At 55.8% G+C, this 213,483-nt stretch overlaps 11 protein-coding genes, 1 long non-coding RNA gene and 1 pseudogene across 26 annotated transcripts in view; 8 read left to right on the forward strand and 5 right to left on the reverse strand.

Moving 5' to 3' along the window:
• Positions 1 to 2,789: 2,789 nt before the first annotated feature.
• TMEM104 (transmembrane protein 104) lies at positions 2,790 to 48,338 on the reverse strand. 2 transcript variants are annotated; one of them, XM_040989711.1, is made up of 10 exons: positions 48,282 to 48,338; positions 48,049 to 48,144; positions 38,495 to 38,616; positions 36,240 to 36,321; positions 35,783 to 35,879; positions 35,253 to 35,333; positions 32,910 to 33,009; positions 32,466 to 32,574; positions 15,823 to 15,916; positions 2,790 to 5,017 (listed from the first exon to the last, which is right to left on the reverse strand). In XM_040989711.1, exons 2-10 carry the CDS (start codon positions 48,091 to 48,093, stop codon positions 4,257 to 4,259), a joined length of 1,491 nt encoding a protein of 496 aa, XP_040845645.1. In that variant the 5' UTR covers positions 48,094 to 48,144; positions 48,282 to 48,338; the 3' UTR covers positions 2,790 to 4,256. The 2 variants fall into 2 exon arrangements, with proteins under 2 accessions (XP_040845645.1, XP_040845644.1); XM_040989710.1 differs by having other exon boundaries at positions 35,783 to 35,882.
• Positions 48,339 to 48,899: 561 nt separating this feature from the next.
• On the forward strand, positions 48,900 to 53,236 carry NAT9 (N-acetyltransferase 9 (putative)). Of its 3 annotated transcripts, none has more exons than XM_040989721.1 (7): positions 48,900 to 48,971; positions 49,401 to 49,487; positions 50,805 to 50,914; positions 51,145 to 51,288; positions 51,719 to 51,778; positions 51,930 to 52,024; positions 52,631 to 53,236. In XM_040989721.1, the coding sequence occupies exons 2-7, from the start codon at positions 49,411 to 49,413 to the stop codon at positions 52,763 to 52,765; spliced, it is 621 nt and encodes a 206-aa protein (XP_040845655.1). In that variant the 5' UTR covers positions 48,900 to 48,971; positions 49,401 to 49,410; the 3' UTR covers positions 52,766 to 53,236. The 3 variants fall into 3 exon arrangements, with proteins under 3 accessions (XP_040845655.1, XP_040845653.1, XP_040845654.1); XM_040989719.1 differs by lacking the exon at positions 48,900 to 48,971 and adding an exon at positions 49,026 to 49,150; XM_040989720.1 differs by lacking the exon at positions 48,900 to 48,971 and adding an exon at positions 49,026 to 49,150 and having other exon boundaries at positions 51,933 to 52,024.
• Positions 53,237 to 54,799: 1,563 nt separating this feature from the next.
• On the reverse strand, positions 54,800 to 72,232 carry SLC9A3R1 (SLC9A3 regulator 1). Of its 2 annotated transcripts, XM_040989718.1 has the most exons (7): positions 71,605 to 72,232; positions 60,737 to 60,753; positions 59,183 to 59,344; positions 58,535 to 58,688; positions 56,871 to 56,911; positions 55,830 to 55,919; positions 54,800 to 55,630 (listed from the first exon to the last, which is right to left on the reverse strand). In XM_040989718.1, the coding sequence occupies exons 1-7, from the start codon at positions 72,005 to 72,007 to the stop codon at positions 55,439 to 55,441; spliced, it is 1,059 nt and encodes a 352-aa protein (XP_040845652.1). In that variant the 5' UTR covers positions 72,008 to 72,232; the 3' UTR covers positions 54,800 to 55,438. The 2 variants fall into 2 exon arrangements, with proteins under 2 accessions (XP_040845652.1, XP_040845651.1); XM_040989717.1 differs by lacking the exon at positions 60,737 to 60,753 and having other exon boundaries at positions 71,591 to 72,231.
• RAB37 (RAB37, member RAS oncogene family) lies at positions 55,694 to 123,311 on the reverse strand. Of its 5 annotated transcripts, none has more exons than XR_005884814.1 (10): positions 80,568 to 80,685; positions 78,398 to 78,508; positions 77,497 to 77,538; positions 76,940 to 77,006; positions 76,801 to 76,853; positions 75,349 to 75,414; positions 74,792 to 74,848; positions 74,630 to 74,706; positions 74,029 to 74,484; positions 55,694 to 55,704 (listed from the first exon to the last, which is right to left on the reverse strand). XR_005884814.1 is itself a non-coding variant. In XM_040989725.1 (10 exons), the coding sequence occupies exons 2-10, from the start codon at positions 80,037 to 80,039 to the stop codon at positions 74,379 to 74,381; spliced, it is 627 nt and encodes a 208-aa protein (XP_040845659.1). In that variant the 5' UTR covers positions 80,040 to 80,050; positions 80,568 to 80,649; the 3' UTR covers positions 73,114 to 74,378. The 5 variants fall into 5 exon arrangements, 4 of the variants coding, with proteins under 4 accessions (XP_040845659.1, XP_040845658.1, XP_040845657.1 ...); XM_040989725.1 differs by lacking the exon at positions 55,694 to 55,704 and adding an exon at positions 79,992 to 80,050 and having other exon boundaries at positions 73,114 to 74,484; positions 80,568 to 80,649; XM_040989724.1 differs by lacking the exons at positions 55,694 to 55,704; positions 78,398 to 78,508; positions 80,568 to 80,685 and adding exons at positions 83,305 to 83,415; positions 123,094 to 123,311 and having other exon boundaries at positions 73,114 to 74,484.
• On the forward strand, positions 90,537 to 165,479 carry CD300LF (CD300 molecule like family member f). Of its 5 annotated transcripts, none has more exons than XM_040989713.1 (10): positions 90,538 to 90,729; positions 155,698 to 156,039; positions 156,377 to 156,527; positions 157,825 to 157,937; positions 158,197 to 158,538; positions 158,939 to 159,002; positions 160,338 to 160,450; positions 160,709 to 161,050; positions 163,025 to 163,103; positions 164,478 to 165,479. In XM_040989713.1, exons 1-10 carry the CDS (start codon positions 90,687 to 90,689, stop codon positions 164,689 to 164,691), a joined length of 1,803 nt encoding a protein of 600 aa, XP_040845647.1. In that variant the 5' UTR covers positions 90,538 to 90,686; the 3' UTR covers positions 164,692 to 165,479. The 5 variants fall into 5 exon arrangements, with proteins under 5 accessions (XP_040845648.1, XP_040845649.1, XP_040845647.1 ...); XM_040989712.1 differs by lacking the exon at positions 90,538 to 90,729 and adding an exon at positions 150,145 to 150,310; XM_040989714.1 differs by lacking the exons at positions 155,698 to 156,039; positions 156,377 to 156,527; positions 157,825 to 157,937; ... (4 more) ...; positions 163,025 to 163,103; positions 164,478 to 165,479 and adding exons at positions 97,402 to 97,743; positions 98,082 to 98,208; positions 98,580 to 98,689; ... (1 more) ...; positions 100,515 to 100,652; positions 100,971 to 102,255 and having other exon boundaries at positions 90,537 to 90,729.
• Positions 92,313 to 92,394, forward strand: LOC121162688 (annotated as a pseudogene).
• LOC121162595 lies at positions 110,849 to 112,822 on the forward strand. The gene is made up of 2 exons (XR_005884815.1): positions 110,849 to 110,884; positions 111,777 to 112,822. It is a non-coding gene; the product is annotated as an uncharacterized LOC121162595 (long non-coding RNA).
• LOC121162594 (CMRF35-like molecule 6) lies at positions 142,209 to 147,074 on the forward strand. The gene is made up of 4 exons (XM_040989727.1): positions 142,209 to 142,258; positions 144,252 to 144,584; positions 145,529 to 145,616; positions 146,643 to 147,074. The coding sequence occupies exons 1-4, from the start codon at positions 142,219 to 142,221 to the stop codon at positions 146,752 to 146,754; spliced, it is 573 nt and encodes a 190-aa protein (XP_040845661.1). The 5' UTR covers positions 142,209 to 142,218; the 3' UTR covers positions 146,755 to 147,074.
• A 9,571-nt stretch (positions 165,480 to 175,050) lies between the features above and the next one.
• LOC121162379 (leucine-rich repeat-containing protein 37A2-like) lies at positions 175,051 to 181,674 on the forward strand. Its single transcript, XM_040989363.1, has 5 exons — positions 175,051 to 175,386; positions 175,724 to 175,825; positions 179,803 to 179,861; positions 181,310 to 181,355; positions 181,467 to 181,674. Exons 1-5 carry the CDS (start codon positions 175,051 to 175,053, stop codon positions 181,605 to 181,607), a joined length of 684 nt encoding a protein of 227 aa, XP_040845297.1. The 3' UTR covers positions 181,608 to 181,674.
• A 5,618-nt stretch (positions 181,675 to 187,292) lies between these two features.
• UTS2R (urotensin 2 receptor) lies at positions 187,293 to 188,447 on the reverse strand. The gene has a single exon (XM_040989364.1). It carries the CDS (start codon positions 188,445 to 188,447, stop codon positions 187,293 to 187,295), a length of 1,155 nt encoding a protein of 384 aa, XP_040845298.1.
• A 7,512-nt stretch (positions 188,448 to 195,959) lies between these two features.
• TEX19 (testis expressed 19) lies at positions 195,960 to 196,472 on the reverse strand. Its single transcript, XM_040989365.1, has one exon. The coding sequence runs from the start codon at positions 196,470 to 196,472 to the stop codon at positions 195,960 to 195,962; it is 513 nt and encodes a 170-aa protein (XP_040845299.1).
• A 7,828-nt stretch (positions 196,473 to 204,300) lies between these two features.
• Positions 204,301 to 204,813, forward strand: LOC121162382 (testis-expressed protein 19-like). Its single transcript, XM_040989366.1, has one exon. The coding sequence runs from the start codon at positions 204,301 to 204,303 to the stop codon at positions 204,811 to 204,813; it is 513 nt and encodes a 170-aa protein (XP_040845300.1).
• An 8,036-nt stretch (positions 204,814 to 212,849) lies between these two features.
• CSNK1D (casein kinase 1 delta) overlaps positions 212,850 to 213,483 on the forward strand; it is a 14,612-nt gene continuing 13,978 nt past the window's right edge. For 2 of the 3 annotated variants that reach the window (XM_040989729.1, XM_040989730.1), the window contains exon 1: positions 212,850 to 213,220. In XM_040989729.1, the coding sequence (XP_040845663.1) occupies positions 213,145 to 213,220 (76 nt within the window). In that variant the 5' untranslated portion in view covers positions 212,850 to 213,144. The remainder of the gene's footprint in view (positions 213,221 to 213,483) is intronic. The other variant, XM_040989731.1, reaches the window with a different exon arrangement.

Here is a 213,483-nt window from a genome sequence, read left to right on the forward strand (position 1 = left end):
TCCCCCGACCCTGATGCTGGGTGTGACAAATGTGCTTCACAGGGGGCCCTGGTGCTAATGGATAGATTCATCCCTGTCTCCTTGAAGAGGTAGGCTCATGCCAGGGACTGTGGCTGCCATGCCCTGCCAGACTCACCCATGGGAGCTTTGCGGTGGAGAGGGTGAGGAAGGGCTGTGTGGGGCACCTGGCCGGTTGCCCTGGTTGCGTGGCTCAGAGCTGCTAGCTGAGCTGTCTCCCAGTTCAAAGGCCCCCCCCACCATGAGAACACTCTAAAGTGTGGCCTTAGGGCATCTGCAGCTTACCTATAGGCCAGAAAACAGCTCCAGTTTTTGGCCGGAGGATCTGACCACCTCCAAAGAGTGCCCGCATGCATCCAGTGGAGTACAGTTTAGCCCTGTACATTCTTACTGGACTGGAACCAGATTCACTGGACCAGGGGGTGGGGAAGGGAGGAGCACAGCAAGTTAACTCTACCTGTGGGGTGCTGCTGCAAGTCCCTGCTGTTCCACATCCGATCCAGCTTCCTGCTGCTGCCTGGGGAAAGCAGCAGAGGATAACCCATGTGGGAAAATTGGAAGCTCCTGGCTCTTGGGTTGGGACTGGCCCAACTCTGGCTGTTACGGCCAGTGAGGGAATGAACCATTGTATGATGATCTGTCTCTTTGTAATTCCGGCTTTCAAATTAAGAAAAATATTTAAAAGAAAAACTAGATGGGGGTTGAGAACTCACCAACAGGTATGGAGTGTGACAATATAGGTTGGTGAGCTTGACCTTGGAGACACTGGTGTTGAGAGGGTTAACTGAACCCTCACCCTCTGAACAGGAATCTGCCTGGGCTCTGGGTGGGAAGGCTGCAGAAGGTGAGGCTGGGAGGAAGTGTGAGAGCCAGGCGACTCTGCTCACTGCCCAAGATCATTAATAACCAAGAACTGGAAAGATAATTAAGAGGCAAATGTGGAGTTGAGCCTGCTGCTGGCTCCAAGGAGGCGCCACTCCTCCTGTTGCCTGGGTCGGCGGCTGGCAGCCTCCTTCCTTCTCTAGGAATATAGTGCACCGAGAGGGGAACACAATTGGGGGGTTGGGGGATGCAGAAGGAAAGCCCCCTATGGCCTGGAGCTGTTTGGGGGCCCTGCCTCTCCTGCACCACCCGGCTGAGAGCAGAGCGGCTGGCCAAGAGCTGACCACAGGTGGAAAAGCATCACACACCGGCCCGCCCGCTCAGACACCAGACACCTGGCTGCTGCTTGCTTCTGCTGCGACAGCTGAGCCAGAGGCCTTGTCACCAGCCTCCGGGGAGGAAATTTATGATCTGACCGGTTCCTTCCTGCTGTTTCCCCATATCTGTGTAGCAGGGGTGTGTGGTGGCAGAGGGGCAGGGCTCACCCAGGGCAGGCCGGGTGCTCTGTGTCAGGCCCCTCCACCTGCCTGCCTTGCCCTTTACAAGTGTTCTAGGGTATCAGGGAAGGAGTCCTCTGGATCCCAAGGGTCAGGCGGTGCCTCTCCCGCCGCCAGGAGCTGGAATCAGACAGCCAAGTGTCTGAGTCTTCAGTGACCCCTTGGCTCTGTGCGGTTATAGCCAGCAAGTGACATGGGAGGCGGGCACTAGCCAGTCCATCAGGAAACAGCTTTATTGACTTCTGTGCTGGAGATAGGCAGCAAGCTCAGGCCTCCTCTCAGGTGGCCAGGGACGTAGTTGACCAAGCTTGCTGTGTGCAAGCAGCAGGTCTGGCCACCTCGTCATGAGGAAGGTACCCAGACCCCATAGAACTCCGTGCAATCATCGCTGTGAGTCCCCCAGGCTAGAGGAAAGGGGATGGCCCAGCTCCCTTCTGCAGCCTGAGAGCCATTTTCAGGTGCCTTGTTTGGGAACTTGACCCTTAGGCAGGCTAGTCTCAGTCTTTCACTTTCTGTGCCCACCACTTCCCCTCTGGACTGACTTCTCAATAGGTGGTAGATGACCTTGACCTCCCCACCCATCCCAGGGGCAGAACATGGGGAGGCCAGGTTGCAGTTACCAAAGGCGTCCTGGGCCCCATGTGGCTAGAACAGCTTTGTGCCTAAAGGCCTGGCACGGGGCCCTCTGCCACCTTCCAGCAGTGCCTCCCCAGCCTGCCACCTGCCCATCTCTAAGCCTATAGCCACCAGCAAGGGGCCGTGCGGTCAGGAGCCGCAGACAGGAGGCTGTGGTGCACAGGCGGGCTTGCTGCTTTGGCAGGGAGTTTGGTTAGAAGTGCTCACTCCCTGCTAGAGCTGGTCTGTCCTTGGGGGCATTTGGGTAGCATGGCTGGAGGCCCCCCAAGTTTAAATCTGGCTCCACAGGGACACTTGTCCCTGCAGACAGGCTGGGCTGGCACCCTCTGCTGTTCCTACCTCCACTGATCCCAGTGGCTCACCTGTAAACCCGAAACCATGACCGAACTTGCCCAGTCTCATGGCTGGGTGTGTCTGATGTGCAGGACTGGCAAGCACTGTCTGGTGATGCCCAGCTATGGGGGAAGGACTTTCTCCCTGTGCCCTCAGCCCCACTGGCCACTGGTGATGAGAGGGGAAAGTGGCCTCCTATGACTGCTGGTAGGGCAGGCAGCAGATGCACATGGAGCAGGGAGCCCAGACTGTCAGCAGGAGGGTCCCTGCTTGGCATAGGCAATGTGGTCACCTCCTGCCAATCTGTCCCCTGGCTCAGAGGTGGCGGGAAGTGTAGCCACCAGACTCCACTGCTGTGTGTGGCGCCAGATTGTCACATCAATCACCCTGGCTCGCTGATGCTAATAAATTTGCCTCCAAAAATTTGGGTTGGCGCCTGGGGTGGCAGGATGATTTAATTTGTTTTGTCCTTAAGCAATGGGGAACGTAATTGGAGAAGGGAAAGTGCAGATGTTTTAATTGAGTTTTCAGCAAACAGCCAGGCAGCGGCCGGCAGGGAGGCCACCAGCCCGGTCTTTGTCACTTTAGGCCTCAGTGCACTGTGGTGCCTGGCTCTGCCCACCTGGGGCAGGGCCTCGTGAGAAGCCTGAAGTAGCAGATGCGCAAGGGGCATTTCTCAGACAGATGGGAAACAGGGCTACGCAGGGATACACTGTGGCGACTGCCGAGGCATGACCACTGGGGCGGGGGTACTGCAAGCTCCCAGCACCCTGGGCCTCCAGCATTGCTGCCCTGGGCCAGCCAGGCTCCTAGACGGTGAGCAGCAGGGCTAGGGGGAGAGGCAGGTACGCTCGTGAGGGCTGAGCAAGGCACTGAAATCAAAGGGGGCAGGGGCCTGAGACCCAACCCTACCCTAGAGACGCAGCCACAGTGAGCTGCTGTGGACTCTTGCACAGACTGGTCTGGCTCCAGGGACAAGCCAGGGAGGACCTCCGGGCACGAAGCAGGAAAAGGCACATTGAGTCTCCAGCGACCCCGACCCCCTGCAGGGCATGCAGGATCGTGTGGGGAGTGGCTGGGGCCTGGCCTCCCTCTCAGGGAGGGGCAGTGGGTGGCCCTTCCTGGACCCGTGACTCCCTGGCAGATGGAGTGTGAAGCATGCAAGTACTGGGTAGGCATGGCCCAGCTCCCGAGGGAACCGTCCCCAGTGTTGGGGCAGCAGCTGCTGTGTCCCTGTGGAAGGAACTGTCCATGCAGTCTGCCTTCCACAACAAGGGCCCTCGTGGTCCTGCTGCCAATCAGCACTTCCTGTCCCTATCACTGAGGTGGCCAGGCCCTCCCCTAGCAGCGTCACTTAGTGACTCCCAGGCCTGGAAGACTGGGTAGGGGTGTGGGGGGCAGGGATGGGCTTCTGGGGGGGCGGTGGGGAGGAGCAGGGCACAGGCAGCAGCCACTCAGGGAGGAGATCGCCCAGACACACTTCTGGGCATAGAGGGGAGCAGGAGGGACCTAGGGGTGTGGCATAAATAGCAGCGGTGCCAGCACCGCGTGGTCCATCGTGCAGAGAAGGGAGCGCAGCTCAGGGGGGAGAGGAGTACATGGAACAGGAGCAGGGACTGCAGTACCAAGTCCAGGAACCGGGCACAGCACCTGCCAGCGCTGACGGGGCGGGCTGGGGATGGGACCTGGGAGGGACCCATCCCAGCACTGAGGCCAGCCACAGGCTCAGCAAAGTCTTCGTCGGGGAGGGTCCCCTCAGGTCCAGCCTTGCCTGCCCACCAACACCCAGGATGGGGTGAGGAGGCGACTCCTTTGCAGCTCTGCAGGTTGGCGCTGCGTGGGGCTGAGTCCCCGACCCTTCCGTCACCAGATACCTCCTCCTGCCGTCTGTCAGAGCTTGGTCTCGCTGAGGACGATGTTGGCTGTGACAAAGAAGAAGCAGGAAAAGGCCCAGAACAGCACGAAGCCCACCCAGAAGGTGTGGCGGAAGGGGGACCTGTGCTTGTTGGGGGTCCCGTGGCCGAAGGCCAGCTGCGCGTCCTTGCGACAGTGGTACACCAGGAAGGCCGGGATGACGTACTGGATGCCAGTGCCCGCATAGGCCCCTGTTATGCCCACCAGGGACTCGAGGTCGTGGGTGCAGAAGGCGACCAGCACGGGCGGCACGAGGGTGATGGTGGGGAACACCACGCGGTCCACCACCCAGGGGTAGGTGCCGCCCTCGCGGTGGAAGAGCGCCTTCCAGTTGTTGCGCAGCGTCACAGCGATGATGGGGAAGTTGGTGCTGATGGTGAACACAGGGAAGAGGCCCAAGAAGAAGCGGGCGGCGGCCAGGCTCACGACGTCGCAGCGCGCGAAGTTGAGCGTGTACATGTCCAGGAGGCTGTCGCCGCGGAAGCAGAAGATGGCGGTGAAGGAGAGCAGGCCGTAGAAGGCCAGGATGAGCACGTAGTCCAGGAACACGAGGCGCGTGAGGTGGCGCTTCGATGAGATCGGGGTGACGAGGGACGGCAGGGAGTGCTGGCACATGAAGGAGTAGACGCACACCCCGAACAGGTTCCGGAGTCCTGACAAGTCGGCCAGGGGCGGGTGGCCCTCACCCTGCCCGTGCCCGATGCGGACCAGCGCCAGCACGATCATGATGGCAAAGGCTGCAAAGACAGAGGAGACATCAGCCATGGGGATGGGGAGGGGGGAAGGGGGACGGGCCTCCCTCCTAGGGCCTGCAGCCCAAGGAAGAGCAGCAGGACAGTCAGACCCACACTCCCCCTCACCCCAGGCAGGTCCACAGGAGCCAGGCCTTACAGATGCCTGCACCCCCAACCCAGCAATGCTCTCCGGGTCCTTCTCCCACATCAAGAGCAGCAGACCCCGGGCGAGGCCCAGGGCAGGGCAGCCCAGCCTGTTTCGGCCAGGCCTGGCCCCAGCAGCTCCCTCCTTGGGCCACTGGGGCACTGGGAGGCTCCATCCGGCACGGAGCTGGCCTGGTCAGGGTTCTATTTGATGCTCTCCCTGCACTGGTTTAAAGCCTGTGATGGGGGCTGCTGGGAGGGGAGGGATATTTGGTGGAGTTGGGGGCAGGGGAGGTGACCCCTTGGGCTGAGGGCAAGCAGGCAGTAATGGGGAAGTTGGGTGTTCTGGGGTCCAGAGCAGGGGGACCCCCGAGTCCTTGAGCTGTTGGCACCATGCCGCTCCTCACAGGAAGGGACAGAGGACTAGCTAAAGAGGCAGCCTTCTGAGGACAGGTGTCCCATGTCCTGAATGCCAGGTCCCTGCAGACGGGGCCAAGCCGAGCGGCCACACACGACAGGCTGCTGCACCCCGCAGCACCCAGTGGGAGCCATGCAGCATTCCTGATGCTCTGGGGAAATGGCGCTTCTAGATCTTTCTGGATCTGGCAGGCTCCTGGTGTTAGCTATTCAGATGACCTGAAACTGCCATGGCAGAAGGCACTGGTGTCCTTGTCTCCACTCTGGAGTTTGTGACCCGCCCCCCAGCTGTCTGTGCTCAGAACAGCTGCGACAGCCTGTGTCCCGTCAGGTACCGAGGCAAGGACACGCAGTGCCTCTCGGTGTAATGCAGGCAGGCATGAAAGCAGCCGCTGGTGGGGTGTGCCAGAGCGTTCAGCTCTGGGCTGTCCTCAGGGTGACAAGGACCCCTCAGATTGCTCCCTCAGGCCATGGCATACTCCTTGGCTTCTAGAAACTTCTCCCCGGACCCACGGAGGCCAGGTCAGTGTCTTCCCTCAGAGACTCCAGGGAGAGCAGGGACAGAATCTTCCTGTGTGACTTCAATCAGAAACCCGACACTGTTGGGGACAGGGAGGGGAGGAGAGGAGGAAGGAGAGGACCAGCCTGTGACAATGGCCAATAAAGACCATGATTTGTCTCTGCCTCTCACACCTGCTCTATCCCTGCTCCTTCTGACCCCAGGGCCCTGATGCACTACAGGGAAACTAAAGGCTAGACAGGCTGGGGCAGATTCACCTGTGAGCCACCAAGAAGGTTCTGGACCAGAGGATAACAAGGCTGAGCAGGCAGGATCTGGCTTGGGACTGGGGCCCCTGGGGCTGCTGGGTGGAGAGATAATCAGGAAGCCACAAGCGAGCAGGTTGACCACCTGGGTGGTGGGGCCACCAGGTCGGGACAAAGGGCAGCGGCTGCTGTAAGGCACGACTGGCACCCTGCTGGGTTCCTACTGCCCGGGTGTCACCTCGTGTCACCTTATGACCCAGGGCTGCTCGCTGGGCAGCCAGGCCGGCACGGACTTGGAAACAGGCCAGTGGAGACATCCTCTAGGTGTCTGAGCTCAACAAGCTAAGCGGGCTTCTCTTTTCATCTTTCTCCCAGCCTCTAGGCCCCAGCAAGTTGTGAGAGATGGAGACGGGGCCTGGCCGGTTGGCCGGCTAGCTCTGAGGCAAGTGGTCTGCGCAGTTCTGAGCGGGGCAGCTCCTTATCCTAAACCGTGCCCAAGAAAATGAAACTAGACAAAGCATACCTGCCCCAGCACCCTAGCTGCTAGAGGGGGCCTCCATGCGGCTGCATCTTTATATCAGTGATGATGTGGGACATTTTTGAGAAATTTCAACCTGGCCTATGAAACCAGTTTCGTACGTGGCTAGAGGGCAGTGTGGGAATTGGGGGTGGGGTTCTACCTTCCTCATCACACCTGGCTGTGTGGTTCAGCAGCACAGAAATGCCACCAGTTTTGGGGGTGAGAGAATCAGTGTCACGTGTCAAGCAGAGTCACTCAATCTGGCGCCTGCTCTGCGCATGCCAGGCCCACACCCGTCCAGGAGAGGCCAGACCTGGGCCTGCCCTTGAGGCCACTTCCCTGAAGACACGGTCTAGCCAACTCCAGCAGGGCAAAGCCCCTTGTGTCTCCCTCATCACAAAGACCTGAGGCAGGTGCTGGCCAGGCCCTCGGGAGTCATGGGGCAAAAGTCTCCAAACTGGCAAGTTCAAGAGCAACCACTGCTACCCTAAAGCTGGCTCTGATGGAGACTTGGACTGTAGGGAATCTGCAGGGTTCTGGGGTTGCAGGACACGGGGCCTACCCCCTCTGCCCACTGGGGCCCTGCCCTGTCCCTGTGGCCATGGCCCTGCGATCGCAGTTCCTCCCTGTCACTGACTATGGGAGGAGAAGAGTTTAACGGCTGTCTCCTAGATGGATGTTCCTGTCCCCGGGAGACAGCTGCTCCCCAAACTCATTAGGTAGGACCATCGATCAAGGCAAAATGAGGATGATAGGCTGGGAGTGACAGAAACCGCCGGGAAGCATGGCACAGCGCAGGGCTGAGGGCTCAGCCCGGGGTCTGGGCTGCACCACCACAGCTCTCACCCATTTCACTGAGGGAGGACATCCAGGACCTCAATGGGCACGTGCAGGGGTCTGCCTAGGGCCAGCCAGACTCTCGGAGCCCCCGTAGGACGTGCTCAGGGAACCTGTCTCCGCCTCCACTGGCTGCTGCGGAAGTCATGCTTCCAAGGGTGGGAAGCAGCAAGGAGCCAGGGCAGATTCAGAGGGAGCAGGTGAGGGCCTGAGAGCGTTTCACATGGCCACCAGGGCCTGGGCTGTGAGGTGCTGAGGTTATGTGAGACCCACACGTTCAACCAGGCCCATTCATCTAGTCAACAACGAGGTCCCAAGTCTGCTGCATGCGGCCAGTGCTCTGGCTGTCTGGAGAGTACAGTGGGGACAGACACAGGTCCTGTCCTGATGCCCACAGTCCAGGGGGACCAACAGGGGAGACTGAGTGACAGAGCACAGGAAAGCGCTGGTCTGTGGCTACATTCGCCGGAGGGGGGATGATAAGACCCCTTTGGTGGGAAGTGCCCAAGGATGTGGGCAGTTCACAGGGAGGAGTCGGGTTAGAGTGGAAACAGAAGGGCCTCTGGGCCGGTGACAAGGAGTCAGGTGCACCCAGGGGTGACCAACAGGTGGAATGGCTCTCACTTCTGGGATGCGCACACACAGAATCAAGTACTACAAGCTGCACCCACTCCCCTCCAGAGTTCACTCACCAGGAGACGCAGCCAGTGCTCCCCTCCCGCTTCTCCCCATCAGCACACCCAGCTCCTTGGGCGTGAGAAAGGCAGGTGTGGAACATGAGTGCTTCTCACACCCTGCGAGCTGAGAAGCAAATGCGCATGGAGCCTGAGCCTGGAGCAGCTAATGTAGAGAAGGCGTCTGGCCCAGCGATTCAATGAGGGGCAGAACTCACGCCAGGATGGCTCACATCCCTCCTAGTAGGGCCTGTCGGGGCCAGCTGGGCACAGCTCCGATGATTTGTGTTAATAGCAGGAGCCAAATGTGGTGGTATCACTTGGAGCAATGTGGGTGATACTTCACGCCGAGATGCGTTCTCACTACAATCAACGAGTCAGGAGTGTCTCAGAGCACAGAGGGGGACAGCCTCAGGCCTCCTTTCTTTGACCAACAGGAGAAGTCAGGACGTCCCCCGCAGGCAGCGCCTGTCTGTCCTCACCACACCTGTCCTTGGAAGAGAGAGGGGAGCCCCCACCGCTCTGAACACCCGTGGGAGGCACAGGCGAGACTGTTCACACCTCCCTCGACGCTATCCTGCCTGACCTCATACTGGGGAAGGCGATGGGGTCTTAGGGTCAGGTGAAGCCTCAAATGGGCCAGGACCTTGCAGGAGGCACAGGGGGCTGGTTGTTGGGGCCCCATAGTATGTGAGCAGGTACCTGAGGTTTGGGTCCGGGACTAAATGCTCACTTGTGTAGGCTCCAGTACATGCTCTTCTCATGTTGTGATGTGTGTGGGGCCTTCAAGAGATTCATGAGAGAGGCTGACATTGTGGTAGTGCCAGCTAAGCCACCACCTGCAATGCCAATATCCCATACGGACATCAGGTTGGAGACCTAGCTACTCCATTTCCGATTCAGTTCCCACTGGTGTGCCTAGCAAAAGCAGTGAAAGATGACCCAAGCGCCAGGGCCCCCTGCACACACGGGAGTCCTGGAAGAAGCTCTGGGCTCTTGGCTTTGGCCTGGCACAGTCCCAGCTGTTGCGGTTATCTGGGGACTGAACAAGCTGATGGAAAATTCATCTTTCTTCCATAACTCTGCCTTTCAAATAAAAAATTTACAATTTTATGGAAAATGTGTTTTATGAAAAAACCCATGCATAAATCTCAAAGACAATATTGGCACCCGGTTCTTTTCTATGGACTTTTGGAAGTATGGTCTCTGTGTTTTGCTTTCTTGCATGGTTTCTGGCTCAGAACTCCTCCCCTCCCCCCACTCCCCTATAGAAACCAGCACGTGTCTCCCTCGAGGAGGTCAGAAAAGCTCTTGGACCTTTCCTTGGCTGCGTTGAAGCTGGCTAAAAAGAAATCACTCTGATAGCTCAGAGGACCCCCGTTTCAGAGACGGTCCCGCCCCAGCCCCGGGGGAGGGCTGAGTGTAGCACGAGGCTGAGGAGGCTGGCAAGGTCCCTGGTCCCTCAGCACTGGTCACAGACCTTGGCTCAGTCCTGTTTCCACACACCTGTCTATACTTCCATCACACTTATGCAACGAAACCTCCACAGCCACCCGAGAGGACAGGGTTTGGGGAACTCAGGCTGAGCTCACGAAGGCTGCAGGAAGGTCACCACGAGCTCCCCGGGGCGGGGTTCCTGGGGACAGCCGCTCACGGAGCCCTGCCGCTCTTCACTGGCTGCTTCTCCGTGTCCTTGACAAACTCCCTCATGACCCAATGAAAAACCCGGCTGCTGTCCTGAGCTCTGTGAACTGCTCCTGTGAATAGAGCTCTCCGGACCTGAGGAGAGGTTTGTGGGAGCCCTGATGTGTAAGCCCATCAGTCGGAAGCTCTGGACTGTCCAAGGCCTGGGGGTTCACAGGTGACCCCTCTCCTGGACGAATCTGGCTGCTGTCAGGACACATCCCAGGGACATCTGACCCTGTGCTGGCCAGTCTTGGAGGACCTGGGCGAGGAGGCTGCAGGCATGGGGGACCCAGGATACATTGCTTGCACCTGCTCTGTGAATTGGAAGTTCCTGAGGCTAAGCCATTCTCCCCATCCCAGCAACTGGAGGATTCCATGGGACCTGTGCGAGTTCCCACCTTCCTAGGTCACTCTCCAGGGGCCAGGGAGGAGCTCAAGCCACCCCAGAAGACAGGACACTCCGGGTCTCTATCCAGGAGGCACCTCCCCCACCACACACACCTGTACCTGTCTGGTCCCTGGTCAGATCCTTATCTCAGTCCCATAGCCGCTCTGTGCATGCGCCCTCCCTGACCTGGCCAGCTGCCCGCCCTGGGAGCTCTCTTGAGGGTCCTCGCCCTGCCTACTCTTGCCAGGATGCAGAGAAGGGCGCAGGGCTGGGTTCTGGCTTCACCTCGCTGAGTTCCCAGGGAGCCCCGAGGGGCAGGGGAGAGATTGGCAGGTGGGGCGGACTTCCACCTTTGGAGGCAGCCAACTTGTCCTCGGGTCTGGCGGGTGGCACCTCCCAGCAATCCCTTCTTGGTGACTGGCAACCTGCAGCTCAGCCAGCGACACTCTTTCTGGAAGGCTGCTGCTTCTTCCTCTCCAGCGGCCAGCTGGATGCAGAGAGAGGGTGTGAGGGACAATGGGTGGTCCAGGCCACACCCTGCTCAGAGGGGCTGCCAAGAGGCCCAGCAGTTCTGTGCGGCCCAGTATAGCTACCTGGTCAGTCCTGGCTGATGGGGCAGTGGGGGTGACGGGGGGCATAAGGCTGGGCCTTCTCTGACAAAGCTAACTCAGGGTTCACTTTACCCGGGAGCTCTGGAAAACTCAGGTCCTTACATGGACCTCCATGCAAGCTGGACTAGGAGCTTTCGGTTTTGGAGAGATCTGGACAGAAGCTGAGGGTGAGTAGATGGAGGGACAGTGAGAGGCTGGGAGTGCTGAATGGCAGTGGAGTCCCCAAGAAGCACTGGGGGAGTGGCAGTGAAGGAATTCGGGTGCTAGGTTGGCCGTGGTGGGCCCAGCATGCAGACCGCAGCTGCAGGTGGGGACTCAGTGGGGCGACCCCACAAGGAGCCATCCACTGACATCAGTCCTAGGGCTGGGGACAGGTAGAAACCACAGCACCCTTCTGTTCCTAGGGCACGGTCTCCTCTTAGCGACCCTGGCTTCCACCTCCAAGGGCCACTTCTCCTGTGGCTTGGAACATAAATCTGGGGCACTTGTCGGGGGGAGGTGGGGCAAGTCAGGCCGAGAAAAGTTCATGAGGCAGGCTCAAGTTTATCCACAAAGGCCCAGGGAGGCTGGCGTCTGACCCACTTTGAGGGGAACGTGGAGACAGTGTGGTGGCTGCTCTGAATACACAAGCAGAGAGGAGGGAGCCCTGCGGTCCTAGACAGCCAGACCCAGGGAGGCGGCGCTCCGGAGCAGCCTTTATTAGAAAGAATTGTTTTTTTAATAACGCCAGTCAAGGCGCCCCGAGCTCAGCCAGCTGTTCAGGTCCTTGTGTGGGAGGTGTTTGCAGGCATTTATGAGGGTGAGTAGGGAGGGTCAGGGATTGAATGCAAACGGGATGGAAGGAATAGGCTGCTGTGGCCCCTTCCAGCTAAGACCCCGCCTGCCCCCAGGTACTCCAGGTGGTGGCAGCCATGGTCCCCGCTTTGCCACTCAAGGCTCTGGGCTGTAAGCATGAAGGCCAGCTTAAGCATGAGGTCTCAGCCACGCTGCTCCCTAGTGCCCCGTCTGCTGACTGTGGATCGCGTTGGCACTACCACCCCATGGGGCTGGTCCTGTCCTTGACCTCACAGCCCCCTCAGGGGAGGCTCACTTGGAGGCCACTCTCAGGATGACAAGGAGGTTGATGATGCCCCTCGCTGTTCCTATCTGAACGCTGGCTGGGTGCTGGGTGAATAAATGCATCTCCCACAGCCCCAGTGAGGCAAGTCCTCATTACTGTGGCACAGACAGGCAGCCTGATGGGGGCAGGTCTGGAGGCTCCCTACTCAGAGGGAGTAGCCACTGACCCACACAGGAGGGAACCAGGGGAGGCAGTGTGGTGTGACACCTGCTAGGTGTGACAGGTGGCACAAACCAGCTGCCAGAACCAAGACTGTGCTCAGGAGCAGCAGCCCACAGGGGAGCTGAACAGACAACAGGGGCCTGGCCAGGAGCTCCGCTGAGGTCACAACCACCACCTCGCCTGTTGGGATGGCCAACCCAACACGGCCCTTCAGGCATGGTGACTGCACCTGCAGTCCGGGCACCAGGAACTGCCCAGCCTGGTCTCTCCAGAACTCTTCTGAGGAGCATTAGAAACTGTTACTGACCCCTGTCTTACACATCATAACGTTCCCTGCACAGGAGCTCTTTGCAATGGCAACTGTTTAACCCTTTAAATCTCACCCGGGCAGCAGGAGGGGGGTCTTGGGGCTAAGGAGCTCGAGGAGGAGCCGATGTGAAGGCTCCTGGCACTGCCTGGGGCCTGCACTCTCCCCCGGCCTTGCTTCAACAGATGGCAGAACAAATTCCTAATTAAGCACGAGAAAGTTTCCGGCTCAGCACATTTATTTGTGATTTTCCGGCCCCTTTGGTGCTCATTCTCCTGCTCTGACTTCTTGGAACCCAGGCCAGCTTCTTGCCATCCTGGAACGGCCAGCAGGGCAGGGGGAGGAACAGCAGGGAGGGCCACACAGCTGCCTTGAATTCAGAGCAAAATGAAGAGGGAGATTGTTGCAAACTGGTAACTTGGCAGGGAGCTGAGACAAGGAGCGGGGGAGGGGGTGTCTCTGAGATCACTGCTTTTAGGGTATTCTAGAAAAGTGCCTGGGGCAAGCTTGGTGTGTAGGAGAAACATCCCTGGGGGTCCAGCCCTCCATTTAGGGCTCCGGTCCTCCCCCTGAGGCCAGCATGGGGACCAGAAAGGCGCCTGCACTAGGTGGAAGAAAAGCATGAGCAAGGCTCCCCCCACGGCTGAGATGGCAGGTGTCCAGGGGGAGGGGTGGGGGGGGTTTGCTTTAGAGATGCCGGCGTCCAGCACTGTTGCCCGCGGCAGTGCCTCAGCAAAGAGCTGCCGAGAGCCTCTGACGGCTCTTCATCTCGAGTCAAGGGCAGTGAGGAAGCGAACGCCAAGGACCACACACAGCATCTCTCCTCCCCCTGCAAGGCCTCATCGCCTCGGCTTGCAGCACTGCTGGGCAGCATCTAGGTCGCCAGGAGCCACAGGGCACCCGGGGATGGAGACAGGATGGGGCCTTGCTGGGAGGTAGGGGGACTACAGGTGATGGCCCCACTGTAGCACCAGGGGCTAGTGACAGCACCTGTTGCCCTGTAGCAGGAGGACTCTGATGAGGAGGGTGGGCAGCAAGACTCAGGTGAGGCTGGGCAGGCCCTGCTGCCCAGGAAACAGCTAGTGACGATTTTCCAAAGCAAGCAACCAAGCAACCTGGTTTGGTCCTAACCATAACACAGCCCTAGCCAGAGCCCAAGTCCTAACCCAGACTCCAACCCTAAACACAGCCTTGCTCCTAGCCCTAACCCTAGCTCTAGTCACAGTCCTTGCCAAACCCTCGCCCTAACAGGCTGCTGGCAAGCTGCTGTTCAGGTGTCCCGCGGCCACAAGGAGGCTCCTGCCTTGCCCTGAGCCTGGCATCTGTGTGGGCTTTTTACTGACCACCTGTTGCCTTCTTGCCCTTTTATAGAACGTGCTGCTCCCCAAATGCAGAGAGGAAATACACAGCATACAATCACAGGCAGGCAGGTGTGCAGGGACCACTGTCACCACCCAGTGCCTGGTCCTCCTGGGCTCACTGCCAGCACACCTGTTACAGCATGAATGAGTCCTCCTCCTCTGCCCCGTTGTGTCCCTGTCCTCCTGGGCTGGTGCTCCCCATTGTTGATATGGCACATCACAGATGGCCACTTGGGAGCCGGGGGCCGGGGCTCGCCAGGCTACAGGGGCCAGAAGGACACCTCCTTTGGGGCCTCCCAAATGCCCCACACCCAGCTCCATCCTGTTTTCGTCTCCTTGCGGGAACAGGCCGCAAGTGGGAAGAGGGCAGCTGGTGAGTGTGGCTTAAGATAGGGAAGAAGTCCCAGCTCCAACACAGCTATCCTGAGGCCCTGGGCTGAGGGCGGCTCTGCTCCCCATACCAGGGGCTCCCTGACCACCACGGTCCCTTCCAGATAGACACAAGAAGCTCCTTATGCCAAGATCTGTAACCTATGGGATTGGGGATGCCAGAATTCCTTCAAATTGCTGGGATTAGACACCACCCTGGGTGCACCCTGTATCACTTGGAGCCAGGTGCATCTTAGGAGCTTGATGAGGGAGAAACAGGGAAACACCCAGTATTATAGGGTGACCAAAAGCTGGAAAAGGGTCCGGCGTGATGGCGTAGTGGTTAAGGTCCTCGCCTTGCACGCATCAGGATCCCATTTGGTCGCCGGTTCTAATTCCGGGGGCCCTGCTTCCCATCCAGCTCCCTGCTTGTGGCCTGGGACAGCAGTTGAGGATGGCCCAAAGCCTTGGGACCCTGTACCCACATGGGAGACCCAGAAGAGCTCCTAGCTCCTGGCTCCTGGATTCGGATTGGCTCAGCTCCAGCAGTTGTGGTCACTTGGGGAGTGAATCATTGGACGGAAGATCTTCCTCTGTCTCTCCTCCTCTGTGTATCTGCTTTTCCAAGAAAAAAAATCTTAAAAAAAAAAAAAAAGCTGGAAAAACAAAAAAAAAAAACATGGGGGCTGGGGAAGGCATGATGGAGAAGCAGCCCCAGTCCTGGCACTTTTGCAGGCTGGATGAGGTGGGTGAGGTGGGGCAGGTGGGCCGCTCAGGAAGCCCCTGGGCTCTGGAGGCACTGCTCATCCCAGGCTCCTTAGCCAAAGCAGCAACAGCCTTCCCTGCCCTCAGACGGGTGATGCCAGCATCCACCTGACACCCAGAACATGCACATTGGCCCATGGGGTGGCAGGGAGCCCTCACCATCCCAACCACCACAGCCTTAGTCCAGCTGGCCCTGTCCCTGCGGCGGCTGGCGGCGGGCAGTACGGCTGGAGAAAGCAAGCTCCCGAATGCCCATTTGGTTTAATGGAAAGACTTCCAGACTCCAACAGGCTTGCCTGGCTGGGTCAGGACAGAAACCATGTGGGTAGGGTATCTTTCATGCTCTGATGGCTGGGGATGGGGAGGGAAAGAATGGCTGTCCCCATGGGCCACCTGGATTTTATAGCTGTATCACAAGGCACACCCACAGAACCAGAATGCTGCCACTCCCATGCCCTCCAGAGCACTGCCCAACCCAGGCCTGTGGGTCAGCAGGGATGCCACTGTGGAAAAGTAAGCACTTTTTTAAGGGGGGCAGTGAGTTTGCCCACCTCCAGGCAGAGTCCCTACTGGAGCGGTCAGAGCATGGAGCCTGAGCCCGGGGAAGCGGTCACCAGGCTGGGAGCCGCCCTGGGCCTCCCGGGGAGGGTGCGGGCAGGCAGGGGTCACGCAGCTCACTCACCGAGCCACCGCATCAGGGAGGTGAGGATCTGCAGGTACTTGGTCTTCTGGACGTCAAAGAAGGTGAAAGGTCCGAGGAAGAGCGTGAAGGCAGCCTGGCGATGAAAACCAGAGTGAGGAGAGACGGCTTGTGGCTGGGAGGAAATCTCAGCTCATGCAGCCTCAGCCGATAGCCAAGGCCCGGCCCCAACTCAAGTGTGCACCGGCACTCCGGGGGCCATGTGGGTGCTCAGCACCCTGTCTCCCCACCATGACTCCCGCTCCTTGACTGCTGTGCAAGGCCAGGCAGCAGCCGAGTGGGTGGTACCTGCTCCATTCTGTTCTCTTCAGCGGGACCTGACCAGGAGCCTGGGCCCAGCACTGGGCTGGCTGCGAGCATGCGTGAGGTGCAAATGTACAGCAAGGATGGAATGACAGCAGCAGGTGAAGGCAACTCTGACCCTCGCGGTTTCCCAGGAAGTGAGGGACAATGCAGGAGCTCCATCAAGGCAGCACAGGACGCCGCTCCCCTAGGGCGCCGTCTCCCCCTGCCCCAGTCACGCTTGTGGCTTCAAGAAGTGGGGAACCAGAGCCAACAATCTCCAGGCCAAACCAGAGAAACAGCTGGCACTTGGGAGAGCGCAGCCACCTCTGGGGAAATCGGGAGTGGGGGGACTGGGGGTAGGGGTGGGAGCCCATCGCAGCTGCGGGTGCTGTGGCTGGGGCCCCTCTGTCCTCAACCTTGGAGAAGAGGGCAAGTGGGTGTCCACTGTGAACCTACATTGTCACATCTGATCTCAGGAGACAGGTCTGGGAGAGCTGAGCCCTAATTGCTGAGAGGGGTTGGGGAGGGGGTGGGCAGGGGAAAAAGGGGGGCTGCTCGGGGTGCAGAGGAATGAGAAGCCGCCGGCTGGAGGTAAGATGATGGCACCGTTTCCAATCTGCCACTCGGAAGCTGCACGGAGGATTGGACCTTATTAACATTTACGCTGTACCATTTCATCAAGTTAATGCTAATGACGCCCGCCAGAGACAGGCGAGCGGCAGCGACGTGGGGAGCGGGCCAGGCCTTGCGACCTGGGTGAGTCCGTCACAGCTGCCCGGCCTGCCGCCTGTCACAGGCGGGTAAGCAGCAGCTCCAAGGAGGGGGCTGAACCTGCGTCGCCCGCGCCCCCGCCCCATCCGCAATGACCTCTTATCCAAGTCCATTATCGCTGTGAGAAGGAGTGACAGGAGGACTTGGGGCTGCTGAGAGAAAAGGCTCTAATTAGCTGGGGAGGGTGGTGGCGTCTGGCAGTCACGGGGCTCGGAGGTTCCAGAAAGCCTCCGAACTCGCCCTGCCTCTGCCCTGAAGGATGCAGCTTCCCTGGGTTGAGGGGGACCCTCTTGGCAGAGGCAAAGGCAGTGAAGAATGAGGCTGTGGGCACCACATAGCACGCACAAGTGTCACTCGCAGGATAGTCACTTGGGAAAATTGCCACTGCAGGGAGATTCCTCAGGCACCACACATGAGCCTCCTTCTGGAAGGTTGGACAGGTCTGTAGCATGAATAAAGGCAAAGCCGCCTGCCACAGTTGTTTCCCAAACACGATGTCCCACAGGACCCTGGGTGTGCCTGCAAGCTTTGGGGGCAGGGGGCTCACCTCCAACCTGCCACAGCTCCAGCTGTGAGTGCTGGAGACCTTCCTGAGGGCTGCTTTCATGGCAGGTCAGAGTATACCTTAGGAGCCTAAAGGGTGGTTTCTAGAAGGTTCCATTACTTAAAAAAACAAGGGGACAGCAGAACTGTCCCCAAGGATAGAGAGTTCTGCTGCTGTAGAGGTCCTGTCCCCCTGGGGAACCCTGGCTAGGCACCAAGCTCATATCCTCAGGCCTTGTCAACCCTTGGCGGGGGGTGGGATCCTGGCTCTCCCACCATGGGGAGACAGTAAGGAGTATACGTGAGGTTGGGGTCAATATTGTCAGTGGGTTAATACCAGCAGTAGCATCCCATGCCAGAGTTCGTTCCAGTCCTAGTTCCCCCACTCCTATCCAGCTCCCTGCTGATACACCTGGGACAGCATCAATAGATGACCCAGGTCCTTATACCCACGAGGAGGCCAGAATGGAGTTTTGGGCTCCTGGCTTTGGTCCAGTCTTGACTATCACGGCTCTGACACACACACACACTACAGCTGAGCTTCCAGGTAAGTGGTACGGACTATCAATCTGCAGCCCTCCAACAAGGGTCCACATCAGCCTAGGAGCTTTGTACTCCTTCTTGGGGACAGCAGGCGTGTCCTAATGGTGGGGACTGGCAGCAAAAGAGTCTTGTGTGATTTGGCCCACAGCTGGATGGTGGCTGGCATGGCAGGCGGAGGCACAGATGGGCAAACAGGAGCCCTCGCATGGGGCCATGCTCTCATGCATCAGAGAATGAAGATGCAGAGGAAGGTGCAGACCTGGAGCTGGAGCTAATTAACTAACAGGTGTCCTCTATAAATGAGCAGGAGCAGGGTGGGAGGAAGGGAGCTGGCAGGGGCAGGGGCCCAGGACTCTGGTCACAGGCATGCTGGCCAAGAGCTGACCTGCCCTCTCTGAGCTCCCTGTCCAGCCCAGCTGTAATTTAACTGGCTCCCAGCTCAGTCTCTGCTCAAGGATTCTCAGTGCATAAGTCTGTACTAAAGGAGGCAGGGACACCAGCTGCCACAAATGTGCTTCTGTAACTGCTCCCCTCCCAGGCCCCGGGTGAGTAGTTCGGATTCCTACTGAGCTCCGGCAGCTGCTCACTGGGGCTCAGGCCAAGACAGACCCGGGACAGGGAAATCGGGGTGCTTATGCTCCTCCTTTTGGGTCAGTGGCTTTAGTAGCTGCACACCAGAGGCCCAGAACGGCTCTGCCAGAGCCTTCCTGGGGACCCGGCAGCTCATGTCCCCAGGGCTCTTTCAGAACATCCCAAAGTCTCCAGCTCTGTGCGGTGACCTGTGCTGCATATCCTCTGTGCGAAGCTTTGCGGCCCAGCTGAGAACGTTCCTACCCTGGGATCCTTGGTCGATGCGTGGGCTGGCAAGTGCACCTGCCTGGGGCCACTGTGCTTTGCTGGGGGGACAGAAACTGTTCCTCAAAAAGCTGTGAAATCCACCTGCTCTGATTTGGGAGGAGCAAATCCAAACAAAACAGTAAGGAGAAGGATCCTTCAGGGAGAAGGATCCACGCCCCATGAAGGGGAGTGCAGATCTGGGATGGGCTGGGCGCTTGGCTCCCTCCATTGGTAGCACCTCTTGGGACCCCGCCAAGGGAGGGTAGGAGTCTTGGTGGGCTGTGACCACTCTGCCCCTGCCAGGCCTCCAGGTCAAGCGAGGATCCCAGAGGTCTCCCAAGGAAAGGCAAGTCCCATGCTGCTATTTTGAATATGGTGGATTCACAGCTCCCCTAGAGTCACAGATGGGGCCTTCCCCCAGTTCTCCAACAAAGCCCAAGACCCCAGACCCTGTTCATCATCAGCTCTTCTGCTGGGCAGGGGCGACGTGGACTGTAGCTGCTGGCCATAACCTGAGCTGCGATGACATTCAATGGCACCCACAGCTTTTGGGGAAGGGTACAGGGGGTGGAGGAGGAAAGCCTGAAGGGCTGGAGTGACCACAGCACAAACGTGCCAAGGGACTCCGCTCCTTCCCAGCACGCATCAGAAACAAGCCCTGTGACAAGGAGCAACCCCAGTCACCTGTGCCCCAGATGGCCGTGGGAAAGTACACTGAAGATGGCACAGTGGCCAGCTGTTCACCATCTCACTGGGGCGCGGTCCCCGCCCAGGTCCGCCTCCAGACCCAGAGCTGCACAAAGGGGCAGTGTCCGTTGGGCCAAGGATGCCAGCAGTGGCAGGGGCGGGTTGGGGCGATGCTGACCTGGTGCTCCCCGACTCCCAGAGCCCAGCAGAGGTGCTGATCACCAGGAAGAGGAGCCCAGGGAGCCCACCTGGCCCCCAGGGTGCTCAGCCTCGACAGAGGCAGCTCCCAGAGAGCCTGCTCCCTGACCACCCTCTTGAAACAAGAGGCCTCTGTCTGGTTTTGGCTCCCTGCAGTGGGGAGACGGAATCACCCAGTGCCAAGTTCCAGGCATATTTCCCCTCCTCACTTTACCTGCCGCCTTCCGGATGCCAGCACACACCCCGGGGCCTTCTTGCTTCAGGTCTGGGAGGTGACTCGGCTTTCTCTGTTGGTTATCAAGGTTGACAAAGGCACCATGCAGAAGGCGGCAAGGCTCTCCCAGACACACCAGGACCCAGGGGCTGCCTAGGGAGACCTTGGGTTTGGTGGAGACGGGCACTGGTGGATGGCACAGCCGAGTTCTCTGGTCTGATCCTTTACCAAGAGACACAGAAAGGGACCCTGAGGCCACAGGGCTGTGGCCAGTGTGGGACACCAGGGTCGAGAGTTAATTGGGGTTAATGGCAGCTCAGCAGGAGCCCCTTCCTGAACTGAGCAGAACTTTCACTGCGTCCTTGAAGTACAGTGCACAGCACTCAAGGATGCTATTTTTACTTCTCAAGTAGCCGTGAACGCTCTGGCATGGGAATTTATTTTCCCAACTCGAGTTATGGCATCTGGGAACTCATCCATGGGAGATGAGTCCCAGGGCAGTTTGGGGTAATGGAGGCAGTGGGAGTGGGGGGAGTTCCGGGCTTCGGGTCCCATGGGTAAGGGGGCATCTGCATGCCCTCTGATGTCATCCCTCCTGTGAGACCACTGAGTACCAGCACACACCAGGCCACCGCATCGCACCCAGCCTCTAACCATACCTCGTGGACGCCAGGGCAAGATCTAACGTTACGGCCAAAAGAGTTCTTATCAGATGTGGCTGTCCCTGCCCAAGTTCAACCTTGGCCCAACACTCTTTAGGGGAGCGTAAACACTTCCAGGCCAAACATGAGTCACCAAGCAGAAGGGGCCTGTCAGGGAAGATGGCACGTGCTGGACACACATCAGCAAGGGTAGTGAGCTATCATCTGGGAGGGGAGGCACCGGCCATTCCAAAGAGGCTGTGCTTCGCCAGGACTCTTGGTGAGGAGTTTTTCTGGATCAACCCACCCTGGGGCAGGAGATGAACAGCACAGCAGGTGCTGGCCAGAGGACCCGAGGACTCCAGCCGTCAGGCTACAGACACCAGGCCAGCAGCGATGGGCGGCCGACAGGACGAACCTGGTGGGCAGTGAGTCATAAGCACCAGCGGAGGCCTGGGTGGCCTCTTCCAGGGACAGAGTCACTCACAGCTGTGGCTGATGTCCGCCCTTCCCCCTGCCAGAACACTCTACTTGAAACAAGTTAGCGGGTCTCACAGTGCCTCCCAGGGCCATCTCATGTCTCCCCTGGCCCTGAGCCCCCCAAATCCCTCCGCAGAAGGTATCTGGGAGGTGCTTGCTGTACAAACGGAAAGATTCCAGGGATGACTAAAGATAAACTCAGTTCCTGATGCCAGTGTGATTCTCAGGAAGTATTGCCTCCTGGTTAAAGGTGAACTGTAGATCTCACTAGCATCTTAGCAGAGCCTTGAGCACCAACTGCGTCTGCCCAGGCCAAGCCGTGCGGTCCCCCTCGGAACAGGTGAGCAGGGAGACAACGCCTGCAGCTTTCACCAAGGCTAAGTCTGTCCTCCACGGAGGAGGCCATCCTTCATGAGAGGCCACACTGAGAGCAAAGGTGAAGACCCCAGAAGGTGCTCTAACTAGCACCTGGGCTAAGGAGGCCAGGAAAGGGTCTAACAATGCACACAGCAGTTGGATAAGCAGGAGCAGGCTGGGAAGGAGGGCTCGCCCCCTGCCTGGTTAACGAAGAGGGGGACCCCCAGGGCACCTGCTCAGCCCCTTCAGATGAACACAGGCGGCCCGTGAAGGCTCAATACCAGACAACCTCTGCCAAGCTACTGTAGAAGGTGCAACCTGGCTCTGGCACCAGGGAGCCTGGGAAGATGATTTCTGGTGGGAGGGGGGCAACCAAGGGAGGGACAGGATCCCTGGGACCTGAGTGGCACCCCCACATTGACAACTCTAGCGGCCACAAGCCCAGAATGCAAATGTCTGTGGCTGGGCAAGGGGTCCCTCATGGGAGAGAAAAGCTGAGAGCTTCCCAGAGCTCAGAGAGCAAGCACTCCCGGGCAACTGGTGGGGCCAGGGCAGCTGCAATACCTGCTGCCTGAGCTCCTGGGACCTATCCCTGGAAGAAAGGTCTGGAAATCCATCACCATCCTATCTGGGCACAGGGACACTCACTGGGAGTCTGGGGTGGGAGATGTGGTTACCCAGGAGGGGCCACCATCACTCTACACTAACAGAACCCGGTGGGTGGCTCGACTCTGTGGCTGGGAAATGGTCCACACACTGTGTCCCCTGCTGCAACGAGCCAGTGTCTATCCCGGATGCACAAGCCTCCAGGTGGGAGCGCTGAGGAGCTACACTGAGGGGCGCTATTGGCAGAGAGGAAGCTGTGTCCCCAGCAGGATGCTCTTCCCTACCCCAGCCTTCTCTAAGCCACCCACCCAAGTCCTGCACTCCAGGGAGGTGCGAGAACAGGTGAGCGATGGGTGCTGCCAGGACCACCTGAGTGACTGGATAGGCAGCTCTTTCCATGGGAGGTCTCTTGATCTGACATCCCGTGTACTGGCTATCATCGCTGTGAGACGGACCAAATGGTCTAAAATCTCTGAACTACCTGGATGGAGAGCCCAGGGCACCCCAAAGCCCATTCCCTGCCTTACACACCCCTCCCTAGAGGAGAGCCCAGGGCACCCCAAAGCCCATTCCCTGCCTTACACACCCCTCCCTAGAGGAGAGCCCAGGGCACCCTAAAGCCCATTCCCTGCCTTACACACCCCTCCCTAGAGGAGAGCCCAGGGCACCCCAAAGCCCATTCCCTGCTTTACACACCCCTGCCTAGAAGGGTCGCCTCTTCTACCACTTCTTCCATGTCCCTCCTCCTGAGGCTGGCTCCCAGGTGACAGGGAGCTGTGTTGGTCTGAGGGTGTTAGCCTGGCAGAGCCACCGTTTCAGTCGCCATCTCATCGGAGGACAGCCCTGTGTGGTCTCTTTCTCAGCTGAGAAGCCAGATGGCAGCCGGTGGTGGGCAGAGTTCCAAGTATTTGATGCCAGAGCTGCAATCCGTGTGGTTTGGGGAAAAAGGTAAATATTTATGGAAAATCCACACCATCATCCACTTAATGATAAGCCCCCAGAGTCTATAAAGGGGGTTCCTCCCAAGCATGACAGAGGGGGATGAGATCTGGCACCTGCATGTTCAGGTGGAAGGCGGAGACGCCTGGTCTTGGGCTGGGGGAGCATGAAGAACATTCTACAAGGAGCTGGAGAGGGACAGGGGGCGTGCATGCAACGTTGTGGGATGTGGGGTAGGTGGGAGAGGCCAGGGGCTGTGCCTGCATGGGGGAGCTGGGCGAGGCCGGGGAGCTGTGCCTGCATGGGGGAGGTGGGCGAAGCCGGGGGGCTCTGCTTGCATGCTGGAGGTGGGCGAGGCCGGGGGGCTCTGCATGCATGCTGGAGGTGGGCGAAGCCAGGGGCTGTGCCTGCATGCTGGAGGTGGGCGAGGCCAGGGGCTGTGTCTGCATGGGGGAGGTGGGCGAGGCCGGGGGACTCTGCATGCATGCTGGAGGTGGGCGAAGCCAGGGGCTGTGCCTGCATGCTGGAGGTGGGCGAGGCCAGGGGCTGTGTCTGCATGGGGGAGGTGGGCGAGGCCAGGGGGCTCTGCCTGCAGCAGTGGACCAGCCTGAGAAGCAGGCAGCTCATCTGCTGGTCCCAGTTCACTGTGGGGGTACAGAGGTGGGGTGGCAGGAAGGATCAGCACCCCGGGGCGGACAGCTCTTGAATGCTCCTGTGCATCCAGTACCAGACTCGGTGGCCTTGCCCTTGCTGAGGGCAGCCATGACCAGAGGACAAGCTGTGCCTCTGGGAAGCGAGGGACCAGCTGTGTCCACCTTCAGGCCTGAGAGCCAGGAGTGGAGGGACTGGCCATGTGTCCACAGGTGGCAACCGAGTGATTATGAACGTCCAATTAATGCCACAGCAGGGGTGGGCCGGGGTTGGAGGAGGGGCTCTGAGTTCAGCGGGGAACAGGAGAATGCTTGTCCGATGGTAGGGCTCACCATGGACCCAGAGCCAGGGGTGCTCAGTGTCCATTGGAGACGCAGGCCAGTGAGGGTGGGCAGTTAGTGGAAAAAGTGGCTCCAGAAGGAGATGGCCAGGCCAGGCCCCAGCAGAGTTTAGACTCTCCTAAAGAGGTTTAAGCAGGGAAATGGCAGGTATATTTATGTAAAACCAGCCTGGCAAGATTGAAATTAGCAGTCAATCCTCGTGACCTTGGGCTGATCCTCATGCTGCCAGATGCAAGGCCTGGGCTAATGCAGGGACACTGTCCTGGGGGCAGGGGACCCTGGACGGGGCCCTCTCTGTCCTAACCTAACGACATTTAAAATGAGACTTCGGTCATTTGTGCCATGAGTACGGACGGGGCAAGAGCAGCAGCAGGGATGTTTGTTCTGAAGGACAGATGGGTGACGATGTTACTGCCCGCTCTCCCTCTCTGGAGCCCACAGCAACACAGGGTGTGGGGTATGCATCTGTCTGGGGCAGGTTTGGAGAAACCCGCTCAGGCAGGGAGACTACGAGGCCTGTGGAGGGAGGGCTCTGCTGAAGGGTGCTGAAGTTGGGAAGCTCCAGCACACAGCAACAGCCTCTTCCCAGCTCAGGCACTGGGGCTCACCTCACTGGCTCTGGATGTTTTAGCTTCTGTAACTTCTCCTCAAAGTCATCCCTGTCTTATTTACTTCTGTTGGATGTTGGAAAAGACAGAGAGGCTGGATACATGACCTCACATGAAAGAAAGCTGCAGTGTCTGGCTGGGTCACAGGTCACCACCAGCGGTCATTCTGGTCCCAAGAAACGAAAAGAACAGAAAGGAACAGGTGAGTAGTGCTGTAAGTGGCAGAAGGATGTGGACCCCCTCGGCCATCAACCCAGTCCCTCATTAACCTCACAAAAAGCACCTGGTCCTCAGTGGTGGCCATGTGGGTGCCCTGCAGGCTCACCTTTCCTGGCTCCAGCTGAAATCCCAACTGCGTTTTGATATCTGCAATCTGGCCCTCATCCCCCTTCCCCGGAACAGCAGGAGGCAGCCTGCCCCCTCTGCCTCAACTGCTTGGAATTTGCCGACACTCCCCGGGAGGTACCAGGTGATCACTTGAGATGCTCCAGGCATACCTTCCTCCGTCATTCCACGCTCTTCGGATGGGAAGGGCGATGGGGATGGCGGTGGAAAGGCTCTGCGCCGGAGGGGTGGGAGGGGGGAGGAGAGTCAGGTGCCTGGAGTGTGGGAGCCTGCAGAGAGGAGCACGCAGGCCCGGCTGGCTCCGCCCCCTTCCTGCTGATGTCTGACCTCCAAATAGCTGGGAACTGAGTAACCTTGGAGGCAGAGATGAGGGAGATGGTGCATCAGGCAGGCTGACTGATGAACTCTGTCCAACCTTGCACAAGCATCCTCCCTAGTGGGTGGTCAGCAGGGGGCACTTTCCACAAGGAGTAGGGCAGGTACTTGGCTCAGGGTCAAGGCAGCCAATGGCAAATGGATATGAAGAGTCTCTTTTCTCTTGCCCAGACTGAAAACAGCTGCACGGGAGGAAAGCTGCCCCTACCTGTTGGGAGCATAGTGAGTATCAAGGCCAGGCTGGTACCTGTGGCAGAACTGTGGACGGTTTGGCAAGGCACAGGCAGTCCGTGACTCTGCCCAAGGCAGTGCCCTGGGAAGCTGGGATTTTACCAGGTGTACTGTGGGAAAATGCAGATTCCCGGGCTCTGCAGCTGTAGAACCACACAAGGAATGGCCCAGGAATCTATATATATTTTTAACAAGGGCCCGAAGGCCATGTCAGGCCAGTGTCCAGGAACCAGGCTCTGCGCTCCTGACCTGAGGGCAGCAACATACCTGGCAAATCTCCCCGGAGACAGATTACCAGCAAGGGATAGCCCTAGGGCTCCTGAGAAATGAGGGTCCGGAGGGACCTTCCAGGGAATGTCTCAATTTGTGGCTGAAGGAAGCTGCAAGCTACACTGGCCCTGCATGGCCTGTGCCTATTCCGCTAGTCACACTCACGGCCTCTGCCTGGTCACACCGCGTGTTCTCGGCTCAGCCACGAGACACTCTGAGGTCACGTTAGTCAGATGCCGGCATTCATGAGCACCTGCCTGCTTAACAGCTCTATGAAGGTCCCCTCATACCCATGTCCTTGCACTTCCCTGCAGGCTAACAGCCTCTGGGGTCCCCAAGTTTCTCCTCCACTCCTCCAGCAGGTGCACAGGGCAGGTGTGACCTGGGGGAGCATGGTTATTGGGACAGAAGTAGCCAACACAAAGGAGAAGGAGGACAGTCCAGCACAGGGTTGCATTCACAGCCAGTGGGCACAAAACAAGAGCACACCTCCTAGTATTCTAAAGGCAGAGGAGCCTGTTTTTATGTGTTGAGGGGTGACTGTAAGGTTTGTCTTTTTTCGTTTGCTTGCACAATGAAGTAACAAAAAGTAGGGAAGGGGTAGGCCATTTTCTTAAATATAGTTGATTTTAATTCTCTGCCCAGAAATTGTGGTTTTGGCAATAGAGAAAGAAGCAGAGTGTGGGCTCCCAGGCTGCCTGAAGGAACAGACTGGAAAAGCCCAGGCCCTCACCCTCAAGGCAGTGGATGGGATCAGCCTGGGGGGCAGAGGCAGAGGGCAGGGGCTTGGGAATGGAGGTGCACCAGGTCTTCTTGCCCTAAACTGTTAACGCGCAAACAAGGGGCGGGGCTCAAGCTCCAAGGCCAGGGTGTGCCTGAGATCGGTGTGAAATGTGTTTCAAAACGGTCCCAAAAAAGCATCGGGCAGAAGGTCCCCGGCAGGGAGGAGTGCTCCCCATGGAGACCTACTTGGAAGCCTCCCAAGCAAACAGGCTTGTGCACGGGTGTGGACTGCAGGTGCATGAGCGTGGGCGGCAGGTGCACAGCATAACCCCAAGTGCCCTGGCTCGGGGCGCAGGGGTGTTCCTGGACACTGTTCTCAGGGGGCTGCTAGCAAGGTCTCCCCGAACTGCCTGTCTCTCTGGTTACGCACAATGGGCTCTGCACCCGGATACTTGGAGATTGCCCTTTATACCAGAACTTTCCATTTATAAACGCTTGATTTTTATAGCACAACATTCTCAATGCACTGGCGAGGCTCAGTATTTTGGGGAAAGCTGGGCAGGGGGCAACTCCTTCTGCAAAGACAGGAGTCATTTCATAACGATGAACCCCCTTTCCCTTCCCACACCAGAAGTGTTTTGCACATGTGAATGTTCATCCCCAGGGGATAACACCAGGGGTCAGTGTGGAGGGCAGCTGCTCACAAGGCCACTTTTCGGATCTCAAGTTACTTCCCGGGGTGAGCCGGGTCAGGGGCTGACCAGCCAGCCCTGCCATGCTCAGTGAGATGGGCCTGCCAGGGGCAGGTGGGATTTGCGCTGCCGGTGACTCCCAGGTGATGGATGGAGATGAGGAAGAAGGCCCAGGGACGCGGCACCGTCCTTTAGGCAGCGGCTGTGGCAGAGGCTGGACGTGGGGCCATGATGGATGGTGGGCTTAATGCCAGCCGACAGAACCTGTGTCCCTGAGAGCTCCATTAAAAAGAAAACTACAGGCCCTCTCCCTGGGCAGAAGAGGCCCGGCCTAACAGCAGCAGTGCTAAGCCAGGGCATGGGGTTGGGATCACAGTGGGGCTCGGGGACCACTCAGGTGTGCTGTTGGGGCTGAGCAGGAGCAGGTGTGGGGGGAGGGGAGACACCGGAGGGTGAGTGTGGCGGGGCGGTGGGGGCCTTGGACTGAGGCTGGCCAGACAGGCAAGTGCCACAGTGACAGGCAACCTGAATTCCTTCACAGAGAGGGGGTGGGGTGGAAAGCACACGGAGAACAAGAAGACAGGCGGCTCTCCCCGGGAAGGGCGGCGCGGGCGGCGGAGGGAAGGAAAACGTGGACCTGTGCCTGTTATTGATTTCCTTGAAAAGGAGAGACACGGAGCCTTTCAAGTCAGTCACTTCGATCTGAGCATGGCCCTGGTGGAAGTGAGGGCTCCCTCCATCCAATGGGGCCCCCAGCTCCTGCTCCTGGTAATGGCTCAACCTCGAGGAGTCGGGCAAGAGATTCCTTCTCCCTGAGACCCCATCTCTGGCATGCTGGGGGGCTTGGCACCAGTGCAGATGATACACACTCCATAGACATGCCACCCTGCCACAGGCTCAAGCTGCACTCCATGTCCACCGAGCCACACCCTCCGTGGTGCGGGAGTTGGGCCCAGGCAGGGGCCAGCGGCGAGGAGCTGATGTGGGGGACGGGGTGAGGGCGGGCTGGGGGATTGAGCAGCACCCTGAGAAGGAGGAGGAGGAGGAGGAGGCAGCCAGCCCTCTGACCTGCCCGGGAATCCCCGCACACCCCCGTGTTGCGAAGGCCCCTGGACATCCCGAAGACCCCTGGATGTCCCGACCCAGTGAGCCACTGCCTCCCCAGCCCAGGCACCCAGGCAGCTCCTGATCTGCTCTGGTCTGCTGTTGGCCCAAGCCCTGATAGAGCAGGCAAGTGCTCACGAGGCCGCCTGCTTCCCAGATGCCTGAGTCCCGTGACGCCCTGGCTGGTCTCAGACTTGCCGTTTCCCATTCATTCCCACCTCCCTATCCCCCTGCCCCGGTCACTGGTCCTGAAGGCCTCTAGGCCACTTCCTGCTCCAGAACTGGTAAGAATAAATATTCAAGAGGTGGCAGTGGCGACCCACTTACGAGCAGATGCCACAGCCCTGGGGCACAGTGGCACATGCGCAAGACAGAGGCCAGGGAGCAAGGTCAATGTCCTTGGGAACAGGTGCCCCTTCCAGCCCCCGAGAGGTCAGGCAGAGTCCCTGGGAGACTGGATGTGCAGGCCCACCAAGCCAGGGGCCCAGGGCCCTCAGCACGAGTCAGGCTCCGAGGGCCGAGTCTGTGTGTGGCCCCACGTGCCACCAGCAGCACAGACCTGCATCTTGGGCAAGCAGAGCAACTGGGCTGCTCTCTGCTCTGGCTCTGTGACCCCCAGGGAAGCTTGTGTCCATGTCTGTACCATCATGAAATGGGATGACACCACAGACCGAACCTTGTGGCTGGGAGACCTAAACGGGAGCCGTGACAGTCATGGGTGATGGGCCATGGGCACGGGCACAGGCAGGCAGGCAGACTGGGGTAGAGAAGCTGTCAGAGCCTGGCACGGCACTGCTGGGCCAACGCTCACTCCCTGCTCACATCCCTCACAAGAAGGGGACTGTCTCCTTGAGCGGTTTGACTGGAGGAGGAGAGCGCTGGCTTTGGGAAGAGGAAGATGCGCTGTTTCACTGATGCGAGCTGACAGAGGTCGGTGTCAATGTGCGGGTCGGAGCCAAGACGCAATCAGAAGGCAGGGCCTCGGCGGAGGCTCCCTCCTACACTACCTGGAGCCTGAATCTCAGGCCATGCTCCTCCAGAAAGCCTGGCGGACAGGGCGCCCACTTCTTCATGGAGCTGTCTGGGAATAGTGCCCTCAGACTAGGAGATGGTACTCCATGCCAGGCACCTGTGCCTCTCCTGAGTTATCTGTGCCCTGGGAGTGGAGCTAACATCTAAGTATAAGCCACAGGCAGCCCATGAGGGCCCCCTGCGCCACCAAGCCCCTTTACAACCCCATCTCCAGCCAGAAGCTCCACTCTGTCATGTGTGCCCCAGGTCGTACGTGGCCGGCACCTGTCCACTTGGGAAGTGGCCACTTATGAATGGCCAGGAACTTTCAGCACTTGGGGGAATCCCCACTGTCCCCCAAGGCTTCTCTCACACCCTCTCTAGAAGGAGGGGCACCCAGAAAACGAGCGGAGAGATGGGTTGGGAGGCTGTAGCACCCACGGGCCTGTGGGCATGGAAATGGGCTACCCTGGCACACACCCAAGTTCAGATATGGTCTCTAGTCCCTCTGAGACACCAGAGAAGTGGGGTGGGGGCAGAAGGAATCCCAAATATTCACCAGCTAGGGGGCCATGTCACCGCCACACCCCCAGGGAGCCGCAGCCCGACGCTTTCCCACTGGGGTCTTCAAAGGTTGGGTGGTGGGGCCTGAAAAGGCGACGGGGCCAGGCCACTGTTGGCCCCCTTCGAGGTGGCTCCCTGGAGCCTACGTGGGGGCAGCAGGTGAGTCACAGCCCACCCCCCGCCATGACACCCTGCTCCGTGGCTTCGCCCAGGAAGGAGGGGGAGACTCTGAGTCATGCGGGGCTGCACCAGGCATCGCCAGACACGGACAGGGTCTCGTAGGGTGCGTGGCAGCAGGAGGAATTTTCCATTTCTTAAGGTCAAAGGCTTGGGAAGGCGGCTGATAGCTGCTGTGTGTGTGCACGCGTGCACCCTAGAAGTCAGCACTCCAAAAACCCTCCTCCTGGATGTGTTTCCCAGAGATCGCTTCCAGAGCACTTCCGGGAAACTGAAACCACAACAGAAACACCCACAGCCTCACCCCAAAACAGCCAGCAGGAGCGGTTATCACCGGGCTCTTCAGAACTGCAGGTATGCGCGTCGTTTCTCGAGACACACGGAAGGGGGGCTCTGACTACAGTGCTCCCCGACCCCCACCCCCAACCCGCCTGCTGCTTTGCTGAACATTCATGGGGAACCGTCTGGCAGTGCCATCAGAAGCAGGTGGTGGCGGTGACAGGAGCTATGGTGGGAGTCTCTAGAAGGGAGGGACAACATTTCCAAAGTCTGGAGGCCACGGCAGGACAATGACCCTGCTCCCTGGGGTCAGTCGTGGCTACTGGGTGGCTTGTGGTGCTCTGACCTACAGGACACGGAGCAATGAGCCTTGTAGGTACGACCTGAGAACAACGCTGCTGCAACTCCTAAGACAGCTACAGCTCATGGCTGCTGGAGGAAAGCTGCTCCTTCCTGCCAGCCCCCCGTCCCTCCCCGCAGCTCTCTGCCCATGCAACTCACCCAGCGTCAGAGGGGCTGCCCAGTGTCGGCAGTGCCAGGGACTGCGGTTCTGCAGGGACTTAGGCCCCGACAGGCACACACTGAGCTGTCAGGGACTTCTGAGATAACATTCAGGCCCATCTGCCTCAGCCACCGGCTCCCTCTGCCCCCAAACCAGGTAGGAAGGCACAAGTAAACCCAAAGCTTCCTGCACAGGCCGAAGCCCCCAACCTCCCCAGACTGGAGAATGACCCAGAGGAACTGGCTGTGGTTGGGCAGACAAGCCCACTCCGGCTCCGCTGTCCCACCTGCTCCGTGTCTCGGCAGCTCACGCCGGTGGTGCCAAAGGGCTCCTGCTGCCAAAGGGCTGCCAAAGGGCTCCTTCTGCCGGGCTGGAGTTACCAAGACACAGGGGTAAGGCGTCCGTCATGGGGCAAGGGCTTCACAGGCATGGGTGAAGGGGCAGTGCATAGGTGAGAGTAATACCTGTGGGTAACAGACCAGGCAATCGGCAGCAGCCCAGAACCGGAGGCCTCCCCAGTGGACGCCCCGGAGCCTGCCAGCCTCATCGCCTCCTCAGCACCTCCTCCTCGTCCACGCTGCTTACTCACACTTTTTACCACTTTGACCCTACAAAGGCAGCCAAGATGCTACAGGGCTAAGACCTGAGTGGTGCCGCTGGTGCCTGGGCATTCCTGTGCCCACCTGCAATCCCATGACAGGGCAGCACTCCTACCAAACCTCCACCCTCAGCAGTCACAGCAGAACCCATGAGAGCAGAAACACTCGCCAAACAGAAAGAGGAAGAGAAAGCGCGTCCAGGTCCTGGGCCACTGGCCTCCCAACAGTCCACAGGGTGGGGAAAGGGGGCGCAGAGAGCACGCTCGGGAGCCCCTGGCATTATCAGACCCACACCCAAAGCACGGCGTCGGCAGGGTCTGCAGCGACCTCTGCCAGGACAGGGATAATGACATCAAGAGACCAGCCCCCTGAGAGCTCCGCTCTCGCCCGCCCCCAATCAGCCAAGTGGCCACGCGGCCCGCTGCGTGTCACCTACACACCTGAATCTGTGTCAGGGCTGAGCAGGGAATATTAATAGACACTGTGAAAGTTCAAGGGAGACATCTCAGCGTCCTGCCTGCTGAGCAGGCAGAGATAAATAACGGCTCCAGTTTTGTCTCTGGTTGGCGGGACCACCCACCCTCCACTCCCCACCCCCCTGCCACAGCACACAGCAGTCAAGAACCAGCCTGGGGAGTCATGTCCTTCCCCACCCACAGGGCCAGCTGAAGAGTCTGTTCACGGTCAGGGTCAATGGTTAGGGGGGCTTAGGCCAGTACCAACCCACATGCTCTTGGACTGGCCAGGTGCAAGGTCAAACCTTGGCAAGCCTGTGTAAAAGAACCTTTTGCCAAGTGCCCCTGAAACCTTGAGCTAAGTTACGACAGCTCACAGCCCCAGAGCTGGCAGGGACCTACGTGCCAACTTGTAACCACAGATGACTCCCAGGCCAGGCTGCCTCCCTCTGGGGCTACGCGTGCAGCAATGCAATCCACCAGGGTGCGAGGCCTTGCAGCCCCTCTTCTCTGGGGCATGGTCTCCCCAGGAGGTCAGAGGCAGCTTGAACAGCCTCAGGCACCCGGAGCGGCCGGAGCGGGGCTGAGCGCACTCACCAAGTAGATGCGGTAGGCGTCCACCCGACGCAGGGGCCCCCAGCATTGGTCAGTGTCATTGTGTCTGGTGTCCGCATCCACGCCGCAGGAGTCATTGCCAACAGAGCTGCTGTGGGAGACAAGGGGAGAGCCCGGGGTTCAGGGCTGCCCTCCAGGCAGCTGCCATTCCCACTGCCCATGAGACCTCCCAGAAACCCCCTCGCAGGACAGGCCCTAACTATCTCTGGAACCCAGACGGTCCCGCTGTCAAGAGCCCCTGGTAGGCATCCTAACCATCGTCCCCGTGGGGCAGGAAAAGGGACTGTGGTGTACAGTGGGTCTCCTAAGGATGTGGGCGTGGCCAGCTGTGGCTCACCCGGGCCATGCTTCCTCCCTGGCCACCTGCCTCGACGTGGCCGAGGAAGCCCATCTGGCCACAAGCAGCAAGGAGGGGGAGGCACTCACCAGGTCACCTGCATGAGGGAGAAGGGCACGGCGGCGGCGTAGATGGCCAGGTCCCCGTACAGGTAAATGATGATGCAGAAGTAAAACAAGTTGACCCCCACTGAAAGGAACAGAGCTTGAGTCAGGGAGCCAGACACAGACAACCCTTTTCTGGGGACTCAGACACCACTCCCCTCAGAGCTTGCGCTTCCCCCAGCCGACCCTGCAGTCCTGACTGTCGTTTCCGCTGCTTATGCTGTGACGCTGGCAGGAGACACATCAGCTTGTGACTGTCACCTGAGAGAGGCTCACTGAGCTGGGAGCACTGGACAGGTGCAAGCGGAGAGCGAAGCATGGCCGATGTGCAAGGAGCCAGGAGAGCCTTCCTGCTGAGGTCAGGCGGCAAGGGGGTGAGGGGACAGAAGGCAAAGGAGGGGCCCAAGCCAGAAGCCCACTCCCGACCCCTCTCCACTCCCCACAACCAGCTCCTGTAGGGGTGACTGGCAAGCGTCCTTGCTGAGCAGTAGGTGTCATTACTGGACGCAGAGCAGGATGACCCAGGCCCCTCCTGAGCCAAGGTCAGGGACTAGAGCCAGCATTTCTGATGATGAGAAACAAGCGCGCGCGCAAACACACCCCACCCACTGGAGCCCCATATGGAGGGGGTGCCCTGCCACAGGTAAAGGTGACACATGGACCCTCTATGAGCTAAACAGCGCAGGCTGGGACACGGACCCTCTGTGAGCTAAAGGAGTGCAGGGCAGTGGTTTTTGGGCAAAGGCGCCTCTGCCCACTGCCACCGGCTGACATGTGGCCACATTGGACGATGGTTCTGACTGTTTTAATTCAGGGGAGCTACTGCCATAGGCCAGGGATGCCAGCCTAACGAAAAATGGCCTGTGCCAGATTTCCCCAGAGCTGGGCTTGGGGGTTCCCATGGAGGAGAAGGTGGCTGCCGGGTCCCACAAGTTTGGGGTGGAGGGGACTATTCCCATGCCAGGGTGTGAGGATGGCAGCTGAACTACCAGTTCCTAAAGGAATCAGGGCTCACTGAAGACCGGGAACATAGGACAGGCAGGTGCTGTGCCTCCCAGGGGCCTCATCCTGGAAAGCTTGTGTGGGGGAAATTCGGGGACCCTCCTGGCCTAGCGAGATGGGGAGTAACAGAACCGGATGGGAAGGAAAGCACAGAAGTGGGCTAGGGCCGGCCAGCGAGGTTCTGGTCTTGTCGAACTCCGGAAACATCTGCGAGGCAGGTCTGGGAGGGAGGATGGAGCCGGGCCCTCGGAGTGACCCTTCCCCGATGGTCACCCCCATCTGACCAGCAGCCTGATGGTGCCACCAGCGACGAGCTGAGCAGCAGTCAAAAAGACCCTCATTTCAACAGGACCCCGGCTTTGAATGTAGCCACACCAGAGACTGGAAGGAACAGACAGGCCCATGCCCAGCACAGGAGGGCCTCTGCCAAAGGGGCAGCCAGCCCCCAAAGGGAGTCTGTGAGGGGAAGGATGCTCAAAGATTCTGATTCCCAGTGAGGTAGAGCTGGTCGGGTCTGGGCACCCACAGCTATCTGACTGGGATTGGTGTTGTGGCACTGCACGTTAAGCCTCCACTTGCCATGCCGGCTTACCATACAGGCACAGGTTGGTGCTCTATTTCTAATCCAGCTCTCTGCTGTTGTTATGTCTGGTAAAGCAGTAGAGGACAGCCCAAGCCCTTGAATCCTTGTACCCAATGTGGAAGACTAGAAACTCCTGGCTCCCGATTTTGGTCTGGCCCAGTACTGGTCATTGTGGCCATCTGGGAAGTGAATCAGCAGAAGGATTCCTCTCTCGGACTCTTCCCTCTTTGTAATTTTGCATATATACATATATATATATATATCTTACTAAAGAGATCCGTCTTCCAAAACAACAAGAGTTGCTAATGCAGGCATAAGAGGTTGTCTCTGGAACATCCCTGGGCTGGGAGGACCCCTCCAGGTTGCAGCCAAATCCCAGTAAGGAATCGGGTAAAGAGGGGCCAGGGGAATCCAGACCCTCAGGCCTGCAGCAGCCCTAGGCATGGGCTCCTGGCGCCCTCTGCTGGTCACCAGGGAGACAGGTCGTGTGTGCCTGTGGCAGATCCTGTCCCTTCTGGCCGGTTGTCCCTGGCCCACCAGAAAACAACCAAGCCAGGGGACTTAAGCAACAGACACAACGCTATTGGCTGGCATGCGTGGGCTGACCGTTGCTGGGACGGCCACCCCCAAGCAAGCAGTTGGAGGCTGTGGGCTCTGGGAGGGCACTTTGGGGACTCCTCTCCACGTCTCCTGGCAGTCAGAGCAGAGTCCCAGAGGGGGACACCCCCCCCCAAAATGTCTACCTTTGCTGAAGAACATGGAAGCCATTTGTCCCATTTCCACTCGGTCTGTGATCTCGAAAAGGCTGGGAGAGCCACGCCTCTCTGTGGAGCCAAAGGAACAGGGGGAGGAGATGGTTCTTCCCCTCGCAGGATGGAATTCTCCAGAAGAGCGACAGTCTCAAGGGTCACCCCCTACCAGGACTCCAAAGGGCACTGGGGGACACTGGGCTGAGAGGGGCAAAGGAATCTCTGAGCCCTGGCCAGCCAGACAGAGAGGCAGGGGGGCAGGTGGGAGGGTGGAGAGAAGCCAGTGACCCATCCCCCAGATCCCAGGCATCTCACTGTCCCAGAACAGAAGCACAGGGGTCAGGCCACGTGCCTGGTGGGGGACAGAGCCAGCAGGGCCAGGCCTGTGCCCGGACCCCAAGCCTGTGCTGCTGGGTCTCCTAACAGCACCTTTCTGGAAAACGCCTCGGGATGTCTACGGGCCCCCTCCCAGCCAGGACCTTCTCTGCAGGGAGCGGAGCAGGCACTGGCACCCCGAGACTTACGCACAGACAGGATGGGCCGTCTCTCTGCCCGCTCGTAGCTCTCCTGCACCAGAACGTCGCTGTCTGAGGCTGTGGAGGAGTCGTCATCTTCCTCCTCCTGCTGCGGGGTTCGGGGAAGGAAGAGGAGGGAAAAGGAAGGGTGTTCTGACCTTGGCAAACCACAGCGGCAGATCCACTGCCTCTGCTCTTTCTAGGCGGCGACCTGACTAGAAGGCTCTCGAATGTCCCCAGGGCCACAACCCAGGACAGGTTCCTGGGCACTAAGGGTCAGGGGCTGGGGAGCAGAGCTGCGAGGTGGCCCTGGACCAGGCTGCACCATCCTCCAAGCTTATCCTGCTGAAACCTCAGCCCTGGGGCGAGAGTCCAGGGGGTGTTAGGGGGCACCGGCAGCCGAAATCAGTTCTGGGGTACAGGACTAAATGGAGGTGCTGCCTGGGAACAAGGGTGATGTACCCACCTTGTGGCTCTCCATCCTCTTCCAGTGGAGCTGCGCGTTGGCCACGGCCATGGCCTCTATCACGAAGGTGGTGGTCATGAAGCTGGGGCGCAGGGGATGAGGCAGGAAAGAAGTTGGAGATGTCACAAAGGAAGGGAAAAGGGTCGTGTGCTGTGGCGTAACGGGTTAAGCTACCAGCTGCAACCTCCTATGGGCACCAGTTGGAGTCCTGGCTGCTCCACTTCTAATCCAGCTCTTTGCTAATGTGCCTGGGAAAGCAGTGGAGGATGCCCCAAGTGCTGGGACTCCCACCCGCATGGAAGACCCAGATGATGTTCTTGGCTTCTGGCTCCTGGTTTCGGCCTGGCCCAACCCCCACAGTCACAGCCATTTGGGGAGTGAACCCGAGGACAGAAGTTCTCTCTCTTTCTCTATCACCCATCTAAATAAAAATAAACTAAAAAAAAAAAAAGGCCTGCCAACAATAAGCCTAAAGGCTTCTCTGTGTGAGCGTGGACCCTCAGGAGCTCTGGGGATGACGCTCATCTGCTGAAACAGGTGTGTGTGTGTGTGCACACCTGAGGGCTTGGGCTCTCCCACAGCTGGAGAAACAGGCTGATGGGAGGGAGGGAGCTGGGGCGGGCAGAGGTGAAGGGGTGCACTGGGGCTCTGGGGACAGACCCCAGGGGAGAGGGGGGTTGCCAGAGGGAGCTTATTCCACCCCTGCCCTCACCTCCCCGCTTCTGTAGGGACAGCGTGCTGCCGTTCTTGCTAGGACGTGGGCACAGGGAGACACAGGGCAGGTGATGCCCGCAGGACTCTCCCTCCCTTTGGAAGGACTCTGAGTTCCTGACTCCTCTGGCTCCTACCAACAGCAGCCACAGTCCACAGTGGGCCTGGGAGAGGGCGCCAGACGCTGGCCTCGAGAAGTGACTAGAGGGACCCAGCGGACAGCCGGCTGCTCCCGGGCTGCAGGGGCGGGCTGCTTTCCGGAGCCCACCCTTGTCCCAGCCCTGCAGACATGTAATTACAGCCCCAGGGAGCCAGCTCCCGAACAGCCTCCGAGAGAGGTTTCTCATTATCTTGCTTAAGTGACCATTTTCAGGGCTTTTGCTGCTCTCCTGTTTCCGGAAGTAAAACTGAAATCCATCTTAATTAAGGCATCAAGAGACTGCACAGAACCGACTCATTGATCAGGTTCAGCAGAGATTAGCTGAGCCCTGAGGGGTGGCAGGTTCAGTGGGGTGGAGGTGGGGGCTGGGGGGGCTCCTGGAACCACCTGCGCTGAAGGACTTGTAAAGGGGACGGCTGAACCCCACACGGGTAAGGACTCCCAGAGCTTGGGACCAGTCCACTCCAGCTCCCCCACAAAGGCACTGAAACTCCAGGGAGTTTTCGCTCCCTTCCAGCCCCTGCAGGGGTCTCAGAGAGGGCTTCCCTGGCTCCTCAGGCTGTCCTCCGTGTCCCCGGCCACGTGGCTAGAAACTGAGTCAGCCTTGCCTTGCAGCCCATCCCACACTTTGCCTTTTTCCCCCATTACCTTCCAGTCTCCTCTCTACCCACTGCCTGCCTCCCCACCGCAGCTGCAGGTGGGCTCTGCCAGGCTAGGGAAGCAGGAGCCCATCCCGCTCCTGGGGAGGAGTTCTGAGGGTGCCACACAGGTGTTCCTTTCCACACCTGCAATTGTGGATTCCCACCAGGCTTGGGGAGGAGAGCAAGGGTTGGAAACGGCTGCTTCTAAATCCCTCCCTGGCCTGGAGCACCCACACAGTGAAAGCCCTGGGAGAAGCCTTCGGTGGACCAACTCCCTGAAACACCTGTGGATGGACCCTGCACCTGCCTCAAGAAGCAGGTGCCCCTGAAGGCTTGGGGAGCCCCAGGCAGGCAAGGTCATAAACCCTGGCTCTGAGTCAGCTCCAGCGAATCCTGGGTGGCCAGCTGACTCCTGTCCTCACCTGCACTGCTGGACGCGTTCTCTGGGGCTAGGTGGCATGTTCTCAGAACTGGAGCTCCCAGCAGAAAAAGCATAAAGCAGCCAGCAGGAATTGCCTCACCCGCAGCCCATCCGAGTTTCTCACTGTTCCTGCGGTGCAACTGCCCCATTGGCTGGAGAGGGCGGGAACTCGGTGTCTGCCCTACCCCAGCCCCCCTCCCGGGCCTGGTTAGGACTCACTGACCTACAAGAGAGGCAGACAGACACTCAGCCCCCCTCCAGCACCCTCTGGGGCCCAGGGCTCAGCTCCCGGGCTGGGTGACTGCCTCCCATGGCCTCTTACCTCATAAAGCCCAGGAACATGAGCAGGAGGAGGCTGACGAGCCAGCCGGCTGTGGCGAAGGCCTTGGGCATGGTGAGTGCGCCCGTGCCCACGATGAGGTTAAACATGTACACCAGCCCCACCTGGAAGCAACAGGAGCGACACTCAAGGCCAGAGATCGGCTGTCCTTTGCCCCTAGCGGCTCCCAGGGATAGCTGTGGACGCCATGGCAAGGCATGGAAGCAGTCAAGAGAAGGCAGGACCACACCTGAGCCCCGCAGAGCCAGCGCTGCTGTGAGGTTTCGGGAGCCAAATGCCAACACCCGGGCAGCAAAGCACCACACTCTGGCAGCTCTTTCGGGAAGCTCTGAGGGTGGCGGGGTCTGTTTTGGCCATCATCTCTGCCACTTCCTCATCACTTGGCGATTATTCAAAGCTGTGCCACAGATGCTAGGGCTTTCTGCAGAGTTCCTGTGGGACACAGGCCCCAAGGGACCCCCACCCTCCTCTCTGCCACCCCTAGCCACCATCCTCTGGGAAGGACATCAACATCCATACTGCCTTTATCCTGGGCCACGCCTAATGACAACTCCGGAGTATTGGGGGAGGGGGAAGTACATCACTCACGTTTCATACAACACACCCTTGAGATTCAGTGGATGCTGCTGCTGTGGTCACACCCTAGGAAACTACTGCCACTAGCAACAAACGCCCCTCTTGGCCACAGCCGACTGCCCGCCCGGGACGGGTGGCAGGGTGGTTCTGAAGCTCCACTGACTCATTCCATTTCCCCTGCTCAGTCTCTTCCACTCTCCCCTCTCCCCCTGCAGGATCTCAGCGGGATGCTCACCCCTTCCCCACCTGCACACCGTCACAGCCAATCTGCTGGTCCCACTGCCACGCGCCCAACCCGCCTCCTCCCCTCTTTCCTGCTGGGGGGGGGCAGGGGGCCAGCACCTGTTCTCCCCCGCTCCGGGACAGGTTCCTGGAGACGTTTTTTTGGACCCACAACAAAGGGCTCCTTCATCGGGGAGTGGCAGCATCAAGGCGTTCCTAGTTCCTCTGTAAGGGGCCTGCTGGCATTTCCCACAGTGATCCTTGGTACTTCAAAGCCCCAGGCCGGCAGCGCCTGGCACTCAGGGTGAGGGTGCCGCCCCTGACTTGTGGGAGGCAATGAGACTGGTTTGGGGTATGTACCCAAAGCCTCACTCCTTCCTGGCTCAAAAACAGCCATGTCTTCGAAGGACCCTATGGTGCAGCAAGCTAAGCTGCAAATTCGGGTGCCTGCTTCCCGTGTGGGAGTGCCTGGTTGAGTCCGATCCAGCCTGGGAGGGAACCGATGTGAGCTCAAGCGGCCTGGCTGTAGCAGGCATTGGGGAGAGAACCAGCAGATGCATTTCACATAGTATTTTCTTAAATCAACAAGAACAATAATAATAAAAATAAAACAGGAGCCTTCATTCTCCCTGCCCTCCCACCTGCCTTTGTGGGGCACAGGCGCTTGCTCCCGCAGGAAGCCACGCTGAGCTTGGACTTCTGGCATTACCCTGCTGGAATTCTCTCTTCCCACTGGCTCCTCCGCTCTACCGGCACACCTCCTTGACACAGGAGCCTGGCTCCCCTCAGCAGCACTCGCCAAGCATGCACTCTGCCTTCATCTCCAACCGCGTGGCTTCCACACTCGCTCCTCCCCAGGACTCTGAAAACATCCCGGAAGCCCTCCTGCTGTCACACCTCAGCCTCTGTTCCCTTCCCCTCCTCTGCCCACCTTGCCCACGGCACCTGGCCTGACCCGAGACTGGGCCTTGCTGGCTGAGTTTCGATAGCACAAGCCCTTTGCAGACTTCCCATGCACTGCCAGCTCCTCTGTCCACCTGAGCGTCCCCCCAGGGGCCCCCTACACTCTGCCTCGCAGGGCTACTGCTCCCAGTTCCGAAGTCTCGTGGGGGGGCACCTCCCAGCTGCTGCCTCTCTTTACAATTCCCATGAATCCTCCCAGCCAGTCACAGCAGGTGACTCGTACTTGCTCTTCCGGTATGCTAAGTCGCTTGATTTAGCCTAGGCTTTACTGCCCGCTTGTTTATTTAGAAACAACAGACACGGTATCTCTGGTAACAGCCGCCCAGCTCTCATTTTTCACTTCCCGTTCTTAGAAAGGCACACTTTTCTACATTTTTAAATGTTTCTAGGATAGCTATGTGCTGAATTTGTCATCACAGACACAAAGTGAGGCCTGTTTGTGCAAACCCAGATTTTTTTTTTAAGCATGAAGAAGTAGAGACAGGGCTTGTCAACCATCACCCCGAGGCTCTGGCTGGGAGGACTGATGGCAGAACAGGCCTCAGGGCTAGTGTGGTGGCCCAGTGACTGAAGCCACTGTTTGCGGATGCCAGCATCCCGTACTGGGGTGATGGTTAGAGTCCCAGCTGCTCGGCTTCTGATATGGCTAACTGCTTACGTGCCTGGGAAAGCACGGGATGATGCTCTGAGTGCTTGGGCCTCTGCTGCTCATGACGGAAACCCAGGTGCGGCTCCAGGGCCACGGGCTTTAGCTGGAACCAGGTCCCAGCCTCAGGCCTGGCCATTGTGGTCACTGGGGAGTAAACCAGTGGATGGGAGAGCTCTTTCTCTCTCCCTCTGTCACTCTTTCAAATGAACAAATACATTTTACAAAGAGGGAGAGAGTGTGTGCCAGGCTTCCCAGCACGTGTCTATTGGCATGCGAGGGCTGGGTGAGGTATGGCAGGGGGCACCTTGTGGAGGGAGAACAGCTCTGCTCACAGCATATCTGTTCCTGTACAGGATTCCAAGCCCTGCTGGGGCTCCTCTCCTACCCCTCAACTCCTAGCCGGGCTTTCGGGTCCATCCAGATGCTACTGCCACCACAAAGCTCTCCCAGACTTTCAAACTTGTCTTGCTTCCCACTTGCGAATTCTGGGAGCAATAACACCTCTTATCCCAGGGCCTAGCCATTGTGGCAGGGCAGTTAAAGCAGCTGCTGGCACCTCACAGGGCACTGGTGTGTGTTCAGGCAGCTTTATTTCCCACCCGGTTCCCTGCTAATAGCCCAGGAAAGCAGTGGAAGGGGGCTCAAGTGTTTGGGTCCCTGTTGTACACAGAGCAGACCTGGATGAAGCTCCTGGCTCAGCCCTGGCTGTTGGGGCTTTTTGGAGAACAAACCGGCAGATGGAAGATATCTCTCCTTCCCTCTAAATCCGCCTTTCAAATGCATACATGCATATACACATACACACATAAACTTTAAAAGCTTCTTATTCTCCATCCTGGAGGCCCTCCATAGCTGTGGGCTAGCCATCACAGATTCAAACAAACACATTTACCAAAAAAAGAAAAAAGAATTTGACTGTACTGAACAAGGGTCTTTTTTCTTGTCACGATCCCCTAAGCAATGTCACCACTTTACACAGCATCCACCGGTGTAAGAGCTGCATGGCCCATAGAGGGTCCAAAGTGCACAGGACACTGCGTGTAAGGTTATCTGGTAACATCACGCCTTCTATACGGGACTTGTGTCTATAGGAGGTCCTGAGCCCGCGTCCCACAGGAGCTGGAGGAAGACTATCTACCTTCGCCCCGTTTCTAAACCTGAGGCTAGCGGTGGACATTGCTCAGCCCATGTCACAGGTGCCTAAGGACAGGAGTCACCCACATAACCTCTGACCGCAGGCGGGCTGAGGACCGTTTCAGGTGTCACAATCCCCACGTGATCTCAGGAAGGTACGACAAGGGATCACCTTCCTACAGCAGCTGGTGGGTCCCGCCCAACACAATCAAGCCCCACTCGGGAGCACAGCCAGGACGGCCTACTGTTTACCCACGGGAGGGCTTAGCTCCAGTCACTGGTACTCTGAGGCTAGCATGTTCAAGAGTACAGGGTCGGGCCCAGCACGATGGCGTAGTGGTTAAAGTCCTCGCCTTGAACGCACCAGGATCCCATTTGGGCACTGGTTCTAGTCCCGGTGACCCCGCTTTCCATCCAGCTCCCTGCTTGTGGCCTGGGAAAGCAGTCGAGGGCGGCCCAAGGCCTTGGGACCCTGCACCCACGTGGGAGACCTGGAGGAAGTTCTTGGCTCCTGGCTTTGTATCGGTGCAGCACCAGCCGTCGTGCTCACTTGGGGAGTGAATCATCAGGTGGAAGAGCCTCCTCTCTGTATATCTTTGTAATGAAAATAAAATAAATCTTAAAAAAACAAAAGAGTACAGGGCCACCTCACTAGATCCCTTCTGCTTCTTTACTCATGTGGTCAACTGTGAGCATTTCCCACGGGCAAGGACCAAAGCTCAGAGCTGGCAGTATGATGGCAAACGCAGACTGGTCACTGACCTCAGGGAACTAGGTTCGAAAGAGAAGACAGGCAACAAAACACAGAGCCACGAGAGGCGGCTGCTTAGCCTGGTGGTCAAGCACCCACAGCGGAGTGCTCTGCTCCAGCCCCTAGCCTCCTGCTGACGTGGCCCTGGGAGGCAGCAGAGATGGCTCGAGTACACTGGCTCCAGCCACGCTTGCAGGAGACCTGGAGAGGTCCCAGTGCCCAACTTGAGCCCAGGCCAGCCTGGTCCAGGTCAGCACGGGAGTTTAAGGAATGACCCAGCAGATGGGAGCGCTGGTCTTCAAACAAAAAAGAGAACAAAGCATGATAACCACCTCCAAGAGGCGCTAGGAAGAATCAGGGTGACAGCACAGGGAATAACAGAAACACGATCAAGTACAGGGCACTCCAGGAAGGCCTCGTGGTGACCTTCAAGCTGCCATCGGATGGATGTGCAGGTGCCCGCCCAGGCACTCGATTCCTTTTGGGAAAATGGTCTGGGAAGAGACAATTCTTACGACAGAAGAAAAGAGAAAGCCAAGAGGATGAAGAAAGCTTGGGGCTGGCACCGTGGTATAGAGGGTAAAGCCACTGTCTGTGGCACTGGTCTCCCACACGGGAATCTTGGCTGCTCCGCTTCTGACCCAGCTCCTTGCTAACAGACTTGGGAAACCAGGAAAGATGGCCATGGCCCTGGCCTCTGGCCCCCCGCCCTCATGCAGGAGACCCGGAAAAATCTCCTGGCTTCAATCTGGACCAGCTCTGACCACTGTACACTTGGGGAATGAACCAGCAGAGGGAAGATTTTAATTTTGCCTTCCAAATAAATAAATCTTTTTAAAAAGAAATGATGACTATTAGGCAAAAGTTTTGTGGGAAAGTAAGGTAGCAGAGAGGTTTCTGTGAGCTCCGGGAGGCCTGCGGCTCTGGGGACAGAGGGGCCAAAGGCCTCCGAGAGATCAGAGCTGATCAACCTGGACACTGCTGACGGCTGGCCATTCTCCGCGGGAGAACCTGTCCTGTACGCCCAAGGACATTTAGTAGCACCCATGGCATCTGACCAGTAATAACTCCCCATCCCCGACAATATCATGCCAACCCCAAACGTCTTCCAACATCGTTCAATGTCACCTACTGACAACATGAACGCCAGCTCAGAACCACCAGACACACAAACACGACAAAAGAAGAATGTTCCCGAAAGCCAGCATTACAGCTCAGCACGTTAAGCCACCAGCCGTGATCCAGCATCCCCTGCGAGCACTGGTTTAAGTCCTGGCTGCTCCACTTCCACTCCAGATCCCTGCAAACACCCTTGAGAAAGCACTGGAAGGGCCCGGCGCGGTGGCGCAAGTGGTTAAAGGTCCTCGCCTTGCACGCCCTGGATCCCATATGGGCGCCGGTTCTAATCCCGGCAGCCCTGCTTCCCATCCAGCTCCCTGCCTGTGGCCTGGGAAAGCAGTAGAGGATGGCCCAAAGCTTTGGGACCCTGCATCCGTGTGGGAGACCTGGAAGAGGCTCCTGGCTTCGGATTGGCATAGTATCGGCCCGTTGCGCTCACTTGGGGAGTGAATCATCGGACGGAAGATCTTCCTCTCTGTCTCTCCTCTCTGTATATCCGCCTTTCCAATGAAAAAATAATAAAAATAAATCTTTAAAAAAAAAAAAAAAAAAAAGAGAAAGCACTGGAAGATGTTCCAAGTACCTGGGGCCTTGCCACCCAAGTGGAGACCCAGATGGTGTTCCACGCTCCTGGCGTGGGCCTTGCTGCTGTGCCACTCGGGGAGCGAACCACCAGCTGCAAGATCCGTCTCTCCTGCTCTCTCTAGAATGTTGCCTTTCCAATAAGTAAATAACATGGTTTTTGGGAAAAAATTATTTTTATTGGAAAGTCAGATTTATAGACAGAAAGAGAGATAGAAATATCTTTTTTCTGCTGGCTCATTTCTCAAGTGACCACAACAGCTAAAGCTGAACTGATCTGAAGCCAGGAGCCAGGAGCTTCTTCTGGGTCTCCCACGCAGGGTCCCAAGGCTTTGGCCATCCTCTACTGCTTTCCCAGGCCACAAGCACGAAGCTAAAAGGGAAGTGCAGCTGCCAGGACATGAATTGGCGCCCATATGGGATTCTGGTGCATGCAAGGCAAGGACTTTAGCCTCTAGGCTACTGCTCTGGGCCCCTAAATATGTGTTTTTAATTTATTTTATTTTATTTAAAGATTTATTTATTTTTATTGCAAAGTCAGATATATAGAGAGGAGGAGAGACAGAGAGAAATATTTTCTGTCTGATGATTCACTCCCCAAGTGACCACAACGACCAGTGCTGCACCGATCCAAAGCCAGGAGCCAGGAGCCAGGAACCTCCTCCAGGTCTCCCACATGGATGCAGGGTCCCAAGGCCTTGGGCTTTCCTCGACTGCTTTCCCAGGCCACAAGCAGGGAGCTGTATGGAAAGCAGAGCTGCTGGGACTAGAACTGGCGCCCATATGGGATCCTGGTGCAAGGCAAGGACCTTAGCCGCTAGGCCATCACGCCAGGCCCAAAGATGTGTTTTTTAATGCTCCCAAGAAAAGCTTCCAACCCATCTCAGTCAAAAGCAAACTTTAGGAACTCTACAAAGAAGTTAACACAGAATAAAATAATGGCAGATGGGAGCAGAAATAGGCAAATGCTTTTGTCTTGCTTTGTGGATGTTGTTTTAGCTCCAAGGCAACCACTGTACCCCTGGCATGGGCTTGAGTTCCTGTAGGATTATATAGGACTGTTTCACCTTCGGGGGGGTCTCAGTAGGCCTGGAAGGACGGCTGCAGTAAACGGAACGGGTAAGGAATGACCGTAAGAACAGTCCCTAGAGGCAGGAAGCAATGGGAACTGTCATGGACCCGATCAGGTGCAGCTGTGGGGAAGGAAGAAGAGAAAAAAGACACGCTCTTCCATTGGTCAGGTGACTGCTCGGTCACCAGGGAAGTGAGGCAGAGCGCAGAGGAGTCAGGCCCTCCTGCAGACTCCATAAGCGACCTCAGCCTAAAGGTAACCAAGCTTCCTCCAGTTGTGGGAGTCCACTGCAGGAGGCACACCAGCTCCCCGGGCTGCTCACTGCTGCCCCAGTGTCCCAGGAAGCTCAGAGAAGCACTGTCCCTGCCCCCCACACCCAGCAGTGTCACCCATACCACACCAACCAGGGGCCACCAGTGTCAACAGCACCCTCTCTGCCACTGGGAAAGGAAAGAGGAGGCAGCCAGCAGTGGGATTCAGGGCTTTGAAGCAAGGACCGACTCCTTTACAAACAACAGCAGTCAGCCACGGTGGGCGCCGGGCAGCAGAACAGCAGACCTCGAAGCCGCTGTACTTGTAAACACACAGCCATTTGGGTCCTTGTATGTAAGGAACCAGACTGCTGGCCCCAAGTCACTCTGGGGACACAGGCCTGCCACTCCCATGTGTAACACTACCCTTGAGGGCCTCCTGAGGCTCCTCTGCCTGCTACAAACTCCCAGGGTACCCTGGACCCGAGCAAAGCTTGCAGAGAGCGACCAGGGCTGCGCAAAGACCTGGACTGGGGATGACCATGGGATGATGCACTTTTACCAAGGTATGTCTTGTACCTCGGCTCTCCAAGGCAGCCAGAACAGGGATCTGCTCACATTGTGCCAACAGCCCTACGGGGGAACCCTGGGGTGCTGTGGAGGCTCTATGGGCCCTTCTCTGGTCTCACCGGGTGATCCAGCTTCATTTTCATTGGGGCTGGCATCATGATACGATACATTAAGCCACCATTTTCAACGTCAGTACCCCAGATGAGCGCTGGTTCAGGCCCCGGCTGCCCTACTTCCAATCCGGCTTCCTACTCCCGTGCCTGGGAAAGCTGCAGGAGATGGCTTAGGCACTCGGGCTCCGCAGCCACAAGCGAGCTCCAGCTGGAGTTCCCAGCTGCTGGCTTCCACCTGGCCCAATCTTGGCAATTGCTGTCACTTGCAGAGTGAACCAGTGGGTGGGGGGAGATCTCTCCCTAATTCTTTCTGTTTAATAACCTCACCTCTAAGCCCTGGCCATCCCGCGTCATTCCCAACACTGCCCATCTTTCCCTGCATCCCTCTTGCATCAGCAAGATAAAAGAACATGGGTATCTGTTTATAGAGCTGGCCCCAGGAATGGACCCTGGACAAAAGAGAAAATGCAGGAAATGGAGGACGGAAAGCAGAGCCCATCAGAGCAGCGCCATCCCTCGTGGGCCAAAGCTGACAACGGGATAACGACTGGGACAGCAGGGAAACACCAGCACGGCGGCCATACCAGCGTCTTCCTCTCAAACTGTTATAAAGATGACTCAGTTCCTCATCTCTGAGTCTGGACGTTGAAAGAAAACAGGGACCACGGTGACTTTCAGGGACAGCTTGCATGTTTCACTGCTGACATGAGGAGGCTGGCGGCTGGCACACCACTGCCCCAAGGAGGGACACCCCATGCATCTCACTCTGTGGCTGCGAAAGTCTCCCTGGTGTACCCCACGATGGGATGGGGCTCCCTGCCACTGCCCAGGAAGTTCACAGGTGGAAGACCCCAGAAAGCAGAGTCCTGACCTAAGAAGCACTTGTCTGTCATAGCTGGAATGCTAACAAAGGCTGCCAAGAGACACAGGCAGGAAGTTCTAGAAAGATTGCTGCTGCTCAGAACAACGGGGCCTGGGATGCATGGTAGCAACATGATTATCCCCTAGCTAAGCCCTGCCAGCCAGAGGGCCCTAAAAGACAGCGACCAGGACCAGCTGGACGTCACACAGCAGATAAAGTGAGCACGCGTCCGAACAGGGGCATAAGGGGTGCGGGGGTGTGAGGGGTAACATGGAGCCCAGAAGGGGAGAACTCACGCATCCTAATTGTGCTAACTGCGACTCCACCAAACCGCAATTGGAAGCCTCTTACGCCATCCGAGACCATAAAGGTTGTGCAAGATTCACAAGATTTCACGAAAGACCAAAGCAGTTTCAAACAGCTGACAGGAGTGAAACTGCAGCCAGAGTCCACGTGGGGAGTACAGCAAGCCAGCCATGGCAGCTGGGAGGTGACTAGCATAAGAGGAGTCAACCCGACCCGGCTTCTGAGCCCGGACAGCAGCTGCCAGCACCCCGTCCCCAATGCTGCTGTCCCTGGGGCTGACCCCAGCAGCTGGCACGGCCAGTCCCTAGCAGGCAGGGCGCCTCTCTAAACCCCAGGAGCCCTGAGGTGAGCAAAGGGAAAACTCACGTAGGGGGAATAGAGCTCTCCGGTGTCCGTGATTTCCCCCGCCATTTCCGCGAGGAGGGCTGCAGCGCAGGGGTCCTCAGGGCAGGGGGCAGCTCCCTAGGACGAAAGAGCAGCAGACTTTAGCTCTCCGAAGGACCCAGAAACTGTGAGGCAAGGACAGCACGGTCGGCTCCCCGCTCCATCTCTTGTCCTGCAATCACAGACTGTGGGAGCCCCCAAGATACATCACAGACCCGAGACGCTCTGCCTCACCAGGAGGAACTCAACGGCTCGGACTCCCGATCTCTCTGGGGCCCCCAAAGCCGCCACGTCGCACGCACTGTACGCGGTGTCCCCCACCGAATTCCGGGAACTGTCACTTCACACAGGGCAGCCGCTCGGCCCCCGGAACTGTCCGCTCCCTGGACAGTCCCTCCACTCAGCTCCTGCTCCCAGAGCTTCTCTTTAATGAACGCGGCCTCCACTTTGCGCTCCGTCACTTGCCCAAGGCTTCCCCACCCTCAAACCTTCCTCTCTTTGGAAGGAGCCTCCGCGTCTCCTCTCTCTCCAGGAGGAGCCCCGAGCCCAGCGCCCCACTCCGGCGCACCCCACCCTGCACGACACCTGCTGCACGCGTCGCTCCCCGCCGCTGCGGCGCCGGGTGCCAGCTGACCGGCACCAGCGCCCAGAGCGCGCAGGCGTCCGCGCGCGAGCCCTCCTTCCCGGGCGCACCCCGGGCGCAAGGCCGCGTGCGGATTGGGCCCCCGGCGGGGGCGGGACCGGGATGGGCCCCTCGCGGCCGCCGTCTGCGTGGCGGAAGTGGGCGGGTGCGCGCTCACGCGCATGCGGCCGGGGCCGCGGGCCGGGCGGGGAAGCGTGGCCGGCTTGCGAGGCGTGGCGCCGCGCTGGGTTTGGAGACGTTTTCGTTGGCTGGGGACTGGGGTGTGAGTTTGGCAGTTCCGGAACTTGGTGGCTGGGGTTAGGGAGGGCCCAGGAGGGTATTCGGCGCCAGGCGAAGAGGAGGAACCCGCCTCCCGCGCTCTGGGATGAGGAGACCGGAGTTGGGGGCGCAGAGGGAGGGCTGGAAACAGGTGGAAGGCCGGGCTGCCGTTCCTGGTTGGAGGTCAGGTGATGGCAGCTTTGGGGCTAGATAAGCCTCATGACTTGGTGTTGAGGAGTCGATGTCCATTGGAGTGGACAGAGGGAACAGGGCACAAACAGCAGCCTGGCTTGACCACCTCCTTGAGATGCGGGCCAAGGGTCATTTGTTCTTCCTTCACCAGCCCTGCTCGCCTTTCTGGGGTGTTGGGAAGAAGGGCGGGAGCCTAGCTTGGGCAGGGTCCCCGAAATCTGCTCTCCCCGCACCTTTGCAGGCTGGTTCCGATGAGGTTGAATCAGAACACTTTGCTGCTGGGGAGGAAGGTGGTCCTGGTGCCCTACACCGCGGAGCATGTGCCCAGGTAACGAGTGCCCGCTGTGTCGGCAGGCTGAGTCAGCCAGGGCGGGCAGCTGTCCTTAGCCTGCATTCCCGAGGCTGGGTGAAGAAAGCTCCGCAGGGAAAAGTGACTCACCAAGGGAAAAGACAGCAGGCAACGCGGAGGGCCGGACTTCCCTGGAGGGAGCTGCCCACCTCTCTCCCCTGCACTCTCTCCTTCCCCTTGGCCTTGCTGCACGGATTTTTTTTTTTTTCTTAAAAGATCAGTTAATCTGAAAGGGAGAGTTAGAGAGAGGGAAAGAGATCTTCCACCTGCTGCTTTACCCTCCCAAGTGACGGTAAGGGCCACTCCAAAGCCAGGAGAGCCTGGAACTTCACCCGAGGCTCCGCTGTAGGTGGCCAGGATCCAAGGCCACCGCTGCTTGCACAGGCACGTTATCAGCTGGATTGGACGTGGAGCATCCCTGGCACTGGAACAGGTGCCTGTATGGGATGCTGGTATTGCAGACACCAACCAGGAATTATTTTATGTAAAATATTTGTAAGAAAGAAAGGGAGGGCCTGGCACAATGGCTCAGTGGCTAAGTCCTCGCCTTGCATGCACTGATATCCCATATGGGTGGTGGTTTGTGTCCTGGCTCCTCTGCTTCCCGTCCAGCTCCCTGCTTGTGGGAAAGCAGTCGAGGATGGCTTAAAGCCTTGGGATCCTGCACCCGCGTGGGCGACCTGGAAGAAGCTCCTGGCTTTGGATCAGCTCAGCTCTCAGCTGTTGCAGTGTGAACCAGTGGCCTGAAGATCATTCTCTTTGTATCTCCTTCTCTCTATAAATCAGCCTTTCCAATGAAAAGAAATAAATTTTTTAAAAAAGGGGGGGAGGGGGGAAGAAATTGGCATAACGCCTCATTAGGAGATTCCCCTGGTGTCTGTCAATAATGAACTCAGTTCTTGGGGCCTTAACCGTGGCTTGCCCTAGGTCTCGGAGCGGACACAGCGTTTAGCTGTGGGGGTGCTTGCAGATGGCCAGTGGGGGGGATGGCGGTGAATTGGGGTGGTGTGCTACATGCAGTTTTTCCCAGTGGCCTGTCCTCCTTGGCTGAGGTCAGCTGCCTGTTTCCTTCCCTCAGCAATCAGGAATGTTCTGTAGGCTGCTGCCCTGCGCTGACCCCCAAGTCCAGCTGGGAAGCCAGGCACATGGAACTGCTCTGCTGGCAGGACCCTCCCTCTGGGGCTCCTGGGAACCTTTGGGGAACCCTTCTCTGCCATCCATCGCTTCATCTTAGCAAGACCCCAGACCTGGGCCTCTCTGCCAGCCCTCCATGCCCGAGGCTGTCCCGTTGTTCAGGTACCACGAGTGGATGCAGTCTGAGGAGCTGCAGCGTCTGACCGCCTCGGAGCCGCTGACCCTGGAGCAGGAGTACGCCATGCAGCGCAGCTGGCGGGAGGATGCTGACAGTGAGTCCGGGAACTGTGGGTGGGAGGGCTGACTCCACTTTCTTAAACTCAGCTGCAGCCCTTCTAGGGCCACGGAAGTGTCAGGAACAGCCTGGAAGGTGCCAGAAACCCCTGGGCTCTCCCACCCGCTGAAGCTGGCTGAGCCTTCTGTCCTCTCCCCAGCTCTCCATGCCAGCCTCACCTCTCTGATCTGGGGCAGCAGGTGAACCCGCTGTCACCCTCCCTCCTAGAGTGCACCTTCATCGTGCTGGACGCCGAGAAGTGGCAGGCCCAGCCCGCTGCCGCCGAAGAGAGCTGCATGGCAGGAGATGTGAACCTCTTCCTCACGGACCCAGGAGACCCCACCCTGGGGGAGGTGGAAGTCATGATCGCAGGTGTGTTCCGCCTGGCCCTGCCTGCCCAGCTGCAAAGGGCTCTCCACATGGGAGCCCAGTTCCCAGCCAGGGCACACCGACCCCCACGGCACCCCCTGTCTGGTGGTTCACTCCTGGATCTTTCATTCCCTAATGTTTGGCATTAAGGTTTTAAAATTCACTGTGTCCCATCCTTGGGGGCAGACTGGGGATCCCCCACAAAGGGGCTTCTCAGCTTCCCCAGGGGGTGACCAGCTGCCCCCATGAGGCAGCAGACCGAAATTAGTGGCTGTCAGCTCCCTACAGGGTTGCATGCCACGAGGCCTGTGGGCATATCCTTGACCTTCTCTGCACCTCTCTTCCTCAGCTGCAGAATGGTTGGACTAAGGGGTATGTTGGGGGTACACGTTGGAGCCTGGCACCCGGCATCAACCGCTCTTCTCTCTCCTAGAGCCCAGCTGCAGGAGCAAGGGCCTGGGCACTGAGGCTGCGCTCATGATGTTGTCATATGGTGAGCAGGTGATGTGGGGAGTGGGCCAGTGCAGGAGGGTTGGGGCAGGTGACAGGTACCCCACTGTAGCCTGAACCAGGAGGGGCGCGTGATGTTGGGAGCGGGGAGGCTTATTCCTGTTGCTTACCCCTTTCTCTGACCCCCCCGGGAGGAGTGACCAAGCTGGGTCTGACCAAGTTTGAAGCTAAAATTGGTCAAGGAAATGAACCGAGTCTCCGGATGTTCCGGAAGCTTCACTTCAAGCAGGTAAGCAGGCGGAAGAGGCCCTCGCTGTAGTGGTGCTAGAACGCTGTGGTGGCACCTGTACCTGTAGTGGTGCTAGAACGCTGTGGTGGCACCTGGACCTGTAGTGGTGCTAGGACGCCGTGGTGGCACCTGTACCTGTAGTGGTGCTAGAATGCTGTGGTGGCACCTGGACCTGTAGTGGTGCTAGGACGCTGTGGTGGCACCTGTGCCTTAGTGGTGCTAGGACGCTGTGGTGGCACCTGTGCCTTAGTGGTGCTAGGACGCCGTGGTGGCACCTGGACCTGTAGTGGTGCTAGAATGCTGTGGTGGCACCTGTACCTTAGTGGTGCTAGGACGCTGTGGTGGCACCTGGACCTGTAGTGGTGCTAGGACGCTGTGGTGGCACCTGGACCTGTAGTGGTGCTAGGACGCTGTGGTGGCACCTGGACCTGTAGTGGTGCTAGAATGCTGTGGTGGCACCTAGACCTGTAGTGGTGCTAGGACGCTGTGGTGGCACCTGGACCTGTAGTGGTGCTAGGACGCTGTGGTGGCACCTGGACCTTAGTGGTGCTAGGACGCCGTGGTGGCACCTGGACCTTTGTGAGCCCTGTTCTGTCTGGTGCACAGGTGGCTGTGAGCAGCGTCTTCCAGGAGGTTACACTGAGGCTGACCATGAGCGAGCCTCAACAGCGCTGGCTGCTGGAGCAGACAAGCCACGTGGAAGAGAAATCCTACCGGGACAGGTTGACAGAGTCCTGCTGACCTGCTGTGTGAAGGTGGCCACCTCTGCCACAGCTTAGAGCCCTGTGTGGGAACCATGGGGGTCTTCAGGGCCAGAACTCTCCTGTGCCCACGTCCTACTGGGATCACCTACCTGGACTCGGTGGACTGTCTCCGGCACCCCTGCACCAGCCAGCAATGTGGCTGAACACACCAGGGTCGTGTCCTCCTTCCTCCTGGCCAAACTGACTCAGACTCTAGGAACCCAGCGTGGCCGCCAGAAATCCTGAGCAGTCGGGGAGGAGGGGGAGGGCAGGGGTGAAGGCATCGTGGGGAATGGACAGGCCTGTCTCCTTCACTGGCCACAGTAAAGCACATGGCGTGGCCAGCCTTTCTTGGCTCTCATGTTTGGCCCGTGTGCAGGTCCAGACTCCTCATGTCCAGCACTTGCTAGTATACAGGAGTGTTTTGGATTCAGCTCTTTGAGGCTGGAGGGTTCCCCTGCAGATGAAGTATGGGTCTCCTGGGATGCTGGGACTGCAGGAGGAAGCAGGGGTCACCTGGCCATCCAGGGGAGGGCTGCCTGCCCTTCACATGTCCTCCCCACCAGCACCCCTGCCCTCTGCCTCAGCTGCATCTTACCAGGCCACAAGGGGGCAGTGCAGGCACACATTCAACCTAGCCAGACTGCCCAGCCTGCTTACAGGGTGGGTGGGCTCAGTCTCCCCTGCCTCAAGTCGGGAAGAGCACCCTAATTCCCTAGGCCTGGTTACCCTGTGGGCTGGCTGATAAAAAAGGCCATGTGTGTGGGGTGGTTTTTCCAAGTTAATGGGGAAACAGTCCCACCAAGTTAGGTAACCTGGCCAGGGACCCGGAGACCCATCATCATGCCAGCTGCTGGAACCTAAGCCGGAAGTCAATACTTGCTCCTGTCGCCGTTGATAGGAGGCCCCTCAACCACCTGCTTTTTCCATTTTATTGATCAAAGGTCTACCAAGGCTTCTGCACCCTGCAGGTGAAGCAGGGAGGGGCCCTCCACAGCCCTGTGGCACAAGTCTTAGGCCTGTTCTGCCTGTTGGGGGCGGGGGACCTCCACTAGGGGTCAAAGGGTAAAGGCAAGGGTGGGGTGGGGGCAGGCCAGGCCCAGCCAGGCAAGGCCCAGGGACGATGAGTGCTGTGATAAGGGTTCATGGAATCTGAGCCCTGACAAGCAGCGGAGATGACAAGATAGTGCCTGGTTCTTCTCTACAGCCTGGGGCCACGGGCTGGCTGGCACACTGGCTGCTCTTCAGTCCAGCCGTCCGCCGCTTTCCCAGTGGGCTTCCTGGAGGGGCGGGTAGGAAGTATCCTGCAGCCAACCTTTGTGCTGCCCTGGAACCTCCTGACCTCGCAGCCTGTGCTCTCCCAGGTCGCTCTGGCAGACCTCCCACAGGTGGCCTCCGGTGAAATAGGTACACGAGACCTAGGTCTTGTGCTGGACCAGGGCATGTCACCTGTGTTTAGTCCATTCTCCTGCAGCTGGCCATACTGCCTGCCCCAGGACACAGCCCAGTGAATGGTTGTTTCCCTGACCCTCCCCAGCACTACTGGGCAACCAGCCTCCAATCAGGTCCGCAGCCAGATAAGATAGATTATCTGGTGCTGGCTCAGCCTGCTCCTGGGAGTCCTGCTCCCACTGGCCGTGGGCAGGAGGAAAGCCCAGTCCTTGCATTCCAGTCAGCTCCATCCTGGGATTCAGGCGTCCAGGGCTCTCAGGCCCCTCCCAGTGATCTAAACACGAAGCCAGGCCCCTCCTGCTTTCCTAGATCAACATTCCTGTTTAAGGGGCCCTGGTCCCCTGGCAGCGCCTACAGCCCTTTGTGACCCTGAGCTAAACACTCGGGAATGGTGGTGGTGGGTGTCCTGGTCGCCCCCAGACTTCTGCACAGACTCCAGGCCACAAAGCCATCCGGACCCGGGGCCTAGACTTCTGGGGGGTATGCCTAGGGCGGCTGTGGGGGCTTGTCATTTCTTAGTTCTACTGAGAAGGGGTCCCAGGGCCAAGAAAACTCCAAAGGAAGACACGAAAACAGGAGCGGTTTGCAGGAATGAGTTAATTTCTGAGGAGTTTCCTTACAATAGGGGCCTGGCTCAGGGCTGGGAGGGCTAACCAAGCCCTCCCCACGCGTGGCCTCCGGGGGAGGAAGAGCAAGGATGAGAGTTTTAAGGCTGAGGCTGCTGCTGTGCCCTGGACGCAACAACAACGCAAATCACCGTTAATCAAGGAAAGGAGCATCCCTCTGAACTGACATGCACTCGTTAAAAAATAAAAATCAAACGAACAAAAATAAGATGTGCATGCCACAGCTGCCAAGGACAGTGGTCATCCCACCCAGCAAGCTGTGGCTGCCAGTGTTCCTTGGTCACCGTGCAAGGTCGTGAAGGAAGGTAACCACCTGCCTGGTCCCACACCATTCTGGCTCAAGAGCAGGTCCCAGTGATGTCCCAAGAAAGGGTAGCTGTGGGCAGCCTGGGAGAGAGGCACTCGGGGAGATGTGTGATTGGATGGGACAGAACATTCACCTTCCCTAAGACAGGGAAGCAAATAGTTCAGTAGAAAAATGAGATGGCCAAGGAGGAGGATGCTGGTGCTGATTGGTGCGTGGATTCGAGGGGAACTGGCAGGGGTGGGGTGTGGGGGGGGTAGGAGGAAGGAAGGCGGGAGTGGCTGGGCGTTCAGAGATTGCTGAAGAGTTCGTTTTTCTTGCTCCAGTCCATCTGGGGGGCCCGTTTGCTGCTGCGCTTCTGGTGAGCCCTCTCTTTGGCCACGGCCAGCGAGATGTTGAAGTCCAGGATGGGGTCGGAGGAGGAGGAGGTAGACGAGGGTGCCGTGGAGTCCTCTCTCTTGGGGCTGTCTTGGGAAGCCAGCTGTTGAGAGAACGGAGTAGAGAGGGTGGAGGAGCAGCAAGCCGAGCAGCTCCCTAAGCTCCCCTGTGCTCAGCCTCTGCAGTGCCCAGGCAAGCCAGGTCATAAGAACAGAAAGTGGCTCAGCATGTGACCACCAGGGCAGGCTGGAAATTGGCTCCAGGAACACAGCCACCGCCCCCTGCCCAGTTGGTCGGCTCACCTCCTCACTGGTGTCACTGGAGGCAGACCTCGCCAGGGCTGGCCGGGGGCTCTCGGAGGTCCCTGGAGCCAGTGCTTCAGAGCTGTTCTCCTGGTACAGAGAGAGGGGCGTGCACTGGTGAGGTATGGGGTCCGCTGCTCTGACCGAGCCCTGCCCCAGTTCTAGGCTCTAGCAGATTTACATTTTCACATTCCTTCAAGGATCAGAGGGCAGCGGTCCACCCCCAGGGCCGGCCCAGCCCGGACTCGGAGGAGCTGTAGGGCCATAGCTGTCAGGAGATTCAAGAGCTCAACTGCCTCCTTGGGTCCCTACTATGTGGCCTCCACGCACTAACTCACCTCTTGGCCAGTGACCTAGCTGCCTAGGGCTCTAGCACTCTTAGCATGGGAAACATGGGATGGGGTGCTCCTTGAACCTTCTGCGGCCACTCAGCCCCAGGAACCTCAGAAAGCCAGGCTGGGCCTTGAAGGAACAGGGTGGATGGAGAGTTCTATAGACTCCCATCGGGGGCTCAAGGACCCTCCTCTGCCAGGTCCCTCAGCAGAAGCCCCTGGGGAAGGGACGCCTCGAGGCAGACCCTGAAGAGTTCCCACCCCGTGGCCGCAGTTGGCTAGTCCCAGAGTGGAGGCTTTGGTGAGGGCATCCACTTGGCACCCAGCCCCCTTCCTGGGTTCCTCCAAGGCTTGGGCTGGCCCCAGGGCCCGGCTCTCCCCTAGCCTCACTCACCCCCTTCCTCTTGCCTGAAGGGGGGGTGGGAGAGGGGCTTTGTTCTTCCAACCCCAACTCTGAGGAGCAGAGGCCCCAGCGTCCACAGCCAGACACTGAAGCTCTGTTCTTGGGGGGAAGAATGGCCGCCTCTGTCCAGTGGGGTGCTGGAGGCAGGGACCTGTCACCAGGATGGCGGCCTGCAAGAGGGGCATGGCCAGGCTGCCCTCTCCCGACTGAGGGGCGCACTGGCTAGTCCACAGCTTGGAGCTCGGGGAGGAACTGGGACCAGGCACCCAAGGTTTCAGCCTCTCAGCCTGACGCAGTTGTCCTTACCTTCTGAATTTCCCCATTGGTGAAGGGCTCCGGCAACGGACCTAGGAGAGAGGGCAGAGGTGAGCCCAGAGCTTTGGGGAAGGCAGTGCGGAGTGCAGGCGGGACAAGGGGCGTGGGGGATGGATCAGGCCAGGTGCCCTTGTCTGTAGCTTGCAGTGATTACAGATCCTGTCTTAACAACCTGACACATGCAGATTATGTAAGAATCACAGAACTATATGACAGGGTAGTGCTCTGCTATTTTCCATTTTGTTTCATTCAGAAAACACAAGCTGGTCTTGGGTTATATGAGCTGTATGAAAACCTATTGTCCTCCCTGAGGTTGAAATTCCAGGCTGGCTCCCCGACTCCTACTTGGGAAACTGGTTAAACATTACAGATTTCAGAGGCTAAGTACCAGGGATTCCACACCAGTGGAGGCTGGGGGCAGGCCCAAATGCCTGCCCAGGTTAGAGTTAAGACCTACCTCAGCAGAGAGAACAGTGGCACCGAGGCCTACCTGTCAGCCTGCAGATGAAGGGGCCATGTCCTGAGCAGCCTCTCCCCCTAGCCAATGGGAACCTGGCGACAGCGCATGCCCGGGGTTACCCTACCTGGCTTCCTAGGTGGAGGCTGTTCCAGTTCTAGGCACTGGTGGGCCTTCTGAGCTCTCGAGTGACAATCCTTGGGCACCCGTGTCCCCACTCCAGGGCACGGCCAGGGACCCTGCTTCTGACTCCCATAGCCTGTTGGCAGGGAACTCTGGGTGTTGTAGATGTCCAGGGGCAGGCTGCAGGAGCAGGGTCCAGCTTCTGGAGACCTAATGGAGCCCCTGGGATGGATCCCCAAGAGCAAGACTGGAGTGCCTCCGGGTCTTAGCAACCCCTCCTCACCATGTGCTAGAAGGGGTTCATCTCCGTAAGTTGGGGCAGATGGAGCACCATCCCCCAGGCCCAGAGTGTTCAAGGATTTCCCAGAGCTAGAGGGCACTGGACCCTCCTCTCCAGAGTCCCTTGGTTGGGGCCTGGGTCACGTGGACCCTTACCTACATACAGAACCCTGACCTTCAGAGAAGCCTCACCCGTGGCAAAGTCCAGAGGTTCCAGCCTCAGTGTGGCCTGCCAGGCACCTCATTCCCTGAGCCATCTTCCCAGGGAGAAAGTCCAGAACGGGGATCAGAGGCTGCTTAACCCATTCCCTGCCCTGCCAAAGTAGCCCTGCCCCATTTGGCTCAGCATGGGTAGGGGGAGGTACCAGGCTTGGGAAGGAGCATTGTGGGGGAAGGGGAAGGCAGGGGCCCAGGGACCTAGGGGGGACCCACTGTTCTCCAGAGCCAACAGTTTCCAAGACAACAAGGGGGAGGGGGAGGCAGAGGGCCCCTGTCATTGGACTCTAATCTAACCAGCACAGGCTGGAGGCCTCCTAAGAATTAACCCTTTCCTGGCATCACCAGGGCCCCAAGATAGTGCAGGGATTGCAGCCCAGACCTCCCAGTGGTGCCCAGCTCTCACCACGGCAAGCCAGGGCACCCACTCACAGAAGCCTGCCGGTAATCCCCGCTTCCTCTCCCCTTGCTGGGTCCCGTTCTTCCCCCAAGCAACCATCTCTGGACTGGCCTCCCCCGATGGACATGGGGGTGCGTCCAGGCCTCCAGCAGCTGTCGATCAGTCTGTCACCCGGCTCACCCTTCAAGTGCTCCGAGGATGGGATCACTCTGCATTTTTTGAAGAACTCATCTGTCTCCTTGTCCACCACCAGCAGCTTGGCCTCATCCCCACCGGCCTTAATGGCAGACACCACGTCCCCGTGCTGTTTGCCCTCCACACAGACTCCATTCACCTGTGGGGCAGGAAGGCACGGGTTGCGGGCACAGATCCCAGCTTGGGGGAGGGGAAGGGAGGGGACAAGGAGCTCCCCCCATCAGGGTCCCGGGCGGGGCCAGGGGTCCTCCTACTTGACAGTCAGCTGGGAAAGGCAGGACACGTGGGAAAAGCCAAAGAAATATCCAGAGGGGACGGCTAAATAAACACAGCTGTGGAGCTGGGAAGGGCCAGGCCTGCGGGCCCACTCCCTCCTGGGGCCTGGGCTTTCTCACGCGTCAACTGAGCAGTTTAGAACAAGCTGATCTCCGGCTCAAAGGTCTGGGATTCCGGGACCTGCCCAGGCACTGGGTCCCCGTGGCCTCTCTGTGAGCTTGGCAAGAGAAGGCGCAAGCTCAGAGCCTCAATGGGGTGCCGTGGGGACTGCCTGGTGGCGGATGAGCCTGACAGATGGTCTTCAGGCAGGCAGGGAGAAGCCCGGAAGGGTTTGGGGGAAGCAAGTGATCAAGTCACCTCTACAATGCGGTCCTGGGCCCGGAGTCCCGAGGCCTCGGCTGGAGAATCTGGATCCACCGCACGAATATACTGGCCTGGCCGAGTCTTGTCGCTGTGCAGGTTGAAGCCATAGCCATTGGGGCCCTTCTTCATGGCACAGAGTCGAGGCCGGAGCTCACGCTGTGGAGACAGAGGAGGGGATCACTGCCATTCCATGAGTTCCAGGCTCTGTGTCTCCTGGCTCTGCCAGCTCCTGCCTCCCCTGAGGAAAGTCTTCCGAAATCTTAGTACACCCAGCATTGCAGCAAAACTGCTTCAGGCACGCTGTTCCTGTCCGAGCCGCCAACCTAGCACGGGACCAGGCTGGCCTCCACAGCCCTCCCCTCCTGATGGTCTGTGCCTGGCAGCTTACTTCAGCTCTCTTCCTGTTCGGCTCACCCTGGCCCTTCTGGGTAAGGGAATGGAGCGTCCCCGTCATGGGCCCAGCTGGGGCCTTGGGAATGTGTGGGCCCCCTGTTTACTGAAAGCGGTCAGCAGTTTACAGTAAACCCTTATCTCAGCCCCACCAAGGCCACGGCCAAGTCGGGGGCGCAGGGAGGACAGTGATGTGAGCAGTACACGGAGGGGTCCCGCCAGGCAGGGCCATCTTAGGAGCTCCAAGTTTAGGGATAACTATGACAGAGAGAGACCCCAGGCAGCCCCAGGGAACCCCAAGGGGGAGAGGCTGGGAAAAGCAAGCTGTGGGATGAAGCAGAGCAGAGGGACTGCCCCCGCCCCCCCGACAGCCTGGGCAGTTCTGCTGGCCCAGACAGCAGCCTTGGGTCACCACGAGGCACACAGCAGCCAGCATGCGTCGCTGGTGGGACACAGGCGCCGGTCAGGGTTCCAGCTGCCCTGTTTGCTCAGTGCGTGACCTGGGAGTTGTTTCCTTCCCACAGCCTCGGTTCCTCATGGCTAGGCTAGTCTTGCTGCCACCAGCCTTCCAGGCCCACGGTGATGCCCAGTGAGATGGTGAACGAGTGCGGGAAACTCTGACTGCCAAATCTGCACGCACACCTATGCTACACCTGTTGTCCGCGTCAACGCATGGTGGTCTTAGGCCAGGAAGTGAGGCAGGTGCGGGGGGAGGGGGTACTTAGCTGCTATGAAACCCAAGCCCCCAGTGGAGAAAGCAGGGGAAGGTAGGAAGTGAGGCCGAGGGGGGCTTGGGGGCCCCACGGAGTGGCTGCCACCTGCCAGGGCCTGTCCCCCTGCTGCTCGCTGGAGGTGCTGAGGGGATTGTCTGCTTGCTCAGGAGGCTTTGTCTTGCCTGTATTTCAGGATGTCGGTGCAGTGTGGGGTGTGGAGCGGCCGTTCCCTGGCTGCCACTGACCCAAACCTGGGTTAAGGGCACCTTGCCCCAGACAACCACAGAGACAAAGGTAACCAAGTGAGCTGTGAAAAGGCGGTGCCCACTGCCCCGGATGCCAAGGCGGACACCAGGGCAGGCAGAGCTGGCGTCCCATTCCCCACAGCAGGACACCCCCCTCCCCTGGGGCCCTCCAAGATCCTGATCAGATTCTGGGCTTATACCAAGAAGCTCTTCTCCCCTCCAGCTAATCCCTCAGCAAAGCTGCCAGCCGGGCCCTCCCCGGGCCAGGCAGCAGGAACAGGTCTGACCAGTTGCCACCACCAAGACAGGCTCAGCTTTCTGCCTTGGCCACCTGGGCTGGGCGACCTGGCCCTTTGCCGCCCAGGCGACAGTCCCAGAGCACCTTCCCTGGACCACAGAGCCACGGATCCTTGGGGGTGGACAAACAGGCTCGGAGCCAGGGAGCCCAAAGTCTGGTGACCAACAGCTTGAGGCCACCCTGGGCCTGCCCTGGGACCCACACTCTGCCAGCCACACCGTGCAATGGTCCTCAGGGATTCATGTTCAGAACGGGGCAGCCCACTGAGAGCTAAGGCCCTGGCAGAGCTGGGCCACAGAGGGCCTACAGTCTTGGTGCAGGGAGGCGGCCTGGGAGCTGACGAAATACCACTTTGCTTCCGGGTACCCAGGCCTCTCAGCCAGCGCTACAGACTGAGCTGAAGGATAAGGCTTGGTGGGGGTCACATGGGAGACAGGCAGCTAACACGCCTGGGTTGGGGGAAGGGGTGCAGGTGGCCCTGGCTACTTCCTGGTCACTAGGGCTATGCTGACTGGTGCCCCCCCACCCCCGTGGTGCTGCCCCCAAGAAGTGTCACTAAAGGTGACATACGTTTTCAAAGACCAAGGCCCACCAAGCCACGAGAGGCAGTGGGGGAAGGCAAAGGGAACCCATGCCAAGGGGCTCAGGCCCATCCCCACCCCAGAACCTGCTGGGGGACTCTTGGTAGACTTCAGGGTGCTGGGACAGGAAGCCTAGATGTTCCCTGCATTCAGACACCTACATGACCCTTCTCGGACATGGGGACACAGGGGTTTTCCATATTACCGAGAGAAGCCACCCAGGTGTCCCCAGCTGACTCAACTGGGCAAGTGGCCCATTCTAGCCTGGGCGGAGGCTAGAGCTACAAGAGTCCCCTGGGCCAGCTCACCCTGGCTGGGGCAGGGTTTGTTTTTTTTTTTTTTTTTTTTTTTTAAAGATTTATTTTTATTATTTTTTCATTGGAAAGGCGGATATACAGAGAGGAGAGACAGAGAGGAAGATCTTCCATCCGATGATTCACTCCCCAAGTGAGCCGCAACGGGCCGATACTATGCCGATCCGAAGCCAGGAGCCTCTTCCGGGTCTCCCACGCGGGTGCAGGGTCCCAAAGCTTTGGGCCGTCCTCAACTGCCTTCCCAGGCCACAGGCAGGGAGCTGGAAGGGAAGCGGGGCTGCCGGGATTAGAACCGGCGCCCATATGGGATCCCGGGCATGCAAGGCGAGGACTTAACCACTTGCGCCACCGCGCCGGGCCCATGGGGCAGGGTTTGAACCTGCCCTGGGGGACAGGAGGATAGGCATGGGGGCTAAGCCTGGGTCATCTTGAGCTTGGTGTGTGGGTCTCAGGAGCTCCCAGGGGCTCCATGTTTGGTGCCAGCCTCGGAAGGGCCCAGGGCAATGGGAGTAGGAGAGAATCAAGGGGAACCAAGGCATTCAGAAAGGCATTCAGGAAGGGGTCAAAATCCAGATGTGCCCAGGGATCAGGCAGGCCGGGCCCACCCTGCTGGCACAGCTTCCAGACCTTCCCCACGGCCCTTCTGCCACCTCAGCCCTCCTCTTCCCTAGGAGCCCAGCCCCAGCCTGAGTGGCCGCCCCATCACCTCCACCCACGCATCCCAGGGAGCGGACAGCGGGCACGGAATTCAATAGGCGCCACCAGCAGCCACCTGGAAAGCCAGGAAAGTCGATACCCTAATCCTGGTGACGTCTCCGGGGAGCAGAAGCAGGTCCAGGCCCGCGCCCTGCTGCTCCTTGGGGGAGGGGCAGGGGTAGAAGGCAGGCTGCTGTGGCTGGGGGCCAACGCCCCGTGGTGCTCGGCCTCTCCCTGGCGGATGCCTTGGGAAGGGAGCCTCTAGAAAGAGCCTGGCTGCTTGCATGCTTCCAGCTGGCAGGCAGCCCTGGGACATGGGTTGGAGGAGCAGGAAGACCACTAGAATGGCTAGAGGACAACAGAAGTGACCACCTTCTCCCTTCCCTAGTCCAGCCTCAACCCTGGGCTCCAGTTGATGCAAACAAGAATGCTGTGGCTCTGTCTTCCTTACCACACATGGAAATTAGCTTGGACAACAGGAGGAGGGGACAGGGCAGGGAGCGGCCCAGGGCGTGTGGCATCTGGGGGATATGTTGGGGTTATAAGCCCTGGCCACTCTGGGAGCAGGCATGGTTTGTTCTGGGGATTCTGGGAACACAGGATTGGGTCTAGCATTGGTTTCTCAAGCAAGCCAGATGGAGAGAGCTGGGGTGTCACTGAGTGACAGGACCCTGTCCTTGGGGCAAGCTGGAACATGCTGGCCTGGGTGGGGGGCAGTTCTGCACACAGGGCTGACTCTGGAAATCTGGGCTGAGACGTGTCCTCTCCTTGCCCTGGGTGAAGGACAACAGGCTGGGCGGCCAGTGTCCCCACACTCTGGTGTCTTCCAGGTGCCCTTCAGGACCCCTTGCCCCGCCCCGCGTCTCTGCAGCCTGAGGAATGCTGGACTCTTCCCTTGGAACCAAAGGATGCTACTCCCAGAATCCTCGATCTTGCATTTTGTGTTCTGAGTGGGAGGAGGTCCTTTCCTATAGCAGGGCAGTGAGGGGAAGGGTTGGGGCATAAGCTAGTCTTAGCTCCCGTATACCCGGGACTCAGGGACCTGAGCCAGGCCAGTTGTGCCTCCAGTGCCAACCAGAGACCTACTGTGGAGCAGCTTGGCTCAGGCCTCCTCAGGGCTGGGCAGGCTGGAACCTGGGCTACTGCCCAGCCGGACAGCACTCAGGGCTGGCGGACCTTGCCTGACACTCAGCCTGCCTAGCAAGTGCTCCACCAACACCCCTCATCCCGCCCCTCCTCCCACTGCACTGGGCTGTCCCGAGAGGCTGCTCGAGGCCCTTAAAGGAGCTGGTGACACTGGGACTCCATGCTGTCACTGACTGAATGCTTGCTATGTCCCAGGCCCTGTGCTGCTGGCTTTATGTGTTATTTTCTCTGACCCTGTGACCACGGTGATTGTTAAGTTCCGCCTCACAGCTGCAGGGACTCGAGTTTAAGGAGATGGAGTAGCTGGCTCAAAAACACAAAGGCAGAATAGAATGTAAAAGCCCGTTTGGAAGTTTAACGTTTCCTAGAAGCCACATTATAAAGGAAAAACAAAGAGGGAGAGACAGAGTGCTTCATTTGTTGGTTTACTTCCCAAATGGCTATTAATGGCTTGGGCTAGAGTAGGCCAAAGCCAGGAGTGTTTTCCAGGTCTCCCGTGCGGATAGCACAGGCCCAACGCACCTGGGCCATCCTTTACTGCTTTTCCAGGTGCAATAGCAGGGAACTGGACCAGAAGTGGAACAGCCAGCCAAGACTTCAACTGATGCCCCATGGGAGCCAGCATGAAAGGCAGCAGCTTTATCCAGCAGTGGTGCTGTTCCCAATAAATCTTTAAAATGCACACGCAGAAAAGAAATCAATTGTGAAGACTTGGGTTACATCCCTAAGACATCTCATGTATTATATGCCAATATTCCAAAATTTGAGAAAATCTGGAAACCCAAAACACTAACGGTTTCAGGCTTTTCCGACAAGGAATATCCAGGTTGGACTCTTACATCCCCAGCTCTGCCCTGGGACCAGCACTGTCCAGGGGCTCATGACCCCCGGTGGCCAGTGGCTGCCACCCGGTAAGGCACAGACGCAGCGGCTTCTCTCCTGGCCACGCGCTCCCCTAACCCCACGTCCTGTGTCTGTGGTTGGGATCAAGTACCCATGACCTTGCCACAGGCAGGACACGAGGGTCCAGTTTTCATGTCTGAGAGGTCAGGGTCCTGCCCTCACCTGGACTGAGTAGGCATTTGCTGCATGCTGAATACAGCCGCACCTTCACCCTCCCACCCATCCCAGGGCAGGGGCAGGTCTCTGCTCTCCAACTGTCCTTCACTAGGTACAGAGGACAGAGAAGCCTCATGGCGTCTGTCCGGGCCGAGGAGATAAACGAATCTTCGTCTGGAAGCTGGTTCCTGCAGGTTACGTGAAAGCCAGTGTGGTGGCCCTTGTGGGCCCTCCAAGCACAAGCCTGATGCAGCCCCAGGCATTCGCGCTGTGGCAGCCGGGACAGGGCATTCCGCAGCCTCAGTCTGCACACATACAGAAAGGCACTAACATCTGCCACGTGGGTGGGCACGCGAGCCAAGGCACAGGTTCATTCCCAGGCGCACACGACAGCTGGCTGATTGACAGGCGCAGCGACATCTACGAGGAACAGCTGGCAGTTTCCTTTCCCGGGCAGTTACTGATCTCAGTAGCAGAGAATGCCCAGTGCTGGGACCACAGAGACCTGCTCTCTCCTTGGGAACAGGCCTTGCAAGCCCCACAACCTTAGCTGAGCTCGCTCGCTCGCTCTCTCTCTTTAATTAATACTGTGAGGGCCCGGAAAGATAGTGTAGTGGTTAAGGTCCTCGCCTTGAATGTGCTGGGATCCCATATGGGCACCAGTTCTAATCCCGGTGGCCGCACTTCCCATCCAGTTCCCTGCCTATGGCCTGGGAATGCAGTTGAGGACGGCCCAAAGCTTTGGGACCCTGCACCCACATGGGAGACCCTGAGGAGGCTCCTGGCTTCGGGTTGGCTCAGCTCCAGCCATTGCGGTCGCTTGGGGAGGGAACCATTGGATGGAAGATCTTCCTCTCTGTCTCTCCTCTCTGTATATCCGCCATTCCAATAAAAAAAATTAAAAATCTTAAAAAAAAAAAAAAAGCCTTAGCTAATTAATACTGTAAAAATGTATTGGATGGGCCCGGCGCGATAGCATAGTGGTTAAAGTCCTCGCCTTGTACGGGCTGGGATCGCATGTGGTCGCCGGTTCTGATCCCAGCGGCCCTGCTTCCCATCCAGCTCCCTGCTTGTGGCCTGGGACAGCAGTTGAGGACGGCCCAAAGCCTTGGGACCCTGCACCCATGTGGGAGACACGGAAAAGCCCCTAGCTCCTGGCTCCTGGCTCCGGAATGGCTCAGCTCCAGTCACTGTGCTTACTTGGGGAGTGAACCATGAGACAGAAGATCTGTCTTTCCCTCCTCCTCTTTGTATATCTGCCTTTCCAATAAAAATAAAAATAAATCTTTAAAAAAATTTAAAAATAAAATGTAATGGATGCCCACATGCTTTGCCCCAGAGTTCTCCTTCCCCTCCGTCCCCCGCGCTCCTCCAGAGCAGGCAGCCACGTCCAGGAGGGCGGTACTGAATCCTAGCTTTCAAAGGGAGTCGTTTTATCACAGATGTATGGATGCTTAGCAGCCCGAGCAATACTAGGTGTGTGACTGGGCACTGTGAAAATTGCATTACTCTGCATGTAATTTTTCAATTTTTATTATTTTATGGCACAGTTATAGAGAGATGAAGAGACAGAGACCTTCCATCTGCCTGGTTCACTTCCCCAAACAGCGGTTAACAAGTCAGGTCTGGCTGAGGCCAAAGCCAAGAGCCTGGGACTCCATCCAGGTCTCCTATGTGCCTCCCGGGATCCAAGCACTTGGCCAGCTCCTGCTACCTTCCCAGGTGCACGTGCAGGGGGCTGACTGGGAGTGGAGGCAGCTGGGACTCAAACAGGCAACCATCATATGGATGCCAGCACTGCAGGCTGCAGCTTCACCTCCTGCACCACAGTGCCAGCCCTTGTTCTTATCAATGTGCTCTCTCATTTTTCCCAGGGTTCCTGGGAAAGTTGGAAGGCTGCGGGGGGCGGGGCAGGAGAAGGGTGTCCAGTCCCCTCTAAGAAATCTGCTATAGGATGACTGGGTGAGCTGAATAGGAGCTTGAAGGAGCGAATCCAGGATTATCTTGATTTGCCAGTGGAGAAAGTTAACAACAGACAAGTAGGAACCAGTGCCATCTGTCTCACAGCCCGTGCATCTTGAATCCAAACACTTCCACCTTGCCAAACTCCAGCCTGGTAGGTCGGGAACAGGTGCCCCCACTCTGGCAAGGAGGCTGGTAGGCTGCCAGCTAACTGCACCATCCCTCCACCTAACTATAGCGGTGATGGTGCTGTTTCTGCCCCTGTGGTCAGAGCAGTGGCAGGCACGAGCCCCTTTAAGCTGTCACCCCTATCATCACATCTGCCCAGCGACCCCACCAGGGGAGGGGTTCCCACAGCCCCACTTCATAGACATGGAAGTTGAGGCTTGCCTGACCAAGGAACTCCCAGAGACCTGGAGCCAACAACAGGCAGTGCTGGGCTCCAAACACAAATCTGGCTCAACCCAAGGCCTAGAGCCTGGCTGCCTAATCTTCAAATGGAAGCTGCCAGCAGGCAGGGAAGAGGAGGGAGAGGTTTATCTGGAATGCCAATCTCTGGGTGTGTCGGTGGCAGAAACCCAGATGTGCTGGCCCTGGATGGAGATGAGCAGGGACAAAGGTTCCTTATGGCTGGGAGTAATTCCCCCATTAATTCAAAAATATTTATTGAGTACCTCCCTACCACGTGCCAGGCACGGAGCTCGGGATATAAACACAAATAAACCTCGGTCATGACCCTGAGGGCTTACCACGCAGAAGAGGTGGCGGTCAGGAACATATGACTAAAATATTGCATGTTCCGAGTGATAAAAAGATAAGACATGGGGCGGGTGCCTGGCCTTGAAGTTAAGCCTCTGGTTAAGACACCCAAGTCCTGCACTGGAGCACCTGGGTCCGACTCCAGCTTCCTGCCACGTGGACCCTGGGAGGCAGCAGCGATGGCTCAGGCCTGTGGGTGCTTGCAGTCCAGGTGGGAGACCTGGACCAGTTCCTGGCTCCTCACATCTTCTGGCCTCAGCCCTGAACCAGCTCCAGCTAGTATGGGCATTTAGGGAGTGAACCAGCAGATAAATAATAAAGTTACAGATAATAATAATAATAAAAAAGATATGAGGACAAAGAGCAGGAGGGAAGAAGAGCTGGATCTGCCAAGGTGCCATGGAGGTGAGTGACCTGAGCAGCACCTGCAGACACTGCAAACTGGACAAGTCTCGGAGGGTAGGGCATCAGAAGGAGGAGCAGGTGAGAGTAGGTGGCCACGACTCCAGGGGCCCTGGGACAGCAGAGGACACAGTAACCACCACTGAGCACTGCCTAAGAACCAGGCCCGGCCATTGCTGAACCTGCCCCACCAGCAGAGAGGCACGGAGCACTCACTGCCCCATGGGAGCAGGTGCAATGATCACTGAGCTATTTTTTTATTGATTATTTCTCCTTTTATTGTAAAGGCAGAGTGATAGAAACCTGCCAGTGACTGGTTTACCCATCAGATGCTCTTGAACAGCCAGAGCTAGGTCAGGCAGGAGCCAAGAGCTGGGCACTCAATCTGGGTCTCTCTCTCTCTCAAAAAAAAAAAAAAAAAGAGAGAGAGAGACATACTTGAAAGGCAGAGTAAGAGCGATGGATCCTCCACCTGCTGCTGGTTTACTCTCCCAATGGTTACAACAGCTGGGACTAACCCAGGCTGAAGCCAAGAGCCAAAAGCCCCAGCAGGGTCACCCACATGAGTAGCAGGAACTCAGATACCTGAGTCATCACTGCCTGCCCCCACGCCCCTTAGCAGGGGGCTGGATAGACTCAAAGCAGCACACCAATGTGGGGTGCAGGCAGTGGCAGCTGACGAACCCGTCGTCCCACAATGGTCATCCCTGTGGGGAGCAGGGATCAAGGTCCCTGAGCCATCAGCTGCCGCTTCCCAGGACGTGCAATAGCGGGAAACTGGCTAGGAAGCAGAGGAGCTGGAACTCACAGCAGACAGGGAATGGGGGTGACCCAAGTGGCAATTCACCCCCTGTGCCAAATACCTGCCCCTGAGAATTCCTTATTAATCCAAATGCTGAATGTTAATCCAAATGAACCCTTGCTGGCTGGGCACTCACTGCACGCTCACCCTCACACAGTCCCGACAGCCTCGGGAGGCGGCTGCTGCTACCCACGGTTTACACAAGAGGAAGTCGATGCTTACAAAGATGACCCAACTCCAGACTGCCAGGCTAGTGCGGCTGAGCTGGTTAGGGCCTGCCCAGGGGTCAAGCCCCAAGAGTTTAGGTCTTGCTGGTTTAGGTCTTTGTCACTGACCAGCAGTGAAGGAGACCCGGGCACGGGGTAGGAGGAAGCTTAAAGCAGCGGAGCACTGGAATGAACGTAGAGACAAAGGCCAACCACAGCACACCCCCCTCCTGGCCCAGAAAGACCAGACCGCTCACTTGGTGGCCAGCGGCCAGGCAGCCCCGTGCTCTGCCCTGTGGCTTTTTTTTTTTCTTTGAAAGGCAGAGAGACACAGAGAGACCCACACAGAGATCCTGCATCTACATTGGCTTGGGTGAGTTATTCTCCAAATGCCAGTAAGAGCTGGGGCCAGACTGGCTGAAGCAGGGTCTCTCCCATGAGAGGCCAGGACCCGGGTCACTGCCCTGTCACCTGCTGACCCTCAGCATATGCATGCATTAGTAATAGGCTGGGATCTGGAGCACAGCAGCTGGGACTCGAACCAGCCACTCAGATGGGCGTCTCAAGCAGCAGCTTTACTGCTCTGCCAAGTGCTGGCTGCCTGGTCACTGCTCACCATGCCTGGTCTTCCCAGGCCAGTGCTCCCACACGGCCCCTTCTGCATTTCTGAGAACTGGGGATGGAACTGGAACAGCCTGGCTGCTGCAAGCACATTCAGACCTCAACTAGATGCTGTGTAGAGGAAAGGGGTGCCCTGCCGATGCAAAGTGGGTCACCCTCATCACCCTGGCACAGGGCATCTTCTACCAGCAGGATTTTCAGCATTGGGTGGCTCTTAATACAATTTAAGGGGTTGATTGCCTGGAGCAGGGGGTGAGGTAGGGGGTGCATTCAAGCCTCCTAAAGGAGTTCAATTCAGGGCCCGGTGTGGTAACCTAGTGGCTAAAGTCCTCACCTTGAACATGCCAGGATCCCATGTGGGCGCCAGTTCTAATCCCGGCAGCCCCACTTCCCCTCCAACTCCCTGCTTGTGGCCTGGAAAAGCTGTCGAGAACAACTCAAAGCCTTGGCACCCTGTGCTTGCATGAGAGATCCGGAAGAGGCTCCTGGCTCCTGGCTTCAGTTCAACTCAGCTCAGCTCAGTCCCTGTCGCTGCAGCCGCTAGGGGAAGTGAGTCAACCGATGTAAGATCTTTCTGTCTCTCCTCCTCTGTATGTCTGACTTTGCAATACAAATAAATCTTTCATTTTTTAAAGGAGTTCAGTTGAAAAGCTAAGTAGGGGCACATGCAGTGAGAAGGTAGGTGCCACTCGGCCAATGCCCTCACTTTACAGGTGAGTCCTAGAACCCAAGGTGGTTCTGCTGGCCCGCAGATGTAGGGCCACTTCACCAAGCAGTGTGTGTATGTATAAGCCGGGTTCTTGGGTATCTCAAAAGGCTTGTGCATGAGCTGGGCCCTGCAGGCTTCCAGGTGAGCCCCGCCCCCTCCCCAGGCCCCCTGAACCAGCAGCAAAACCAACGGGCCCGGGGAAGGAGCTGAGACTCCCGCGGGTGGGGGAGGGGCCTGATGAGCAGGAGCCTAGGAATGAAAACGGGGAGGCGGATGGCTAATCCTCCCACTCAGCACAAAGTTCAGGACCAACTTCTTCCTGGGGCCAGAGGTCAGAGTTTCAGTTCCCTGGCTTCCCCCCTCACCAGGGGTGCTCTGACCCCCTCACCCCATAACCCTAGCCTCTACCAGCTTGGCAGTGGCAGGAAGCAGGAGCCTGGCGGCCCTGGCACTCCTGGCACCCAATTCCGGCTGGACAGTGTTCTCGGTGACCTCACTTCCTTCGCTCCCACCGAACGAGCTGGGCCTCTGTCTCCACCTTCATGCTGAACCGGGCTCTTTCTCTGTCCAGGTAGGATCCTCCCGGTTCCAGGGACGGCCGTGCCACACCGGCCCCTCAGGTGCCTCTCCCCACCCCCCGCGTGGCTCGCACCTGCAGCTGGTCCCAGCTGGGATTGTTTGGAGCGCCGGTAAGAAGCAACCAGCCTGCTGGCTGTGCGGGCAGGAGAGTGGGCGAGGTCAAGGAAGGACCACCTGTCCACGGCAGGCAGCTCCCCGGGCCGCTGCTCGCGCCCTCCCCCGGCCATCTCCACCCCTCCCTTCTCCAAGGTCCTCCCTCTGCGGCCTGATACAAGCTTGCGCTTACTCCTCACATTCCTGAGACTCATAAATCCTCCTGGGTGGCAGAGACACCACCCCCAGACGCCTCCGCGCCTCCTCCACGCGCCCCACCCCCACACGGCGCCCTGAGACCACGGGGCTTCCTCCCTGCTTCTCCGGAGTCACCCTGGGCTCCCGGAGGATGAAGTCCAGCGAGTTGAGGTTAATATACACACCGGGCCGGCCGGCGGGCTGGCGGGGGAAGGGCCACCTCCTCCCCTACCTCATCCGCGCGCACGGGACCGGGCACAAACCCGCTTCCTACTCCGCTAACTTTCTGAAGACAGGGTACACTCGCCTTTCAACACCGCACTGGACCCACCCACACAGGGGCCGTGGGCTCGGAGGAGGAGGACAGGACTCCACGGAGGAACAGGAAGGGGTTTCCAAGGCACGAGGGCAGCCCCCAACAGAGCTAAGGATAAGATACCCTGGCTCCCCGCCGAGCTCTGCGGAGGGGGATGGGGTCGTGGGACGCAGCCCCGCGGCAGTTTGGAAACAGCAGGGGCGCCGGGCGGAAGCAGGCTCCTTCCCTCTAGACACCCCGCGGCTGGAGGGGCAGCAGGGGCGCCCGGGTCTTTCCCCCTGCACCCCTAATCCCGGCCCCGGCGCGCACTCACCCGCTCCGGGGGGCTCTTGTTGGCCTCGTGCAGCTCATCTGCTTCGGTGGCCGCCGGCGGCTTGGCCTGCCCCGGCTGGGCCCGCAGCATCTCCCCCCGGATCTGGACGCCGAGTTTCTTGAGCTGCTCGTCCGTCTCCGAGTCGACCACCAGCAGGCGCACGGCGTTGAGCGCGGCGCGGATGCGGCTCACCACCTGCTGGTGGGTCTCCTTCTCCACGTTCTCGCCGTTCACCTCCACCAGCCGGTCCCCGGCCAGCAGCCCCGCCTTCTCGGCCGGGGAGCCCGGCTCCACCAGCCGGATGTACTGGCCCAGCTTGCTCTTCTCCCCGTGCAGATGGAAGCCGTAGCCGTTGGGACCCTTCTCCAGGCAGCAGAGCCGGGGCAGGGGCGCCCCGGCCGCCGAGTCCGCGCTCATCTCGCCCCGCAGCGGCTCAGCGGCGCCAAGCGGGCTCCGGTTTGGGTGCGGGGACGGGACGGCCCAGCTCTGCGAATCGGGACGGGGGAAAGCGGGCGGTGCGGCAGGAGGATCCGCACTCCGCCGGACACCGAGGAGCCAGCAGGTGTCCGGAGAGCGGCGACGAGACGCACGGACGACGAGCCCGGACCAATCCCCTCCCCGCGCGGCGTCTGAGCGTTCCAGAACCCGTCCCGGCCCCTAATCCCGGGGGCGGGGCGCCCTCGAGGGTGTGGACCACCGAGGGCCACTCAGAGTTGCCGAAAGCCGGGGCCTCGGGCCGGGTGAACAGTGCCGGCCAATGGCAGCCCGAGGGGCGGGCCTGCGCGCGGCCGGCGCCCCGCCGAGGGCCCAGAAAGCGGGCTCAGGAAGTGGAAGTGTTTGTTACCAAGTGCCGGAGTGGGGCGGGAGGGGCGGCGCCCGGCGCGAGGGTCAGGTACCGGGGCCGGGGAGCCGGAGGCGCCCTTCTGGTTCCCCCCAACCTGTGGTGGGGACTGAGGAGAGGCGGCCTTCGGGTTACAGGACCCTGATGCACTCACAGCTCTTCGCCAAAACTTCGTTTGAAGTGGGGGGTGGGTGGGGAGGGGGAGGTGCGCGCGCCTGTTGCCAGGGAAACCGCCCCAGTTCCCTGGCAGCCAGGGCCTTTTTTTTTTTTCTTTTTTTCCCCAGTGGTGGAGGCAGTTTGCTCTATCCCAGGACCCGAGTCCAGGAGTACGGGCTGCGATCCCGGCTGAGGAGGGGGCAAGCTCCCACTGCTCCCCAACTGGAGTCTTGTGAATTTGGGAGGCGCGGGTTCGAGTAGGAGGGGCAGAAGAAAGTCACTCCACAGGGAAGGAGGAGAAAGAAAAATAAAGATCCCGATAAGCGTCCCAAGCGCCCCCTTGCCAGGTGCCAGGCTGGCCACGGAGGCCTGGGGACCGTCTGTCCAAGCGGGCGGTGACCATTTGAGAACACCGAAGGACGACCTCGAGGAGTGGACGAGCTCGGCCACTTGCGTAGCTGACACTCCCGCGGGATCGCACCCCGCCCCCAGGCCCACCTCGCAGAAGCAGTGGAGAGACAGGGTGTTATTTTCCAAAATACTGCAATTTAATTCCGAAAAACACGCGCTGCAGGCCCAGGACGCTCGCTGTGATCGGATCTGCTGCAAGCTGCCTGCTGGGCCCTAGGATAGACTGGCAAGGTCAGGCTCCTCCCTGCTCTGCCCCGCAGCACCCGCAGAGCGCTTCCTTATCCGGCCCAAGTCCCGGCCCCAGCTGCTCCAGGCAGCTGTCATTCTGGGTAGCTTCAGCAAGGTGCTGCTTTCTTTCTCACCGCCCCCCAACACCCCTCTGACTCCACCCCTGGCCAGCAGGGCTGGGGTCAAAGTACCTGTCGGTCATGACCTGGGGATCTTAGGGTCACTTCCTTGGAATTGGACAGCAGGACTTTGGGAACTGTGACCTTGGTCCTGTTTGAACGCTTTGCTGGCCCTTTGCCCACCCTGCCTCCGGGGGCAGGTGTACCCACGTGACCTTGTTTGGCACACTGCCCCCAGACAGGAATGACCTCTCATTCCCTCACCCGACACAGTGAGAGAGGACACCGGGCAGGTTGGACCCTCAACATTGAAAAGTGCTAGGGCACGCTGGTCAGGTAAGAGGTGGAGCTTGGGCTTAGGGGGAACGGACCAGGGGTGCTTCGGCCACCTGCTCCAGGAGCCAGGAGTTTATCCGACTCTTGACCCCGGAGAGCTAAGCACTACCAGACCAGCTGTACCTACTGGAGGATAGGATGGTGGCTAGGGGTGCAGGCAGGAGGCAGGTAAGACAGATAGGCGCGGGGTTCCCTAGGAACTGAAGTGCAGAGACATGAGCCAGGGTCACCAGGTGTCCACTGGGAAGGGCTTGGTAAGGCCAGAGGGCCAAACAGGCCAACCCTGGTCTCTGATCCTCTTCCCCTTGTCCTGGGGAGTGGGCTGCCTCCAAAGCCACAGCTGTGACTCCCCAGGACATGGAGGGGCAGCCCAGCCCCTGTGCAGTTAAAGTGACAGTAGGCATGGAGTCTCCTGCCTGCCTTCACACACCTGCAAGTGCATGGGCCTCCCTGGTACTGCCCAGGGTGGGGACCTGGGGGGAGTCCCTCAGTCCCAGAAGGCAAAAGTGGGCCGCTGAGGCCCTAACTTAGTTGTACCCTGGTTCCCCACCCAGGCGAATGTTTTAAATGATGCTACAATCCCAGGGCAAGAAGGAGCTGGGGTGGGGGTTGAGTCCACTCCTTTGCAGAAGGGGACTCTGGGGGCCTCCCCGCCCCCTCGGAGAAGAAGCCAGTGCTGGGGAGAAAGTGGGGTTTTTCACGCAAGGGTGCAACAGCTGGAGTGTTGTTTCTGAGACTGCACGTAGTCTCGGATCTGGAAGCTGGGCTCGTGGGTTTGCTGCCCCGCCCGGTGGATCAACTCCCTAGGAGACCAAGAGGTGTGAGGGAGGACAGACTTAAGTGTGTGCCCCTCCACCCTTTTTAACAGCTCTCAGCAAATGGAACTCTGAGCTTCCCCAGCGCAAGCCACCCTGCCCGGGCTGGGCCCCTTCCCCCTGCAGCTCTCACTTGGCGATAGCCAGGAAGGCTAACTCCACGTTCATGCCCGTCTTGGCGCTGGTCTCCATGAAGGGAACGCCGTACTCCTGCAGGCGGAGAGGAGGTGTCCTCAGGGCCGGCCCCCGCTGCTCGAGCCTTCACCCTGCCCTGGCCCCGCCAGTGGCCACTCACCCTGGCCAGCGTCTCCCCGTCCTCCGACCGGATCACTCTTTCACCGCTCACATCCGCCTGTCAAGCCGATATGGGTCACTCTGGGGGAAGGCAGCCTTGACCCCAACTGGCCCAGCGTTTGCCAGAGGAGCAGGCGCTGCCTGCCCTCTGCTGGTGGCCAAAGGCACTGAGAGCAGATGCCTGAGGCTCCGGGGTGATTTTTGTTTTCTGTCTTTTTCAGGCTGTGTTGCCCAGCCCAGCAGGCACCCACCTCACGCCCAGGCTCCAGGAGGCTGGTGGATGACCCAGCCTCACAGGGCTGGCTGTAACTGCGGCTAATGGGTAACCCTGGACTTGAAGGCAGGTTAAGACCCTCCCTGGATGGACTGCTGCCAATGCTTGGACAAGGCAGACGGGATGGGCAGAAACTGGCAGATGCTTTGACCTCTGAACTGCAGCCTGGGGAGTCCTCGGCTTGGAGGGTGCCTGGATGAGTATTTCCGGGCGTGTATGGGGCAGGGTGGGGCCCAGGCTGCTGGAGAGGAGGTGCAGGGCTGACCCTGCTTGGAGCCACTCACCTTGTTGCCTAGCAGCATGATCACCACATCCCTCTGGGCATACTCGTGAATCTCAGTGAGCCAGGCCTGGGGGAGAAGGCAAGCTGAGCCAGGACAAGGCCTACAGCAGGCCACTGTCCTGCTGACCCGCCCGGGGAGAGACAAGAGCACAGAGCACGTGAGGGCTCAGCGAGCTCTGTGATTGATGAGTGATGTCTGCGGGGCGTCACTACCTGGTTGGAGGTGGTCAAATAAGTGCTATGGATTTTCTTTCTTTCTTTTTTAAATAACCCTAAGGGGATGTAAAAGAGTTTGTGGTGGGCTGAGCATTTGGACCTAGCCGTTAAGCCACCAGTTTGGACAGTTGTGTTTCAGGTTTCCAGACCTAGGGAGGCGGCAGATGATGGCTCAAATAGATGGGACCACGCAACCCTCATGGGAGAACTCAGATTGGGTTCCTGGTCCCAGGCTTCAGCCTGACCCAGCCCCAGCCATTTTAGGTAACTGGGGAGTGAGAAAGCAGGTGGGAGCTGTTTGTCTCCCTCTGTCTTCCTTCCCCTTCCAAAAAGAAAAAAAAAAAAAGTTTATAAAGTTAGTGTAAAGGGGCTGGTGCTGTGGCATAGCAAGAAAACCGTTGCCAGCATCTCACATGGACTCCAGTTCAAGTCCTGGCTGCTCCACTTCCAATCCAGCTGCCTGCTCATGTGCCTGGGAAAGCTGTGAAGATCCGAAAAATGCTGCAATCTCCTGACTTTGGCCCAACCCAGCCCCTGCCGATGCAGCCACGTGAGGAGTGAGCCAGGAGATGGAAGAGCTCTCTCTCTGATTCTGCCTTTCCAAGAAAAGAATTAATTTTTATTTTAAAAACTGAGTGGAAAGGTGGAATGAAAAGCTGTTCCTTTGCTACTGAACATTTTGGAATCTGTGCACGGGATTCTTACCATGCTGTGGTCGTTTGGGAGACGCCTGCTGTACCTTATTCCTCTGGCTTGCTTACAGACAAACTGCCCCCTGTTGAGGGCAGGGAGCCCGGGAAGCGCACGTGCTGTCGGACACAGAACTGGCGCTGATGTTTGCTGAATTACCATCTGCAGTCCGAGGGCTTGGGTAGGACCTGGCAGTCATTCTGTCTGACTCACTCTCTTGGGAATTGGGCTGGATGTTGTGTAGACCTTTCTGGTCGGGCTCTGCCCTCGGCCTCTGTGGCTAATTGTGCAGGGTGGAGCTGGGGCCCTGTGGACACTTTGACAAGCAGTGCACTCATGAATCAGTCAGGGCTGTGCAGGTGGCGCTGGGGCACGCCAGCTTGCCCGGCCTCCGTGCCCGCATGGCAGTAAAAGGCCCAATAGCGAGTCGAGTACAACTTCTGAGTCACCGCCAGGTGTTTTCAGAAGGCGGCACAGAGCAGGAAGCGGGTCAGGTCTTCTGGTGGTTAAGAGAGCCGGGGTGGGGGTGGCAGGTGGCGGGACCTACCCTGATGTTGTCGAAGGAAGCTCTGTTGGTGATGTCATAGAGCAGCAGCAATGCTGTAGGGGAGACAGGCGGCAGAGAACACTCAGCCCAGCAGTGTGCGTGTGACGGGACTGGGGAAGGGCAAGCACGGGGAACTCACCCTGGGCGTCTCGGTAGTAAGCGTGGGTGACACTGCGGAACCGCTCCTGCCCCGCAGTGTCCCAGATCTGGGAAGGGGACAGAGAAGTGGTCAGAGGAGGTGGGGACAAGGATGCTGGGAGCAGGTGGCATGAGCCAGGCCCGTGGCAGGGCAGGGACTTCCTAATGATGCCTGGGAACTCCTGGGAGTGGGGTGGCAGTCTTTGAGTTCTGAGGCCCATCAGAGCCTGGCCGAGGGCTGGGGGAGCTAGCCAGCCTTCTGGATAGAGGTGCCCAGGCCAAGGGGACTGCAGAGACCGCAGGAGGGACGCCACCCTCTGCTCTGCTCTCTCGTGTCCCCGTCTGAAGGCATTTTGAGCTGCCTTAGCTAGAGGCCAGGGTGCCTGGGAACCGCTACTTCTGTAGACAGCAAGCAAACAAAAGCTGCTTCCGCTCTCATGGGCCCCACAGGAAATTGCCCCAGGCTGCAGGGCAGGGCTGCAGGCTGCCTGTGGTTCAGGGTCAGGAGTGGCGCTGGCTCCTGCAGCCCCCCTCCCCCAGCCCAGCCTCCGGCCTCACCTGCAGCTTCACTCTTGCGCCATCCACACTCACCACCTTGTTCTGAAAAGCAAAGGGGTGCAGAGTAGGGAGGGCACCGGACGCCTGTTCCCCTGTCATGTCAGGGTAGCAGGGCCCCTGTCCCCTGGCACGCCAGCTGCACAGACAGAGCTTCCCACCCCCTGGGGTTGGATGGGGGTGCTTTTTCTGCTCTGATTCTCACAGTTCAGGCAGAAGGAAACCCCAGAATTGCGCTGGGGGACTGCGGGCAGGGCACTGTGGGCAGCACAGGGCTGGTGTTGGCAGGAAAGTTTCTGTCCCTTCCTCACTCCCATCACCCTAGCATTGAGAGGCCCCCACGCTCACTCCACCTGCAATCCTGGGCCCCCCCCCCCCCCAAGCTGGACTTACTGACCCCGTCTCCCTGCCGCCCCCTGCGTTCTCCCAATGCAACTGCAGGTCCTGGCGTCAGGCTGGTCAGACCCCACCTGCTGGTTAGATCTTGGACTCTTTTCTGTGGATCAGTTTGCAGGCCCCAAGCAGGGCTAGGGATATGGTGTTCACAGGGAGAAGGGGAGAGATTTGGGTTGGCCACTCTTGTCCCTGCAGAGCCAGCCCAGAGTTGAAGCCTAGTGCCGCACTGTGCGTCCTGGGAGCTTCAGAAAGGCCACCCAGATCTTCCAGATCTTAGCAAAGGGCCCCTTTCTGAGGGCAGTGAGTGAAGCTGTCTTGTTTTGGAGTAGAGGAGATGGTTTTCATGTCCCCAGATGTCAGGGAGCTCAGCCCATACTCTTTGAACCTGTGCAGGAGTGGGGGTATCCTTGCTGCCTCACAGGGGTGGGCAGAGAGAGGGCAGCTGCTATGCCTGAGCCATGGCCCGTGGCTTGCCATGGGGGGGAGGAGGAGCCTGCAGCCACCTCACCCTGAAGTCTATGCCGACAGTGGCCAGGAAGGTCCCCGACAGGAAGGCCCCATCTTTGAATTGGATCAGGAAACAGGTTTTGCCGACGCCTGAGTCTCCCAGAAGCATCACCTAGGGGATGGGGCAGAGGTGGTTAACGGGGAGTTGGGGAGCTTCTGGGGGTGCAGAGAGGGCAGGTGACAGAGTGGAGGAGGAGTGGGGCTGGGGATGGACGCTGAGGGCACAAGGGCCTCCTGCTTCTGGGAAGTCTGTGCTGCCGCCAACGCCTTCCCCGCTCCTTGCTGTCCTCTAGCCCTCCTGTTCTTGCCCAACGTTGTGGGAGCACAAGGTGACACTAACAGGTCCCCCCAGATGGTCTCAGAGAACCACACGGCGGGGACTCTGGTCACATCTGCCCCTTGCCACAGTGGGCAGGGATTCTGCCCCCACCCCCATGTGTGGATTGCACTCTGGTATACACCTGTGGGCAGGGCCAGGGCCATGTTACTACCTGGGAAGGGATTCCCAGGGGGCACTGTCGCTTGCCTGGGCGTATTCTGAAAATACTGTTATTGGGGCTTCTTTCTTTTTGGGTTCGGACAGGTATGGGGGGGCGGTCCCCAGTGATGTTTCATGTGAATAAAAGTGTAGCGTGTTAGAGAAAGTGGAGGTTTGCACTGAAAATGGAGACTTTAGCTTCAAAGTCCTTTCGGGAGAGATGGAACACATGCATACCAGCTGGCCTGGCCGAGTGGGTCACTGCAAGTGGCGGGGGAGGGGAACCTCAGAGTATGCGGTGGGCATGTCCCCTGGCCTCAGGGGAGGGGCTGGTCCCTGCACATCTTCTCTGGGGAATGTGCAGAGGGGACCTTGGTCCTTTCTAGCATCTAGATCCAGTGCTGGGATTTTCTTGGTTGAGCAGGGACTACGTGGGGATCAGCTCCAAGATTCTGAGCTTGACTGTGGGGCTCAGCTCAGATGCCGTGGGCATGGGACACTGGAATTAGTTCATTTGGGTGGGCAGTCGGGAGGGGACAGGCCTGGGGCAGCCAGGGACTGGTCCTCCTGCAGATGTGGCTTGGCCTAAGGGACAGCTGAGGGGTGGGCGTGGGGTGAGCTCCTCTCTGGTTCCTGCGACCCAGTCCCTGAACAGGGGTGGGAGGGCTGGCCAGTGTGTGTGTACTTCACAGATCACAGCTGGCCTGAGCAAACGAGGCCAGCCAGGCCTTCCCACCAAGCACAAACAGCTGCCCAGACTCCCCGCCTGCTAGGCAAACAGCCTCGCAGGCCTGCGGGCCACGGAGGTCGGGAGGAGGCCCTCACCCGTCTGAGGCTGGCCGGCCACAGCTCCCCGTCCTCAGAGGGCGCAGGGCCCATTTCCTGCCGCGAGCGCACACACCACGCGCCTATCTCAACGGTTCTGTGGCTTCCTCTGAAACTGCTCTCAGGGAGTGGTGGTGGGACCCAAAGCTTCCATGGAGAGGGAGCCCTGGGGCCCTGGGGCAGGAGGAGGAAGCCCAGGTCCCCAGGAAGACTGCAGTGCTCAGATACTCTCCCCCGATCCCACCTGTGCCCACCGGCATCCCTTTGGCAGCTCCTGTTGGCATCTGCTCACATGGAAGGCATGGGGGGCGGCAGGAACAGGGAACCAGCCTGCCCGCATGAGACAGCTTCCTGAGAGGAGGGGGCTCATCTGATTGCAGGAGAGAGGTGCCAGGAAGGAAGGTGGAGTAAGGAAAGGGGTAGGATGTGGGGACAGGTGGGGACCCTCGAAACCTAAGGCCTGCCTTGGAACTCAATTCCCCAAAGGTGTCAGTCATGAGCTGCCCCGCCTCCAGGGGGAGCCCTTCTCGTCTCCAAGCAGTCCTAGGATCGGGAGGACCAGGGGGGCTGCGAGAGGCTTGTGTGGCACAGGAAAATTGGGTTGAGGTCCGCAGGTCTTCTGAGTTACCTGCTCTGGGCTGCACTAGCTGGGGCCCAGTCCAGGGGGCGTGCCTGAAACCCCGTTCCTACCCCATCTCAACACCCCACCCCTCCCTGCTTTCTCCACTGTTAAGCTCAGCTGCCCCCCGGGCAGGGGCTGAGCCCAGCCCAGATGCAGAGAAGGGCTGGGGGAGAGAGACACAGCAGGGCCTCAGCAGTCAGAGCACAGGGCAGCGCGTCCCTCAGAACCAGCTCAGTGCCCACCCACCTTGCCCGTGAGATCGTAGTTCTGATTGCAGGGTGGGCAGGTCCGGGGGGCCTCGCCATCCCAGGCGGTAGCTTTGCCAGGCGTGCAGGTCATATCCCCAGGCAAGAGGTAGGCTGGGCCTGACCAGCCAGCTGCGAGGGACAGCTCAGGGACGGCCCCGCCCCAGCTCCGCCCACCCCTTCCTCCCCTCCACCCACCCGGCCCAGACCCCGACAGACTGGCTCCACCCTCTGCCCACGCCACCTGGCCCGCAGTGGGCTGTCCTCAGGATGGCGTGCTGGACCTCAGGGTACCTGGGCTGATGGGGAGGGTGGGACCCCCTGAGCAACACCGGCCTGGTTTCGTGCTCTCAGAGTGGGGTCACATTCAGCGCTTAGCCGCCTGGGTCGGGATCCCACTCGCCACGCAAGGTCTGACCTCTGGACCCGCGCTGCGCAGTCAGCAGGCGGCACCCTAGCCCCAGCAGGTGACAGGTGGTCCCATCGCAGGTAGGCGGGGTGCAGCCTTGCATTCGCGGATGCACCCCAGCCCGCGCCCCGCTGGACTTTGACCTGCGGGCTGTGTGCGCCAGGAAGGTCCCGCCGCACAACAGGTGGCCTTCTTTTGAGCACAGTTCGCTGCGCAGCTCCTGGTGACGGTTGGGGAAAAGGTCTGGGAGTTGCTGAGGTAGGTAGGGCTCCCGGGCACTGGCCCGCTCAGGCGGGATGCTCCGCAGCACAGCAGGGCAGCACGGCGCCCCCTGGCGGCGCCCCGCTGTTACTGGAGGCCGCACTGCCTCGGGTACCGGGGACCGCGAGACTGGAGCGGCGCCATCCCGGGAACGCCCGCCAGGGGGCGACCGGCAGCCTCTGAAGGGGGACAGGGTCCGGGTGTCAGAGGAACCGCTGAGGAGCCGGCTCTTGGCAGCTCACTGCCTCAACCCTGCCTCACACCGCACACGCTGCATCACACAGACAGCACTGACAGCCCCACACACACCTCACGCACATCACGTATACACTTCACACTCCCCCACACACACGTCACACACACTCCCCTGCTCACGCATATGCACCTCACACCACATACACACACTACGTCTTGCCACACGCACCTCACACACATCATACCACACACTATAGCACAAATGCACACACACGGCTCACACCACCAACACATCTCACACACCAGAGACACACACACCAGACGCCATACTCCAGATACACACAGCTCACACCATAGGTGCACACTCTACATCACAAATGCACACACCTCACACACCACACACACACACCTCACATTATATGCATACAAATATACCTCACCACGCCACACACAAACACCTCACGTCACACCCAGACACACACCCCTCACACCATGGCACACACACACATACACACTTTATATTATAAATGCACAGCCGTTCTACGTCTTACCACATACCTCACAGCCCACACACTCCTCACACACCACAAATGCACGCACACACTCCATCTCTGCCACACATCTCATACCACGTTCTACACAGACACATCACACCACACACAGCTCACGTCATGCTCACATCCTTCACCACAAACAGCCTCTCAACCACATATGCCTCAAATGACACTCTGAATATGCAATCCCAGACACACCCCTCAAATCAAAGCATACAAACACCTTCTATATTATAAGCACCCCCACCTCACACCACACATCAGCTCTCCTCCCCTCACAGCACGTACACACAATTCCCGTATTCTGTGGACACCCCAGCTTCTATGACAGTCACAGTTTGTATCCTGTCACACACACAACGTCTTGCACAACCCTAGTCTCACATACCTCACTGCACCCGAACATACGCATGCCCCAGCCCACGTCATATTACTGCACAGTTCCCAGCAGCGGCTGTCCCCTCGCCTCCATGCCTGCCACACTCCCCTGCTGCCCACGAGCTGTCACCCCTCCAGCCAGGGGTGAGGAGGAAGTGTGTACACAGTCAGCTCCCCCACTCCCCCACCTGTGCACCACACTCAGTCACTTGTCCCGCCTGGAGGAAGTGCTGAGTACCCCATGAACACCTCATTTGTCCCATAGGGGCCCCTGGGTGCAGTCATGGTGATCTGAGGAGGCCTCCCTGATGCCCATGTGCCCAGGAGAGCCCTGAGGTGCAGACAGCACAGGCCGGGGAGCTCGGGGTTGGGCTGTGGAGGGGATACGGACAGAGGCCGCAGCTGCATCCTGACAAGTTGAGCAGACAGCAGCGGTTGGGAAGGCCGAGCCCAGATCGTCTCTGGCGGTGCTGGGCCTGCAGGTAGACCAGGTGCTTTCTGCTTCCCACAGCAGATTTGCTTTTTTTTTTTCTGCCTGTGGTCTGTGGAGAGTGTCTCACACCCAAGCCGCCATCCTGGCCTCCACATCCCGCTGTCAGAAGGATGGAGGTGGAGCTGTGGGTGTGGCCTGTGGACATGGGCTGGCCAGGGCGAGCAGGCTCACTTCAAGGCCTCAGAGAGCTGCGAGCTGCAGGTGCAGTGCATACGGAGGGAGGGTTCCTGGGGCTACAGTGAGAGGGAGAATGAGTCTCTGGGCCACCCGTGGGTACTGCAGCCCTGCCTCCCCTGGCACCCACCACCCTGCCTGCACCTTGGGAAGAGCTGTTTTTGCTCAGCCTCCTGTGTGAACTAATGTGAGGGTTCGCTTGTTCCCAGCAGGCTCCACAGCAGGGGCACTAGGGCCCCGGAGCCCAGGGGGGCAGTGCCAGGACAGCGCTTACTGTGAATCCGATGCCCACGGTGGCCGAGAAGGAGCCTGGGATGAACTTGCCCTGGTCGAACTGAACCAGCAGAGAAGTCTTCCCCACACCGCTGTCGCCCACCAGAATGGTCTGCAAGGGAGCGAGAGAGAGAGGGGTGAGGGTCTGGGGTGCGGGTGAGGCTGTCAAGACGTGGGAAAGGCTGAGAGAACCGGTTCTTTCATCCAGACACACTCAGACACAAGCGGACACTTGCTGTAACATACACAGAAGTGCACACACGCTTACACACACACGATACACAGACTTAGAGCCACAAACACAACAGTCTCTGGATTTTTTTTTATCCAAGTTCCTGAAGGCCTGGAGACATGAAGGCAATTTTGTTCTGTTTTTTTTTTTTTTTCTTTTTTAAAAGATTTACTTTTATGTGAAAGGTGGAGTTATGGAGTGAGGAAGGGGGGGCAAGGATTGAGGCCCTCCTCTGCCGCCTTCCAAGGCCACAAGCAGAGAGCTGGAACACAAGTGGAACTGCCGGGACTTGATCCAGTGCTCATACGGGATGCTGGTGCAAAGCATGCCTTGTCTGACCCAGCCTGGGAATCTTGTCCTAATTCAGGTTGGTGAATATCCGCAGTGACCATGAGAACACTTCCCAGACCCCAGCCACAGGGGAAGATCTGGCCCGGGGACCATGCTGCTCCCGGGACATGGCAGGGACGACAAGACAGGCCCGCTACTGGCAGACATGTGACTCCTCCACCAATTGTGTCAGCTCCAGGGTCCACTCAAGAGGGGTTGACCCCACATCGTGGTAGGATGGCTCCCCTGGCCTCCCGGGAACCTTCTCTTCATAAATGGATTCGTTTCTGTCATCTGCTCCTTGGAAGAACAAAGCTAAGAGGGTGTCTGTGGGTTTCCTGAAATACAAAAGTCCTGGAGCGCCAGTTCCTGGAATACAGTGAATGGGGTAGTCTGATGTGTGCCTTGGGGTGGCTTCACACTTGGCCCTGGGATTTGGCCTTGGAATGGATCCCATTTCAGAGGGAAGTGACACTGCAGAAGCGGGCAAGGCCATTGTCCTCGGCCTTGTACTGTAGGAACTGTAGGAAGTAGCGCTGATTGGAATCATGGAAAGGAAACCACCAGCACTACAGAAGACAGATGTGCTCACAGCGGTCGTGCCCAGCAGGCGCTCGGGAGTGAGTGCTTTACTGGGCAGTGGATAAATGTCTTTTTGCTTTAAAATGGACACCAAAGGGCCTGGCACGATGGCTCACTAGCTAAATCCTTGCCTCACAAGTGCTGGCATCCCATATGGGTGCTGGTTCATGCCCCAGCTGCTCTACTTCACATTCAGCTCCCTGCTTGTGTCCTGGAAAGGTAGTAGAGGACGGCCCAAAGCACCTGGATGGGAGACTCAGAAGATGCTCCTGGCTCCTGGCTTCAGATCGGCTCAGCTCTGGCCATTGGTGGCCACTTGAGGAGTGAACCAGTGGATGGAATATCTTTATCTCTGTACTTCTTTCTCTCTGTAATTCTGCCTTTTTAATCAAAATAAATAAGCCTTAACAAACAAACAAACAAAAAAAACACAAAGTGAACACCAAAGACCAGCCTTTGAGGTCGTTGGAAAGGCTTGGGGGCAACAAACTGGCTGGATTTGCAGAAACATGCAAACATTAAGATGACCAGTCCTCTTTGGAAGTGACCCTTGGGCCCTAGCCACTGCTGGGCTCTGACGATGGCGTCTCAGGGAGCTGGTGCCATGACGTTGGCCGAAATGTTGACCTTGGACGTCTGCTGGCTATGGTTCCTCTGTCCCCCGCTTCCTAACTATTCTCAACTTTCAATTTCCTGTTGGGCTAAAGGCTCCTTTTGTTTGCTGCGAGGAGTGGCTTCAACAGTTTATGCTTCAAATCTAACTTCCTCATACTTCTTGGAAATGATTTTATTTATTCATTTGAGAGAGAAAGAAAGAGAGAGAGAGAGAGAGAGAGTGTGTGTGTGTGTGTGTGTGAGAGAGAGAGAGAGAGAGAGAGAGAGAGAGATCTCTTCCATCCACTGGGTTCATGCCCTAAGTAGGTACAAATCTAAGGCCAGGCTGAGTCAAAACTAGTCAGAACCAGGAGCCTGGAATTGCCGGGCTCCCGTCTGGGTGGCAGGGCTCACGCACGTGGGCCACCTTGCACTGCCTTTCCGTGGGCATCAGCAGGGAGCGGGATGGGAAAACAGCATCAGATGCATGCTTCATCAGGGACACATTAACCCACTGTGCCATTTATTGGCCATCTGCATAGGCTTTAAGCCGTGCTTTTTAGATAGAATGTTCTAGAAATTGAGGAACAAATCCATGCATGTCCCCCTTATTCCTGTAACAGATACAACAGCTTCTAATTCTTTTTTTTTTTTTGATCCTTTTCTTCTCCAGGATGAAGGATTCCCTCCCATCACTTCCTTCTCTCATGGTGGGGAAAACCTCTACTTTCCTTTCTGCTTTGGGGACCAGTCCAGAGGTGCACTTGGGGTTCAGTGCTTCAGGTCCAGCTCAGTGCAGGGCACTGATGTTCTCGTCTTGGCCTTTTTTCCCCTTAAGATTTATTTGTGGGCTCGGCTTGGAAGCCTAGCAGTTAAAGTCCTCACCTTGAATGTGCTGGGATCCCATATGGGCACCGGTTCTAATCCTGGAGCCTCCGCTTCCCATCTAGCTCCCTGTTTGTGGCCCGGGAAAGCAGTCGAGGACGGCCCAAAGCCTTGGGACCCTGTACCTGCGTAGGAGACCTGGAAGAGCTCCTGGGTTCTGGCTTCAGATTGGCTCAGCACTGGTCGTTGTGGTCACTTGGGGAGTGAATTATTCAACATATCTTCCTTTCTGTCTCTCCTCCTCTCTCTATATATCTGACTTTGCAATAAAAATAAATAAATCTTTTTAAAAAAGATTTATTTGTATGAAAGGCAGAGAGAGAGATTGAGAGTCTTCCATCCCCTGCTTCGCTCTCCAGTTGACTGCAACAGCCAACTGTGGGTCAGGCCAAAGGCAAGGCCAGGGATTCCGTCATGGTACTTGGTCCATCATCCACTGCTTTCCCAGGAGTATGATCAGGAAGCTGGAGCTGAAGCAGAGCGGCTGGCACTCAAATCGTCCCCCTGCTGTGGGATGGTGTGGTGTTACAAGCTGTAGCTTAACCTTCCTGCCACAATGGTGGTCCCTCCAAGAGCTTTCATCCCAGGCCAAAGTGGGGAGAGTGCAGGGGCCCGGCGCAATGGCCTAGCGGCTAAAGTCCTTGCCTTGAATGTGCCAGGATCCCATATGGGCACCAGTTCTAGTCCTGGCAGCTCCACTTCCCATCCAGCTCCCTGCTTTGAGGCCTGGGAAGGCAGTTGAGGATGGTCCAAGTCCTTGGGATCCTGCACCCACATGGGAGACCTGGAGGAAATTGCTGGCTTCTGGCTTCGGATCGGCTCAGCACCAGCCGTTGCGTTCACTTGGAGAGTGAATCATCGGATGGAAGATCTTCCTCTCTGTCTCTCCTCCTCTCTGTATATCTGTCTTTCCAATAAAAATAAATAAATCTTAAAAAAAAAAAAGCAGGAGAGTGCAGAGCTGGTTCATTCATAAGTGTTGTTGAATGATTTCCCCTTAGTCCTGTCCCTCCTCCATTGTGCTCCTGCTCTAAATGCAACAAGTCCTCAGAGCCCAAGGCCTGGTCCTCCTATAGGCCACGTTTTGTTTCTAGCTCGTGCTGTTGGCACTTCCGCACGTTTGAGGAGTGTGCAGACAACAGGTGTCTCATTTGGGGGAGGGGCAGTGTGCGCCAGAATTTGGATGTGAAGGCTGGGATGTCCACTTGCATTTTCCCGAGAGACTATGGTGCTGAGGTCAGTGGGAGTGGGAAGAGAAGGGAGCTGCCTGCAGGTGGGGCTGGGGGCCAGCATCGCTGTCCCCAGGCGGCTGCATCTTATGTGGAACCTCTGATGTTCCTGCATGCTAAACAGGATAACAGGATGGGCTGTGGCCACGATGCAGAAGCCAGCGAGCTTCCCCTGGAGTTTTGCATCCATCCTTAGTAAGGACCTAGTACTAAACTATGCCTCAGTGATGGCCTTTCAATGGGAGCTGGGCCAAGGCTGTCCTGGCATGTGGTTTTTCTGTGGCTCTGTCATTGAGAGTGAATGGGTGGTTACCAGGGCTCCTCAAGTAGCTCTGAGTGACCTTCTTAATAAGACAGGAAGTGCTGATCCATAAGGAAAAGGATCAATAAGTCTAGTGCACAGAAATGAAAATGTTCCAGTCAATGGAAGATGCCAGAAATGAAGTCCAATGGGAAGGATGCTGGCGTTGCGGTATAAGCCACCACTTGTGACATCAGCTTTCCATATGGATACTGGTTTGAGTCCTGGTTGCTCCACTTCCAGTTCAGTTCCCTGGTATTGTACCTGGAAAGGTAGCAGAAGATGGTTCAAGTACTTGGGCCTCTGCCAGCCACATGGGAAACCCGGTTGATGTCCCAGGCTTCTAGCCCTAGGCTGGCTCAGTGCTGACCATTGCAGCCATGTGAGGAGTGAACCAGCAGATAGGACATCTCTCTCTCTCTGTGCCGCCCCATCTGTTCTACCTGTGCTGTTGCCCTGGAAAACCTTGACTGGTAAAATATAATGTGCATTTGCTTGATAACAGTTTGGCAGTAGTCCTCGGATAATGGTCCATACGAGTTAGATTTTGGGGAATAGACATTCATTTAGACAACAATGATAGATACCCAAGTTAGGACAACTTACATAACATTGTCAGCGGTTGACAATGTCTGTCACAGTTATCAAGGCAAATTCCACTGAGACAGCAGGGTTGTAATTCTCCTTGCACAAGCAAACCAAGGTGTGTGTGTAAGGATGCTCGCGGTAGTACCTACACGAGTAAACCATTCAGCTGTGAAAACTCATCAGGGGAAAGTTCCACTGAACCACGAGAAAGCAGGGGAACATTCAGCTCATGGACACCTGTCCAGGAAATAGCGCATAGAACCAACCGTGTGAAGCAGACTACTCTATAGTTGACTATTCTTATTTCACATCTGATGCTGGGACTTCCATCTACGATCTTACAGCTAGCTCTACCTAGTGATTGCCAGCACTGTCCAGCAGAGCTTGCCAGCTCCTGTAAGCACCCTGAGTGCCAGTGAGCTTTGACATAAGTTCACATGCAAGTGACCCTCCTCCACTCAGAAGCTCAACTCTGGCTTTCTGCTCCACCTGGTTCAGACTTCAGTACTCGGTGTTCATTCCCAGGTGGGTCTTTTCCTTCCCGGGGGCTTGTATTGCACAGTGAGGAAGGCCTTGCAAAGCTGGTCCTATTTCTGCACGAGGGCCCCCTTTGCCAATGGGTTGAGTTCAGAGACTGCGATCTGTAGTTGGTCAGTCCCAGTGACTGAGCAGAAATGCTGAAGGTTCTATCCTTGCTACTGAGAGAAGCCAGACAATTGCATTAATACACACACACATGCACAACATGCTCAGATAGTCCCACGTACACACATACAACACATGTGCACCTATGCACAACACACTTCCAGCTCCCCCCATGGACAAAAGCACACACATTACATGTGCACAGAGGCATCGGCTACACGCAGGTGAGTGCCGCAGTGATGTACACACAGGGAGACTGATGCTCTGTTGATCCCTTCCTTCGTAGTAGCAGGTGAACGCTCAGGGTTAAGTGATGCATATACAAGTCAAGGCTCAAATTAGGATGAGGGTCCTGAATTGAGGATGCAGGACCACCAGGACAAGTCTGTTCCCTGTTGAGTCCTCCCAAAGTCAAGACTGGGACTAGGCAGGACCGGGGACCAAGGGCAGGGCACAGGCAAGGCTCCTGGTAGGCAGATGTGCTCACTCTTTGGTGCCCATTCTGGGGAAAGGAGAGGCTCCCCCGGGCCCCCATTGCTCTCTCTCTCTCTTTAATGTTTTAATATTTTTTCTTGGAAAGGCAGATTTACATAGAGAGAGACAGAAAGATCTTCCTTCTGCTGGTTTAATCTCCAAATGGCTGCAGTGTCTAGAGCTGAGCTGTTCTGAAACCAGGAGCCAGGAATTCCCTTGGGGTTTCCCACATAAGTGCAGGGTCCCAAGGGTTCGAGCCATCCTCTCAGGTCACAAGTAGGAAGCTGGAAGGGAAGTGGAGCAGCTGGGACATGAACTGGTGCCAGTGTGGGATGCCAGTGCTTGTAGGTAGAGGATTAGCCAACTGAGCCATGGCACTGGCCCTTGCCCCTTTACTCTTGCAGGCTGCCATAACCTGCCTCATGCCTGGTCATCTCCTGGAAGCTGGAGCTTTTCCTGATGCAGGGGGTTGCTGTCTCCCAGTATCCTGGGCAGCTCACAGGCCTATGTGATGAGTGCTGGAGCTGTGTGAGCTGCCCATGCCTGCACACCGGCTTGCTGAGCTGACATTACGCCCTGCAGATACACAGAAAAGCATAAGGTTGTCTCTGACCACCTCCTGGAAACTCCCTCATGCCTCAGCGGCTCTGGTTTTCTGTGCAAATAACTCCTCCTGCCTCGTGACTGGTTGGGGTGTGAAGGGGTCATGTCCTCTTTTGGGATATATTGGTCCGATGTCACACAGGGTGGGGGTGACTCACTGCAAAAGTGGCTGCAGGTGACCCTCTGTTCGCTGGGGTCTTGATGGAGAGGGGACTTGGGGAATGGGCACAGTGGTCAGGAAGGGAGTGAGAAAAGAAAGCTGGGCTTCCTTTTTTGTTTTTGTTTTTTTTTTTTTTTTTGGCCATCTGTTATTTTCTTCCATAGTTGTGGAAAAGGGGTGGGGTGGGGCAAAGGTCGTGAGCAAAAAGTTGGAGGGCCCTGGAGTACAGGACACGTTCTCAGGCCTAAGGCTTCCATCATCCATGGGCCCCATTTGTCAGAAGGGGCAGAACATTCACTTTCTAGAGGGGGTCTTAGGACAAAGTCCCTGTGGCCTGTGAGGCTTGTAGGTCCCTGGCTCCTTGGTCTTTTAAGCTCCTTTTGGTCTGGGTCTGATACCCCATATCTCCGTCATCCTCTCATCCCCAACTCTGGACCCGAAGTTAATTGCGCAGATGTCTAACTTTGGTCCCAATCCTCTGTTGAACTCTTAGGTCTCAGCTACTGTTGAAACCATAGGCTTGGGGCTCGCCACTGCCTGCTGGTGGAGCAGGGTCCACCCCCGCCTCAGCCTCCACCTCCGACCTTGCCTTGAAATCGCACCTCCTTCCTGTTTTGTCGTGTCCACCAGTGGGAAGTGACTGAAGGAGGAAGTATGAACGTGAAAAGAAACAGAGGGCCAGGAGCTTAAGGAGTCGAGCCGTGGCGAGTGTTCTCGCTGACCGGCTACCTCTTCAGGGAGAGACCAGTGAGCAGAGAAGATGCACTTGCTGCTGCTGTTTCCCTTCCTGCTCTGGCTTTCAGGTGAGTGGACGGGGCTGTCCTCCTGGGAAGCTGTAGGCAGCAGGGGATGTGGCTGGCGGAGTGGAGGAAGGAACTCAGCAAGAAGGTATTCTTTCTGCCAAGGGCCTGGTGAGTTGCAACCATTGTCACTCTCTTGGGATCTCAGTGTCCACGGCTGCCTCAGCAAGAGTAGGGTGTGCGACTGTCATCACCCCATATCCAGCATGAGGTTTGATTCCTGTTCTCGTGGGAGCCGGTGACACGGAATAGGGAGAGAGTATTGGCCCTGCTAGTCCGCAAGGAGTAGGGAGGGTTGGTGTAGGTCAGGTCCTGCTGTGCACCTGACGTGTCTTTGTACCTGTGCCCTCAACAGGGGAGGGAGCCAGGGCAGAGGGAGTTTGCCAGGCAGAGGCAGCTCTCAGTGTTGGGCAGGAGGAAGCTGTTGGGGTTCTGAGGTTCTAGACTTACCACAGGAAATCAGTGACTGCAGCGTAGGCAGAGACCGGAGGTTGGCTCAACATTGATGTCCTTGAGTTTTGAATGTTGGAGGGTCCGAGGACTCAGTGTGGGGGGCATCCTGTAGTACAGTCTAAGCTTTAGACCTCTCCTGGGACTCCAGAATCTTCCATACAGTTGCCTACTTCACACATCCACTCATGATCCAACCGCGTCTGCCTCTCTTGAGGCTGTTTCTCTCCCAGCCTCACCTGTCATTGTGCTTGGCGTTTTCTCGGTACTCAGCCAAAATCTAGGGGACACTCGTCTGTTTTCCAGGAGTGCCTGTGTGAGTTAGAATTAAAATCCAAATATATTCCGGGGGCTCCCCACTTCCTCCCCTTCTCCTGGGTCTCACCTCACTCCAGCCAACTTGGCTTTGACTGTGTGAGTCATCCTCTGGTCTTAAGGATTTTCCTCAGGCTGTCATCTGGGCCCAGAAGGTTCTTTTCCAGACAGCCATAGGCTCTAAGCCCTTGCATCTTCCATGTCTTTACTTCATCCATGACCCTGAGCAGAACTGTAATTCTCTGATGTTTTCTGCTTCATCTCCTCCAGTCCCATGGGAGGTAAGCTCCAGCAGGGTAAGGAGTCCCGGGCCCACAATGAGTTTCTAAAAGGCACTGATTGAACAAGCAGCAAGTTCCGTTGAATGAATGACCACATCCAATAGTGAGAGAGTAATGCAACTGCTGCCGTGCCCTCTCCCTCCCACCCCACCCATCTTCCTCCGCTTTTAGAGAGAGAAGCAGTTAGGACTCTAACAGCTCGTTGGAGAGGACCCACCACCGGATGGGGATTCGTGAGCGTGGAGCCCCTTTGCAAAGCCAGCTGGCTACACTTCAAAGCTTTAAGCACAGAAGTATGTGACCCAACAACGCCCCTCCTCACCCCCCAATCCCTAGGTTTCTACCTAGGACTCCCAGAAATGTTTGTTTACAGAAAAAAATTGTGACAATGTTCTTCCTGGTGCCTGGGAGATGCAGATCACTCAGCAGTCCATTCCCTGAGGAAGCGCTAAGTGAGAGGGGGAGGATGGCTGTAGACAGATGGAGGCTCTGCCCGTGTGCTGCAGCGTGGAGGGAAGGGGCTGAAAAGCATGGCGCTGTGCTTGCTTCAGCAGTGCAAATGCTAAAACTGGAATGATACAGAGAAGATCGGCATGGCCCCTGAACAAGGGGGACATGAAAAGCATGGCACTGAGTGAAGGGGCCAGCACGGACAGGGCAGGCGACATCTGCATGGGACCCCGTTCACGTGAACTAGTCCGGAGAGGCGAATCCACAGGGCCTGGGGGAGGGGGTCAGGCAAAGCGGCTCCTAATGAGAGGGGTTTCTTTTTAGGGGGAGCTGAAGGTGTTCCGGATTTAGACAGGAATGACAGTTCCATGAACGAACACCGCCGAGCTGTGGCCTTTAAAGGGTGGAGTGTGAATGAGGGCTCAGGAAGAACACCCTGCAGGCAGCGAGGAATGGGAACCCAGCAGAAGTGGTTGTGTTGCTGGGTAGCACGTGGACAGAAGGCTCTGAAAGGGACATGGCAGCTGGGTAGTCCTGAATGGCCTGTGGTTCTCTTACACAGCTTAATGGACACTCCATTCCACCCACCATAGTGTAAGTGAGATGGAGCAGTCGGTGGGCAGGTGTGCTGGAGCCCAAATAGTGTAGGGGAGGAACACGTGCTAATGAGTGGGCAGTTTCTTTCAGGGGAGCAGCAAGTCCCCTGGGGATCTGCTGTGGAAATAAGCTTGGCCTTGGCACATCTGAAGAACAGAAAGGTCAGGGTGGCAGAGCACATGCCTGGGGGGAGGGTTGGGAGGATTTTGTTTGATCTTAGAGTGGGAGAAATGGGCCTTGTCCAGGAGCCCAGGAACTGGGAGAGGGCCTCAGCCCAGACCTGGACCAGGCTGGTTTGGGGAAGGGTATGGTGGGACAAACCAACAGGCTCAGGAGGGCATATTCAGGGCTGCTTTGCTCTGGCATCTGCAAATGGGAGAGCTTGGTGGTAAGTGGATGTGACAGTGGATGTGACAGTGGATGTGTTGAGTGTGTGTCTGAGAACCTGTCTGGAGTGTGAGTCACTCAGGACTCAGGTCTCCAGTGCCAGCTCTTGGTGTACCCACCAGCTTCTTCCCAGCCTCTCCCACAGAAGTGTAGCCACAATGCAGAGGGTTAGGCTGCTGTTGGTGGTGTCAACACCCCGTAAGAGTGCTGCTTTGTGCCCCGGCTGCTCCACTTTTGATTCAGCTCCCTGCTCATGCTCCTGGGAAAGAAGTGGAAGATGGCTGGACTGTTTGGATCCCAGCATCCACGCAGGAGAACTGGATGGGAGAACTGGATGGGAGAACTGGATGGAATTGCATGCTCTTGCTTTTGGCCTGGTCTAACCAATACAGGATGTTGGTGTCCCAAGCTAGCAGCTTTAGCGTTCGAGCATATCACATCGAATACTTTTAGTTTATTCTTATTTTTCAGTGTGTATGTTTGTGTGTGTGTGTGTGTGTGTGTGTGTGTGTGTGTGAAAGAGAGAGAGAGAGAGAGAAAGCTCACATCTCCTGTTTAGTTCTCAAATGCCCAGAGTGGTTGGCATTAGGCTGGGCAGAAGTTGGAAGCTGCAGACTCAATCCAGGCCTCCCACAGGGGCGACAGGACCTAGCTCCTTGAACAGTCACCGCTGCCTCCCAGGGTCCGCCTTAGCAGGAAGCAGGACTCGGGCGCTGGAGGCAGGGTTTGAGCCCAGGTGCTTCAACACGAGATGAGAGTATCTTACTCAGCAGGCGACATCCCATCCCTTGGTCTAACTTTTGGCACAGGTGTTAAGCTTTTACAATTTCTATTTTTTTGTTTTTCTTTTCAATGCAGGCCTCTAACATTGAAAAATGTCTCTAAGCACAATTTAGACGCAACCCACAATTTTCTTTTAAATAGAGATAGAATTTACATGTGGTGAAGTGTGTGGGTCTTTAATGCTAAAGTCTGTGAGTTTTCCACACATGCATGTAACTTGTGTCTCACAGCCTCGTTGAGTTACGGAACATTCCACCACCCAGAATGTTCCTGAGCTCTCCGCCCAGGAACCATGTTGGCAGTCCACCACCGTAACCCACCTGCCACAGAACTTTGCATGGGTGGCCAGCGAGCACGCTTTTGCTCGCCTGTCACTCTGCATGGCTGCACTCCCCAGCCATCTCCGCTGCTTTGCATGTCAGTGTTTTGTTGTTTTTCTTTCTTTGGGGTGCCATCACTGTGGGTGCAGAATCATTTGTTTATCCATTCTCGTGCTGGACATTTGAATTTTTTTCTCATCTATGGTTATCATGAGTAAAGTCATGAAAAGAATTTTATGGACATTTCTTTTTATTAAAAAAAATAATACTTCAGAGTGGAATTCCTGGGCTAAAAGGAATGTGCATTTTCTAACTTTATTATCAACTAAAAAAACACTTCTCTGAAGTGCTGCAAAGTAATTACATAATTTCACACTCATGCCAGCAATGTGTGAGAGCTCCAATGGTCATATGTCAACCATCTAGTTATATATATATGTACATATGTATATATATATGTATATACATATATCTATGTTTGAAAGACAAAGTTACGGAGAGAGGGAGAGGCAGAGAGAGAGAGAGAAATATCTTCCATCTCCTGGCTCATTCCTCACTGGCTGCAACAGCCAGGGATGGGGTCCTGCTGAAGCTAGGGCCGGGAGCTTCCTCTGGGTCTCCCACATGAGTGCAGGGTCCAAGCATGCTGACCATCTTTTGCTGCTTTCCCAGGCACCTTAACAGGGAGCTGGACTGAAGGTGGAGCAGCTGGGACACAAACTGGTGCTCATATGGGATGCTAGTGCTTGGGCTCCTATCACTGCTGTGGATACTCAAATGGAGATCCTGGCTCCTGGTTTCAGCCTGGCACAGTCCTGGCTGCTATTGACATTTTGGGAGTGAAACAGTAGGTGGAAAATCTCTCTTTCTCTGCCTCTCTATCACTCTGCCTTTTAAGTAAATAGAAAAATAAATCAATACAACTTTAAAAAAGGGAAACCTATGGGTGTAACAAGGAAAAGTTAAAAAATGAGGCTCTCTCTGTTTGTGTTCTTGAGTAGTAGGCATTCTTTACTCATCTGGATATACATATTATGTTTTGGATTGTGTATGGAAGCTGCTAGACCATGTCAGCATCTGTTGCAAAGTCAGGGTTGAAAGTGGCCAGAGATGGAGATGATGTTAGCATGGCCAGACAGGTGCCAGCAGGTGAGGTGTTCTGCTCCTGCCAGGGGCAGAAACTGGGTAACACGCTTTCTACCAACCCCGAAGGGCACATGTACCTTGGTGAGGAAAGTGACTTTCTGAGCCTTTGTTTGTTAATTATGAAAATTTTCCATATCATAAAGGAAGGAGAATCTGAAGTTGAATAATCAAAGGGAAAAATATTCACAGGAAAACAAACATTGAGCTGAGGGTTGCTATGGAAAATAAATCCAGATGGAGGACAGGGCTTCAGGCTAAACTACCACTTGTGACACTGGCATCTCATAGCTAAGTGCCAGCTCAAGTCCCAGCTGTCCTACTTCCTGTCCAGCTCCTGCTAATGCACCTGGCAGGCAGCGGAAGATGGCTCAAGTGCTCGGGTCCGTGCCATCCTTGGCCTTGTCCAACCCTGGGTTATTGCGACTATTTAGGGAGTGAACCAGCAGACAGAAGACCTCTCTCCCTCTTTCCCTCTCTCTCTTTCAGTCTTTTTCCTTTTGCCTTACTGTATCTCTGTCCTTGCCACTGTGTCTTTCAAATAAATAAATCTTTAAAATATGTATTAGAAAAATGAAGTACCCTCAGAAGTTTCCAATACATTCCTAAATCAAGCCAAGGTGGTTGGGAGTGGTGGGGAAGAGAGGGAGGATTCAACACCGAGCTAAACCTGGATAGATCCCAAATCACAGGAAATGAATTTAAAACTAGCGAAGAATTTGTCCCAAAGAGGCTGTATGGCCAGACTAATCTGTTTTTCAAGGATTATAAAGAAATGAAAATGCCCTTGTTTTTATGTTCTGATTCGGAAGCATGAAGAAGACAGATATCTGGCAGATTCGTTTCGGGGAACTGGCCTGTCTCTAATGTCAAAGCTTCATGCTGGTAGACCAGAACTCTGCCTTGCAGTGGCGGCCAGCCATGCTCCAAGAAAGGAGGTGGGCTTACATGGCACGTGCCATCCTGCTGCTGTTTCTAACAAACTCGGGGTTTAGAAATTGAGGGTTTTCGTGCAGAACTGGGATTTCTGGCTCTTCCAGAAAGGTGAAAATGTCTGCAGTTGCTGAGCCTGCTTCTCGCCTGTGGATCCTGGAAGAGAGTGTGCAGGGGCAGGGTCGGGATCTTGGCAGGTGCCATTTGCTCCCCTGATGGTCCTCCTCACTGCTTCCCGTATCCTTCAGTCCTGTGGCGATCATGCTTATGGAGAATCTTTTCCTGTGTCCTGAAGCTTTCCCGGGAGAGAGAATGAAGGGAAGAAGGGGAAGATCATTAGAGAAAGCCACATCACTGCCTCCGATTTTACAAAGCTATAGTAGGGTGATGTGGGATTGGCACTGACATGGACAATGCATCAATGAAAAATTCATAAATGAGTCACAAATTTGCTGATCAACAAAGAAACCACACACTTCAGCAGAGAGCAACAGGCTCTGCAGGAGAAGCGCCATGTGGCATAGGGAGTCCACAAGTCTCAAGTCATCAAGTTGAAGGGTGTTCGTCCAGGTAGTTCACTGCAGAGCCCCAGCAGCAGCATCTCTACGGCCAGCACCATGGCTTGGCTGCAACAACAGGACCTCCCCGGGGTCACTGATGGGAGAGCTGAGGCAGTGTCCCTCACCTGTGTCCCTCTGCCCTCTGCTGCTCCTCAAGACCAAGTTCACACAGAAACATGTGTACAAGGCTCTTCCTTGAAACCCTTGGGTGACGGGCCAGTCGGGACGTGGGGCAGGTAAATTACAGCTTATTGCTCAGGGTGATGTTTGTGTTACTTTTGAGACCTGCAGTTGTGTCTTCCTGGGGTCTCCCGGTGGCTGGGGCACAGGGTCCTGGAGAAGGGCAGAAGGTTGGTCTAGGGGCAGGGGCACTCCTGCTCTTCTGGACTGTCCTCCATGGGGCACTCGGGTATGAGAGCCATGTCCTGTGCAGACACATGGATCTGTGTTTTGCAGGCAGCTCTGGTGCCAGGGAGCCTATCTCAGGTCCAGGAACAAAGAGAGGCCCAGAGCGGGGCAACCTGTCTGTGCGGTGTCATTATGACAAAGGATGGGAGACGTACAAGAAGTACTGGTGTCGGGGAGCTGCGTGGAGTCACTGCGAGATTCTCATCATTACCACCGGGTCAGAGCAGGAGGTACGGCAGGGCCGTGTGACCATCAGAGATCATCACAGAAATCGCACGTTCACTGTGACCATGGAGCAGCTCCGTGAAGATGACGCTGACATTTACTGGTGTGGGATGGAGAGAGTGGGAACTGACCCTGGCGTGCAAGTTAAAGTGATCGTTGACCCAGGTAAGGGGCAGGTATGTCATGGGCCTGCTGTTCCCTGGTCCTCAAAGCCCTGCTTGAGTGGTCAGCTAGAGTGGGGCTCTGTCCTGGGGCTATCTGAGCTGCCTTGTCCAAAGCCCTTCCCATGCCTCCTGTCCCTTCGGGGCCTGCTTCTCCTCCTATTTCTGAGACCATAGAGCCTCCTGCAGGCTAGGGACATGGGTGGGGCCAGGCTAAGCCACTGCGCTCAGCTACCCCTCCACCTTGGGCAGCCCACAGTTCCCCAGCTCAGAGCTGGGTGCAGGGTTAGGTGTGGGGTGGCAGTGTCCAGGGCAGCAGGTGACCTTGTCCAATGCACCAAGCACCCACTACTGTGCTGACCACATCACCCACCACCGTCACCTCCACCATGAATATGTCTACAGCGCCAACCTTCCAGAGAGAGGTCTACAGCTTCCCGACCATGTCCAGCCATTCCAGGGATGGCAGGTAAGCCAGGTGGGGACTCCTCCAGTGAGGTTGCCCTCTGCAGTGTCAGGCCCCAGCCAGCATTTGCTCTCAGACTCCAACTCCTTAGAGAGGGCGGGTTGCTGGGGCCTCCCCGCTGCCTCAGGCCTTCCTCACATGGAGTTTGGTGTAAGTTTGCTGGTTATTTTCTTCAACCATCCCACTGTTTCTGTTGGGCTTGGAGGCCCGTATCCTCTCTCTTAGTAACCTGGTAGTGAGGGCAACTGGATGTAAACCACAGGGCCCCTGGGGTTGTCAGGTTTGTGACACTCCCCTAGTCCTGGGTGGGCGGGATGGGGTTCAGAGGCAGTTGGTGGACTTGGGGTACACACGGCCTCCATCTGTGTTTCCAGCCCCACCCTGAAGCTCAGCGTCCTTCTCCCCCTCGTTTTTGCTGTGTTGCTGCTTCTCTTTGTGGGGGTCACCCTCTTGGCTTGGAGGATGATGAAGCAACAGAAGAAAGGTGAGTGCGCCTGGTCCAACTGCATGGGATGAGGCTAGGTGTGGCTGGTGGCCAATGTTGCCATCTGGACGGTGTCTGATCCAGACTACCCAGACACTTTGTAAGGGTGCTGTCCCAAATGTCTCTAGCAGTTGGGAGTCAGGGTAGTTGATACTTGAGTACCCTGGAGCTTGCTGGTGATTTCCGTGATGTTTGGCACGAGCCACTAACCTTGTGTGTCCTTCTGGCCCTTTTCTTCTCTCTGAGATGCCCCATTATCTGTTGCCTGCCTTGGCTTTTGGTGGTAGAAGTGGCTACAGAAGTGGCAATGGCCTGAGGTGAGCAGCCCTGTCTGGGGTGCCAGACAGGGGACTGTGAGGCTGCCAAGGAAACACTGTGATAACAAAAGGGTGATGGAGAAACACACACACACACACACACACAGAACACTGTCATCTGCACAGTCACATACTTATGCATGCACCCACACACTTGGTCCTCCAGGTCTGATCAGACGAGGCAAAGTGACTCTTACCCTGCTCCTCCCACACTGGCTGGCTTGTCCCAGGGACCTTGCTCTCTGGGTCACAGATCATGAGGTCTAGTCTTGCTCAAACCCTTTTCCTGTCTGGCCTCTCTTCCCCATTCTCACATGCTGGCACCCAGAGTGCCTTGGGACCTGAGCTCCTCCTTCCTCACAGCTTGGAGGATTTTTTTTTTTTTTGAGTCTGAGAACAGGGAGCTTCCCTCTTGTTTCTCTTCTTTCCTCCCATCTAGACTTGTGAAACTGAAAACTTGTGTGTGTTTATCTGTGTGTGTGTGTGTGTAACCTCTCATTTCTTTGTTGTCTTTGGTTCAAGGGAGGCCATGATAGAGGTTGGGGCTGGGGTATAGAACAGGAGCAGAGAGAAATTCTAGGAGCAGCAACAATGTAGGGACCGGTCCATCCTGAGCATCCCCTCATGCTGTGCCTGGAGCCAGGCGGCTTGCTGACGCACATCTCAGCCAGCACATACCTGCCAGGCACACTCAGGCACCTGGGATACAAGAAAGAGACAGGCCCAGCCTCCCAGTGGCTCGCAGAAACTTGAAGTGGAATTCTGTGGGATAAAGGTGATGAGAAAGCCAGGAGGTAGGTGCTGTGGAGCCAGGGAGGCAGGGGTGAGACAGCTACCTGCTGGAGGTACAGCAGGTCGGAATGACTTGGAGTTAATCCTGGAGGGGAAACCAGGATTGGCACTTCAGGCAGAAGCTAGGGCTGCTGAACCTGGAGTTCTGAAAAAGGAAATTTAACCCAAGGGAGCCTGGACTTTGTAGGGACAGTTGATGCATAGCTCTGGGATGGGGGGAACACGTGCACTGGGGTCTCTCTGCTTATCACAGGGACACGTGGAAGCTCAGAGAGCAGACTCTGCACCCTCCTTCCATGTGTCCCTTCCCTTGTGACCCACAGGGCTCAGCTCCCTAATCCCAGTCTGTTTTTCTCCTTCTAGCCTCAGGACCAAATCCAGAGCAGGTGAGAGTTCCCTGGCAGCTCTGTCCCTAAGCCCTTTGTCTTCCATCTCCCAGGAGCCCTGAGGTCTGAGTGCTTCAACCACTTGCCAGAGTGTCACTGTCCCTGCAGGGCCTGGGAGGATGTGGGAGGAGATGCTGGGGAGGTGTTTGGGAGTAGGGATGGGCTGGAAACAACCAGAAGGAGGAGGGCTAGGGTTGGGATGGGAACCAGAGAAGCACAGGGAGAGAGGCAGCCGGGCAAACAGAAGCTCACAGCCACCCTGGCAGAGGAACCTGCGCCCCAGACTGATCTTGCCAATCTGACCTGGGTTCCCTGTCCCACATGCTGCAGACCCTGGAGAGCGACCTGTGCTATGCCAACTTGACTCTGCATCAGACAGGAAGTTCTGCCAGCTCCTCCCAGAAAAAGGCCCCGAGGAGGCTCTCCTCTGCCCAGGATGGTCAGGAGGACATGGACTACATCACCATGGTGCGTTACCTGCAAGGGGTTGCCTGCATGGGGTTCCACTTAGGGGGCAGGTGCTCAGTAAAGCTGCGGTCACTGCAAGCCTGGCCTGGGCGTCGCTGATCCAAGTCCCAACCCTGGGCTCAGGGATGGACCAAGCTTAGTATTGGTGTTGGGCAGGAGACAGCTAGACTAGCTGAGGAACTGGGACTCTGGGAACGTGCTGCTTGGGTGGCGAGGGCGCAGGTGCCATTGTGGCTGAAATTCATGACCAGCTGAGAGGAGAGGGAAGCTGTAGGGCTTGGGAGTAGAGCTCAGACGGCCTGGTACGTCTTTCCCCAGCCGGCCTCATCTGAGGGTCCTTCCTGCCCATCACGTGACGTAGCACTTCCCCTCAGCCTCTCTAACCTCTGCCCACGTCGGTTTCAGGCTCCCTGTCCAAGTGAGGAAATCTCCTACACATCTCTGTCACAACACGTCTTGGACCAGGAGCCAACCTACAGCAATACCAGCCACATTCCCATCAGGGTTCATCACGAGGCCACGGAATACAGCATCATCAAGAAGCCTTAGCCAGGCCTCCGTCATGGACAGGCCTGGGAGCATGGGCCTGTCTCGTCTTCGGCTGCACACATACTCAACAGCACTAAGTGGCCATCCTGAATGGCTCCCACCTCCTGTTTGGGCCTGGGACCGAATCTTACAGGGTTTCTGTTGTTAGGAGTCTCCTCATATCTCCTCTGCCATCTGACTTGGACGAGGGGGCTGGCCTATACTCTGGGATTGTCCCCACCCCCGCCAAAATGATATGGACAGTAATCATCAGCCTTTATTTATTGCTTATGTAGAGGGGGTTCAAAATAGCCCCCAAAGATGCTTACGTCCCAGCCCCTAGAGATTGTGAATGTGACCTTGCCATGGAAGAAAGACATGGTGAAGATGCAATTAGGCAAAGGTTTCTAGGAGGAGATTCTGGCTTATCCAGGTGACTCCTGTGATCACAGAGGGGACGGAGGCAAGAAGATCAAACGGGGGCAAGACAATGTGGTTGCTGAAGCAGGACCAGCAGCTGAGGAAAGCCGTGGGGCTCGCCAAGCAAAGCCAAGGGACCCGTACTCCCTGGGAGCCTCGAATGGAGCCAGCCCTGCCGACCCTTTGCCCCGAGCCCCAAAAAGACGACTTTGACCTTGTGGTCTCCAGGACCAGAGGAAGATATGTTCGGGTGGCTTTCAGTTAAGGCGCTGAATCTCTGGTCATTTGTTTTTTTGGAATTTACACCTTGCCTGGCAGGTGCACAGCCTGTGTGGCCACCTTTCCTGGAGCTACAGGAGTGGGAGTTGGGTTGGGAGCCGATGAGCAGGGATTGAACCCAGGTGTTAGAGTTGTGGAGGGTGGAGTTAAGCCCCCGCTCTGCCATGTGTGTGTGCCCACTCATGCCGCTATTTGCTGGGCAATGCAAGTCAGAATTCATGGACACGGCACGTGCTATCTCATCCCATAGTAGTCCTGGCAGCCCTCCCTCTGGAAAACAGGATTTCCTGAAAATTCATGGAAAATGCATGTTGTGAGAAAGTGACACATGGGTTTCAACATTTGTTTGTACCAGAATAAACTCATTTTTTAGTTCTTCCTTCTGAAGTGTCTCCTGTATCCTGCATCCTAACGCATCCCAGTGTCTGCCTGATACCAGTCTGGTCCAATCATCTGCTCCATCCTGGTCTCCATCCTGCTCTCACTGTCCTGAGTGCCTTCTCCTCCCAGCTGCCCAGGTGAATCCTGCTAAGCACAGACCTATAACTCCCTACACATCATCTTCCAGTGGCTTCTTCTTCAGTCCCTTTCTGTCCCTTCAACCCACCTGCGCCTCGCCCACTCTGTTCTAGCCACATTGGCCTTTCTTCTGTTCTAGCAAAGTGAGGCTTGTCTCCTCTGAGCACTGCATCTGCTGTTCCTTCTTTCTGGAATACTGTTCCTGCAGATTTGGAAATAGTTAGCTCCTCTGTGTCATAATTTTGTCTCATTCACTTCTGTATTCCCTGTGTCTAATTAGTGGTTGGCATGTACACATGCATTTGCACACACACACACACACACACACACACACACACTTATTAAATCAGAAAGAAAGGTATTTAGTTTACTGGTTCATTCCCCAGATGGCCACAATGGTCAGTGCTGGGCCACACTAAAGCCAGGAACCAGGAGCTTCTTCTGGATCTCCCATGTGGGTTGCAGGGACCAAAAACTAGGACCATTATCCACTGCTTTTCTAAAGCCATTAGTAGGGAGCTGGGTCAGAAGTGGAACAGCTGGGAAATGAACCAAGTGGGATGCTGGTATTGCTGGTTGTGGCCCCCAGTTTATTCCAGACTCAATGAGTTGACAAGGTGGATGGTTCTGAATTGGGCACTCAGGGCGAGCTCTCAGTGCACACAGGAAGGCAGTCTCGGGCCACGCAGACTGAGGAAGCTCAGGATTGACTACCTGGAAGTGAACAGTTAAGAGATGTCTCTGTGAGTGTAGGGTGAATCTGGTGGGGAGGGGCGGGGGTCAGGCATCAAGGAGAACCATCATGCCTGGGGACACTGGCAAGTGACAGGGCAGTGGGCAGTGGGCCGTGATCAGTGTTTCCTGAGCTGCGGACCCCCTTGGCAGATCTAGAGAGAGTTGGCTGTGGTGGTGGGGGACTCCTGAGCTCACCTCATGATTTCCTGAAATGCCAAGAACTTCTCCAACCTGGGATAGGGCCTCAGAAGCCCAGGTGTTGTTGAACTGGCCACTTTTGCTGGTCAGGCCATTTCTGACCCAGAGGACCTTGGGTCTGCAGAACCAGAGAAATCTTTAAGTGAAGCTAAATTAGAGTGACCTAAAGTGGATGACTCTACAGACTAATATCAGTCACGAGGTAATGCCTGGGGACTGGTGTGTTACTGTGCCATTGTAACTACTGGGCAGGAGGCAGCTTTAGTTCTGAGCTGATCTGAAGCAGCCAGTACCGAGCAGAACGTTCAAGCATTTGCTAATGTTAGGCAGCAAAGACTTCCTGGAGCAGCCATGGGGCCGGCACCACGGATCAATTAGCTAATCCTCCATTTCCAAGTTCTGGCATCTTATATGGCCTCTGGTTCATGTTCTGGCTGCGTCACTTCCTATCCAGCTCTCTGCTTGTGGCTTGGGAAAGCAGCAGAAGACAGCCCAAGGCCTTGAGGTTCTGCACCTGCATGGAAGACTCAGAAGAAGCTCCTGGCTTTGGATCAGCTCATTTATGGTTGTTACGACCATCTGGGGAGTTAACCAGCAGATGGAGGATCTTTCTCTCCATTTTTCCTTCTCTCTGTAAATCTGCCTATCCCATTAACAAATAAATCCTACAAAAAAAGAAAGGAAGAAATGGGAGCAGCTAAGACTCAAATCAGCGCCTACATGGAATGCTGGTACTATAGGCAGAGGCCTAACGTACTATATCATGGCTCTGATCCTTGGATACACGTTTTTATCCAAAATTCCAGCACCTGGATTGGTGGTGTCTGCAAAGGGATCCTTTGATGTGCGCAAAGATGGGAATGATTAGACTGTGAGATTCATGCACCAGGCCGGTCAACTTCACTGGATGGAGCAGATTTCTTTCCCTGGCCCTGGTGGGAGCATCTAGGTCCTTTGCACGTTGGGTGGGAGTGGCAGGATGTCAGCTGACAATCCAGCCTGGATTGGTCCAGGCTGACCTAGTCTGAAGCATGCTGGGAAGTAGTCGGGGAGGAGGGGAGGCGACACACACAAGTGGCTAGAAAGAAAATCACAATGTTTACTGAGCTGTATCTGGGTATTGTCTCAGCTCTATTTGGCTGCCTCGTATGAATTTTCTTGGGTGATTTTGGGGGAACTGGCAGCACTTTTAGTGCAAGGGAGAGAACTGAGAGAGGGATCCTGGGCTCTGGGCAGGGTTGGCATTTCCCATCTTGCTCTAGGGTTTCCAGGAAAGCACCTTCTGTGAGCTCCAAGTCAGGGAAGCACTCAGTTCTGATGGAGTGCCTCATTATTTATAGCCTTGCTAAGGTCCCTGGGGTTTCCCTCTTGGGCTTCTGAATTATTAATATTTAAAGGTTGTGCCTGATAAAACTTGGGGGGTTTGGATAGCTTCCTGTGAGAACCACATGCACTTCTGATTGGATCAGAAAACCAAGTCCAAAATATAGGATTAATGTAAATGTGGGTGTGAAGTGAGGCAATGGCTGCCTTTGTCTGGCACCTAGGAAAGTAGAACTCACAGCTGCGCAGCCTCAGAGTGACCAGGTTGTCTCAGAGTCCATCGATTTTGTGCACCAATAATTTTTCAGGTTGCAGAGAGCTGCAGATATGGGAATCAGCATTTTAAAAATATTTATTAATTTATATTGTGAAGGCAGATATACAGAGAGGAGAGACAGAGAATAAGATCTTCTGTTCTATGGTTCACTCCCCAAGCGGCTGCAATGGCTGGAGCTGAGCCAATCCAAAGCCAGGAGCCAGGAGCTCTTCCGGGTCTCCCGTGTGGGTGCAGGATCTTAAGGCTTTGGGCCGTCCTCAATTGCTTTCCGAGGCTACAAGCAGGGAGCTGGATGGGAAGCAGAACTGTCAGGATTAGAACTGGCACCCATATGGGATCCCGGCACATACAAGTGAGGACTTTCACTGCTAAGCTAAATGCTGCTGCCAGGCCCAGGATTTTTTTTTTTTTTAAATCAAGTAGGGGTCCCGGCGTGGTGGCACAAGTGGTTAGGGTCCTCGCCTTGCACGCCCGAAGATGTTGAATGAGGCAGGAGTTGTGACACAGAGGATTTAGCTACCACTTGGGATGCCTACATTCCAGATTAGAGTGCCAGGTTCAAGCCCCAGCTACTCCACACATCCGCTCCAGCTTCACACAAATCCACCTGGGAGGCAACAGATGCTGGCCCAAGATCTCAGGCCTAAACTCCACAGGGGAGTCCCTGGAGAGAGCTCTGGCTTTCTGGCTAGTTCCAGCTGTTGTGGTCATTTGGAGAGTGAAGCAGCAGTTGGAAGATCTCTGTCTCTCCCTCTCTCTTTGTTGTAACTGCCTTCCAAATAATAAATAAATAACCTTTTAAAAAAAAAAGAAAAAAGAAAAGTTGGCCAAACTAGGCAAGCGTAAAAGAGGTGCATTCATTCTTAAAATGTTGGGTTTTGACTCGGAGTATGTAGGTGTGCAGCCCTTTGCCGGGGTTTTGACGTTGTTCTCTGGCTTTCTGTTGCTGGGACTGGGGGCGTCACACACACTGGGCTGCCCCGAGAGCTGTTTCCAACTTCAGCCTGAAGCCAAAAATTCCAGACTCTCACGAAGCAATCCGACGGCATGCTTGTGTTTCTCTCTCAATATTTTATGCTTTCTTGATCCATCCCTAATTTGGCTGTCTTGGCTCTGACTGACAGGCCTTTCTAGAGTCTTTGCAAAGCATTTAATTTCAGTTTTTGTAGAAATAGCAGCTCTCTCTTTTTGTTTATATATTTGCTTCATTGGACAATATTCTTTCCGTTTGCACTCCTCATTCACGAGTTTGTGGCTCAGTTAGCCCAAGTGCATCACAGTAATGAACACGTGTCATTGACAAGTTCCTAGCTTTATGCCAGTGCTATTTATGTTGGGTGTCTGCAGTTGCCTCCTCATGGGAGAATGCTTGGTCCAGGCCCGGTCCTTGCCTGTGCCCTGAGTGGGCTCCTGCCAGCCCAGTTCTCATGTGGACACTCCACACAGTGTCCCACCTCTGCTGACACTGTTGGCGAGCTAACGACGGTGTCACTTGTGGAAGCGCGGGGAGCCCATCCATGGGGTGAAGGACTCCGGCAACCTGGCAGACTTCTCCTCCCCAGAACAAGTCCCCTCCTCACAGTCCATGGTTCACTGTGACCCCAGGTCCACATGGACTGTCCTGAGCGCTTGTGTTCTGGCACCAAGAAAGGGACTGATTCATTTCATTAGTAGACGGTGCCTCGGAGGAGGAGCTCAGAGTTGGGGGAGGCAGAAGCTGTCCCTAGGGATCCCAAGTAAGGAAGGAAAGTTCTGGAAATATGCTATGAACGGAACAGAGCTGTCTGTTCCTGTCCGCATACCACAGATTCCAGAATAAAAAAATAATAAAAAATAAAAAACCCCAACCCTCACCCCCAAAAATGTCTCTCTCCCTTCTCTATATTTGGGGCCTTAAACTTTCTTATTCCAACCTGATCATCTTCAGCCTATTTATTTATTTATTTATTTGGAAGGCAGAATGAAAGAGAGAGGGAGAGAACCTTCCATCTGCTGGTTCACTCGCCAAATGGCTGCAAGAGCTGGGGCTAGCCAGAAGCTCCACTGAGGTCTCCCCTGAGATGCTGCTCTGCGGCAGCAACAACCCCTGGCCTCTGCCAGGCCTCGAAGTACCCTTCTGGGTTCCCACAGAGAGCCGCAAGCTCCGGTGGCGCACTCATTTCAAAACTTCATGGAACTCTTGCAAAAGCCAGCAAGCCTCAAAAGCAGAAGGACCAAGACCCAGTGACTTGGTGGGTTTGTTGGGAAACACCCCGCCATCTGGTAGGGGTGGGTGACAGTGGATCCAGGGCCCAGGCAGGGGAAGATGACCGGGGGAGATGGGAAGTGGAGATGGTAAGAACCATGGTGGTGGAGGTCAGGCTTTGCCTCCTTTCCTGGGCTTGGCATCCACAGCTGGGTTCAGAGAGAGGCCACCCCAAGAGGGGGGTGGAGAGCTGTCAGCACTTCCGTGTCTGAGGTTGGGAAGTGGGGGCTCGGTGCATGCAGGCCACTCCATAAGAGCAGCCCTTCTACCTGCTTTGTCTCCCCATCAAGGGCTCTGCTTCTGTGTTTGCCCTGCGTCAGGCTGAGGTTGCTTCGGCCAAATTCCTGGGAGGCCAATGACAAAAGGAACTGGGTTGAGGGGAGCTGTGTGCTTCCAGTTCTACCTTCCTTTTCCTTAAGGACCCTGAGGGTCTGGGAAAGGCCTTGCCAGAGTTGGGTCTGCACCAGCTCGGCCTTGGGGTCCTGCCTTCTGTGACCTGCTGAGTGGCCTTGGGCAACTCTAGGCTGCCTCCCTAGGCATGCCACTGCTCCTCTGCAAAACAGAGTTGAGAAGTAACTGCCCCGCCTTGTCTGAGGGGCACAAATTGCAAGAAGCCCAGCTAATGAAACTGTGCCCTGAGTACTGAACCCCACCTGTGAGCACACCCTGTTGTTTTTTTTTCCTAGACCTGATGACCCGTGACCAAGTTTCCTTTGCAAATGAGACCCAGTGAAAGACCAGCAACAGAAGCAAGAACAAAATAGAGCGAGAGAAATGCCACGATGTCACATGAGTCATGTGGATGTGGTCTCTCTCTTGCAGCCTCCTTACCCCTCATTGAACTTGGGGGAGAGGTTGGGACCGCAGAGCCCGAGACTAGAGATCAGAGGCAACCGCTGTGAAACTAGGTGCGGCAGACCCCACCCCCCGGGACTGCGATGTCAGTGTCAGGGTGCTCACTTCTGGCCCCCCACCCCCGCCCGCCCCGGAGTGGACCCGGCTGTTTTAGGGGCTCACGGACTCCTTCACACTGCCCCCACGGAGACTCCCTTAGTGTCTGGCGCACAGGGATGGTGGGTGCACGGTTGATTGTGGTTTTTCTGTTTTTCTATTCTCTGTATCTTTCTCTGTGGTTTTACCGTTTCAGAAGAAAGAACAGGTTTTCATGTGTCTCTGCACTGGAACGCTCCTCTGTCACTAGCAAGAATGAGGGTGAATGCATGCTTGGCAAAATAGATCTGTCACTTTATCTGCTGCTGATCATTTATCAGTAGATAAATAAGTCATTGTCACTCACTTATCTATCACCTCTCAATCATCTACTGTTAATAATCTGTATCACCTGTCTACCAATCATCAATCACTCATCTTCACATCATGCATTTATCTATATCATCCACTGATCACCTATCTGTATGGCACACATGTGTACACACACACCTGTCTGTATTTTAAGGTGTTATTTTAATCTTATTTGAAATATGTATTTTTTAAAAAAGATTTATTTATTTTACTGAAAAGGTAAATCAAATTTATACAGAGAAGGAGAGACAGAAAGATCCTCCATCTGCTGATTTACTCCCCAGATGGCCACAATGGTCGGAGCTGAGCCGACCCAAAGCCAGGAGCCAGGAGCTTGTTTTGGGTCTCCCACATGGATGCAGGGTTCCAAGACTTGAGCTCAGTCCTCGACTGTTTTCCTTCGGCACAAGCAGGGAGCTGGATGGGAAGTGGAGCAGCCATGGCATGAACTGTTGTCCATATGGGATCCCAACATTTGCAGAGTGAAGATGTAGCCACTGAGCCAGCGCACTGGGCCTGAGGTATGTATTTTTGAGGTGGTTACACACAGAGAGCTTTTCAATGTTTTTCATCTTCCAAATGATTCACTAGTAACCACCCGGCCCGTGCGTCCACGGTAGCCACAGGCCTTGCGTTCTTCTTCCCCACCCCTGGGCGATGGACACTCACTCCCCGGGGACCCACCAGGGCCAAGGCCCACCTGTCCACGTTCAGGTTTCCTGATCTGCCTTCCATGCTGTGCCTTTGCTGTCCTGGCTCCTGCTGATGCTGTCCTGTGGGCTTTGCAGCTGGCCTTGCTGGGACCATCACATTGACACTGTACTTACTGGGGAGGGGGCACTGTCCACCTGTTGTCTATTGGCCCAAAGCATAGCTTAGTCCTTCCAGCTATGTCTGACACCAGATGTGGTGTGAAGTCTAAAGGAGGGAGACAGTGCGGAACTGTCCCACAGAGCCAGGCTCTGGCCCAGAAAGCAGGAAGGGCTGCATCATTTGTGGGGCCAAGCGTGTGATAGAAGTCCAGGGTTCCTTGCATACACTTTGTAAAGATTCTTAGGAGCATGCCCACAGAGCATGAAACAAGCCAGAGGCCCCTGGAGCACAGGGCCATGTGTGTGATGGTACAGCTCACTAGCTGGGAGGCCGGCTGTGGGGCAGGTGCCCCCTTCCTCCTCTGCTTCCTGTAGCCCTGGACTGTGCCTGCTGTCACCCCCAAGCAGAATGCTCCAGGCGTCTTCATCCCAGCTGGCTTTGATCACCAAGAGGAGGAAGGGCATCCCTCAGTCTGTTGATTGTCCCCTAGAGGAAATGCTGCTCCCACCCATAGGAGCAATGTGCTTTCCAACCCCAGCGGTTAACAAGCCAAGACTAGCTATTCAGTCTTTAATGATGCCACTGGGGGACAGTGTGATTCACGGGAACACGCCAGAAGGCTACACAACAGGGTCCCTAATTGCTCCCATCACTCCCAGTTCAGCTGAGACAGTGACGAGATCGGTTCATTTCTGTTTTGGTCACTGCTCATTAAAGATGTAAAAAGATTGAGACCCAGCCTCACCCAGGGTCCTCATGGGGACAGATGCTGTTTTTGTGTGAGTAGTGGCTAGCTCACAATTTCCCTTGGACACTTTTCTCTTCCGTTCTTGACCCAGAGGGCTGGGATGGGTTGGACTCCACTTTCAAGAGTGGCCCTGTGAGTCAAGTGTAAGCCATTCAGCACATTGGTTCTGGAAGAGACATATGATCATCATAATCTCCACAGTGAGGAGTTCATGGGTGGCCATCCCAGGCCCCCATGAGCCTTCTGTCTAGGACTGCAGTTGAGGATAGGAGATGGGTGTGCTGAGGGACTCACAATGTTGATGTTGTCTTCCTATGTGATCAACATGTATGCCATGTTGTCTGGAGGAGACCAGGCTTTGGAGATGGAGGAGTGAGGTCCTACAGGGCATGACCCCCTGCCCTGGCTTCCCTGCCATCTTTCCCAAGTCTCTTTTCGTGGGCCAGGCCAGGCTGCTCTCCAGCGGCCAGGGATCTGGTGTATTTTGTGCGTCGTTGGATGTTTTTCAGCTGAGACGTTTGGATCTTGTGAATGGTGGTGGGGCAGATTGCTAACAGTTTTGCGTGTTTTTTCTTTTTAAGATTTATTTATTACTGGGAAATGAGATTTACACAGAGGAGAGACAGAAGGAAAGATCTTCCTTCTACTCGTTAATTCCCCAAGCAGCCACAATGGCCAGAGCTGAGCTGATCCAAAGCCAGAAGCTGCATCTGGGTCTCTCACTCGGGTACAGGGTCCCAAGGCTTTGGACCGTTCTCACTGCTTTCCCAGTCCATGAGCAGGGAGCTGGAAAGGAAGTGGGACACCTGGGATACGAATCCACATGGGATCCTGGTGCATACAAGGTGAGGACTTTAGCCACTAGACTACTGTGATGGGCCCTGTTTTTTAATATTTATTTTTATTGCAAAGACAGATTCATACAAAGAAGCAGAGACAGAGAGAAAGATCTTCCATCTACTGGCTCATTTCCCAAATTGCTGCAATGGCCAGAGATAAGCTAATATAAAGCCAGCAGCCAGGAGCCAGGAGCTTCTTCTGGGTGTCCGTGGGTGTGGGGGCCCAAGGCTTTGAGCAATTCTTAACTGCCAGCCCAGGACATACGGTAGGAGAGCTGGATGGGGAGTGGAGCAGCTAGGACATGAACTGGCATTCATGAGAGATCCCAGTGCTTGAAGATGTAGATGTAACCGCTGAGCTGATGCGCCGGGCCCAGCAGCTTTGTCTCTACGTCAAGCCTGCAGCCTGGATATCTCCTCTGGGCAATTCTCAACTGTGCACTGGGGAGACACCTTCTTTTTGATTGTGGGCTGCTAAGATTCTTGCTTGGGGACCTGAGACTGTTCTGACTTTACCATGGGTTTTACAGACCATCAGATCAGTCGGTCAAGATCCAGACTTGGTGGTCTCGAAGAGCTATAAGCTTTCGACCGTGTCCCAAAGGCTCTGGCTTCCTACCATATGAGACTAGAGGGCCATGACCTGGAAAGATCCTCCCGAGGCCCATGTGTCACTCACTTGGGCTGAGCCCCTTGTGGCTCGAGTCAACTCTTCTGGCTTCACTTGGCTGGCCAGATTGAGCTTCTTGGGGTGGTGGCGACAAGTTGGGAATGGGTCTTGTGCCAGCAAGGTTTGCTGAATTGATTCTTAGCCAGCAACATCAGCTTGCTGGAGGGAGCATGTGGATGTGGTGGTGGAATGCAAGGAGATGACCCCAGTCTTGTCTCTCACTCACAGTTCTCCACGCTGAAATCCAAGTCCCTAATGCCCTGACAGGCACCAAGTAAGACGGAGAAGACAGCTCTGGGAATGACACACAGACTTTACGGGACCGGAAGCATCACCTCCACTTCCTTCCTCTTGCCCCAGACTAGGTCAAGTCCAGGACGCTCTTAAGGTCAAAGGCAAGTGGTTCCTCAAGGATTGCAGGAAATGTAAATGTGGAGAGGACAGACTAATAGAATGCTTGACCCAAGTCGCAGTTAAACACAGCTGAGGGTGAAAGACAGAGGTCAGGGCGGGGAGATCCGGGGTTGGAAGGGGCCCAAGCAGCTGCCGACAGCGGACCCTGGTGTAGAATGGGCCGAGGGGGTTGGTCGCAGCTCACGGAGAAGGCACTGCCAAGCTTGTCATCTTGATTGCATTAAACAACGGTGTCCTCCAGCGCCTTCCTTTCCGGATTGCATGCTTGGCAGACAGTTTCCTGATTATAATGTGGCTTGGCATCTAGAGCAGTACGTGAGTTTTATGGGTTTGGTGTCACAAACTTGCCTGGAGAGGTGGAGTTCCTCTTGGATGAATGACCCAAAACTGAGCCTACAAAGCCAGGGGCTGCACACTGGACCGTGATCACAACTTGTGAACCCCTTGCCTTCGCCTGACTCCATCCCTCTGCATCTCCACCTGGTTTGGAGTTAACCAGAGGCAAGTTTCTTAACGTCTTTATGTCTCAGTTTACTCATCTGTAAATTGAGACTAAAGTTAATTCATTGTAGGAGTCAATGAATTAATAGGTTATCTACTGTCAATATTCAAATCTCCACAAGCCTGGCTTTGATCTTGAACAAGTAACTTTATTTTTGTTCTCTGATTTCCTTTTCTGTAATGTGGAGTTAATGACAACTGTTGTAAAAAAAGAAAGTGTGATACATGTAGGGTGTCAGAGTTGTTAAAATTTCTCTAAGTTGCAAAATTTTGCACAGTGTATTTTTATCATTTGTTGTAAACAGTTTTTGCTGTCACTGGGTCCATCGTGATCACAGTGCAGAGATTCTAATATCGCTCAGGTCATAACCTCACAAAACCAGAGGAGGAAGAAGGATGTGGGTACAGGCAAATACTTGGGACTAGTCTCCCCAACAAAAGCAAGGGGGTCCCAGGGGCTGCAGGGGAGCAGTGGAGCAGTGGATCTGGATTGAGTCTATACAAGTGGCTTTGCTGCCTTCCAGGGCTCACAGGGCTCCTCGGGGTGCAGGTGGAGAGGGGTTGGAAAAGCAGGTGTTGCCTGTTCCTGGCTGTCTCCTGGGGGAATTGTTCTCTGCTTTCCAGTACACAGATGCTGGGAGGCATGCGCATGCAAAACTAGCAGGGGACGGTGAAGACAAGGACAGGAAATGTCTGCCTTGCGTTTAAAAGGCTGTTATGGGAGAATCAAGATGGCAGAATAGGGCAAGATGGAAAAACAGATGGAAAAACATTAGCCAGTGTGCAGCAGAGAGGGCACATTCCAGAAATAGGAGAGGAAGAATGACAGTACAGGGACACCTGGAGACTGACAGACACAGAAAAGCTGAGGACACAATGGTGTGGTGTTGCAATGATCGATACCTTAGCAGCATTAAGTGAATGGCAAACTGAACTGTATCAGCAGCCAAAATTCCACCAGCTTCAAGGTGGGAAGGGACATTCATCAGGAGCCCACAAGGTAAACCCAAAGAACTGCCCATCCTGCGGGTTTGATTTGACCAGGGGTAGAGACAGAGTGACAGGTCCAAGATGGGGCAGTGTGGGAACAGGGTGGATCTCACAGCCCAGTCCACCCCTAGAGCCGAATCTGGCACCATTTTGTATAGGCAGGCAATGGTTATGGACCGTCCTACGCATGCACTGAGCTGGGAGAGAACTCACTTCTGGTTCAGTGAGGTGTAACAACACGGCATCCTACAGGTTCCACCCAAGAGAGGTCCGGGCAGCCCTCAGACCTGACGGCCAGCAGGTCAAGGACTCCATTGGCCCATCTGGTGCCATTTTGTACAGTGTAGCAAAGGTGTTAAGACTGCAGGGACAACAGTGAGCTGTGCATGTGCTGAGCTGGGAGCAAACCCACTGAGCCCAGTGCATTGCACTGGTCCCACAGGAAAAATAATACCGAGTTTGGCATCATACGGGTCGAAATAGGTCCATGTGGCCCTCAGAACTAATAGCCAACAGGTTCTGGTAAGATCAACACCACCAACAATCTAATCCTGGGAACTGCACTAACAGGAAGTGGGAGGAAGGTTGTACAGACAACAGTGCAGCCTCAGCTTGGTATCACAGGAGGTGGAGAGTGGTGAGCCAGGAGCTGGGGCTGTGGAGACCATGGTGGGAGTCTAACATAGGAAGCCAGGCCTGGAACTCACCGGAGGGAATGGCACAGTGACTGCAAACAAAGAGGTGTGTACCAACCACAATAAGTAAAATCGAATTGTGGACCTGTGGGTGACACAGCTTAGAAACCTGCCCCAGGGAGAATCTGATAACCAGAAGTACAAGGACCAAGAGTAAATCTGAGACAAAGGCACAGTGAATATTACTGAAGACTCCCTACAAAGGAGTAAGATCCTTTGTCAATCTCAGAGTTAACTGAGAATTACATCAAGAAAATGGGGATAAAGAACTTAAAAACACTTGGTATAAAGCTTCTTATCAACAATGAGAAGCCTACAATATAGGAGTTCAAGAAATTTAAGGAACATGTCACATAGGAAATGAATCAAATGAAAGCTGATATATCAGAAATCAAGAAAACAGTAAAACAACTTGAAAGTACAGTGGAGAGTCTCCAAAATAGAATGAAGGAGGCAGAAGAAAGAATCTTAGAATTGGAAGATATTTCCTATCACCGGGGGAAACAAACAAAAAGCTGGAAACAGAGCTGAGTCAAGCTAAAAATGTATTTAAGAACTGAAAGACACTAAGGCCAAATATAAGAATTATGGGAGTCCCAAAAGGTGCAGAAAGAGAAATTGGATTTTAAATGTATTTAATGAGGGCCTGGTGCAGTAGCCTAGTGGCTAAAGTCCTCATCTTGCATGCTCCAGGATCCCATATGGGCGCTGGTTCTAATCCCAGCAGCCCTGCTTCCCTGCTCCCTGCTGGCCTGGGAAAGCAGTTGAACACAGCCCAAAGCTTTGGGACCTGCACTCATGTGGGAGACCTGGAAGAGGCTCCTGGCTCCTAGCTTTGGATTGGCATGGCTCCGGCCATTGTGGCCACTTGGGGAGTGAATAATGGGACAGAAGATCTTCCCCTCTCCTCTTCCTGTCTGTATACCTGACTTTCCAATAAAAATAAATGAATCTTTAAAAATGTATTTAATGAAATAATAAGGGAAAATTGCCTTAATCTAGAGAAAGAATTGGGAAACAACATCCAGCAGGGGCACAGAACTCCCAACAGGGTTGACCAAAAGTGATCTTCACCACGACACATGATAATCATGCCCTCTTCAATCGAACATAAGAAATAGATCCTTCAATGTGCGTGTGAAAAAAATCAATTGACATTAAAGGAATGCCAATTAAATTCACAGGAAACCTCTCACAGGCCAGAAGAGAATAGAGCAACATATTCCAGACTCTAAAAGCAAAAAATTGTCGGCCTAGGATAATGTACCCATCAAAGTTCTCCTTTGTCTTTGAAAATGAAATAAAATTCTTTCATAGTAAAGAAAATTTGAAAGAATATGCCTCTTCCAAACCTGCCCTACAAAGGATACTTCAAGATGTTCTCTTGACAGAGAAGAGAAATAGCGCCCACCAAAACCAAAGGCAAATGGGAAGAACATCCCAGTAAAATAACAACAGCAGACTAAATCAATGAACAACCCATTCCTAAAATTACAGGACCAAGTTACCAACCATTAGTATTAACCTTGAATGTAAATGGCTTAAACTCATCAATCAAACGTCATAGATTAGTAGACTGGATTAAAAACAAAAAACAAGACCCATTTATTTGTTGCCTGCAGGAGACATATCTCACCAGCAAAGGTCAGCGGAAACTCTATCATAGATTTTTTTTTATTTTTTAGTTTCATCTCTTCAAAACACTTTCTTCTGATTAAATTATTCGCTGACTCACAGATCATACAGTAGCATTTTCTTCAAGAAGGCTCTTGATTTTCTTTTTCATTTCTTCTGCGACTCATTAGTCATTTGGTAGCATGTTGCTTAACTTCATGGCATTTTTTATTCCTTTTTTCTTCCTGTTATTGATTTTGTTTTGTGGGTTTTAATTTAAGGGGATGTACAGTAACTATGTAATGGAGACTATCATATTGAGAACCATGTTATTTAACTTCGTGGTGTTGTAAATTTCTATTTCTCTTCCTGTTGTTGGTTTTGTATTGTGGCTTTTCATTTAAGGGGATGTATAGTAATTATGTAATGGAGACTGTCATATCCATATGTAAGTATACAATGTAGTATGCATCTCTACTCCCAGATCAAAGATGGACTCCTAATGAAGCCATTTAACTATATCTTGACAACAGAATGCTGGACTCTGCCATCGTCCATGCCCACAATGATGGACATATGCCTGTTTATGAAGGACTATACTAAAGTAATATTACAGGGGAACTCAGCGGGTTGGGGGATGGAACTGTGGAGAAATCCCAGGACCTATATGGAACTGTATCATAAAATGATAATAATAAAAAAATTTTAAAAATTTAAAAACCTGTTACAAGAGATAAGGAGAGGCAAAGAACAAGAACATGTTATGTGTGCATGCATGTTCATGTGTGTGCATTTACCAGGGGCAGGAGACTAGAAAGCAACAGGAAACATGAGGTCAAACACAATTTTGGTTCAAGACACCTGAATGCCTGCCAGTGGTATCTGCGTACATTAGATGCCATCTTTCTGATGATGGACAAAAGCTTCTTGTTAATAAACAGAAGTGAAATTAAGAAGGAAGGGAGTGGGCTTTGGTATCGAGGTCTTCATTCAGTAATAACATGATTTCCACTGAATTGCTTAGGACCTTGCTGCTCTCAGGAGCATGGGAAGGTATGGGCAGGCTCTGTCTGCTGTGATTCACTGTGGGTTAAGGGATCCTTATCCCTTGCATGTTTCTCATTTGGTATCAGAGAACCTCTTGCACAGGTGGAATGGAGTTGGTCCACGGCTGCATTAAGCTGGGCACCTGCACCACTCACAGAGTCTGCCAGTTAGCAACAGAACTGTGAGCTCCATTTTCACTTGCAGTCTTCAGGGACCATTTATTTTTGTTGTCCAGGATGGAGAGGAAGGAAGCAAGAAGCATGTTGGGTAAATTTAGAGCCACGTCAACGCCCAGTACTACCTACAACTTGTGGGTCTGGTGCTCACCGCTGGCTGTTTATTTCTAGCAGAGTGGAGTTTCTTGTCCCAAGATGAAAGAAGTCAAAGGTTGTAAAAGGTGACATGTTCATGCAAAGGCCCCAGGGACCTCACATTTCAGGGAGAATGCTTTGGAAAGGACAGTTTGAAACAAGTGGAAAATGACTGAGTCATTCTCGTTTCCTGCTAAGGTTATCCAAGAAAGCCAGCCGGTGCCACTCCCAGGGCAGCTGCCTGCTCTGGCAAATGGCCAGAACTGGTCAGTTAGCCGGAGGAGCCCCAGACGGCCCCAGGCACCAGTGAAGTAATGCACGCTTCATCTATTTATCCATGAGCTTTCTGAGCAAATAAGAGAGGAAAACAAGCAAATGGACAAATGACTCAGGGAGAAGCTGGCTTTGCTAGATGCTCTGGCTTATTCCTGAGCTCAGTGTGGAAGCCTGGCAAGCAGTGGAGATGCTGCTCTAACCTAAACCGCAGAATCCTTCACATGCGGGCATGCTTCCTGTGGATATGGCTCCTTGGACACAGACTTGCATTCCACTGACCTTGGTTAATTAAAAACAAAGTCCCAGAAGGACCAAGAATATTGGAGGATAGAACAGAGAATGCTGCCTTTTGCTGGCTGGGTTGTCTTACCCTGGAAGCATTTATTTGAGCAGAGAGGGACCATGCTGCTGTGTACAGATGAGCAGACCGTCAGCCCAGTGAGAGAGGCAGCCTGGCAGGTGCATGTGACTCTGCCTGTCCTAGTTGTTAATGTTAGAGGCCATCAGTGCAGAAGGTCAGATGCGACCATTTCTCGCAGGGTCCCACCTTGGCACTTTCGCACATCTCTCTTTGGGGCACTTCTGAGATCACATGGTATTCTAGTCATGTGTGTGTGTGTTTTAGTGGCCAAACTTGTCAAAGGAAGGAATCACTTTTTTTTGTGATATGTGTGCTCTTTAAAATAACCAATATAGTTCTTTACACTTTGGAAAAGAACAACACACGATTATCAGGTGTGCAGACAGTTGGGGGATGGAGAGGTCCCAAGATGAGATGGAAGGGAGGGACAAGTCTGGGGCAGCAGGGAGAAGGGTAGAGACCACCTGCTCACATTTGTCAGTTACTTGGAGGTGCAGAGCCAAAGGGACTGAAGAAGCTCTGCAGGACCGTGATCTTCTGTCTTTACCTTCCTCCTTATTCACCAGTGGCCAAGCTCTGAGTGATGGACAGCCTACGTGTTTCATTTCCCTGCTCTTTCTGAGTTGCTGCAGAGGAGGCTGTCACTGTTGGCTTAGTAACCGTTTGCCCCCTTGGAAGAAGGTTGGCGTGTAGAGATTCATCAGAGCTATTGGATGGTGAGTTAGGAAGTGAGTACTTGAACCCAAGGCCCTCAGCTCTGACTCATGAGCATCTGCAGCAGAAAGCTCGCCCCTCCCTGAGCTTAAAGTCAAGCTGCGGCACAGCCAGGAGCCAATCCACAGGCTGCTCCTGAGAGCTTGACTTTCAACATGGCCCTTGATGGCTCCTGACGTTGTACCACTGTCAGGAGATGGGGATGGGAGTTCTCCAGGGAAGAGAGAGGAGCAAGGTTGTTCACATGTTTTAAATGATTTAGTTGCATCAAATATTCAGATTCATAAGAACAACCACTCGAAAATCTCCAAGCATAAGATGAACTCAGTGTTTCTGAGCAGTTCCTAGTGTCAAGCCCACGCTCCAAGTGACCTGTAAGAGTTATTTGGGCTCATCCAGGTCAGGCTGCAACTCTTGTGAGCATATCAAGTGCAAGTGCTACTGAAATGATGTTGCATACGGTCTGGAGAGTTTCAGTGAGGTGTTTCATTGTGTTTTAGTCTTGTCTGTTAATGTAGTTTGGGCATCCTTCAAAGGTCCATGCATTGAGGGGCTTGGTCTCCAAGGTCTTACACTAATGACGAATATATTAGTGCTAATGACTTATGGATTAAAGGTGTATTTGTTGTGGTATCCATGAGATGAGCAAAGTGAGAAGTCTTTATTTAGGTCATTACAGGTTGGTCTTAGGAAAGTTCTCACAAGAGGGCTGGTTATATAAGCTCAGTATAGCTTCTCTCTCTCTCTCTCCTTTCTGGCTCTTCATGTCTCCTCTCAATATGTGTTTTGCCATTATTGCCCTTATCAGACACCAGACCAATGGGACCTCCTGATCTGTGAACTGCAGTAAAGCTTCTGCCCTTCTTAGAAAGGACTTTTCAGATATTTTAGTTGTTATAGCTGAAGTCTGACCAGCACATCCTCCACAGAAAGGAGATATTCACCCAAGAAAGTCAGGAGTCATGCTGTTTGGGTGGGTTGTGCAGGTTGTGTCTCTGAAATTCCTGTGTGTACAAGCTGTCGCTCTCTGTGCAAAGCTTTCTCATGTGTTACCTGCTGAAATTGCTTTAGAGCCCAAGATGTGTGCCCCATTGTAACCATCATTTATTGAATGCTTCCTAAGTTCCAGAGATTATATACATGCTTTGTACTGTATTATCTGGCATCCTTACTTAAAAAGGAGAAAGTCACGTATCAGGTGTTAACCTGTTGGTTAAGATGCCTATATTCCCCCATCAGAAGCTCCTGACTCCAGTTTCCTGCTTGTGTAGACCCTGGAGGACAGCTGTGATGGATCAAGTAACTAGGTTCCTAATACTTCCATGGAAGACTTGGATTGGGTTTCTGGCTCCTGCATTGGGTTTCTGCATCCCTAGCCTAGACCTGGGTTTTAGAGGAAACTGAGAGTTAACTAGTAGGTGGAAGCTCTGTCTGTCTCTTTCCCCCTCAAATAAACAATGAAACCATAATAAGCCAAGATTTATTATTCCTATTTTATAGCTCAGAAAGCAAAATTTGCCGATGTTGCTGAAAGTCACCAAAAAATTGAATTGTTCTTACTCTGAGATTTTATCCCCCTGACAACATCTCCCTGGCAGGCTTCTTGGGCTATCCCACATAGCATCTGGCTGCACTGTGAAAGCATTAAATGATACTTCTTCCTATCTGTGGTCATCTCTGTGGAGGAGGACAGGGAGAGTATCGGGGGAGGGAATGCGGAAGTTTTTGTAAGTTGGCCAGGTTCTCCTTCCTCTTGGTAGTGGTTGCACCTGTGTGTTCACTTTGTGGTAACCCATCAAGGTATACATACAAGAGGTGGGCTTCTTTGGGTCATGCTATATTTGATCAGCATTCATTTAAAATTTTCTAGCAGCAGAGGGCATTTGATGCAGTGGGAAAGTCACAGTTGGGGATGCTACATCTCATATTAGAGAGCCTTGGTTTTAGTTCTGGCTCCTCTGTTTCTGATCTAACTCCCTGGTAACACCAACCCTTGGAAAAAGAACATGGTGACTCAGGTATTTGGGTACCTTCCAAACACTTGGGTGACCCGGAGTAAGATCTGGACTCCTGGTTTCAGCTTGGCTCAGGCCCAGCTTTTGCAGGCATTTGGTAGTGAGTGAGGAAGGTGGTCTCTCTGTGTCTCTCAAATAAAATAAAAAGAAATAAGTTTTTAAAAACTTCTGAGCAACCAAAGTTGGAGGGAATTCCTGCCTCTCTTTTGTGATCAGTGTGTTTTATTTAATCAATAGAATCTTGGGCTTTGTAGTAAACTTCAAGTATGAAAATAGGTGATCATTTAAAGCATACATATTTTAAACTGAATCACAATAAAAAATCATGCACATTATAAAATAGTGTCAGGAGGAGGCTCTCAGTCCTATATAAAAATGTAAAGATTCCCTTCAAACACATGCGTCCCTCAGCTGAATCTCATGCGGGTCAAGTCTCTCTCTGAATCTCAAGGTGCTCACAACCAGCTTAAGAGAGAGAGCATTTACCAGCAGCAAAAAGACACCATTTTAGAATCTGTCAGAACTTGTTGTTGAAACAAGTTGTTGAAACAAGGTTCTCTCTCTATCTCTCCCTTTCAATTTAGCAGTGATCAATAAACCCAGAGGAAATGAGTTCTCATGAGCTACCCCCCGCATTTCATGTGTGGGTAATTGATTTAATAAAGACCACATTCAATCAGTCATTTGAAAACTGAACAACACAACCTTTTAAAAATTTTTAATTTTAAAACTTTTTCTTTTGTTTCTTTTTATTTTTTGGTCTCTTTTTTCTGATTACAACACAATGTTCAAAAATAAATAACTATGTCTTTATGAGATGGTTTAAACTTACAGTGACCTGTAAGTCTGATCACCAGGATGATTCTGCGATTATCCTCCTTTGCTTGCATGTGCTTTTTCTAGGGTAAGAGTTACAACCAGAAAGAATGTAGAACTTACTCTGGCTCACTCTTAGTGGTGGTTAATATAGGTAATTTTTCTGTTTCAGTCCCCTTGGAGTTCAGGGACCTGGGAGGAGACGTTGCCTGGCTAATTGAATCTACAGACCACCCACTTTCTTCCATAGTCACGTTTCCTTCAGTTGTGTCTGGAATAGCCAGTATGACACAGAGCTGTGTTTAAAAAACAAACAAACAAAAAAACAAAAACAAAAAAAACCAAAAAACAACTTTATGATGAAAATGTACCTCCTAGGCATCTTGCTAAATTGAAGATTCACACCTAGCAGGTCTGGTTTCTTTTCTTTTCTTTTTTTTTTTTTAAAGATTTATTTTATTTTTATTGGAAAGGTGGATATACAGAGAGGAAAGACAGAGAGGAAGATCTTCCATCCAATGATTCACTCCCCAAGTGAGCGCAACAGCCGATGCTATACCAATCCGAAGCCAGGAGCCTCTTCCAGGTCTCCCATGTGGGTGCAGGGTCCCAAAGCTTTGAGCCATCCTCAACTGCTTTCCCGGGCCACAGGCAGGGAGCTGGATGGGAAGCAGGGCCGCCGGGATTAGAACCCCCGCGCCCATATGGGATCCTGGGCGTGCAAGGCGAGGACCTTAACCACTGTGCCACTGCGCCGGGCCCTAGCAGGTCTGGTTTGTAACCAGCTCCCTGGAAATCCCAGTGTTACAGCTCCACGGATCACATTTTGGTGAGAAGTTTAGCAAGGATCTAGAGGAAGGTCACTAGAGTTGGAATCATGATGTTTAGCTGTAGCAGCAGCTTTTCCCCTTGCAACCTTGTTCTCTTGGGCAAGTCCCTTTGTCTGCCTGGACCCCAGTTTCCTCAAAATGAACTGTGTAATTGAGAAAGGTGGAACAAGCTTGCAATCATAAACTTTTCAGGGTGATATTTTTTGCTTAAAAATTCCAAGTACAGGACCTTGTGCAGCCTTGCATAGAAATTGGGATTTGACAAAGTAGGCAGCACCAGGACTGAGGCAGGAGGGCATAGATTATGGAGGAAAGCATAAGGAACAACCACGACTTCTGATGGCAATTGTGAGGCTTGGATTCTTACGAAGAGGTAGACGGTTAATGAAAGGTGCTGTCCTGAGAGAGACGGCTGATTATTCTCAACAACCACTCCAGGAGGAGAACTTCATTTCAGAAAATTGAGTTGCATAAGAAACTTGGACAAGGACAGAAGCTTTGAAATCAGTAAGCATTATCAAGAGGCAGAGAGTGAGCTGCAGCCCAGGGGCAGCTCTCTGGAGCCGGCCACAGGGGACTCTGGTCAGAAAACAACAGCACGCCTCTGCAGTAGATCGTGTCTATGTCCAGCATCCACCAAATCGAACAGTGCTACCAGATCTAGCCCGGCTGAGAACTTGTAAAGCGTGGAAGGATGAACACAGCTCCCTGAGTAGTGAGGAGAGCCAAGGTCCTGGGGTACCCAGCAGGAGGGATTGAACAGACTGAACACCTTTCCTTCTGCGGAGGCCCCTCCCCCAGAGTTCACACGCCAGTTTCTAGCAGCGAACAGAAAGGGTCCTCTAAGCTCCCCCAAATGCGGGTTAGTTTCTCTTTAAGTCCCAAAGCAAAATCAGCGAATAGAACTGATGACGACGCCCGCTCCCAGCCGCGGGACTGGGGAAGGAGATTTTTTTTTTACCTTATGCAGAACTTGCTCGTTGAAGTAGGGGCCAGCTCCTCCCTGGTAGGAGTCGGGTCTCTGCAGGTCCATGCCCGGCTTGGAGCTCACTGCTCCTGGCGGTCCCCGCGCTCTGCGTCAGCACCCGCAGCCGTTCGGCCGGGCTCTGCTCGGTGTGGCTGGCCGGGGTCTGCACCCCACCGGCCTGGCCGCATGCGTGTTCCACCCTGGACAGCTCCGTGGCGGCGCGGCGATTCAGCACCACGGGCAGCGACACTCCTGTTTGTATACCTGGGATCAGAATTGCTCTGCTGTGCGTCCCAAATGCTGTCTCGTGACTCCAGGATGCGGGGAGGGACCCAGGGTTTGAGTCCAGTGAATGGTCGGTGCGTTTCGCATTCAGCTAGCCGAGCTGCCGGGCGTTGCGTGATTGTGAGCCAGCCGTCTTGACTTAAGTGAAGGAGCATATCCTTTGCAACGCAGCGCGCTCTCCATCCGCCAGCAGGGGCAGAGGCCAAGTCCTGGGGCGCTGCCACAGCTCTTTTTGGTCCCTTCATGGTTCCCTCCTGTGTGAGCTTCACAGGCATAGAGACTTACGGAGGGTCCCTCAAGTCCCTGAAATGTGCAAATTTCTGCTTACCTGTATTTTTTTTTCAAGTGAGAAGAGTTCTTGTAGAGATTTCATTCCTTCTCCAAAACACACATGAGCCCAAGAAATTGAGAGTAACAGGCTTGGGAGAAGGGGAGTGCTGGTTTTGGTTCAGACCACAGGCTCCAGAATTCAAATCTCAGCTCTGATAATTATTAGTTATCTTCTTGGGTCAGATTCCTTGATCTCTCTTCTATCCACAAAATGGAGATTAAAAGAAAGAGTCTCATCTTCATGGTATTGTTCAAAAAAGCCAATGGTTTAATTCATGTGAAGGACCTAGAAGAATCCTGGCAAGTTTTAAGATGCCATAAAGGAAGACCTGATGCTGGGTCCTTCTGTGGGTCAAGTTGTCCTGCATGGAAGAGACTGCCCACCTTGGGCACTGGGGGCTGTGCCTGGGACAGGGCTTACCCCTCTGTGGTGGCGTTGGTTTTCAGCAGGTGGCTGTGACTGCCAGCCTTTGCAGTCAATATCAGCACAGAGGGAAGGAACTGGGCTTCAGGTTACAAGGGGCATGTTTCTTTCGGGTTTCCTTGTCCTCCAGGACTGTCTGCCTGCAGCTGAGTGTGCAGCAGGTGGAGAAGCTATGTGTGCCTCACTGGAGTTTCATGAACAGTAGATGAACCAATGTATGTGAAAGGTCAAGTTTCACTTACCATGCATCGTTCCCAGAATATCTGTCCTGTAGATATGCCGCGGAGATTGGTTACGCAAACAAAGCCCGGGAGCCCCTGCATTTGTGCAAGAGGCTCTTGTGAGGCCTGTGATTGGACTTCTCGAGGTGAACGGATGAACTTCAGGAAACAGTGGGACATTGAAAACACCAAAAAGTTCTGCCTGTGCTTGCTTCCCGTCCCTGACCCCCCTCCCGCCCCCGCAGGCCCCGTGGAGAACAGATCTATGTGTCTCATTATGCTCTTAACATTTTCTCTCTTTGGTATACATTTTTCTCCCTTGACTTTCAATCAATCTCATGCCTGATACATATTGGTTTCTTTTTTTAAAGATGATCTTTCCATCCACAGATGACTGTAACTGCTGGGGCTGGGTAGCCTGAAGTCACAATCCAGGAGCTTCTTCTGGCTCTTCCACATGGGTGGTAGGAGCTCAAGCACTTTCCATCTTTTCTTACTTTTCCCAGGCCATAAGCAGCGAACTGAATCAGAAATGAAACAGCAGCATACAGACCAGCACCTGCCAGCACTTGCCAGCATTGCACGTGGCAGTTTCACTTACTACGCCACAATGTTAGCTCATGTCCTAGATTTTTTTTTTTGCATGTAGAGATGTTCTTGTATTTATTTTTATTTTTTTTTTGAGATTTTCTTGCCTTTAAATTGTGACTTTCTAATTGCTTTCTAAAAAGATTTATTTATTTTTATTGGAAAGGAAGATTTACAGAGAGAAGGAGAGACATAAAGAAAGATCTTCCAGTTAGCAATTGCATTTCCAGTTGCTGTAATATGCTCTCTGCTTGCTCCATGAACCAGTCTCTGGGACTTTTGCTAGCTGCGATCCTGCTGTGCTCCTTGGTTCTATTGTTGGATGAGTTCAGTATTTTCTGCGGCTCACTGTTCCTCTTCTTGGTTTACTTCTTCCTGAACTTGGTTTGCTTTTCTTTTAACTGGTTGAGGAAGTTACTTGAGAATATACTCAAGTAACTTAAGAAAGGGACCACCAAAGGACTTTTTGATTTTTTGCATACCTGACAGTTCTCTTTTGACTCAGTTCAGGGCAGGATTTGGAATTCCAGTTGAAGACTGTTTTCCCCACGCTCAAAAACTGGCCTTGTTTTTTATGATGTTAAAGGAGATAGTATTCTAACTCACTGTTGCTAATAGGCAGTTGCTCTGGGATGGGCTGTTACTATTTACTTTTTTTTTTCTTTGGGAGATTTTAAGATCTTGTCTTGCTTCATAGTTTCCTGAAAGTACATGTTAACATATGTAATTGTATCCCTTTTCATATCTGCTGAACAAGGAACCCAGTAAACCCTTCAAATCTGAAGCCATGTCTCTTTTTGAGGAGGGGGGGATTCTGGATTAAATAATGGTCCCTCCTCTTAATTATTACTATTGTTTATGGTGTTCTACTTTTTTTTAAAAAAAGAGATCTCCTAACATCCATCTTACCTTTTTGTTCTGTGAAGTAGTCTATTTTCTTATCCTCATTAAAAAAATCTCTAAGATTCACTAAGTTCTAGCAAAGTTCTTTTTAACATTTTGTTCTGATTAAAAATGCTTCTAAAATGATGGTAAAACACACATGCTATGCTTGTTACCATCTCAACAATGTTGGGGTGGACGCACGTGGTTGTTCATTCTCTCACTTTGTGGAGCAGACAACACCCAGAGCATGTTTCATTCACCTTGAGAAGCTCCACAGCTGTTAACGGATCTCTTCACCTTCCGTGTTGCATCTGGCATTCACCATTCTCTTTTGCTTTGATAAATTGGCATGCTCTAAGCACCTCATGTGGGTGGAATCATGCAGGAATTGGCTTGTTTCACTTGGCATATTCTTCTCGAAGCTCCTTCGTGTTGAGTTATGTGTCAAAGCTCCAACCTGTGGAAGGCTGAGTGATATTCCTTTGGTGGACACCACATTTTGCCCTCCATTCATCTGTTGATGCACACTTAGTTGCTTCCACATTTTGGCTACTGTGACCATTACAATTTTTACCAAGGATTTGTTTATTTTTCTTGGAAAGTTAGATTTATAGAGAAAAGGAGAGACAGAACAAAAGATCTTCCAGTTGCTGGTTCACTCCCCAAATGGCCACAACCGTCAGAGTTGAGCTGATCTGAAGTCAGGAGTCAGGAGCCTCTTCTGGGTCTCCCAAGTAGGTACAGAGTCCCAGGGGCTTGGGCCATCCTTGCTGCTTTCCTAGGGCATAGGAAGAAAGTTGGGTTGGAAGTGGAGCAGCCTGGACATGAACCAGAGCCATATGGGATGCCAGCAGTTGCAGGCAAAGGATTAGTCTGTTGAGCCACTGCATTGACCCCAAGGCTACTGTGACTGAAACTACCAGGAACACACAAATGAACACCTCTTTGAGGGGCTCTTTCAATTCTTTAGAGTATAAACCTTGAACTGAAACTGCTGATCATGACTTTTCTATTTTTAAATTTCTTGAGCTATCTTACTCAATTTCGTTTTACCTCTGTCTTATGGAGACAGTGTCTTTTCCAATGTCTTCAAATGTTAAAAACTTCTCCTGTTCCTAAAATTATCTCTACTTTGCCCAGGGTCAGTTTTATTAGTCATGATAGTTTTTCTCCTTCATGCAGCTGAGTTTTTCTTTGCCAAGTGCCTAGGGATACTTGGTTGCTTATTTGTATTTATGCATTAGGAAGGCTGAGATGTTTGTATGTGGCCATGGTTTGTAGCAGGATAAACTTCTGGGCTAGAAGGATAAACTTCGTGAAGCTTGCTGATAATGTCTGAAAACCCTAAAACTAGAATGATTCAGACTTGATTCTGGAGGCACTTCATGCTTGCACGGTTACTGGATCAGATTTGCATTTTACAGATTACTTATTTATTTGAAGGGTGAAGTAACAGAAAGAGAGAGAGACAAAATATTTTCCATCAACCGAGTCACTCCTCAAATGGCTGTACAACCAGGGATGGACCAGGCTGAAGCCAGGAGCCATATACTTCATCCTGGTCTTCCATGTGGGCCACAGATCTCTTTGTACTTGGACCGGTTCCTGCTGCATTCCCAGGTGCATTAACGGGAAGCTGGATCAGAAGTAGAATAGCTGGGACTCAAACCCCAGCACTCTGATAGGAGATGCTGGTGTGACAAGCTGTGGCTTAACCCAATACACCACACCACCAACCTCAGGGCATGACTTTTAAAAAATCAGTGTTTAGGGGGCTGGCCATGATGTAGGAGGCCAAGCCTCAGCCTTCAGCACCAGCATCCCCTGTGGTCACCTGTTCAAGTCCTGGTTGCTCCACTTTCAATCCAGTTTTCTGCATCTGGCCTCAGACAATGGTAGAGGACGGCTCAGGTCATTGAGTCCCTGAACCTATGCAGGAAATTTGGAGAAAGCTCCTAGGTCCTGGCTTCAGATCAGCCTGTCTCTGGCTGTTATAGCCTTTTGAGAATTGATTCAACAGATAGGAGATTCTCTGTGCCTCTCCTCATTGTAACTCTGCCTTTAAAATAAAAAAGATCTTTAAATAATTCATTTTTAAAAAGGGATCAATACTTCTCGAGCATTTACTACCATGCTGGACACTGAGCCAAAAGCTCTATAATTATTTTATTTAACTTGACCAGCAAATGCTTAAGACAGCTGTTACTGCCCAAAGCACGGCAACAGATACTGACACCAAGGGAGTTTCACGGTTTACACAGTTAGTTGGAGTTTTCATGTGGATTAAATTAGAGTCCTCCATAAACCCCATCATGGTGCTGGCTCACGGTGGTGCACCATCCATGTGAGCTGCTGTGATCAGACCTGGGCCGCAGGCTGGGCTCCTTATGTAGACCGAGTGCCCACCGGCTGGGGAGAGTACAGACAAGACCTAACGACCAGACCTGGCGGGGGTGGGAGATCTCGCCGTACCCCCACAGGCCGATTTCAGAATTGTTCCCTCAGAACTGGGAAGGTTGGGAGCCCTTATCAAAATATGGATCTTGTGGACTTTCTCACGCCGGGTCTGCTGGAGTGAGGCCGGGGAACAGGCAGCATCATGAAGCTCTGAGGATGATCCTACCATGAAGGCAAGTTTGGGAAACGCTCAACTGTGGCTGCTTTTCCCCCCTCTCAACCAGTGTGCTCCGGAAGGCTACCTAGAAAGGGCCTAGCTTCCCAAAGAGATGAGGGAGAATTCCAGCTCAGTAGGAGGAAGGGATTAATTACATGCAGACCCCATAATATGTGCATGATCTTTATTTTTATTTTTATAGCAGCAGAAGATCTACCTGGGCACACAGCTGGGAAGCCAAAATGTTTCGGGGCTCCCTTGCAGATAGCTGTGTGACATGGCTACATTCTAGTGTGTGGGATCTGTGGTCAGGGGTCATGCCCTTAGAAAGAAGAACAAGCCTTTCTCTCCCCGTTCCTTGCTTCCTCTGGCTGAAATATGGAGCTGGTGATGGAAACTGGGGCCATTGGCTGACCTTGACCTGGAAGCCAGGAGTTGGGCAGTAGAATCATGGGCTTAAAGGACGCTGAGGCCTATGAAGAGGCTACAGAAGAGTGGTTTTGTGTTTCAACATTCTATCACACAAAGAACAAAAGAATGGGAAAGGATGGATGAGTGAAAACAAACAAACCCTTGTTTGAATGCTGTAAAGACAGAGACCAGGGTGAAGAGGTATAAGGACCAGTCCAGGGTGGGATGAGAGAGACTCCTAGGGACTCACTGTCAGGGGTGGTGGCCTCCTTCCCCTTTGTGCCAGAAGTGCCCTGCCCAGGGGATGGGGGAACACTGGAAGAGAGAATACAGGTGGGCCAAGCCGGAGAGAAATTAAAGTAGCAAGAAAGATGGCAGAGCGACGGGAGGAATCAAGAGTGACTTTCTGTGACTGTGTGGCCTGTTTGTAATCCAGAGTGACTTTTCTTTACACCTGGCATTTTAGAAGTGAGAACAGATGGGCAGTCTTCTTTCACCTGCTTCTCCTAAATTCAGACACAGGCAGGGGGAGAAAAACGGTACTCGTCAGGCAAAATGTGACCAAGTCAGGGGTTTGTGACTGTCAAACAGACATCAGCCAGCAGACACCCGACAGCTATGCTGGAAGTGAGGTCCTGGAGCTGCAGAGGTGTCTGGGTTGGGAGTGGGGACAGGGGGCTATTTTAAAGACAAGCTCTGAGGATGAGGACCCAGTGCTGTGCCTTCCCTGTTTCCACAAGGCCACATTGAAGGTGCCCCAGCACTTGTCCCATCAGCCATGACGTCATGGCCTGCCAGCCGAGTAATTAATGGCTGTGAGACGCACTAAAGACAGACTGGCGCAACCTCCCAGTGTCTTGCTCTGTCTGTGTCTTTCCCCAACCCCGTCATTTCGTGACCTCATCCCCAGCCTGGCGGTTTCCCTGTGGCAGGAAGCACAGCAGATGGGAGGTCCAGGCTCCGGGGAGGGGTGGCAGAGGGAGTGCTGTGGGGTCTGCAATGACTGGCCACAAATCAATGGTTGTACCCCATGAAGTCACTAAAATAGGACTTTGCTTCCTTTGGAGAGCTGGGATAGTGGCCTTGCAGAGTGGAGTCAGGTGGCTGGTAGTTAGAGGACCTGAATCTGTTAAGGGCTGGCTCTGTTGTCTATCAGCTGCAACAACCAGAACTGGGGTAGGCTGAAGCCAGAAGCCAAGACCTCCATCCAGGTTTCCCATGTGGGTGGTGGAGGCCCAAGTGCTTGGGTCACATCATCTGCTGGCTCCCAGGTACATGAGTGGGGAGCTGCACTGGAAGCGTGGGCAGGACTTGACCCAAGCTACTTGGACATGTGGGAAGCTGTGGCTTACCTGTTGTATTACCAAGCTCCCCTTCTCCTCCACTTACAGCTTTCTCTTCCCTCCACTTAGCGATCCAACAAGGAGATGATAGAAAGAATAGGTAAGGAAGCAGGCCTCAGCCAGGTCTGGGGGACGTCATGGCAATGAGCATTGGCTGTGCTTGTTAGAAGCAATCTCCCACATTGTCCAGCAAAACATTTGATGCGATGTCTGGTTGAATGGCAGGTTCAAGCGCCTGCTAAGGTTTAGTGTCAGAAAGTGGTGTCTGATTTGTAACTCCTATGGCTAAGGTTCTGCCAGCTCAAGCCCTTCCTGGCTACATTCCTCATTTCCATCTGTCCCCAGCCCTCCCTCAATGACCTTTGATGGCTTGCCAGTGACCACAGCCCCAGGTACAGTTGCACAGGTGCAGGGACGAGGCCAGGTGACAGGTAGCTAATAGCACTGGGCATCTACCATGACACCGGGACTTGGCTGTGGTTGTAGAGAGAATTCTGGGACATTCTTGCTTATCATCAAAGTGTTGGCTTTCACTTTTTCACTCCAGAGAGACCTCATGTTTTCAGCCTCAGCAGACAGGGTTGTCAGTCAACACTTGCTCACCAAGTGCTGCTCTGGGCCAGACACCTTGACAGAACTGTTAACTGAGCTTGGTGTTTTGGGTGGCAGCCAGACAGGAGACAGTTCTCATAAACAGCAACTTCTTGTTCTTCTTCTTCCTCCTCCTCCTCTTCTTTTTCCTCCTCTTCATCTTCTTCTTCTTCTTGAAACTCTGCTGCACTTGATTTAAAAGTCAGACTATTTAGTGTTTGTCATCTGGGATCTTGGAGGTGGAAGCGTGATGAGAAATCAGCTGGTCCATGGAAAATGGTCACAAAGGAAGAAGGGACAGTTTGTAGAGCAGAACCTCAATTTCAGAGAGTACACACACACCACATGCATGCAGGCACACACATGATAAACTGGGAAGTGGAGCTGCTGGAGGCCGTGAGGCAGTGGGACGCTGGAGGCCGTGAGACAGTGGGACGCTGGAGGCCGTGAGGCAGTGGGACGCCGGAGGCCGTGTGACAGTGAGACACCGGAGGCCGTGACGCAGTGAGATGCTGGAGGCCGTGAGACAGTGGGACGCTGGAGGCCGTGAGACAGTGGAACGCTGGAGGCCGTGAGGCAGTGGAACGCTGGAGGCCGTGAGGCAGTGGAACGCTGGAGGCCGTGAGGCAGTGGGACGCCGGAGGCCGTGTGACAGTGAGACACCGGAGGCCGTGACGCAGTGAGATGCTGGAGGCCGTGAGACAGTGGAACGCTGGAGGCCATGAGGCAGTGGGACGCTGGAGGCCGTGAGGCAGTGGGACGCTGGAGGCCGTGAGGCAGTGGGACGCTGGAGGCCGTGAGGCAGTGGGACGCTGGAGGCCGTGAGGCAGTGGGACGCTGGAGGCCGTGAGGCAGTGGGACGCCGGAGGCCGTGACACAGTGGGACGCCGGAGGCCGTGACACAGTGAGATGCCGGAGGCCGTGAGGCAGTGGGACGCTGGAGGCCGTGAGGCAGTGGGACGCTGGAGGCCGTGAGACAGTGGGACGCTGGAGGCTGTGAGGCAGTGGGATGCTGGAGGCCGTGAGGCAGTGGGACGCTGGAGGCCGTGAGGCAGTGGGACGCTGGAGGCCGTGAGGCAGTGGGACGCTGGAGGCCGTGAGGCAGTGGGACGCTGGAGGCCGTGAGGCAGTGGGACGCTGGAGGCCGTGAGGCAGTGGGACGCTGGAGGCCGTGAGGCAGTGGGACGCTGGAGGCCGTGAGGCAGTGGGACGCTGGAGGCCGTGAGGCAGTGGGACGCTGGAGGCCGTGAGGCAGTGGGACGCTGGAGGCCGTGAGGCAGTGGGACGCTGGAGGCCGTGAGGCAGTGGGACGCTGGAGGCCATGAGGCAGTGGGACGCTGGAGGCCGTGAGGCAGTGGGACGCTGGAGGCCGTGAGACAGTGGGATGCTGGAGGCCGTGAGGCAGTGGGACGCTGGAGGCCGTGAGACAGTGGGACGCTGGAGGCCGTGAGGCAGTGGGACGCTGGAGGCCGTGAGACAGTGGGACGCTGGAGGCCGTGAGACAGTGGGACGCTGGAGGCCGTGAGGCAGTGGGACGCTGGAGGCCGTGAGGCAGTGGGACGCTGGAGGCCGTGAGGCAGTGGGACGCTGGAGGCCGTGAGGCAGTGGGACGCTGGTGGAAGTTGATCTTCTGGATCCTGCAGATTTACACAGGGAATTGCATTCTATAATTGATTCAGGAAAGAAAAAATTTTTTAATAAATTATCTTAATCTGGATTGGGGGTGTTATAGGTGCACATCAACTATTATTCATAACTTACTTACAGGCTATTTATACTACCTTAGATAATATTTTACAAGACTTACTTATTTGTGGGGCAATATGGCAGCCCAATTGGTTAATCCTCTGCCTTGCAGTGCTGGTACCCTTTATGGGAACTGATTTGTTTCCCGATTGCTCCACTTCCCATGCAGCTCCCTGTTTGTGGCTTGGAAAAGCAGTACAGGATGGCCCAACTTTTGGGACCCTGCACCCAGTTGGGAGACTTGGAAGAAACTCGTGGCTTCAGACTGGTTTGGTTCCATGTATTGTGGTAATTTGGGGAGTGAACTAGTGGATGGAAGATCTTTCTCTCTGTCTTCCCTTCTCTCTGTAAATCTGCCTTTCCAATAAATAGCATGGTAATAGAGAGAGAGCACAAATATCTTCATTGGCTGGTTCATGCCTCAAGTGTCTGCAGTAGCCAGAATGGGGCCAGGCTAAGCCAGGAGCCAGCACCTCCATCAGGGGACAGAAACCCAAGCCCTTGGGCCACCATCTGCTGCCTGGCAGGTGCATTAGCAGGAAGCTGGATCAGAAGTGGAGGATCCAGGACTCAATCTTGAGTACTCATATACAAAATGTAGGTGACCCAAATTGTGACTGTGCCAAAACGTCCACCCTTAGAAAACAGGTGACACTGCGGCATTTCTTCGTTGTAGAGATGTCTCAAATGTTGTAGAATGTTCAGATGAAACAGGGTCTAGAAGCTGTCTAAATTGATAGTGGAGAGGGGTCACCTGGAGGATGTTTTTTCCCTCCAGCACTTGGAGACCACTTGTGCGAACTCAGGTGTCTGTGTCCTCCTTCTGCAGGTGGGGACACAGCCCAATCGGGACAGCCAGGACTAATGCAGTCCCAGTGTCCCCGGGAGAGCCAAGCTCCTGCCCAGGGTCCTCTGCACTGCCTTGTCCTGCCTTCAGGGCTCCTTCTGGCTCTCTTACCTCTCTATCCGCACCAGTGCCCTGAGCCAGAGCAACAATACAGAGGCTTCTTCTGGGCTGGATTTTCTGCCTTCACTCAAATTTAGAACTGGTCCGTACAGATCTCAGAAGACGGATGATAGGAAAGTTGGAGAGAATGAGGTGGTGGGGTGGCTGTGGAGGGAGGCTCAAGGGCTGTAGCCTGGGAGTGGGTTCTTTGATCCAGGGCAGTTCAGGGAGGTTTCCTGGCTGTTGTGGGTCTGATGGGGGCTGCCTGGTCCCAGAAGAGATTCATTGGAAGCTCCATGACTCCTGGGGACTTGGAGACCTGGCAGGTTTGGCCAAAGACTGGGGCATGGTGGCCAGAAGGAGGGTAAACGTCTGTGATGCTCAGAGGACAAAGCCCCTGGGGACAGCGCCACTCTGTTGGTGTCTGTAAACTCTGCGATGACTCAGACCTGGAAAGGTGACACACATTCCCAGTCCTACCTCCCTTCAGCCATCACTCAGCAGGGATACCAGCTGACCTGAATTCCAAGCTCAGCCTCCAACCCTTCCCAATCAGTGCTCAGAAGTGGAAGCTGGCTTCCCATCCCCTGGAAAACAAGTGAACACAGCCACCAGCTTCTCCCTCGAGCCTTCCCCACCTTCCAGTGGCTTCCACTAGGGGGCATGCGCTCCCCCTCCTCTCCTTACTCCATGTTGCTCTGACTCTGTCAGACCCTTGGTGCACCTGGAGTCCTGACATTTTAATTCTCAAAAATGCTCCAGAATCAAGAGAACTGGTAGCAATTATTTCATATTCTGACTCCCAGGGTCTGGCCTAAGCCGGGGACACAGGGCAATGGCTCAGAAATGGGACTTTTCTCCTGGTGTCTGGAGCCCTGGGTTTGTAGGATGGAGAAGGAACATGTCTGAACCCACTTCAGTGCCTTCCCCAGCAGGCTCCTGGGCCAGACCTGGCTTGACCCTTCTCTGATCTGGGGCTTCTGTGAGGGGCCGAGGCTTCCTCTACATTGAGTCATCACTGTCCCGCCCCCCACCATCACACCAGGCAAGTTGGTTCTACATTTGGACTCTGCTGCCTGAAGCCCGCCCTCAGGGGGTCTGACCAATGACCAATGGAAGGAGGTGGTGAGGCTCTGAGATCTCTGGTGAGTGTGGGCGTGTCTGCCTCACACTGTGGGGAGCTTTGCAGTGGGCCTGGGGATCTGAGCTTCCAGAGGTGTAAAGGGAACCCCCCAACATGAGGCAGGAGCGGCCGTAACATGCCTTCAGGTCCTTCAGGACTGGAAGGGAGAAAAGCCAGCCTGAAGACAGGAGCCTGGAAAACAGAGGAAGGTTCTAGGGACTGAAGCTTCTGCAGGTCAGAGGTCAGAGAGGGTGGGACTAGGAGAGAGCTGGAAGTTCAGACCTTGGAAGATGGTCACCTCAGGGATGGCTCAGACTGCTGGCATCTGCCTCTCTCCCAATCATAAAGCTTCTACCTCCATTTCTACCTCTGAAAGGTAGGGTAGCACCTGCCCATTTGGTTGGCACGAGGATTTAATGAAGAAAGACCAGAGAGCATTCAGAGTCATCTCTGGCACAAAGTACGCACAGCCATCGCCAGCCGTGATGATGCCCCTGAGCGTGGCTGGCGGACCCCAGGTCTGAGTCGAGTGGCAGGTGTCACCCTGCTGTGACAGCTTTCCTCGATCATTGTTCCTGGGAGGTGCTGGGCACAGTGGATGCTGAGCTGAGCCTCAGAGTGGAGAGGTGGCTGGGCTTCCTGCTTGAGCAGACTGATCTGGTGTTGGTCATTTATTCATTCAAAACCATGCAGAGCACCTATGGCCAGCTCCGGTGGTGGCAAGCAAGACAGCCCCCCACCCTTCACCTCCTGGATCTTCTGGCCCCATGGGGGACTCGGAAGCTAACCAAATGTGCCCATAGAGCTGGTCAGGACGGCCGCTGTGAGGAGTGGTTAGAGTATTGGCCCTGAAGACTGCTGAGACCCCCTCCATTTTAGACCACTGCCACTTTAAGTAGTTGCTTCCTTTAGGTTTCAGTTCCCTTAAGTTTCTGTTTTTGTGTCATTTCAGTAGGACTTGGGCTCTTTAGTTCCGTGCCTAATTTTGTTCCCTGATAGGCCTATCCACCAATCCCTTGCGGTCCCTTATCCCTGGCCCCACCCACTGCTGCATCTACCAATCCCCATGACCCTATACTTCCAGCACCCACCCCTGTGCTATAAAAGCACGCTGCCTTCCTTCCTCTCTCTGCTCCAGCTTCTTGGAGCCGCACTCTCCCTCTGTGCAAATAAGGACCTTTCGTGTGACTTGCTGCATGTGGTGCTTGGGTTTGCAGTGTTATTTCCTGATAGCCACAATACACAAAGGAGATGCTGGGGTACCCTCCCAGCTCCCTACTTGGTGCCAGCACCGTCATCTTGCACCTAGAAGGTGGCAGTGGCCTCTCAGAGACTCTGTTTCCCTCTTTACCTCTTCCAGTTGCTTTTCCTCCCCATAGCTAGGGTGACCCCTTCAGGGCCAGGCTAGTGGCTCCTGGCATGGGTCTGAGTGAAGTTCACAGTACCCATGAAGGCTGATAAGTGTGGGCTGGTGATCCCTGCTGCTTTTCTGGGGTCATCTCATTCCATCCTTTCTCTGATTTCCTCTGCTTCAGACACCTTGACCTCTTCTGCCTGCCTCAGGACCCTTGGACTGGCTGCTATCTCTGCCTTGAACCCTTACCCCAGCCAGGAGCCTGGTGTAACAGGGACCTTCCTGCACCTATGCCCCAGCTCTGCTTTCTTCCTCAGCCATCATAAGCTGGGTACTTCTCACATTTGCTTCTTATCCTTTCTTGCCCTCGCACCAGAACGTCAGCTTGAGGATGGGCACCAAATTTGTGTTGTTGCTGTGTTCTGGCACCTGGCAGAAGTGGTTGGCGTGTAATGAGTGCTTGGTGAATGCTCAGCGAATGAATGAATGGCAAGTGGTGACTGGAAGTCAGAGCATGAGTTAGCCAAGTGTAAGGGAAGGGAACAGCAAACACCCTGCGCTTGGGAGACAACACAGGGAAGTCCCAGGAATAAGCTCCCTGGAGGTGGGGGATGCTGGGGGCTCTCGCCTGGGCAAGGAGCACAGAGCTGCTTGGATGAGGAAGTGCCCTGCAACTGGGCAGCTGAAGCCCAGTGGTGGGAGGGGAGAAGGCATGGAGGGGCCTCCATAAGGTGGCGGGGAGGTTTAAGCCATAGGTTGTGAAAGTGGCATCCCATATGGCAGTGCCAATTCTAGTCCTGGCTTCTCTGCTTCTTGTGCGGCTCCCTAGTAATGTGCCTGGGAAGGCAGCAGATGATGGCCCAAATCCTTGGCTCCCTGGCACCCATTGCTGGCAGATCCAGATGGAATTTCTGGTTCCTGGCTTCCACCTGACCAATGCTGGCTGCTGTGGCCATTTGGGAAGGGAACAAGGGGTGGGAGACTGCCTTCTCTTTCTCTATCTGTTGCTTTGCATTTCAAATAAATGGATCTTTTTCTCAAGGCAAGTGAAGCTAGAATCAAAATGGTGGACACGTTTAAACAGATGGAGAAACGTTGGCCAGTGTGAAGCAGAGAGGACACATTCCCAGAAATAGGAGAGGAAAAATGACAGTCGAGGGACACCTGGAAACTGGCAGACACGGGAAAGCAGCAGGTATAACGATGTAGTGCTGCAGAGACCCATACCCCAGTGGCCTTCAGTGAGCGGCAGTCTGAACTACACTGGCAGCTGGAACTCCACCAGCAACAAGGTGGGGAGAAGGAGTGTTCACCGGGAGCTCAGGGGATGAACCCAAAGAACTGCCCGTCGTGCTGGTTTGTTGGTTTGACCAGGAGCAGAGACAGAGCGGCAGGTCCCAGATGGGCAGGTCTAGATGAAGGGCATTGGTCACCTGGGTTTGCCCAGCCCTTCAACGGTGAGCCCTCTTGCCCTTTGCACATGCTTGGTACTGCCAGGGTTACAGCCTGGTGTGGCTTGAAAGAAAGGGCAGTGACAGAAATGTGCCATGACACCCTGAGGATTTGTCACTTGTGTGAGGGCAAGCATGTCAGCTGCCCAGGGTGGGTGGTGGCAGAAGCGTCACTGCATAAACAGAGCTGTAAGGGGACAGGAAATGTCACCAGTGGAGTCCAGGCTTTCTGTTGTACACAGCTTCCTGTTCGCTAACATTTCCTCCTCCTCCTCCTCCTTCTTCTTTAAAGACTCACTAACATATTTGAAAGGCAAAGTTGCAGAAACAGATTTCCCATCCATTGATTCATTCATCAGATGACAGCAATGGCCAGGGCTGGGCCAGGCTGAAGCTGGAAGCCACGAGCTTTATTCTGGTCCTCCGTGTGGGTGCAGATGTCCGACACTTGGGCCATCCCCTGCTGCCTTCCCAGGTGCGTTAGCAGGGAGCAGCTTTCCACACTACACCACAACCCCTTCCTCCTAGTGTCTGACCCGCTGCACTCCTCGTCTTAGGTTTTGTCTTCTTCACCTCTAGGAGTTCAGTTTGAATCTTGAGAAAAGTATCTCTCACATCTGCACTTCATACATTCAATTGTTCTGTCTTTAAACTATGAAACTGAGCTTAAAAGAATCATTAGAACATTCTTATTTACCAGCCCTAAACATACATGTCAGTACTAGGGCTGGTTTTGGCTGACGGACTTTTTTTTTCTTATTACTGATTTCAACTTCTTGCTTCTTTGCTTACTTGATTATTGTCCAACCACCCACACACATTTTTTATTTGAGACATCAACACACACACACACACACACACACACACACACACACACACACACGGAATGAGAGGAGAGAGAGTGCATATGTTCCAGTTGCTTGCTCACTTCTCTGCATTGGCCACGGCTGGGCCACAGCCAGGAGCCAGGATCACAACGCAGGTCCCCCACATGCCTGGCAGACTCAGTCACTTGCACCGTCCCTTGCTGCCTTCCGGGATGTGTGTTGGAAGGTAGCTGGAACTGAGAGGTAGAGCTGGGAATCTAACCCAGGTCATCTGATGTGTGATGCACTCATCCTAACCTCTGGGTCAAATGCCCATGCCCACTTGGCAAGGTCTGATTGGGATCTGGACTTTGTAGATTTACCCCGTTGAGTGCCATGCTTGGCCTTTGTTCCATAATGCAGTTAGGTGACTTGGGATACTTCGATGTCATAAAGAACAGAAAAAAAAAAACAAAAAGGGATTCTTTGATATCTTTATATTTTTCTGTTAAGAGTTGTCAGTCTGCACGCAGTACCACAACAGACATGGAGGACACAACAAATCACTCATCTGCCCCAACCGTGTGTGGCAGTGAAAATCTGGGCAAACGGAGACTCTGACGTAGGCTATGTCAGTCAGTGGATTCTGGAGAGATTTCATCGTGTTTGGAAAGGTGAGACTAACAGCAATTCAGAACTGTTGAGCTCTCAAAGCCTCCTGAGCAGTGCCCTTGGAGCATGCCCCATGTCGGGAACCCTGGGATGGGTGGGAGGCTGCATGGGGTTTCTCCATTTGTCTGCCTGCTTGCCCCAGATACAGAAAAACAGAAAGAAAGAGAGAATGTGGAAACAATGGTCTTACCCACTTTCCTGTAGCCTTGACCCTTTGTGTCCTAATTAACTATGTAAAGATTATTTAAAAAAAAAAAAAAAGAGTCCTCAGTCTGGGGCTAGCACGGTGGTATAGTGCATACAGCCACTGCCTGATATCCTATTGAGGCATGGGTTCAAGTCCTGGCTGCTCTTCTTCCAATCCAGCTGTCTGCTAATGACCTGGGAAAGCAGTGAAAGACGGCTCAAGTGCTTGGGCTCCTGCACCCACGCAGGAGATCCGGATGAGGCTCCTGCCTCCTGGCTCCCGCCTGGCCCAGTTCCAACTGTCGTGGCCATCTGGGGTGTGGCTAAGTGGATGAAAGGTCTCTCTCTCCCTCTTTCCCTCCTTCTCTCTCTGTTAACTCTGACTTTCAAATCAATCAATCAATAATAATAATATTATTATTATTATAAAAAGGCAGTCTGTTGTAAATCAAAACGCTGAGTCATCAACCTTTCAAGGAAAATGAATTTATTATGAAACAGGGCGGCAACTATCTTGCAGGATAGCATGCTGAGGGGAAGGAAAATAGAGTTTTTATAGCTACAGGGAATATACAAAAACTCATGCTACGTGCACAGCAGCAGGGTGGTCACTGGTAGCAATCTGTTAATTTAAAAAGCAATAACATCTCAGCAGACAAAGCAGAAGTTACCGAGGTCAGCATGCCCTCAAACAGACAATAACATTCAACAGACCAGAGGCTCTCGGCTTTCCAAGAGCCTCGCCCAAACTGGCACTTTCACAGAGTTCATGGTTGGTCCTGTCACCATTGTCTGGCTTAGCTGATCCATGGCAACAATGCCGCTTGGGCTGCCTGCATCCTGTGTTACAGGGCCTGTGTCTGAGCCTCAGCTCTGCTCCCAGTTCCTGCTGCCTGTGGGTACACGTCCTGCCAGGCGGTGATGATGGCACAAGTCGCAGGATCCCTGCCTCCCCTGGAGACTTGGCTGTTGGCTGTGGCTTGGCTTAGTCTGGACCATTGCAGGCATTTGGGATGAATGAATGGATGGGAGCTGCCTGTCTCTCTCTGTGCTCCTGTCTCCCTGAGGTCACTAGTTGCGGCTGCTGGGAAGGCTCCTCTTAGCTCTTCCCTCCTGGGACACTGTGTCACTGTCAAGTCTTCTCTTTTGCATGGACCCCAAACAATGACAAGTACATGGGGCTCCTGGGGAATGTTTTTGTACTGCCCAGCTGTTTTCATATTTTGACTTAATTTTTCTTTTCTGTTATTACTATTATGCTATTAATAAACTATACCAGATAATTCTGTTGTTTTTCTTCCAAATTTGTCACAGTTTTTTTTAGTACTGTTGCCCAGTTTCGATGAGGTCACTTCCCGCTTTTCTGCTTTGCTGTGTGGCCAGTTGATCCCGTTGGCACCGTGGCCGTGTCTGATTCTGCAGGCTGAGTCAGCTACTCTGATGCTGAAAAGTGGATTTACTGAAACAGATTCAAGACCCGTCATAGTTTTAGCCAGTTTGGGTATTTCCTCTTTGTTTTGGTCATTTTCATTTCGTAGAGGGTCCAGATGGTATTCATCCTAATGGTAACCGCCTTTTCTCTCTGAAGAGCTACCAAAAAATTCCACAGGACAGGAGTGGCAAGGGCTCAGCTGTGTGGCTTGTCACCTGTTACTTGCAGGGTCTGCTTTGGCAGGAGGCTGGGGTCAAGAGTGGATGTGCAACAAATGCCTCGACTGCTATGCCGGATGGCCACCCACTGCCACGTCTAGGCAGTAACTGCATGTGAAGTGTGAACACCCAGGGGCTTGCGTGGCACACAGCGTGATGTATATGAACCCCGGTTCAAGGCCTGACTGCCTCACTTCTGGAAGACAATGGGAAGATGGTTTACATGCTTAGACCCTTACCAAATAAATAAATCACTAAAAAAGGTGGGGGAGAACCTGGTGAGGTAGCCTAGTGGCTAAAGTCCTTGCCTTGCATGCACTGGGATCCTATCTGGGCATCGGTTCTAATCCAAGCTGTTCTATTTCCCATCCAGCTCCCTGGCTGTGGCCTGGGAAAGCAGTCAAGGACGGCCCAAAGCCTTGGGACCCTGCACTTAAGTGGGACACCCAGAAGAAGCTCTTGGCTCCTGGCTTTGGATCAGCTCAGTTCTGACCATTGTGGCCACTTGGAGCGTGAATCAGCAGATGGAAGATCTTTCTTTCTGTCTCTCTCTCTCTCTGTAAATCTGACTTTCCAATAAATCAATCTTTAAAGAAAAAAGAGTGAAGATCAAGTTTTAACAAATGAAGAACCAATTGGAATAGCAAAAAAAAAAAAAAAAAAAAAAGTTGCACACATTGGAAACAAAGGTGTGGGAATGTTGAAAGCCAGATGCTGCTGAGCGGGGCATCCTGAGGTGGGAGGCTAAGGCCCAGAGCCCAGGAGCTGAGCATCCTGGGAGAAGCCAGAACCACAGCCCACTGCTGCAGGATTAGAGATTCAAAGAGGTGAGGGGGTTCATCTGCTGAGTCAGCCAGTCCCCAAGGAACACGTGGCAGTGACTGCGGTGGGAGTGGCAGGCCCTGAGTGAGGCCCAAGTCCCTGCCTTAGCCTTGCCTTAGGGCTCAACACACAGACCAACGTTGGTCGAGCTCCTCAGCTGTGAGTTTTCAGTTTCCTGGCTGCTAACCGAGATGGTGCTGGACGACAAGGGTCTAAAATCGCTCTGGAGGGTGGCTGCCAGCGCCTGGAAGAGACAGAAAACACCCAGTGCATAGTGGGATTATCCCAGGTACAACCACAGGGAGTCCTTGTGGGATCAAATGTAAAACTTGTTCTAAAAAATAAAATAAAACAGGAAAGACAAAATTCACAGGAACATCTGTTCACCGTATTTACCATTGCCATGTGGCTCACCCCACCCCTGAGGGTCTTTACTGGACTTCCTCTGTACCCTGCTTTGAGAAGCCTCCCAGGAATTCCCTCCTCCTCCTCCTTCTTCTTCTTTTTTGCACAGGGAACCACTTTTTCTGAAAAACCAAGAAGTGAAATGACAACAAGAACAGGAAGTGAAGGAGGAAAGCAAAAGGAGAAGCAAGGATGGGGACCAGCTGGCTCCGGAGTGCGGGGCGGAGGCCCGTGTGCCCGTCCCTCGGTCGATGTGCTCAGAGACCATGCAGCTGGGCAGTGCCTTCCTCCTCCTCTGCCTCCCAGGTGAGTGCGGCTTGGGAGGTCTTGTCTGCTGAGCTCGGGGACGGAGAGGCTGGAGAGGATATGCAGAGGCTGCAGAAATTTCGAAAATGCCCCGTCTGCCTCTCCCATATCCTCCTCCTCAACGGACAGAGGCAAAAAGTTATCCTTGGGAGATCCGGCCCCATCTCAGCCTTTTCTCCACCGAGAGCATAAAGCCTATGGGACTTCTGTGTGTGGAATGGGATACTGGGCTGGCCAGGGTGAGGAGGACCTGAGTGATACTGGGCGGGCCAGGGTGAGGAGGACCTGAGTGATACTGGGCGGGCCAGGGTGAGGGGACCTGAGTGATACTGGGCGGGCCAGGGTGAGGGGACCTGAGGGATGGGCGGGCCAGGACAAGGTGGGGCCTGAGTGAAGGTGATGTGCATACTTCAGCCCCTGCCCAGGAGGCCTTAGTCCCTTCCCATCTCCTCATTTCCTCTCTATATCCACCTGATAGCCCTGGACCGAGGGAAACCTGCTCCCCAGCCTGCTGAAGACTGGAGGACAACTGTGGGGTTCATAGAATTTGGGGTCTGCAGCTTCATCCTTCTCTCTCTAAGGAATTCTTGCCTATTACTCCTAGATAGCCCTGTTAACTCCATCTTCCAGCTCCAAGCGCCACCGACCCTAACGCATGTTGCCCTAGGGCAGTTAGAGGGTGTATGCATGGGTAAGTGAGGGTGACACCCCAGAAGAGCTGAGGAGGGCAGTGCAGGTCCCTCCTGAACCCCAAATTGTGTCTGTTCATATCACCAAGGAGCTGGGCCTTGCGCAGATGTCTCTCATCCCCAGCTAAACAGTGAGAGATGGCAAAGAAGTGAAAAGCAGGCGGGAAGGCGGGCCACCCAGAGCTCCCCACGACTGATCCGGGAGAGAGGGGTGTGCAGGAGGGTCTGTGAAGGCATGAGGGCGAGGACATTTCAGCAGGCAGTGGGATGGAATTTAAAAAATGAGAAGTTCGTTTTAATGCCTCCCCTCAAAAAATATTCCCAGGCATGTAAATGGTCTTCGCAATTCCATGAAAAATGCGAATTGTGGAAAAACTAGGCATGGATTTCAGGGTGTGTTTTTTTTTTTTAACCATAATCTTCTGTTTATTTTCCTGTGGATTTGTGAGGCACTCTCGTGTCTGTATGTGTGTGTGTGTCTATGTGTGTATGTGTGTATATATGCCTTGTACGCATCGGGATCTCCTATGGGTGCCCATTTGTGTCCTGGCTGCTCCATCTCCCATCCAGCTCCCTGCTTACATTCCAGGAAAGCAGTAGAGAATGGCCCAAGACCTTGGGATCTTACACCCACATGGGAGACCTGGAAGAAGTTCCTGGCTCCTGGCTTTGGATTGGCTCAACTCCAGCTTTACAGCCACTTGGGAAGTGAACCAGCAAGAGGATCCTTCTCTCTGTATCTCCTTTTCTCAGTAAATCTGATCTACCTTTCCAATAAAAATAAAATAAAGCTTTTAGAAAAAAAGAGAAAGAAAGAAGGAAAAAACCCTCTCTCTGCTCACTGGTTCACTCCCCAAATGGTCAGGATGGCTAGAGCTGAGCCAGAAGCTTCTTTCAGGTCCCTCTTGGGCGCAGGGTTCCAAGCACTTGGGGCTGTCTTTCCCAGGCCACAAGCAGGAGGACAGATAGATAGTAGAGCAGCCAGGATACAAATTGGTGCCCATGTGGAATCCTGGCACTTGGGGGGGGGGGGAAGATCAACCAATTGAGCCATCATGCTGGGCCCAGAAAGAATAGTTTTTCTGGGTCTACCTGGAAGTAGCTGGAGATTTCTCCTGCTCCCAGAACCAGCAGGCAAGTCAGCCATTGACGCAGGCCTGGGTTTGTGCAGGGAGGGAGTGCTTCCGGTGTGGGGTAGCCAGGAACATGTGAGCCAAGGTCACTGCTCCCCGTTCCCCTGTCAGTGGCACAGGCGTTGGATCCCGTGCCACCCTGGCTAAGTCTGTGTCTCTTGCGTTTTTCAGGCTGTCTCACCCTGGGCACCCCCAAGGTTTTAGAGGGCACGGTGGGGAGCACGCTGATGATAACATGCAGGTACAAGGTAGGAGAGGAAGGCCCCAGGAAGTTCTGGTGCCGAGGGGCCAACTGGATGGACTGTGTCCGGGTCATTGAGACAGCGCAGCCAGCGAAGGAGGAGGCGAGGCGTGGCCGAGTGACCCTCCAGGACAGGCCGTGGGGGCACCATTTCATCGTCAGCATGACGAGCCTGGAGACGGGAGACGCAGACACTTACTGGTGTGGAGTGGACTCACCCAAGCATGTCCCCCAGGCCCCAGTGATGGTGGCTGTTCTCCCAGGTAATCTCTCCTCTCCTCCCTTTGCCTGGAACGGGAACAGGTTCCCAGCCCCCTTGCTGAGGGCGGATCCAGCTTTTTCTCCTGGACTGGCTGCCATGAATAGGGCAAGGAGCACACCTGGGTGTGCATAGAGGTGTAACCTGCGGGAAAGTGAAGGCGGGGGGATCTGTGACATCTCCAGTCTTGACCCTGCTTGTGTGAGCTAGCAGAGGGGACAGCTGTTGCATTCCTCAAGATGGGGGTGAGGAGGAGAGGAAGGCTCTGGGGTCCTGGAGCTCAGGGTTGCTCACTTCTGGGTAGGAGCTGAGCGGCGTAACACAGGAGGTACATGGGATCCAAGGTGGGGACCAGATGGCCTGTCCAGGGACTGCTCCAGGTCCAGACCCAGAGGAGGGCCCTCTGTGAATGGATAGTTGGTGTTGAAAAGGTGTAATTCATCCTGGCTTCCCTGGGGTGCCCCAGTCCTCGCCTCCCGACCCTTCATAGCCCTGGCTTAGCATATAAACCACACCTGTTACTTTCTCACTTTGGCCCACTGGGACATGGACTGGTTCATACCAGCAGTTTTTGTTTTTCCATACTTGATCTCGTGTAGAGGGTTGAGGGGCGGGGGGATGCTGGGCCTGCCCCTGGGGAGTTCCTGGGGCTCCCACCATCCCTGCAGGGCCAGAATGTGCCAGAACCTCTTGGGGGCTTTTCTGGAGGGCTAGCATTTTCTTCTCCCAGCAGCTCCTGCTAAGGGACACTGCTGCCCACCTGATAACTTGGGAACTGCTGAGAGCAGCAGTGCCATGACCCCTGCTCACTGGCCTGTGCACTGTCCAGGGACCCATCTCTATCTGCCCCCACTTCCCTCCTGGGGTCCCTTGGGAAGTACGGTGGTGGCTTTGTGAGAACTGCAGATTCTGAGCAGGGTGGAGACTAACCTGTTCCCTGACCCACAGGCCCCACAACAACAGCAACGAGGACCCTGGAAACCATGGGCTCCAGTATGCCCGCCAGTCCCATGTCCAACCCTGGACATCCCACTTGGTAAGATAAACGGAGTTCTTACCACAGTTCCTAATGCATCCTGGAAGTCCACAGGAGTCAATCCTGAGGCCGGGGTCAATCCTGACTCTAGTGTGATGCCCTACTGCTGACTCCAGGTCCTCCCCAGAGCCCTGGGCCCCCCATCCCATCCTCCTTCTCAGCCCTCTGCTCTACTTCCCTCTCAGCTAAGCGTGAGGGGCTCCTGCCCACCATTTGGACTCCTGTCCCAGTTTCCGTGTTTTCCTGGCAGCCTGGGGACCTGGGCAAGCAACCTAAGGCTCAGTTTCCTCACTGACAGGATGAGCGTTGGTCCCATTGTCACAGTTGCCTTATGTCAAAGCTGAGTGGCACATGGCACTCAGGGATCACGTGCGTGGATTCTGCAGTCAGGATTTGGACTGGGCCATAGCAGTGACAACTTGTTTGCACTGCAGGATGACTGGGGCCTTAGCTGGATGTCCCCAGAGCTCTTCATGACACTGTCTGGAGCTCACTCACCTGGCATTGGTGAGGCTGTTGGCTGGAAGGCATGTGGGTGCTTGCAACTTGGCGGCTGGGATCATGGGTGACAGGGAGAGCCAGGTGGAGAGTCTTATTTGTAGGTCTTCCACTGTGTTCTCTCTGCGTAGCTGCAAAGTTGCCAGGTCCAGAGGGAGAGGGACCAGACTTTGCCTCCGGGAACACAGACTGGACAGACCAGATCCATTGCTGGAGGCATTTTCAGAAAGCACAGCCAGTTATAAGTGTGACAACAGCGCCACCTTGCTGCGTTACCATGGGGAACACCCAAGCAAGGCGGTCATCCCTGCTCACCCCGTGGAGACAGCTCATCCTTGTCCCTAGCTGTTGGCCTTTCTCTCTCTGTTCTCCCTTCGAGGGCCACTTAGCAGAGCCATCACAAGGAGCCACCACCAGCTTTCTGCACTCCGGTCCCAAGCTTGGGGCTCAGAGGCAGAGGGTGGTGCATCAGGGACTCCTGGCTGGCCAGTGGCCACTGCCTCTCTCTGACTTTGTTTTCCCTCTCAGGCTGCTCTGGATGTACATCAGCTGCATGTTCCTGGTCTCGCTCAAGGTGACCTTCCTGCTGAGCCTTGGCTGCATCATCACCTGGCTGGCCTGGACTTCAGCCTTTCCCTGAGAAACAATGACTCCCAGCCCCGGGCTGCTCCCAGCGAAGTGACGCTGGCTGTGTCAGCTCTGAGGATCCTGCAGGGACCCACACGCTCAGAAGCTGAGTGGATCTTCAGGATGACTCAGGGCTGTGGAGTCAGATGGCATGCACTCCAACCCCAGGACTGCCACCTGCCAGCCATTGGACCCGGGAGGGGTTACTGGATGGTGCTCCTCAGGTGTTGCTTGGATTTGTATTTAATTGATGCACTACATGGAGGGTTCTGGTCTCTCAGGATGACTCCAATATGTGGCTGTTAGTTGGGGTGCAGGGAAGCAGGGAGCAGGACCAGGCAGGTTGGGATGGGGTTTGGGGAGCAGTGGGGCCGTGCTTCCTAGAAATTCTGATCATCTTAGGAGAGGACGTGGGAAGGCGGTGCCTGTTTCCCAAGCCTTGTTGAGATCACACAGTGCCCAGCAGGTGGCAAGGATGGTGAGAGCACATGGGGAGGGGCAGAATGGAGAACCCCAGCCCCGCCAGGTGAAGGCCTGGTGCAGGCCTCCTGGCAGGCAGCTGCAGGAAGAGCCGGGCTCTCCTTGCTGAGGAGGCACGAAGGGGCCATGATCCATCTTGGCCTGAACCCCACTCTCCAGTTCTCTCTTTGTCCTGCTCTGGGCTCCACACTCAGCCTTTGCTGGGGCTGGGGGAGGGTAGGAGAGGAGGTGGGGAGGGTGCTTTCTCTTTTCTTGCTCAGTCCTCAAGATTTAGGTACAGACAACACCACTCATCCACTTTTCTTTTCTTTCAAAGATTTAGTTTTATTTGTTTGAAAGGGAGAGAGAGAGAAAGAGCAAGTGCTGGACCAAGCTGAAGCCAGGAGCTTCATCTGGGTCTCCCACGTGGGTGCAGGGCCCCAGGCATTTGAACCATGTCTTCTGCTGCTTTTCCAGGCATATTAGCAGGGAGCTGGATTTAAAGTGGAGCAACTGAGACTTGACTCAGTACCCATATGAGATGCTGGCACCACAGGCAGAGGTTTGACCTACATGCCACAATGCCAACCCAACTCTTCTTGACTGTCCACCCACCCTGGGCTGGTGTGACCTCTGGAGGAATCACTCCTGATTTGCCTAGCTCCATCCAAGCTGCTACTAGAAATGTGGACCAGGTGGGCCCTGTGAGATAGCCTACCAGCTAAATCCTCACTTTGCATGCTCCAGGATTCCATATGGACACCGGTTCATGTCCCGGCTATTCCACTTCCCATCCAGCTCCCTGATTGTGGCCTGGGAAAGCAGTCAGGGACATGGTAGAAGGGACAGTCTGCAGGGGCGTACATGGTGGTGCTGGGTGATGGGGCAAGGACACAAGTCTGGCTCCCGCCGCCGTTGAATTCCCAAACGCTGTCTCCTCTGCGACCTTCGCAGCGCACTTCAGTAAGACCGTCCTGGCCGTCTGTATTTGGCTGTACAACCATCTGACTTCCCCAAGCAACGAGCAAGCACAGCCTCCTCAGGAACGGACACACTGCGTGTCTGTGAGACCAGCCGGGCCTTCCTGCATTCCCTTCAGCCTGCCTCGCGGGCAAAACTTTATCAAGGTTGAAAATGCTCACAAAAAGTATTCTAACCTCTAACCTCCCCACTTACCTGAATTCCCTCATCCCTCAGAACAGGCCCGAATCTTAAAAGTCAGTCTATCTATCTATCATCTGTCTATCATCTGTCCATCTATCTATGTGTAACCGGGCCTCTGCAATGTGCTTCTGTCCACACGTTGGTAGCTGGTGGCCTCTTTTAATTGAACTCAAATAGATTCAATTTGGCTGTGAGTCTGCTCCCCATCTTGTTTTTGTTCTGTGACACTTTCCGAACAGTGGGGAGTGAGGGCGTGGGAGGAATGGAGCCTCGTGGTCCCCTCTGAGAACAGCCACCAGTCAGCTGTCACCACGTGACCCAGTGGCACCCTGCGCTACAGCGTTTCCACTGCTTCAAAAGAGAATGCAGAAGGGGAATTTTTTTGTATTAACATGTAAGCCATAAACCCTGTTTAAAAACAGTACCATGAGCCAAACACACCTGTTCCAGTCCTGAGTGTTATTATTGGCCACCTCTACCTGAAGACCGGAGATCTGAGCTGGTGGCTCTGCCTGGGGCCATATGGTGTCCCCAGCAGGCAGGGGCTTTGGCCCTCAAAGGTGCACAGATGGACCTGCAGGGACAAGGTATGGGCCAGCGCCCACCCAGAGCTTCAGGGCAGAGCCAGTCCTGCTGTCTGCCTTGTGATTGGGTCCACAGATGGCGTCCCCCTTGTGCACCTTGCTGTTCTTAGAGGAGAAATGGAGACCCCCACTTGAGAGTCTGTCATGCGGCTGATAACCACTACTGAAAATTCCCCTGACTCCCCTTCCATTAAAGGTTGGGGTTCGCATCCCCTTCTCTGCAGCCTGGGTGGGCTATAACTGCTTCTGCCAGGAGAGACCAGAGCAGAGTTAGTCTCCAAGGGGGCATGCTGAAGCAGCTCCAGGCTTCCCACTCTGGGCTCTCCACACTTCAGTGTCCCCACATCATGCCATCCCTACCCCAAATCCCCTCTGAGAGTCAAGAGTGAGTGTTCCCTGGATACCCATACATCTGTCCTGGACTTTCTTCCACTTCTACTGCTTCAACAAGCTTTGGACAAGCTGGCTGGGTAGACCTCATGGCAAGAGGCTGGACAGCTGGGGCACAAGATGCTCCATCACCACTTTGGTCTCAACTCCAGTGGTGAGCCACTGGGTCCATGGTGGCCCTGCCCTGGGCTTGGGCAAGGAGACCCGCAGGAGGGTCTCCTTGGGTCTAGGTACACTCAGAAATACCAGTGGGGATGTCTTAGTGGAGTGCTCAGGCCGCCATGATCTGGAGTACTGTCAAGAAATGGGAACTTCCACTCGCTTACTGATTCGTGCACAGTGAGACATTCGTTCAGACACATTCTGTCGTTTCTTGTTCCCCAAATGGAAGAGGACCCTAATGGGTCTCGTGCAAAGCCATAGACACTAGAGTTCCCACCCTCAGACAGACCAGGAAAGCAGGGGAGGATGGAGGCAGAGTGAGGGTGGCAGTGCCTGGAGGGAGTTGGGGCAACTTCTCCTGCAGCCAGGCTGGAGTGAGCTGTGTGTGCCTTTCTTCAGGGTAGAGCCCACGGTCCATGGCTGGAGCTCTTCCACCTGCTCATGGGGTCCCCTGTTAGCTGTGGCAGAGCCCTGCCCCTCAGTCCTCCCTCCTGCTCTGAGGTGCACATCCGAGTGTGAACCTACCCTGGTCAGGATCTTCTCTCTTGGTTATAAATACAGAAGATTTCACCCAATATGCAACTCACGCCCTGACCATCTACTCCAAAGGCAACACCCTTCTGTCCTAATATGTCAAACTGAGAAGTGGCTGCTCACAGAGCAGGAAGTGCATGGCAGAGGCCCCAAGGAGAGATCAGGCCCAGGCATTCACCCAGAGCTTGTCTCCTGGAAGGATCGGGTGCTGGTCACCGAGGACGGGGGTCAGGACCATGTGGCTGCCTCCCACTCTGCTCCTGCTCTTCCTCCCAGGTGAGTGCTCCCCTCACACCTGGAGGAACTAGGGTACCAGGGCTCGGGGTGGAAGTCAGAGTCTGTGTTTGGGACGTTAATTGTGGGACCTCAAATAACTATGCGAGTCACCCATTGCCTGATCAAACACTCTGGCACAGGAGACACAATGTTTGCTGACAGGAAGTGCCACCTGCACAAAGTGTTCCCGGGGAGTTGGGTTCAGGGGGTGGGAGGCCAGCGTGCTCCTGGGGTCTTCACCTTGGAGTCATGAAAGGTCAGAGGAGTCTCTGCTTCTCGTGGTTCTGCAGGAAGATGTCTGAGGTCAAGCTGCCCAGGATTCAGGGTCCAGAGGGATCCACCTTTGCACCATGGCCTCACGTGACCTCTTTGCTGGGAGTCGGGAGGTTGGGAGATGGATAGAGGGGGTTACAGCGTGTCTCTCATAAGACAATCCCTGTCCCTACCCTACGAGTCCCATCCTCATGACATCATGTCAACCATGTCCAACAATATCATGCTGGGTGGGGATCCAATTCTGGTTTTGGGGTCACAATGACATTGCACATGGAGGCCAAGCTGATGAAGACGTGAACAGGATGGGTACACCTGCTTTCGGTTTAACAAGATCACCTGGCTACTCCGCCTGAGGGCCACTTCTGCATCAGAGAGGAAAATCCAGGCTCAGTATTTCCACTCCCTGCATTCAAGTTTAAGTGTGGAAGCAGTGGTGGCAGACTCAGCAGGTGGAGAAGAAGGCATCTTCCTCAGGCAGCACAAGACGGGCAGGCAAGCCCCTCCATGCCCCCGACACGGGGAGATGGACAGAGGGGGTCTGCGGGGATTTCCCTCAAACCTGCAGCAGCTTCTGATAGGCCCCCATCGAAACCTGCAGCTGAGATCACGGTCAAGTCCCCGGAAAATGTGGATGCACGCTGGTATCTGCTTGGGATGCTGACCTTTTGTGTCCTGCTTGGACATTTTGTCCAGAATGCCACCCTCTGCTTGGCCCCTTCTTTTGGGGAAGTTACTCTGATTTACTGGGCTGGTCCTCTTCCTTCTCTCAGAATCAAAAAAAACATCTGCAGTCTCTTCCAAAGACCACGGGCAGAATCACCCCTGACTGAGGCTCATGGCTTAAACACGGTGCCTGCATGTCCCCGACAAGGTTAGACCCGTCTGCTTCCAGGGGTGTCGGCGTGTCAGGTGGATCCACCTGCAGTCAGGTTAGATGGCTTTCTTCTTTAGTTAATGAGGACAAGGACCAAGAAGTGAGGAAGAGGAGGCCAGGCAGCCAGAGGAGACACCGCCAGAGCCTGACCCCACTGAGCACAGCCCACGTGTTGCCCCAGGAAGTGGATGGGATGCTGACCGTCAGAGACAGAGCATTCCCCTGTGCTGTGGTCCCCCAGAACCTCAATGCAAGAGCTGCCCTTGGCCAAGCACATGAGCTCTAACTCCGTGTAAGGGGCAAGGGGGCCAGGTGGCACAGCTGTGGTTTAGAGGGTACTGGGTGCCACCATGTACCAGAGGACAGCATCAAGGGGAAGGTGGCATGGGGCCCATGGCAGGGAATTTGGACACCACCCCAAGGGATCCCAGTCAGGTGTGTAAGGCCGTCAGCAGTGAAGGTGAAGGGAGTCTGGGTGTCCCCTGACCAGAGTTTAAATCCAGCAACAAGACTGGCAGCAGTGTGCATTACACTAGTGTGTAACTGGCTCAGGACAGGCAGTGAGAGAGTGAAGCAGCAGAGGGCACTGTGCCAGGCAGGAAAGGAGAATCTACAATAGTGGCTGTGATCCGAGGACAACCTCAGTCTAAAGCCACAGCTCCACCACCATGGTAAAAACGGCTCCACACGGCACTCTCAGCCCTGCCTGGACATCAGATGTGGGCATAAGCCACATGGCTGTGCTGGGGAAGGGTGTCCACAGCCCACCAGGGCGGGCTGGTCCTCTTAGCACACATGCTCAGGAAAGTGGTGCTGCTTTGCAAAGTGGGGTATGGACAATCACACTGGACTTCCTGGGCAGCAGAGGGTTGAGGGGTTCAGGAGCACCTAGTCAGCTCTGCTGTCCTCCTAAACTGTTAGCAGTGTCACCGATGACCTCAGCGAGTGCAAGGACAAGGAGCCCACATCCGGGCCTCACCAAATGACCCAGTGTGGGAATGGGTGGGAATGTCTCAGGGTGAGGAAGTTGGGCTTTGCGTAAAGAAATTTGGTGTGCTTAGGGCTTCTCATTAATTTCCCAGCCTCTGCTGGGGACACAGTCTTGGGCCCTGTGCTGGTCGGTGTGCACGGCCGTGGGCACTCTTTCTTGCTCCCTGTGGATGGCTGGTGTGGGCTGACCCTCTGGGGTCTCATTCTGGCTCCCTGTGATGGCTAGTGTGGGTTGACCCACTGAGGTCTCTATCTGGCTCCCTGTGATGGTTAGTGTGGGTTGACCCACTGGGGTCTCTATCTGGCTCCCTGTGATGGTTAGTGTGGGTTGACCCACTGGGGTCTCTATCTGCCTCCCTGTGATGGTTAGTGTGGGCTGACCCACGGGAGTCACCATCTGGTTCATGTGATTGTTAGTGTGGTTTGAATCCTTGCACAAGCAGCTTTCTACTTCCTGGCTGCCCTTCCTTTCTGATTGCTTCCTGCTTCTCACATGTAACTGGCCAGTGTCATGTTTATGTTCATGTTTTCGTTCTGTGTCTCTCATTTCTCATTCCTCTGATCACTTCCTCTTACCTCCCTGGGATTGCCACTTGCCATCTTCTCTAAGACACTGTGCTATCCGCCTGCCTTTCAGACAGTAACTGAGCAAGTCGAAGGTGAAGAAAGCATTTCTGTCTGCTTCTGGAAGCAGAGGTGTCACGCACGTGCTGCCGCACAGTTCCCTCCTCCGAGAGTGCAGTGGCCGTTAGTGTACTAACGAAGCTGAGCAGCAATCTCCCGTCTCACTCCATGATGTGGTCATCTCCTCAAAAAGAATTCCAGACCCAGCAGTGGGCCCTCTCCTCCCCTGACACCAGCCCGTGGCATCCCCTTCCACTGTCTCATCTCTTTGGAGTGCCCTGTTCTGGAAATGTCGCGTGAATGCACTTGACTCCTGCCACATGTGCCCTCTTCCCAGTCTGGGATCCTCCACTCAGCATGACATTTTCAAGGTCTGTTAATGTCACAGCCTGAGCCAGCACCTCATTCATGGTTATGCTGTGCACTATTCCACTGCCAACAGACCACCTGCTGTGTATCTGGCCGTCTGTTGAGCTGCTGCTGCCGATTTTGGAGATTGTCAACAATCTCTCCATCTCATTGCACACCTGTCTGCAGTAGCACAAGTTTTCCATTCTTTTGGTGTGTGCCTAGGAGTAGAATGGCCAGGTGCTGTGGTTTGGATATATTCTGGTTGTAAACTGCCACTCCCTCATCCCGCACCATCCTGCCTTACAGGGTGTTGGAAGCTCGGCCCCCAGGGTGGCAGTGCTGAGGTGGTGGAGCCTTTAAGCACTTTCTGGTGCTCAGGGAGGTGGTGAGGTTGTGGGCAGCACTGTTGAGCTGCATTGATGCCATTCTGAGCCTGCTGAGGTGGCTCCTGTGAGGGCAGCTCCCATCCAGAGAGCAGCCCACTCCTTCCTCGCTCTGGCCACCTGCTCTGCCAGACACCCTGCCCACTGACATACCACCCTGCTGCCTACCAGCAGACACCTCTGCCAGCTGAGGTGCTATCAGAAGGCCTCCCCAGAGCCAGGCATATGCTGGACCCTGACCTTCAATAGCAGAGCTGTCATAAACTCTCCTCGATGGAGCGCCGAGGCTCGTGCACACTGCTAGAGCAACGGGCAGTTCTGAGACTGTGTGACGCACTCACTGTGTATTTGCATTTCTGGGGAAATGGGCAAATATTTTCTGAGAAGTAACTTTGAATACAGCTCTGGCTGTGTCACTTGAGTTCTGTTGGGTAATGCTGCCTTTGTGTTAAAGTGTGTTGCATCTTGATGCATTTTTAACCTGGTCTGTAAGCAGATCCATTTTTGTGATAATTCTATTCTTGATCAAGTTTTTGTTTCCTTCCTCAGTGTTTGTAAAGAGTTGTTTATTTGAAAGAGTGACAGAGAGAGATGGAGGGTCAGAGCGAAATCTTCTCCCCACCTGCTCACTTCCCAAACGGTCAGGCTGAAGCCAGGAGCCTGGTGGCAGTGTCCAAGGCTCAAGGACCAAGGACCATCATTTGCTGCCTTTCCAGGTGCATCAGCAAGGAGCCCGATCAGAAACAGAGCAGCCAGGATCCAAACCTGCATTGCAAGTGCTGGCTTAGCCTACTGTACCACAACAACATATCCTGATATTTATTTTCCATGTATTATTTTTAATGAGTGTTTTATTTGAAAGGCAGAGCGACACAGACTAAAGAAGTGACATAGAAAAATCTTCTGTCTGCTGGGTAACTTGCCAAATGACCACAACTTCCAGAGCTGGGCTAACCCAAAGTGAGAATTGAGGGGTCAAGAACTTCCTTCAGGCATCCCATGTGGATGAGGGGCCCAAGCTCTTGGGCCATCCTCGGCTGCTTTCCCCAGACCTATATTAGCAGGTAACATTGAAGGTGGAGTAGTCAGGACTTGAACCAGCACCCATGTGAAATGCTGGGATTGTAAGCAGCAGCTTAAGGCGATATAGCACAGCACCATCCAACCATATTTTTATAGCTGGTCACATCTGGTTTTTTTGCATTCTTTTTTCTTAACGATCTCCCTTAATGTTATCTTTCCTTCTTGGTGCAAAGAATTGTTCCCAAACTCAAACACTCATCTTTCTTCTCAGGGGTGTGGGTAGCTTTGTTGTTTTTCTGCAGTCCTCATGGAAATCAGACTTGGCTTGTGGCCCAGTGACTGCCTCAGCTGGTAATGTAGACCTGTTGAAATGGAGAGGGTCGGGGCCTCTGGATTGGGAGGGCCCTGAAGCAGCCTCAAGATTTCATCCAAACAGGGTTCATGAAAACAACGATGACGAGTTGGTAGCCAAACGCAGCATATCAAGACACAGAGGTGGACACTTTCATTAACACACTCACAGGAAGGCAGGGACTGCCTAACTTGACAATTTCCAGACTTGTAAGGGTTCCAGGACAGATCAAAACCAAGGCCACCTGTAGAACTCAATCTTTCAACATGAACTTGAGAGTCTCTTGGCAAATAGAAGCCTGCATCTCCCCTCACTGTGGTGGGCCCTGAGCACTGTGAGTGTGCAGTTGTGTTTTTAGGGAATCTCCTGGTGGCTGGGACATAGGGAACCACAGAAGGGCTGGTCTTGGAAAAGTGCACTTCTGCCATTCTGATTGTCCTTCTCCACGGGCATTAGGGACCCAGTCACTGTGTAATGGGTGGAGGTGACAGGCGCATGGATCTGTGTTTTGCAGGCAGCTCTGGTGCCAGGGAAGGTATCACAGGTCCAGGAACAGTGAGAGGCCCAGAGCGGGGCAACCTGTCTGTGTGGTGTCATTATGACGAAGGATGGGAGACATACTATAAGTACTGGTGTCGGGGAGCTGCGTGGAGTCACTGCGAGATCCTCATCATTACCACTGGGTCAGAGCAAGAGGTACGGCAGGGCCGTGTGACCATCAGGGATAATCACAGAAGTCGCACGTTCACTGTGACCATGGAGCAGCTCCGTGAAGATGATGCTGACATTTACTGGTGTGGGATGGAGACATTCTGGGCTGACCCTGGTGTGCAAGTTAAAGTGATCGTTGACCCAGGTAAGGGGCAGGTATGTCATGGGTCTGCTTTGCCCTGGTCCTCAAAGCCCTGCTTGAGTGGTCTGCTAGAGTGGGGCTCTGGCCTGGGGCTATCTGAGCTGCCTTGTCCAAAGCCCTCCCCATGCCTCCTGTCCCGTCAGGGCCTGCTCCTCCTCCTGCTTCTGAGGCCCTAGAGCCTCCTGCAGGCTAGGGAGATGGGTGGGGCCAGGCTAAGCCACTGCGCTCAGCTGCCCTCCACCTTGGGCAGCTCACATTTCCCCAGCTCAGAGCTGGGTGCAGGGTTAGGTGTGGGGTTGCAATGCCAAGAGCAGTAGGTGACCGTGTCCAATGTACCAAGCACCCACTACTGTGCTGACCACGTCACCCACCACCGTCACCTCCACCACGAACACATCTGTAGTGCCAAACACAGTGTCAACGCCTCTTTCAAGCACCTGGAGAGAGACCTACAGCTCCTCGACCATGTCCCGCCACTCGGGGGAAGGCAGGTAAGCCAGCTGGGGACCCCTCCAGTGAGGGTGCCCTCTGCAGTGTCAGCTGGGGACTCCTCCAGTGAGGGTGCCCTCTGCAGTGTCAGGCCCCAGCCAGCATTTGCTCCCAGACTCCGATCCTTTTAGAGGGTGGGGCTGCCTAGGGTTGCCTGCTGCCTCGGGCCTTCATGCTAGAGCTTGGTGAAATGATGGTTTTGCTGGTAGGTTTGTTCATTCATCCCACTATGTTCAGCTCTTCATTTACTTATTTTATTAAAAATTTTTGTAAAGATGATTTTTTTTTTCCTGGAAAGGCAAAGTTATAGAGAGAAGAGAGAGAGAAATCTCTTCCACCCACTGATTCACTCCTCAAGTGCTACAATGACGAGAATAGTCAATCTGAAGCCAGGAGCCAGGAGCTTTTTCTGGCGTTCCCATGTTGGTACAAGGTCCCAAGGCTCTGAGCATCCTCTGCTTGTGCATAAGTAGGGAGCTGAATTGAGAGTGCAGCAGCTAGGACTCCATCTAGTGCCCATATGGGATGTTGGCACTGCACATGAGAGCTTTACTTCATAAGGCATGGTGCCATCTCACTGAGTTAGCTTCTACACAGAGGGTGTATCCTGCACTTTGGGGACATGGCTGTGGAGCGTCCCCTGGAGCTTGGAGCCTAGTGTGGGGGTCTGATGACGGGCAGTGAGTGAGATCTCATGACTAGAGTGGGAGCTCCTGGAGGTGCTGCTGTGGGTCCCCCTGTGTGTCACGTGGCCTCCAGTGTGTCTGTGTGGCTCTCTAATCACTGTTTTCTCTTAATGTCGCCTGCACAGAACCTCCCCCTTTTCTGTAAAATAGGTCATGTTCATAGGCTCTGCATGGATGTGACTTGCGTGTGATGGAGAGATCAAAGGGCTTCACACGTGGCCACCATCTCTTTGGGCTCAGGGCGACATTTCCTCTCTCTTAGAAACCTCTGAGAACAGTTTGGAACGAGGGCTCCGAGACTGCAAACTAGAGGGCCTGGGTTGTTGGGTGTATGGCACTGCCTGCCCATGGGCTGCCTGCCTGTGGGAGACGGCATTCAGAAGTGCTGGTTGGACTTGGGGTACACATGTGGTCTCTGTCTGTGTGTTCTTGCTAGTGGCTGCACTTGGGGGGGCACATGTGGCCTCCATCTTGGCTTCATGCCAGTTGGTGCACTTGGGGTGCACTGGCTCTTCTGTGTTTTCATGCCATTGGGAGTATTTGGGGTTATGGGTCCTGGTTCCTAGGCCCATGCCTAACCTCAGCATCTGCACCACCCCACCCCATTTGGTAGGAGAATAGAGGCCATGTTCCTATGCTGTGGAGAAGGTCCCTCTGCTACTTCCTTCTCTCCTGACCTGGCCCACACAAACAGCAGAACCCAGAGACCTTCTCTGAAACCCGCAGGTGAGAGGGACCCTGGGGATGTGGGGAGGGCAAATTGCTCAGAGTGATGTTTGAGTTGCTGTTGAGAGCTATAACAACGCCTGACAAGATATCCTCCTGGTGGCTGGGGCACAGGGCACTGCAGAAGGGCTGGTCTCAGGGCAGGTGCACTCCTGCCATCCTGTTCTGTCCTACTCCATGGGGAACTCACGTGTGGGAGCCACGCCCACCACCACCTTGCAGGTGGGAGGTGACAGGCGCATGGATCTGTGTTTTGCAGGCAGCTCTAATGCCAGGGAGCCTATCTCAGGTCCAGGAACAGTGAGAGGCCGAGGGCGGGGTAACCTGTCTGTGCGGTGTCATTATGACAAAGGATGGGAGACATACCACAAGTACTGGTGTCGGGGAGCTGCATGGAGTCACTGCGAGATCCTCATCATTGCCCCCGGGTCAGAGCAGAGGATTCGGCAGGGCCGTGTGACCATCAGGGATAATCACAGAAGTCGCACGTTCACTGTGACCATGGAGCAGCTCCGTGAAGATGATGCTGACATTTACTGGTGTGGGATTAAGAGTTCAGGATCTGACCCTGGCGTGCAAGTTAAAGTGATCGTTGACCCAGGTAAGGGGTAGGTATGTCATGGGTCTGCTTTGCCCTGGTCCTCAAAGCCCTGCTTGAGTGGTCAACTGGAGTGGGGCTCTGGCCTGGGGCTATCTGAGCTGCCTTGTCCAAAGCCCTCCCCATGCCTCCTGTCCCGTCAGGGCCTGCTCCTCCTCCTGCTTCTGAGGCCCTAGAGCCTCCTGCAGGCTAGGGACATGGGTGGGGCCAGGCTAAGCTGCTCTCCTCAGCTGCCCGCCACTGCGGGCAGCTCACATTTCCCCAGCTCAGAGCTGGGTGCAGGGTTAGGTGTGGGGTTGCAATGCCAAGAGCAGTAGGTGACCGTGTCCAATGTACCAAGCACCCACTACTGTGCTGACCACGTCACCCACCACCGTCACCTCCACCACAATCATTTCTACAGCACCAGCCATCAGGAGAAAGAACCATGGCTCCTCGACCGTGTCCCGCCACTCGGGGGAAGGCAGGTAAGCCAGCTGGGGACCCCTCCAGTGAGGGTGCCCTCTGCAGTGTCAGCTGGGGCCTCCTCCAGTGAGAGTGCCCTCTGCAGTGTCAGCTGGGGACTCCTCCAGTGAGGGTGCCCTCTGCAGTGTCAGGCCCCAGCCAGCATTTGCTCCCAGACTCTGATCCTTACAGAGGGTGGGGCTGCCTAGGGTTGCCTGCTGCCTCGGGCCTTCATGCTAGAGCTTGGTGAAATGATGGTTTTGCTGGTAGGTTTGTTCATTCATCCCACTATGTTCAGCTCTTCATTTACTTATTTTATTAAAAATTTTTGTAAAGATGATTTTTTTTTCCTGGAAAGGCAAAGTTATAGAGAGAAGAGAGAGAGAAATCTCTTCCACCCACTGATTCACTCCTCAAGTGCTACAATGACGAGAATAGTCAATCTGAAGCCAGGAGCCAGGAGCTTTTTCTGGCGTTCCCATGTTGGTACAAGGTCCCAAGGCTCTGAGCATCCTCTGCTTGTGCATAAGTAGGGAGCTGAATTGAGAGTGCAGCAGCTAGGACTCCATCTAGTGCCCATATGGGATGTTGGCACTGCACATGAGAGCTTTACCTCATAAGGCATGGTGCCATCTCACTGAGTTAGCTTCTACACAGAGGGTGTATCCTGCACTTTGGGGACATGGCTGTGGAGCGGCCCCTGGAGCTTGGAGCCTAGTGTGGGGGTCTGATGACGGGCAGTGAGTGAGATCTCATGACTAGAGTGGGAGCTCCTGGAGGTGCTGCTGTGGGTCCCCCTGTGTGTCACGTGGCCTCCAGCGTGTCTGTGTGGCTCTCTAATCACTGTTTTCTCTTAATGTCGCCTGCACAGAACCTCCCCCTTTTCTGTAAAATAGGTCATGTTCATAGGCTCTGCATGGATGTGACTTGCGTGTGATGGAGAGATCAAAGGGCTTCACACGTGGCCACCATCTCTTTGGGCTCAGGGCGACATTTCCTCTCTCTTAGAAACCTCTGAGAACAGTTTGGAACGAGGGCTCCGAGACTGCAAACTAGAGGGCCTGGGTTGTTGGGTGTATGGCACTGCCTGCCCATGGGCTGCCTGCCTGTGGGAGACGGCATTCAGAAGTGCTGGTTGGACTTGGGGTACACATGTGGTCTCTGTCTGTGTGTTCTTGCTAGTGGCTGCACTTGGGGGGCACATGTGGCCTCCATCTTGGCTTCATGCCAGTTGGTGCACTTGGGGTGCACTGGCTCTTCTGTGTTTTCATGCCATTGGGAGTACTTGGGGTTATGGGTCCTGGTTCCTAGGCCCATGCCTAACCTCAGCATCTGCACCACCCCACCCCATTTGGTAGGAGAATAGAGGCCACGTTCCTATGCTGTGGAGAAGGTCCCTCTGCTACTTCCTTCTCTCCTGACCTGGCCCACACAAACAGCAGAACCCAGAGACCTTCTCTGAAACCCGCAGGTGAGAGGGACCTGGGGATGTGGGGAGGGCAAATTGCTCAGAGTGATGTTTGAGTTGCTGTTGAGAGCTATAACAACGCCTGACAAGATATCCTCCTGGTGGCTGGGGCACAGGGCACTGCAGAAGGGCTGGTCTCAGGGCAGGTGCACTCCTGCCATCCTGTTCTGTCCTACTCCATGGGGAACTCACGTGTGGGAGCCACGCCCACCACCACCTTGCAGGTGGGAGGTGACAGGCGCATGGATCTGTGTTTTGCAGGCAGCTCTAATGCCAGGGAGCCTACCTCAGGTCCAGAAACAGTGAGAGGCCCAGAGCGGGGCAACCTGTCTGTGCAGTGTCATTATGGCCGAGGATGGGAGACATACAAGAAGTACTGGTGTCGGGGAGCTGCATGGAGTCACTGCAAGATTCTCATCATTACCACTGGGTCAGAGCAAGAGGTACGGCAGGGCCGTGTATCCATCAGGGATCATCACAGAAGTCGCATGTTCACCGTGACCATGGAGCAGCTCCGTAAAGATGACGCTGGCACTTACTGGTGTGGGATGGAGAGAGTGGGAGCTGACCCTGGCGTGCAAGTTAAAGTGATTGTTGATTCAGGTAAGAACACTTCTCAGGTGCCACATGACCACCAAGCTGATGGTGGAGGTTTCCGACACCATCTTCTCTTCCTTTGTCCCGAGTCTATGTTCACAGGCGGGAATGTGAGTATGTGTGCCGAGACCCAGGGACTGAGAGTGGCTATGCTTTTGGATCAGTAGAGCACCAGGGATACATTTGTCCTCTTGCCCTCATGCTAGGAAATACAAGATTGGAAATTGAGATGCTGAGTGTTTGTGGGACTTGAATGGCAAATGGTTGATCCACAGGAGGGCAGAAAGCTGGGCATCCAGCTTGCCCTTGGGTGGAGACTCTGAGAGAGGGTTCAGGGGGATCCTGGTAGGCTCTTGGATTGGGGGGACATGAGCTGGAATCTGGGGATATGGAGATGGTCACAGGACTTGGTATCAGCATGAGTTGCAAAGAGGGGCACTCCACAGACTCCAGAGGGGGCCCCTAGCCTTGTGCAAGAGTATCCTGGTCAGTTCATGCAGCTGAGAGAACCCCTGGGCCTGTGCAAGTGCCACCCGACCCCTTTATTGGAGCAGGGCCCAGTTCTCCCCAGGAGCAGCACTACACCTGTTCCCATGAGCCAAACTGATGAGACTCGTGCTCCCTGGGGCACAGCATGGAGCAGTCACACACACGGTGCTGCAACTTGTGGAAAGCAAGCCTTGAGGGCTCACACTGTTTCCAAACAGTTTATAAAAGTCTGTGTGTGTATGTAACTGTGTGTATGTGTGTGTGTGAGAGAGAGTGAAAGACAGACAGAGAGAGAGAGAGAGAGAGAGATTTCAAGGACTTTCCTTATAGATAATCAAGTCATCTGCTAGTAAAGTCTTTCTGCCTTTCTTTCCTTCTGCCTTTCTTTCTTTCTCTCTCTCTCTTTCTTTCTTTCTAAAAGCTTATTCATTAGAAAGACAGAGTTACAGAGAGAGAAACATAGATCACCCATCCACTGGTTCACCACCCAGATGATCACATCTGGGGGCAGGCAGGGCCAAGGCTGGGCAGACAGAAGTCGGAGTCAGGAACTCCATCTGGTCTCCCATGTGGCAGGCAGGGACCAAGCATTCAGATCCTCTGCTGCCTTCCCAGGTGCACTAGCAGGGAGCTATATGGGAAATGGAACAGCTGGGACTTGAACCTATGCTCATATGGATGCCAGCATTGCAGGCAGTGGCTTAATCCACTATGCCACATTGCCAGTCCTGAGAGTTTACTTCTTCATCTGGTGCTGGTTGCAATTCCAACATGAAACTGAGCAGGGAGTTGAGGGGTTCCCTGGCTTGCAGTGTGATTGTACCAGGAAAGGAAGTTGTGATGTCTTACCTTCAGAACATTCCAGAGGCTAGCTGAGTGTCTAAGCCCCACTGGGATGAGTAGAGTCTGATGCAGCAGGAATTGGCAAGGCAGGGGAAGCTGGGCCTTGAGATTCCTGACAGGATGTCCTTACCCCGTGCATGCCCCTCCCCCGGGGGGGGGGTGGGTAGGGATGGAGAAGTCACAAAGCTGTTAAGGACTAGGAGGGGCCCATGGTGGGAAGAGCACAGGTGCAGTTACGGGGCTGCCCCTCTCCCCAGCCTGGCCCAACCCTGGGGGCTGGAAAGCCTGGGTCCAGCACAAGAGACTCAGGGACAAGGCAGCCAGCCCAGTGGGATGCACCAGTTTGGAACAGGTGGCAAGGGGCTAGCCTCAGCTAGGTGGTTGAGGGTCAGAAAGAGCTATCACAGTCTGCGGGCAGGGACGCACCCTCTAGTGTGTGTGCCTGGTGATGGCAAGCTGGCACCTTGGTGCTCTTCCTTCCAGATTTCTGACCCAACACACACATGGTTTGGCTTCAGAGCAGAATCAAAATGGGGCTCTGGAGGCTAGCCAGAGCTTCATCTAGCAGGATAGGCTCTGGGGCCACACCCAGAGCCAGCTGCCCACAGAGGCCATGGACCATCACCTGCTTTGTATGTTTCACCCCAGGAATGAAAACCACAACAGATCTGTCTCCCACACCTCCAGTCACGGAGACCTCGGGGGGCCAACACGTGCCTCCTACCAGGTATGTGCAGTTGGCCCCGAACCCCTTGCCCACCAGGCTGGCCCTGAGGCTTTGCCCTTAGGAGGGTTGCTCGAAGGTGCAATTGGAAACGCAGCTGACCCTGAATGCATTTTTGTAGCATAAATCTTCCATGGGACATTCTTCCTCTTGAAAAGACACACATTGTTCATCTGAACTTTCAATTTAACTGGGCAGCCTGGACTTTTGATCGTGAGCATGGCAACGCTCAGGCTGGGACCCTTTAGCCCCTCTGAGGCCTCTTTGTCCATTTGCCTTTGAGGACAAGGCTGCAGGTCAAACCTGAATGGATTGGCAGACTCCTTCCTGCCTGAGCCCAGCCTTCCCCAGTACCCAGGAGGTCTAGAGCCTGCAGTGGGCAGGTGCCAGCTGTGAGCTCAGCTTCCTTGTTCTCCCTGTTTGGCAGAAGGCATATGGTGCCAGTCCAGTGTCACCAGCCTACTACTGGTCAACCAGTATCCACTCACTGGTTTCATTGCATCACAGCTTGCTGTGTGCATCCCCAGAGGCAGACACCCCACTCTCTGGCTCCTTTCCCCTGGATTGGCTGGGCAGAGTGGGTAACTTCCCACTCTACTGCCTCCATCCCATCTGTTCACTTCAGCTTAAGTTCTACAAATGAGTCTAAAGAACTCCACCCTTGCTTGGGGGAGAGATTCCTTTAAATCCTGTCTACACCCCTAATTCTTTTGTGTAAACACATGGCTGTGATTTTTACAGCTGGGAGTCAGCCGGCCGGAGGTCCAGAGAGAGGAGAGCTTGCATCGGGCATGTCTAAGGGTGGGAAGTTTTGGTCCCTGGCCTGCCAGGCAACCTCTCCTACACCTTCCAGGAGCAAGTTCTGTTCAAGTTCTGACTTGTGAGATAGGAGCAGGGAAGGAAGGAGAGAAAGAGGGGATCGTGGGAAGCAGATAGAGAATGGCGGGTGTCAGGGGTTGGGGGTCGCTAAGAATTAGTTAATTCACTCCTGAGCACACTGACCCCGAAACCTTCCAAGGTGTGGCAATACCTGAAAGCCAGGTCAGCCCAGGGGTCGGGGAGTCGTGAAGAGAGCCCCCGGGGAAGGAGGCAGCAGAAACCAAGGCTAGAGGCACAGGGGACAGTGACTCCCATGGCCCAGCTGGGATGAAGACCAGGCAGAGGGAGAGGACCATGACCGTCAGGCTAAGCATGTCAGGTGCCAAGGGGACCTGAGGCCTGGCCTGCAGTCCATGGCTGTGCCCTTCCAGGGGCTGGTCTCATAGGTCCTGAGCTTGCCCTCATGTAGCTACTAGAAGCGAGGGGCTAGACCCAGGGACTGCAGGAAGATCTCTGCCCCAGTAAACAGCTCATTTGCTGTCATGGTGTCCCTGGCAGGTCTTGGCTCAGCAGTGACCACTCCCTGAACTTGTTCCTGCTCCCGATCTTCCTGAAGCTGCCCCTGCTCCTGGGCACTCTCGGGGCTGTCCTCTGGGTGAGCATGTGGTGGAGAAGCCCTGAGTGGCAGGCAGAGCCTGCCCAGTGGGAACTAGCAGCCGCTGTTCCCGACCAGACTGAAAGACCTTCAATGAAGACAGAATCTTTCCATTAGGAAGTGACCGTGGCCTCGGGAATTCAGGGAGGCACAGCTGAGAATGAGAGACGAGCACAAAGCAGGAGTGAATGAACTCGATATAAAGATGTATGCACGGACAAAACCAGGCACAGGAGACTGGAGACTCCATGTCTGCACGCTGGCTGTTCCCGAAGAGTAGGACTAACCCAAACATGAGAATGATTCAGTTGGATTGCAACCTATCCTCCAGCCTGCCCCGAGAAGACACATGGTGTCCCAGGGGTGAGAGTGATGCCAAGGACCCACACCTGGAGTATTGCACAGTAACACAGCGTGGAGGATGGAGATAGGCTCAAATGGGCTGCCCATCACGGGGGGGGGTGGTGCCCAGGAAAGGGGTCGGGTGTTCTCAGGCCTCCCAGCAGCACACAGTCATCAGTGCCCTGACCTTGAGAAGGAGCCAGGGTTTGAGAAGGAAATTGGAACACAGTGTGCAGGAGCACAGCACAGGGCATCTTCTTGTGTGGACTCTGAACTCCCTCTGTGATGGAACGTTTACAGCTTGGTTGCTCATAATTCCTTGGATTATTAGAAAAAAATAGAGTGAAACTAAACGTCGACTTGCAAGATCCGACTGAGGAGAGAAAGGCTTCAAGAAAGCAGCAAGAGGAGCTCAAGCAGAGGATGGGGGTCAAGGTCAAGGCCAAGGTCGGTGGGTGTACAGGGAACCGGAGGTTGGAGAGCAGTGGGGACTGCAAGGACTGCAGGGACTTCCATGGTCATTGTGCCAGGCGTTAATAAAGTACACAAGCTTTATGAGAAAATGCAAGTCCTCCTCGTTCATAGTGGAGAGTCAGTCGATGGTTTAAGTGCGTTCTTAGAAAGAAGGTGGCGTGGGGCTGAAGGCTGAGGCTGGGGCTCTGCTCATGATTATTAGTGTTATCATTATTATTTAAATTTATTTATTTTGTTGGAAAGGCAGATCAGATTGATAGGGAGGCAAGAGCAGAGAGAAAGACTGTCTACTTTGCTGATTCACTCCCCAAATGTCGCCACAGCTAGAGCTGAGATGATCCGAGCAGGGAGCCAGGAGCTTCTTCCAGACCTCCCATGCAGTGCAGGGTCTCAAGAACTTGGGCCATCCTCGACTGCTTTCCCAGACCGCAAACAGGGAGCTGGATGGGAAGTGGGGCTGCTGGCACATGAACTGGCACGTGCAAGGCAAGGATTTAACCATTGAGGCATCATGCCAGACTCTGATCATAAAGCAAGTTTCACCATTTGTTGCCTTTTGTTAACTGATGCATGAAAGTTGACCACAGTGATGTTTGGAGAGCTGTGTCCATCATGTGATGTTCCATATATGTCACTCTGGTCACTTTATGGTCAAAACATTTGAACTCCATCCTTCTTACTTGGCGAAAGCTTCCTGCAGCACCTGGTGGCTTTCTAGAACCACCAGGTTTAGGAGCTGAGCCACTGGGCAGCTTTGGACCTGTATGGTTCCTATGGGACTCTCAGCCAGCTGCTGATGTGGGGCCTGCCTCTGCTTACAGTGCCTGGGGCTCAGCAGACACCCCAGCCATGGCTTTGGATTAGGAGGGAGTCACAGGGCAGCTGTGAGATCCAGCCTCCAAATAAGCGCAGCCTCAGTCCTCACCCGCAGAGGAACCCGTGGCCTGGCAGGGAGACTTGGCTGGCAGGGCCCTTGACGGGCTGGGAGCACCCTCTGGGAGGCAGGCAGGTGGCATTGGAGACCCTGCCTCAGCTCTGGTCATGGGGACATGGCTCTTCTCAGCGGGCTCTGGGACAAAGCAGATGTTCCTCCAACGTGTGTAGGCCTCGTCGAAGCGGTCCTGCTTGCAGGGAGGGGCATTATTCAGAAGGCCAAAGGCAGCTGGGAAGGCCACAGGAAGGCGTTGCGGTTCGGCCACAGAGGCTTCAGGAAGGGGTAGATGCTGTAGACAAAACCTGTGATTGAAGGATCAAGATGTGTATTCATTTGCAAGATAGAGTTATAGAGAAAGGGGCGGATGAAAGAGAGAGAGATTTCCCATCTGCTAGTTAACTCACAAGATGGTTAAAATGGCCAGAGCTGAGCCAATCCAAAGCCAGGAGCCAGGAGCCTCGAGTCTCATCCAGGTCTTTCACATGGGTGCAGGGTCCCAAGGACTTGGACCATCCTCTGCTGCTTTCCCAGGCACATAAGCAGGAGTCTGTATCAAAGTGGAGATGCTGGGACTCAGTTCCCATGTGGGATGCTAGTGCCACATGTAATGTTTTTACCCAATATACCACAGGGACAGCCCTACAATGTTTCTTTTTTCACACTCCCTGGGCTCTGTGATCTTGAGGCAAGGGTCTCCCTCCAGGTGGCTGACACGGTAAATATTTTACTGGTGAAGTAGATGGTGATGGGTGATGTGTTAAACATAGTAGTGGGTGCTAGGTACATTGGACAGAATCACCAACTGCCCTAGGCACTGTCAATCCAGACCTGAGCTGGGGAACTGTGCCCTGCAAGCTGGGGCAGCTATAAGGAGAGCAGCTTATCTGGTCCCACCCATCTCCCTAGCCTGCAGGAGGCTCTAGGGCCTCAGAAGCAGGAGGAGGAGCAGGCCCTGAAGGGACAGGAGGCATGGGAAGGGCTTTGGACAAGGCAGCTCAGATAGCCCCAGGCCAGAGCCCCACTCTGGCTGACCACTCATTTCCTCAACAGGGCCTCAAGGACCAGGAGAGCAGGCCCATGAGACATACCTGCCCCTTACCTGGGTCAATAATCACTTCAACTGACACCCCAGGGTCAGCCCAGAATGTCTCCATCCCACACCAGTAAATGTCAGCGTCATCTTCACAGAGCTGCTCCATGGTCACGGTGAACATGCGACTTCTGTGATGATCCCTGATGGACACACGGCCCTGCCGTACCTCTTGCTCTGCTCTGACCCAGTAGTAATGAGGAGGGTCTCACAGTTATTCCACTCAGCTCCCCGACACCAGTATTTCTTGTACGTCTCCCATCCTTGGCCATAACAACACCACACACACAGGTTGCCCCGCTCTGGGCCTCTCTCTGTTTCTGGACCTGTGATACCTTCCCTGGCACCAGAGCTGCCTGCAAAACACAGATCCATGCGCCTGTCACCTCCACCCATTACACAGTGACTGGGTCCCTAATGCCCGTGGAGAAGGACAATCAGAATGGCAGAAGTGCACTTTTCCAAGACCAGCCCTTCTGTGGTTCCCTATGTCCCAGCCACCAGGAGATTCCCTAAAAACACAACTGCACACTCACAGTGCTCAGGGCCCACCACAGTGAGGGGAGATGCAGGCTTCTATTTGCCAAGAGACTCTCAAGTTCATGTTGAAAGATTGAGTTCTACAGGTGGCCTTGGTTTTGATCTGTCCTGGAACCCTTACAAGTCTGGAAATTGTCAAGTTAGGCAGTCCCTGCCTTCCTGTGAGTGTGTTAATGAAAGTGTCCACCTCTGTGTCTTGATATGCTGCGTTTGGCTACCAACTCGTCATCGTTGTTTTCATGAACCCTGTTTGGATGAAATCTTGAGGCTGCTTCAGGGCCCTCCCAAGCCAGAGGCCCCGACCCTCTCCATTTCAACAGGTCTACATTACCAGCTGAGGCAGTCACTGGGCCACAAGCCGAGTCTGATTTCCATGAGGACTGCAGAAAAACAACAAAGCTACCCACACCCCTGAGAAGAAAGATGAGTGTTTGAGTTTGGGAACAATTCTTTGCACCAAGAAGGAAAGATAACATTAAGGGAGATCGTTAAGAAAAAAGAATGCAAAAAAACCAGATGTGACCAGCTATAAAAATATGGTTGGATGGTGCTGTGCTATATCGCCTTAAGCTGCTGCTTACAATACCAGCATTTCACATGGGTGCTGGTTCAAGTCCTGACTACTCCACCTTCAATGTTACCTGCTAATATAGGTCTGGGGAAAGCAGCCGAGGATGGCCCAAGAGCTTGGGCCCCTCACCCACATGGGATGCCTGAAGGAAGTTCTTGACCCCTCAATTCTCACTTTGGGTCAGCCCAGCTCTGGAAGTTGTGGCCATTTGGAAAGTTACCCAGCAGACAGAAGATTTCTCTATGTCACTTCTTTAGTCTGTGTCGCTCTGCCTTTCAAATAAAACACTCATTAAAAATAATACATGGAAAATAAATATCAGGATATGTTGTTGTGGTACAGTAGGCTAAGCCAGCACTTGCAATGCAGGTTTGGATCCTGGCTGCTCTGTTTCTGATCGGGCTCCTTGCTGATGCACCTGGGAAGGCAGCAAATGATGGTCCTTGGTCCTTGAGCCTTGGACATTGCCACCAGGCTCCTGGCTTCAGCCTGACCGTTTGGGAAGTGAGCAGGTGGGGAGAAGATTTCGCTCTGACCCTCCATCTCTCTCTGTCACTCTTTCAAATAAACAACTCTTTACAAACACTGAGGAAGGAAACAAAAACTTGATCAAGAATAGAATTATCACAAAAATGGATCTGCTTACAGACCAGGTTAAAAATGCATCAAGATGCAACACACTTTAACACAAAGGCAGCATTACCCAACAGAACTCAAGTGACACAGCCAGAGCTGTATTCAAAGTTACTTCTCAGAAAATATTTGCCCATTTCCCCAGAAATGCAAATACACAGTGAGTGCGTCACACAGTCTCAGAACTGCCCGTTGCTCTAGCAGTGTGCACGAGCCTCGGCGCTCCATCGAGGAGAGTTTATGACAGCTCTGCTATTGAAGGTCAGGGTCCAGCATGTGCCCCAGCCATGCTGGGGAGGCCTTCTTTTTTTTTTTTTTTAATTTATTTTTATTGCAAAATCAGATATATAGCGAGGAGGAGAGAGAGAAAGTAAGATCGTCCATCGATGATTCACTCCCCAAGTGACTGCAACGCCCGGTGCTGCACCGATCTGAAGCCGGGAACAGGAACCTCTTCTGGGTCTCCCATGTGGGTGCAGGGTCCCAAAGCTTTGGGCCATCCTCGACTGCTTCTCCAGGCCACAATCAGGGAGCAGGATGAGAAGTTGATCTGCTGGGATTAGAATTGGTGCCCATATGGGATCGCAATATGTTCAATGGGAGGACTCTAGCCACTAGGCCATGCCACCGGGCCCTGGAGAGGCCTTCTGATAGCACCTCAGCTGGCAGAGGTGTCCTGCTGGTAGGGAGCAGGGTGGTATGTCAGTGGGCAGGGTATCTGGCAGAGCAGGTGGCCAGAGCGATGAAGGAGTGGGCTGCTCTCTGGATGGGAGCTGCCCTCACAGGAGCCACCTCAGCAGGCTCAGAATGGCATCAATGCAGCTCAACAGTGCTGCCCACAACCTCACCACCTCCCTGAGCACCAGAAAGTGCTTAAAGGCTCCACCACCTCAGCACTGCCACCCTGGGGGCCGAGCTTCCAACACCCTGTAAGGCAGGATGGTGCGGGATGAGGGAGTGGCAGTTTACAACCAGAATATATCCAAACCACAGCACCTGGCCATTCTACTCCTAGGCACACACCAAAAGAATGGAAAACTTGTGCTACTGCAGACAGGTGTGCAATGAGATGGAGAGATTGTTGACAATCTCCAAAATCGGCAGCAGCAGCTCAACAGACGGCCAGATACACAGCAGGTGGTCTGTTGGCAGTGGAATAGTGCACAGCATAACCATGAATGAGGTGCTGGCTCAGGCTGTGACATTAACAGACCTTGAAAATGTCATGCTGAGTGGAGGATCCCAGACTGGGAAGAGGGCACATGTGGCAGGAGTCAAGTGCATTCACGCGACATTTCCAGAACAGGGCACTCCAAAGAGATGAGACAGTGGAAGGGGATGCCACGGGCTGGTGTCAGGGGAGGAGAGGGCCCACTGCTGGGTCTGGAATTCTTTTTGAGGAGATGACCACATCATGGAGTGAGACGGGAGATTGCTGCTCAGCTTCGTTAGTACACTAACGGCCACTGCACTCTCGGAGGAGGGAACTGTGCGGCAGCACGTGCGTGACACCTCTGCTTCCAGAAGCAGACAGAAATGCTTTCTTCACCTTCGACTTGCTCAGTTACTGTCTGAAAGGCAGGCGGATAGCACAGTGTCTTAGAGAAGATGGCAAGTGGCAATCCCAGGGAGGTAAGAGGAAGTGATTACAGGATCACCCGCAATTGTTCTGGCCTGCACTGTGCCTTGACCTAGAAGGAGGTGGTCTTTGCTGCTCTCTGCACATTTGCTATGTTTATGTGTGTCGGTGAGGCATCAGGTGGTGCTGGGGGTTGGCATCTCTCCGAAGATAGTAATTCCCCACCAAATGTCAGGACCCTTTAATTCTGTACCCACTCTGTGAGGTGGAGCTGTCGTTCTTCTTAACTGACAAATTGATGAGGTCCGGTAACACCCTGGATTCGCATGTGCAAGAGCCAGACTTTGTGGGAAGCTATCGCAGCATCTCCCTTCCAGGGGAAGGACTGAGAGCTGGAAGTGTCTGTGAGAGATGACATGTGTCAGTCTGATCACTGAGTAGCAGTTGCCAGAGTCTCAAATCTAGACGTCTTACTTCACGTGCTCAGAAGTCCTAGGACAGGAGTTGAGAACTGACCTGGTTTTCATTCTTCCACCTTTCTGCCCATCTAGGAGACACTGGCAAGGATGCAGTGAATTGCACCTACAAGAATGAGGATGACTGTGTGGTCAGATCCCAGTACTACGAAGACTTAGTGGCAAGTCCATCCTGTGTGTGGCAGAAGAGCCAGGTGAGGCCCTGCTCCTGCCCCGGGGAGAGGGAGTCACATCAGGCAGGGATTTCCACTCATATCCCTGTTAGGTAGAACAGGGTAAGCCTGACCTTGTAGAGCTGAGTTACTGTGTCATCTGGGTGAGGGGGATATGTAAAAGTGACTTTTACTCATTGAGGAAAGAGCAAAAATAAGCTGCGTAGGAAGGGTAGGGAGGTAGGTATGGATTTCATCTAAGTCCAAGGAGTTAAAAATTGAAATTCTACACTTTACAGCGCATGTCAAGTGAGGCGGCTGCCAGGAGCTGTTTGTCCGTCCAGGGGAAGGCCGGATGGTTGGAGGGCGGTTGGAGGCATTGCTCTTCACAGGCTCACCACGGGACGTAGTCAGGGGTCGGAGGCATTGACTCAGTTCTGTCCTGGATGACTTGCTGCTGCAGCAGACCCCTCCTCTGTTGTAGGGAAGGGGACCCCAGATCCCCAGGCTCACATTGCTCTTTCATCGCCTTGCTCTTTCCCTGGCTTGAAGTAGAATGCAGTGGCCAGGGACCCAGAGCTTAGGAGGAAAGTGTTCTCTTTCTCTTCTTCAACACTTACTAAGATGCTCCCCACCGAAGGGCTGAGCCACCGCAGGGCAGCAAGAGGGCGTCACCAAGGGGTTTAACATTGGCCGGTGTGGAACGGGCTCGTGGCCTAGAGATTCATCACTTCTAGATAGTTGCCGGGTAAAACATAGTATGTAGCATGTAATATATGCTATCTACTTAGGTTACAAAGTAGTTTGTTGTCTGTCTGAGTATGGATTTATCCGGCTGTCTGTACTTTTGTTTGCTGAATTAACCCTAGTTTTCTCTGACCTTGGGCCACTCATCATGAGCCCACTGCTCTGGCTGAGGGTGTTCCCCGGAGACTGCCTGATCTTGTCGCTGCTTTAGGGAGTCTGCCACTTAGCCCTTGGAGGGCAAATGGCAACAGTTTTCCTGCAAAGACCTCCTGAGGTTCTGCCTGTCCTGGGGGCTGCCCTACCCCAATCTCCTGGAGACTTCACAATGGTTTTTTTTTCCATTAGAACTGGGGCCCTTCATTCCAGAGAACACTCTTGGTTCCTTAGCTCCTCTCTCCAGGAACTCCATTTGTTAGAGGCAGGTTATAATTTGGAGGGTTGGGAAGCTGCCACCTTGGGTTTGTGGTGGTGGTTGTTTTTGAGTGGTGTCTGGCGAGCACAGTGTGTATGTTTAGAGAAGAAGGTGGGAGATGGTGTGGGCTGTGGGGATGACTTCCTTTCCCGGTACATCACTCCTCACACATACAAACACCTGCTTTCATCCACCTGAGGCTGCCAGAGTGGGTCACTTGTCCACCACTGGAGGCTCCTGGGAAGGTCTCTGCAAGACACACCCAGATTGACCCTTGGTGGCTGACATATGCCTGTTTGTGTTGGGTGCTGACCAGGGTCAAAGAGAAGTCAGCTTTCAACAGAGCTGGGGTTTTAGATAACCAAAATGTCTGAGAAAAAACCCAAAATATTGTTATAGCCAGGAGGCCTGTTCTCTGAGAATGCTGAAAAAGTTGCTAGGTTAGCATCCCTCATCAACGTCAGCATCTGAACCAGGGTGGCACCCACGAGGAACACCTGTAATAATACTGGCTGGCTCTTTGAGCATTCATTCTGTGTCAGGCGCTGTTCTGAGTTCCTTAAATGGAGTGAACTTAGCCATTCCTTGTATGACAAAGTCGAAAAGTCAGTGCTATTACTTTTCTGTTTTAATGATAGAGAAATAGGAAACAAAAGCCCAGAAGAAAGGCCCAGTAATTTCCCAGAGGTCATGCAGCGCAGAAGCAATAAGCCAGGACTCAGACCCAGGCATCTGTGCCTTCACTCCCCTCGTGTGAATGTGTCTGGCCATGGTCACCTGTTGACAGCAGCAAGAAGGCAAGGTCGCTGGAGAGGGAGCCAGAGGAAGCCTTGTGCCCCCTGGTGTCTGAGGCAGGACGGTGCAGGATGTGTCTGAGGCAGGCCCTTCCACAGGGGCCAGCTGCATGGAGACCGTCTCCCAGCCGTGGGCTCTGACTGGGTGCTGGGCAGTTGGCCACTGGGGAGACAAGGAACAACCCTAAACAGTGACTGCTTTTTCATACTCAGGACTCTTCTGATGACACTCTTTTTAAAAATCACTTTTTTCTTCCTTTCTGTTGCTGCCATTTCATAGACTTAAGCTTGGGTTAATTTTTCTTCCTATGTGGTAACCAAATCTTGGTGACTCCGAGCCTAAACTGCTGGGGATGTATGTCTGTACACTGACACTCAGTTTCCTGGTAACGAAAGCATTCTCGTCCTTTCTGACAGAACCAGAACCAACGACAGGGAATCCCAAAGCGGAATTCCTGAAGATACTGCAGGCCCAAAAGAGGAACAGTAACGGAATTAATTATTAATTCAGAGGTGGAAAAATCAGAGAAACATAAGCTTGATCTTCTAGACTCTATGAATGAGCAGCTAGACTTGAATGCAAAAGGTGTTGTTATCAGTTTGCTAAATTACATACTGCGTTATTTCTCCGCCAGCGATCTAGAAGACGTAGAGTCAGTGTTACTACCCTTCATTAAATTGCTCTTTTCCAGTCCACAAGAAGAAGATAGATCTGTGGATCACTTGAAAAACAATCCACAAGACTTCTCTGTAAAACTTAACAAACATCAATTCAGAAAGATCCACTTTCTGGAAAATTTGATAAACTCTGCAATTGAACAAAAACTGGATGATGAGGTTAAAAACACCAAAAAAGCTGTCGTGCTGATGCAGCCTCCGTTAGATCTGAAAGCAAAACGACTATTCTTCCTAAGGAAGTTAGAAAGTACCGGATCACAGCACATCAGCCGGGGGCCAAAGGGCCTGAGGAAAAGGCAGCAGCGGGAGACAATCGGGAGGAGAGAGAACGCGCGCCCCCTGGTGGAGGGCACCGTGCAAGGCCGGCTGGGGAGCGCAGGAGCTTCATGTGGCCCAGAGGCCCTGGCACCTGGGGGCCAACTCCTTCTACCCAGGGCCCCCACTCACAGAGAGCCTCCCTCTTTCCTGAAGAAGTACATCGCGGGCAGGCCATCTGCTGCGGCCCGTGCAAAGTGTCTCTCTGAGCCAGAGAAAAGGCTAATTGACATATTTATAGCAAAAATGCGAGCAAAAAAGGCAGAGACAGCAGAACCAAACACAGATTGCCATTTCAATAACATTGATCTTGCTCCAGTGTTCAAAACCCCCAAAGCCAAACGGAGACTGAAGTTGAGAAGGAAGAATTCCCTCAAAACATGGAGCTCCGTAAAGAGGCCCGTGTTCCTTGCCCTACAGAGTCTCATCAATTCCCCTCCCCGAGAGCCTTCTCCCTCTTCTGGAGACCCGAGTTCTCAGGATTTTCCTTCTCCGGAAGCGATGGCTCTTCCAGTACCTCCTGCAGAAGACATTCTTGAAGCCAGCCTTGCTGCAGGAAATGACTTAGGAAACACTTTGAAAGACAGCATGGCTGTGCCAGAAGAATCTCCCCCTGCCAGCGCAGTCCAGGAGCATCCATTGGCCGCTGGTTCCCCTGAGACTGCCCCCAACTCAGTAGTGGTCACTGAGCAAATGCAATGGAGGAACCCTAACATGGGCAGGGGCATCCATCCCCTCCATGCCCACAGGCAGTATTTACCCCTTGCAGTCATCCCCAGTGCACCAATTGGAAAGTCAGCTGAACCAGCAGCTTTGGTCCCTCATCCCCAATAATGACGTGAGAAAATTCATCTCAGAAGTTATCAGGACTCTGCAGATGGACTGTGCGGACCCCCAGGTGCAGCTGTCCTGTGCCAAGCTCATCTCCAGAACGAGCTTCCTCATGAAGCTCCTCAGTGAGCGGCAGCAAGTGAAGGCCAAGGCAGAATGGGACACAGACCGCTGGAAAGAAGAGGACTACATCAGCGAGAGCCCAGGAGGCCAGACTGATGCAGGAATGATCGAGCCAAGTGAGGTGAGGACGGCCACGAGACCGGAGAGCTGCCCTTTCCTGTCGCTCAGGAAGTGTCATTAAAGCCCCAAGGAGGAAGAACAGGGGCTCCCAGTCCATATCTTGCATTGGGCACATAACTTTGGCCAAGGTGGCAATTTCCCACTTTGCTCCTTTAGAGAATGAAGCAGACGTGACAAGCTAGATGAACTGTAGAGTACCCGTGTGATAATCAGATCGTGTAACATTGGATCTTATGTGGTCTTGAAGATCCTACAAGCCACTCACCTGGAAGAATACGGGCTGGAATAGTTAAGTGTTCATGCTCTCTTTATTTGATCTCTTTTCATTGCTCTTTTAGCTCAAAGAAGTCCCAAGATACAGCCTTAAGAAAATACTCATCATGGCAATATCTGTCACTGTAGCTGTGATGATCTTAATAACGGGAGCCTGTCTCGTTGGGGTAAGGACAACGATTCACTTAGGTTTCTAGAACATCCTTTTTCTTTTTTTTTTTTACAACAGATTTGAATGCAGAGTGAACATCAAAGCCACTTGCCCACATACTGCCAGTTGACGTTCTTCTATGGTCACAAAGACATACTCTCCTGAAAAGCATATGCTTGAGATTTTGAATAGACCCTACTCCCAGGAAATCTCAGTGCAACTGGAAACTAGGTAGCAAGCCAAGCCACTGGCTCTTGTGAGAGGTGGAAGACCAGACTTCATAGATAACAAGATTTCCCCACAGCTATGTCAACTGTTTGATGTGCTTACCACTCCCCTCTCTGCTCCTGTTGGTCTCTCTTCTCGTTGTTGAAATGATGAGCGCTGTATCAGCACCCTCACCTCACAGAATGGTTACTGTCCTCAGGACACTACCAGAAAACATGTTAAAGATTCTACCTGTTCTAATACATAAGGCAGGTCTAAAGACAGGTTGTTTATGTACCTGAATGTAACTGAATCCTGCTTCCTAAGCTGAACCCTGAGGAGTGCTGTATTTATCCTATCCCATTCCTGGAGCCTGACTCTGTTCACCTATTGTTCAGTTACATAAAGTGCATTACTTTTCCCAACAGGAAAGGGCTTGAATATGAAGTCATTGAAAGATCTGACGGTCTTGACTCTACCCTAGCAGTCCAACCCAGTTTACTTCGCTGACACTCTTCCTGTCATGTCAGCCCTGTCTGTGTTCCTGCCTGAGTGGCCCCTTACCGTACCCTGGCCACACCACGGCCATTCCTACTTTCACCTGTGCCTTTTCTACCTAAAATTCCCTCACTTCATGGCATGCCTTGACTCCTCCAACTCTCTTGGGACTAAACCTTCTGTGAGATGGATCATCGTTTCTATGAAACCACAGGGAGGTATTTCCTCTCCCCTGAGAACTTTAAAAATGTGGCAGTTTTCACAAAGGGAAGTGCCAAGGTCAACACGCGAGGGAGCACAGCAAAGGTATATAAGGACGAAAGAGCTTCCCAGGTCTATTGGCCTCCGGTAACACCCGCCTAGTGTATCACTGTTTCTAAAGGCAGACATGCCAGCCACAGCAGGGGATGGTGACAGGAGCACAGAAAGATGAGAGCCCACCAGCATGCTAGTGGCCATCCTGACATTGCACTAGGGCAGAGGGACAGCCCCAGGCAGATGTGGAGGCAGCCCCCTGGTGAGTCTGAGCCTCTGCAGGAGAGGGACAAATCTGGCCACTCCAGACCTTTCCATTAAACGCTGGGTTCAGCTGATTCCTTTGCATCTTTGCCCTTCCCAAGTTGCCTTCTGATGGTGCTTGAGTGTGCCATGGAGGCCTGCCCCTGCAGAGGCAGCTCCCTGGTCATGCAGTCACAGCTGTTCTGTCTTTTCACTCAGGCTGTGCTGCTGATCAGGTGAGGTTGTTTCCAGTGAGTTTGCTGCTTGTGAAAACAGTCTGATTTCTGAACCCAGGAGCTGGGAGCCACATGGGGTCAACTGCCAAGGGGTCGGCGGAGACAGTATCCTGGATATCTCCAGGTGGCCCCTGGTCTTTGCCTTCGGGGAAATGGCTGAAATTTTGATCAAGTCCTGCGTTATTTTAATGTGTATGTTTAGTTCTGGCTTACTTCTCTTTGTATTCATTCATGTTTTCCTGAGTTCCTCTCCCCAGTTAGATGAGAAGGTTTGTGAGGTCAGGGAGTATGCAGAGTTTTGCCTGTATTAGAAAGATAGTAAGTGTTCAGAGGATCAGAGTTAGGTACAATGTCAAGTTTACGGTGAAGAAGAATGCAATATAATATTCATTTGAAGCAGCATACAGAGTTGAGAGTTCAGTAATACATAGACATGTGTGTTCCTAAAACTTCTGCAGTGTTGCCTCTAGCCTAATCAGTTTGAGAAAACGCTGCCTAGCTGCCTAAGAACTTAGGGTGAATGACAGACAGTGATAGATGGATACTTCTCATCCTAAATGTATTTCAGTTAATGTCTTTAAAAAAAAAAAGACAAAAAGATACTGAGAATAAATTTCAAGCAGTATTTTTCAGTCTTGGGATGGAAAAGAGCTTTCTAAGCCCAGTGGCATAGGAGAAACCTTTGAAAGATTTGTCTGCCTGTGTGTGACACTGCTAGCTGACTCAGCACTTGGGGAGGTCAGGCTTGGGGCAGAGTCTCCCCTGTGTTCTCAACTTAGCCCTTGCAGCAGTTCCCCTTTCACAGGTCATGGCAATCAAGCTATGGGCCCAAATGACAAAGCCAACGTCAGACCCAGATCTCCTGACTGCAAAGAATGCATTCCTCATTCCCTTTGTTCTCTTTCCCTTCCTTACAAACACACTGAGAAATACTGGAAACACTTGAACAAGAAAAAGGCCACCAAAGAGATTAATATATTTATTGTATTTAAAAAAAAAAGGTTTCTAAACCAACAACAGCAAAATAAAAGCTAACATCCCAACAGAAGGGGGCGCACTCTGGGGTGGATAGGGAGTTGCTAGCACACATCCCTGCACCTGCCAGTCTCACATTTTGCTGATGGGATCTGAGTTTTGTTAGGTTCTTGAAACTGATAGAGTAGTAGTATATTTTCTTCTAGGACTCTTGTAACATTTTGTTCTAATTTCTATTTTGTAATCCCTCTGGAGTTATTTTTCAATATGATTGAAGTAGGGAATCTAGCTTATCTTTCTCTACATGAGTTTCTAAATCTTCTAAAATAATTTTTCTTTGAACAGTTCACTCATTCCTTACCAATCTAAAATGTCCTGATCTGGACTCTGCTCTTTCCGTCGACTCTGTGGTCTTTTCTTCCACCCATACCTGTATCACACAGGTAAACTCCAGTCACTTTATGGCTTAGTTCTGAGTTTTATATTTGTTAGAGCGAGCTCCTGCTCTCTCATGTTTCTTGCACTATTCTTGCCCATCATTCCCCACTGAATGGCAGCCGGTCAGTTTTGTAAAAATGTATCTTTGGATTTGTATAAAACTGAATTGAATTATTTTGATTAATTGATTAATTTGAGGTTAATTGACATAATCACAACATTATAGGAATGCAAGTCTCATGGCTTTCAAAAGGGCTTTAGTGTTTTCATTACACAATCTTACACATCTTTTGTTGAGCTTATTCCAGGATAAGCTTTAATCCTTTCTGTTGGTTACAAACGGGACCCTTCTTGCGTTTTCCCATTAGTTGTTGGCAGCACACAGGAAAGCTACCACAGCATGTATGTTGATCTCTTGACCTGGTGTCTGGCCAACTTTCTGGACTCGCATATTACTTTCCACAAAAATGGTAGTTGATTTTCTTGGGTTTTCCGAGTTGTCCATCATTTCACATTCAGATGACATCTGTTTTGTCTTCCTTTGTGACACAATACTGTATTTGTCTTTTTGAAAAATTGATACTCAAGATTTACCTATTCTTATTGGAGAGACAGTGCTGTTCCACCCATCGGTTCACTCTAAATGTCTGCAACAGCCAGAGCTGGTCTGAAGTCAGGAGCCTGGAGTTGCTGTGGGTCTCCCACACAGGCACAGGAGCCCAAGCACTTGGATCATCCTCTGCTGCTTTACTCAGGCTGTTGGCTGACAGCTGAATCAGAAGTACAGCAGCTGGGACTCGAGCCATTGCACAAATGGGATACTGCACTACAGGTAGAACTAAACCTAAACACCATTGCACTAGTCCCTATTTTAGGGCCTCCTCAACAGTGGTAAATAGTAGCAATCCTACTAAGCAGCCTAGTCTCCTTGACTTCTCTGTTTAGTTTTCTGATCCAATTAAAGATGCTTCATCTTTTCCTCTTCAAAGAGGTTTCATGGAGAATTGTCTGCTGAAAGTTATCTAAACAGCCAGTAAAATGTATTAGGCGCCAGATACATACAAAAAGAAAGGCATGCAAATGATCTGGACATTGTGGTCACTGTGTTGCATAATAATGGCTGTGTCTTCTTCCAAAACAGATTTACTCTCACAGGGCAAGAGCCGACGCCGAGGAGGAGGACATAGGAAAAGGTCTAAGGTAAGTACCAGCTCAGTAATGTGTGAAATGAAACTCGAGAACTAGAAGAGAACACATGGATTCCAGTCACCTCATTGCTTAGTGAGATCTCCACAGACAGGAAGCATACTTCACAGCTGGGGTAGACAGCACCACCATGGCACCTCTGCTGTCCCCAGTCCTTCTTGGATGCAGGGGCTGGGGAGGGACTCCAGCTGTGCCATCCCTGCAGCTGACACTACTTTGACCATACCAGAGGGCTTCCTGAAGGCTTCCAGCAAGGGCTAGGGGAGTCTGTGTTGCACTGTGGGAGGAGCTGTTCTCCTTAAAGAAGGCAGGAAAAGTTCTTCTCATCCTGCTTGTCTTTATTTTTTTTAATCTGTTTTTCTTTTTTTTTTCTTTAAGATTTACTCTATTTTTATTAGAAAGACAGATTTACAAAGAGAAGGAGAAACAGAGAAGGATCTTATGGGTCTCCCGTGAAGGTACAGGGTCCCAAGACCTTGGGCCATCCTCCACTGCATTCCCAGGCCACAGGCAGGGAGCTGGATGGGAAGTGGAGCTGCCAGGACACAAACTTGTACCCATCTGGAATCCCCGCAAATGCAAGTCGAGGATTTAGCCAATGAGCCATCACACTGGTCATGTCTTCTCTCTTCTAACCAAGCTTCTAAGAGCTTTAACTGGAAGAGATCTTCAAACTAAAGAGAAGTCTGTCTCTTCATTGTGTGACAAGGAAACGAGAAAGAGGCAGCATCTTGGCCCCAGGGTTATACTGTTAACATCAGAGGAGGGTCTCTTCCCAGCTGGGGCTCCTCTCTGGCTTGTAAGGGTTTGGGGCTGTGAGCTACGTTTTCTGTCAGAAATCAGCACCCATGTACCACACAGGCACAGTTGCTGAAAACAATGCACTCTCCTGTTCTGCTGGATTCATAAGGGGTATCTTGGTGTCAGTGCGAGCCTCATCCTTTAACTAATTTCACTAATCACTCTCCCATCAGTGGCACCTGCAGTGTGAGGCTGCATGAGCTAGGTGACTGCTGTCAGACTCGGGCCCTGCCTGCTGTGACCCAGTTCACAGGGGTCAAGGACTGTGCACATAGAGGCACCTTCTCCCTCACCCCCAGGTGAAGGAGGCATGTGAGACTCAGTCCCGGTGGGGCTGGTGCCAGATGCTAAAGGAGGGAGACAGTGCACGTGCCCCATGTGGTTGTGCGGTCTGTCACTGCACAAGGGTGCTTGGGGCTGACGACCTCACACAAAGCAGTGGTTCAAGTTGGCCCTTAGCCACTGGGGCACCTTCAGGCAGATCGGAGAGCTCCCAGAAGCCCAGATCCCAGGTCTGTGGTGATTTTGCTTTGTGGTATATGTGGGACAGGGACACGTTTTGTCCCGGGCACACCAGAGATGCGCGGGCCATGGAGAGTGACACCAGTCTCTGATTGGCTTGGGCATTTGTTTTCCCCCAGCGACCTTTACGAAGATTCCCTCAAGCAAAGATGCGAGAAGAAGCAGGTAAACTGAGGCACACGGTGTGTCGCTGGGGGAAGGAGTGGCGGGAGGAGGGGCAAAACATGCATTCCCCTCCCCATTCCTAGGGGTGCTAAACCTCCTGCATTTTCCTAGGTGGGCTTCTTGGTGAGGTGGCTGCACTGGCTGAGGGGTGAGCGCAAACCCCGCCGGGCAATGAGCCGGAAGGAACTGGCTCAAAGGTTGTATGATGAAACCTCTGACGAGGAAGCAATCTTCATGAGAGGGGCAAGGTAAATGACAGACTGCCTTCCCCACGTTACCTAACGGGACAAACGGGGCGGGCAGAGAGGAAAAGTGGCCTGTTCTGTTCCCCACAGCACGAGCGAAGGCCCGGGCGAGAGGGCGGCCGCTGAGTCGACTGCCGAAGGAGAAAGTGAAGCCCTCGAGGAGGGGCTCAGCGAGTAAGCCCTTTTGCTGGGGCTGCCTCCATTTATAAAACACTTCCCTTCTAATATTCGTGTGTGTGGTATTCATAAGCCATCCCAGCCAAGATGATAAGAAACGAAAGTCTAAGTTTTATACAAATCACAAGGCCACAGGCAAGAAAGGCTGGTCTGTGTCTAGAAGCCTCCGAGGTAGAAAAATCCTCCCGTGGCGGCACCATGGGCACAGGACGAACAGGGGTCCCACCACACACCCCCAGCAGTCAGGTTCTAGGACATGAACATGTCAAACACCGGGCATTCCAGTGCCTTCTCCCCTGGCTTATCAAGAACCAGTCCTTTACCACAGAGGACCTGCCACACGTCCCTCTGAGGTCTTTCAGGTTGCCTGGATATTTGGATGTTGAAGCCCCGTGCCCTGTGGCGACCTGTCCTGCCTTTTCCCCAAGCCCACAGCCTCAAATGTGAATGTGTCTCATGCTGTCGGAAGGGGCACCTGTCCTTACAAGTCAGTGGGAAAGTTCTCTGGTCTGGCTTTCTCTGCATGCTGGCCCAAGTTACCTCACAACGTTCCTTGCTGAGAAGGAAAAACACATTGTTCTCGCCCGCTGACTTCAGTGAGCCAGCAAACATTCCTGAGTGTGAAACACAAGACTAAGCAGTGGTGGCAGTGGGTGGGTGGCTATGGGGACCACCATCTCTGATTTGCTTACTTGGGGCCTGGCCCTGGAACAGGCATTTCTGTCTTGTATCTATCCCAGGACTCCATGGACTAGAGTTTTCTGTTTGGTCTTTAGACATCATTTCCTAGAGAAGGGAACAGAGCCCAAGGAACAGAGGTGACCCGCCCTAGGCCACACAAGACAAGGGAGGACTTAACCCAGGGCTGTCAGACTCCCAGGTTCCCTAACCATTCTGCTCCTCCACTCTAGGATGCAGGGAGAAAGGGCTGCCATCCAGCTCAGTAACCTTGGTAGCCACACAGATGGAAAGACAGGGACCACTGCTATTTACTAAACACCAGCATGGCCAGGTCCATCCTGGACAGTTGTGTCGCATCAGTAAGTCACAAGGACATCAACTCTCCCCATGCCGGCTCCCACTGCATCCCTGGGGGTGTTCATTTTAACGAGAGTGTAGGTTATAAAGAGGAGCCGAACCTGTAAAGGATGAGAAAATTCATGCGATGGCCACACCTTAGGGAAGCTTTAGCAGTAAGTAGAAGTTACCTGTGGTAGAGCACCTGGCTTCTGCCAGCACTGGTAGGCTACTGGGGGCCTCGGGGTGTGGGATTTCAGGGAGCCTGGGGGTGGTGGCAGCAGGTGAATGCAGGAACTGGGACTCGTGCCCAGAAAAACAGAGTGAGCCTGAGGATTTCTGCATGTACTTGATCCCAGGCAGGGGCTCGGGGTATAGAACGTGGAGGGGAGAGCCCTAGTTAGCATGCTGGGGTGGCATGCTGGGGTGGCATGCTGGTGGACCGGGCTAGGGAAACTGTGAACATGCTTGGATCTTGGGTGGGCAGAGAAGGAAACGGGCCGGTGTGCATGCGTGGAGCCTGGGTCCCTGGTGGGCCGGCAGAGCTCAACACCAGCACAGCACCACCCCATTGGAAGCCTGGGCTGGGAACCCATGTGTTCCTGGCGCAGGGACTGTGGATTGCTCAGGGAAGAGGGTATGGGGGTGTGTGGGAGGGAGGACTGCTGAGGAAGTATGTTGCAAGTGAGGAATGACTTCTAGGGGACCTCACCCAAGAAGACCACTATACTTGGCAGGTCAGTGAGGGAGCTGAGGCTGAGCAGTTGGAGGAGGGAAGCTAGAGGACCTTTCTGGGTCATGCCCATGTGGGAGACCCTAGCTGGGCTAGTGAACCTTGACCACTGCTAACCGGCAAACACCAGCTCACACTAAAGCTAGCACTGTGGTTCTTCCTGGTAGGGCTTGATCATAGTACCTACCAGTGAGTGTCCAAACAGGGGGCTGGTAATGCTAGGCTAGGCCATGACATTAACCAACACATGAGAGAACCAGGTCTGGGGGCAGATTCTGTGGGAGATACGTGGGCTTTCTCCTGTGGAACTGTAATATCTGCTGGTTTGCTCAAGAGCTGGGAGGTGGTGATGGCCTGAGCTACGCATGATCATGGAACCCCCTGACACTTATGGGCACTGGGCAGCCTCACTGCCTGCCTGGACAAGCCCCAGGTCTGGAACCTGGCGCTGCTGGCCACTGGCTGCAGCCTGCCCAGCCATCATGCGTCTGGAATTCAGACGGGAAGCTGCCTGGCCTGGCGGGGAAGGGGCCTGGCACACAGCTCCTCTGGCCCCAAGCAGCCCCTCCCCAGCCCTGGGGGCCAGCCCAGATCTGTGTACCAGCTGGGCTCTCACCCCCCTCAGCCCCATTGGGTGAAGATGCTGTCCCCAACCAGGTAAGCCGGTGTCTGCAGGCGGTAGAAAGAGCCCACTTTCCAGGGAACACCCCAGAGAGACGGGTGCAGTCCCCCATCACCCCGAGAGGCTGGGTCAGGGGGTCCTGCTACTTTTCTGGCCATGGCAGTTGTTTTTCTAGAGGCACTCTGGGCGTCCTCCCACTTCTGTCTCTACACCCTGTGGCCCAGAGCCAGGAGGGCTGTCTTGCAGCCAGAGTCCTGGCAGGACCCCAGACTGACCACTGGCTGCTCCAGGACAGGAGGCCGGGGGTGGACACAGACACGCCGAGGTGGGGTCAGGTCAGAGGTCAGGTGTCCAGGCCCATGCACTGCAGGGGGGCTGTGACCCTGGGCTGTGGGGTTTGCCAGGACAGGTCAGACTGGTCAGCCACGTTCTCCAGGACAGGTGTCCTACAGTGTCCCTGCCGAGTGCTGTCCCGGTGCCGGCGGGATTGGATCAGGTTCTCTGGACATGTGGTGGCCAGTGGCCAAGTCCATGGTATAGGACTCAGGGCTGCTTTGGAGGGACGCGGGGCCCAAGGGATAGCCTTGGCCCAAGGGATAGCCTTGGCCGCCGTGCTCCCAGTTCTGTGGCTCCAGTCATGGCAGGGCTCCCGAGGGCTGACAAGGTGCCTGCTGTGTCCTTGCAGGCTATTTCCACCACAGGCCACAAGATCCATCCTTCCGTGGCGTCTGGCTTGTGGCCTGGAGAGCTGCCCCCAGATGGCCCTGGGGCAACTCCTAATCCTGGGGGTCCAGGGGCCAGCTGAGCAAGGGTGTTCACTGGGCCCCCAGTGTTGGGACCAGGCTGGGGGAGACAGATGGGCACTTGACGGGGCCCAGGGGCTTCATGTCAGCCTGCAGACCACCCTGACCATGTCCTCCTCAGGGCCACCATGCCCACCTCTGCCCCTTTGCTCTCTCTCATGCCAGAGCTGTGCTGGGGACTGTGGAGGGGTTTCCTGCAAACCAACATAGGGGTCTGCAGCCCCACAGGGCCAAGGACAGAAGATGGGGAGGGCAGGGGCCTCCTGTCCCCCAGGGACCCCAGTCCTGGGCCTCCCTTGAGTCCGGAAGTCCCTCCTCCCGATGAGCCTGGTCGCCGCTCCCCTGGCGGGCAGCCCTCAGCAACAGCAGCCGTGACAATTGACCCTCCTTGTGACCACCGTGACCCCTAATAGGAGCCCCAGCCCTGGGAAGGAACCGCAGACAAGGATGCTGTCCCCAGAAGGGGAGGGTGTGCGTGCACGGGATTTGTGTGGGTGCGTGTACGGGTGCATGAGTGCCACGGCTGTGGCAAACACTGCCATGCCTCTGCGCTGTGTGAGACACACGCCTTGGTGTGTGATGTGTGTCACTGTGTGCGGTGCTGTCATGCATGTAGGTCTGGTGTGGCTGTGTGGAGTATGCTGGTACACGTGTGCGTGGCGTGCTCTGGGCAGCACGTGTACGTGGCGTGCTCTGGGTGGCATGTGTGCGTGGCGTGCTCTGGGCAGCACGTGTGCGTGGCGTGCTCTGTGGGCGGCATGTGTGCGTGGCGTGCTCTGGGTGGCACGTGTGCGTGGTGTGCTCTGGGTGGCATGTGTGCGTGGCGTGCTCTGGGTGGCACGTATGCGTGGCGTGGTGCATGTGATGTGACACTGAATGAGCTGTGGTGCACATGTTTAGTATGGCACACGTGTATTTGGTGCAATGCATGTTTGGTGTGGCCTGATGTGTGTACACGCGTGGGCCTCACTGTGCCGGTACCCCCTCTGTTTTTGAGGAGCCTTAATGTAGGTCGCTGGGGCCCCAAGGGGCAGCTGTGGCAGCCCAGGCTTGGCACAGTGCTCACTTGTCATAAGAATGGTGGCAAGTGTTGGGGGATGTCAGCGGAAGGACACAGCCAGCACCTCCGCTGGCATCTGGAAACCCAGCACAGCCACCGCCCTCCAGGGGCCCTCCGAAAACGACACGGACGCAGACACTCCGAGAGGTCCATGCTATACCCGAACAGGGAAGCCCTGGGTGGACGCACAGAGCTGCCGGGCCAGGAAGGCAGGGCTGTGGCAGGCACTCGACACAGAGTGACGGCCACGAGCTCTGCCCACATCCTCGGAGCAGCAACCAGGAGCCCCACCCGGGGCCACGGATAACCAGCCACGGGCCCCACCCGAGGCCACCTGTAAGAAGTGTCCAGACACCTGGCCCGGGTCCTTGGACTCGCTTGTAAGAACATGTCCTACTTAATGAAAAAGACAGCAGTGGACACAGGCCCCGTTGTAAAAGGAGAACATGGCAGCTCATTTGGCGCTGCAGCAAAAGCGATGACAGCAAAGGATGTTGGTGAGTGGAGCCAGTGGACACTGCGAGGGTGACATTGTGGGACCGGTGCAATCGGCAGCATTCCAGAACTGTCCAAGCCGCCTGGACGGCACCTCGGAACGTCCACGAGGAGACTCTGGGTCGGCATGAGGTGGCAGTTCCTCATCCGGGGATTGGGATGTGAGGAAAGTCGGGAGAGGTTCCCCCTTTGTCTCTCCCCTTCCCTCAGAAACCACAAGAAGAAATAGCAAATTTGGAAGCAATGAGTTCACCCAATTTTCTCTAACCTTGGTCTACCATGTAATCATTATAAAAAAAATAAAAATTATTAAAAAAAGAAGAAGTGTCCAGAACAGGCTGTGGCCGCTGGTGGGTGAGGGCCAGCTGGGCAGGGTCTGGGCAGCTGTCTCGGCCAATTGGGCCAGGCACTGGGGTTCACTGCTCCAGCGTGATCTGACAGGCCTGGGGTGTCGCTGCTCACCTGAGAAGTCCACCTCCAGGCCCGGAGGGGTGGCTCAGCCACGGGGCCCACTGCCCACCGTGCTGCAGGGTCACCTCTGGAGGCTCATGGCTAGGGCTGTGCGGCCCCTCCTCGGAGTGTGGGACCTGACCCTGGGGTCACGAGGGTCATACAGTTCCATAGCTCCTCCCTGGCTCCTCAGCAGTTGGGAGAGGGGCTTGGAATGGGGGGGGGGTCACTCCTGGAGTCGCTGACCACAAAGGGGCATCAGGCACAGAGAGGGCCAGGAGCAAGAGCAGGAAGTGGCTGCGGCAATCTGGCCACTCCCAGGTCTACACAGGTGCTCAGGACGGGGTCCCCCACACCTGTGGTTGGCAGCCCGGAGCCCCGAGGAGGCTCCCAAGACCGGGGCTCTGCCCCGCTCCTGCACAGGCAGGGACTCTGGGGCTGAAACGGGACAGGACGGTCTGGGTGGCCCTGGGGGCGCCCGGGGCGCCTCGGGGACGGCGGCTGCGCAGGTGCTCCCGGTAGCTCCTGCTGAGCAGCGTGTAGAGGAAGGGGTTGACGCAGCTGTTGCCATAGGTGAGGCACGTGGTCAGGAAGTTGACCACACGCACCGTGCGCGGCGCCAGCGGCAGCGCGGGCCGGTACTGGGCCAGCAGCTGCCAGAGCCAGAAGGGCAGAAAGCAGGCCCAGAAGAGCAGCACGATGCCCAGGATGAGGCCCAGCATGCGGGCACTGGGCAGCCGCTGCGTCTGCCGGAAAGAGGCCTGCTGGGAGCGCCAATAGGCCCAGGCCAGGCGCACGTAGAGCAGCCCGATGACCAGGCCGGGCGCCACCATGCTGGTACCGAACAGCAGCGTCAGGTAGGCACGATGGGCCTGCGGGCCCCAGGCGGGCAGACAGAGGCTCTTGGGGCCCCGGCGTGCCAGGCGGATGGCTAGCGCCATGGGCAGCGTCAGCAGCAGCGCCAGCAGCCAGGTGCCCAGCACCAGCACCTTGCGGGAGCCCCCGGAGCGCCGCATGGCATGCAGCGGCCGCAGCACCGCCGCACAGCGCTCGCGGCTCATGGCGGTCAGGGTGAAGACGCTGGCGTGCATGGTCAGGAAGTCCAGGCTGAAGAGCACGCGGCAGCCGGCGTCGCCGAAGCGCCAGTCCTGGGAGACGTAGGTGGCCACGATGAACGGAATGCCCAGCAGGTAGAGCAGGTCGGCCAGTGCCAGGCTGACCACGTAGGCGTACAGGGGGGCTGAGGCGCGCAGGAAGCGGCAGGCCACCACCAGCGTGTACAGGTTGCCGACCATGCCCACCAGGCCCATGGCTGACAGCACCGCCCCCAGAGCCCCTGTGGCCGCCAGGTCCTGCAGGGAGCTGTGCTCGGTCGGGCTAGTCCAGGAGCCATTGAGGGACACGTTGGGGCCGCTGGGCGGGCTGGGCAGGGCGCTGTCCGTGGCCACCAGCCTGGGGAAGTCACTCGGGGTTCCCGGCTGCAGCGCCATCTCTGCCCCTTGCACGGGGCTCAGGGCTGGGTGCCAGCTCGGCCTGTGGGAGAGGAAGCGCGTTAGAATGGAAGGAAGCACCTCTCTGTCTAGCATTACGAGGCCGCTGCCAGGCACAGCTCCCAGGGACCCGCTGCAGCGGGAGAGGGCACTGCAGGGGGACGAGGCTCCGGCCAGGCTCCAGCAAGAAGTGGACCTGCAGGGCAGCCCCACCCAGGCCTTGCCTTCTCCCATGTGGGTGGGGAGCAAGGCCCGCCTGCCCAGAGTACTTTCTCGCTTGTACTCTAGGTCACCAGTTCCAGTCCTGGCTGCTCCCCTTCTCATCCAGCTCCCTGCCTGTGGCCTGGGAAAGCACTAGAGGACGGCCCAAAGCCTGGGGACACTGCACCCGCGTGGGAGACCCGAAAGAAGCTCCTGGCTCCTGGCTTCAGCCTGGCCTAGCCCTGGCAGTTGGCAGTGTTTGAGGGCGTGAACTGGTGGACACAGGATACCCCAAAAGAACTACAAATCCAGAAAGAAAAGACGAGCAAGCCAGTGGGGAAGAAAACAGAAATGTCTCATGGGAGCTTCAAGAGCATGTGGGAAACTGGGAGGGCCTCTCCCATAATACCTCTCTAAACAGGAAGGAGACAATTTGGAATACTTTAAAAAAAAAAAAAAGAAAGATATACAAGGAGTTGACAATGTGGGGCAGGCCTTGCTGCTGCCGTTGAGTTCATGCTGCAGCGTTACCTTATGAACATGAGGGCCTTATCTCGGTACACATCCTTAATATAGGATATGGGCAAAAGCGGAGATCCTGATTCCATGTGATCCAGGATTAGCCAGGTTCTAGTGTACCATTGTCAAAACTGCTCAACACTAGTCTATTGCTGGTCAGAAACTGAATTCAATGACACATTTACATAAACCGCAACCTAAAGTGGGCCTCTAACGTAACTAACACTAACCCTGACCCTAACCCTAACCCTAACCCTAACGCTAACCCCTAACCCTGACCCCTAACCCTGACCCCTAACCCTAACCCTGACCCTGACCCTGACCCTGACCCATGCAGTGTTTGCCTCAAGGCAGTGCTGTTATGCTTCTACCTTAAAACCTAAAGGAGACTATTCTATGTCATTTGGTTGTTGACCTCTCCCTTTGGCAATTCTGAAATGCAGGATGTTTTAAATAGACTTTGTATTATCTATTAATATTTGCTCAATTTAACACATGACTTAATGGTTAAAGAGATATTGCAGGGCGTGGCACGGTGGCGCAGTGGTTAAGGTCCTCGCCTTGCACGCCCGGGATCCCATATGGGCGCCGGTTCTAATCCCGGAGGCCCCTCTTCCCATCCAGCTCTCCGCCTGTGGCCTGGGAAAGCAGCAGAGGACAGCCCAAAGCTTTGGGACCCTGCACCTGCGCGGGAGACCCGGAAGAGGCTCCTGGCTTCGGACTGGCATAGCATTGGCCGTTGCACTCACTTGGGGAGTGAATCATCGGACGGAAGATCTTCCTCTCTGTCTCTCCTCTCTGTATATCCGCCTTTCCAATAAAAATAAAATAAATCTTTAAAAAAAAAAAGAAAAGAAATATTGCAGGGGATATTTTAAAGACATAATGGGGCCCGGTGCGGTGGCGCAGTGGTTACAGTCCTTGTCTTGCACGCCCAGGATCCCATATGGGCGCCGGTTCTATCCCGCAGCCCCGCTTCCCATCCAGCTCCCTGCCTGTGGCCTGGGAAAGCAGTCGAGGACAGCCCAAGGCTTTGGGACCCTGCACCTGCGTGGGAGACCCAGAAGAGGCTCCTGGCTTCGGATCGGCATAGCATCAACCGTTGCGGCTCACTTGGGGAGTGAATCATCGGACGGAAGATCTTCCTCTCTGTCTCTCCTCTCTCTGTATATCTGTCTTTCCAATAAAAAAAAATTTTTAATAAATCTTTTAAAAAAAAGACATAATGGTATATTCTTCATTATTTTCATTGTGATTTTTCAATGATGCACAAAGCATTCTGCTCCATACTGTATGTGAGTACAATATCCTAAGTCAAAGTCTTGTTCTAAAAAAAAAGAGAGAGCATGTGGGCGGAGCCTGGGGACCCCGAGTGGGCACACCCAACCCCACCTACAGGCATGTGGGCGGAGCCTGGGGACCCCGAGTGGGCACACCCAGCCCCACCACGCAGGAACATGGGTGGAGCCTGGAGTCAGAGAGTGGGCACACAGGCAGACCCCCACCCCACAGGCACTGTAACCGTGACGGGCACCCCAGCTGCCCACAGCTCCCCCCAGGACACAACCTAAGCAAAGACGTGACCCGTGTCCCTCAGCAGCTGGGCACAGCCCCACTGTGGCTCACGGGGGGGCGGGCAGGCCCAAGCCTACTCAAAGCCTCCCAGGCTTGCCTAGGACGCCCTCCAGCTGGGCCCCCGCAGTGGGCAGCCCAGAAAACACGCAGTCCTTTGCGCTCGGCTCTTCCTCCACCCGCCCACGCTGGGGCGGGGCGGGGGGGCGGAAACAGGACCCCGAGTTCTCCCGACACAGCGTCCCATGCCCAGGAACAAGCACAGCCAAAGGGTCAGGGGGCCTGGCCCCACCCGCCCCACAGCTCTTGGGACCAGCGACCCCATGGCTCTTTCCCCCTCCCAACCTTGGCCGAAGCTCTGGGAGGGGCGCAGCTGCCCCAGCGCCTGGGACACAACCCCAGCTCCGCCAGACCCTACCCTGCCCCGGGGGTTCCCTGAGTCCGCCCTTCCAGGTCCCCTCCAAGTCCGAGGGTCCTCCCACGCCCTCCCCTCACCCTAATTCCCGCTGGAACGCCAGAGGGCTCCGCGGTGGGTGCGAGTCCGCCAAGACCCAACGGAGACCCCGGCCCGAGACCCACCTGCTGCGCCCCTCGGTCACGGAGCCATCGCCCCGGTAGCGCTGCGCCTGCAGACGGGGCGCGGCTCCCGGGGCTCAACGCAAGGGGCGCCCGCCGGTCCCGTGCCACCTGCCCGGCCGCCAGCTGGGAATGCGCTGCGGCCCCGCGCCAGGCCGGGCATTTACGCGGTGAGCGCGGGGGCGGCGCCGGGGCGGGCGCCGGGGGGACGGCGCTGCAGCTGGCCCCCGGCCCCAAGCGCTCCTGAGCCCCGGCGCCACTCGTGATGGCCTTGCCACGTCGGGTGCTCCGGGTGGAGAGGGCACCTTCGGAACCCCAGAGGGCTGAGGGGTCAGAACTGTGCCTGGAGCCCCAGAGGCCTGGGGAGGAAGGCGGTGGCCGACTGACCTTCAGCTCCTGTGGCCCAAAGGGTCAGCTGCGCCTGCGGGAGGATTCTGCCCGGTCTGCGGCCCTCCCGAGTCCATCTTCCCAGCAGGTTTCCAGGGGCGTGAGGAGGCAGGCACAGCTGAGTGGAAGCCAGTCCAAGCTTTCAATTGGAAAGTGAGCAGGCCACCTCGCTGTCCTCCCAGCCCCATCCATGAACGGCGAACTGCCCAGCTGAGGGCAAACCTGCAGAGACACGGCGTGGGAGGCCTGCATCCCTGTCCCCCTTTCTGGGTGCCCAGGTTCACGGCCTGGCGCCTGACTCGTGTGTCTCCAGCATCCTGCTCATCGGCGCCCGGGAATGCACAATGGGGCGGCCACAGTAGCGTCCACAGGGAGACCCATTGGCGTTCCTGGCTTCTGGCTGGCCCAGCCCTGGCTGCTGCAGCCTCTGGGCAGTGGAGCAGCTGGACGCTCTCTGTGTCTCTCCTCTCTGTCCGTCCTTCCCGTGTGTAATTCTGCCTTTCAAGTAAACAGATCCCTTTGGTTTTCATTGTGAGTCCTGAAGGGGCAAGGGCCTGCCATGACCCTCTGAGACAGCAGGAGCGGCCTGGGAGGCCGCCCAGGATCAACACGGCAGATTGAGTCAGTGGGAGAGCCTGCACAGTCCGTGAAGGACACACCCACGGAGATAGGCTCTGCTTCGCTTGTTTTTGTGATAAATGTTTTATTTATTGGAAAGGCAGAGTTACACGGAGAACGAGGGAGAGGCAGCGGGGCAGCGGCCAGGGCCCAGCCAGGCTGCAACGAGGAGCCTGGAACTCACCAAGGCTCCCACGTGGGTGCGGGGCCGTCCTCACTGTTTCCCAGGCCGTAAACAGGAGCAGGATGGGAAATAGGGCAGCTGGGACTGGAACCCGTGCCTGTATGGGATGCTAGCCCTGCCCTGCCCCTGCCAGCCCCTTGCCCTGGAGCTTGGTTGGGCGTCTGAGCCTGCCTATAGCTCACTGTCTAGACCCCCAAACACCCAACCAGCAGCCAGCTGCAGCTGTAAGGAGGTCCCAGGGATGTACCTGTTACTGTCGAGGGGACTCTGGCTGCCCCCACCACATGAGCCCCAAGCCCTGGCGCTGGCCATAAGCTTGGACTCGGAGCAGCTGCGGGTGCTTGGGCTTGCAGACCTGGGGGGGGGGGGCAGGAAGGACAAGACAGAACAGACCTGGGGGTCTCCCTCTGAGAGGTGCGGGGGTCTCCCTCTGAGAGGTGCGGGGGTCTCCCTCTGAGAGGTGCAGGGAACTCCCAGCACAGCAGTCTGTGATCCTGGGGAAATGGTGCCAGGGGTGGGAGGCTGGAGGGGAGCTGGGAGAGCCCTCGTGGGGAGTGGGCGCAGGCACCCCTCAGGCTCCAGACCCTCCCTGTGAGCTGAGCTCCGGAGGCCACCAGACCTCACCATGCGGCCTCGGGCTCTGCTCAGCTCCTACCAGCCTGGAACACTGGGCGAGCAGCCAGGCCTGACTGCTGCTTCCCAGGTGACTGCTCCCGGCTGGCCAGGGACCTGCAAGGACCAGTGGGTGCCTCTGGGGCGGGGAGATATCTGTGACCTGCAGGGGCTCGCAGTGCCCACGTCCGGTCCCCACCTGGCACACCACAGGCACCAGTGGATATTTCTGGAAAGGGCCCACATGGCAGGGTGTCAGATTCCTCGTGTGGTCCACCTCTGCCTCGGGCCATCCTGTGCTCTGTCTGTCCCCCAGTGCCTGGCCCCCACCAAGCACACCCCAGGACTGCCTTCGGGGGCCTGGTAAGACGCAGGACTTTTGAGTATGGGTTTCTGACCACACCAAGCGCTCTGGATGCCGTCTGGACAACTGGCAGGAGCAGCTGTCCTCGGGGCAGTGCCTAGGCCCTGGCCACAGCGAGCACGGAGCTTCCAGGCCAGCGGCTCCGGGAGGAGTGGGAGCTGTGGGAGCTGGCAGCAGGTATCACAGGCCAAGGGGGGAGCCAGCCACACGGGCTGGGGGCACTGTAGAAGCTGGCAGGGTCCTTGTGGGAAGGAGAGCCCCGCTCAGCTTTCAGAGTGTGCCCCTCCCAGGAGGCGGCCCCACCTGCTCAGCCGTCACCTGTCCCATTCAGCAGGACAGTCAACATGGGTTGCAACCAACCTAGGAGAGAATGGGGGACAAGAGACACGAAGGATGGACAGCAAGACAGGATGTCTGATCAAGCTGTCAGTTTATTGATTTCAACTGAGAGTTTTTCTATTCTTCAGTAACTAAGGCTCAGAGAGGGAAGGAGAAACTGGGACATGGAAGTGCCTTGGAGGTCATGGTCTCCAGACCCATTGTTCTTGAGCAGCCACCATCTCAACCATAGTAACCAGCATATCGACAATAGCATAGGTAATCAGTAACAAGATGTCGGCAGGTACAGCATAAATCACATTCTGAAACAGTTGCTACAAACAATTGAAGCTAAGCTGTGATTAGTTTCATAACTTCTTTCCCAAGCATCTAGCCGGCCAGGGATTTTCCACTGGCCCACAGTTCTATATTCAAAATGGCTTCAGTGTGGCTACAGTACACGGCTCCTGGCAGTCACCTCTCGCCCCAGGCCCCAGCCGGGGTTGGACCACTCACTACCGTCCTGTGGAGTCGCCACTCTGAAAGGGGGATCTCTTCAGAGTTCACGGAAGATGCTTGCTATGAAAGAACTGTGCGTGGATTTCCGCTTCTTCCACCAACGCAGATGACCCCACAAACACTCTGAAATGCCTTGGGTTTACCCACATATCACCCACTCCGTGCCGGGCTCTCCTCGCCCAGCAGGTGAGCCAGGCTGCCCAGCCCGTCCCCGCTGAGCAGGGTCCACGAATGGAGGAGCCATGACTTGTGGCCCTGTTCTGGGCAGGATGGGGGACACGGGCTGCGGCACCCTGTGCTGGGGCGGCCTGCTGCCTCCCCCCACCCCACCGACCCCTCAGCGGGGCGCCGTTCGGAAGCCTCCAAGGCACACACCTCTTCCACGTTGCACGCCGACCTCTTGTCAATGTGCATGACAAGTACCAAAGGACCCAGAACGATTTGGTCTCAGGGGACAGGGTAGGAGGGACACAGACAGAAGGAATCTCCCCTCCACCTGCTCACTCCGGACACTTCAAGGCGGGCTTGGGCCAGGTGGCAGGCGGGGCTCCTGCGTGGAGGCAGGGTGCCAACCACGCAGCCAGGAGCTGGGATCCGGAGAGCAGAGACCCAGGCCCTCTGTTCTGAGACCTGGCACCCCAGGGCACCAGCACCACAGTGCCAGTCACTCGCCCGAGACTCCATTGTGAAACGCATGGGAGTGGCTGTGGACACTCCGCTGACGCCACCTGATGACCTGGGACTTGCTTCCCGCGTTTCTTTACACGCCACGTGCCAGTGACACCTGTGACGCTCGGCCCGCGTGCCAGAGCGCTGTCAGCCCTGGGCAGGGGACGGTGGGACCATTCTTTCTCTTACTCTGCTTTTAAGGAAATGAAAAAGAACAATAAACATTAAAACTAAAACGAGGGCCGCAGAGGAGCTGAGTCGCTGCTCACCAAGCTGGCTGCAACGCTCTTACTTCTTCCTCAAAGTCGAAACAAGAGATGAACAGAACAACGGGAATTAAGGGGCCAAACTGGGCAAGTGGCAACCTTTGAAACCGAGTCCCCTCCCGTGGTACACCAGACACCCCGGGGCTGCCGCAGAGCCCTTGGGGTGTCCCAGGAAGCAGGCCGTGGGGGGCTCTCCGGAAAGGGCCAGCACTGCAGTCAGCCAGCCAGCACGTGCGGTGGCCGGTGGGCCGCTGAGCGCCTACAAAGTTAGAAACCTGCCACGCCTTCCCCTGAGGCCCGCACAGGAGGCAGAGCAGCCGGCCTGGGCCCCGCTTCCTGCGTGTGTGGAGGACACTGGTGGCACGCCCCAGCCCGGGCAGAGGCTGCCAGAAGTAAGGCTGTGGGCAGAGGGGGCACGGGACCCCGCACGCATTTCCAGGCCAGGGGCTGAAAGGCCTGCATCAGGGACTCCCCCAGGGTTGAGCAATCCGCAGGGGAGACCCTCACCAGGGCCCAGGCACGGGCTCCGGGCTGCAGAGGGACGAGGTCCCATTCTGGGGTGGGGCTCCGCCCTCAGGGAGTCCAGGGGGAATGAGACAATGGAGAGGGTCCCCAGAAACAGTACTTTGTCACCACCCGGACCTAGACAGTCTCGTGGTGGCCCCCAGGACGAGCCGGCCACCAGGCCGACACCACAGGTCCAGCAGCTAGTCCTGGGCCGGGGCAGGGGTCCCGGGCTCCTCGGGGGGCATCTCCCTGACGCAGCGGAGCTGCTCCTGCCACGGGGCAGTGGAGATGGGCCAGTGGGTGCAGGAAGGCACGTCCCCAAATCTCCAGGGAAGCTCCTGGGTCCAGTCCGAATCCTCGGGCCCCCGGCACAGGGCCACGACGTCCTGCGGATCCAGCTCGGTGGGCACAAAGTGGAGGCTGGTGCCCAGCTCCTCGGAGCCCGCCGCAGTGGCAGCCGGGGCCCCCCAGGCCTCAGGGCCCCCCAGCACTGGCTGCCCCGGCCCCTCGGCTTCCTCGGGTTCGGGCTCCGGGTCCCAGGAGTCGGTGTCGTCCCACTCCTCCACCTCCAGCGAGTCCTTGAGCTCCAGGAAGGCCGTCTTGAAGCAGGCGAAGCAGCTGCGCATCTGCCCGTGCTGGAGCTGGTACAGCCAGGACACGTAGAGGCGGGAGACGCCTTCGCCGGCGTGGCGCATGCTGAGCGGGGGGCACATGGCCTTGCTGCTGCCTGGGGACAGGAGGGAGAGCAAGCTGGGCCTGGGGCCTCGGGAGGGGAGGGGAGTGGATGGGGGAGGGAGAGGAGGTGAGAGGTGAGGGGCAAGGAGCCAGGAAGGGGGATGGAGGAGGGGGAGAGAGGGAGGGGAGGGGAGAGGATGAGGATGGGGACAGGGTGGGGATTGAGAGGGAAGAGGAGGGGGCGGGGAGGGGGCGGGGAGAGGGCGAGGAGGGGGATGGGAAGGGGGAAGAATTGTTCCCTTTGGGTTCAGGGTCCGGGTTCCGTCCAAGGAGAACCTGCAGGACTTCCATAGCTTGACTTTCCAGAAACCTCCAGAAACCTCCAGGCCCGGGCTGCAGTCTGGGAAGCTGAGGCGGCAGAGCAGGGAGGTCAGGCGCCCCCTGGCAGGCAGGGTGGCAGCGGCCGGGCCAACCCCGGGCCTGAAGGGAGTCAGGGCCTGCCCTCCGAGCTGATGCCACAGCGCGGGGTGCAGGGGCCCTTGGGGGCCTCCCCGGGCTGCTCACCCCAGCCCAGCCCAGGCCCAGCAGGGTCACCTGGTCCTCCAACAGAACCTGACTGAACCCTCTGAGGAACCTGGCCCAGAGCTGGTCCAAGCTCTCCTGCCCTCCCCCAGGGCTCACGGGGGCACCAGGACGAGCCCAGGGGCCTCCTCAGCAGAGACCCTCTGCCGGCCGCCCGGGGCAGGGAGAGACAGCCCACCAGGCTGTGTGCGCCCCCTCCCAGCAGGCTCATCTGCTCATCCCCCACGGGCCTCAGTTTCCAGGAAGTGAAGGTGCAAGTCCCCAGCAGGGCGGGCCCGCGTGGCCGCTGCTCTGCGGCTGGAGCTGTGTCCGGCTGTATCCGTCCACCTGCTCGGAGGGGGTCGCAGGTGGGCACCTTGGCTGTGGGGCCTTGGCAGGGCGTCTGCCTGTGGGGCTCACCGTGCACCCACCTGGGGTCCCCTGCAGACGTCTCAGCCCCAGTCAGCTCCCGGGGTTCAGGCTGTGAGGCTCAGGGCGGCGGGCTGGTCCGGTGTATCCATCTCCCTCGGGCTGCCGCTCCGTGGGGCCTCCGGAGGAGCAGCCTCAGTTCCGGCTGCCTGCCTGGTGGGTGGAGTGCCCTGGGGGTGAATGTCGCCCCTCGCCTCCTGTTCACTTCCTGCCCAAGTACAATCTCAGCTGAGGCTGATCTTGGTTATGGTGCCTGGAGTTAGGTCACCCCTGTCATGTACCTGCCAGGGATGGTCTGAATGGGTGCTGCCCACCAGTGCCTCTGGTGCCCGTCCCTCCTTCCTACCCTTTGCCCTGGGGCCTGAGGCCTGCCTGGCTCTGCTCCAGCCCGTGGGATCCCCAGACCTGGGGTGCTGTGTCTGGCTCCTGTGGGAATCCCCCTGTGCACCTGCCCAGCCCCCTCCCATGGCCCCTGTGGGTCTGACTCCTGCCAGCGTGGGGGATGGGTGAGATGGTACTGGAGGCCCCCATGCTGGGACTCCACCCCCAGCTCACCAGGGGTCAGAGGTGGAGCACTGGGTCCTGCAGGCGGGAGGCGGGTTCTGGGGAGGCCTGGTGAGAAAATAACCCGTGAGAAGCAGGTCTGGCTCAGAGCGCCAGGACTGGGTGTGGGCGGCCTCCAGCGGGTTGTGGATGGCTAGGGTGGGTTCCAGCTACACCTCCTGAGTGTGCAAACACCAGCCATTTGCTGAGCGGTGTCCCAAAGCCTCAGCAACAGGCAGGACCCTTGTGCAAAACGTTAGCAAGCCTGGCAAACACTCTGCTACCAGGGGAAGGTGGGGCACGGTCAGGGCATGCAGCCCGCTGGGGGCTGGAGGTCACCCCACTTCTCTGGGCAGAGCTGCAGTCATGCTCTGGCAGATTTGAGGTTCACGGCAGGCTCGCAGCTCTCCCAGCTTTCCTGCAGGGACGGAACGAGCTAAGTGTAGCATCCTGACCCAGCCAGGCGGGGCAGGCGGGGCAGGCGGGGCAGGCGGGGCAGGCGGGCGCTGGCTGAACACGCTGCAGGGGAAGATCACGTTGCATTCCACGTTTGGCACGGAAAGGATGAAGGACTGTGGGGCGTTTATAAAGTCAAAGATCTCTGTGTCCAGAAAAGAGGGTGTGGAGGGTGGTCGGGCTGTGGCCTTGGCCCCAGGTGAGACCCCCCCACCTCCCAGCCCAAGCTTGGGGAAAAGAGGAGAGGGAGGGGCACGGGGAGTTGGCAGCTGAGCTGCTTGCTCTGGGCTTCCCACCTGGGGACTCCGGGTTAGTTGCCCCTGGACGGAGCCCGTGGACCTGTCCCTGGGCAGCTGAGGCTGGGGGCAGACAGCATACTCCGGGGGCAGGAGGAGCCGCGGTCAGGGACCTGGGAGAAGGACCAGGCCTGTCCCTGGAGTTCATGGTCAGGACCTAGAGTCAGGGCCCAGAGTCCAGCACCAGGCCTGCCTGGCTCGCACGAGCTCAGGGGACGCAAGGCTCTCAGGTTGGAGAAGGGGGAGCCCCAAAAGTCTGAGGGAGGCAGAAGGAAGTAGACGGTGGCCCTGACCAAGCTTAGGAGCCTCTGGCTGTTGTAGATCAGACATGAACTCAGGCTGGATCCTTCCGTGCGATACCCCCGTGCTGTGCACCGCTTCGGGAGTGTGACAGAGCTGTCTGTGGGGAGCTGCAGCCTCAGGAGCGCCCCCATTGGCTGCTGACCCCCGTCCTTCGGGTGGCCCTGGTATGACCCTGCGGGGGCCCGACCCGTGTGCCGGATTCCTGGCCGGGCCGCGGAGCTGAGCCAGCTTCGTGGTTGCGCCCACGCAGCGCCAGGGAATGAAGCCTGGTGGAAAGCAGAAGCATGTTTAGACCATCATGGGACTTAACCACATGAAGTTGTGAGAACCTGCAGAGCACAGATGAGCTGCGGGGGCGCCGCACCCTGGCTCCACAGCGTCCGCGGGCCGCAGTAGCTAATGTGGTCATGTACGGGCCTGGGGCCAGAGCCGAGGGTGCTGTCCCTCCCGGAGGGTCTGCTGGGCCCAGCGGGCTGCAGTGCAGCCTCCTGCACTCTCATGGGTCCCAGCGCTGCCAGGGGATTCCGGCCTGCAGGAGTTTGTACCACAAGCCACACTCTGTGCCAGCACATGGAACCTCCACAACTCTGGCCAATTATCGTGACATGACAGTTTATACGGAACTTCTCCGACGACCGACACACGGTGTGTAACTGTGTGTGTCTGTGTCATATAATTGTGATGTCCTCTTTTGCGACATGCCTGACCAAGTCCTTGTGTTAAAACTGGGGACCACAGGCCCGGCGCGGTGGCGCAAGTGGTTAAAGGTCCTCGCCTTGCATGCCCGGGATCCCATATGGGCGCCGGTTCTAATCCCGGCAGCCCCGCTTCCCTTCCAGCTCCCTGCCTGTGGCCTGGGAAAGCAGCAGAGGCTTTGGGACCCTGCACCCGCGTGGGAGACCCGGAAGAGGCTCCTGGCTTCGGGTCGGCATAGTATCGGCCCGTTGCGCTCACTTGGGGAGTGAATCATCGGACGGAAGATCTTCCTCTCTGTCTCTCCTCTCTGTATATCCGCCTTTCCAATAAAAAAAAATAATAAAAATAAATCTTTAAAAAAAAAAAACTGGGGACCTGTGCAGGCTCCCCGCCCGGCCCCCCAGCCCTCCGCCCGGCCCCCCGCCTGGCTTCCCTTCTAGAAGGCCACAGGTGTTTGGCTGCATCCAAACGTGGGAAGGTGCCACCACGACAAACTGTGAAGACATCAGTGAGTGAATGTGGGAAACGCAGCTCCCCCAGGCACTGAGTCCAGGGCACAGAAAGTAGTGCAGGGCATGAAGCTGGGAAGTGTGGGAACGGACAGGCGCTGGCTGGTGGCACCCCTGTGTGGAGGCGACCGCCTTCATGTGCCCTGCCCCTGGAGCCCACAGGCAGCAGAGCGTGGAAGTTCATGACTCAGCATTGCTGTGGTGTCGCACGGCTGGGACCTTGGGCAGACAGCTGCCCGTCGCAGCCAGAGGGAGGCGGCACAGCCAGGCGGGGCCCCCCCAACCAGGCGTGGCCCCCCAAGAGACTGCCCTCTGCACTTCATTCTCTGGTCACCCTCCCTGGACCAGGAGCTGTGGCACAGTTGATCCCCAGACACCTGCTGGGTGTGTGTGTACAGGAATGGCCGCCTGCAGGCCGCTGTCCTATGTGTGGCAAAGTGCCCACTGACCCCGTGCATAGCACTACGGCCACCTCCTGTCCGGCCATGCTCTCGCCTGCTCTGGGTGACTGATGGGACACAGCCAGAACCACCATCAACCCCCACACTGCTCCTCCCTGGTCAGGCCGGTGCCCAGGGCCACCTCCCAAAGCCCAGGCTGCAGTGCCCCAGTCAGGCGGAGGCCAGGTGGGGTTGGCCTTAGGCACAGCAAGGATGCTGCAGCACAGAGCAGTGGTGCTCTGCCCTTGGCCTCTGCAGAGGCTTCCCTCCAGTGCCTTGGGGATGCGCTCGGAAATCCAGAGAGAACTCCAGTACGGTGCAGTGATTTGAGGAGGGAAGCAGTGTGTGTGTGTGTGTATGTAATTCTGCAAAAGAGGGACCTGGCACAGTAGCCTAGTGGCTAAAGTCCTCACCTTGCATGCACCAGAATCCCGTATGGGCTCCCGTTCTAATCCCGGCAACCCTGCTTTGGATCAGCTCAGCTCCTGCTGTTGCAGCCACTTGGGGAGTGAATCATCAGACAGAAGATCTTCTTCTCTGTCTCTCCTCCTCTCTCCATAACTGACTTTCCAGTAAAAAGTAAATCTTTTTAAATGTAAACAAAATGTGCATTTGTAGGAACACGTTGTAGCCCCTCGTTGGCGTGTATGGATGAGGGGTCTTTAAAGGTTATGAATAGGACAAACAGGTTGTCACTGGAGGCTGGCGTGGAGGCACATAAGGCTAAGCCTCAGCCTGCAGGGCTGGCATCCCATGTGGGTTCCAGCTGCCCCAGCTTTCAATCCAGCTTCCCGCTTGTGGCTTTGGAAAGCAGCAGAGATCTTGCGCCATTACATCCACGTGGGAGATCTGGAAGAAGCTGCTGGCTCCTGGCCTTAGAGAAGCTCAGCTCTGGCTGTTGTGGCCATTTGAGGAGCAAATGAGCAAATGGAAAGTCCCTCTGTCTCTCCTCTCCATAACTCTACCTTTCCAAAAAAAATTTTAAAAAACCTCAAAAGAATTTAAACTATTATGAACAAACCAAGCATGGATTTCAAAACTTTTTACACAAAAATGCACTTTTTTCCGTTTCCCGTGAGCTGGTGTGTTCCCTGACAGTGCACACATGTACTGTGACCCTGCACCTGCCTGTGCATGTTTGTAAATACAAGAGGTGCGGGAGCCCTGTGCCCCGTGCGGACCCTGTGCCCCGTGCCTGAGCCCTGTGCCCCGTGCCAGAGCCCTGTGCCCTGTGCAGGAGCCCTGTGCCCTGTGCGGGAGCCCTGTGCCCTGTGCCGGAGCCCTATGCCCTGTGCCGGAGCCCTGTGCCCTGTGCCGGAGCCCTGTGCCCTGTGCCCTGTGCGGAAGCCCTGTGCCCTGTGCCGGAGCCCTGTGCCCTGTGCCCTGTGCGGAGCCCTGTGCCCCGTGCCTGAGCCCTGTGCCCCGTGCGGGAGCCCTGTGCCCCGTGCCTGAGCCCTGTGCCCCGTGCGGGAGCCCTGCTGCAGCCCTGCGCCCTGTAGGCCCTGTGCCCCGTGCGGGAGCCCTGTGCCCCGTGCCTGAGCCCTGTGCCCCGTGCGGGAGCCCTGCGCCCCATGCCGGAGCCCTGCGCCCTGTGTAGGAGCCCTGTGCCCTGTGCTAGAGCCCTGTGCCCTGTGCAGGAGTGTGCTGCATGACAGGAGTCCAGACTGAGAGAGGTTGGGGCTCCCTGGGGACCCCCGGCAGGCCTGCTGCCTGTGCGCACTGAGCCCAAAGGCGTTGGGACACTCAGAACTCTCAAAGCACTCGGGGAGCACTGCGAACACTCCCACAAGGGTCTCCAAGCACCAGCAAATGACGTGGGGGCTGACGTTGTTGGACAGCGAGGAGCGTGCCCTCCCTGTGCCTGCTGCAGCCCAGCATTGGGCCCACGCCCTTCCTGCATGCCTGCACCTCTGCAGGTCCCCAGGCCGCACATCACTCTCAACTGCGTGAACACTAAGAAGTGAGAGCTGGGAACCAAGGACCCAGCGCTCCTGAGGACCACTCCCATCCAGGCCGCCTGACAGGATGCAGGCCCGTGACCTGGGACCACCGGCGGATGGGCGGCACCCACACGGCTGGGGACCCAACAACAGCCAATGAATATTTCAAAAGCGGCTCAATAGCCTAGTTGCTAAAGACCTCATGTTGCATGCGCAAGGGTCCCATATGGGCTCCGGTTTGTATCCTGGCTGCCCTACTTCCCATCCAGCTCCTTATTGGGGCCTGGGAAAGCACTGGAGCACGGCCCAAAGCCTTGGGACCCTGCACCCATGCGGGAGACCCAGAAGATGCTCCTGGCTCCTGACTTCAGAGTCAGCTACGGCCGTAGTGAACCAGCGGATACAATATCTTCCTCTCTCTCTCCTTCTTTCTGTATATCTGCTTTTCCAATTGAAAAAACATAATGAAAAAAGAGTACATTCCAGTGTTATTAACAAAATCAACCTTGCTAAGGAAAGGAAACAAAGCTGGTAGCAGAAGCAGGCGTCAGCCAGGCTTCTCCCCCACACAGGGAGGGCTTGGGAACACGGGCTGCTCCTCCAGAGGCCCGTGCCCCGGGGGAGGTGGACAGATGGATACATCAGACCTGACCACCTCCCTGACCAGCCCGCCGCCCTGAGCCTCACAGCCTGAACCCCGGGAGCTGACTGGGGCTGAGACGTCTGCAGGGGACCCCAGGTGGGTGCACGGTGAGCCCCACAGGCAGACGCCCTGCCAAGGCCCCACAGCCAAGGTGCCCACCTGCGACCCCCTCCGAGCAGGTGGACGGATACAGCCGGACACAGCTCCAGCCGCAGAGCAGCGGCCACGCGGGCCCGCCCTGCTGGGGACTTGCACCTTCACTTCCTGGAAACTGAGGCCCGTGGGGGATGAGCAGATGAGCCTGCTGGGAGGGGGCGCACACAGCCTGGTGGGCTGTCTCTCCCTGCCCCGGGCGGCTGGCAGAGGGTCTCTGCTGAGGAGGCCCCTGGGCTCGTCCTGGTGCCCCCGTGAGCCCTGGGGGAGGGCAGGAGAGCTTGGACCAGCTCTGGGCCAGGTTCCTCAGAGGGTTCAGTCAGGTTCTGTTGGAGGACCAGGTGACCCTGCTGGGCCTGGGCTGGGCTGGGGTGAGCAGCCCGGGGAGGCCCCCAAGGGCCCCTGCACCCCGCGCTGTGGCATCAGCTCGGAGGGCAGGCCCTGACTCCCTTCAGGCCCGGGGTTGGCCCGGCCGCTGCCACCCTGCCTGCCAGGGGGCGCCTGACCTCCCTGCTCTGCCGCCTCAGCTTCCCAGACTGCAGCCCGGGCCTGGAGGTTTCTGGAGGTTTCTGGAAAGTCAAGCTATGGAAGTCCTGCAGGTTCTCCTTGGACGGAACCCGGACCCTGAACCCAAAGGGAACAATTCTTCCCCCTTCCCATCCCCCTCCTCGCCCTCTCCCCGCCCCCTCCCCGCCCCCTCCTCTTCCCTCTCAATCCCCACCCTGTCCCCATCCTCATCCTCTCCCCTCCCCTCCCTCTCTCCCCCTCCTCCATCCCCCTTCCTGGCTCCTTGCCCCTCACCTCTCACCTCCTCTCCCTCCCCCATCCACTCCCCTCCCCTCCCGAGGCCCCAGGCCCAGCTTGCTCTCCCTCCTGTCCCCAGGCAGCAGCAAGGCCATGTGCCCCCCGCTCAGCATGCGCCACGCCGGCGAAGGCGTCTCCCGCCTCTACGTGTCCTGGCTGTACCAGCTCCAGCACGGGCAGATGCGCAGCTGCTTCGCCTGCTTCAAGACGGCCTTCCTGGAGCTCAAGGACTCGCTGGAGGTGGAGGAGTGGGACGACACCGACTCCTGGGACCCGGAGCCCGAACCCGAGGAAGCCGAGGGGCCGGGGCAGCCAGTGCTGGGGGGCCCTGAGGCCTGGGGGGCCCCGGCTGCCACTGCGGCGGGCTCCGAGGAGCTGGGCACCAGCCTCCACTTTGTGCCCACCGAGCTGGATCCGCAGGACGTCGTGGCCCTGTGCCGGGGGCCCGAGGATTCGGACTGGACCCAGGAGCTTCCCTGGAGATTTGGGGACGTGCCTTCCTGCACCCACTGGCCCATCTCCACTGCCCCGTGGCAGGAGCAGCTCCGCTGCGTCAGGGAGATGCCCCCCGAGGAGCCCGGGACCCCTGCCCCGGCCCAGGACTAGCTGCTGGACCTGTGGTGTCGGCCTGGTGGCCGGCTCGTCCTGGGGGCCACCACGAGACTGTCTAGGTCCGGGTGGTGCTACTGGGCCAGGTCCTAAGAAGATTCCTGGGTCAGACCCCCCCTTTGGGCCCCCGAGCTGACGCTGGGACTGTCAGCACTGCCCACTGCAATGGCTGCCCCCCTCGCAGCAGCCGTGGGAGCCGTGGGTAAGTGTGGGAGGATGAGTTGGGACAGCAGATAAGCTCAGCGCGGCCTCCCATGCCCTCAGCCACCCCTCCGTGCAGGGCTGCGCCAGGTCAGTGCAGGAGAGGCGCCGTTGGGCGGTGGGGTGGCAGATGCCCCGAGCTGGGTGTGGAGGTTGCGGCCTTGCCTTTGCCATGCCCTGGTCGAGGCGGAGCACAGAGTCCTGCAGAGAGCAGTGTAGCCATGGTGCTGCTTGCTGTTCTCTCTCCCTTTCTGGACACGGTGAAAATGTGGAAATCCCCCATTGTGGGGATGGGGTGCTACGCACATTGGTGCCGGGCCCCGGGGACGCAGTCGCTCAGCTCGGCCGACCACGGGCCTCACGCCTACACATAGTGGATTGCCACTGATTTTCCTTGGAATGCCCACCTGGCCCTGGGTGCCCCCCAGGCATTGGAGGATTTGGCACTTGAAACAGGAGGGCACCCGACAGGAGACGGAGGAGGCTGGCTGCCCTCGCCCGTGACCCGTGGGCAGATCCTGTCCCCATAGGCAAGCACCCGTGTGACCTCCAGGACCGGCGGCCGAGGCTGCACTGTCCCCTGCTCCTGGGAAATGCGGTATTTAGTGTTGTTTAGGATGTTGTTGTGCCACTTCCTGTGGCTATTTGAGTGGTTTTGTACTAAGAGTGGTTTTGAAGCATGGGTTCTGTGTGGCAGCCCTTGTGGGGACAGTTGGTGGGTGGCAGGGTTGGGCTGGGCCTGGTGCAGGGCCCATGTCCCCCCAGGAGGGCCCGAGTGCAGAGGCCCCTCTAGGGGAGGACAAGGCTGAGCCTCGCCCGGGATCCGGCGCCCAGCACACATCCTTGCCCTGTATCCTGTGGCTGCCCGAAGCAGCCAGGGACAGTCCAGGGATGGTCCGGGGACGGGCCAGGGTGAGTAGGCCAAGCTTGCGAACCCTGAGCAGCAATGTTTCTCCAGCCTACAGCAGGGGAAGCCAACAGAGACCCCAGCCGGGGAAGGGCCCTGCCCTTGGGTCTCCCAGAGAGGCAGGCTCAGGCCCTCAGGGATACTGTGAGCCCCCAGTCCAGGCAGCTCACAGAGGAGGTGCTTCTTTGAGATCATCTCCCAGCACACCCCAGGGAGGCAGTGACACTCGCCCACACACATCCCCTGGAGCCTGCCCCTCCGCCCATCCTGCAGTGTGAGCGGTGAAGCCCAGGCCATACAGCACCTCCTGCGCCCCGCGAGCCCGCGCCGAGCCTGGCCAGGGTGGCCTGGCCGAGCCCTCCACCCCGGGAAGCGGGAAGCGAGGGCTGGGACACAGGCTGCCTTTGCACAGCAGGACGCTAACCAACGTGATGAAAGCAAAGGAGCCAGGAACTCGGCAAGGCAGAGCCCTGCTGCACCAGCCGCGCCCCGGGCTGCCGGCCACTGGCCCTCAGGGGCGCTGGCCTGTGGCCACTTGGCACTGAGAGGCCCTGTGTGAACGCCACATTGCTGGGCTAATGTGCTTTGGAATGTTTGTCTCAGCTTAACCTGTTCCTTCTGAAGCGAGAGCAGCCAGAGGCAGGGACCGCCAAGTTCACGGCCTGCGGAACGCAGAGGCCACCTCCCGCTCCGACCCTGCCCACGGGCCCTGTAACGGCACAGGTGCCGGGCTGGCAAACACACCTGACATTGGATGCAACCCCAGCCCTCACCACCATGGTGGGGCTTGCTCGCGGACAACCAGAGGGACCCCTGGGGCCTCTGCTGGGGACATGAGGGACCCTACGCCCAGCCTCACCCATTGCAGATCACAGAAGTTGGGCAGTCCGGCTGCGCATACACAGCCCCACGCACCTCTCCTCTCCGTGGCACTGGTGGGTCAGCCAGGCCAGGGACTCGCGGCCTGCTGACGGCGCCCCCTGGCGTCACCCTGGGCTGTGCAGCTGCTGGCTGGGCTCCTGGCAAGTCCAACTACCCTGCCAGGCCTCAGTTCCAGCACGCTCAACTTGGGGTACCGACGTCTCCGTGGGGTGAGCAGCTCGCTGTGAATGCTGTCACTGCCCCCACCAGCTATCCGTCCATCCATGTCAGAGCCCAGGCCTGTCCCTGGGCCTGCACTGCCTCCTTCAGTCTTGACCACCGCGTGCTGCACGCAGAAGGAACCAGTCGAGGGAAGGCGGGAGAATCGGGCGCTGGCACACATCGGGTCCGGGGCAGAAGTGTGAGCCCAGGGTCCCCCATCACAGCTTCAGTCAGCCCCCCTGCCCCGGGCGTGGGAGACGGGGTTCTGACTGTGGCTGTTGGTCCTCGGTCCCAGGGCTGAAGCCACGCTGCCACCTGACACCGCCAGTCCTCACGGTGACACGCCCTGCCGGCGTCGGCACCAACCACGAGGGGAGAGGGACCTGAGAGAAGGACCCTGCGCCTTGGGTGGGCAGTCACTGCACGGACCACGTGCTGGGCAGCTGAGGGTGAGGGAGAAGCAGGAGGGCCGAGGAGGGCTGCAGGGCCAGGGGACTCTGACAGAAAACCTGGTAATCGTCCCCCTCTAAGCACAAGCTGGGCAGTGGTTCGTGTCCCAGCTGCTCCGCTTTCCATCCAGCTCCCTGCCTGTGGCCTGGGAAAGCAGTGGAGGACGGCCTGGGGCCTTGGGCCCCTGCATCCGTGTGGGAGACCCTGGCTCCTGGCTTTGGATCAGCTCAGCTCTGGCCACTGAGGCCATTTGGGGAGTGAGTCAGCAGACCGAGCTTTGTCTCTGTTCTTTTCTCCGTAGGTATGATCTGTCCTTCCAACAAACAAATCAATGCAAAAAAAAAAAAAAAAAAAAGGTAGAAAGAGAACTGGCCTCAGCACTGTCTTCCTGGAGACAGAGCCAGACCCTGAGCGCACAGGCTGCGGAGGCAGGGGCGATGGCCCAACAGGGGGAGGCCTGCGGGACCACCCATGTCCTGAGCACTCAAGCAGGGGAGTCAGGAGGAGGAGGAGTGGGAGCAGCGAGGGGGTGGGGGCAGAGATGGGGTGGGGGCAGAGAGGAGGAGTGGGGGCAGAGAGGAGTGGGGGCAGAGAGGGGGAGAGGGGGCAGAGAGGGGGCAGAGAGGGGGAGTGGGGGGTTAGAGAGGGGGGTGGGGGCAGAGAGGGAGCAGTGGGGAGTTAGAGAGGGGGGTGGGGGCAGAGAGGGAGCAGTGGGGAGTTAGAGAGGGGGGTGGGGGCAGAGAGGGAGCAGTGGGGGGTTAGAGAAGGGGGTGGGGGCAGAGAGAGAGGGAGCAGTGGGGGGTTAGAGAGGGGGGTGGGGGCAGAGATGGAGCAGTGGGGGGTTAGAGAGGGGGTGGGGGCAGAGAGGGAGCAGTGGGGGGTTAGAGAAGGGGGTGGGGGCAGAGAGGGGGTGGGGGCAGAGAGGAGGAGAGGGGGCAGAGGGGGGTGGGCAGACAGGAGCAGTGGGGGGTTAGAGAGGGGGGTGGGGGCAGAGAGGGAACAGTGGGGGTTAGAGAAGGGGGTGGGGGCAGAGAGGGAGCAGTGGGGAGTTAGAGAGGGGGGTGGGGGCAGAGAGGGAGCAGTGGGGGGTTAGAGAGGGGGTGGGGCAGAGAGGGAGCAGTAGGGGGTTAGAGAAGGGGGTGGGGGCAGAGAGGGAGCAGTAGGGGGTTAGAGAGGGGGTGGGGGCAGAGATGGAGCAGTGGGGGGTTAGAGAGGGGGTGGGGGCAGAGAGGGAGCAGTGGGGAGTTAGAGAGGGGGGTGGGGCAGAGAGGGAGCAGTGGGGGGTTAGAGAGGGGGTGGGGGCAGAGAGGGAGCAGTGGGGGGTTAGAGAAGGGGGTGGGGCAGAGAGGGAGCAGTGGGGGGTTAGAGAAGGGGGTGGGGGCAGAGAGGGGGTGGGGCAGAGAGGGGGTGGGGGCAGAGAGGAGGAGTTTCCGGCCCCTCCCCAGCACCAGGCCCTGCTCTGCACCGCAGCGCTGGGGTTGCGAGAGCAGGGCACTGAACCACAGTGGCAGCACGCCCCAACCTGGCAAGCTCTGTCCAGGGTCCGGTCTCCTTTGGAGGCCCCAAGAGCCCGAAGACCGGAGTGGTGCTGGTCAGCCGCCTGGGCCCAGCGGTCTGTCTGAGGGGCCAGGAGAAAGCAGAATCCCCGCCATGGAGGCCCAGAAGTGCGACCTGCCACAGCCTGCGGTGCCCCGCGGGTGGCTTGTGGTGAGACTGGCATCTGGGGTCAGGGTTGGTGCCAGGGTGCTGGGCACAGCACATCAGGAGGAGCGTGGGGACCCCAGCCTGCCCAGTCCCCACTTCGGACCTGGGGGCTTCCTTCCTCCAGCACAGCCAGGATGAGACAAGCCCCACGGCTTCCTGTGCCCCAGCCAAGCTGATCTGCCCGTGGGTGTGTCCCCCACCATCCTTGGTGCCCGTAGCCCTCCTGCCCCTGGCCACAGAGCACTAGAGGGTCTCGAGGTCCTACCCTCTGGCCAGAGGACGGTGACACCCAGCGTAATCCCAGGCAGTGACCGTGCCACCTCAGGAGCTGGACCTGCAAGGCGTGAGTCATGGCCCCAGTGACCGCAGCCAGTGGGTGCCCACTGCAGGCCCTGGTGGTCACTGACAGAGCATGCAGCCCCGTCGCACACCAAGGGAAAGGGGGTCCGGGCCGCGGCGCAGGAGCACAGGAGGCCTCAGCTCCATACACTGCTCAGCACTGCTGGGGCCCCCAGGCCCTGGTGGGGAAGAGCCATGGGTGGGAGGGGCCATGGGTGAGAGGGGCTGGGACTGGAAGGGAGGAGCCAGCGGTGGGAGGAGCCAGCGGTGGGAGGAGCTAGGACTGGGAGGGAGGAACCATATATGGGAAGAACCTAGTGTGGGAGGAGCCATGATGGGAGGAGCCACCGGTGGGAGGGGACCGGGGTAGGAGGAACCAGGGTGGGAGGAGTTAGGACTGGTAGGAGCCGTGGGTGGGAGGGGCCAGGGTGGGAGGGGCCATGGCTGAGGTGCCAGGCAGTTTCCAGCCTCCAGCAGAGCAGGGACAGCAGGAAATCGAGCGATTGCAGGATCTGAAGCTGAGAACCACCCCACCCTGTACCCTGCATGCCCTGTCAGGTGCTGCCGGAAACCCCAGCCGGGACCCACCCAGGTCCCAAACACACTTCTGCTGTTCTGGAATGCTCCGGGCCTTTCGTGTGGGCCAACGACCAGGGGTCCCTGGTGCCCACCAAGGCTCCTGGCACAGGCCAGCACCTGGGAAGGGCCTCTTCGGCCACTGTGTCTCAGGGATGCAGGTCGCTTGGGAGTCCCCAGGGAGGGTGATGGCCAGGGGTGGTGGCCGACTGGACTCAGGCCCACTCCTGCAGGTGGCAATGTACAATGCCCAGGCCGGACAGCACATGTGGCACCTGCAGGGACTGTCACAGGTGGGTGACAGGAGACCATGTGTACAAGTACCTGGCCCCCACCATGTCTCGGCTTCCTGGCATAGGAGGGTCTGCGGCAGGGCCGGTGCCTGACCTGGCACCCCATCTCTAGTAGGGACCACTCAGCTCCTTCCTGGAGTCAGTGGCCCCCACCCCTGCCCAGCTACAAGCCCCCTGCAACCTGTGACCCACCCACTGTGCTACTCCCAACCCAGCAGGAGGCGTCCACACCAGGAGGGAGCAAAGACAGAGCCCCTTCCCCAGGCCTGCTCCCCCCACCTCCTGTCCCCGTCCAGTGCAGGCCTGCCCACCGTCTTCCTGATCCCGGTGATGGGCACAATTGGTGGCTGCTGGTTTCCTGGGAATCACCCAAGGTGGAGTCTACCTGGCCCATATGCACAGTGGGGCTGGGAGTGACCATACAGCTCCCACTGGAAACAGCCCAGGCCACACTGGCCCTACAGGAGGGCAGCAGGGCAGCCCCCCCAGAGGCCAGGACTCCGCCCGCTGGACACAGTCAGTACGCCATCCCAGGATGTCCAGAGCTTCAGGGATCCCGGAACTGCCCCCAGGGACAGCAATTCTGTCCCCAAGCGGGCCTCTTGCCAAGTGGGAGGACCCTAGCAGCCCTCGGAAGGGGCAGCTGCACCTGCTGCTCCCTGAATGCGTCCCTACCTGCTGTCCCCCGTGCCCAGGTCAGGCCAGCGGAGGGGTTGCCCATGCCAGGTCCTGGGACGATGTGGGGTTGCCCTTCAGCACCCACAGAAGCCAGGAGTCCCAGCAGAACACGCTTGACCTGGGGTCGCCTCCCCTTGCTGCCGGGCCTCCAGGCCCTAATCTGCTGACCCCTGCTTGCCTCTGGCGCCTGGGCCCCGCTCCCCGCAGCTGCACCCCAGGGCTCTTCTCACATGCCGTGGCCTGCCAGTGCCGCTGAGACTTTGTAGGTGCTAAGCATGTGCTCTAAGCTGGAAGACCCCCAGGGGCACTGGTGGAAGGTGGGTTGGCAGGGAACTGCTCCCAGCCAGGACCCTCGTGGGGGGTGTGAGGGCAGAAGGAGTCCACGCCCAGCCTCTGCAGGGCTCTTATGCTTGGGGTCTCCTTCTGTCCTGTCCGGTTAGGGTTACAGGAGAGATCGTCCATTCGCTGGCTCACTGCCCAGATGGCCACAGAGGTCAGAGCAGGCCAGCCTGAAGCCAGGAGCCCTGAGTCTCCCACCTGCGCGTAGTGCCCAGGCACTTGAGCCATGGCGACTCCAAGGTGCATTGGCAGGGAGCCAGATGGGAAGTGGAGCAGCCAGGACTAAACCAGCATGTGTGGGGTGCTGGTACTGCAGGGGGCAGCCTTGCTCCCTGTGCCACAGTGTTTATGTGTGCCAGTCACTCCCGGGGCTCAGGGCAGCATCCAACTGTGCAGGCATGGCAGCTGCTGGGGTCAGTGGGGGCCCGGAGGCAGGGCTCGAAACAGGGTGGCCCTGCCATGGGCCTCCTTGGCAGCCTCCTCAGGTCTCCCTGGCGGGTGGCCAGGCAGGGGGCAAGGAAGCTCTGGTGCGTGGGGTGAGCCCCAGCAAGGATGAGGGGCCCAGGGGTCCCCAGTGGCGTCCTGCCCGCCAGGCCGTCTTTGACTGGTGTGGATGGCCCACACAGCCCCACCCACCCCGTGAAGCCCCAGGGGTCTGTTGGGGGCAGCTGTGAGCCCTTGAGGCAGTGGGGGGCTCACTGTGCACTGCCCTGCAGTGGAGTGGCCTGCTCCCATCCCACTGGCTCCCCACTGGGCCTTTCTCCTCTCCAGCCCTCCTGGCTGGCAGGTCCCAGAGCTTCCTGAAGCCCCCGGGGCAGGGAGCGCCCACCCCAGGTCACCTCCTGGGGCAGCCCCTGCGGCCCGAACTTCAGCTTCCTGGTCCTGTTTCCAGGAAGATGAGATAAAGGCTGACTCAGTGTAGGGCACCCAAGCCGCACCCTGCCTGCTTCCCGCCCATGCCCCAGGGCCAGCCTGGAGGAATAGGCTCCACCTCCCGCATCCTGTGGGTCCTCCACCGGGAGGCCTCCCACCAGCCCCTGTCCCAGGGTGCGGGGTGCAGGGTCTGTCTGCTGGGGTCGGCCCCTGTCCCTGTCCCAGGGTGAGGGGTGCAGGGTCTGTCCGCTGGGGTCGGCCCCTGTCCGAGGGTGAGGGGTGCAGGGTCTGCTGGGGTCGGCCCCTGTCCCGGTCCCTGTCCCTGTCCTGGTCTCGGGGTGCAGGGTCTGCTGGGGTCGGCCCCTGTCCCTGTCCCAGGGTGAGGGGTGCAGGGTCTGTCTGCTGGGGTCGGCCCCTGTCCCGTTCCCGGGGTGCAGGGTCTGCTGGGGTGGGTCCCGGTCCCTGTCCCTGTCCTGGTCTCGGGGTGCTGAGTGCAGAGCGAGGGGAGGGGCCCGAGCGCGCTCGCCCCGCCCACCGCGAGACTCCGCCCACCTGTCCCCGCCCCTCCGGTTGCTAGGGGAAGTGACGTCACAGCGCGATGGCGGCGGCTCCTTCAGGCGGCTGAAAGGGGACTTAGGCCCGGAAGATCCGAGTCCATCCGCGGCGGGGAGAGGGCGAGCGGGGCCGGCGGCGGCCGGAGCAGGGGCGGCGGCGCTCGTACTGTCCCCTCCGCCCCGTATTGAGGCGCTGGGAGCGGCGGGCGGCCGGAAAGCGATGGTGAAAGCGGGGCCGTGAGGGCGGAGCCGGAGCCGACCCGCAGCGGCGCCGCCTCCGGAGCGCAGACCCAGGAAGCGGCCGGGCGGGCAGGGGCAGCGGGCGGCCGCCATGGAGCTGAGGGTTGGAAACCGGTACCGGCTCGGCCGCAAGATCGGCAGCGGCTCCTTCGGAGACATCTATCTCGGTGAGGCCCGCGGCCGCCGGGGACCCCGAGGCCAACGGCCGCTCGGCGGGCGGGCTGGGGCGGACGGGAGCCGGAGGGGGCAGGTGGGCCTGGGCCGGGCAGGCGGGCAGGACGAGGGGCAGGTGGGCCGGGGGCAACAGGGCCTGGGCCGGGCAGGTGGGCCGGGGGCAGCGGGCAGCACGGGAGGCAGGTGGGCCGGGCAGGGCTGGACGTGGGGGGTAGCGGGCAGGCCGGGGCAGCAGGGCCTGGGCCGGGCAGGATGA

This window comes from Ochotona curzoniae, unplaced genomic scaffold (genome assembly GCF_017591425.1).
Source record: "Ochotona curzoniae isolate NIBS_2020 unplaced genomic scaffold, NIBS_Ocur_1.0 contig_523, whole genome shotgun sequence".
Classification (NCBI taxonomy): Eukaryota; Metazoa; Chordata; class Mammalia; order Lagomorpha; family Ochotonidae; genus Ochotona; species Ochotona curzoniae.

Excerpts from the sequence above, each read along its gene's own strand:
- TEX19 (XM_040989365.1), bottom strand. The coding sequence starts at position 196,472 with ATGTGCCCCCCGCTCAGCATGCGCCACGCCGGCGAAGGCGTCTCCCGC.
- SLC9A3R1 (XM_040989718.1), bottom strand. The coding sequence starts at position 72,007 with ATGAGCGCGGACTCGGCGGCCGGGGCGCCCCTGCCCCGGCTCTGCTGC. Across the intron at positions 55,920-56,870 it reads CCAATGGGGAAATTCAGAAG|GAGAACAGCTCTGAAGCACT; the intron begins GTAAGGACAACT and ends TCTCTGTACCAG. Across the intron at positions 55,631-55,829 it reads CCAGTGACACCAGTGAGGAG|CTGGCTTCCCAAGACAGCCC; the intron begins GTGAGCCGACCA and ends TTCTCTCAACAG.
- CD300LF (XM_040989712.1), top strand. The coding sequence starts at position 150,172 with ATGGCAGAGGCCCCAAGGAGAGATCAGGCCCAGGCATTCACCCAGAGC. Across the intron at positions 158,539-158,938 it reads TAAAGTGATCGTTGACCCAG|CACCAGCCATCAGGAGAAAG; the intron begins GTAAGGGGTAGG and ends TCATTTCTACAG. Across the intron at positions 160,451-160,708 it reads ACCTTCTCTGAAACCCGCAG|GCAGCTCTAATGCCAGGGAG; the intron begins GTGAGAGGGACC and ends TGTGTTTTGCAG.
- LOC121162379 (XM_040989363.1), top strand. The coding sequence starts at position 175,051 with ATGCCCACAGGCAGTATTTACCCCTTGCAGTCATCCCCAGTGCACCAA. Across the intron at positions 175,826-179,802 it reads CGGGAGCCTGTCTCGTTGGG|ATTTACTCTCACAGGGCAAG; the intron begins GTAAGGACAACG and ends CTTCCAAAACAG. Across the intron at positions 181,356-181,466 it reads AAAGATGCGAGAAGAAGCAG|GTGGGCTTCTTGGTGAGGTG; the intron begins GTAAACTGAGGC and ends GCATTTTCCTAG.
- LOC121162382 (XM_040989366.1), top strand. The coding sequence starts at position 204,301 with ATGTGCCCCCCGCTCAGCATGCGCCACGCCGGCGAAGGCGTCTCCCGC.
- RAB37 (XM_040989723.1), bottom strand. The coding sequence starts at position 80,660 with ATGACCTGCACGCCTGGCAAAGCTACCGCCTGGGATGGCGAGGCCCCC. Across the intron at positions 78,509-80,567 it reads ACTACGATCTCACGGGCAAG|GTGATGCTTCTGGGAGACTC; the intron begins GTGGGTGGGCAC and ends CCCATCCCCTAG. Across the intron at positions 77,007-77,496 it reads GCGCAAGAGTGAAGCTGCAG|ATCTGGGACACTGCGGGGCA; the intron begins GTGAGGCCGGAG and ends TCCCCTTCCCAG.
- UTS2R (XM_040989364.1), bottom strand. The coding sequence starts at position 188,447 with ATGGCGCTGCAGCCGGGAACCCCGAGTGACTTCCCCAGGCTGGTGGCC.
- LOC121162594 (XM_040989727.1), top strand. The coding sequence starts at position 142,219 with ATGCAGCTGGGCAGTGCCTTCCTCCTCCTCTGCCTCCCAG. Across the intron at positions 144,585-145,528 it reads GATGGTGGCTGTTCTCCCAG|GCCCCACAACAACAGCAACG; the intron begins GTAATCTCTCCT and ends CCTGACCCACAG. Across the intron at positions 145,617-146,642 it reads AACCCTGGACATCCCACTTG|GCTGCTCTGGATGTACATCA; the intron begins GTAAGATAAACG and ends TTTCCCTCTCAG.
- TMEM104 (XM_040989710.1), bottom strand. The coding sequence starts at position 48,093 with ATGGCGGGGGAAATCACGGACACCGGAGAGCTCTATTCCCCCTAC. Across the intron at positions 35,334-35,782 it reads ACGGCCCATCCTGTCTGTGC|AGAGGCGTGGCTCTCCCAGC; the intron begins GTAAGTCTCGGG and ends TTGGCTCCACAG. Across the intron at positions 33,010-35,252 it reads TTCCATGTTCTTCAGCAAAG|TGGGGGTCAACTTGTTTTAC; the intron begins GTAGACATTTTG and ends TGTTCCTTTCAG.
- NAT9 (XM_040989719.1), top strand. The coding sequence starts at position 49,074 with ATGAGGAGACCGGAGTTGGGGGCGCAGAGGGAGGGCTGGAAACAGGTG. Across the intron at positions 49,488-50,804 it reads ACCGCGGAGCATGTGCCCAG|GTACCACGAGTGGATGCAGT; the intron begins GTAACGAGTGCC and ends CCCGTTGTTCAG. Across the intron at positions 52,025-52,630 it reads GGAAGCTTCACTTCAAGCAG|GTGGCTGTGAGCAGCGTCTT; the intron begins GTAAGCAGGCGG and ends TCTGGTGCACAG.